Source organism: Oncorhynchus mykiss, chromosome 25 (assembly GCF_013265735.2).
Source record: "Oncorhynchus mykiss isolate Arlee chromosome 25, USDA_OmykA_1.1, whole genome shotgun sequence".
Lineage (NCBI taxonomy): Eukaryota > Metazoa > Chordata > Actinopteri > Salmoniformes > Salmonidae > Oncorhynchus > Oncorhynchus mykiss.
The window spans coordinates 21837026-22053021 of NC_048589.1; the positions used below are offsets into that span (position 1 = coordinate 21837026).

Genomic DNA, 215996 nt, shown 5'->3' on the forward strand with positions numbered 1-215996 from the left:
AAGCACACCATGCAATAATCTGAGTACAGCGCTCAGAGACAAAAACAAGCCATACAGATATCCGCCATGTTGTGGAGTCAACAGAAGTCAGAAATAGCATTATAAATATTCACTTACCTTTGATGATCTTCATCAGAATGCACTCCCATGAATCCCAGTTCCACAATAAATGTTTGATTTGTTCGATAAAGTCCATAATTTATGTCCAAATACCTCCTTTTTGTTTGCGCGTTTAGTACACACTTTCAAACTCACGAGGCGCGGGAAAGTCCATGTGAAAGTTCAGACGAAAAGTCATATTACAGTTCGTAGAAACATGTCAAACGAAGTATAGAATCAATCTTTAGGATGTTTTTATCATAAATCTTCAATAATGTTTCAACCAGAGAATTCCTTTGTCTGTAGAAATGCAATGGAACGCAGCTAACTCTCACCTGAGCGAGCGTGATCAGCTCATGGCACTCTGCCAGACCCCTGACTCAATCAGCTCTCATTCCCCCCTCCTTCACAGTAGAAGCCTCAAACAAGGTTCTAAAGACTGTTGACATCTAGTGGAAGCCTTAGGAAGTGCAATATGACCCCATTGACACTGTATATTCGATGGGGAATTACTTGAAAAACTACAAACCTCAGATTTCCCACTTCCTGGTTGGATTTTTTTCTCAGGTTTTTGCCTGCCATATGAGTGCTGTTATACTCACATACATCATTCAAACAGTTTTAGAAACTTCGGATTGTTGTCTATCCAAATATACTGATAATATGCATATATCAATCAATCAATCAATCAAATTTATTTTATATAGCCCTTCGTACATCAGCTGATATCTCAAAGTGCTGTACAGAAACCCAGCCTAAAACCCCAAACAGCAAGCAATGCAGGTGAAGAAGCACGGTGGCTAGGAAAAACTCCCTAGAAAGGCCAAAACCTAGGAAGAAACCTAGAGAGGAACCAGGCTATGTGGGGTGGCCAGTCCTCTTCTGGCTGTGCCGGGTGGAGATTATAACAAAACATGGTCAAGATGTTCAAATGTTCATAAATGACCAGCATGGTCGAATAATAATAAGGCAGAATAGTTGAAACTGGAGCCTATATTAGCAACTGGGCCTGAGTAGCAGGTAGTTTACTCTGGGCACCATATTCATCCAAGCTACTCAATACTGCCCCCAGCCATAAGAAGTATAACAGAGACATCTAGTGAAAGTGCATGTGTAGCTGTCATTGCATGTATTTGCTCCATTGTTAACATGTTGGTAACCCACTCTTTGATCGTTTACAATTTTCCAGACTGTGGCTTTTAAATACTCATAAACTACACTTTCAATATTTAATGAGTACAGGAGGCCTATTATATGACCTACCTATATTGCTCGCCCATACAGCTAGACGGCGCTCGCAAGCTGACAATTCCCGACTCATTACAGATTTGAACCAGTCAGCAAACAGCCTCCGGATAGGCCACACCACCCACCCAACCAACCAAGCGCCGTGCAAGGATGTTTTTTTTCAGGAAAACAAATCCAAGCAAAGGGTCACGTCTTGAGTTTATTTTCTTGCTAAAAAAACATGGAATTTGTTGAAAAGTCGAGGCAAAGTGGATCTAAAGGCATTCTCTCGTTGGATATGGCGTCGATCTATGCGTGATGCTCGGTGTTACAAAGGGGATTTGTGCTGTTGACAAAAAAAAATCTAAAAGGAATTATCATAACTTGAGTCGGGAATCAACTTGAAAGGAAGAATAATTTCTGCAAGAAGAGAAGGAAAGGAAGGCTCGAGTATATTGAAGTCGGCTCAAGGTATGACATCTCAAACTATTCAGTCAACGACCTATATTATTAATGAACATTTACAAAACTTGTCAAGTCTCCGCGCACTAGTCAAAGTGGACGTAGCAACCGACATGTAATTACAGGGTTATGAACGTGGCTAACAGGCTACCGAAATGTTTCTTTGCGTTTTTGCACTGGACTTGTTTGCTTTAATGGCCACTTTTACTTTGATTAATTTCCGATTCAGCCGAACCTATTCCACACGAGGAATGGGCATGCTAAGGTTTTAGCAGGATTAATCGAACCGCTGTCTGCAAGGCAACAATAGCTCCGTGGTATGGCTAATGGATTACGATAGTTTACTAACAAAGCCTTTCCACTGCATTCTTCTGGCTTGTTATGTAGCCTTTTTGTAGGCAAAGTTGCAGCGACACAGAACGGTCTGATCCGTATGCTATTCCCCTAACTAGAACACCTCTTGTTAAATTGTACATACAAAAAATAATAATAAAGGCCTCTACTATTATTCAATAAAAAGTGAAACGTTGTTGTTATTTATTGCTAGCCTATACATCGCCTCTTTACTGTTGAAGTGACGGATGCGGCGTTGCAATGAGTGGTGTCCCAATTTTGTCAACGTCAAACATTCCAAAAAAATTTCACGTTGGCAGATCAATGTATTAAACTTACATTTGACTCCAACAGTAACGCCATTTGAATAACCTCTTTCCTTTTATGGCAACTTGAATTTAGTTGTTGGGCTTATCTCAGGTAGCAGAGTGTTTACTTGTCTGCTTTAGGATGTTTAGTGTATAGGAGGACCCTATGGAGTGTGAAATCCACCAGTATGTCATTGAGTTGCGTCAGAATGGCTCACACAGTCATCTGATTAGATTAAAAAAAAATAATTAAAAATATATTACACCTTTATTTTATCAGGTAGGCTAGTTGAGAACAAGTTCTCATTTGCAACTGCAACCTGGCCAAGATTAAGCAAAGCAGTTCGACACATACAACAACACAGAGTTACATATGGAATAAACAAACATACAGTCAATAATACAGTAAAACATTCTATACACAGTATGTGCAAATGTGGTAGGATAAGGGAGATAAGGCAATAAATAGGCCATGGTGGCGAAGTAATTACAATATAGCAATTAAACACTGGAATGGTAGATGTGCAGAATCTATATATATATATATATATATATATATATATATATATATATATATATATATATATACGTATATATATATATATGTGTGTGTGTATGTATGTGTGTGTGTGTGAATGTGCAAGTAGAGATACTGGGGTGCAAAGGAGCAAGATAAATAAATACAGTATGGGGATGAGGTAGTTGGATGGGCTATTTACAGATGGGCTATGTACAGGTGCAGTGATCTGTGAGCTGCTCTGACAGCTGGTGCTTAAAGCTAGTGAGGGAGATATGAGTCTCCAGCTACAGTGATTTTTGCAGTTCATTCCAGTCATTGGCAGCAGAGAACTAGAAGGAAAGGCAACCAAAGGAACAATTGGCTTTGGGGGTGACCAGTGAGATATACCTGCTGGAGCACGTGCTATGGGTGGGTGCTGCTATGGTGACCAGTGAGCTGAGATAAGACGGGGCTTTGCCAAGCAAAGACTTGTAGATGACCTGGAACCAGTGGGTTTGGTGACGAGTATGAAGCGAGGGCCAGTCAACGAGAGTGTACAGGTCGCAGTGGTGGGTAGTATATGGGGCCTTGATGACAAAACGGATGGCACTGTGATAGACTGCATCCAATTTGTTGAGTAGAGTGTTGGAGGCTATTTTGTAAATGACATCGCCGAAGTCCAGGATTGGTAGGATGGTCAGTTTTACGAGGGTATGTTTTGCAGCATGAGTGAAGGATACTTTGTTGCGATATAGGAAGCCAATTCTAGATTTAATTTTGGATTGGAGATGCTTAATGTGATTCTGGAAGGAGAGTTTACAGTCTAACCAGACACCTAGGTATTTGTAGTTGTCCACATATTTTGAGTCAGAACCGTCCAGGGTAGTGATGCTGGACGGGCGGGCAGGTGCGGGCAGCGATCGGTTGAAGAGCATGCATTTAGTTTTACTTGCATTTAAGAGCAGTTGGAGGCCACGGAAGGAGAGTTGTATGGCATTGAAGCTCGTCTGGAGGTTAGTTAACACAGTGTCCAAAGAAGGGCCAGAGGTATACAGAATGGTGTCGTCTGTGTAGAGGTGAATCAGAATCACCAGCAGCAAGACATCATTGATGTATACAGAGAAGAGAGTCGGCCCGAGAATTTAACCCTGTGGCACCCCCATAGAGACTGCCAGACTTCCGGACTAGAGGTCGACCAATTAATCGGAATGGCCGATTAATTAGGGGCGATTTCAAGTTTTCATAACAATCGGAAATCGTTTTTTTTGTGCGCCAATTTTCCCGATAAAAAAAAAAATATATATATATATATATATATATATTTTTTTATACCTTTATTTAACTAGGCAAGTCAGTTAAGTACACATTCTTATTTTCAATGACGGCGTAGGAACGGTGGGTTAACTGTCTTGTTCAGGGGCAGAATGACAGATTTTCATCTTGTTAGCTCGGGGGATCCAATCTTGCAACCTTACAGTTAACTAGTCTAACGTGTTATTATGTTATAATTAAGTCTATGATTAGATAGAGCAGTCTGACTGAGCGATGGTAGGCAACAGCAGGCTCGTAACCATTCATGCAAACAGCACTTTCGTGCGTTTTGCCAGCAGCTCTTCGCAAGCACAGCGCTGTTTATGACTTCAAGCCTATCAGCCTAATGGCTGGTGTAACCGATGTGAAATGGCTAGCTAGTTAGCTGGGTGTGTGCTAATAGCGTTTCAAACGTTGCTCGCTCTGAGACTTGGAGTAGTTATTCCCCTTGCTCTGCAAGGGCCGCGGCTTTTGTGGAGCGATGGGTAACGCTGCTTCGAGTGTGACTGTTGTCGATGTGTTCCTGGTTCGAGCCCAGGTAGGGGCGAGGAGAGGGACGGAAGCTATACTGTTACACTGGCAATACTGTAGTGCCTATAAGAACATCCAATAGTCAAAGGTATATGAAATACAAATGGTATAGAGAGAAATAGTCCTATAAATACAATATTAACTACAACCTAAAACCTCTTACCTTGGAATATTGAAGTCTCATGTTAAAAGGAACCACCAACTTTCATATGTTCTCATGTTCTGAGCAAGGAACTCAAACGTTAACTTTTTTACATGGCACATATTGCACTTTTACTTCTCCAAACACTTTGTTTTTGCATTATTTAAACCAAATTGAACATGTTTCATTATTTATTTGAGGCTAAATAGATTTTTATTGATGTATTATATTAAGTTAAAATAAGTGTTCATTATTGTCATTGTCATTATTACAAACAAAAAATAAAGGTACAAAAATCGGTATCGGCATTTTTTTGGTCCTCCAATAATCGGCATCGGTGTTGAAAAATCATAATCTGTCAACCTCTAGTACGGACAACAGGCCGTCCAATTTGACACACTGAACTCTATCAGAGAAGTAGTTGGTGAACCAGGCGAGGCAATCATTTGAAAAACCAAGCCTGTTGAGTCTGCCGATAAGAATTTGGTGATTGACAGAGTCAAAAGCCTTGGCCAGGTCAATGAATACGGCTGCACAGTAATGTCTCTTATCAATGGCGGTTATGATATCGTTTAGTTCCTTGAGCGTGGCTGAGGTGCACCCATGACCAGCTCTGAAACCAGATTGCAAAGCGTAGAAGGTACGGTGGGATTCAAAATGGTCTGTAATCTGTTTGTTAACTTGGCTTACGAAGACCTTAGAAAGGCAGGGTAGGATAGATACAGTGCCTTGCGAAAGTATTCGGCCCCCTTGAACTTTGTGACCTTTTGCCACATTTCAGGCTTCAAACATAAAGATATAAAACTGTATTTTTTTTGTGAAGAATCAACAACAAGTGGGACACAATCATGAAGTGGAACGACATTTATTGGATATTTCAAACTTTTTTAACAAATCAAAAACTGAAAAATTGGGCGTGCAAAATTATTCAGCCCCTTTACTTTCAGTGCAGCAAACTCTCTCCAGAAGTTCAGTGAGGATCTCTGAATGATCCAATGTTGACCTAAATGACTAATGATGATAAATACAATCCAATACAATTAAGTCTCCGTATAAATGCACCTGCACTGTGATAGTCTCAGAGGTCCGTTAAAAGCGCAGAGAGCATCATGAAGAACAAGGAACACACCAGGCAGGTCCGAGATACTGTTGTGAAGAAGTTTAAAGCCGGATTTGGATACAAAAATATTTCCCAAGCTTTAAACATCCCAAGGAGCACTGTGCAAGCGATAATATTGAAATGGAAGGAGTATCAGACCACTGCAAATCTACCAAGACCTGGCCGTCCCTCTAAACTTTCAGCTCATACAAGGAGAAGACTGATCAGAGATGCAGCCAAGAGGCCCATGATCACTCTGGATGAACTGCAGAGATCTACAGCTGAGGTGGGAGACTCTGTCCATAGGACAACAATCAGTCGTATATTGCACAAATCTGGCCTTTATGGAAGAGTGACAAGAAGAAAGCCATTTCTTAAAGATATCCATAAAAAGTGTTATTTAAAGTTTGCCACAAGCCACCTGGGAGACACACCAAACATGTGGAAGAAGGTGCTCTGGTCAGATGAAACCAAAATTGAACTTTTTGGCAACAATGCAAAACGTTATGTTTGGCGTAAAAGCAACACAGCTGAACACACCATCCCCACTGTCAAACATGGTGGTGGCAGCATCATGGTTTGGGCCTGCTTTTCTTCAGCAGGGACAGGGAAGATGGTTAAAATTGATGGGAAGATGGATGGAGCCAAATACAGGACCATTCTGGAAGAAAACCTGATGGAGTCTGTAAAATACCTGAGACTGGGACAGAGATTTGTCTTCCAACAAGACAATGATCCAAAACATAAAGTAAAATCTACAATGGAATGGTTCAAAAATAAACATATCCAGGTGTTAGAATGGCCAAGTCAAAGTCCAGACCTGAATCCAATCGAGAATCTGTGGAAAGAACTGAAAACTGCTGTTCACAAATGCTCTCCATCCAACCTCACTGAGCTCCAGCTGTTTTGCAAGGAGGAATGGGAAAAAATGTCAGTCTCTCGATGTGCAAAACTGATAGAGACATACCCCAAGCGACTTACAGCTGTAATCGCAGCAAAAGGTGGCGCTACAAAGTATTAACTTAAGGGGGCTGAATAATTTTGCACGCCCAATTTTTCAGTTTTTGATTTGTTAAAAAAGTTTGAAATATCCAATAAATGTCGTTCCGCTTCATGATTGTGTCCCACTTGTTGTTGATTCTTCACAAAAAAATACAGTTTTATATCTTTATGTTTGAAGCCTGAAATGTGGCAAAAGGTCGCAAAGTTCAAGGGGGCCGAATACTTTCGCAAGGCACTGTATAGGTCTGTAGCAGTTTGGGTTTAGAGTGTCTCCCCCTTTGAAGAGGGGAATGACTGCGGCAGCTTTCCAATCTTTGGGAATCTCAGATGATACGAAAGAGAGGTTGAACAGGCTAGTGATAGGGGTTGCAACAATTTCGGCAGATCATTTTAGAAAGAGAGGGTCCAGATTGTCTAGCCCGGCAGATTTATAGGGGTCCAGATTTTGCAGCTCTTTCAGAACATCAACTATCTGAATTTGGGTGAAGGCGGCTTGGGCAAGTTGCTGTGGGGAGTGGCGGGCTGTTGATCGGGATAGGGGTAGCCAGGTGGAAAGCATGGCCAGCCGTAGAAAAATGCTTATTGAAATTGTCAATTATAGTGGATTTATTGGTGGTGACAGTGTTTCTTAGCCTCAGTGCCGTGGGCAGCTGGGAGGAGGTGCTCTTATTCTCCATGGACTTTGCAGTGTCTCAGAACTTTTTTTAGTTCGTGCTACAGGATGCAAACCTTTGCTTGAAAAAGCTTGCCTTAGCTTTTTTAACTGCCTGTGTATATTGGTTCCTAACTTCCCTGAAAAGTTGCATATGACTGGGGCTATTCGATGCTAATGCAGAACGCCACAGGATGTTATTGTGCTGGTCAAGGGCAGTCAGGGCTGGAGAGAACCAAGGGCTATATCTGTTCCTGGTTCTAAATTTTTTGAACGGGGCATGCTTATTTAAGATGGTGAGGAAAGCACTTTTAAAGAATACCCAGGCATCCTCTACTGACGGAATGAGGTCAATATCCTTCCAGGATACCGGGCCAGGTCGATTAGAAAGGCCTGCTTGCTGAAGTGTTTTAGGGAACGTTTGACAGTGATGAGGGGTGGTCGTTTGACCGCAGACCCATTACGGATGCAGGCAATGAGGCAGTGATCGCTGAGATCTTAGTTGAAAACAGCAGAGGTGTATTTGTAGGGCAAGTTGGTTAGGATGATATCTATGAGGGTGCCCGTGTATACGGATATGGGGTTGTACCTGGTGGGTTCGTTGATAATTTGTGTGAGATGGAGGGCATCAAGCTTAGATTGTAGGATGGCCGGCGTGTTAAGCTTGTCCCAGTTTAGGTCACCTAGCAGCACGAGCTCTGAAGATAGATGGGTGGCAATCAATTCACATACTGTGTATAGTGTCCAGGGCACAGCTGGGGCAGAGGGTGGTCTTTAGCAAGCGGCAACAGTGAGAGACTTGTTTCTGGAAAGGTGGATTTTTAAAAGTAGAAGCTAGTAGAATGTCAGGTCTAGGGTTGCAAAGGGTTGGAAACTTTCCAGTAAATTTCCCTAATTTTCCCTGCTATTTTCCATGAGAAGTTAAGTCTGGGAATTTTGCTTAAATTCATCAAAAAAAGTTAGCTTATAACATTGAACCTTTTTTGTGGGAAACACATAAGGCAATTCTAGGTCTTGTGACATGTTTTGGTTAAAGTATCCCCAATTCAATGGAATTGTAACCCTCTGCATGCACAGTGCATTCATCCATCACATGTGCAGTGCACTCTTCCATCACATGTACAGCTGATTCTCCAGATCTTGCACACTAATGAGATGCTATTGAGACTACCCTACTAAACTGTCTGACCCAAGGACTACATGCTTTCTGGTAAGTTTTGATTACAACACTGGGTGGTGAATATATTTTATGACATACATTATTTTTTGTTACCTAGTAAATAGTAGCCATCAGCAAAGTGTGTTTAAATCATTTAAAACAATTTCTGCTAGTTAGTTTTTGCTACCATGTGGGTTTTAGCTTGATTGAGCCTGCTAACTGAGGAGTGTTAATTCACATGTTTCCATACATGTTTCATTATAAAACATTTATCTAACAAAGGAGTTGTTTAACCTAACTGCTAAACTATTTATCTGGACATGGAATTGTATTAGGCTTTTTTTACAGATTTTTTTCTAATCTTTACAGGAAAATGCCACGGGCACAATCTGACGTGTGGAGACAATTCACTGCAGCTAATGTAGAAGGAAAAAGCGGGGTGTATTTGAAAATACTGTGCCAAACCATATGTGAAGAATGCAACAAAGATGCAGAATCATCTTGCCAAGTGCATGAAGTTCCCTCAGCGCTCACAATAAGCAACCTCTGACAAAAGTCCTTCTGCTTCTATTCGAGTTGAAAATGATGAGTCAGACACCTTATCGATAGCAAAAGCTCATGGTCCTCCTGGAATCAGAAGATTTTTTGACTCAATGGAGGAACGTAGTCTGATAAATGCTGATGAATGTCTTGCTCGAGCTGTGTATGCAACTGGTTCACCTCTGATGCTCACAGGCAATGTGTATTGGAAGAGATTTCTGAATGTTCTTCGCCTAGCATGCACCCCTCCAGCCAGACATGCTTTATCTACTCATTTGCTGGATGCAGAGTTCAACAGAGTTCAAATGAAGGTCAAGCAAATCATAGAAAGCAGACCAGATTGCAATCATCTCTGATGGGTGGTCGAATGTCCGTGGGCAAGAAATAATTAACTACATCTCCACCCCTGCACCAGTATTCTACAAGAGCACAGACACAAGGGACAACAGACACACCGGTCTATACATTGCAGATGACAGACTTGCAAACGCGTACGCGAGTGTTGCAAAATAAATGTAGAACTCTATATTATAAAATTATTGTACCCACACTGCTCGCGCGCGCCAACAAGCGTCTGCGATGACAAGGGCTAAAATAGAAGTCAGTTCTATTTCTGACGCAGATCGCGCTGCAAGTCCTGCCTCTCCCATCTCCTCATTGGTTTATAAAAGCAGGTACCCACGTGCTATCTCCTCATTGGTTATACCCACGTGGGTGACTGAAAGACAAACAAGGTCAGTGGCGGTAATGCACCTAATTTATGAAAGTTGCCAAATCGCAATATAAAGTCAAGAGAAGAAAATGCCTAGAAGAAGATGAGATGACGAGAAATTATTCGGTCTTGATAGTTTTATGTGCGGATTAATTGTCGGAGTAGGGGACCTTGTGCATTTCAGGTAAAATAACAACTAAATGTTTATAACTCAGGACAAATTAGCTAGCAACAGCAAACTAGCTAAATATGACAAATTAGCTAGCATTTGCAAGCTAGCTAGCTAAATTGCCATAAATGTTTAATGCTTTTCGACCTGTCCCCAAATTAATGTAATTGGTTCAGAATTTTTTTTGATATTTTAACCTGCGTGTCATGATCGCGTTTGGTGTGGGGTGACAAAATACATTTATGCACTATGGGTTCTGTGTGAGCTGAAGGCAGTAATCAATGACCGTGGACCACAGAAGGCATTTGCACTGGTGACAGACAATGCTGTGAAGGCTGCTTGGTCTAAAGTGGAGGAGCTCTACCTCACATTACACCCATTGGCTGTGCTGCTCCTCAAGGACATCATGGCACTGAAAACAATGGATACATTCTACAAGAGAGCCAAGGAAATGGTTAGGTATGTGAAGGGTCATCAATATTTTACCTTTATTTAACTAGGCAAGTCAGTTAAGAACAAATTCTTATTTTCAATGACAGCCTAGGAACAGTGGGTTAACTGCCTGTTCAGGGGCAGAACAACCTTGTCAGCTCAGGGATTTGAACTTGCAACCTTTCAGTTACTAGTCCAACACTCTAACCACTAGGCTACCCTGCCGCCCCAGAATAATAAGATCACCACATTGAAGCTGCCCAGCAGCACCCTTTGGGGTGGTGGTGTCATCATTTTGGACAGTCTCCTGGAGGGGAAGGAGTCTCCAAGAAATGTCCATATCACAATCTACCGATATGGACAGCCCCATCAGCCTGAAACTCCTGAAACCGATAGCAGTAGCCATTGCACGGATTGAGAGACAATGCCATCCTGTCTGATGTTCAGACTCTGCTTGCAGATGTAAGAGAAGAAATCTGTACCGCCCTGCCCACTTCACTGTTGTTCCAAGCAGAGGAAACTGTAGTTCTGAAATACATAAAAAAGCGTGAAGACTTCTGCCTGAAGCCCATACACGCTGCAGTGTACATGTTGGACCCCAAGTATGCTGACAAGAGCAAGGGACTTTGTGGCTCTGAGACTCTTTCCCCTGTTGCCTCCATCATCCTCCAAATTCCACAAACATCAGCACACAGTTTATACCTATGTTGGCATGTGTAGGTTGTTGAGAGCCTATGAGCACTTGGATGATCAGTTGGACTTTGGCCTTCTATGCTGTTGACTCTGGGACCGGAAAATATAGAGCTCACTAACAATGGACAAGTGAGTGCTCACTAAACAATCTGTGAGGCAAAGAAGCCACTGTTTTCATGCTAATGCTACGGGGAACATCAATTATTGCTTAAGATGCCTCTTTGGAGGCAGACACTTCAGGCCTTTGCTTACATAATCATTAAAAGCATACACTCACTGCTTCTCATTTAAAGTTCCTGTTGAATGCTTGCTGACCCAAATTTTAAAAAAGCAGGTCACTGCCTTTTTTTCCCAAGATGTTGAATGTCACCATGAGACACTGGCTATAGACTCTCAAGCTCAGGCCAGTTTACCACAGACTTCCAGTTCCTTCATTGTTTGTAATGTCAAGGCAGACTGTTGAATGATGCACTCATTCATTTGCCCACACAGCATAACACAGAGGATCACTAGCTTCCATGAGTTGTGTTGACATGCAGACCACCTTTTGTGTCCTCAGTTGTTTTGTTTGGTCAGTGTGCTTTTCTTTTTTCATCTGTTCCAGTTGTTTCTGGTAGCTGTCCGAACGAAGGCTGTAATCAATAGAATGAGTGGATTCACTGCCCAACTGATATGCCTGGTGGACCAGAGCACTGCAGCGCTAAGCCCTTTGTTGCATGCCTCCGTGAGTCTGTCCCTGTGACTCACAGACGACACAACGACACAATGTTTTTTTCTTCTGTCCTTTAGGGTAAAATGTGTAGGGTGGATTCTGACTGAATGGTGATTGATCCATTATGTAATTTGGGCAAAGGTGGCCAGGTCAAATCAAATTGTATTTGTCACATACACATGGTTAGCAGATGTTTACATGAGTGTAGCGATATGCTTGTGCTACAAATTTCTTGTTAACTTCTTCAGGTTAGGGGGCAATATTCAAAAGTTTGGATGAATGAGGTGCCCAGAGCTTGTTACTTAGGCCCAGAAGCTAGGATATGCATATGTTGGTAGTATTGGATAGAAAACACTCTAAAGTTTCCAAAGCTGTTACAATAATGTCTGTGAGTATAACAAAACTGATATGGCAGGTGAAAACCCGAGGATAATCCATCCAGAAAAAAAACACAATCAGCGCACCCTTGATTACTATGGCTGTCAATGGGAATATAAAAGGAAGACCTCCCAGAATGCAGTTCCTAGGGCTTCCACTAGATGTCAACAGTCTTTAGAAAGAGTTTCAGGCTTGTTTTCGGTAAGTGGTTCCCATTTTGGCTGTAGTGTTTGTTGCGCGTTCCGGTGAGGTCGCGTACTTCGTTATTTATCTCCGGTAATGGTCTCCGGTATTCTCCGTCTTAAATTGTATAATTTATTTACATATTAGGGTACCTGAGGATTGATTAGGAACGTTGTTTGATATGTTTGGAAGAAGTTTATTGGTAACTTACGGGATTCATTTGTATGCATTTTGAACGAGGGAAACAGGTGGATTACTGAGTCTAACGCGCCAATGAAACAGACTTTTTGGGGATATAAAGAAGGACTTTATCAATCAAAAGGACCATTTATTATGTATCTGGGACCCCTGTGATTGCAACCAGATGAAGATCTTCAAAGGTAAGTGATTTATTTTATCACTATTTCTGACTTTCGTGACATCTCTGCTTGGTTGGAAAATGTGTGTAATGCTTTTGTGTGTGGGGCGCTGTCCTCAGATAATTGCATGGTTTGCTTTCGCTGTAAAGCCTTTTTGAAATCTGACAACACGGCTCGATTAACAAGAAGTTGAGCTTTTAAATGATTATGACACTTATATTTTTATGAATTTTTATTACGATTTCTGAAATTTGCATTTCGCGCTCTGCAATTTCACCGGATGTTCTCTAGGTGAGATGCTAGCGTCCCACTGATCCGTAAGAAGTTAACAAACTATAGTTTTGGCAAGTCGGTTAGGACATCTACTTTGTGAATGACACAAGTAATTTTTCCAACAATTGTTGACAGACAGTTTATTTCACTTATAATTCACTGTATCACAATTCCAGTGGGTCAGAAGTTTACATACACTAAGTTGAAAATGATGTCATGGCTTTAGAAGCTTCTGATAGGCTAATTGACATAATTTGAGTCAATTGGAGGTGTACCTGTGGATGTATTTCAAGGCCTACCTTCAAACTCAGTGCCTCTTTGCTTGACAGCATGGGGAAATCAAAAGAAATCATCCAAGACCTCAGAAAAAAATTGTAGACCTCCACAAGTCTGGCTCATCCTTACGAGCAATTTCCAAACGACTGAAGGTCCCACGTTCATCTGTACAATCAATAGTACACAGGTATAAACACCATGGGACCACGCAGCCGCCATACCGCTCAGGAAAAAGACGCGTTCGGTCTCCTAGAGCTGAATGTACTTTGGTGCAAAAAGTGCAAATCAATCCCAGAACAACAGCGAAGGTCGTTGTGAAAATGCTGGAGGAAACAGGTACAAAAGTATATATATCCACAGTAAAACGAGTCCTATATTGACGTAACCTGAAAGGCCGCACAGCAAGGAAGAAGCCACTGCTCCAAAACCTCCATAAAAAGCCAGACTAACTGCACATGGGGACAAAGTACCTTTTGGAGAAATGTCCACTGGTCTGATGAAACAAAAATAGAACTGTTTAGCCTTAATGACCATGGTTATGTTTGAAGGAAAAAGGGGGAGGCTTGCAAGCCGAAGAACACCATCCCAACCGTGAAGCACGGGGGTGGCAGCATCATGTTGTTGGGGTGATTTGCTGCAGGAGGGACTGGTGCACTTCACAAAATTGATGGCTTCATGAGGAATGGAAATTATGTGGATATATTGAAGCATCATCTCAAGACATTAAAGCTTGGTAACAAATGGGTCTTCCAAATGGACAATGACCCCAAGCATACTTCCAAAGTTGTGGCAAAATGGCTTAAGGACAACAAAGTCAAGGTATTGGAGTGTCCATCACAAAGCCCTGACCTCAATCCTATAGAAAATTTGTGGGCAGAACTGAAAAGAGTGTGCGAGGCCTACAAGGAGGCCTACAAACCTGACTGAGTTACACCAGCTCTGTCAGGAGGAATGGGCCAAAATTCACCCAACTTATTGTGGGAAGCTTGTGGAAGGCTACGCAAAACATTTGACCAGAGTTAAACAATTTAAAGGCAATGCTTCCAAATACTATTTGACCCACTGGGAATGTGATGAAAGAAATAAAAGCTGAAATAAATCATTCTCTCCACTGACATTTCACATTCTTAATATAAAGGTGTGATCCTAACTGACCTAAGACCATGGACTTTTTACTAAGATTAAATGTCAGGAATTGTTGAAAAACTGTTGAAATGTATTTGGCTAAGGTGTATGTAAACTTCCGACTTCAATTGTAAGTAAATGGATGAGCGATGGCCGAGCGGCATAGGCAAGGTGCAATAGATGGTATAAAATACAGTATACAGTATATGTGATATGAGTAATGCAAGATATGTAAACATTATTAAGTGACATTATTTAGTGTGAATTGTATAAAGTGACTAGTGATCCATTTATTAAAGTGGCCAGTGATTGGGTCCCAATGTAGGCAGCAGCCTCTCTGAGTTTGTGATTGCTGTTTAGCAGTCTGATGGCCTTGAGATAGAAGCTGTTTTTCAGTCTCTCGGTCCCAGCTATGATGCGCCTGTACTGACCTCGCCTTCTGGATGGTAGCAGTGTGAACAGGCAGTGGCTCGGGTGGTTGAAGTCCTTGATGATCTTTTTGACCTTCCTTTGACATCGGGTGCTGTAGGTGTCATGGAGGGCAGGTAGTTTGTCACTGGTGATGCGTTGTGCAGACCGCACCACCCTCTGGAGAGCCTTGCGGTTGAGTGCGGAGCAGTTGCCATACCAGGCTGTGATGCAGCCCAACAGGATGCTCTCTATTGTGCATCTGTAAAAGTTTGTCAGGGTTTGGGTGACAAGCCAAATTTCTTCAGCCTCCTGAGGTTGAAGTGGCGCTGTTACGCCTTCTTCACCACACTGTCTGTGTGAGTGGACCATTTCAGTTTGTCCGTGATGTGTACACCGAGGAACTTAAAACTTTCCACCCTCTCCACTGCTGTCCCTTCGATGTGGATAGAGGGGTGCTCCCTCTGCTGTTTCCTGAAGTCCACGATCATCTTTGTTTTGTTGACGTTGAGTGAGAGGTTGTTTTCCTGACACCACATTCCGAGGGCCCTCACCTCGTCGTTGTTGGTAATCAAGCCCACTACTGTTGTGTTGTCTGCAAACTTGATGATTGAGTTGGAGGCGTGCATGATCACACAGTCGTGGGTGAACAGCAAGTACAGGAGGGGGCTGAGCACGCACCCTTGTGGGGCCCCAGTGTTAAAGGTCAGCGAAGTGGTGATGTTGTTTCCTACCGTCAGAAAGTCCAGGACCCAATTGCACAGGCCGGGGTTGAGATCCAGGGCCTCTAGCTTGATGATGACCTTGGAGGGTACTATGGTGTTGAATGCTGAGCTGTAGTCAATGAACAGCATTCTTACATAGGTATTCCTTTTGTCCAGATGGGATAGTGCAGTGTGATCGCGATTGCGTTGTCTGTGGACCTGTTGGGTCGGTGTGCAAACTGAAGTGAGTCTAGTGTGGCCGGTAAAGTGGAGATGATATGATCCTTGACTATTCTCTCTAAGCACTTCATGATGACAGAAGTGAGTGCTACGGGACAGTAGTCATTTAGTTCAGTTATCTTTGCCTTCTTGGGTACAGGAACAATGGTAGCTGTCTTGAAGCATGTGAGGACAACAGACTGGGATAGGGAGCGATTGAATATGTCCGTAAACACACCACAGGTGTGTGTCAAGTCTGAACTCACAGAAGTGTCAATGGTGAAACCACTTGCTCATTCTCCTGGAACAGACAGCTGATCTACTGATTGTGAACCAGCTGTTTTAGTACATGCTCAGCAATTGGCCTGGGGAATGGGGATTTTGACTGTCTGCCATCCTGCCTGAGATGATGCTGTGAAGTTAGAGTCCGGCTCATTAGTTAGCACAGTAGTAAAGCAAAGCTCTCAACGAGAATGACGCAGAGAGAGCCTACTTGTTATTCCCCCAGCACTCTCCTAGTCAACAATCAGCTGAGATGTGTTGGTAGAAGACCAGTACAGAGTTTCTCTTCTGAGGTTTGGTGTCCCAAACCTCAATTTCCAGCTCAGGGAGCCACACATCCTGACTTTTTTGACGATAACTTGGGACAGCTTTGCTCTAAGACAATGCTAATTGGATGTTCGAGCAATGAACTGTCAGGGCACCTTAAATGATTAGAGAAGACCTTAGAAATCAATAGCCTTCTTCTACATCTTCATTGTAAGTAAATGAAGAGAAAATCCCTGTGGGTTATGGAGCGCTAAAGGCTATATGAATGAGTGAACTGTTATAGTGTACTATCAATTCAAGGCTTTGGTGTTTTTGTAACGAGTGCGCTGAGAGTCGGGAAACAAGTTCAAGGATGTGAGTGTTTTAATAAATAAAATAAACAATAAACAATGAACACGAAACACAAACAACTCACCGACATGATAACAGAGTCAATAACACCTGAGGAAAGAACAAAGGGGAGTGACAGGTATAGGGAAGATGATCAAGGAGGAGATGGAGTCCAGGTGAGTGTTATGAGGCGCAGGTGCGTGAGACGATGGGGACAGGTGTGCGAGACGATGGGGACAGGTGGTGAGACGATGGGGACAGGTGCGTGAGACGATGGGGACAGGTGTGCGAGACGATGGGGACAGGTGCGTGAGACGATGGGGACAGGTGCGTGAGACGATGGGGACAGGTGCGCGAGACGATGGTGAAAGGTGTGCGAGACGATGGTGAAAGGTGTGCGAGACGATGGGGACAGGTGTGCGAGACGATGGGGACAGGTGTGCGAGACGATGGTGAAAGGTGTGCGGGACGATGGGGACAGGTGTGCGGGACGATGGGGACAGGTGCGTGAGACGATGGGGACAGGTGCGTGAGACGATGGGGACAGGTGCGTGAGACGATGGGGACAGGTGCGTGAGACGATGGGGACAGGTGTGCGAGACGATGGGGACAGGTGTGCGAGACGATGGTGAAAGGTGTGCGGGGCGATGGGGACAGGTGCGTGAGACGATGGGGACAGGTGCGTGAGACGATGGGGACAGGTGCGTGAGACGATGGGGACAGGTGTGCGAGACGATGGGGACAGGTGCGTGAGACGATGGGGACAGATGCGTGAGACGATGGTGAAAGGTGTGCGAGACGATGGTGAAAGGTGTGCGAGACGATGGGGACATGTGCGTGAGACGATGGGGACAGGTGCGTGAGACGATGGGGACAGGTGCGTGAGACGATGGGGACAGGTGCGTGAGACGATGGTGAAAGGTGTGCGAGACGATGGTGAAAGGTGTGCGAGACGATGGGGACAGGTGCGCGAGACGATGGGGACAGGTGCGCGAGACGATGGGGACAGGTGCATGAGACGATGGTGAAAGGTGTGCGAGACGATGGTGAAAGGTGTGCGAGACGATGGTGAAAGGTGTGCGGGACGATGGGGACAGGTGCGTGAGACGATGGGGACAGGTGCGTGAGACGATGGGGACAGGTGCGTGAGACGATGGGGACAGGTGCGTGAGACGATGGTGAAAGGTGTGCGAGACGATGGTGAAAGGTGTGCGAGACGATGGGGACAGGTGCGTGAGACGATGGGGACAGGTGCGTGAGACGATGGTGAAAGGTGTGCGAGACGATGGTGAAAGGTGTGCGAGACGATGGTGAAAGGTGTGCGGGATAATCAGCAGCCTGATGACTGGCTTCTAAAATAGTTGTATTAATGACAGGGAAAATAATAAAACCTAGCTTAAATTTGATAAGGTGCTGAAAGAGAACCTTATCTTGGACACTTTTTAATGAGGATCAAATGTGCTACTTGTTACCTTACAATGCAGTGAATGTATGTATTTTTCTACTGCTGGTGTTTGTCATCTGCTTTCTTTCTTTGTGTCAATGACATGTTGATTGGTCCTAAAGAGATTTTGAAGCTCTTTCAAAAGAGGAATATTTGAAGTGATTTAATCCTCAATTTCATTCAGTGCAAATTCGGTATGGGTCAGGTGAGGTCACCAGCACACATATGTCTTTGACACGTCCAAGCGTGTGGAGTGTTTATGCATGTGTGTGTGAAGAACACTGATTCAATGAGAAAATCTCAATGCACAGTGCCTTTTGGAATGTTGAACTAAATGGCACAGTAACCAATTGAAGAACTATACCAATCTGCAACTCTGGACTATCTGGGGCATTGCATAAACAGTAGTCAAATCGGCATTTGGCCTCTGCTTTAACTATAGAACACTTAGTAGATCAAGTTATCCCAATTGTTACTGTCTACCTTATGCAAATTCATGGCTGTGCACACGTGTGAGCTGTACTGTGGCGTGAGATGACAGCCACTGTTAATGATCTGATAAAGGTTGAACAGGAGGGTTTTGGGAGAGCTGAAATTTTAGTAGGATATGAATTGGACCCAGAGATCTCACAGACACAAGACGTATGTGGCAGGGACTACAAAGTGAAAACCAGCCACTTCGGACACCGACATCTTGCTTCCTGACAAGCTAAACACCTTCTTTGCCTGCTTTGAGGATAACACAGTGCCACCGACGCAGCCCGCTACCAAGGACTGTGGGCTCTTCTCCGTGGCTGATGTGAGTAAGACATTAAAGCGTGTTAACCCTCGCAAGGCTGCCGGCCCAGACGGCATCCCTTGCCGCATCCTCAGAGCATGCAAAGACCAGCTGGCTGGAGTGTTTACGGAAATATTAAATCTCTCCCTATCCCAGTCTGCTGTCCCCACTTGCTTCAATATGTCCACCATTGTTCCTGTACCCAAGAAAGCAAAGGTAACTGAACTACCTATCCCATCTGGACAAGAGGAATACCTATGTAAGAATGCTGTTCATTGACTTTAGCTCAGCATTCAACACCATCGTACCCTCCAAGCTCATCATTAAGCTTGAGGCCCTGGGTCTGAACACCGCCCTGTGCAACTGCGTCCTGGACTTCCTGACGGGCCGCCCCCAGGTGGTGAAGGTAGGAAACAAAACCTCCACTTCACTGATTCTCAACATAGTTCCTTAAAGTTCCTCGGTGTACACATCACTGGCGGTCTGAAATGGTCCACCCACACAGACAGTGTGGTGAAGAAGGTGCAATAAGCACCTCTGTGCAATAGCACCTCTTCAACCTCAGGAGGCTGAAGAAATTTGTCTTGGCCCCTAAAACCCTCTCAAACCTTTACAGATGCACAATTGAGAGCATCCTGTCGGGCTGTATCTCCACCTGGTACGGCAACTGCAACTCCCGCAACCGCAGGGCTCTCCAGAGTGTGGTGTGGTCTGCCAAATGCATCACTGGGGGCAAACTACCTGCCCTCCAGGACACCTACAGCACCCAATGCCACAGGAAGGCCATCAACCACCCGAGCCACAGCCTGTTCACCCCGCTATCATCCAGAAGGCTAGGTCAGGTGCATCAACAGGTGCATCAACGATGGGACAAGAGACTGGAACACAGCTTTTATCTCAAGGCCATCAGACTGTTAAATAGCCATCATTAGCCGGCTTCCACCCAGTTACGCAACCCTGCACCTTAGAGGCTGCTGCCCTATGTACAAAGACTTGGAATCACTGGCCACTTTAATAATGGAACACTAGTCACTTTAATCATGTTTAAATAATGTTTACATACTACTTTACTCATCTCAAATGTATATACTGTATTGTATTCTACTGTATTTTAGTCAATGCCTCTCCAACATTGCTCAATCTAATATTTATATATTTCTTAATTCCCTTCTTTTACTTTTAGATTTGTGTGTATTGTTGTGAATTGTTAGATACTACTGCACTGTTGGAGCTAGAAACACAAGCATTTCGCTACACCTGCAATAACATCTGCTAAATATGTGTATGTGACCCCCCAAAAAATATTTGATTTGAGTCTCCTCTTTTGTCTTTCTGCAATTTCGGAGGAAGAAATCCATATAAATGATTGATAAAGTGACTTCACTGTAATTTGAATAATGCATTGATCCTATTTCTGCCTGGCGTTTTGTATGGTAATGTGCTGTGGGAGGCTGAGGTACTCGGTCTGCTCTGTAAATGGCTGATTTAAATACAGAGACCCAACCCACTCTGGTGAGGTGTGTGTGTGGTGTGTGTTTGCGAGCTACAGAATGAAAAATGGGGGATGGGTAGTGGGGTGGCGTGTAGGCTAGCCTTTCCCCTGTCACCTCTCATTAGCGACACATAGCCCAGCTAACCTTGCCACTCCCCTCCCCAAACCCACCACAGGCCCATCCCAGTCCCAGTCCCAACACCCTGCTCCAGCCCAGCTGTCTCCCTCCCCCACACCACCAGACATCCTTCCTCTTCCCGTTCAACATCAGCGAGAAAGAGAGCATGTGGGGTTAGACTCAGGAAGCTGAGGAGACACAGTGTCCAGGTCTCAAGAAAATAGTTGTTTTCCAAACATTAGGATGTGCTTCCAGGATCCTAGTTGAATATGTGGTAATTATGGTTCTTGCAGTTGATTGTTGTTTGGGCTCTAGCTGTGTATGGGGGGGGGGGGGGGGGGGGTGTATTGTTTAGCTGGCGTTAAGGGATGTATTGTTTACTCTACATCTATCCTACCCCTCAGAGGACTCTTGTCTGCAAACAAGACGGCACATCTCAGGGGTTCTCTCTTCATCCTGGATATTCAAATTCTCTACACAAATCCCCTTTAAGCCTGGCACAGTTTTATTAGGTTTTAGTGTATTGCAGTGTGGATATTTGGTTTACCATTGTGTGTATTGATTAAGAGCGTGTGGTTTTCCTGGGAGCCCCTGGGAGGCTGGTTAAAGAGCTGCTCAATGGGAGCAGACACAGTGATTTATTAGTGTGCTGGAGGAAAAACTGCCTTCTGAGATAAAGCAGATCTCCCATCACATTGGAATTCCCCGCCAGCCTCCCAGAGGGTCAGGAGCTGCTAGACTGTGTGTGTGTCTTTGTTGGTTTTGGGGAGATGGGGTTGTTGATGGTTACATAATCTTTAGTTTTGTATCAAAAATTGTTTTGCTATAGGCAATGTAAATTACGTGATGTATTATGGCAATTTCATGGTAACGGAATTACGCTTTGACTCAGTTTATTCACTTTAAAATGTATGCCCCAAAAAATTGATTTCAAAGTTTAACAAACCATACAACTCTATTAACCAATTCCACAGAAACATGTACAAAACTAATTTAGTAGAAGAACTGTGCAGATGCAAACTTTGGTAATGTAATTACAGTAACTTTGGTAACATAATTACAAAAACTGTTAAATATCTGCTCCGAATTAAGATTCAAAGATGTCTGCAGAAATAACTGGGTGTTAGCTTTATTTTTCTTATTATATATATTTTTTTGTGCTTTTTACCCTTTTTTATCCCCAATTTCGTGATATTCAATTGGTAGTTACAGTCTTGTCCCATTGCTGCAACTCCCGTACGGACTCGGTAGAGGCCAAGGTCGAGAGCCTTGTGCCTGCTTAACCCGGAAGCCAGCAGGCACCAATGTGTCGGAGGAAACACCGTGCAACTGCCGACTGTGTCAGCATGCATGGACCCGGCCCGCCACAGGAGTCGCTAGAGCGCGATGGGACAAGGACATTCCGGCCGTCCAAACCCTCCCCTAACCGGACAACGCTGGGCCAATTGTGCGTTGCCTCATGGGTCTCCCATTCGCTGCATAATTATTCCCCTGATGTTTCACAAGTTTGGACATCCCAGTACAGTAGAGTACAGTACAGCATAGATTACTGAACTATACTCTACTTTTCTTCACTGTATTGTATTGGACTGTAGTCTACTGTGCTCTACTCACTGTACAGTACTGTACTGTACTGTGCTATTCAAACTTGTGAATCATACACTACCAGTCAAAAGTTTAAGAACACCGTTCTCATTCAAGGGTTTTTCTTTATTTTGACTATTTTCTACATTGTCGAATAATAGCAGATGGCTACTTTTAATAATTTGTTTAACACGTTTTTGGTTCCTACTGATTCCATATGTGTTATTTCATAGTTTTGATGTATTCACTATTATTCTACATTGTAGAAAATCGTACAAATAAAGAAAAACCCTTGAATGAGTAGGTGTTCTAAAACTTTTGACCGATAATGTACATATATGTTAGGTTCGGATGTGGCCCGGTCCGTTTGTGGACGTTAACATAACGGCCAACAAATTTCAACTACTTTTCAATGTCCATGGACGCCCAGTGTCGGCCGGTACTCAGTGAGTGTAGATGCTGGTTACAGTAAATGGAAAGAAAGGTGGCACCTGGGTAGGTGTCAGTAAGAGCTGGGAGAGGTGACATTAACTTAAGAGTGAGAGCGAGAGGCAGAGAGAGGGAGGGGGGAGGAGAAGGGGAAAAGGAGAGGGAGGGTTTTTCCACCAGACAACAGAAAGACAAATAAAACCGTTATGAGCTGAAAATAACAGTATGCAAGTGGAAGGGAGGACAGTAGCAGGTGACCCAACTGTGGTTTATCACTATTATGATTTCCCATTGTAGCTATTTCAGTTGCAGTAATTCTGTTACAGATTTTTTGGTTCATGAGTTTTAACCACCTAATACTTGATAAACGGATTTCAAATCAGTAAAATCACTATAAATAATTGGTACATTTACCATTACTTAAAAACCTCTTTGGGCTGAGATCCCGCTAACGGGATCGATATGACAACAGCCAGTGAAAGTGCAGGGCGCCAAATTCAAAACAACAGAAATCTCATAATTAAAATTCCTCAAACATAGATCATAGTATTTTACACCATTTAAAAATGGTGTAAAAGCAGGTATAGGATATGGTAAAAAGAGTATGTGGCCTTTTCTGTAGCCTAAAATCTGGAGATAAAATGTTTGACAACGTAGTGAGATGGATGCTTTTTACATCATGCATGTTTCTCCGATCAAATAGCCTAACCTAAATGGTGCTTAATCAAATAAAAAATGTGCTGTCATGTTAACAAACAGTATATCCTAAAAACAGGATAGGTCCAAGTAAAATGGACAATATGGAAGGGACAATCACAACTTTTGTCCAGAAGTTTCACCCCATTGTCATGATCAGCTGTTCATAGCGAAAAAGAAAATACTTCTGCATAGTTAAATAAAGGTTCAATAAAAATATATATTTAAACACATTGTGAATAGGCTCACGGTAACTCCTGATAAAGTTGGATAGCTGATATTCAGAGCTTAAATGGCCAAATTGATTAGTCATGGGAATCAGGGTTGATAAAGCCAATGCAGTGACCTGTTTTACAAACGGTGGGCTTACCACATGGATGGGCATTCATGAAATTCCATTGGGGCCAACATGGTAGGCTATACCCCAGTAAGCACGAGCTGACGTCTTTTTTTTGTTCCTGTCTGGATCTGACATCTTTGTTTGGTGTTTTACAAACAGCAGGCTTTCCACATAGTTGGGCATTTGTTGGGGTTCGTTCCTCCTTGTGCCTTGTCAATCATTGGCTCATTGGTGAAATTAGCATTATGACAATAAGGTCCCATATTATTTTATCATCCCCGAAGTGATGTCACTGCCTACGTCATTATCTTTTATTCATGAGACCAAAACCATGCCTACACAGCTATATAAACAAGGCTTTTAGTGTGTTATCTAAAAGCTTAGCAGTAAATGTCCAAGTTGATTTATAGTGGAATGTCTGACAAGTCTTATCTTCTACACTCCCCTGCAGAGTTCTGTCTCAGTCACACATTTCTCAGAGGGGTCTCTTTTATAAGAGGCAGAGAGAGAGAGAGAAATAGAAAACAACTGTGGAACAATATTAAAACCTCAATATATTGTTAATCTGTAGTCTAGGACCCTATAAATGTAAAGAAGGAGGGGTCTTATAACCCCTCCCCTTCTATTAATACAACATAAGCATAATCAATTATTCTAATGCATCCATCATTTGGTACATCCCCAATCATGACCCCTAGGTGAACTCCTGACACATTCATAAATTACTTTTGAACTTTAATTCAGAAGCAAAAATTTGCTTGATTTCAACATCCAGAAAATACATATTTTCATCGTCTGGAAAATACGTATTCTTCAATGTCCGGAAAAGATGCCTCTTCAACATCCTTGAAAATATGTATTTTAAACATACAGAAAATATATTTTCACCTTTCATTCAGAACCTTAATTTAATTGTAACTCAAAGTCTGGAAAATACATATTTTAGACATCTTTTCAATGTCATTTTGCTTACTGGGGGACTATTGTAGTTTTGTGAGGGGGCTGCATCTTTTGGTCTCACCTAGGGTGGCAGAACGGCAAGGACCGGCCATGCTTCACATATTGGTGCTAATTGGTCCTTTTCGATGGAAATTCCCATTTATCGTTTGAAAACTGACAGCAGCAGACCAGTAGCAGACCACCGTGACTTGTACTTGCCAACAGACATAAAGACTTGCAGATGGTTTACTTCATATTTCAGATCTCAAACTGCTGTCAACCACAGTTCAAAGTAGGGTTAGGTCCAGGTTTGGTCAATGGAGGAGCTACAGTACCTAGTGAAAGTCTACACACCTCTTGCACAGTTGTCATTTTGCTGCCTTAAAATTACATCTAAAAAGGGTTTAAATTAAAAATTTTCCCTCCATATCTACACAACCTGCTCCACATTTTCAAAGTGAAAGAAAAGTATAGAAATGCTTGAAATGAATAGTAATGTCTTCACACCCCAGAGTTAATACTTGGTGGAAGCACCTTTGTCAGCAATTACAGCTGTAAATAATTTTGAATTAGATTCTACCAACTTTGCACAACTCTTAGAGCAACATATACAATGTCGTCAGAAAGTATTCAGACCCCTTAACTTTTTCCATATTTTGTTACGTTACAGCCTTATTCAAAAATTAATTCAATTGTTTTTTCCCTAATCAATCTACACATTATACCCCATAAGGAGAAAGCAAAAACATTTTTTTAGAATTGTGTGATTAGTTTCCGGAAACTAGGCTCACTACTTCACAGGAGAGCCATTTGAACGTAACCTTTCTTTTAAAATCAAAATGCGTTTTTTGGCAGAAATGCCTTCTGGAACATGTGAATTTACTTGCATGTGCCTTAATAACAGACGTGTATGCCATCTGTAAATACGAATCAAATTGTTAAATTACGAGACTGGTTGGTTTAGCCACAGAAAACGACAGCAACCTTCCCGCTAGCCATGATTGGCTGAGATAATGAGTGGGCTGGACATGCCGAGAGATGAGTTCGGATTGGTCTGCCATGAAGCACGCTTCTGTCTATTTGAGCTGGTCAGTATGTGTAGGTAATCCTGTCTAACGCGGCTTTAAAAAAAATGTATTGTGTAGTAGAACTGCATTAGTGTTGCTCTCCACTTTCTGGAGGACCGAGTTTTTAAATCAGTGGAATTAGAGTATGATAGCTAAGGACATGGAGAAAACACCGGTCTCCAAATTACATCTTCAAACTAAGGGCAACCATGGCATTCGTGACAGGAGAGGCGTCCATTCATAATGTATATGGGTAAGATAGTCTAGCTAGCTATATTTTCAGATATTACACATTTCTAATTTTGACAAAGTCATTTAAAGTTAAAGTGTACTGTTAGCTAGCTTGCGAACGTTAGCTAGCTGGCTCACTAGCTAACGTTACGTGTATGGTCTTATTATTCGTATCTCAGAGCCATTTGCTTTGCTAGTTATAGCCTAATGTTAGCAAGCTAACATTGAACCTGGTTGGTTAGCTACCTGTAGATTCATGCAGGGTAGTAACGTCATGAGTTGGGATCATGGTTAATTGTTTACCTAGCTAGCTAGTTACATGTCGGTTCTCTCACATTAGCCAGTTATTTATTTATTTATTAAAATAAATATGAAAGGAGCAAAGCCCAGGTAAAAAGTTGAAAACCTGCCTCAGTCTTCTGAATACCTAACCCTGGATGAGAGTTTTTATTTTTCAGTGGGACAATTACACACATTTTAATGCCAAGAGTTGTTGAGCGTTCCTGAGGGGTCCAGTCTCAGTCCTGACTTACAGCTGCTTGAAAATCAGTGACAAGGTTTAACTATTGCTGTCCTTAAATGATTCCCAACCAAATGTACTGAGCTTCAGCAATATTGAGTTGTGCAGAGTTGTTATTCTCTTATTCAAACTTATTTTCAGCTTTAATTGCTGACAAATGTGCTTCCACAAAGTATTAACTTTGGGGGTGTGAAGCCATGCGCAATCAAGCGATCCTTGTTTTTTATTCATTTTTTTTTTTTACATCTATTTTTTTCTTTCACTTTGAAAATGTGTAGCAGATCATAGCTCTGTAGAGAAAATATCTAATTGAATCCCTTTTTAGATTTTGTTTTAAGGCAGTGAAATGTGACAACTGTGCGAAGGGTCTGTAGGTCTTGCACATATATAGCACATATAGAGAGTGTTATACAAGAAGAAGTTAATGATTTGATTTTCAAAAGGAATCTTCATCCTCTATCTGAAAAATATATATTTGTTATTTTTTAACTTCTTACGGCTGAGATCCCGTTAACGGGATTGATATGACAACAGCCAGTGAAAGTGCAGGGCGCCAAATTCAAACAACAGAAATCTCATAATTAAAATTCCTCAAACATACAAGTATTTTACACCATTTTAAAGATAAACTTGTTGTTAATCCCACCACAGTGTCCGATTTCAAAAAGGCTTTACGACAAAAGAACACCATCTGATTATGTTAGGTCAGTACCTAGTCACAGAAAAACAGCAATTTTTCCAGCCAAAGAGAGGAGTCACAAAAAGCAGAAATATAGATAAAATTAATCACTAACCTTTGATGATCTTCATCAGATGACACTCATAGGACTTCATTTTACACAATACATGTATGTTTTGTTCGATAAAGTTCATATGTATATCCAAAAATCTCAGTTCACATGGGCACGTTACGTTCAGTAATGTTTTGCTTCCAAAAATTGTGCAATTTACAGAAATACTCATCATAAATGTTGATGAAAATACTATTGTTATGCATGGAACTTTAGATATACTTCTCTTTAATGCAAACGCTGTGTCAGATTTCAAAAAAGCTTTACCGAAAAAGCACACCATGCAATAATCTGAGTACGGCACTCAGACACAAAAACAAGCCATACAGATATCTGCCATGTTGTGGAGTCAACAGAAGTCAGAAATAGCATTATAAATATTCACTTACCTTTGATGATCTTCATCAGGAATGCACTCCCAGGAATCCCAGTTCCACAATAAATGTTTGTTTTGTTTGATAAAGTCCATCATTTATGTCCAAAAACCTCCTTTTTGTTCGCACCTGTAGTTCACAAATCCAAATTCACGACGCGCAGGCCAGACGAAAAGTAAAAAAAAATACATTACAGTTCGTAGAAACATGTCAAACGATGTATAGAATCAATCTTTAGGATGTTTTTAACACAAATCTTCAATAATATTTAAACCGGAAAATTCCTTTGTCTTTAGAAATGCAGCTACCTCTCATGGGAGCGCGCCTGAATGAGCTCATGGCCTTCTGGCAGACCTCTTACTCAATCAGCTCTCATTCTCTCCTCCTTCACATTAGAAGCCTCAAACAAGGTTCTAAAGACTGTTGACATCTAGTGGAAGCCTTAGGAAGGTCAATCGGACCAAATTTACACTGTATCTTGGGTAGGCCAAGAGTTGAAAAACTACAAACCTAAGATTTCACACTTCCTGGTTGGATTTTTTTCTCAGGTTTTTGCCTGCCATGTGAGTTATGTTATACTCACAGACATCATTCAAACAGTTTTAGAAACTTCAGAATGTTTTCTATCAAAATCTACTACTAATATGCATATCTTAGCTTCTGGGCCTGAGTAGCAGGCAGTTTACTCTGGGTACCTTATTCATCCAAGCTACTCAATACTGCCCCCAAGCCATAAGACGTTAACAATGGGGGGGTTGAGATCAGTCGAAGTAACAGGATATATGGTTATGTATTGACTAATACAATTCAAACAGACCAATTTCATCAGGCCTTGATCCCCATGGCACGTTACTCAAAACAATACAATGCTCCCTCTCCTTTCCCCCTCTCAGGCATGGCAGGTTGGGCTTGGGTGTCTAAAGAGGCTCAGGACCTGAGAGAGAGAGCCGACGGCTGAGGAACTAAGCACTTCTCCTGGGCAGAATGAAGATGCAGGAGGCGAGATCCCCGAACAACAAGTGAAGAAGAGTGACGATGGGTGCTAATGCATCCAGCTACCCGCACTCATGCTCCCCTCGTACAGGGGGGAACACACAGACACAACAGACCTTCATAGGTAAGTTTCAATGTAATAGTGTATGTATTTACCTAGGCAAGTCAGTTAAGAACAAATTCTTATTTTCAATGATGGCCTAGGAACAGTAGGTTAACTGCCTTGTTCAGGGGCAGAACGACAGATTTGTACCTGGTTAGTTCAAGGATTTGAACTTGCAACCTTTCAGTTACTAGTCCAACGCTTTAACCACTAGGCTGCCCCAACTTTGTTTCTTCAAAGTCCTCAGTGGGACATATCATCAGTGTCCACAACAGACCCTCATGGCAAGGATATGAACATAGATAAATGATATGCTTAAAATATGATGCATGATACAGCGAGGTTGGTGTCACCTTGATTGGGGAGAACGGGCTCGTGGCAATGACTGTATCGGAATCTGTGGAATGGTATCAGATACATCAATCACATGGTTTCCAGGTGTTTGATGCCATTCCATTTGCGCCGTTCCGGCCATTATTATGGGCTGTTCTCCCCTCAGCAGCCTTCACTGCGATACAGGAATGTGCAAGTCATTGTGGAGGGTGGTTGGTTGGAGTTTATCTTTTCAGTTCCAGCAACTGATTTAGGCTCTAGTTTTTACAAACTGAGTTCTGTCAGTCAACTTTTTTTTCTTGACTTATGAAGTTGAAGTCATCTGTGTCTGGTTTGTTGGAAGTGTACAAGCTGCATTCTATCAGTTTTATTTTCTCTTGCGGCTCTCGCAGAGAACTGTTCAGTCATCCACCGCTGCCTCTATGTTCATTTCCATTTCAGACTCCAAGCATCAATCCCTCATTCATTTTCTAGGCCTTATTGATGGCCATTTATGAGTGGCTGCTTATGAATTTACTCAGATTTTATAGGCTTTTTGAGATAGTTTTGGATTCAATCAATGTCTGCGTAAGGAAAACCCCAGGCGTTTATATTCATTTTCCTGTTGCGCCTTTCTTGTCTGTAGTCCTAGATACATACAGTAGGTCCAAGCTCATGGAGATTTGATTGAGTTGAAAGCCCTGTAGATTTCAGAAATAAACTGATGTTGTTTCCAGTTCTAAGGATTGTTGGTTGTAAGCTGAAGTCGCTGCTGTGCAGGCGTAGATGGAGGTTGATTCACAGTATTAGAATGACTACTATGTGGGTCACTGTGATGGATGTTCATGGAAGGGAGGCCATAGAGAGACTTTTCTATTTGGCAGTGTTGCCTCTGACGCAAGGGTCCCCTGTCTCCAGCCAAACATCACTGATATTAGGGGTAGTTCATTTGTGTATGGCTGGACAAGTGTATTGCATAAGACTACATAGGAGGGGGGACTTTCCTACCCCCAGACTGACAATCCAAAACATTGTAGTCCATGTTCTACTTGCTGTTGTCCTCTAATTCCATCCATGCCTTAATCAAAGTCAGCTTTATTGATGCTTGTGATGACATCTGATGTAATTTTGATAATGATGGCCTGTTCCTTGACACAGACAGTTGAATTATCTGTGAAATGAGACTGGGGCACTAGATCAAGGGAGTGCCAAGCACGCTATGGGGGAGTTAGAGGAGAGTGTCTAGACTGCCAGGTCAAATGACCAGCCTAGGAGGAAATACCGCTTGGGTTTCATATGGTCATGATTTCAGAATTGAACAGGCAAACTGGATAATATCAAGCCCGAGGAATTGACTGCATTTATAAAACGGCTGGGGGAAAACAAGATACGTGTATCATATTAATAAAATCCTGACATGACTTCTTTCCCATTTCAAAAAACAACCACAACATTTGAGCCAGCTGACCTCTGTGTTATGTGTTGCAGGGACGTCGTCATACTCCCAGCAGGGCTATGGCTGGGAGTCCAAGCTGTACAGCCTGGAGCAGAGTCACGACAAGCCCCATGACAGGAAGAAGAAGAGCCTGGGCCTGGCCACCCTCAAGAGGAGGTTCATCAAGCGCCGTAAGTCCAGCCGCTCTGCCGACCATGCCCGCTTGATGCGGGAGCTCCTGACGGGGTGGGATGTGCGTGATGCCAACTCCCTGGTGGAGGAGTACGAGGGCACATCCTCCCTCAAGGAGCTGAGCTTCCATGCCAGCCTGGCGCGGGCCGAGGCACCCAGCCTGCAGCGTGACCTGTCTGCCCTCTACCAGCACAAGTACTGCACCGACTTGGACCTCATCTTCCAGGACACCTGTTTCCCCGCCCACCGCGCTGTGCTGGCAGCCCGCTGTCCCTTCTTCAAGACCCTGCTGTCCTCCTCCCCGGGGTACGGTGCCGAGGTCCTCATGGACATAGAGACGGCAGGCATCGACGTGCCCATGTTCTCTGCACTGCTGCACTACCTGTACACGGGGGAGTTTGGGGTGGGCGGGGCGGAGGACACCAGGCTGCAGAACGTGGACGTGCTGGTGCAGCTGAGCGAGGAGTTTGGCACGCCCAACTCCCTGGAGGCAGACATGAGAGGTCTGTTTGACTACATGTGTTACTATGACGCCCTGCTCAGCTTCTCCTCCGACGCGGAGCTGGTGGAGGCTTACAGCAGTGGGGGGGCTGGAGGGAGCGTGGCCACAGGGGGCGGTGGGGGGCTGGGCTCCACAGATGAGAACCTGAGGGCCCACAAGGCCGTGCTCTCGGCCCGCTCGCCCTTTTTCCGGAACCTTCTGCAGCGGCGCATCCGCACGGGGGAGGAGATGACTGAGCGCACACTCCAGACACCCACGCGCATTGTGCTGGATGAGTCCATCATCCCGCGAAAGTACGTGCGGGTAATCCTGCACTGCATGTATACAGACTTGGTGGAGCTAGGGCTGGTGATGAGGGGGAGCCCCTCGGCCGGGAGCCTGGGGGAGGTGCAGGTCCTAGTTGCCGGGGGCAGGGGAGGAGCCAGCACCTGCACTGAGGAGGCCATGGAGCTCTACCACATCGCCCTCTTCCTTGAGTTCAGCATGCTGGCACAAGGTAAGCTACGGTATCAACCATGAATGAATGGTTCTCAGTAGAGTGTGCTGGTGTTTACATTCAACCTGGCGGTACATGTTGAGGTCATCCCAGATCCCCTTATAATCTGTCCAGTATATGATGATGAATGGTAGTCTGGGAGACTGCCTGTAACAGCCAGTGAGAATATACTTTGATGCTTTATATCATTTTAAATCTGGGCTGCGTAATGAATTTGAATGTCAATCTGTCATGCTAGGAGTGTTATTTTAATGGCATGGGTGTCCACGTGATATTGCCCTTGGCTCTGTGACAGTATGGGTCTGACTGGGGATGGATATCCTCATATAACTGCATCTCTGAATGCTGAAATCTATCATAGGTTAGCAGGACAGGAGTGTGAGCCAACTTCAAGGCTTTAATGTAGACTGGGCATTGGCACAACTGAAAAAGCTATCTCAATTGATCCATCCATGCACAGATTGTTTTGGGGGACTGATTTCAAACAATTTGCAGGCCATTGTAATTTCAACGTATTTCTATCTAGTTTAAGATGTTTAAGAGTGGCCTGGAGTGTTTTTTAACCCCAAATAATAATTTACAAAAAGATATACCATAAAACTTAAATCAATAGCCCAGGTGTTTATTTGCTTCAATCACTGAACACAACATTAGAGACAGGCTTCTATTTGAGCCAGGTGCCTATTTCCTTAATGCACACAGCTTTTGCTCATTTGTATAGGTAATTGTTTAATTCCAGCATTTGCTTCCATCCTTTTAATTAATGTGTTGATTTCCTGCACTAATTTATCATTTACACACTGTCCTGTTTATTTTTCTCTCAGTATGCCTCTGTTTCCAGATAATTATTATTCTGTCACAAAAAAATTCAAATGATTATTCTCCTCTTTGACTGTGCATGTTTGGCAGTTCTTATTTTCACCACTAGAGGGTAATCAGACGATTTCTGGGGGTCTGTTAGTGGTGCTTGAGACAGCTGTTTGTTCACCCACACCTGCCCGCAATTGCTAATAACTAATCCGCAACCGCCCCACTATATGTGAAAAAATGAAAATCTGAGGCCTGCAACCGACCCTAACCCGCTAATATAGAAAGTGAAAGATTTTTTGACGGGGGTGCAATTTTTTTATGCCTGATTTTAAGGACCGTCCAAACCAAGGACGATAACTATAACGGTCACTATAACGAATAAGAAAATAAAATGTGTTCAAATTTAAGTGAACAGGAGCGTTCAGACTACAACGACTATAAAATATTGACAACTGATCAAAAACGCGTTCTATTGAAGCGGTCTAGGTGCGTAAGGCTGCTCAGAGAGGAGAGAAGGCAGAGCGCACGCTAAGCTTGCCTGAATAACTGGGCATGTGTGAGCATATTGGTGGGCCACATTAATTATAGTACAACTTGGGTGAAGGATGTGCCTTTCTGTACCTTAGCTGTCGAGAAAATACCCATTACTGATCCAAGTGGTTGCCTAATCAGGCCAGAACTAGATTATTATTATTCAGAATGAAACATGCATTCAAAACTCAGGGATTTTTAGCAGATATTGAAATTGCATATTCACTGTAGTTTACAGCCTAGAATATAATTATTTATAAAAATGCATTATTGCATTGTGTTGTTATAGCCTAGGTGTGATCATTTTCTTGTCCCTAAAAAGTTGAATCAATTGGGGAGACTTCCGAGCTGCGTGCCTGCAGGGACTGGGAGCGCAGTCTAGGGAGCACACTATCCTAGGCTACTTGTCATTTCATAATCTGATGTAAAAATATCTATTTCAATGTGTAAATCCATTGGGTATAGGCTATTCGCTGCATTATTAGGCCTAATATTTAGCTAACGAATGATGGGTTGCATACACTTCTAACTTATGCTGCACATCTCTACCAACGGCAGGGTAGCCTAGTGGTTAGAGCGTTGGACTAGTAACCGGAAGGCCGTCATTGAAAATAAGAATTTGTTCTTAACTGACTTGCCTAGTTAAATAAAGGTAAAATTACAAAAATTAAAAACTGGGCAAAACTGGTTGAATCGATGTTACCAAGTCATTTCAACCAAAACAGTGTGATAACATTGAATCAACGTGGAAAACTGTTTGGATTTGCAAAAAGTTAACAACATAAGGTCATTTTTACACCTAACTTTTAACCTAAATCCAATGACATGGTGACTTTTTATTTCATTTTTTCATTCACATTAGTTGAACTGACGTCTGTGCCTAGTGGGTAGTCTGTCTTCACAGTTCTCTTTGTGCAAATACGCACCTGACCTCTCCACTGCTTCTCAGCTACAGCTATTCCTCCTAACACTTGGAGTCCCAGGAAAAGCTAGACTACAATGGCTTGTTGTACATTTAATTCAAGAAGTTTATTTACTAATAGCCTATCAAGGAGCGATTTCAGCTTGCTGAATGTAAAATAGGAGAGTTTTAAAGGAGAGAGAGCACACCATGGTGTGATCAAAGTACACCACATGAGTGGCCTGCTAATGTACCTTTCTGGAACTTGTAAACTGTCGAGAATAGAACTAAACTGATCCATATGGTTGCATAATCAGGCCTAGGCTGTATGCAGTTTTTTTTGTCAAGAAGCATTCAAAACAGGACGTTTGAGCAGTTATTCAAATTAGCCTAAATCATTGCAGTTTACAGCCCTAGACAATAATTGTGCACTACCTTGATAACAATAATACTTTCCTCATTGCAGTGTGTTGTTGTAGCCTAGGTAGAATAATGTTATTGTCTCAACGTAGGCCTAATCAATAGTGGAGCTTTGCGTGCCCGACTGCTGCCTGGAAGAATGTACACATCTACCATTTCATAACTTAACTTTTTTTCTTGCACTTTGACAGGCAACTATTTATATCTACACTATTTAGCTAATGAGGAGCCTAATAATAGGGGGGCGGCAGGTAGCCTAGTGATTAGAGCGTCGGACTGGTGACCAAAAGGTTGCAAGATCGAATCCCCCAGCTGACAAGGTAAACATCTGTCGTCCTGCCCCTGAACAAGGCAGTTAACCCACTGTTCCTCGAATGTCATTGAACATTTTAATTTGTTCTTAACTGACTTGCCTAGTAAAATAAATAATTACAATTATCTAGCTAACATTTAGCTACACATATCCAGCTGTTCCTGTGCATAATAGGCTACGCAAGCCACTCCGCTATTCCTCATGTGAAATCTCAGGAAAAGGTTTAGGCTGCAAAAGCTATAGGACATTTATTTTGAGCTTTTTTTTTTTATATAGTATGCTTAATAGCCTTTTCATGGAGAGGCTCTTGCCTCTTGCTAATTGCTGAATGTAAAATAGGCCTAGGCCAAAGGAACTGTCAGGGAAAGTTATGGAGAGAGAGTGCATTGGTGTGATCACTTTGGCCAGTGATCATAACATTGTTGCGCTGATGCATTACAAATGGTTCTGGTCCTTGGTGTGGACGGTCCTTCAGATAGGTTTCTGTTCTATCAGTCCTGACATTTTGGTAGGCTATTTGTTAGTCTGTAATTGTCTGTAATTAGATACATGCAGCTTCTCCCCTGTCATTATCTGTTGCCCTAGAAGACTAAATAAACCCGTACTCACCAGAATAATGCCATAAATGATAGAATGAAGGCTTTAATCCAGTTGACATCGGTAAAGTTGTCTCTGTCATCTCTGCTTCTTTCACGGAGCAAAGACGTTTATGGACCGTGGAGAAATGCAATAACAAAAAAAGACTGGAAAGATTTTCTGTGCAAAATGTCCAAATGACATCAGTTTGACCCGTTGTAAGGATATAGAAAGCTGTGAAAACTGATCAGATTTCAGTTTGGCTTGGATGCCTATTTTATGTGGTAGAAATACAATCAGCTTGTATGATTCTGATAAAGATAGCACCCCCACAGATGGTATCTAACTGCACTTTTCACATTCTCTTAAGATGCTGAAAGAAAGAAATCATATTTCTCCACTCCTGCTCCCAAGTCAAAATTGACCTACATCTGGTTTCTAATTTTACTGCAAGAAATGCTTAATTGTGTAGGAGTTAATATTACTGCTATGTGATAGGTTAAAGACCTACAGTCGGTGTCCAGAGTTTCCATTTAACCCATCTGAACAGTAGGCTACAGTTCCCTTGATGTGCCATAGGCTTATTTGAAGTCTCGTCTTGTGACTGTGGAATTTGTATAGTGCCTCATAATCGTCACACATACTGTATATATATATATATATATATATATATAATATATATATATATGTATATATATATATATATATATATATATATATATATATATATATGTGTATATATATATATATATATATATATATATATATATATATATATATATATATATATATATATATATATATATATATGTGTATATATCTATATATATATATACACACACTACATGTGGACACCTGCTCGTCGAACATCTCATTCCAAAACCATGGGCATAAATATGGAGTTGGTTCCCCTTTGCTGCGATAACATCTTCCACTCTTCTGGGAAGGCTTTCCACTAGATGTTGGAACATTTCTGCTTGGACTTGCTTCCGTTCAGCCACATGAGCATTAGTGAGGTTGGGCAATTAGACATGGCTCGCTGTTAGCGTTCCAATTCATACCAAAGGTGTTCAATGGGGTTGTGGTCAGGGCTCTGTGCAGGCCAGTCAAGTTCTTCCACCGATCTCGATAAACTATTTCTATATGGACCTTGCTTTGTACACGGGGGCATTGTTATGCTAAAACAGAAAAGGGCCTTCCCCAAACTGTTGCCACAAAGTTGGAAACACAGAATCATCTAGAATGTCATTGTATGCTGTAGCGTTAAGATTTCCCTTCACTGGAACTGAGGGGCCTAGCCCAAACCATGAAAAACAACCCCAGACCATTATTTCTCCTCCACCAAACTTTACAGTTGCCACTATGGATTTGGGCTGGTAGCGTTCTCCTGGCATCTGCCAAACCCAGATTTTGCCAGATGTTGAAGTGTGATTCATCACTCCAGAGAACGCGTTTCTACTGCTCCAGAGTTCAATGGCAGCGAGCTTTACACCACTCCAGCCGACGCTTGTCATTGCGCATGGTCATCTTAGGCTTGTGTGCAGCTGCTCAGCCATGGAAACCCATTTCATGAAGCTCCTGACAAACAGTTCTTGTGCTGATGCTGCTTCCAGAGGCAGTTTGGAACTCGGTAGTGAGTGTTGCAATCGAGGACAGACAAGTTTTACATGGCAGTCCCGTTCTGTGAGCTTGTGTGGCCTACCACTTTGGCTGAGCCGTTGTTTCTACTTCACAATAGCAGCCCTTACAGTTGACCGGGGCAGCTCTAGCATGTCAGATATTTGACAAACTGACTTGTTGGAAAGTTGGCATCCTATGACAGTGCCACGTTGAAAGTCACTGAGCTCCTCAGTAAGGCCATTCTACTGCCAATGTTTGTCAATGGAGATTGCATGGCTGTGTGCTCAATTTTATACACCTGTCAGGTACAGGTGTGGCTGAAATCCACATACGTTTGTATATATAGTGTTCTTATTTTTTTACTCAAACCTCCCCGGGCCAGATTGAATGGGCTCGTGGCCCAGATCCAGAGCCGTATGTTCCCCACCCCTACTATAATTCCTATGGCTGTATTCTCCATATATCCTCATCTCAAATTCCCTGCTTGTTTTGGTAAAGTTTTTGTCATTTGCAGACATTAGGCCAGTTTAAATGGAAAAAAACAGGTCTGTTTCTCTGCCCTCCCTCCCAGTAACAGATTGCTCCAGGCAGGGGGTTGTAGAGGTCTCCAGTGACAGACAGTCTTATTGATACACAGCTCTGCTGAGCAGAGAGCCAGCCAGCGCTGCTGTCAGGGCTCCATCACTCCTTTATTTATCACAAGACAGCTGCCCTCTCTCCTTTGCTCTCCCTCTCTCTGGCTGCTGTCACTCTCAGCACTCTGAGTTGACCCCCAGAGCTCCCTAGAATGTCAGATGGAGACGAAAGCGGAGCTGTTGTCAGTTTATTACCATCACCTCCCATTGCAATGAGAGATGGTGTTTTAAACCTGAGGGGGGGTTGCTCTCTTCATGACTGTGAGGTTCAGTTGAATATAAATGTACTAAGTCACACATGGGAGGTATGTTGTTTCTCACCTCCGCTAGGCAGCGGTCATGATGATGTGTGGTGTGCTGCTAAGGGAGACCCCTCACACCTTTCTCTGACAGCTGAGTGACAGGTTGAATTATTTGAAAAACCTGCCCCTCCGTCAAAATACACCTTGAAATATCGATATATAGAGAACTGAGGGTGAAAAGATTCCATTTGCCCTTCTGTCTTCAACAGCTACATTCCATCTCTCTTGGAGATCGGTGTGGTTTTGACTGTATTACAGATTCAGTAGTAAAGTCCCTGATTATGGCCATTGCCCACCCACTCCATCACACAGGCACAGGGATTAGTGTATTGTGAAAGTGGCCTCTGTCACACTACAGTCACTAGCAGCATCACAGACAGGAAACGATGTACTACTGGGCCGTAGAGAGGATTAAAACCTCAATCTGTCAGACAACAAACACAAAATGTTAATAACAATAACATTTTTATTTCTAAAACGTTCCATGTAAATCTCAAAGTGTAGGGTTTCCTCACGAAACTAGAAAAAAATACCATGATTTTGGGGATTTTCACAACATTGTATCTTAAAGCATAATTAAGAAATAATGAATTGAAGTTGGAACATTTGTGACATTTTGGCCTTACCCAGATCTCCTTTAAGACTCTATAAGGTTTCATCTATAGGTGCTACAAAGCATAAAATGGTGTCATATGACGCTTTACCGCTCGCTCCGTAATATGAGTTGTTTTTTTATTTCAATAACGATTGTCTTACATTCATTTAGGGATTAGTGTATTGTGGAAATGGTCTCTGTCACGCTACTGTCACCAGCAGCATCACATGCAGGAAACTACTGGGCCATAGAGGCAGAGACAATGGGATGATTAAAACCTCAATCTGTCAGACAACAAACACATTATGTTGATGACAATAACATTTTTATACAGCTTTATGTAAATCCCAAAGTGACTGTTAAAAGAACATAGAGCACAAAGAACACAAATGAAGTCACTGCACATAATACACAACACTAATACGTGGAAAACTTGAGAATAGATAAGGGGTTGGAGGAGTGGAATAGTGCAGTCAGTTTGCCGGTTATGAAGGCACAGTGGAAGAGATGGATCACACACACAGCTGGCCAGATCCTCCTTCCCCCTCCCTGCGTTGTCACTCTCAGGGTCGCCAAAGCAGCTTTAGCACCAGGCAAACTGTCATCCCTTCAAACCTCCCCTCCCCCTACTCCAAGCCCCTACTCTAGGGTATTTATATCGCCTCTCTCTCTCCCACAGAGAAGCAACATCAGTTCCCATGAAACCCCATGTTGTGTGGAATGGCTGTGGTGTATGTTGAGTATCAAGGTCCTCTCATTTTGTCTGTGCTATAGCCCTCTATTTACTTCCCTGCTTTTCATCTCTCCATATTCCTTTTTTTCTTTCTCTTTCCTGTGTTAGTTATCCTCCTCTCAGTGACACACTAACCTTTTAACATGCACACACACACACACACATGATTGCACACACACACACACTCACTCATGTGTCAAATGAGCTGGGAAGGCCCATGATTTCATTTCCATGTGACAACCTTAAGTGACCTCAGCTGCCTGTCAGAGACCTGGGTAGCTGCAAGCTATCTCAGGAGACACTTGGTATGCTGATGTCCAGGGCTGTGGTGGAGCTCTGTCATCTGGCAGTCTCTTCCTTCTCCTCTTCTATGTGACTTCACTGCTTCCTATCCGTCTGTTTGAGGCCAGGGTACACTTTCACTAGAGGTAGGGGTCAATCTGACAGCCTCTTTCTCCATCAGCAATTATCAACCTTATTAGGGAAAAGGGGATACCTAGTTAGTTGTACAACTGAATGCATTGAACTGAAATGTGTCTTCTGCATTTAACCCAACCCCTCTGAATCAGAGAGGTGTGGGGGGCTGCCTTAAACGACATTGTCGGTGCCCGGGGAACAGTGGGTTGGTTAACTGCCTTGCTTAGGGGCAGAACAGCAGATTTTTACCTTGTCAGCTCAGGGATTCGATCCATCAACCTTTCAGTTACTGGCCCAATGCTCTAACCACTAGGCTACCTGCCTCTTAGCCAGAGAAGATCACTCACTCTTTTACTCACTCTCACTTAACTGACATTAAAAGCCTTTCAAGCACAGTGAGAGTGATGATAATGAGTGGCTCAGCACACAATGCAGATTTTCTCTCTACTTCCTCTCTCTCTTTACACACACACACACACACACAGAGAGAGAGCGAGAGAGAGAGAGAGAGAGAGTAATGACTCATCTGTGGAGCCCTACGGCCCATTACAATCATAATTCATGTGCAGTGAGTTTTTTAGTCATTGATTAATACGATTAATGACCACACTGCCGCACACCTTGGGAGGAAATAAATAACGTTAGTCAGTTAGTCTTCAGAGCTGCTTGCCGATGTAAAAGTGTTAAGAGTGGTAGTGAATGGGATATGAATTTAAATCTAAACTTGGCGTTGCATCTACGAGGCTGTTGCTCGGCCCTGTGTGTGACTAACAGCCTTCCATTAGGAGAATCAGTCAGCTGTTGTGTTATGTTTTAAGGATAAGTCTTGGTCTGTGATATTGCAGTCTGATCAAGTCATTTCTCTGGTTAACAGGCAGAGCTTGACCTATGACGTGAGTGAACCCTAATGCAATTGGACCAAGCGAGACTGAATCTCCACAGATATCAGTCCAGTAGTGTTTTTGTTAGCCTTGGGCCTACTTGTGTTCCAAGCAGAGAGGGATTTCCAGTTGCTCCTGGGCAGAACTTCAGCTTATCGGTTAACTTAGAAGTTGGACTTAAACCTCAGGTAGTCAGAGCACAGCCCATCATTCTGTTTAAGTCTCTCCTCCTTCCTTTTTGTTTTGTTTGAGACAGCAAAGAACTAGGTCCTTGAGTAATCAGACATGATTCAAGTCCAGCATGGTGTTTACAGGTCCTGAGTGCAGCTGATGTTTAAGTGGGTCTGGAAATGTTGTGTTCCATAAACACAGAGCTCCAAATAAAAACAGCAAGACAAAATGCCTCATTTATTGCAGTGTCAAAGATGTGGTTGCCATAACACTCATTGTATTGATATTCTTGCCAGTCTACTAGGCTCCAGTGAATGCATAGTGCCACCCGTGGAGGGAGAGAGGAGGGGAAGGAAGAAGGGGGGGAAATGGCTTTAGTATTACATATAATGCTGATTCTAATCTCCGGCTCATAATAACAGTGCAAAGCTTTCTTTATAAGGCTGAATGGTGCTGTGAATTCTAATGGGCTAATAGAGAACAGAGCCGTCTGCTTTTATGTGCTGCTGGTCCCCAATTGGGAATCTTTACCTTTCAAAAGGATCGTGTGTGTCTGTCTATGTGTCTACCCCTGCTCAGAGTGCGAGCAGAAATATGCAGAGATGAGGACAAGATGAGAGGGATACGTCGTTACTAGTTACCACAACCACAAAGTCATAATTATGTCTAAACCCCACCTATTTCTATTCTTAAAATTTGATTTTAAACCTAATTTTGACCTTAACCGCACTGCTAACCTTATGCCTAACTCTAACCTTAAATTAAAACCAAAAGCAAATTCTAGTTATCATACATTTTTACAATATAGACCATTTTTACTTTGTGGCAATGGTAACTAGTGACAACTGAGGGATACAGAGTGGGAGGGAGGGAGAAGTGTGGAATCCATTCCCTCTTCTAGACTGTTTATGGGAGATAAAAAGGCAAAAATGCCCGTGTCCACGTTTCAACCTAATCTGTCCTCTTAACGATTTCCATCCTGCATTTAAAACTCTATGGGGGTCTGCTAGAATCTCTGCCTAGCTAATAAAAGCAAAGGAAGGGACCGAACATGTAGGTTTAAGTGTGTGTGACAGTTGAAGGGAAATAAGCCTTTTAAATGCCGAAGCAAGAGAGCAGGAGTCAATTTCCCAGAGTGCATTTTCAAAGCAGTTTCAAAGGCGAATGGTAGTGCAGCAGATCAAATCAAATTGTATTTGTCACATGCGCCAAATACAACAGGGGTAGTAGACCTTATAGTGAAATGCTTACTTATACAAGCCCTTAACCAACAATGCCGTTTTGAAAAAAAAGTGTTGAAGTATTTACTAAAATAAACTATATTAAAAAAATAACTAAAATAGAAAAATAACAAATAATTAAGGCGCAACAACAAAATAACAGTATGGAGGCTATATACAGGGGGTACCGGTACAGACTCAATGTGTGGGTGCACCGGTTAGTTAAGGTAATATGTACATGTACGTAAAGGTAATGTGATTGCATGGATAATAAACAGAGTAGCAGCAGCGTAAAAATGGGGGTGGGGTGGGGACAATGCAAATAGTCCGGGTAGCCATTTGATTAGCTGTTCAGGAGTCTTATGGCTTAGAGGTAGAAGCTGTTAAGCGGTTGTGCGGTAGTGGAGAGAACAGTCTATGACTAGGGTGGCTGGAGTCTTTGACCATTTTTATGGCCTTCCTCTGACGCCGCCTGGTTTAGAGGTCCTGGATGGCAGGAAGCTTGGCCCCAGTGATTTACTGGGCCGTACGCACTACCCTCTGTAGTGCCTTGCGTTCAGAGGCCGAGCAGTTGCCATACCAGGCAGTGATGCAACCATGCTCTCGATGGTGCAGCTGTAGAACTTTTTGAGGATCTAAGGACCCATGCCAAATCTTTTCAGTCTCCTGAGGGTGAAAAGGCGTCATTGTTCCCTCTTCACAACTGTCTTGGTGTGTTTGGACCATAATAGTTTGTTGGTGATGTGGACACCAAGATCTCACACAGCCCACAGATAAGAGTCCCATAGGAGCGCTGGTACTAGAGCTCATAACCCAGCTATTCCCAGGGCAGGGCAGGCTGCTCGGCTCCACTAGACCCATACAGAGCCAGCAGCAGCAGGGTCAGGGCTGGGCAGTGGCCACATTAAAGCAGACCAGTATCTCTGTTTGTCTGTCTCAGAGGCACACGGTGTGGCTCTATCACTGACATCACACTGCCTGGTATCATTTCCACTGTGTTGACTGTCAAAAAGAAAGCCAAATTATTGATGTGCCCTTGTGGACATGTACTAGTTTCCTATCTACATTAACATAATTTGATTGTTTGATGTTTATTCTGCTTGTATCTCGATTACAATTGCTACTATGACTACCACTATAGCCATTTCTTAAATTCTATTTCACCCCAGATTTGTTCAAATAGCTACAGTATATCAGGTACCTAATTCATAAACCTTCTGCGACTTTTAATTCGTTTTTGATTCATTTGTGTGTGTTTGCATGTGCACGAGAGTGTGTGTGCGTTTGTCCATGTTTTTTGTGTGTGTGCGGATGTGCACACATGCATGTGTGCTTATACGATGTGTGTGTCTGCGCAGCATACTTCCCTCTGGCTGCTGTGTTTACTTAGTGTGGTGAATGGGAGGTAGAGTGACTGAAGCACATGAAGGTATCAAAGGCATTTCTGTGGGGTTGTGTGTAACAGAGTTAAACCACTGCCTGCTGTTCTAGTATGTGCTCTGATTTAGAAAACGCAGGGAGGGGGTTGTGGTGCAGGGGGCTTAGGGGAAGGGGAGTGCTCCCTGTGGTGGTAAATAGGAGGGGAACTACTGCAGCCATCTGAATGGCTCCAGAAGTGACCGCTGTGTGACTGTATTGCGGGATATTTATGGTTCAATTAAATCACCCATTAAAACTCTTACCACCATTCTAACAGTGTATGACTTCCCATACAATAGATTTAAAAAATGTATCCTGGGCCCATATTGTACGTGCTGTAGCCACACAGAGGAGTTGGTTGAAGCACAAACTGACTGGACAACCAGGCTATTAAAGAGGCTGAGGTATCTAACCACTGTGGTGTGTGTTCCTGTCTCCTCTCCCAGGCTGTGAGGACATTGTGGTGGAGAGCCTGTCCCTGGACTCTCTGGTCCCCATCCTGAAGTGGAGCTCTCAGCCTTACGGCTCCAAGTGGGTCTACCGCCAGGCCCTGCACTTCTTGTGTGAGGAGTTCAGCCAGGTTGTGACCTCTGACGTTCTCTACGAGCTTAGCAAGGAGCACCTGCTCACCGCCATCCAGTCAGACTACCTGCAGGTGACTACCGCTGTCTGTGTGATTGGACTGAATGCATTTACCAATTATGTTATCCCGTCTAAATTACCCATTTGTAGTCAGTGCTTTGATTATAATGGCTGACAAAACAAGAACACTTTTTTACGTATTTTCAACCATCCAATTTTCACGTAAATCTGCGAGGCAGCTAGGGTATGATTGGTTTGATATAATTATTTAGTGAAGTGGCAACACGCACGCAGATGCATAAACACAAACCCAAACACGTGTAGTCTGGAGCACAAACTGAGTGAGAACATTCCCTGGAGGCATTGCCTTCAAGGATGGACTCTAAATGAAGCTGAGCTCTGGTCTGCTCTGCTGTGCCAAACTCCCTGGGTATCACACAGGACGGCTGAGGTGAAACGCTGTAATCCAACCAGACAAATATAACACTCAGCCACAACTACACCATCAACCACATATGCAAGCATCCTCACTACAATGTTTAACCTTGTTCTTACTCTTTTCCTTACCTATCACCATCCCCCAATCTTCTTCTCTTGCACCCCTGCCCTCCTCTCTCCCTTTCACAGGCGAGTGAGCAGGACATTCTCAAGTACGTTGTTAAGTGGGGCGAGCAGCAGCTTATTAAGAGGATGGCAGACAGGGGTAAGATAATACACTCCATAATTACCCTCAGAGCAGGCCCCCTAATGGCTCTGGGAAAATACACTCTAAAAGGCTATAAAAGAAGCCAAGTTTTATCCTTAAAATGGGAGACTCTGAAGCACCTCAGTTGTAGATTGCAGTATTTTGTTTTTGTGTAGCTCTGAACCCGACTGAAAATACTGTATCATAAAACAATAATGAGTGTAGTGTGTATGTTGGCCGTCCTAACCATAGAATGAATTACAAACTGTGTGTTTTTTGCATCTGGTTTCTTTTCCCAGAGCCCAACGTGCTGAGTGGGACGGCCCACAGTGTGAACAAGCGGGGGGTGAAGAGGAGGGACCTGGATGTGGAAGAACTGAAGGAGATCCTGTCCCCGCTGCTGCCCTTCATCCGGACCGAGCACATCCTCCCTGCCAACAGTGACATCCTCTCTGACGCGGTCAGTAGTCATGGATGATTCATCATATGTTGGCTTCAATACAGTTTCTGCTGTCAATACATAAAGTGCAATCAATCTATCTATCATGTTGACTGACCTGTCCCTCTAGGTGTGTTCTTTTGTGTTCTCTTTAAATCACCCCCCTCCTCTTCCCGTCCACAGACGAAGAGGGGTCTGATCAGCACCCCTCCCTCGGACATGCTGCCCACGACAGATGGGGGCAAGGCCAATTCTTGGTTGCGACAGAAGAACGCTGGCATCTACGTGCGGCCCCGCCTCTTCTCTCCCTATGTAGAGGAAGCCAAGGTAAGACACTCAGCATCGAGGGGTTAATGACGATTAGCAGTGCAGGTTTTCTCTGTTTGATCTCATCTCTGAGGGTTTGGGTCAGGCCGAGGTCGTACAGACTCCTAACCCGTCTCCTCCTCCCCTCAGTCTGTGCTGGATGAGATGATGGTGGAACAGACAGATCTGGTGCGTCTGCGTTTGGTGCGCATGTCCAACGTGCCTGACACCCTCTACATGGTCAACAACGCCGTGCCACAGTGCTGTCACATGATCAACCATCAGCAGATGGCCAACAACCAGTCCACCGTCCCGTCCGTGGTAGCCAATGAGATCCCAGGTTAAAGGAGAAGACTGGTGCCAAAAAGGAAGCCATTTTGTATAACATATTAGTAACATTGACATGGTCCACTAATCCTCTGTGTGTGTGTCCTGTCAGTACCCAGACTGGCGGTGGTGAAGGAGATGATCCGGAGGCTACAGGAGCTGAGGCACACAGACCAGGTCCAGAGGGCCTACGCCCTCAACTGTGGCGAGGGGGCCACTGTCAGCTATGAGCTGCAGCTGCGTGTGCTGAGGGAGTTTGGCCTGGCGGACGGGGCTACTGAGCTACTGCAGGTGAGGGGAAAGGTACAGGGAGGACCAGGTCTGAGAAAGTAACCAGGCTATAGACTGATAGACTTGGTGTACTATGCTGATGACTTGTATGCATTGTAGTTGTAGACCATTTAGATACCAATGCAAAATCTTTTGTTTATTCTCAGAACCCCTTCAAGTTCTTCCCAGAGGAGCGTTTTGGAGACGAGAGTCCGGTTCTGGCCCTGCGCCAGGCAGGACGTTGTCGAGTCAACAGCAGCCCAGCGATGGACAGCATGTTCTCAGACCTGGAGGGCCTGGCTGGGTTTCACCCCCCGCTGCCTCCCCCTCCACCCCCATACCACCCCCCTGCCACCCCCAGCCATGCCCAGCTGAAGGGGGCATGGAGGCCCCGTGTGCCCATCCCACCCCCCACCCGCTCCTTCTCCTACCCCTGTAACCGCACCCAGCTCCACGCCTCAGCCAAGCATGGTAGCCCTGACTACCCCTCTGCCCCCAGGCCTCCGCCTCCAGACTGCACCAATCCCCAGGCCATGGGTCGAGCCCTGCTCGCAGAACCACAGGTGAAGGTCCACATGTCATGCTGTGTGTGTGGATTGCATTTGGTCAGTGTAGCTGTAGAAGTGTATTGTGCTGTGGTCTTGTATAGCTCTAACTAGCTGTGTTTGTGTGCTTCTTTTTGTTTCTCCAGCTGAGCATGGAGCCTGTGATGAGGGAGTTCATGCCTGACATCGCTCTGGGCGTCTCTGTCATGACCCTGAGGGAGCACCGTATGGGGAACAGGGACGGTCACAACCCTCCCCCTCATGGCCCCACCCCGACCCCACACCTCCCCCCCGGACCCTGTCCCTCAACTCGCCTCAGCCATGGCCACACTCACTCCTGTAAGAGGCACGCTCCAGAGCCAAAGCTGGAGGCCCAGGCAGAGTTCCCTGACCTCTACGACTTCTCCTGCCGACCAGCCACCCCGACCTCCAGCCACCCCCTGGCTCCTCCCTTCGCAGGGCCAGACCTCTACAGCCACAGCCCCTCCAGCAGCCTCCCTCCCTCCTACGTGTCTGACACCCAGGGATGGACAGCTGAGGCACGCTCTGACCCCCTGCGCTTGGACGTGCTGGGCCTGCCCCCTCAACGGCAGAATGGAGCTCTGGCTAATCCCTCTGGTTCCCATGCCAAGGCAGGACATGTCCCCAGAGGACAATCAAACAATGAGACTGACCTCACTCACGGCCTTGGCCACTTGTGGGGCTCCGCTAGTCGAAACCTAGAAGGGTATGAGGAGAGGCCGTCGGCCCACAGTGAACCCCAGGAGGAGATGGGGGTTACTGGCGAGTCCACAGGGTCAGGGGCCCAGCAGCCTCATATAAATAGTGTTAGCGAGGAGGCTAACAGAGACCGCAGGTCGCCTAACAAGCCTGACTACCCTTACAAGAAGTCAGCACTTTAACCCCTGGAGAGGAGTGGGGGTTGAGTTGTCTAAAGGGAAAGGTGGGGAAAATGACCTCCAGTCATGGACATCAGAGCACTAATGAGTGTGTGAAGGGTTGGCTAATGATTTCTATTTATAGATTGCGTGTGTAAATATCCCACCTCCTCCAGCCCTCCCATTATGACATAGTGCTGTCTTCACCTCACGTCTCCTCTGATTGTTACAGACTAGCGGCATCTAGTCTGTAGGTTAGAGAAACAGCAGTGACTGTAGTGTTTCAGTCTGACTGTTGAATTGAAGCTTGCCGAAGCCAACCTCAGTGCTGCAGTTTTACAATATCATTCCAGCAGTACTCTTTAGGAGGGGTTTTGCCTATTTTCCTTGAGCCTTGTTGCACACAGAGGTTTGTTGTAACCTCTTAGATGTGGGAGTCAGGAATAAAGATCATATCATTACGATCATAACAATTGTGTAATATAGCTGAAATATGTGCTGAGGACATGTGATATAAGGACTGTAGTCATCAGCATATACTTTACCTGGGAGATATATACATAGGATCTCAGTATAAACTAGTGAACACCAGCACGTAGCTCCAAACAGAGTTATCTTCATGATAAAGTTATGTAAAAACATGTCTGTATTTTCTTGCTCTTCTCATTTGTATTTCCTCTCTCTTCCTGTAGCATTCCTCCAGTACGTACCTCACCTGATTAGTTACATTTGATTTCCCCTTCCTGGTGATGAGTACTAGGCTCTGGCTGGTTCGGATCAGGCAGGAAGTGGATCAGACGGGGAGTAGGGCTGTGGAGGCTGTCATTGTTCTCTCTGGATACCGCTGTTGTCTTCTGGGTTATTGTTTGTCCAGAACTCACCAGTGCTGCTTCTGCACAGTCTCTGGCTTTTATATTCTCACAAAAGCATGAGCCTAGGGTTTTCAGAATGAGACAGGAGGGTGAGGGCATAGGTTGATGACTGAGGTACACTGGGAAAGATAAGGGTGCCATGGCAACTGTTGTACAGTGGTGTGTGATTGAACGCGCTTGTCAGGAGATGTTTGTATTCAGCAGAACGTGTGTGTGGTTTCGTACTCCCAGGCAACTGTTTAAACAGTATCAGTACTGTAGACTCAGTATCCATCTTTAATCAGGTCTGTATTTACATATCAACATGAGGCTCTGAGATGATTAACCAGTGACCGACCATAGAATGGTATGGCCAATATGCTTGAAACCAGCTTGCTCTTTCAATGGAATTAACAATTAGAAGCCTTAATCCACATTTTGAAGTGACCAAACGGAATTCATCACAAGCCACTACTGGCTCTCCTAGTTGTCAATGTGACTCTTCTGTACAACCTCTACACACACACACACACACTCCATTCCAATGTACTCTGTCTAATGTTCATTTTGGTTGTTCTATGTGACCACCATCACGCCACCTTTTGGCCAATCCTGGACCTGCAAAGACCTGCTCTTTCTCTCTCTCTCTCTCTCTCTGCCATCAGAGATTATGGCATACTGAATGAGAGCTATCGGGCCTGTTGCTACAGAAACCAAAGTGCACACATCAGAGCCTGTAAGATCACCCACACCTGTCTCTCCTATGACAAACTGACAAACCCATGATACATAAAGATACAACATTGCACTATAGGAACAATCCATTTCACATGGGAGCAGGGGGGAATATGAACAAATGAATTTAGAACAAAAGGGATCCAGAACACCTAAATCATTCTTTAGTAAATAAAATTGTATGGCCTCCATCACCTGCATTCTACCATTCAGAAATCCTGAGCATTGCCTGTAAATAATAATTTGATATACTGTACAACAGAAATCCTTGTTATTACATCTTAGTGGATTTATATGAATTCAGCTGTTTTGTAGCTGTGGAGGACTACAGTGTGAAGTTGTTTAGAACCACATTTCACCTAGAAAGAATAATCTTAAATGTTTTGTTTTATGGAAATGGTTTAATATTGTTATTGGTGAGAATACCACGATTGTGTAGATTTTATACATTTTATTTTTAAATCTAGCACAGGATTTTTAAATTAGCGCAGGAACATGTAGATGATCTGTAGATATTCACTCTGCCATGTAGTAATGAAGTTGCAGGGCAGAAACATGTTTTTGTTCCATCCAGTTTGCTTTGGGAAAAAACATTCTAAACTTCAGATTCCTCATGTTCATGTTGGTTAGTTGCTTTATTTTCCAGGACAGTGTTCCCTTTGAATAAAAAGCCTTCTTTTTTGCTGTCAGTGCCTTCCCCTGCCACAAACTGGGCATTTGTTGAAGTGACTGATATCCTATGCAAGGCTTTTCTACAAGCTTACCAACCTGCATCAAATAGTCCTTTGCAAAACTCATATAGCTAATTATTTGTTTACATAGTGTGTTTTTTGGTACCTTTTGAAATTGAACCCTCTGGAACTGTGATTGGTTATTTGTTGAGAATTTTAGAATTGAACGGGTACTTTGTACTCGTTTGATCTATATAAACACTTCTGTAGATTCCTGTACTAAGTTGTATTTAGTTTCACTGGTTCTATTTTTCTACTGTTACCTTAAAAGGTGCATAACAGTGATGAACTTGGGCATCTTTGAAATAAACTGCTTTAATATAATTCTAGACTGTGTTAAGTCATTGAGTTCAACCTAGAATAACAATGAGTCAGGCATCTAAGAAGTACTTTCCGGTTCAAGAAGCTCTGCTACTTTGCGGGGGTCGTGTTTTGGAGGATGCATGGCTCTCGACCTTCGTTTCTCCCGAGTCCGTACAGGAGTTGCAGCGATGGGACAAGACTAACTACCAAGTGGATATCACAAAACTGGGGAGAAAAAGGGCTAAAAAAAAAAATTACATTTTTTTAAGAAGTACCTTCTGGTATTTGGAGGACAAGTAGCCACATAATCACGTCACGGAGTATGCTGGATGAACTATTCAAATGTTTAATTAACAGGAATGCTAGTGACAACATGAAATGGTCACATACTGGATCTGTTTCAAAATGAATGGCAGTGCATCCTCATCAGGTGTCACATTATTATGAAATTCTAATGACAACTAAGACATAATTGACCAAATAATAGTAAGTCCATGACTAAAATGACTAGATTCCATCAGCATCTCTCCAAGCCTGCTAACAACATGCTACTTCAGCTTCTCATGAGACATGGAACGCCATTTGAAATCCATGGAGAGCCATTCGAGAACAACTTTTTGGGCAAAACTTTCAACTTCATAAACCTCAGTAACAGCATATTTTAGAGCAGCACTGTTATTTAAAGCAGAAGGTGTTTGGTGGACAGAACTGTTTTGCTATGAACCCAAAGTAACATTACAAAATTGCACAAGTAAACAACAGGACACCGTGGGGCAGAATGACATCAGCTGTTCATCTGTTGCCTCTTCTTCATCAGCTCCCCAAAGAATTGGTGGATGGCTTCTGCTGTGATGACCTGAGAGGGAGAGGGGAGGAGTGGTTCAATGGGGATGAGGTGAACGACCAAAGTAGTAGATCTGCAGTACTTGTTTTGCTTTTCAGCTACTGTTTGGGCCCAAGCAAATCAAGTATATACATTCAATCATTCAGTGCTGACGTGTCAAGTAACCTGCAGTATGGACTGCTGCTCATAGATTTTGGTTTCTTATGCTGTGTTTATGTGCTCTCAGAATTATTGGAAATATTCTGGAACTATCACCAGACATTTTGTCCTCAGTAAACAATAAACATACAGCACCTCACCTTTCCTTCATCAGCAATCTGCTGTAGGAAAGCCATCAGTTCAGTCTCCTTCTCAATTAACTCAGAGATAGAAGAAACAATATTTTACTTTCATCAAATGGTATAAACCCTGTGTTAGGTTACATCTACAGTTAATAGCTGCCAAACAAATAAATGAAAAAGATGGTCCCCATCCTTAAGTTAAACAATCTCCAGTTGCTGAATGCTGTCCAGAGTACTCAACCGTCTGCTTATGCCAGGCCTGAGACTAGCAGTTCCTTGCTTTATGGTGCCTCAGTTCTCACAGGCCAGGACAGTGTCTGACTCATCCAGTAGGCCCTCCGAGCAGAAATGACAACACATATTCAATGGAAACAGCTCTCCACCTTTATCCAATCCAAAGGGCTGAGACAACAATGAAACGGTTAGCTACAGCAATCTGTTCCACATCAAATAGCTAAAAACAACAGTGGCTGCACTGTGCTTTGAATAAATCATGGCAAAACACAATCTCAAGAGAGAAGCATCTTTACTGGCCCACCTTGCAACTGACGCAGGTGCACAGCCCCTTCCCTCTCCAAGCCGTGGGCCTTCAGCTTCCTCAGCCTGCAGTACACAATATTGACCTGGCTCTTCACAGGAAGACCTGCGTTACCTTTCCCGCTGCGCCTCCAGACCGTAGTCGGGACGGCTCAGGGGAGCCTTTACGGCTCAGGGGAGCCTTTACTTGCTAGCTCCAGGACCAGAGCAATTTACAGATGTTCTGGGGTAATTGCCACACTTGGGGATCTTATTCGCTGCTAATGACGAGTTAGTCTGGAATGCCACTGAAGTAGTTAACTGGAAATCATTGGCGGTAGTAATATAGTAGTGGGCTAACGGAGCAAAAAGATCATTGCTCATAGTTCGGTTACATCCGTCACACACAATTGCATCCAAAACCGAAAGTAAACTTACTACGTTAACCATAATCAGTGTTTTAAAGCTATACCCCTACTTTACCAACACGTCATCTCCTGGTGAGTCCATTTACAGGCAGCCCTCCCATTCATAGCCTGTTTCTAGACAAAAGACGGCAAGGGAGATAACAACAGTGGTGGGAAAAGTACCCATTGTCATACTTGAGTAAAAGTAAAGATACCTTAATAGAAAATGACTCAAAGTGAAAGTTGCCCAGTACGCTCCTACTTGAGTAAAAGTCCCAAAGTATTTGGTTTTAAATCTACTTATCAAAAGTAAAAGTATATATTATTTCAAATTCCTTGTATTAATCAAACCACACGGCACCATTTTCTTGTTTTTTAAATTTACAGAGCCAGGGGCACGCTCCAACACTCATAATTTACAAATGAGGCAAGTGTTTAGTGAGTCCGCCAGATCAGAGGCAGTAGGGATGACCAAGGATGTTCTCTTGATACGTGTGTGAATTAGACAATTTTCTTGTCCTTTCTTGTCCAATTTTCTTGTACTTTACACCACTGGATAACATGCATTACGTCTTAGGCTTTTCAGGATTGTGTTTATTTCGACACTGGTGACACACATAAGCTCTCTAAAAGGAGTTGACACGATGAGAGGGTGGGCTGATGAAATCAGTCCTGTTTACAGTAAGCGGAGCTGTGAAGCCTGGCCAAGCTAGTCCCCAGAGCAGAGGAATCTGTGCACCATGGATAATTTCTCCCCTAACTACCCAGAGTAGAGGGCAGCGAGGCAGGCAGCAAACAGGAATAGGAGTCCACTGTCTGCATCCTCCCAATACATTACTCTCCAGCGCCATCTGCTTGGAGTCATGTGACCTGCACTGCAAATCACGTAGCAAATAGCTGAGTGGATGACTCTTGAATAATGCATGAATTGGTTTAGCAGGCAGTGTTAACCAAATGTCTGCTTATGTATAAATGTGCTTATTTCGGCCTTAAATGGAAGGCAGCAGTACAATACAGAGAATCTCAAAATTCCTCTCCTCACTGCCCCAAAAAATGTATAATATGGTCCCCATCCTTACAATCTCCAGTTGCTGCACGGGGTACACAGTACTCAGGCCTGACATGAGCAGACTGTTGAGACTAGCAGTTCCTTGCTAATTGGGTGGTGCGGATGTCCCAGCGCGTCACTGGGGGTGAGCTCCCAGTCATCCAGGACGTACATGCCAGGCGGTACATGCCAGGCGGTGTCTGAGAAAGGGATGAACATTTTCGAAAAATGTGAGCCACCCGGGACGTGGATTGTTCTCCACGGAGAGAGACACCGGACAAGGCCCAAATCCCTGTCATTCGCATGAAGAAGAGACAGAGATATAGGGGACATAGGTCGGGGTGCCTTGTAAGGATCCGACGGCAAGTGGGTAATCCGCCTCTACCATCCGTCCTATTAGCCAACGTGCAATCATTAGATAATAAACTGGATGAGCTCCGATCAAGACTATCCTACCAATGGGACATTAAAAACTATAATATCTTATGCTTCACCGAGTTGTGGCTGAACGACGACATGGATAACATACAGCTGGCTGGAGTTTCGCTCCACCTGCAAGATAGAACAGCTGCCTCCGGTAAGACAAGAGTTGGCGGTCTGTGTCTATTTGTTAATAACAGCTGGTGCACAAAATCGAATATTAAGGAAGTCTTGAGGTTTTGCTCGCCTGAGGTGGAGTATCTCATGATTAGCTGTAGACCACACTATTTACCAAGAAAGTTGTCATCTATATTTTTCGTAGCTGTCTATTTACCACCACAAACCAATGCTGGTACTAAGACCGCACTCGAGCTGTACATGGCCATAAGCAAACAAGAAAATGCTCATCCAGAAGCAGCGCTCCTAATGGCCGGTGACTTTAATACAGGGAAACTTAAATCCATTTTATCAGCATGCTCTGGGATTCTTCAATGGCATTGAGGAGTATACCACATCAGTAACAGGCTTCATCAATAAGTGCATTGATGACATCCTCCCCACAGTAACCGTACGTACATACCCCAATAAGAAGCCACGGATTACAGGCAACATCCGCACTGAGCTAAAGGGTAGAGCTGCCGCGGTCAAGGAGCAGGATTTTAACCCAGACGCTAAGAAATCCTGCTATGCCCTCCGATGAACCATCAAACAGGCAAAGTGTCAATACAGGACTAAGATTGAATCCTAATACACTGGCTTCAAAACTAGTCAGATGTGGCAGGGCTTGCAAACTATTACGGACTACAAAGGGAAGCACAGCCGCAAGCTGCCCAGTGATACGAGTCTACCAGACAAGCTAAATTACTTCTATGCGTGCTTTGAGGCAAGCAGCACAGAATCATGTATGAGAGCACCAGCTGTTCCGGATGACTGTGATCACGCTCTCCGTAGCCGATGTAAGACCTTTAAACAGGTTAACATTCACAAGGTTGCAGGGCCAGACAGATTACCAGGACAGGTACTCCGAGCATGCGTTGACCAACTGGCAAATGTCTTCGCTGACATTTTCAATCTGTTCCTCACAAGAGTCTGGAATACCAACATGTTTCAAGCAGACCATCATAGTCCCTGTGCTCAAGAACACCAAGGTAACCTGCTTAAATGACAACCGACCCGTAGCACTCATGTCTGTAGCTATAAAGTGCTTTGAAAGGCTGGTCATGGCTCACATCAACACCATTATCCCAGAAACCCTAGACCCACTACCATTTGCATACCGCCCAAACAGATCCACAGATGATGCAATCTCTATTGCAGTCCAAACGGCCCTTTCCCACCTGGACAAAAGGAACATCTACGTGAGAACTATTAATTTACTACAGCCCAACGTTCAACCTCATAGTGCCCTCAAAACTCATTACTAAGCTAAGGACCCTGGGACTAAACACCTCCCTCTGCAACTGGATTCTGGACTTCCTAACGGGCGGCGCCCAGGTGGTAAGGGTAGGTAACAACACATCTGCCATGCTGATCCTCAACACAGGGGCCCCTCAGGGGTGCGAGCTCAGTCCCCTCCTGTACTCCCTGTTCACTCATGATTGCATGGCCAAGCACAACACCAACACTAGCCACCCTACACTGGCTTCCTGTTAAGGCAAGGGCAGATTTCAAGGTTTTACTGCTAACCTACAAAGCATTACACGGGCTTGCTCCTACCCATCTTTCCGATTTGGTCCTGCCGTACATACCTACACGTACGCTACAGTCACAAGATGCATGCCTCCTAATTGTCCCTAGAATTTCTGAGCAAACAGCTGGAGGCAGGGCTTTCTCCTATAGAGCTCCATTTTTATGGAATGGTCTGCCTACCCATGTGAGAGACGCAGACTCGGTCTCAACCTTTAAGTCTTTACTGTAGACTCATCTCTTCAGTGGGTCATATGATTTAGTGTAGTCTGGCCCAGGAGTGTGAAGGTGAACGGAAAGGCTTTGGAGCAACGATCCGCCCTTGCTGTCTCTGCCTGGCCGGTTCCCCTCTCTCCACTGGGATTCTCTCCCTCTAACCCTATTATAGGGGCTGAGTCACTGGTTTACTGGTGCTCTTCCATGCCGTCCCTAGGAAGGGTGCGTCACTTGAGTGGGATGAGTCACTGACGTAATCTTCCTGTCTGGGTTGGCGCCCCCCCTTGGGTTGTGCCGTGGCGAAGATCTTTGTGGGCTATACTCGGCCTCGTCTCAGGAAGGTGAGTTGGTGGTTGAAGATATCCCTCTAGTGGTGTGGGGGCTGTGCTTTGGCAAAGTGGGTTGGGTTATATCCTGCCTGTTTGGCCCTGTCCAGGGGTATCATCGGATAGGGCCAGTGTCTCCTGACCCCACCTGTCTCAGCCTCCAGTATTTATGCTGCAGTAGTTTGTGTCGGGGGGGCTAGGGTCAGTCTGTTATATCTGGAGTACTTCTCCTGTCTTATCCGGTGTCCTGTGTGAATTTAATTCTCTCTCTTTCTCTCTCTCTCTCTCTCTCTCTCTCTCTCTCTCTCAGAAGACCTGAGCCCTAGGACCATGCCTCAGGACTACCTGGCATGATGATTCCTTGCTGTCCTCAGTCCACCTGGCTGTGCTGCTGCTCGTTTCAACTGCTCTGCCTGCGGCTATGGAACCCTGACCTGTTCACCGTATGTGCTACCTGTCCCAGACCTGCTGTTTTCAACTCTCTAGAGACAGCAGGAGCGGTAGAGATACTCTTAATGATCGGCTATGAAAAGCCAACTGACATTTACTCCTGAGGTGCTAACTTGTTGCACCCTCGACAACTACTGTGATTATTATTATTTGACCATGCTGGTCATTTATGAACATTTGAACATCTTGGCCATGTTCTGTTATAATCTCCACCCGTCACAGTCAGAAGAGGACTGGCCACCCCTCATAGCCTGGTTCCTCTCTAGGTTTCTTCCTAGGTTTTGGCCTTTCTAGGGAGTTTTTCCTAGCCACCGTGCTTCTACACCTGCATTGCTTGCTGTTTGGGGTTTTAGGCTGGGTTTCTGTACAGCACTTTGAGATACAGTGCCTTGCGAAAGTATTCGGCCCCCTTGAACTTTGAAGCCTGAAATGTGGCAAAAGGTCGCAAAGTTCAAGGGGGCCGAATACTTTTGCAAGGCACTGTATCAGCTGATGTAAGAAGGGCTATATAAATACATTTTATTTGAAAATTTGATTTAATTAAGTTTGCAGATGACATAACAGTGGTAGGCCTGATCACCAACAACGATGAGACAGCCTATAGGGAGGAGGTCAGAAACCTGGCAGTGTGGTGCCAGGATAACAATCTCTCCCTTAACGTGATCACGACAAGGGAGATGATCGTGGTTCATTGGTGTCCACATCACCAACGAACTATCATGGTCCAAACACATCAAGACAGTCATGAAGAGGGCACGACATCTATTCCCCCTCAGGAGACTGAAAAGATTTAGCATGGGTCCTCAGATCCTCAAAATGTTCTACAGCTGCACCAGTGAGAGCATCTTGACTGGTTGCATCACCGCCTGGCATGGAAAATGCTCGGGCTCTGATCGCAAGGCACTACAGAGGGTTGTGCGTTCACTGGGGTCAAGCTTCCTGCTACCCATAACCTCTACACCAGGCGGTGTGAGAGGAAGGCTCTGGTACCATGCTGCCGCACGGTACCGGAGCGCCAAGTCTAGGTCCAAAAGCAGCTTTGCTAGCTTTGCAACCCCAAATTTGGTTGCATTTCCTTTAAATTGTTTAACTTGTCAAATATTTCAGGTAGCCTTCCACAATAAGTTGGGTGAATTTTGGCCCATTCCTCCTGACAGAGCTGGTGTAACTGAGTCAGGTTTGTAGGCCTCCTTGCTCGCACACGCTTTTTCAGTTCTGCCCACACATTTTCTATAGGATTGAGGTCAGTGCTTTGTGATGGCCACTCCAATACATCGACTTTGTTGTCCTTAAGCCATTTTGCCACAACTTTGGAAGTATTCTTGGGTTCATTGTTCATTTGGAAGACCTGTTTGCAACCAAGCTTTAACTTCCTGACTGATGTCTTGAGATGTTGCTTCAATATATCCACATAATTTTCCTTCGTCATTATGCCATCTATTTTGTGAAGTGCACCAGTCTCTCCTGCAGTAGAGCACCCCCACAACAAGATGCTGCCACCCCCGTGTTTCACGGTTGGGATGGTGTTCTTCGGCTTGCAAGCCTCCCCCTTTTTCCTCCAAACATAACGATGGTCATTATGGTCAAACAGTTCTATTTTTGTTTAATCAGACCAGTGGACATTTCTCCAAAAAGTATGATCACTGTCCCCATGTGCAGTTGCAAACCGTAGTCTGGCCTTTGCTGTTGTTCTTGGATTGATTTGCACCTTTCGCACCAAAGTACGTTCATCTCTAGGAGACAGAATGCGTCTCCTTCCTGAGCGCTATGACGGCTGCATGTGGTACCTTCAGGCGTTTGGAAATTGCTCCCAAGGATGAACCAGACTTGTGGAGGTCTACAATTTATTTTGAGGTCTTGGCTGATTTACTCATGATGTCAAGCAAAGAGGCACTGAGTTTGAAGGTAGGCCTTGAAATACATCCACAGGTACACCTCCTATTGACTCAAATGATGTCAATTTTGGTGCCGCGTCTCATACGAAGGCTGTTATTTTATCTAAAACATCAGGTGTACGCCGACCCCAGCTAAGTAACTCATGCAAAGAGTTAAAGCTCAATTATGTGTTTTATCTCCAGTACTTTGCCATGATTGTCAGTTATGTAGCTGCTCTACTGATAATCTCAGTGCGTCCTTGCTGGGATGACACAATCAGTCTACTACCGAGAATATCAACACCAAGCACATTGGTTCACCGTTCCACGGGAGCGGACAGTACACAGCATACCACAATGTTCTGAATAATGGCCAATCCTACCTCGCTCCCTATTCCACTGAACCGTTTAGGCGTAACAAACACAAGTCCAACATTTTATCGGCAACTTTTAAACTACCTGTTCACTATCCTCCCACTCTCCGGGGATGTGCAACTCAATCCTGGACCTAACATCACCGAGCCAGCTATACTCACCCGAGTGGAAAGCAGTGGATGGCCTCTCCACTGATCGTCAGTGAGTGCTATGGTCCCATGTTTTCTCTCGACTCACCCGGCTCCAGGATAGTTTTGACTCTTCAAACATACCCAAGTTGCTATATGCGATCGCTGACTCTGCTTCTGGTACGCAAGCTGTTTTAATTAATTCCCGGCATCCAGTGCAGGCGGGAGGGATTGTTAATTGCGCTACCGAACTGCCCCTAATCAAAACGGCCTAAACCCAGCCGTCAGAATTTTTTTTTTTTCAATGTGTCAATCACTCTCGAATCGTCTGGGACCCACGAGCTAAGCCCAAGGGACTACTAGGGGGCACTTGAACATTCGTAGTGTCATTCCAAAAAGTGATCAAATTCAACATCTACTCACAGACTCCAACCTTGACTTCCTCTGCCTCTCAGAGACACGGCTCCATAAAACCTCTCCATATGCTGCTGTGATTGTGCCTGGCTACAATGTTTTCAGGAGAGACAAGATTGAAGGAAGTGGAGGGGGTGTGATGATTTACATTAAAGAACATATCCAACAACAAATTGAGTGGTCATGTGACAATGAACTAGAATGTATTGGCCTGAATGTTACACTGTCTCCCCAAATGTATTTTACCCTTATTGGAAAGAATAGGCCACCTTCCACCAAAGGTGTGTTTTTTGATCAGTTTAATAACATGCTTGGGGAATCTGATTTTGGGAAAGAGGTCATCTTAATGGGAGATTTTAATATTAATTATGAAGACAAGTCTAGTAGGAAAACCCTCAAACGGATCACAAATACCTTTGACCTTACACAGCTAGTTAAAGGGCCAACCAGGGTGACTTGTTGCTCTAAAACACAGATTGGTGTTCAGTAATAAACCAGAGAGAGTGACTAAATCATTCAATATGGTTACTGGGCTGTCTGATCATAATCTGACACTTATAGCCAGAAAGCTGTCGAAGAGCAGGTTTAACCTCTCTACTGTTAGAAAGCCGGATCAACTAAGAATACCTAAGAGTGAATTAAACGATTTTGAAAACGCAATTAAGGGAATTAACTGGAATGATCTCTTGTCCTATACAGACGTGGAAGCTGATAGTCAGGTTTTTCTATCCACAATCCAGACTACAATAAATGGTTTCCTAAAGAAAATCAAATCCAAACCTGGCCAAAAGAGCACTCTTCCTTGGCTAAATTGAGAAATCTGGAAATTGATGAAAGAACGAGATTATGCTCTAAAAATAGCCCTAAGATCCAAATTAGAGCATGACAAACGTAGGTTTACCATGTTGAGAAATAAGGTGATGAAAGAAATCAGACAGGCCAAGGCAAAAAAAAAAATATTAACATAATTGGTGAAGCAAAGGGAAATTCTAAATTGATCTGGGAGAATCTAAAAAAGTTAACAGGGAAAGACCATAGTAACACTGCAAAAAGACTAGATATCATGGTGAATAACAATCCAACACAGGATGCAGTTGAAATAGCAATAGCCTTCAATTCCTACTTTATTGACTCTGTCAGGGTACTAACATACATCCCCTCCACTGGTTTCTTGGGCTCAGTGCTAGTAAATGACACTCAACCTGTCTTCATCATAAGGGAGGTTTCTGAGTCAAAGGTGAACAAGGTGATTAGCTCACTAAAGAACTCGAAAGCCAAAGATGTGTTTGGGCTGGACTCTACCTTTCTTAAAAACTACAAAGAGTCACTCATTGGCCCCATTACTAAGGTCACCAACACATCTATTGGTCTCGGGGTGTTTCCAAGGGTATGGAAGTCGGCCATAATAAAGGCCATCTTTAAATCGGGTGACCCTGCTGACGTGAGTAACTACAGGCCCATTAGTATACTACTTGTGGTGTCAAAGGTTGTTGAAAAGTGTGTAGCAGAACAACTGATTGCCCACCTCAACAACAGCCCCTTCACATTACATTCCATGCAGTTTGGCTTCAGAGCGAAACACTCCACAGAAACGGCCAACTGCTTTCTTCTGGAAAATGTGAAGTCCAACATGGACAAAGGGGGCGTTATTGGGGCTGTGTTTCTGGACCTAAGGAAGGCTTTTGATACTGTTAACCATGAAATTCTCATCACAAAATTGTCCAAGTTCAACTTTTCCCCCGATGCCTTGAGATGGATGAAATCATACCTTGAAGGCAGAACTCAGTGTGTCAGAGCGAGCAATGAGCTGTCGCCCACTCTTAGTTATGATGTGGGCGTGCCCCAAGGGTCAATACTGGGGGCCCTCCTGTTCAGCCTGTACATTAATGATCTGCCTTCTGTCTGTACTGGATCTGAAGTTCAAATGTATGCAGATGATACAGTGATATATGTGCATGCAAAGAGCAAACAACAAGCTGCACAAGAACTCACTACTGTAATGGTCCAGGTTACAAAGTTGCTCAGTGACTCGTGTTTGCATCTCAATGTGAAAAAAAACTGTTTGCATGTTCTTCACAAAGAGGGCAACAGAAGCTACGGAGCCAGATGGCAATGTGTCAGGGGAGAAGCTCCAGGTGGTATCTGATTTTAAGTACCTTGCCATCATACTTGATTCCAACTTCTCTTTTAAAAAGCATGTGAAAAAGGTAATTCCGATAACCAAATTCAACCTTGCTAATTTCCGATTTATACTAAATTGTTTGACTACAGAGGTAGAAAAACTGTACTTCAAATCTATGATACTCCCCCACTGAACATACTGCTTGACTAGTTGGACCCAAGCTTGCTGTACAACATTAAAACCTATTCAGTCTGTCTACAAACAGGCTCTCAAAGTGCTTGATAGGAAGCACAATAGCCATCATCACTGTTACATCCTCAGAAAGCATGAGCTCCTGAGTTGGGAAGATCTTGTACAATACACCGACGCATGTCTTGTATTCAAGATCCTAAATGGCCTGCCTCCCCTTCCACTCAGTATTTTTGTTAAACAGAAAACCCAAATATATGGCAGCAGATCCACAAGGTCTGCCATGAGAGGTGACTATAGTTCCCTTAAGGAAAAGCACCTTTAGTAAATCCGCTTTCTCTGTGAGAGCTTCCCATGTCTGGAATACACTGCCATCAGACACACATAACTGCACCACCTATCACACTTTCACAAAATGCATGAAGACATGGCTAAAGGTCAATCAGATTTGTGAACATAATCCCTAGCTGTGTATTGCCGCTTTCCATGTTGTCTGTAGCTTGTGAGGTGTGGAAACACTTTGTTGCTTTTATGAAATTTATCTGGCTTCTTTTTGTCCTATGTTGTTCTGTCTGTATGCTATGTCTTGCTTGTCCTATGTTGCTCTATCTGTATGCTATGTCTTGCTTGTCCTATGTTGCTCTGCGTGTGCTCACTGCTCAATTAGTCTATATTGTAATTGTTTTTAATAAATCTGCCCAGGGACTGCGGTTGAAAATTGGCCGGCTGGCTAAAACCGTCACTTTTACTGAAACGTTGATTAATGTGCACTGTCCCTGTAAAAATAAAAAATAAACTCAATTAGCCTATCAGAAGCTTCTAGAGCCATGACATAATTTTCTGGAATTTTCCAAGCTGTTTAAAGGCACAGTCAAATTAGTGTATGTAAACTTCTGACCCACTGGAATTGTGATACAGTGAATTATAAATGAAATAATCTGTCAACAATTGTTGGAAAAATTACTTGTGTCATGCACAAAGTAGATGTCCTAACCGACTTGCCCAAACTATAGTTTGTTTTAGCAAAACATTTGTGGAGTGGTTGAAAAACGAGTTTTAATGACTCCAACCTAAGTGTATGAAAACTTCCGACTTCAACTCTATATATTCAGATTGAATTACTTTGGTGTCTGTTATCACAGTCGTGAAAGAAACCCTTCCACGTATATAGGACAGCAGGCTGAGAGTGCATATGGAATCAAAAGCAAAATCCTTCCTCTCTCACTCTCAGAACTCCAGTCTCATGCTAGCCTTGTGACCCAGTTACATATTCAGTACAGCCCCTGCCCAGGCACTCACACATCATGACAACCTGTTCATTTCATTTCAACCACACAATACGAAATGGATCCTCATAAAAAGCCACAGGCCTTATACTCACATGCAGCCAGAGCAGAGCCTGCTCCTGCACAGAGGCTGGGTATCCTGAGAACCTGCAGCTAATGAACCCAACCATCTCCTCCATGGAGAAGGGCAGAGGGCACAAACTATAGTTTGTTAACAAGACATTTGTGGAGTGGTTCAAAAACAAGTTTTAATGACTCCAACCTAAGTGTATGTAATCTTCCGACTTCAACTGTAGCCTAGTTACTAAGTATTTATATAGTCCTGCTACCAGTCACTTCCCAGTTCTGTTTACATGTATGTATCTCCGCCTACACTGTCACTCTTGCAAACACACTGACCCACTTACATACACACATACTGTATGTACATACAGAGCCTTCGGAAAATATTCAGACCCCTTGACTTTTTCCACATTTTGTTACAGCCTTATTCTAAAATGGATTAAATACTTTTTCCCCCTACGCAATCTACACACAATACCCCATAATGACAAAGCGAAAACAGGTTTTTAGAAATGTTTGCAAATGTATTGAAGATTAAAAACAGAAATCCTTATTTACATAATTATTCAGACCCTTTGCTATGAGACTCGAAATTGAGCTCCATCGATCATCCTTGAGATATTTCTACAACTTGATTGGAGTCCACCTATAGTAAATTCAATTGATTAAACATGATTTGAAAAGGCACACACCTGTCTATATAAGGTCCCACAGTTGACAGTGCATGTCAGAGAAAAAAACAAGCTATGAGGTCGAAGGAATTGTATGTAGAGCGCTGAGACAGGATTGTGTCGAGGCATAGATCTGGGGAAGGGTACCAAAACATTTCTGCAGCATTGAAGGTCCCCAAGAACACAGTGGCCCCATCATTCTTAAATGGAAGATGTTTGGAACCACCAAGACTCTTCCTAGAGCCGGCCGCCCGGCCAAACTGAGCAATCGGGAGAGAATGGCCTTGGTCAGGAAGGTGACCGAGAACCTGATGGTCACTCTGACAAAGCTCTAGAGTTCCTCTGTGGAGATGGTTGTCCTTCTAGAATGCTCTACCATCTTTGCAGCACTCCACCAATCAGGCCTTTGTGGTAAAGCGGCCAGGCAGAAGCCATTCCTCAGTAAAAGGCACATCACAGCCCGCTTGGAGTTTGCCAAAAGGCACCTAAAGACCTTCAGAACATGTGAAACAAGATTCTCTGGTCTGATTAAGCCAAGATTAAACTCTTTGGCCTGAATGCCAAGCATCACATCTGGAGGAAACCTGGCACCATCCCTACAGTGAAGCATGGTGGTATCAGCATCATGCTGTGGGGCGGTTTTTCAGCGGCAGGGACTGGGAGACTAGTCAGGATAGAGGCAAAGATGATTGGAGCAAAGAGATCCTTGATGAAAATCTGCTTGTGAGCGCTCAGGACTGGAGCTTAGGTTCATCTTCCAACAGGACAATGACCCTAAGCACACAGCCAAGACAACACAGCAGTGGCTTCGGTACAAGTCTCTGAATGTCCTTAAGTGACCTAGTCAGAGCCCAGACTTGAACCCGATTGAACATCTCTGGAGAGACCTGAAAATAGCTGTGCAGCAATGCTCCCCATCCAACATGACAGAGCTTGAGAGGATCTGCAGAGAGGAATGGGAGAAACTCCACAAATACAGGCTTGTGCTAAGCTTATTCCATCATACCCGAGAAGTGAACTGAATGAACTCAACTGAATGAATGAATGAACAGTACCGTTATCTCCAATATTTAGTTAGCTAGGGGCAATAGATTTAAAAAGCAGTACTCATTTATGGTTGGTGTTTTTTGTAACCCAAGCCCAGAGCTCTGGATCCCTAGCACTCTCTGTCAGTGGGAGGAATAATAACACACCTGCTAAGTGGGCGAAAGTAGGTCCAAAGGAAGTGGGCTTTGCTAATACAGGTCTCACACTCCATCTCCTCAGTCTTTTCCACCATACAACCCAAGTGCTGTCACAGAGAAGTCCACATGGTCAAGGAGGAGTAATCATTCCTGTCTTTGTACCAAAACCATTATCCCTGCTAACATAGTTTAGAAAGAGAACTGACAATGATGACATGATGTTGGCCCGATACATACCCAGGGATGATACCAGTCCTCAGAGGTGATACACTGAATCATATCCTCATTAACGTTATCGGAAATAGAAAGATCATGACAGTGTTTTGTGATTTAGAATGACATAGCCATCATTCTTTCAACAACAGACTAACTGAATCCTAGAGATCTAGCATATCAACAAAGTGTATGACTCAGACAGAAATTAAACATTCATTCATCAATAGTGATGGAGAAAGTGAATGGTGCATAACGCTGGAATGAAACCCACACATGGTCATCAGTGTCTGGGTAAGGTCTGTCACAGGTACAGTAACAGCCATGGAAGTTGTGATTGTATTGGTTTTTAATGTTTTGTCGGTCTTTGCCCTGCAAAAAAAAAGGACAGAGGAAATCAGTCATCAATGTTCAGCTGTCAGGAAGACATGACTGAGGGGTAGATGGGAAAATAGGAGACTTCAGCTGGCACTTAAACTTGCCAGTCACAGTGGAAATTCCTACATGACAAACAAAAAATGCAAATAAGCAATATGCCCCACACAAAAAAATACCTTGTCCTCCAATGAGTATGGAAATGTAAATAACAGCTAGCTACCAGACCGCTATTATTGTTTGCATAACTGGCATTTGTGAAGTGTCCCTTTGCATCAGGTTCATACCTTTTTGTGTAAAGCTCAAAGACACCCGTCATGGCAATGGTTGGTGCAGGTAAGGCAGTGTGTTGCATGCAAAAATAGCCCGTCTCTTCACAAATCCCTGTAACACAATATGACATATATAAGGACACACAAAAGGCCACACTGTATCTGGAGTTAGTGGCAGGTAGTTATCTGGTTGTGGATTACTCTTTGTAAGAACTATTGGTCCCTAATTGGTCCATAATTACATGTTACAGCCACTGTGCACATCTGAATCATTTCTGTACAAACTGTCAGAAACCATCTCAGGGAAGCTCATCTGCGTGCTCATCATCCTCATCAGGACTTTGACCTGACTGCACTTCAGTGGGCAAATGCTCACCTTCAATGGCACGCTGGAGAAGTGTGCTCTTCACGGATGAATCCCAGTTTCAACTGTACCGGGGAGATGGCAGACAGTGTGTATGCCATCGTGTGGGCGAGGGGTTTGCTGATGTGAACAGTGTCCCATGATCAAATCAAATAACATTTTAGTTGTTGCATGCTCTGAATTCAACAGGTGCCAGTGGGGTTATGGTATTTGCAGGCATAAACTACGGACAACGAACACATTTTTGTTTCATTTTAGCTATGGAAATTTGAATGCACAGAGATGGCAAGTCAAATTCAAGGACTTTCAGGGACTTTCTCAGGCACTTAAATTTACTTTAATTTAAGGACCTCTGTTATACAGTTGTATAAATTACATAATTAAGCAATAAGGCCAGTGGAGGTGCGGTATATGGCCAATATACCACGGCTAAGGGCTGTTCTTAGGCGCAACACGGAGTGCCTGGACACAGCCCTTAGTCATGGTATATTGGCCATATATCACAAACCCCAGAGGAGCCTTATTGCTATTATAAACTGGTTACCAACGTAATTAGAGCAGTAAAACAATGTTTTGTCATCATCAGGACTCAGGATATGACCTAGTTGCAGACACAGGAGGCAGATAGTACAGTTATCAATAACTTGTTATAACACGGGGAAAATGGCAGGTCGAGAACAGGCAAAGGTTTGTAATCAGGTCAGAGTCAGGCAGGTACAGGATGGCAGACAGGCTCGGGGTCAGGGCAGGCAGAATGGTCAGAACCAGGAAAACTAGGAAACAAACACTTGAGAAATGGGAAAGCACACTGGTAAGACAAGACAAACTGGCAACACACAGACAAACAGAGAACACAGGTATAAATGCTCAGGGGATAATTGGGAAGATGGATGACACCTGGAGGGGGGTGGAGACAAGCACAAAGACAGGTAAAACCAATCAGGGTGTGACAGTCATACAGTGGTGTACGGTCTGATATACCACGGCTGTCATCCAATCAGCATTCAGGGCTCGAACCACCCAGTTTCTAATTGTACATATAGGGCCTAATGTAGAACTCCACCTTCCCTCCCAAAAGTAGGCCATTACCATTAAGAATGATGCATTTTTTTTAGGCCTTGCCAATGCATTGATATTCAAACTATTATATTCTGAAATATGTGAGAATAATGTGGACATTGCCTGACTAAATAGATTGGATGCATGCATAGTGATTTTTCTGTAGCCTAAGTGGCCAACACAGGCATACGTACTGTAATAAAGTCATGAATAGCGGTAATAGCATTAATCTCACCATCGCTGTTTTTATAATGAGAAAGTGACCAAAAACCAGGTTCATTTTTTGATGGAAGGATTTATGTGGAAAGCCAAACTGAATCCAACATTAGATGTTGTCCTCATAATAACCGCACAATTGAAGGGACATAAAACAAATGACGGATAAAAAAATGTCATCACGGATATAAGGGAGCATGATAACTTCTAAATTGGCAACAATAATTATAAGGACTTTTCAAACACCAAATTGAGGAAATGTCTTATTTTCAAAGTAGGCCTATACCAATACTTTAATTTCTGAGCTCCAAATAGGCTGCTTCAAGCCCCCTGTATTATTTAAATGGCAGGTGTAACATGGAAAATAAAATGTATTTGTCATGTTATTTCATGACCAGATCATATTGTGAATAAGCCAAATAGGCTATAGAATGTGTCATTATATACAGAATAATTAATAGGAATAGAGTTGGGTGTTGAACAATAGTCTATCCCAGTCGAGTTACACACTTGAGCACAGTAGACTCCGTGTCCAATCCGAACACATTACCTCAATGCTTTCTTTGTTAAATCTAAGTACTGTAAATCAAATAGACAACAAATAATCAACCTCAAATCGCTAGGGATATGGTTATAAGTATCAAGGTAAGGTGACTCTTGGTTAGAGGCATTTGATTTTGCAATCGCATATATTATTTTGGATTTGTGTCCATGAAAACTCACCCAGCATAACATAAAACACGAAATGTCCAACAGCTCAATCCAGGATTCTTATATGGTCCAATGTCAAGTTTAACTGATTAATGCTTAATATATGATTATGACAATGTACACTGCCATAAATGCAAGAACAGAAAAGTAATGTTTTATGTCACATGATTTTGGACAAACTCGTGAATTTTATTGAATATATAGTAGCTATGCCTCCTTAATGCAATGACGTGGAAATATGCAGATTATTGTCAATGATTTAACAGCTGTAACAAATTGTCCAGTGTAGGAAATCCTCACTGGTTGGCCTACCCTAGTTTATAGAAAGACCTAATTGCACCCCTCGATTTGCTAGCTAGCCATCTCACCTTGAGTGATTGAAACAAACAGTCAACTATGCTGGGATTATTCAAAACATTCCATCTAGTCAACTAGCGATCATTCAAGGTTTAGCCTGGAAGCAAGCTTCGCTGTAATATTTATAGTAGTATTTGGATGTAACTAGCTATTTGAAAACGACATCTACTTACTTGCTAGTAGTAGTAGCTACTTACCTGGCGAGAGAAATGGTTTGCAAGACATTGCGAGTCTGCAACAGCCGATAGAACAAAGATTTTGCAGACTATTTGCACTGCAGCCAACTTGTGACTGCAACGTTGGACACGTTAAAATTGTATGACTTCACATCTAACTTAATTCCTCTGTACTGCACTTAATTGCAATGATACCCCCCTGTGTTTGTCTCATGATTATATACAAGCGGCTTCATTATTATTTTAAGCAGGACAGTACCTAACCCAGATTCTTGTTGCATGTCTGGTTGACTTCATAGAAGTGGTCATCATGTAATAACAAAAACTGCTGGCCAGCAAGTACAGTAGGCCTACCTATGATGCGAATCCATCCATGACAGTGGGAGATTCTCAATTGGAAAATGTCTGTCCTCTCCTCGACTCTTTTGTCCTCCTCTACTCTGTCCGTGACCCGGAAACCGATAAGTGTTCTTCATACAGTATGTAGGGGTGCAAATTCGTTAAAAGGAGAACTTTCTGCTCTCCTCAATTGCCTTCTTCAGCCGAGGATACACGGGTGCTCTGTGTTTTAAAATCTAGCACACTCCCTTTGAATCAGATGTTGTTTTGTCAACAACAACAAAAACATGCACACATTTAAGATTATTGTATCTAGAAAATATCTTGCACAACTAGCTAAATAAATGTTTAGCACTTTACACATGTGTTTTGGGATTCCTCTGTAAACGTAATTTGTCTGATGATGTGCTAGTGGATAAGGAGAATCATCTAATTTACCTTTGACCTTTTTCAAAGGAGAGTACGAAGGAGAGTCCAGCAAAACCAACTGAGAATCTTCCAGTGTCAAGTCAGGAGGTAGATCTGCCTAATAAATCAGACTCCTAGAGGTAGGGGTGGATACAGGAGCATGGATTTTGTGGGGACGGTCGAGTGGAAAAAGGCTACAGAGACATGTGGGAACCACAGGAACTTCTGTTATGAGTGTGGGGACTTACTGCCTCTACCTAAGCTGCAGGAGATTCAGCTGTGAGGAAGAAGGCTTCAAAGAGAATGAGGAAAACAGAGGTTGAATTTGATGAAGATGGCGATAGAAAGGGAGAAGACGACTGTGAAGAAGACTGGTGGCAAGTACAAACAGAGTGAGCAGTATGCCAGGTTGAGTCCTGGAGGTGAAATGGAAAGTGAGAGTGAGAGTTATTTGAAGTGGAAGGTGTGCCATCGACCTAGGGTAGGGACCAATAGGGTTAAATGATGGAATAGGGTGGTGGGTTTTAATGAGTGCATATTTTTTAATTTTGTTGTTTACAGTATAATGGATTTATAGCCCAGTATAGTTGATGGCGGTAATGCAACATAAATTGGATGAGTATAGCCGTTACCCACCTCTAGACTTCTTATTCAGCGAGGGTTAAGGTAATTAATGTCCACATGCTCACCTGAGATGTCTGTTGACAAAAGGAGGGCTCTGAAAAAGCATGAACCATGTTATGAGTGGTCATACTTAGAAATTCTTGAATCACAGGTTTAATATGCATATTCCTCATATACAGACTTTGCAACACAGTCTGAATCTCTTGAATGTTGTGAATTAAATTAATTCTTACATTTGTAAACACTCAAACCTATTGCTGACAACTTTGACTATACTTCATGCACCCACCGATCACAAATGAACTTGGGCCAACAATTGATAATGGCAAAGTCTGTGATCGTGATTTATTTATTTGCATACAATGTACACTTTCTTGAGTTGTAAACCATATCCAGGAACATTTTAAATCCTTTCGACAAAGGAAATTGTATCTAACCTGACCTGTAGATGCACTGCCCTCTAGTGCTTGACAGACAATCAGCTTCACCTTTGAAAAATGTTTTGCCAGCAGATGGCGCAATGGTAGTGCCAGAATCCTAGGCTACTGTTCAAACTCACAAAAGACACACCCTCGTCAACTTACCCTCGCCTTATATCATTGGGGAATCCCTGTCGCCATCTTGGAGGGCGGTCCAAATAATTAGCCAAGCAAGGGAAGTTAGCAACGTAAGGCCCTCAGCCCTCGTTTTTAGTCGAGTTTGCGAGTGTACTCCATGTTTGCGACCCAAACACTTAAAAGACACACCATATCTCCACCGCCCTCAAATTAAGTGGACACTTCTGGTGACGTTTCATGACGTCTGTGACGAGTATACACTTGCAAGGCGCGGGAGGAAGAAATTATTTTTAAATGGGCCACCCTTGGCCGGAAATTCGTCACTCGTTCATCCCGCAATGATAGTGTTTTCAGCCACCGATAATTTATGGGTGCTTTGCTACTGTCAATTATGAGTGCATGTCTACTTATATTAAATATATAATTATTAATATACGCCTACTGTATGAGAGCTAGCTAACTAACGTTAGCCTGCCTAGCTGGAACTTCTGAAGAAGGAAAATGTTTTATTTCTAGAATTTCCAAAAAAGGACAACCAATAGCTACTTTCCTTAACTGAGGAATTGGCAACACTGCCCGGAGTGACCATAATTTTATACTCGCAAAGCCGACTAAAAATGAGGGCTGAGGATGCAAACTTCCCTTGCTTGGCTAATAATTTGGACCACCCACACAGGGTAAGTGGACGAGGGTGTGTCTTTTAAGTGTTTGACCGCACACTGGAAAATATTAGCGTCATTGCAGGAACATTGACACTTCTGGTCTTCCAATTTTGCCTTGGAAAAAAATGGTATGATACGAAATCATTTTTTTTGCATAGTGCATCATCTTCAAATAATGTTACAAAAAATGTAAACTAAAGAGAAGTACAACTTTATATAAGATGCATAATATAAGGTGGCACACATTGATAAATGTTTGGAGCTTAAGTAAATTAATGTAAATTAATTATACAGAACCTATTGATGTAGCGTAAGAGTCTATATGCAGTTATTTATTGGATGACTGTGGTGTAAATGACTGTTGTGTAAATACCCATCAGCCCTATAAATTACATATTGGCTTATAGAGAAAAAACTATTCCATGTGCCGAAACCCACTCCAATTTGCATAGATGATCAATCTCTATTGCAATCCACACTGCCCTTTCCCACCTGGAAAAAAGGAACACCTACATGAGAATTGACTACAGCTCAGCACTATAGTGCCCTCAAAGCTCATCAATTTTATTTTACTTTACCTAGGCAAGTCAGTTAAGAACAAATTCTTATTTTCAATGACGGCCTAGGAACAGTGGGTTAACTGCCTGTTTAGAACGACAGCTCGGGGGTTTGAACTTGCAACCTTCTGGTTACTAGTCCAACGCTCTAACCACTAGGCTACTCTGCCACCCCAATAAGCTAAGGACCCTGGGATTAAACACCTCCCTCTGCAACTGGATCCTGGACAGGCTGACCCCAGGTGGTAAGGGTGGGTAACAACACATCTGCCATGCTGATCCACAACACAGGGGCCCCTCAGGGGTGCATGCTCAGTCCCCTCCTGTACTCGCTGTTCACTCTTGACTGTACGGCCAAGCTCAACACCATCATTAAGTTTGCCGATGACACAACAGTGATGAGACAGTCTATAGGGAGGAGGTCAGAGACCTGGCAGTGTGGTGCCAGGACAACAACCTCTCCCTCAAAGTGATCAAGACAAAGGAGATTATTGTGGACTACTGGAAAAAGAAGACTGAGCACGCCCACATTCTCATCTACTGAGCTGCAGTGGAGCAGGTTGAGAGCTTCAAGTTCCTTGGTGTCCACATCACCAACAAACTAACATGGTCCAAGCTCACCAAGATAGTCATGAAGAGGGCACGACAACACCTATTCTCCCTCAGGATACTGAAAAGATTTGGCATGGGTCCTCAGATCCTCGAAAGGTTCTACAGCTGCACCATTGAGAGCATCCTGCCTGACTGGTTGCATCACTGCCTGGTATGGCAACTTCTCGGTCTCTGAAAGCAAGGCACTACAGAGGGTAGTACAAACGGCCCAGTACATCACTGGGGCCAAGCTTCCTGCCATCCAGGGCCTCTATACCAGGCGGTGTCAGAGGAAGGGCCTAAAAGAAGGACCTATTGTCAAAGACTCCAGCCAACCTAGTCATAGACTGTTCTCTCTGCTACCGCACTGCAAGCGGTACCGGAGCGCCAAGTCTAGGTCCAAGAGGCTTCTAAACATCTTCTACCCCCAAGCCATAAGACTCCTGAACATCTAATCAAATGGCTACCCAGACTATTTGCCACAATGCGAATCACTGTATTTGGAATACATATTGGCTTATAGAACAAAAACAGTTCTGGGTGCCGCAGTAAAAGTATTACAGGGAATACTCACTATGGTCTGTAGCATGTATATATGGTGTCATTTCATGGGTCTCTCAATAATACCGATTGTTGCTGGCCTTTTACTCCTCCCATTCCGTGGTGGCCCATTCTATCTGGACGGCATGTCTCAACTTCCCCCAACACCTGCCTTTAAAGCTAGAATCCTTAGTTGTTACGTCTGTTTTTTAAAACTTGTATTTTAGTTTTTGTATATTAATGATATACAGGTATCTGCCTAAATAAAAGAAACATCAACCTAAAGTGTTTTAGGGCGTTGGGCCACCACGAGCCAGAACAGCTTCAATGCACCTTAGCATAGATTATACACGTGTCTTGAACTCTATTGGAGAGATGAAACGCCATTCTTCCACTAGAAATTCCATCATCATAGTGTTGTGGAAAACGCTGTCCCAGGCGCCGCTCCAGAATGTCCCATACGTGTTGAAATGGGTCTGGTGACTGAGACGGCCATGACATATGGTTTACATCGTTTTCATGCTCATCAAGGCTATAAGGACACGATTGACAACCGATATATTATTTCAGAATTCATTAAAATTAGGGTAAGGTTTGGCTGTCGGTTTAAGCGTCAACTGTGTCCTTATAATCTCCCCAGCAAGCTAGTTAACGGTATGCATAGTTGTTTAGGGCTACATAAAGGAGCTCTATTCGAGAGCGTGAGTACGCAGTCAGGTAAAATCGGAGAAGAGATCTCCGTGCAGTGCTTGGTCACCACTTCAGCTTGAACAACCAGCCGAACGGAGAATGGACAGCTATCAGGCTAGCTAGCTAGGTGGAATTCAAAGAGGACATGTGCTAGCTGGTAGCTATACATTTTATTTAACTTTTTATGGATTCATTCCGAAAATCAGCTGTGTATTTGCTTCTCCTCGAGCTTTGTCATCATCCCAGTGAATGTATTTAGAAACCACAGGCTAAGTAATGCCTTGCTTTATGTGGCGCATCTCTAGAAATTAACGTTAGGCTAGCTGCATTTCCGAAGAGACTATGAGGGGGGCTTTTGGTAAATGTTCGTTTAGGTAGCTAACAGTCATTTACAATTCAGTTAAGTTTAGCTAGGTAGACATTATTGTTATGGCTATAACTAATAGTTTGCTACTGCTAGCTAGAGACGTTGCAGCTTTGCGAGTCAACTTATTGGTTAGGGCTAACTAGCTAAGTTAGTACGTCCTGTTTCCTCACATGGCCAGGCTAATACGAAATACAAAGTCATTTCTCCCTCCCCTCTAGGTTCGTGTGGGACGACAGTTTCCTGTTTTCGCCAGTGTCCAGGTTGATTCGACCATAACTTCTGGATTGTGAACACGCGAGGTGGAGATGCAGACTTTTTTGAAAGGCAGAAGAGTGGGTTACTGGCTCAGCGAGAAGAAGATGAAGAAGCTGAATTTTCAGGCCTTTGCTGATTTGTGCAGGTAGGCTACTGTATGTGCTGACAACAATGTAGCTACTGGTGGTTACATTTCAGTCTACTGTACAGTAGTTACAGTCCTGGAGGGATACAGCCAGCTATCTGGTGCGAGATACATTGTAGTAGCTTGTACTAGTAGTGGTGTAGCTATTTGTTACAAATATCCAGTCTTAAAAACATAGGTAATCACTTCTTTAAATGTGCCCAAATGGCGCTACTATTTTATTATGACCTCAAGAACCAAGTGTTGCATCCATCTTTTCTTGTTTTAACTGATTATATTTTGGAGGAGTACACATTTTGAACATTAATTGAAGAGGATATTACAAATTCAGTGTGAGCTCAATTTGCATATATCATGCAACAGTGTCTGCTGACCGTTTTGGAGCACTGTTAGGCCAAGTGCATTTCTCAGTGTACTGCCTTTTTTTGTAGGAAACAATCACAGGGATTATAGTGACCTGAGCAGTCTCACAATTTGAGCAACTTGAGCCTGCTGTGAGGTTGCCCGTTGGGCAGGTTATAAACAATAAATAAAAACATTTGAAAATAATTTCATTAGTCAGTTTTTTTCTGGTTATGTGTAAATAGCTACTTAGAATGTCCGGCTAAGTGATCATAATCTTCGGGCAATGAAAATCAATCAGATTTAGATTTTACTCTCCTGTGTTTAGTGTCGCATGCTATACTGATTTTTTAATATTTTTTTACACAAGCAAATTAAAAATGTTTCGGTACTATAATTTGTTACTTTCGGTAGTTCTGTCAAATGTGTCTCAAGGATCAAGTCAGTCTATCAGCGCAGCCGACTTATTATAGTGCACACCGTTTCTTCTCCATTTACTCATTGCTAGCCTGCACTGTGAGTATGGGCTGCACCATGTTAACTTCTGTGCAGCATGAGTTGGGAGCTAACACACTTGAATAATGTGACATGGCATACAAAAGGTTCAAACTGTTCATTACTGTTCGCAAAACAATGTCTATACAAGCTAAAACCTTTACAATGGAAGAAGATACCTTTTAGTTTCCAGCTTTGTAGGCTAACTTTATTTTCTAGCTGACAGCTAACGCTAACATCAATTCACTACCCTAGTACTTTGTGATAACTCCATAACTCAAAATAAGCTGATTTCAAAGCTGATTGCCAACAACTTTATTCATTCACTTATTCAGTCTCTCTCACCCAAAGTTATTTATTGCCTCAGCCTGCATTGTGAATGATGTGATTACTGGTTAGAGACAAGGCGGCAGGTAGCCTAGTGGTTAGAGCGTTGGGCCAGTAACTGAAAAGTTGCTCGATCGAATCCCCGAGCTGACAAGGTAAAAATCTGTCGTTCTGCCCCTGAACAAGGCAGTTAACCCACTGTTCCTCGGCCGTCATTGTAAATAAGAATTTGTTCTTAACTGACTTGCCTAGTTAAATAAAATACTCTTGGCTGATTAGAAGGATAAAGTTAGAAGCTAATGTTGAACGGAGCCTGACCTCGGCAGGAGCATTTAACTGAAATTTAAGCTAGCTATAATCAAATGATAAGTTCTCATAATACAAATACCTTTTTTTTTTTATAGAGAGTAGTAAGACAGACAGTGGTGAGTCAGGCTGCAGATACACAGAGAGAGGAAGTGTTGAAGCAAACAGGGAGAGGTTAGTAGTACAGTGGTTCCCAAAGTTGAGGTAAATAAGTAGGGAAACAACATGTATTATTGAGTAGAACATGCAAGGTAGTGATGAAGAGTGTTTATTTTATTTTTTATGCGGTTGTGGTGATATAGTGCCATCTGTTGGGAACTAGAAACAATTGCATAATAGGAACTATTACAAATGGATGATCCTTGAAAATAAATATTAATGCTTGAAAAAGTCATTAAAGTACTTGAATTTGACTTGACAGTGTACGAACCCTGAATGGTTTTCACCTCATAAGGCTGATAAGCAACCCGATTGAGCCAGCACAGATTATGACAATGTAATCCACCAAACATTTTTAATCTCTTCATAACACTCCAACCAAAATATTTCCTCTGGAGGATGGCTCAGGTGTACTACGTAGGCTATAGGGAGGTGCTGTTATGGCTGGTGTGTGTAGGCCAGGGATGGGTTTGGATTAGTTGTAGGAACAATCAAATGTTCTGAGTCTTGCCTACTCTCTTGGAAAATATAGTTCAGGAAAGTGACAGGAACAACTTGTTTCATGTAGTAGTAGGTGGCGGGTTACCTCCTTGCTCTACTGTCTACTCCACAAATTGTTGGTTTGGAATGTGCATGGTGGCGGTGGCCTAACATACTCACCCTTCACTGTTGCTGCTAGCTGTAGTTCATGTTGCGGGCAATGGCCTGGAGTATAATTTCAGTTTGACAAAGTGAAAATGTGTCTAGGAATTCCTGTCTGGTTTCATTTTCCTGTCACACAATCACTTTTACCTCATATCTGATGACAGGTGAGCTATTCTGCTCAGTCTCTCCTAGTTCTTCTATTGTAGTGGGTTTTCCCTGCAGTGTACTTCTTGGGAAAATATTAAAGGTCTTATTTGAAGAGGAAGAAGAAAGATGAAACATCCTTGTTATCTACTTCTGCTCCTGTATTGTAAAAAACAATGTGTTGTCATTTGCACGCACACGGTGCAGGACACTGCAACTGTACTGCAACATTTCTGTGACATTGGAATTATAAAGTTAGCTCTCCAGTGTTGACGTTACCATTGGGTGTGTTACACATTAGGTGTAAGCTCCATGCTCACCCTCATGAGGGGAAATCAAATTGTGGTAGTTTTAGACATTAACAAGATTGGCTCAGTCTCCTAGTCACTAATTGCTATGTTTAATTGAAGTTATATACTAACCACGTTTATTTTCATATGCACCTAAAAGGTTTATGACACACAGTAATTAGTGTTAGATCAATGTCTGTTTTAGCCAGTAGAGTATGTCTGTCCCCAACATCTGCCTAGACTCTATTCAGCCCTCCTCACAAGAGTGCATCTGGGACACTGAGTGTTCCAAAATGGAGATGGTCGTGGAGAGTTGTCTGGGCCAGCTGGTTGTGGGGGAGATCCCCGCTGGTCAGAGATGAGGTGTGGTGACGCTGTTGGCGTAAAGGACTCCTGCTTTAATAATGCCCATAAGCTGGCAGAACTGTTTACCTTTTATTAAGGAAATGAAATTACTGTCTGGACCCCCTGCCTCTGGACACAAGGGAAGCTCTGTCACTTCCTCCTGTCAGGACAGGATTAGGGGGATCTCTCACTCTGGATGCACACACAGGTGAACTGAATAAAGATATGTTCTTCTTGGATTAGTGTTCCCCTGACCTCTCACCTTCCTGCCATCCTATTGGCTTGATGGAGAATTTGTTGTGAACATGAACTTGTGTGTGTGTGCACGTGAGCTTTTGTTTGACTTTGTTTAAATGTGTGATTTGTAGGGGAGAGAGTTAAAAGCCGACATCACCCTGCACTATCAACTACTTCCTCGTGTGTCAAGCCCAAACAAAAAGCTTGGTCTTGGCAACTCTGCTTGCCTTATTAATCTTCCCTCCTTTCCTTTCGACGCATGGACCAGGCAACAATATGAGAGCTAGAATGAAACCAATGACCCCATTCACACACCATGAAACGGGCCAGCTGCAGTATTAAATATCCACATTGTTGTAAATCAGTGAATGGCTGCTCTACTGTTACCATGGGGCTGTGACCTGGGTGCAACTGTGTTCTTGTAAGGATTTGGCAAGTCATTGGTGTAGTAGGGTTTGTTGTTTTACCCCTGGGCTATTGGCCTATGTTTTGGAATTATTATTTTAGGTTTTTTTATAAGGTTATTTCAGTTGGCCATTTTTTTTGGGGCTTCTCATTCCTTTTTCATAAACCATTATGTAATTTTTTTCCTGTTTTCTCCCCAATTTCGTGGTATCCAATCGCTGCAGCTTCCGTACTGACTCGGGAGAGGCAAAGGTCGAGAGCCGCGCTTCTTCCAAAACACAACCCAACCAAGCCGCATTGCTTCTTGACACAATGCCGACGTAACCCGGAAGCCAGCCGCACCAATGTGTCAGAGGAAACACCGTAAACCTGGCGACCCCATGTCAGCTTGCACTGCGCACGGCCCACCACAGGAGTTGCTAGTGCGCAATGGGACAAGGACATCCCTGCCGGCCAAACTCTCCCCTAACCCGGACGATGCTGGGCCAATTTGTGCGCCTCCCGGTCGCGGCTGGCTGCGACAGAGCCTGGACTCGAACCCAGAATCTCTAGTGGCACAGCTAGCACTGCGATGCAGTGCCTTAGACCATTGTGCCACTCGGGAGGCTACATAAAAATTATGCGGGGGGCACCACGGACACCCAAAACACTTAAAAATATTTATATGTATAGGAAACACTGCGCATAGCCTAGTGTTCATGCTCTCACCCATGTTTGTATGTTCAGATTAGTTGGACTTGCATGTTCTCACTACTTGATGACCCCTAAGATCTTTGCATCACTCGTTTTTGATAAGTAAGGAAAACATCCGCTACTACTTCTGCTTGTTTGGGCAGACTGAGGTGGATTTGAAAGACTGTCAAGTCTTTTAGAGGAACATTGTGGTTTATTATGTTAGAACCGCTGGAAGTCTCTTGCACAAACGCCACTGAGTATTTCTCTCTTGTAGACTGTCTGCACGTTGCCTAGCAACCCACTTTTTTTTCTTTTTTTTATATTTTTTTATAAATGTCCTTCAAAAGTTAAGACTGTCCCTGGACTCCCAGACTAAAGCAGATGGAGCTTATTTGACCTTAACAGCGATATATTTATGAATTCCTATAACATATTCTATTCTTGAATGTTATGCCACTGTGGTTTACATTCCCAGAATTAAGTTTTACCGTGTGTGTGCTAAATTGAAACAATAATGCCAAAATCAGTTAGATTTAGTATTATCCACTACATGCATAAATGGAACAGTTGAGTAGCCCTATGCCATTTTCAGTATGTTTTGTGAGACAAACTCAGGACTCTTAAAGCCTTAAAGTGGTGGGGGGTGCATGCACTTTCTATCTTGGTTTCCTTGCTGACCATCTCTGCCCTTGATGTCCATAATCTTTTGATGGTGTGAGATTCCCCATACGATTGGGAGCCACTACAGAATGCTAGAACATAAATTGGTGTGTGGTGACACAATAGTGTATTTTTATTCTGTTGTAATATGTAACACTGCAGGAGAAAGTGCATTTGTTTTAATGTCTGCAGAGTTGTCCAGTTAATCTGTTGGCGTTTCGGCAGTGCTCGCTCTTTCCCACCTCCACGTTTTGATGTTTAAATAATGAGTGAATGTATTTTGATTTATTTTTTCTTATGTCTTTCAGGAAAAGAGGAATAGAAGTAGTCCAGGTAAGTTCAATAAGACTTATTAACCCAATTATTGGGTACACTTTTTTTCACACATTTGTGCCTTTTTTTTAAATGGAGATTAAAAGCTTCTTGAACACGTGGTTTCAACACACTTGGAAAGTTTAGGGTTTATCCATAGTATAATGCTGATGGAATAGCCTATCCCTAGATCTTTTTTTATTGTTTATCATATTTTTTTTACACACCATACAAGTTGTTCCTGTTGCCTGACGAAGATCTGGTGTTTGTGCCCAGAGAATTTTGTGTTATGCTGTGTACTGTATGAGGCAGAGAGGGCATGGTTCATATCGCAGGGGTGGGAGGGGACATTAATGCAGAATTCTACGTTTTTCACACAGGATAAAATATGCGTAAACATTTAGCTGCATTTTTGTTTTCTGCTCTGCATCAGACTCATATTGTGCTTCAGTTACATCTCCACTTGAGTGAGAATTTAGACAACGCTCTACTTTTTTCTCCTGTACTTTTCTCAGTGTAACCTACTTTTTCTCTGGTAAAATCTACTATTAACTTAAAGCAAAATATTTTGGAAATGTAGCTGGCTACGTTCTTTCTATGATAAACATTAGAAATATAATTGAGGTGCTGAGTTTTTGCAAAGAAATGACTGGCTTTACTTGTGGCATCTAGCCAAATGGCGTTGTACTTCTCATGAGTCCCTACAGCTAATGAAAATGAAGCTGTTTTCTGCCGAATTTGTCGCAGTCATGTATTTTCTGTCAACAAAAAATGTAGTTGCAGGAGCCTGATCACTCCATTGAATAAAAAAATACTTTGAATATAATACAATTTAAATGGTTTAAAACACCATTTTTTTTTATTTTTATGGTTTGCGCTCAAAATGCAGATTTCTGAACTCTAACGTGACCCTTGGCGAGAAAGGAAGCACTGGGGGAAGAACAAGACTGATGAGCACAGTAAGCCACCCTCATCCACTTAGGCCAGGCTCTTGAATGGATATCAGACAGTGCAAGTATACAGTGCGTTCGGAAAGTGTTCTGACCCCTTGACTTTTTCCACATTTTACGTTACAGCCTTATTCTAAGATTTATTAAATCGTTTTTTTTCTCAATCGACAATGTAATGACAAAGCAAAAACAGGTTTTTAGACATTTGTGTTAATTTATAAAAAACGTAAATATCACATATACAGTCGTGGCCAAAAGTTTTGAGAATGACACAAATATTAATTTCCACAAAGTTTGCTGCTTCAGTGTCTTTAGATATTTTTATCACATGTTACTATGGAATACTGAAGTATAATTACAAGCATTTCATAAGTGTCAAAAGCTTATATTGACAATTACATGAAGTTGATGCAAAGAGTCAATATTTGCAGTGTTGACCCTTCTTTTTCAAGACCTCATAACTTCTGGGCCACATCCTGACTGATGGCAGCCCATTCTTGCATAATCAATGCTTGGAGTTTGTCAGAATTTGTGGTGTTTTGTTTGTCCACCCACCTCTTGAGGATTGACCACGTTCTCAATGGGATTAAGGTCTGGGGAGTTTCCTGACCATGGACCCAAAATATCGATGTTTTGTTCCCCGAGCCACTTAGTTATCACTTTTGCTTTATGGTAAAGTGCTCCATCATGCTGGAAAATACATTGTTCGTCACCAAACTGTTCCTGGATGGTTGGGAGAAGTTGCTCTCGGAGGATGTGTTGGTACCATTCTTTATTCATGGCTGTGTTCTTAGGCAAAATTGTGAGTGAGCCCACTCCCTCGGCTGAGAAGCAACCCCACACATGAATGGTCTCTGGATGCTTTACTGTTGGCATGACACAGGACTGATGGTAGCGCTCACCTTGTCTTCTCTGGACAAGCTTTTTTCCGGATGCCCCAAACAATCGGAAAGGGGATTCATCAGAGAAAATGACTACACCCCAGTTCCTCAGCAGTCCAATCCCTGTACCCTTTGCAGAATATCAGTCTGTCCCTGACATTTTTCCTGGAGAAAAGTGGCTTATTTGCTGCCCTTCTTGACACCAGGCAATCCTCCAAAAGTCTTCACCTCACTGTGCGTGCAGATGCACTCACACCTGCCTGCTGCCATTCCTGAGCAAGCTCTGTACTGGTGGTGCCCCGATCCCACAGCTGAATCAACGTTAGGAGATGGTCCTGGCACTTGCTGGACTTTCTTGGGCGCCCTGAAGCTTTCTTCCCAACAATTGAACTGCTCTCCTTGAAGTTGATGATTCTATAAATGGTTGATTTAGGTGCAATCTTACTGGCAGCAATATCCTTGCCTGTGAAGCCATTTTTGTGACTTTGCAATTAATTGCAATTCATCTGATCACTCTTCCTTAACATTCTGGAGTATATGCAAATTGCCATCATACAAACTGAGGCAGCAGACTTGGTGACACAAATATTAAATTTTCATTCTCAAAACCTTTGGCCACGACTGTACATAAGTATTCAGACCCTTTACTCAATAATTTGAAGCACCTTTGGCAGTTATTACAGCCTCGTGTCTTGGGTATGACGCTACAAGCTTGGCACACCTGTATTTGGGGAGTTTCTCACATTCCTCTGCAGATCCTCTCAAACTCTGTCAGGTTGGATGGGGAGCGTTGTTGCAAAGCTATTTTCAGGTCTCTCCAGAGATGTTCGATCAGGTTCAAGTCCGGGCTCTGGCTGGGCCACTCAAGGACACTTAGAGACTTGTCCTGAAGCCCCTCCTGCATTATCTTGGCTGTGTGCTTAGGGCCGTTGTCATGTTGAAAGGTGAACCTTCGCCCCAGTCTGAGGTCCTGAGCAGGTTTGCATCAAGGATCTCTCTGTACTTTGCTCTGTTCGTCATTCCCTCGATCCACATCCAGAGTCTTGTCCTGAAGCCACTCCTGCTTTGTCTTGGCTGTGTGCTTAGGGTTGTTGTCCTGTTGGAAGGTGAACCTTCGCCCCAGTCTATGGTCCTGAGCACTCTGTTCATCTTTGCCTCGATTCTGACTAGTCTCCCAGTCCCTGCCACTGAAAATAAGTCCTTCTATAAGCTTCTCCCATCTCCACAGAGGCACTCTGGAGCTCTGTCAGAGGGACCATCGGGTTCTTGGCCACCTCCCGTACCAAGGCCCTTCTCCCCCGATTGCTCAGTTTGGCTGGGCGGCCAGCTCTAGGAAGAGTCTTGCTGGTTCTCAACATCTTCAATTTGAGAATGATGGAGGCCACTGTGTTCTTGGGGGCCTTAATTGCTGCACTATTTTTTTTTTTGTACCCTTCCTCAGATCTGTGCCTCGACACAATCCTGTCTTGGAGCTCTACGAACAATTCCTTCGATCTCATGGCTTGGTTTTGCTCTCACATTCACTGTCAACTGTGGGACCTTATGTAGAATGGTGTGTGTGCCTTTCCAAATCAAGTCCAATCAATTGAATTTACCACAGGTGGACTCCCAAGTTGTAGAAACATCTCAAGGATGATCATTGGAAACAGCATCCACTGGAGCTCAATTTTAAAGTCTCAAAAAATTGTCTGAATAATTATGTAAATAAGGTATTTCAGTTTTTTTTATTTTTTTAATACATTTCTAAACCTGTTTGCGGTTTGTCATTATGGGGTATTGTGTGTAGATTAAAACACTTTAGAATAAAGCTGTAACATAACAATGAGGAAAAGTCAAGCGGTCTGAATACTTTCTGTAGACATTCTAGGTAGCTGCAGCCCAATATGGCAAGTGGGTGTATGAAAATGAGTCAGCTAATTGGGCAGATGTATTGCCTCTCAAAGCTGTTTTGCGTGGCTGATTGGGCTGCACAACGTGTCGCTAAGCCAGCGACCAGTGCACTGGTGTTGTATTGACGTGCCTGCCAATTTGAAGTGTTTCTTACTGGGTATCACGGTTGTGACCCTGGCGGGAGCTAACGTGGCGGAGCAAAAAGGATCACATTTTTATTTCAGTTAGGATAGCAGCGTACACAAATAACTAATATTGATAAACATCTAGCTGTCACCTTGATACATACAGTTGAAGTCGGAAGTTTACATACACTTAGGTTGGAATCATTAACTTGCTTTTCAACCACTCCACAAATTTCTTGTTAACAAACTAGTTTTGGCAAGTCGGTTAGGACATCTACTTTGTGCATGACACAAGTAATTTTTCCAACAATTGTTGACAGATGATTTCACTTATAGTTCACTGTATCACAATTCCAGTGGGTCAGAAGTTTACATACACTAAATTGACTGTGCCTTTTAAACAGGTCGGAAAATTCCAGACAATGATGTCATGGCTTTAGAAGCTTCTGATAGGCTAATTGACACAATTTGAATCAATTGGAGGTGTACCTGTGGATGTACAGTGGGGCAGAAAGTATTCAGCCACCAATTGTGCTAGTTCTCCCACTTAAAAAAGATGAGAGAGTCCTGTAATTTTCATCATAGGTACACTTCAACTATGACAGACAAAATGAGGAAGAAATATCCAGAAAATCACATTGTAGGATTTTTAATGAATTTATTTGCAAATTATGGTGGAAAATAAGTATTTGGTCACCTACAAACAAGCAAGATTTCTGGCTCTCACAGACCTGCAACTTCATCTTTTAAGAGGCTCCTCTGTCCTCCACTCGTTATCAGTATAAAAGACACCTGTCCACAACCTCAGTCACACTTCAAACTCCACTATGGCCAAGACCAAAGAGCTGTCAAAGGACACCAGCAACAAAATTGTAGACCTGCACCAGGCTGGGAAGACTGAATCTGCAATAGGTAAACAGCTTGGTTTGAAGAAATCAACTGTGGGAGCAATTATTAGGAAATGGAAGACATACAAGACCACTGATAATCTCCCTCGATCTAGGGCTCCACGCAAGATCTCACCCCGTGGGGTCAAAATGATCACAAGAACGGTGAGCAAAAATCGCAGAACCACACGGAGAGCTAGTGAGTGACCTGCAGAGAGCTGGGACCAAAGTAACAAAGCCTACCATCAGTAACACACTACGCCGCCAGGGACTCAAATACTGCAGTGCCAGACGTGTCCCCCTGCTTAAGCCAGGACATGTCCAGGCCCGTCTGAAGTTTGCTAGAGAGCATTTGGATGATCCAGAAGAAGATTGGGAGAATGTCATATGGTCAGATGAAACCAAAATATAACTTTTTGGTAAAAACTAAACTCGTCGTGTTTGGAGGACAAAGAATGCTGAGTTGCATCCAAAGAACACCATACCTACTGTGAAGCATGGGGGTGGAAACATCATGCTTTGGGGCTGTTTTTCTGCAAAGGGACCAGGACGACTGATCCATGTAAAGGAAAGAATGAATGGGGCCATGTATCATGAGATTTTGAGTGAAAACCTCCTTCCATCAGCAAGGGCATTGAAGATGAAACGTGTCTGGGTCTTTCAGCATGACAATGATCCCAAACACACCGCCCGGGCAAAGAAGGAGTGGCTTCGTAAGAAGCATTTCAAGGTCCTGGAGTGGCCTAGCCAGTCTCCAGATCTCAACCCCATAGAAAATCTTTGGAGGGAGTTGAAAGTCCGTGTTGCCCAGCAACAGCCCCAAAACATCACTGCTCTAGAGGAGATCTGCATGGAGGAATGGGCCAAAATACTAGCAACAGTGTGTGAAAACCTTGTGAAGACTTACAGAAAACATTTGACCTCTGTCATTGCCAACAAAGGGTATATAACAAAGTATTGAGAAACTTTTGTTATTAACCAAATACTTATTTTCCACCATAATTTGCGAATAAATTCATAAAAATTTGATATTCTGGAATTTTTTTTCTCATTTTGTCTGTCATAGTTGAAGTGTACCTATGATGAAAATTACAGGCCTCTCATCTTTTTAAGTGGGAGAACTTGCACAATTGGTGGCTGACTAAATCATTTTTTGCCCCACTGTATTTCAAGGCATACCTTCATCAGCCAAGACCTCAGAAGAAAAATTGTAGTCCTCCATAAATCTGGTTCATCCTTGGGAGCAATTTCCAAACGACTGAATGTACCACGTTCATCTGTACAAACAATAGTACAAAAGTATAAACACCATGGGACCACGCAGCCGTCATACCGCTCAGGAAGGAGATGCGTTCTGTCTCCTAGAGATGAACGTACTTTGGTGCGAAAATTGCAAATCAATCCCAGAACAACAGTAAAGGACCTTGTGAAGATGCTGGAGGAAACATTTACAAAAGTATCTATATCCACAGTTAAACGAGTCCTATATCGACATAACCTGAAAGGCCGCTCAGCAAGGAAGAAAGCCACTGCTCCAAAACCGCCAGTTAGCCAGACTAACTGCACATGGGGACAAAGATCTTACTTTTTTGGAAAATGTCCTCTGGTCTGATGAAACAAAAATAGAACTGTTTAGCCTTAATGACCATTGTTATGTTTGGAGGGAAAAGGGGGAGGCTTGCGAGCCAAAGAACATCATTCCAACCGTGAAGCACGAGGGTGGCAGCATCATGTTGTGGGGGTGCTTTGCTGCAGGAGGGACTGGTCCACTTCACAAAATAGATGGCATCATGAGGAAGGAAAATTATGGGAATTTATTGAAGCAACATCAGTCAGGAAGTTAAAGCTTGGTTGCAAATGGGTCTTCCAAATGGACAATGACCCCAAGCATACTTCCAAAGTTGTGGGAAAATGGCTTAAGGACAACAAAGTCAAGGTATTGGAGTGGCCATAGAAAGCCCTGACCTCAATCCTATATGAAATTTATGGGCAGAACTGAAGAAGCGTGTGCGAGCAAGGAGCCCTACAAACCTGACTGTTACACCAGCTCTGTCAGGAGGAAGTGGCCAAAATTCACCCAATTTATTGTGGGAGGCTTGTGAAAGGCTACCCAAAACGCTTGACCCAAGTTAAACAGTTTAAAGGCAATGCTACCACATACTAATTGAGTGTATGTAAACTTCTGACCTACTGGGAATGTGATGAAAGAAATAAAAGCTGACAAATCCTTCTCTTTTACTATTATTCTGACATTTCACATTCTCAAAATAAAGTGGTGATCCTAACTGATCTAAGACAGGGAATGTTTACTAGGATTAAATGTCAGTAATTCTGAAACTGAGTTTTTTGTGTTTGGCTAAGGTGTATGTAAACTTCTGACTTCAACTGCACATGCAGTCTACTACTCTATGGGGAGGGTATGAATGGCAACAACACTGGGACACCGTGCCTTTCGCTCCCCCTTGACAAGCACTCCTGTCTGTCAAAGGCGTGGGGAGTAACTACCTAGTAGCCAATATCAGGGTGACGGTCACAGTAAGCACTTACTTACAACACATGAAGCAACAGTACAGCCATAATCCAATACTTTGAATAAAAATAAACAATTGTCAGTTTTATAACAAAAAATATACTATTTGTGTTAAACTAATAGGGAAATACGACTCAGATTCATCCTCTGGCTTAACAGAAGTCCAAACTCTTATGATTGGTAGCCCAATGTACGGTAGTTGCATGGTAAGAAACAGAAGGATAAAAAGAACAGCTCAATTAAAACAGTCTAACCTACCGAGGAGTGCTTTCGACACCAACTAATTTCCTTTCGACACACCCACTCGCCCATACTCCAGTTGCCATATTGGGATGCAGCTAGCTCCTTCTCAGACGGCGTGGACGTTTCCACTTCTTTATGATATGACACAACCGTTGATGTCCAACCTTCCCAATTCTCCCTCAATCAATTCTATTCAGCACCAGGAGAGGACCTATCTAGAGAGGGGGTTCAGGGGGGTAGTTTACACACCATACTCCCAGATATTCTACTGTAAACGTCCGGTGGTGGAAACTGTACATATTTCCTCCGTCCCCTCATGGATGCCTCTTCTCTAAGCTCCCCAGGCCCATTTTCTGTATGCCTAAGAGGATGCAGGAGCAACATGCGCACCACCAATCATGGGCTTCCTGCCTGGGGACTCGGTGTTCAGTGTATTGGTGGTGCGACTCGTCACATCTCAGGACATTTTCAACAACCAAACTTCTGTATTCACATTAGAGGTTGACCGATTAATCGGAATGGCCGATTTTAATTAGGGCCGATTTCAAGTTTTCATAACAATTGGAAATCTGTGTTTTTGGGCGCCGATTTCCGATTATTTAAAGTAAACACAATTTTTTGATACCTTTTTTATTTGACTAGGCAAGTCCGTTAAGAACACATTCTTATTTTCCATGACTGCCTAGGAACTGTGGGTTAACTGCCTTGTTCAGGGGCAGAACGACAGATTTTCACCTTGTCAGCTCAGGGGTTCCAATCTTGCAACCGCACAGTTAACTAGTCCAACGCTCTAACCATTGCACTCCACGAGTAGCCTGCCTGTTTCACGAATGCAGTAGAAGTCAAGGTAAATTGCTTGCTAGCATTAAACTTATCTTAACTAGTGATTAGGATTGATTTGTTTTTTATAACTACTAATCCAGTTTAGCAGGCAATATTAACCAGGTGAAATTGTGTCATTTCTCTTGCGTTCATTGCACGCAGAGTCAGAGTATATTCAACAGTTTGGGCTGCCTGGCTCATTGCGAACTAATTTGCCAGAATTTTATGTAATTATGACATACATTGAAGGTTGTGCAATGTAACAAGAATATTTAGACTTAGGGATGCCACCCGTTAGATAAAATACCGAACGGTTCCGTATTTCACTCAAATAATAAACGTTTTGTTTTCGAAATGATAGTTTCCGGAATCTATCATATTAATGACCAAAGGCTCGTATTTCTGTGTGTTATTATGTTATAATTAAGTCTGATTTGATAGAGCAGTCTGACTGAGCAGCAGTAGGCCCGTAATCATTCATTCAAACAGCACTTTTGTGCGTTTTGCCAGCAGCTCTTCGCAAGCACAGCTCTGTTTATGACTTCAAGCCTATCAGCCTAATGGCTGGTGTAACCAATGTGAAATGGCTAGCCAGTTAGCTGGGTGTGTGCTAATACTGTTTCAAACGTCACTCGCTTTTAGATTTGGAGTAGTTATTCCCCTTGCGCTGCAAGGGCCGCGGCTTTTGTGGAGCGATGGGTAATGATGCTTCGAGTGTGGCTGTTCTCGATGTGTTCCTGGTTCGAGCCTAGGTAGGGGCGAGGAGGGGGATGGAAGCTATACTGTTACACTGGCAATACTATAGTGCCTATAAGAACATCCAATAGTCAAAGGTATATGAAATACAAATGGCATAGAGAGAAATAGTCCTATAAATACTATATTAACTACAACCTAAAACCTCTTACCTTGGAATATTGAAGTCTCATGTTAAAAGGAACCACCAACTTTCATATGTTCTCCTGTTCTGAGCAAGGAACTTAAACGTTAGCTTTTTTACATGGCATACATTTTTACATGGCAACACTGTTTTTGCATTATTTAAACCAAATTGAACATGTTTCATTATTTATTTGAGGCTAAATTGATTTTATTGACGTTTTATCTTTAGTTAAAATAAGTGTTAATTCAGTATTGTTGTAATTGTCATTATTACAAATTTAAAAAATCCCGAATTTTTAAAAACATTTTTTTACATTTTTATTTTTTTAATCGGTATCGGCTTTTTTGGTCCACCATAAATCGGTATTGGCGTTGAAAAATCATAATAGGTTGACCTCTAATTCACATTCGGGAGGACATTACCTTTGTCTTTCATTGAGGGAAACACTAGTGACCAACCTTTTTGTAATGTGCACGCACATGTTTATTTTATTTAACTAGGCAAGTCAGTTAAGAACAAATTCTTAGTGTGCACTTTGGGAACCTTTTTAACAGAATGTGACTAGCAGAAAGGGTGTTGTATGTGGAGGATGAGGGCTGCAGTAGATATCTCAGATAGGGGGGACGGAGGCCTAAGAAGGTTTTATAAATAAGCATCAACCAGTGGGTCTTGCGACAGGTATACAGAGATGACCAGTTTACAGAAGAGTGCTGAGAGAAGGACAGTGTACTGTCTACCATACTCCCAAGTACTTGTATGAGGTGACTACCTCCAAGCTCTAAACCTTCAAAGGTAGTAATCACACCTGTGGGGAGAGGGGCATTCTTCTTACCAAATCACATTACCTTTTGCTTTGGAAGTGTTCAGACTAATGTTAAGGGCATAGAAAGCTTGTTGGACCTTTGAAGAAAGCTTTGTTGTAGAGCATTTAACACAAAATCCTGGGAGGGGCCAGTTAAGTATAATACTATCATCTGCTTATAAATGGATGAGAGAGAGCTTCCTACTGCCTGAGCTGTTTTGTTGATGTAAATTGAGAAGAGCGTGGGGCCTAGGATCGAGCCTCGGGGTACACCCTTTGTGACAGGCAGTGGCTGAGACAGCAGATGTTCTGACTTTATACACTGCACTCTTTGAGAGAGTACTCCTTAGCCGGCCCACAAGAATGGAATGGTCTACCGTATCAAAAGCGTTTGGCCAAGTCCATTAAAAAAATAGCAGCACAACATTGTTCAGAATCAAGGGCAATAGTGACATCATTGAGGAACTTAAGGTTGCAGTGACACATCCATATCCTGAGCGGAAACCAGATCGCATACCAGAGCGAATACTATGGACATCAAGAAAGCCAGTCAGTTGATTATTGACAAGTTTTTTTACAACACTTGATTAACTGGGCAAAATAGAAATAGGCCTATAACCGTTAGGATCAGCTTAAGCTCCCCCTTTAAATAAATGAGTAACCGTGGCTGCCTTCCAAGCAATGGGAACCTGCCCAGAGAGGTGCAGTGAGGAACGAAGTTTGTGTAGTGTGTGTCTGTCCCAGGGCTCATAATAGCTCTCTGCAATCTGTTCGTCAACCCAAAATGCTTGGTCTTCCAGGCTTCCGTTTCAAGGCAAAAAAAAACTAGCGTAGACTCTTGGAATTATCTTGTTTGAACAACTTAGTATCTTGTCAAAAGAAATAATAAATTGTTAGTATCTGGTTCAACGTCGTTCAAACGAGAATTGTTCTTTTGTCTAATTATGCCTAATTTGATATGTAGCTTTTCAAAACATTGATTGTTTTTTTCTGTCTTTATTATTAACTTGCAGAGCACATTTTCCATGCACAATGCACGTGAAGCTTGTTGGGGTTTACTTCTGTGTGCAAATACTTTCACAGCTGCAGTTTGAGCTTATTTATTCCCTTTTATTCATGAAAAGAAGGTGATACTGGCCTTTTTATTTATGATATTTTAGCTTAATTATATTGATTTATATTATGGTGTATCTATTCCAAGAAAATCAGTCATGGGCAGCAGTGAACTGGAAGGAAAGGCGGCCAAAGGAAGTGTTGGCTTTGGGGATGACCATTGCAATATACCTGCTGGAGCGTGCGCTACGGGTGGGTGCTGCTATGGTGACCAGTGAGCTGAGATAAGGTGGGGCTTTGCCTAGCAAAGACCTGGAGCCAGTGGGTCTGGCGACGGATATGTAGTGGGGGCCAGCCACCGAGAGCATACAGGTTGCAGTGGTGGGTAGTATATGGGGCTTTGGTGATAAAACGGAGGGCACTGTGATGGACTTAGTTTTACTAGCATTTAAAAAGCAATTGGAGGCCAAGGAAGGAGTGTTGTATGGCATTGAAGCTCTTTTGAAGGTTTGTTAGCACAGTGTCCAAAGAAGGGCCAGATGTATACAGAAAGGTGTCGTCTGCGTAGAGGTGGATCAGATAATCACGAGCAGCAAGAGCGACATCATTGATATATACAGAGAAAAGATTCGGCCCGAGAATTGAAACCTGTGGCACCCCCATAGACTGCCAGAGGTCCGGACAACAGGCCGTCCGATTTTGACACACTGAACTCTCTAAGAAGTAGTTGGTGAACCAGGTGAGGCAGTCATTTGAGAAGCCAAGACTATTGAGTCTGCCGATAAGAATGTGGTGATTGACTGATTCGAAGGCCTTCGCCAGGTCAAGACGGCTGCACAGTACTGTCTTTTATCGATAGCGGTTATGATATTGTTTAGGACCTTGAGCGTGGCTGAGGTGCACCAATGACCAGCTCGGAAACCAGATTGCATAGTGGAGAAGGTACGGTGGGATTCGAAATGGTCAGTGATCTGTTTGTTAACTTGGCTTTCGAAGACTTTAGAAAGGCGGGGAAAGATGGATATAGGTCTATAACAGTTTGGGTCTAGGGGGTGGCACCTTCGAAGAGGGGGATGACCGCGGCAGCTTTCCAATCTTTGGGGATCTCAGACGATATGAAAGAGGTTGAATAGGCTAGTAATTAGGGTTGCAACAATTGCGGTAGATCATTTTAGAAAGAGGGTCCCGATTGTCTAGCCCAGCTGATGTGTATCGATCCAGATTTTACAGTTCTTTCAGAACAACAGCTGTCTGGATTTTATCCTAATGTTAGAATGTAGAATATAAACTAGATATAGATTATTGTGGGTTGGGTAGGCTAAATAATTACAACCATATAGCCCTAATTAAACAAATAATGATAATGGAAACAAAATATTCTGTGAAGAGCATGCCCAACACTTGTGGCTAAGCAGTATCAGAGTGAAATTGTAGCCGGAGTGAGGGCATTTTTTTTTATCTGCTAAATTATTCCCTGCACCTCTCTCCACACTCTCACACACTTACATGCTCTGGTATTCAAAAGCAGCCCTGCTTTAGGCTATCAAAGAAGTGTCAATCATATCAATGGATGGAATCAGTGAATGAATGGTTGCAGCAACCATTACATTGTCTGACAAACTACATAACAAATTAGGCTTAATTAGACAAAATAACAATTATATCGTGTGAATGACTAAGTGTCTTTGAACGATTTTAGTAAAAATAAACAATTGTTATATTTCCTAAGCCTTTCAAACGGGATACTAAGTCGTTCAAACAAATTCCAAGATTTTTGAATTTATTGGGCTTCTGTAGCTTGATGAGGAAATGGAGAGCTATTTATCTCTCTGCCTCTCCTTTTGTGCTGTTTTTCTATGCCGTCTTTTGTGTTCTTTCTTATGTTTTTTTTCCTGAAGATATCTTCAGCACGCCCAGACGGAAAGATGTCCTGGGAATGGTCCCAAAGTAAGCAGCGCTTTGTTTCTGAACGCTCTCAACCCTCATGGGAGGCCAGCAGATCGTTACAGCCCAGAGCCTGTGGCGCCCACACCCCTCGCCTCTTAATACACTGACCACACACACACACACTTGTCTCTACAACCACCAGGGCTATCTCTGTCCTCTCCCATGCTCAGACTCAGCTGTTTCTCATAATTTTAGCTGTGCTGTCACTAGAGCTGGGACAATAAACTGAAAAATGATTGACACCGACCATAGCGATCACGTGGCACAGGCATTTTGCTAATATAATTCGTTATGATAAGTAACCTATACTCGAGCAATGTGAAGTTAGAAATGGAATATGTTTGATAATATGGTTGACTGTTAATGGGACAATTGATGACCACAACCATCAAACTAGTAGTAGTAGTTTAACCCCCTAAGGTCGATGTCTGTGCCCACATGAACATCTAATTAGCATAATCCCCATAAAAATCTGTCAGTTTTAAGCTAGAGATCTGTCTTTTCGCATTGGATGCTTCTCAGTCCACTGCATCCGCCTATGTTGTGCTTCTGCGATAAAAGGTGACAGAGCTAGAGCGGTATTTGTCTTCTCACAAAACTGTCTGTAGCATCCGAATGGTTTGGCCTACAAACTATTATGAACTCTATGGAAAGATGAGACCAACACGATCGTGTTCTCCATTTTGCTTTATGACCCCCACAAGTGTCTTGGGACTCGTCTGAAGTCGGTTCAGCCAATCTACCAACTTCTGTCTGTAACTTCCAAACAGTTTGGGCTGCACACTAATATGACCCCTCTGGGAAGGTGAGACTCTCTCACGAACATGTACATGTCAGTTCTGTTTTGCTCTAGAACACCCCATATGCCTCACGACTCATCTTAAAGTCCCTCGGTACCAATTGAAAAAACAAATGGAAGTATATTCAGTGGGGCAAAAAAGTATTTAGTCAGCCACCAATTGTGCAAGTTCTCCCACTTAAAAAGATGAGAGGCCTGTAATTTTCATCATAGGTACACTTCAACTATGACAGACAAAATGAGAAAGAAAAATCCAGAAAATCACATTGTAGGATTTATAATGAATGTATTAGCAAATTATGGTGGAAAATAAGTATTTGGTCAATAACAAAAGTTTATCTCAATACTTTGTCATTGCCAACAAAAGGTATATAACAGAGGTCAAACGTTTTCTGTAAGTCTTCACAAGGTTTTCACACACTGTTGCTGGTATTTTGGCCCATTCCTCCATGCAGATCTCCTCTAGAGCAGTGATGTTTTGGGGCTGTTGCTGGGCAACACTGACTTTCAACTCCCTCCAAAGATTTTCTATGGGGTTGAGATCTGGAGACTGGCTAGGCCACTCCAGGACCTTGAAATGCTTCTTACGAAGCCACTCCTTCGTTGCCCGGGCGGTGTGTTTGGGATCATTGTCATGCTGAAAGACCCAGCCACGTTTCATCTTCAATGCCCTTGCTGATGGAAGGAGTTTCCCACTCAAAATCTCATGATACATGGCCCCATTCATTCTTTCCTTTACATGGATCAGTCGTCCTGGTCCCTTTGCAGAAAAACAGCCCCAAAGCATGATGTTTCCACCCCCATGCTTCACAGTAGGTATGGTGTTCTTTGGATGCAACTCAGCATTCTTTGTCCTCCAAACACGATGAGTTTAGTTTTTACCAAAAACTTATATTTTGGTTTCATCTGACCATATGACATTCTCCCAATCTTCTTCTGGATCATCCAAATGCTCTCTAGCAAACTTCAGACGGGCCTGGACATGTACTGGCTTAAGCAGGGGGACACGTCTGGAACTGCAGGATTTGAGTCCCTGGCGGCGTAGTGTGTTACTGATGGTAGGCTTTGCTACTTTGGTCCCAGCTCTCTGCAGGTCATTCACTAGGTCCCCCCGTGTGGTTCTGGGATTTTTGCTCACCGTTCTTGTGATCATTTTGACCCCACGGGGTGAGATCTTGCGTGGAGCCCTAGATCGAGGGAGATTATCAGTGGTCTTGCATGTCTTCCATTTCCTAATAATTGCTCCCACAGTTGATTTCTTCAAACCAAGCTGCTTACCTATTGCAGATTCAGTCTTCCCAGCCTGGTGCAGGTCTACAATTTTGTTTCTGGTGTCCTTTGACAGCTCTTTGGTCTTGGCCATAGTGGAGTTTGGAGTGTGACTGTTTGAGGTTGTGGACAGGTGTCTTTTATACTGATAACAAGTTCAAACCGGTGCCATTAATACAGGTAACAAGTGGAGGACAAAGGAGCCTCTTAAAGAAGAAGTTACAGGTCTGTGAGAGCCAGAAATCTTGCTTGTTTGTATGTGACCAAATACTTATTTTCCACCATAATTTGCAAATAAATTCATGAAAAATTCTACAATGTGATTTTTCTGGAAAAAAAATTATCATTTTGTCTGTCATAGTTGAAGTGTACCTATGATGAAAATTACAGGCCTCTCATCTTAAGTGGGAGAACTTGCACAATTGGTGGCTGACTAAATACTTTTTTGCCCCACTGTATGGACACTTTTTTTAGTGCCAAAAATTTGAGGTTAAATACATGCATACAAATACCAGTCAAAAGTTTGGACACCTAGTCATTCCATCGTTTTTCTTTATTTTTACTATTTTCTCCATTGTAGAATAATAGTGAAGACATCAAAACTATGAAATAACACATGTGAAATGATGTATTAACTGAAAAAATTGTTAAACAAATCTAAATATATTTTAGAGATTCTTCAAAGTAGCCACCCTTTGCCTTGACAGCTTTGCAGATTCTTGGCATTCTCTCAACAAGCTTCACCTGGAATTATTTTCCAACAGTGCACAGTCATCCCAAACCATCTCAATTGGGTTGAGGTGGGGTGATTGGAGGCCAGGTAGGTGAGTAGGTGTGTCCAAACCTTTGACTGGTACTGTATATCTCTCAGATATAGGACAGACACTTCAGAACAAACTTCCTTTTAGATTTTTTTTTTTTTTGGGGGGGGGGGTGAAACTGTTGTTCAGTGTAGTGAATCTGTTATTCAATGTGTTTGTATGGGATGATGGCAGTAAAGGCCCAAAAATAATTTTTCATACAGAAAATGTGTATGTATATTTTTTAATACTTCAAGGGGTCTAACATGCTGGCCACACCGCTCGCGTTACAAAATACATTTACACAAACATGTAATTCAATAATTTCATCCAAACTGCTCGTCTGTATCTGCAGCGTCTGCATAGCCAGGCCTTAAAATAGGACTTGGTTCTATTTTTGTCGCTTGATGCGCTGTAAGTTCCGCCTCTCCCATCTCTTCATTGGCTTTTAGGAGCATATACCCACTTGGGTGATTCTGAAAACTGAGCTGAAGTCCACACGCCAGTTCAGGTGGTGGTTAATGCACCTTGGTTAGTTGCCAACTGCCATATAATGTCCACAGAAGACTGAAGGAGAGATTACTAGAAATGTTCTAAATTTCCCCCCTTTTATCTGTGGATTAATTGTCAAAGTAGAGAACACACGATTTTGTGTTACCCAAAATGGGTAAAAATTCTACAAAGATCCCTGAAAAAAAGAACCTTGTGCGTTGTAAGGTAAAATAACAACCCAATGTTTATATCCCATGACAAATTAGCTAGCTAGCTAGCTGAATGTCCATGAATGTTTCATGCGTTTCGACCTGACCCCAAATTTAATATAGTTGGTTCAGAGTTTGTTTTGATATTTCCACTTGCTTGTCCTGATCCCGGGCCCTGTGTAGTCAGCATGTTAGAATTCAAAATCGAATAGCAAAATAATCATTGGAATTACCTTCTTAAAACAGCTCCCAATAGCTTAGTTAGAATCCCCCTCCCCGTCTTAGACAGGGCTTAGACTCTTATGAGTTAAAGGATAATGTATATATATTTTTAAACATGGTTAACATTGTTTATAAAGTTATTGTTCTATTTATCGATATTGCATCAGTGCTGTTTTTAATACCGACTTCTGATCCTGATATTTGCAAACATCTTGGGGCAGTTGGATGAGCTGACAACCATTTCAAATTAAATGTTACACAGCTAGAGAAACATGACAATGTCATCTTACAGGTCTGTGTGCTTTCCGGAGAAGTCTGTAAAATCCCTAGATGATAATGGGTGGAATCAGTCACAATATAGTGAGCCAGTCTGGTCCCGATAGGCCTGTTTGTTTTGAATTGTGATGTTGCCTTCAAGACTCCTTTTTGTACAGTAACTGTACAAGGACAGCTCTTATCTGTGTTGTTGCTCCTGTCTGGCTGTGGTGAATCTGAGGAAGAGGTGGTCTGATCAAGGTTAAACCCACTCCACTACACACACACCATCAAGCTGACCCTATTGCTGACCCTGTTTATAACAGCCAAGTCTTTTCTAGTAGACTGGTGGTTAACAACATCAATAATGGCAACCAAAATAATCATATGCTATACTCCATTTTGCCTTGCATAAACATCTGCACAGTTCATTTTCCTGTGAACAGGGCTTTATCGTTCCCTTTTGATGCAGTGTTTGGGTAACTTTTACATTTTCAGTTTTTCTGGGAATAATACCTCATTCATGGGACTCACTGATTTAAAGGCTGACAAAAAATGACTAGAGAATGTTGTTCTATTTTAAGCAAAGGAGTTTGAACCTTTCCTGCTGAGAGCCTTCCTGGGGCCATGATAGCCAGTTTCCTCCATAGGCCCACTAATTGTAATATCACTCGTTTATTGGAGCAGAGCTTGCAATAAAGCAACATCTATGTCCCTGTTTTGAAAGTCAGTCAGTAATGTCAATGGCAGAGATTTAGGACATCTGGAGGGCATGGCAGCGATTGTGACGACATACTCTGTGAACAGACCTAAATCGGTCGGCCCTTAGGGAGCTTATTTCATATTTCCATTTCTAGTGTGGGAAAAACTTCAGGATTTCTCTGAGGGGGAAAAAGTCTGAGGAGGAAGAGTAAGGTTCCTCTATCTTCATCCTTTTCATTCATATATCCACAATCTGTCCTTTCTTACTCTCTCCCTCTTGTCCTCCTCTGCCCTCCATTCATGCTAATCATTTCCACAACCTCATTAATATTGACCCGTTTGCCCTGAGCTCATGAGAAAGCAGCCTTCTCCCAAGGCAGCCTTCTCCCTATGTTTCGGAGCTGATCATATTAACCCACCAGACTTAGGGGAGGCCAATGTTCTCTGCTAGCAAGTGGAACCGGGCAAGGAAATGGACAACGTTGCTTCCCAGGAAAACATTTTGTAAAATGTTTATCATGCGCTGAGTGCTAGGGAATTTCAAGTTAATTTCCTGGTTGTTACTGTATCTCTCCCACTGATCAAAAATAGTAATTGTATATCATTTTAATTGTAGCCCACTGAGATTGATAAGACTCACTCCGTAAAGCATTATGTAGCTGATATTCCTCTAGTCTATTCGGAGTAGCTACTAGTCAGAGGAATCCAACATTTAATGAGAGAGCTCTTTTGGATTTCATTTTACAGCTTAGTTCAGGGACTCAAGTTTAATCGACTGCACACTTGAGGTAACCAGTTGGATGCCTATTGCAGTGATTAAACAATACCTGTGTGTATGGGGAATACTGACTGACTGGGGGATTTTAGTGTCTTCAACCCACCCATTGGGTGTGGTTTGAATGTATAATTAGTAAGGATGCAGCTCTTGTCTATTTTATGAGCACAAAACATTAACAGGATTCCATCCCTTTAGGGAAGAAATGTTACTGTTCCTCCTCCCTCCAGTTCCATCGCTCTGTAGCATGATCTTAGGAGGCCTATGTTTTTTCACTCATGGTGAGGGGGAACAAATGCTCTTTATCTAGATCTCTGCCAGAGATGCTCATCTCTGACCTGTTTTGACCTCTAGCACTGTATCACCCCAGCCATCTGCCCTCTCCTGTGGACCTGGGTGAGGGTGAGACTCGTTGGCATGAGAGGGGGCTGGGAGCAGCAGGCCTTCAGTAATGAACCCTCAGATGAGAGAGCAGCTCAGCAGTAGCGTCCTTCCTCCGTCTCTCTCAGGCTTTAGGAGAGTCACTGGAGCACAGGCTCAGCAGCTGTCGTCTTCTCTCCGCCCTGGAGTTCAGCTCAGCTTCTCAGTGATCTCAAACCTACAGTGAGAAATGAGTACTGGACCCCAGTCATTTGGACAGTCAAAAAGAAGTGGCGACCAAAACTTGGTCCTTCATTAAGATGGCTTGGTTGAGTGCCTCCACACTGTGAGGTAGGAGAGAGCGAGGGAGACACTGCTGAGACATGAGTCCAATTACGCTATGGCTCCAGGGAGGTGCAAGAACCTGGCACTATACTGAACAAAAATATCAACGCAACATGTAAAATGTTGGTCCCATGTTTCATAAGCTGAAATAAAAGATCCCAGAATTTTTCCATTATGCACAAAAAGTATATATCTCTCCTTTGGTGAAAATGTCTCCTTTGCCAAGATAAATCATCCACCTGACAGGTGTGGCATATCATCAAGCTGATTAAACAGCATGATCATAACGATCTGATGGACATCCGGCAACAGCTCTGGTGGACGCTCCTGCAGTCAGCATGCCAATTGCACGCTCCCGCAACTTGAGACATTTGTGGTGTTGTGTGTGTGACAACTGCACATTTTAAAGTGGCCTTTTATTGTCCACAGCACAAGTTGCACCTGTGTAATGATCATGCTTCTTGATATACCACACCTGTCACGTGTGGATTATCTTGGCATGGGGGGAATGCTCACTAACAAGGATGTAAACAAATTTGTGCCCCAATTTTAAAGCTTTTTAGGCTTATGGAACATTTTCATGAGATTTTTTTTTATTTCAGCTCATGAAATATGGGACGAACACTTTACCATTTTTGTTCAGTGTATATGGTTGGAAGAGAGACGGCTGCTGTAGATCCTCACTATTCTGTAGATCAGAAAACATTTCTCTGGGGAATGTGACAACACAAAGCCCCTCGGTAGAACGAGCATAAAAGCTGGAAACATTCTGCCCTTGACCTGTTCTCCCTGCAGGACTGTGGGTATTTTCTGTGATGTCTGTCACAGGCATGGCCTAGCACCAGTTCTGCATGTCCCAGGGGGGCTTCAAAAGACGTCAATTGCCATTTTCTGTTTTTAGTGTTTAGCATAACATCAGCGGCTTCGCAAAGACTTCTGTGGGAGTGCTAGAGCAAGGTTGTGCTCCATCCATGACGTTGTTAGTGGGATGGGACCGACTTCCATGTCACTGCTGGTGTGTGTGAGGGGCCACGCTGTAGACAGGACCTCTTTTTTTGTGGAAGTAGGAGATTAGGAGCTGTGGCGCACAGCCAAATTCTCTCTGACTGCTCTCAACAACCGTACGTGCGCTGGAGGGCAAGCCCTGAGACCAGTGTGTCCTCTTCACCTCTGCTGACTACTATGCCTTTAGTATTGTGTGCCCTGTCTCTGTGATGTTTGTTGTCTTCACAGCACAGTATATACAGTGCCTGTATCCCCCTATGTCCTTGTGTGTTTTGAGTCTTTCAGCCCCAGACTGCCGTGTAAACTAGGTAGGACAGATAAAAAAAAATATATATATATATTTTTTTTTTTTTTTACCAAAGCAGGACAAAGGCTAATAAGTAATGTATCCATCACCTCTCCTAGAATGATTAACCAGCCTGGCCTACACTGCCAGACCATGTTCCGTAGCTTTTCATCTCTCTGGGCTGAACGTTTAGTTTTTGACCCACTGTGTGCTGTTAAGGTGTGTCTATTTGGCTCCCATACTGAATACCAAGGACTCCGGTGAACTAATGGGGCCTCTCGAAGCTGCTTAGACTAGCGCTGCAAGCTAAACTTATTTTATTGATTCTGATCTCCAGTTACTGAAGAAGGTCAGAGTCAATAACAGAAATGGCAATTGATGTCTTTTGAAGCCCCTCCGGGACATGGATCACTGGTGCTAGCAATGGCTAACGGCCTAACGCTCATAACAATGTCAAGCCACACAATGCTTTCCAAGTGCTCTTATATTTAACATAAGACAGACAATGTTTTTGTCTAGTACAGAATTGCGCTAGAGGCTACCTGCTCGACCAGTTCGGTACCTGGGAAAATATCCTCTGGGTGTACATATCCTCTGGCTAAAGCACACATTTTACTGTACCAATAGGTTTTATAACGTGTAACAGAAAAGGTCATTCCATACCATGTAAGCCTATTTATTTGCACATTTTGCAGTTAGCAAGTACTGATGTTGGAGTCTGCGAAATGCCTATCGTTAATGATAGGAAAGAAAGCATGCTCAGCCTCGCTGTATCCTTCCTTGCTATTAGACAGCATTGGGCCCGGTTTCCCAAAAGCACCGTAAGGCTAAGTTCATCATTATAACCTTTTTATTGGAGCGTCATTAAATCGCTGAGCTGTTTCCAAAAACCATCGTTACTAAAGTTGTACTTAAAATGTGTTAACTACGAACTGCCTCAGACCACATAAACTCAGCAAAAAAAAGAAACGTCCTCTCACTGTCAACTGCGTTTATTCTCAGCAAACTGAACAAGTTCAGCAGACATGTGACTAACAGAAATGGAATAATGTGTCCCTGAACGAAGGGGGGGGGGGGTCAAAATCAAAAGTAACTGTCAGTATCTGGTGTGGCCACCACACTGCAGTACTTAATGCAGCTATCTCCTTGTGGACTGCACCAGATTTGCCAGTACTTGCTGTGAAATGTTACACCACTCTTCCACCAAGGCACCTGCAAGTTCCCGGACATATCTGGGAAGAATGGCCTTAGCCCTCACCCTCCGATCCAACAGGTCCCAGATGTGCTCAATGCGATTGAGATCCGGGCTCTTCGCTGGCCATGGCAGAACACTGACATTCCTGTCTTGCAGGAAATCACTCACAGAACGAGCAGTATGGCTGGTGGCATTGTCACACTGGAGGGTCATGTCAGGATGAGCCTGCAGGAAGGGTACCACATGAGGGAGGAGGATGTCTTCCCTGCAACGCACAGTGTTGAGATTGCCTGCAATGACAACAAGCTCAGTCCAATGACACTGTGACACACCGCCCAGACCATGACGGACCCTCCACCTCCAAATCGATCCCACTCCAGAGTACAGGCCTTGGTGTAACACTCATTTCTTCGATGATAAATGCATATCCGACCATCACCCTCGGTGAGACAAAACTGTGACTTGTCAGTGAAGACCACTTTTTGCCAGTCCTGTCTTGTCCAGCGATGGTGGGTTTGTGCCCATAGGCAACGTTATTGCCAGTGATGTCTGGTGAGGACCTGCCTTACAATAAGCCTACAAGCCCTCAGGCCAGCGCCTTTCAGCCTAGTGCGGACAGTCTGAGCACTGATGGAGGGATTGTGCGTTTTTGGTGTAACTCGGGCAGTTGCTGTTGCCATCCTGTACCTGTCCCGCAGGTGTGATGTTCAGATGTACCGATCCTGTGCAGGTGTTGTTACACCTGGTCTGCCACTGCGAGGACCATCAGCTGTCCGTCCTGTCTCCCTGTAGCGCTGTCTTAGGCATCTCACAGTACGGACGTTGCAATTTATTGCCCTGGCCACATACTACAGTCCTCATGCCTCCTTGCAGAATGCCTAAGGCACGTTCATGCAGATGAGCAGGGACCCTGGGCATCTTCTTGGTGTTTTTTCAGAGTAAGGACACTAAAGAGGCCTTTCTACTAAGTTTTCATAACTGTGATCTTAATTGCCTACCGTCTGTAAGCTGTTAGTGTCTTAACAACCGTTCCACTGGTGCATGTTCATTAATTGTTTATGGTTCATTGAACAGGCATGGGAAACAGTGTTTAAACCCTTTACAATGAAGATCTATGAAGTTATTTTTACGAATTATCTTTGAAAGACAGGGTCCTGAAAAAGGGACAATAGGGTACATAGACCTCAATCCATTGAGTTCTAATTTGCTAATTATCGGCTACTGTCTAATTATTGTCCCGATATATTTAATGTTTAACGTGCGCAATGATGTGCCAAATATGATTTAGTGCATTATTATTAGGTAGGCATTAGAATAAGCCTTCCTCAATATTTGCAGGTGTAGGTGATATCTGTAGGAGCTGATCTGTCATCTGTATTGTGGAATAATTATAATGTTAAAGTAAGATTTGAATGGAGCAGGGCTGCCTTTCTTTTGTACCTATCAGTATTGGCACATGCTCCCATGATGCACTTGCAAACGTTGTCACTGTGGTGTTTTGGGAAATGCATTGGGCCGTTTGTAGGAACGATCCATTGTTAAAACACTCATAAGCCTAAGTTCCATTGCTATCGGGAAACCGGGCCTTAGACTCAGTCTGAGTTTTTTTTGTTCTGCTGATTGTGTGTGTCTCCAAAATAGGTCTATTATTGGCCCTTTTTCTTCAGGCATAGCCTCTCTGCTGACGATGACCCAGCTGAAGGCCACACACACGCGCGTCCAGTTGCATACAGACATGATGCGGACTCAGACATGCTGATAAAGGGACTTAGAAATGGGTACGGTCTAAAGCACACAAACCCAGAGATGGAGAGAATCAGAATACGCTCTCATGCACACACACTGGAACCCTCCCTCACACTACAGTGGATCCATTCAGCTTAGATCACAATAGAGGCTCCTTGTGATTTGGGCACAGCATGTACCCTAGTAGAAGTGAGGCTTTGGGGCACAATTCAGTCTCCTCTTCTAGTTACAGGGGGTGTGTGTCCGTCCTCTGGGTATGTGTGTTGACCCACATCCCCCAGTGGCTCCACAACACCAGTATCGACCTACTGTACTCTACTGCCCACAGGAGCCAGACCTATCATATAACTGTTCAGTCTGAGGCCAAGCTAGTCCTGTATCTCTACTGCATCATCCTACATAGGTTACCAAGAGTGTTACCAAAAATATATGTCAGGCATACAAAATAAAGACTGGTTATGTCTACAGTGGTGGTACAGTAGCTTTCCTTGTTTGTTTCCTTGCTGACCTCTAACCCCTGACGTCTCCCTTGTGTCTGTCCTCAGCTGGACCTGAGCCAGCCCCTGGAGGAGCAGGGTCCCCTGGACGTCATCATCCACAAACTGACTGACCTGATCCTGGAGGCCGACCAGAACGACACACAGTCAGTCCTGCTGGTGCAGAGAGTACAGGTGCGCCTCGGGGAGAGGGGGGTGGAAATAGAGAGGGGGTAAAAAGGAAGGGAGAACTGTATTCCACAACACCACAGATCGATTTCACCACTACAGCGTGTCTGGCCATTAAAGTGGTTTTGCTCATTAGAAGGGGAAGTGGTAATGTATTTCCGTATATCACCGGAACAGCCAGTGCTGTGAATGTTGCACACTCATTTTGTGTGTCTCACGTAGCTGCGGGAACAGTTTGAAATGAATGGGTGTTTTGAAAGGTGAGGGTCATGCAGGTGTGTGTGGTGATGGTTGTCTTTGTTCTTGTGTGAATTGATCTGGCATTGCTTGAAAAAGTGTTGGATGCAGTATCCAACCATCCCCCTCCTCTCTCTCACCTCTTGAAATAATACTACTAGGTCGTTGCCGCAGGTGACTGTGGGATATTCCCATCCTGCCATGTGAAGGGCTAGTATTGCTATCAGAAACGCCACTCTCAGGGAGATTAGAGTTGAGCTTTGACCCTGCCACTGAACGTCACATATAACACAACATAGCATTCAGTTGCATGGAAACAAACCACATTAATGATCAGAACTGTCACTTTATCCTGTAGTTTGGGGAATGAGGACTTACTTCATTGTGCAAACATTGCCCGATAGTTTGCACACTTTCTTTAGACCATAACTTCTAGGTCTTCTAGCTGTATAAGGCTTTGTTTTTACATTGTAAACAGCACCCAACATTTTCCTGTGGATTAAGGATGAAATTAGTCTTCTTTTCCTTAGAGGACTTGTAGGGGAAAATACCATAACAGCCTTCTATTGCACAACATACAACCACTGCTAGTGCTTGTGTATTGTGAATACCACCACGAAACACTTGGACTTGAGTGGCCTTCTCTAAAGCAAGTGTAGGCCAATGAATTAGGTTATTCGTAATAAATATGTTTGCCATTTCTCTTTGTGTATATAGGTAGACATGACTAGTACACACTGCCGAAACTCAAGTTCCCATCAAGGAATCAACTCTGTCCCGCCCTCTTTTCTCTCACACATTTGTAGGAGATAGAAAGCAGCAAATTGATGGCCGAGTACACAGGAGTTGTCAGTTCTTCTAAACCACTAGAAGATTAGTTTGGCTTTAGCTTTTGACCGCAACACGTTTGTCTTATGTAACCGCACGGATGTTTTGATCAGCGTTGGCAGGAGTCATAGTCTCTCTGCAGATGGATGTTCAGTTCCAAGGAAAAATGTCTGTTTGACTAAATGTGTGTACGTAGGCGGGCATTTTTGTGCCTGTGTGTGGATGTATTTTTATGTTAGGAAATGTAGCCCTAATGTATGAGAAATGTAGATTTCACTGTGGGGTGGGGGAGTGTTGAGTTTGCATAATGTGTGGGCCAAAGCATCTGTTAGAGAATAACTAAAAGACTGAGATGAGAGGCTGGCAGAAGGAAAGGACTGGGCAGAGATGAAAATGGAGAGTGTAGAGACTGGGAGCGACTGGGAGCGGAGGGGAGCGACTGGGAGCGGAGGGGAGCGGAGGGGGGAGGCTGGGAGCGGAGGGGGGAGGCTGGGAGCGGAGGGGGGAGGCTGGGAGCGGAGGGGGGAGGCGGAGGGGGGAGGCTGGGAGCGGAGAGGCTGGGAGCGGAGGCTGGGAGCGTAGAGCGGAGGCTGGGAGCGTGGAGACGGGGAGACAGAGGGTGGAGACGGAAGTGGGGGGGGAGACGGAAGTGGAGACTGGGTGGGGAGACTGGGAGAGGAGGGTGGAGGACATGCAGACCCTGGCGTGTAGCTATATAAATCAGTAAACCTCACGCTGACCTGACAGTAATGTAACCCACTGGCCTGCGAGCATGATGACACACACACACAACACAGTGAGCATGATGGAAATACACATCCATGGCCTACTGTGAAGTGTCCGTATTACGCTGTGTCCAGACTACCTACATTAGCTGTGGTATGTGCTCCCTCATCTCCCCGCTGTGTGTTTCAGGACTACATTGATGCCCACCCTGAAACCATCGTGCTGGACCCCCTCCCAGCAATCAGAACCCTGCTGGACCGCTGCAAGTCCTACCAGCTCATCCATCGGATAGAGGACTGTATGCAAGGTAGCATCACTCACTCACTCTCTCACACACACACACTGCAACACTGACAGTGTATCACAAATGGGCTGAGTATATGATTTAACTCCCAAAATCATCCCCACTGCCAGTCCTAGACTACAGAAAATCCCAGAGAGGTGTGAATCAGTAATCTGTTGTCAAGGATTGGTTGTGATGACAGACCTTTTTGGTTTAGTTTGTGAGAATGTGTCTAGGAGGTGGTGGTGTTGGATCGTGCGTCAACCCGTAGTTCAATAATTTTATTTTCTGCATCCTACCAGTTGTGTTATGCAGGCAGTGGAAGAGCGTAACACAATTGTATTCCTCCTACCATGACAGCATCATCCCTCCTCCTCTCTCCCCTCTGTGAACCTGGCTCCTGCCTCTGCCAGAGTGTATATTGTATCCAGTGATGGACTAAAGCTCCATTAGTTAGAGAAGGCAGGCCAGTGGCACCTAGATTTCCTGTCACATGAGCCATATGCACCCCAGTGTAGCCTTTCTGGTCAGGGTCCAGAGACTGGAGCAGAGCAGTGGACTGACAGCACATTATCAGCAGGAGACCTTTCTCATCCGCTGTTCATTAACTGAGAACATGGCATGGGACATAAACCTGGAGCCGTTACAACATGCAGACCCTGCCGTACTGCATGCACCACACACAGGTGGAGAGACCGAGCGTGCGTGCGTGCGTGTGTGTGTGTGTGTGTGTGTGTGTGTGTGTGTCGACACCTGTGCCCATTTGAGGACACATTTTGGTGTGTGGTTGTGCAGTGCTCGTGGCGTCAGCGCCACAAAATAAATGTTGAAAATTGCATTTTTTTCTACAAACAGACATGTTTATGTAACAGTGTTTGTAAGCTGACTGAATTGAGAGCCTCTGTCTGTCCCACTGGCTCACTTGTGAGGGGGTCTTACACATTAGACATTGTAAGATAATTAGCTTGCATCTGTTTGCAGGCTGTTGTTATTGAGTGACTAGATCTATTTGAGCTGTACCTTTTTGAATACTCCTGATGCTGTTTATACTCTTAGAAAAAGGTTCAACTCAGATGTTGGAATGGAAACTGTCAGTCCTACATCATGACAAGAAAGACATGGCTAGTTTCAGTAGTCATCAACAGTTGCTGGTGGGAAGCGAAGTGGGAACATGGAGGGAAGGGGTGTCGTAGAGAGGGGAAAGTCCAAAGCGTACAGTCTGCCACGACCACTTCCTCCTTATCAGAGACCATGGAGCCCCAGTGCAGTGCTGGCTGCCAAGGCAACCAGTCCCCAGTACCAGAGGCTGTGGCGAGCCTGCCATGGTCAGAGGGCTGGCTGAGAGTATTGCTCAATAGGAGGAAGCAGTAGAGGTGTGTGTGTTTTGCTTTTAAGCTTCTACATTATAAAGGTCCAATGCAGCTGGTAACAATGTAAGTTTGTTTTAATTAAAATGGTCAAAAAGAGGGCCTCCCGAGTGGCGCAGCGGTCTAAGGCTCTGCATCGGCGTCACTACAGACTGTCATTATCGGCCGTGACCGGGAGTCCCATAGGGCGGAGCACAATTGGCCCAGCCTCGTCCGGGTTAGGGGAGGGGGCAGGCCGGGCGCCTACAGGCTGAGTTTGGTCGCCAGTTGAACAGTGTTTCCTCCCGACACATTGGTGCAGCTGGCTTACGGGTTAAGCGAGCGGATCTTAAGAAGCACGGCTTGGTGGGTCTTGTTTCAGAGGACGCATGATTCGACCTTCACCTCTCCCGATAATTGGTCAAAAATAAACAAAAATGGCTTCTTAGCAAAGAGCAATTTCTCAGTGGAGAGGGGGAAACTAAAAACTAGCTGTTATTGGCATAGAGGTTTTGAACTCTTTTTGTTTGGTCTATTAACTAATTTACCACCTGATGTCACCAGGCAGGCCAAAACTCCATCCCACCAAAACAAGCTGAAATTCCAGGTGATCTTTTCAATCAGCTCTTGCACTTAAAGGGCATTATAATTTTCACAATTTCACAGTATTATGCCAACCTCATAGTGTGGAAATATATATAAAACGGAGGAAAATCACATTTTGGACTGCACTGGGCCTGGAAACTTCCCTAACTGTACTTTGAGAATGTGGGGATCAGTAGGCAGCTCTGTAAAGTGTCTGTGCAGGCAGGGGTTTGTCTAACTAACTAGACGGGTTAGTTCTCCTGGTCCCACTGGTTTCCTCCACCACATGACTCGTGGTTCAGCTCATCATCTTTCCAGAGTATCGTCTACGTCTGTTTTGTTTCTCTTGTGAAGTTTACTTTAGGTGGTGGAATCCACTCTTTTCCGTTTAGAAGTCAGCTTTGCTGCCTTGATATTTCACTTGGTGTTTGTAAAGATGGCAACAGTTGTCAGGCTGTACAACGTGAAGGATCTCATTCTTGGGGCTCTTCATCTTGGTATTTCTTTTCTACTTCAAAAGAAAGGAACTGGGACACCCTTAAATTAAGATTGTTTTTGTGGAATCAAACTGAACTAGGCTCGAGGTATTTAACTGGATTATGGTAGAGTGCTTTGTTATGTGGGGAGTATTTAATGTTCACATAAATCCTCGACTTAGTTACCGTGGTTCAAATGCGACCAACAATAACAAGTGTCCTGCTGATGCGAGTAATCCATATTTAAACAAAGGCGCAGCATATTAAAGAAAAACAGCCAGGAGTGACTGCTGAGGACCGCACACATCCAGGCCCCAAACCCAGCGCAGAACAGTCAGCATGGGCTGAATAAAAAGGACTATGATTGATTGCCTTGTTTACACAACGACTGCCTTCAAAGCAGTTCACTGTTCCGTTATGGATCTGGTCTGTCTGATTTGATGAAGGTAATCAAACGTTTGCGGAGATGCTCTACGACGTCGAGTCAGAGGTTGTTCTCTCACAAAGATGAATGTATTGTCTGTGATTAGAGATGAATAATGAGTCCCTATAATTGGGAGTGGAAGCTCCTCACAGCAGGATATGGAACATTCTAGATTCCTGGTTCTGAACATGGGGTACGTTCCAGAATGCTGTGTTACTAGAATGTAGCCCTGAATAGCAACATTAGATTTCAATCTATTGTCAATACTGGAATTGTATCAGTATAGGCCTACTTCATAATCCTCTGGTAATGCTGATAATAACTTTTTGCAAAGAAAATGTGAGGCTCAGTTTCACTGGTGGCTGCTTGCCTGTATGGAAAGACTTCACCAGTGCCTGGTATGAACAGTCCACTCAGCCAGGCCACCTTAAGTCTGTCCTGCTCTGTCCCTTATGGATCAAACCCTAGTGATGACGTCCTTTAAAATGAGAACTTCTCCATTTTAAGTGGGTGAGGTTTTTTCATGGTAGGATTGGGTCTGGTACGGTCCTAGTCTGGATACCCACCTCCTGAATGGTTCAAGGCCAGCCGGTGCTGTATGCCGTGCTACTCCGAGTCAGACTGACGTCCTGTAAACGTCCTCTGTGGCTCCAGCGGGTCTGCTGAGAGCAGACAGTGTTTAGACAGAGGAAGAGATTGCTCCCCTGCACTCCGAGCCAAACGGCCAGGCCCAAGCATGACACCAAAACATAAGACTCACCATCACAACCATCGTCATATCCCCTCCTCTCTCTAGGCCCAAAGCTTCCAACCGTGCCTTTTAGTCTTTTTGTTTGCTCAAGTCAGGACAGGAGATATCCAAAGGTATGGGAAGACTTTTTGGATTTACAATGTATTTTAGTTTATTCTCACAATTCAAATACGTGTTGTTGGGTCTTTGGGTTGTTTTTGAATGACGTTAGTCTGACATTCTTACCCCCTCCCATAACAACAGCGGTGTGACAGTCGGTGAGTGTGAATTTGGGGAGCTCTGCTCAGTGGGGTGATGTGATGGGTAAACCCTTCACGGCTCTTCATCACACCACTCCTAGGCTGCTGCTACGTCTCCACTGACAGAACAGGAGCACCACAGACCTACAAGTTAAGGAGCACAGAGCAGAATCAATTGTCTTGTATTAACAATTGTGTTTGTTTGTGACTGGGTCCTTTTTTCTTGTTCTATGTTTAGCAACCATAAAATCAGTCTGAAATCGTATGTGTTTATTTTAACTTGTATTTGTTGGGTTCATAATTCTATAATGTTTTGTTGATTCTTTTAAATTAAGACAGGTTGTGAATGTTTTTGGTTTGGAAAGAACCTCCCCTATGAGTATCAGTGGATTGTGATTGGCACCGCATGTAATGTAGCCTATTAAATGCTGAACAATGGAGCAGGCAAAACGGGAAGCAGAACCGTTGCTTGACTCTCTGCCACTCAAAAGACGTTGCCCTGGTGACCCCCTCCCTATTTCCTCCAGTCACTCCTCCCCTCCTGAGTCAGCTGCTCATGGCCTGGACTTTCACTCTATGACTTGTCAAATGCACAAGTCTCTGTGTGTAGTGTACACACCACACTTCCACGATGGGATCATTGAGCTGTGTCTGTGAAGTCTCTCTGTGACCACAGCTCAGCAGCATGCAGGGTACTGTAGCCAGTGTATTACAGGCCTGTGGGATTTTCCTGACCCCAGCACAACTCACCGGAAGCACTGATATCACATTGCCCACGCAACACAAACACTAGTGTTTTTGTCATCTGCACCAATATGCCAGTGTTTGGTTTGGCCTGGACACAGATTTCTTGTGGCAATATCTCAAACCTTATCTCCAATAGCTAGAAAATGGGCCGCAGAGCGCCAGAACTTAAATATAGGCTTAAAATTGGGGGAGGTTTGCCGTGCTGTAGTTGCAGGATGTTTGTCTGTTGTTTCCTGGGGTGTCAGAACGTCTTACATCAAGTCTTATCACAGGAGATGGTGAGACAGCCATTGCGTCAGGGCATGATGTAAACATGATGAGAATTACGCTCTTATTTGATTCCCCGAAGTGCTAGCGTCTGTGTTTGACAAACACAACCATCCTGTGCACTGCATGTACACCGGTCTGCTTTTGTAAGAACTGTGGGCTTGTCTCGTGTATAATGTTGTCTGTCTAGTAGTCTTTGTTGTTTGTCTGTCTGGTGCAGTGGTGTCTGTGTTGTATGTTCTCCGGGTGTAGCAGGCCAGACCAAGCAGGGTTGGCAGCTTCCTGGTTTATTTATTTGAACGAGTTGCTCCTCTCTTTCTCTCCTCTGCTCCTCCCTCAGGTGGCAACTGTGTTTGGTGTTTGTTCTCTAATCCAGCTGTAGGGATGAAAGGAAAGGAGTGATGTTGGTGTACTGACATGCACACAGATGGTGTGTGTTAGATCTACTCAGGGTTTTCTAAAGCTTCAGTTAGCGTCACATTCCAGCTCACCCTTCATCCGTACTATGACGGTGGATATTGCTCGTCTGCCTGCCACTAACTCTCTCACTCCAAGATCGCATAGCAGTTCAGACGTCTTTTGTCCTCGTCTTGTCCTGTGTATGTATGTATATATATATATATATATATATATATATATATATATATATATATATATATATATATATATATATATATATATATATATATATATATATATATATATATATATTTACAACTTTTTTCACAAACATTTTATTTTTATTTTCCATCAACTCATCTTCTAAACACTCTCCTTCCTGCAACCAGCCTCACCAATTTATATTTATAAAAAAGTATTATTTACCTCAGATCTGTAATCCTCCAAGAAGCTAGCCAGAAACTCCAAGAAGCTAGCCAGAAGCTAGCCAGAAACTAGCCAGAAGCTAGCCCAGAAGCTAATCCAGAAGCTAATCAGAAGCTAGTTAGCTTCTTTACTGGCAAATCGTTAGTATTCAGCTAACCACGGTTTGTGGTCATCAGCTATCCTTTAGCTCGAAAATCTATCGCCAGTTTTGTACGGCGCAGCGCGGCTCGGAACGGAACATACCGGACCAATTTTTCTCTCCATGTCCCTGGATTTCAACTGCTCTCTGGACATTCATACCCGGATCTCACAGCTAGCTAGCTGCTATCCGTGTGACAGTCGGCTTTCGTCGATTCCGGAGCAAACATCGATTGTTCCGGTGCTAGCCAGCTCCGTCAATCACTCCTGAGTTCCATCATTCACTCCTGGGCTGCAGTCACCTATCCGGACCCGTTTTACTGCCTATGCGGAGCCCCACCGGGCCTTCACAACTGGACTGCCGACGTTATCTACCTGAAGGAGATCCGGCTGGCTCCTCCGTCGCGACGTTACCTGAACGCCCATCTGCGGCCCGCTAACCGTTAGCTGTCTTACCGGCTGCTATCTGAATAGACAATCGGACAATTTATTTATTTTTATTATTATTATGTTTTCTTCTCGGGCCTCTATAACTATATCTATTGTTCTTATTTTTGTTGTTGTTGTGTGATTTGGATTAATCCCCTCTACCACACGGAACCCCACTAATCTACTGACCGAACGCAAGAGGTGGCTAACAACAGACCTCCATCCTATGCTAGCTTGCTACCGATGGCCTGGCTAGCTGTCTAAATCGCCGTGACCCTCAACCAACCTCTCCACTCACTGGACCCTTTTGATCACTCGACTAAGCATGCCTCTCCTTAATGTCAATATGCCTTGTCCATTGCTGTTCTGGTTAGTGTTTATTGGCTTATTTCACTGTAGAGCCTCTAGTCCTGCTCACTATACCTTATCCAACCTATTAGTTCCACCACCCACACATGCAATGACATCTCCTGGTTTCAATGATGTTTCTAGAGACAATATCTCTCCAGCACTCAATACCTAGGTTTACCTCCACTGTATTCACATCCTACCTTACCTTTGTCTGTACATTATACCTTGATGCTATTTTATCGCCCCCAGAAACCTCCTTTTACTCTGTTCCAGACGTTCTAGACGACCAATTCTTATTGCTTTTAGCCGCACCCTTATTCTACTCCTCCTATGTTCCTCTGGCGATGTAGAGGTGAATCCAGGCCCTGCAGTGCCTAGCTCCACTCCTATTCCCCAGGTGCTCTCTTTTGACGACTTCTGTAACCGTAATAGCCTTGGTTTCATGCATGTTAACATTAGAAGCCTCCTCCCTAAGTTTGTTCTATTCACTGCTTTAGCACACTCTGTCAACCCGGATGTTCTAACTGTGTCTGAATCCTGGCTTAGGAAGACCACCAAAAATTCAGACATTTTAATTCCAAACTACAACATTTTCAGACGAGATAGAACTGCCAAAGGGGGCGGTGTTGTAATCTACTGCAAAGATAGCCTGCAGAGTTCTGTCCTACTATCCAGGTCTGTACCCAAACAATTTGAACTTCTACTTTTAAAAATCCACCTCTCTAAAAACAAGTCTCTCACCGTTGCCGCCTGCTATAGACCACCCTCTGCCCCCAGCTGTGCTCTGGACACCATATGTGAACTTATTGCCCCCCATCTATCTTCAGAGCTCGTGCTGCTAGGCGACCTAAACTGGAACATGCTTAACACCCCAGCCATCCTACAATCTAAACTTGATGCCCTCCATCTCACACAAATTATCAATGAACCTACCAGGTACCTCCCCAAAGCCTTAAACACGGGCACCCTCATAGATATCATCCTAACCAACTTCCCCTCTAAATACACCTCTGCTGTCTTCAACCAAGATCTCAGCGATCACTGCCTCATTGCCTGCATCCGTAATGGGTCAGCGGTCAAACGACCTCCTCTCATCACTGTAAAACGCTCCCTGAAACACTTCAGCGAGCAGGCCTTTCTAATCGACCTGGCCGGGGTATCCTGGAAGGATATTGACCTCATCCCGTCAGTAGAGGATGCCTGGATATTTTTTTTAAATGCCTTCCTAACCATCTTAAATAAACATGCCCCATTCAAGAAATTTAGAACCAGGAACAGATATAGCCCTTGGTTCTCCCCAGACCTGACTGCCCTTAACCAACACAAAAACATCCTATGGCGTTCTGCATTAGCATCGAACAGCCCCCGTGATATGCAGCTGTTCAGGGAAGCTAGAAACCATTATACACAGGCAGTTAGAAAAGCCAAGGCTAGCTTTTTCAAGCAGAAATTTGCTTCTTGCAACACTAACTCAAAAAAGTTCTGGGACACTGTAAAGTCCATGGAGAATAAGAACACCTCCTCCCAGCTGCCCACTGCACTGAAGATAGGAAACACTGTCACCACTGATAAATCCACCATAATTGAAAATTTCGATAAGCATTTTTCTACTGCTGGCCATGCTTTCCACCTGGCTACTCCTACCCCTGTCAACAGCACTGCACCCCCAACAGCAACTCGCCCAAGCCTTCCCCATTTCTCCTTCTCCCAAATCCATTCAGCTGATGTTCTGAAAGAGCTGCAAAATCTGGACCCCTACAAATCAGCCGGGCTAGACAATCTGGACCCTTTCTTTCTAAAATTATCTGCCGAAATTGTTGCCACCCCTATTACTAGCCTGTTCAACCTCTCTTTCGTGTCGTCTGAGATTCCCAAAGATTGGAAAGCAGCTGCGGTCATCCCCCTCTTCAAAGGGGGGGACACTCTTGACCCAAACTGCTACAGGCCTATATCTATCCTACCATGCCTTTCTAAGGTCTTCGAAAGCCAAGTCAACAAACAGATTACCGACCATTTCGAATCTCACCATACCTTCTCTGCTATGCAATCTGGTTTCAGAGCTGGTCATGGGTGCACCTCAGCCACGCTCAAGGTCCTAAACGATATCTTAACCGCCATCGATAAGAAACATTACTGTGCAGCCGTATTCATTGATCTGGCCAAGGCTTTCGACTCTGTCAATCACCACATCCTCATCGGCAGACTCGACAGCCTTGGTTTCTCAAATGATTGCCTCGCCTGGTTCACCAACTACTTCTCTGATAGAGTTCAGTGTGTCAAATCGGAGGGTCTGTTGTCCGGACCTCTGGCAGTCTCTATGGGGGTGCCACAGGGTTCAATTCTTGGACCGACTCTCTTCTCTGTATACATCAATGAGGTCGCTCTTGCTGCTGGTGAGTCTCTGATCCACCTCTACGCAGACGACACCATTCTGTATACTTCCGGCCCTTCTTTGGACACTGTGTTAACAACCCTCCAGGCAAGCTTCAATGCCATACAACTCTCCTTCCGTGGCCTCCAATTGCTCTTAAATACAAGTAAAACTAAATGCATGCTCTTCAACGGATCGCTACCTGCACCTACCCGCCTGTCCAACATCACTACTCTGGACGGCTCTGACTTAGAATACGTGGACAACTACAAATACTTAGGTGTCTGGTTAGACTGTAAACTCTCCTTCCAGACCCATATCAAACATCTCCAATCCAAAGTTAAATCTAGAATTGGCTTCCTATTTCGCAACAAAGCATCCTTCACTCATGCTGCCAAACATACCCTTGTAAAACTGACCATCCTACCAATCCTCAACTTTGGCGATGTCATTTACAAAATAGCCTCCAATACCCTACTCAACAAATTGGATGCAGTCTATCACAGTGCAATCCGTTTTGTCACCAAAGCCCCATATACTACCCACCATTGCGACCTGTACGCTCTCGTTGGCTGGCCCTCGCTTCATACTCGTCGCCAAACCCACTGGCTCCATGTCATCTACAAGACCCTGCTAGGTAAAGTCCCCCCTTATCTCAGCTCGCTGGTCACCATAGCATCTCCCACCTGTAGCACACGCTCCAGCAGGTATATCTCTCTAGTCACCCCCAAAACCAATTCTTTCTTTGGCCGCCTCTCTTTCCAGTTCTCTGCTGCCAATGACTGGAACAAACTACAAAAATCTCTGAAACTGGAAACACTTATCTCCCTCACTAGCTTTAAGCACCAACTGTCAGAGCAGCTCACAGATTACAGCACCTGTACATAGCCCACCTATAATTTAGCCCAAACAACTACCTCTTTCCCAACTGTATTTCATTTATTTATTTTGCTCCTTTGCACCCCATTATTTTTATTTCTACTTTGCACATTCTTCCATTGCAAAACTACCATTCCAGTGTTTTACTTGCTATATTGTATTTACCTTGCCACCATGGCCTTTTTTGCCTTTACCTCCCTTCTCACCTCATTTGCTCACATTGTATATAGACTTGTTTATACTGTATTATTGACTGTATCTTTGTTTTACTCCATGTGTAACTCTGTGTCGTTGTATCTGTCGAACTGCTTTGCTTTATCTTGGCCAGGTCGCAATTGTAAATGAGAACTTGTTCTCAACTTGCCTACCTGGTTAAATAAAGGTAAAATAAAATAAAAAATAAAATAAACTCTAGCAGGCTTGTAACTGCACATGCATGCCGCAGGTGGCTTGTCGAACTCCGAACTCTTCATTGAGACATTACTGAAGCATCAATCTATGGGCGAGTCGGTTCCACAATTTAATTTGTGCCAAAATTAAAGAACGGTTATCTTGCAAATTCAACAAGCTATAGTGTGAATTGGGCTTAGATGGAGCACCTTCCTGTAAGTCGCTCTGGATAAGACAGTCTGCTAAATTACCATAGAAATGTGCCTGGCAAATGGTGAGCTGTTTTCGTGGTACTGGCTTTTCCGAGTTGAACTCAGTTGACCAAATTGACCCTGCTAACTTCTCAAACCACGTACAGTTGAAGTCAGCAGTTTACATACACTTAGGTTGGAGTCATTAACTCATTTTCAACCACCCCCCAATTTTTTTTGTAAAAAAACAAACTATAGTTTTGGCAAGTCGGTTAGGACATCTACTTTGTGCATGACAAGTCATTTTTCCAACAGTTGTTGACTGACAGATTATTTCACTTATAATTCACTGTATCACAATTCCAGTGGGTCAAAAGTTTACATACACTAAGTTGACTGTGCCTGTAAACAGCTTGGAAAATTCCAGAAAATTATGTCATGGCTTTAGAAGCTTCTGATAGGCAAATTTACATAATTTGAGTCAATTGAAGGTGTACTTGTGGATGTATTTCAAGGCTTACCTTCAAACTCAGTGCCTCTTTGCTTGACATCATGGGAAAATCAAAATTAATCAGCCAAGACCTCAGGAAAATAAATTGTAGACTTCCACAAGTCTGGTTCATCCTTGGGAGCAAACGCCTGAAGGTACCACATTCATCTGTACAAACAATAGTACTCGAGTATAAACACCATAGGACCACGCAGCTGTCATACCGCTCAGGAAGGAGACACGTTCTGTCTCCTAGAGATGAACATACTTTGGCGCGAAAAACACGACTCAATCCTAGAACAACAGCAAAGGACCTTGTGAAGATGCTGGAGGAAACATTTACAAAAGTATCTATATCCACAGTAAAACGAGTCCTATATCGACATAACCTGAAAGGCCGCTCAGCAAGGAAGAAGCCACTGCTCCAAAACCACCATAAAAAAAAGCCAGACTACGGTTTGCACCTGCACATGGGGACAAAGATCGTCCTTTTTGGAGAAATGTCCTCTAGTCTGATTAAACAAAAATAGAACTGTTTGGCCATAATGACCATCATTATGATTGGAGACAAAGGGGAGGCTTGCGAGCCGAAGAACACCATCCCAACCGTGAAGCATGGGGGTGGGAGCATCATGTTGTGGGTGTAGGAGGGACTGGTGCACTTCACAAAATAGATGGCATCATGAGGCAGGAAAAGTATGTGGATATATTGAAGCAACATCTCAAGACATCAGTCAGGAAGTTAAAGTTTGCTCGCAAATGGGTCTTCCAAATGGACAATGACCCCAAGCACACTTCCAAAGTTGTGGCAAAATGGCTTAAGGACAAAGTCAAGGTATTGGAATGGCCATCACAAAGCCCTGACATCAATCCTATAGAAAATGTGTGGGCAGAACTGAAAAGGTGTGTGAGCAAGGAGGCCTACAAAACTGACTCAGTTACACCAGCTCTGTAAGGAGGAATGGGCCAAAATTCACCCAACTTATTGTGGGAAGCTTGTGGAAGGCTACCCAAAACGTTTGACCCAAGTTAAACAGTTTAAAGGCAATGCTAATAGAGTGTATGTAAAGTTTTGACCCACTGGGAATGTGATGAAAGAAATAAAAGCTGAAAAAAATAATTCTATGCTATTATTCTGCCATTTCACATTCTTAAAGTAAAGTGGTGATCCTAACTGACCGAAGACAGGGAATTTTTACTCGGATTCAATGTCAGGAATTGTGAAAAACTTGAGTTTAAATGTATTTGGCTTTGGTGTGTGTTCCAACATAAACTGTATGTAATGTATGGCTCCAATGACAAGTCACTCTCTTGTTATTGATTTGGCTGTCTGAGTAGGGTCACAGGTAAAAACCAAGCTATCTCTGAGAGAATACATCAGTCAATGTGCTTCAAGTTTCTGTGTGTGTGTCTTCTTGGTTAGTCATGCTGTAACAAAGAAAGTCTATAGTCGACTTCTGAATGAAATGCCTAAGGATTTTCTTCATTCAACAGATTCACTGATATTGAGATGGTGTTTTCCATCCGGCTCTCTTACTCATCTCCTTTCCTTCCCTCCCTCCCTCCCTCTCGATCCTTCTCTCACCAGATAAGAGGATCTGCTCTCCCCCATTCATGGTTCTGAACACTGAGTGTGGTCCAGACACGCTGGAGCAGATTGAGAAGCATGGACTCACATTCCCCTTTAGTAAGTCCCTCCCTTTTGTATTTGATAGAAGAATTGTCACTCGACCAGAGCGTTAGAGGCGACGCGAGATGCATAATTGGGACAAAAGTCTGTCTTCTCCAGCAGGTGACATTGTTTTCCGTTTATTTCACTCCCCAAGCGAGGATTTTTTTGTATGGAGGTCAATGAGTGTCGAATTTGGTCAGCAAAAAATGTAGAGATTTATTTGCCTCAAATATAAGTTTTGTAATGCTTTGGTTGTTACGAGTGGTCTGATATAAGTAGGACGTGACATCACGGCAACTGAGAAAAAAACACTTTATATCGGAGTAGTCTCTGACTATGTGTATTCATGACATGAGGCTAGTAGCATAGCATCTCTCTCCATTTTAATATAGGCAGTTGACGTCAACACCCCTCATCGAATATTCAAAGAAGTATTAAAATAATTAGATGTATCCACCAATCCAAAGAGAGGAATAGGCGGAAACTGGACAGCCCTCCGTTCCAATCTGGGGACAACGAATCCCATTGTTAGGGTGGAGACATGGGTATCTCGTCATTATATCCAAATCTCTGACTCAACCCATATTATACATGGTCCTTCCTCCTAGCTTTGTTTAAAAAATATATGTAAAAAAATGTGAAATAAAATCCCTATAAACAAACCTGGTTTTAGTATCCACACTTATAAGCTGCACAGCAATTAGTTTATTATTTATAATCATGATTACTCTTCAGTGTTGAACTATAACTATCTAAGTTTATTTTTAGACTTGTTTTTTTTTTCAAACCCTCAGTTACTTTTAAGCCACCTTGTATGGCCAATTTACACACAATTCATGTTTGCAGATATCTATTTATGGAGGTGGTTTTGAAAGTTGTGGTCAGTGTGGAAATAACCTGTTATCTTGTGACGGTCATGTTTTTTCTCAACACTCATTGGATCATTGGGGAACCACTCATTGGGTCATTGGGGAAGTGTGGTTTCTTCACTAACATTCTCAACCTGTTCTTTCTCTTCCTCCGTCTATCAGTTTGCAAAACACGAGTAGCCCATGGAACCAACTCCCACGAGGTAAGAGCTACCAGGTTCATGAAGCGCTTGGGGTCACAGATTAGTCACACCCTCGATCGTTAGCTAAATCCCGGTAATCCATTAGTGTCTCTAACTAGATAATCATTTAACACTGCACCAAACTACATCATCAAACACACTAGAGTTCTCTGACTGTGGCAGCCCTGCCAAAATCAGTAGCTGCTTGTTTGTCAGTCAACATTCATATATCACATTTTATTGGTCACATACACATGGTTAGCAGATGTTATTGTGGCTATAGTGAAATGCTTGTGTTTCTAGCTCCAACAGTGCCATAATATCTAACAAGTAATATCTAACAATTTCACAACAATCTAAAGTAGAAGAATGTAAATTAAGAATATCTAAAAAATTGGATGAGCAATATCTGAGCGCCATAGACTAAAATACAGTATAATAGAATACAGTATACTCATATATGATGAGTAATGCAAAATATGTTAACATTATTAAATTGACTAGTGTTCCATTTATTTTATTTTATTGAATTTTACCCCTTTTTCTCCCCAATTTTGTGGTATCCAATTGTTAGTAGCTACTATCTTGTCTCATCACTACAACTCCCGTACGGGCTCGGGAGAGACGAAGGTTGAAAGTCATGCGTCCTCCGATACACAACCTAACCAAGCCGCACTGCTTCTAAACACAGCGCGCATCTAACCCGGAAGCCAGCCGCACCAATGTGTCGGTGGAAACACCGTGCACCTGGCTTACTTGGTTAGCGTGCACTGCGCCCGGCCCGCCACAGGAGTCGCTGGTGTGCGATGAGACAAGGATATCCCTACCGGCCAAGCCCTCCCTAACGACAGAGCCTGGGCGCAAACCCAGAGTCTCCGGTTGGCACAGCTGGCGCTGCAGTACAGCGCCCTTAACCACTGCGCCACCCGGGAGGCCTAGTGTTCCATTTATTAAAGTGACCAATGATTTCAAGTCTATGTATATAGGGCAGAAGCCTCTGAGGTGCTAGTGAATGCTATTTAACAGTCTGATGGCCTTGAGATAGAAGCTGTTTTTCATTCTCAGTCCCAGCTTTGATGCACCTTCTGGATGATAGCGGGGTGAACAGGCAGTGACTCGAGTGGTTCTTGTCCTTGATGATTTTTTTTGGCCTTCCTGTACATCGGGTGCTGTAGTTGTCCTGGGGGGCAGGTAGTTTGCCTCAGGTGATGCCTTGGCCAGACCGCACCACCCTCTGAGGAGCCCTGTGGTTGCGGCCGGTGCAGTTGCTCTACCGGGCGGTGATACAGCCCGACGGGATGCTCTCAATTGTGCATCTGTAAAAGTTTGAGGGTTTTAGGTGCCAAGCCAAATTTCCTCAGCCTCCTGAGGTTGACGAGGTTGTGCCTGCTGTTGTGCCTTCACCACACTGTCTGTGTGGGTGGACCATTTCAGTTTGTCAGTGATGTGTATGCAGAGGAACTTGAAGCTTTCCATATTCTCCACTGCAGTCCTGTCGATGTGGATAGTGGGGGGGGCTCCCTCTGCTGTTTCCTGAAGTCCACGATCAGCTCCTTTTGTTTTGTTGACGTAGAGTGAGAGATTATTTTCCTGTGAGTGAGAGGTTATTTGCTTAGGAGCTAGAAGCACGGCTTCCCTATCTGTCGGCCCCATCTTTCTCTCATTGAACAAGTCAAGGCCGTAAACTGGTTGGATGGATTGCATGGTATGCGAGCAGGTTATTGGTTGAAATAAAATTCTAAATGTATTGATGACCTCTTCTCCCTCCACAGATGGCCATCATTTTCAGTGAGGAGGACCTGAAGGGCGTGAAGCCTCCATGTGTGATCCAGAGCTTCATCAACCACAACGCGGTGCTCTACAAGGTGTTTGTTGTGGGGGAGTCCTACACGCTGGTGGAGAGACCCTCCCTGAAGAACTTCCCCGCTGGACCAGCAGGTGAGGAGGAGACCCTGCAGGGCTCGACTTTAAAGCTTGTCAGCTTGCCCTTGGCAGTAATTTTTTTTGTTGTATAAGCAGATTGTAGATATAAATTGTCCAAATGGACAAGTAAAAAATTTCACAAAAAAGTCACACTATCAAATTAGCTTACTCGTTCTGAATTGGATCAATGTCCTCTGGATGCAATGTTTTGGTCACTTGTTCTCCTAATCGCTGCAGATTGCACCAGAGTCTAATTATTGTAGGCCTGCATTGACAGGCACAAACGGTCTTTCAATCATGCAGTTGCGAAATGCGTTTTTGAGATCAATGCGAGCCGCGTTTGCATATTTGTTGATATTCATTGCTAGTGAGTTATTTGCTCCGTTATAGCTCATTTTAGCAATGGAAGTCCTGGAAAAGTCATGGTGTGTGCATCACCTGCGTGTGTGTGCCAGTGGGCCATTGCCAGATGGGGGGGGGAGCGATTTGCGCAGATAACAGCCAAACTACACAATGTTTTGAATTGACTATCTCGCTAGTTAACTTAAGTTATTAGCTTGCATTAATGTCATTGTCATGTTTGATGTCCTAAAATACACTGTGTGTGTGCGCGCCACCTTTCCAACAAGTCAGTTCGTCAAATTTCTGCCCTGCTAGAGCTGCCCCAGTCAACTGGAAGTGCTGTTATTGTGAAGTGGAAACATCTAGAAGCGACAAAGGCTCAGCCGCGAAGTGGCAGGCCACACAAACGCACAGAATGGGATTGCCAAGTGCTGAAGCACGTAGTACGTAAAAATCGTATCCTATGTTGACCAGCACTCACTACTGCATTCCAATCTGCCTCTGGAAACAACATCAGCACAATAACTGTTTGTCGAGAGCTTCATGAAATAGATTTCCATGGTTGAGCAGCCACACACAAGCATAAGATCACCATGCGCAATGCCTAGCGTCGCCTGGAGTGGTATAAAGCTCGCCACCATTGGACTCTGGTACAGTGGAAACACATTCTCTAAAGTAATGAATCACGCTTCACCATCTGGCATTCCGGTGGACAAATCCGGTTTTGGCGGATGCCAGGAGAATGCTACCTGCCCTAAGACTATTTCTGGGAGAGGGACAAGTGTCTTGAGCTTTCGGACAAGTAAAAATATCAGTCCACCTTGTCTGAAAGACAAATGGCTAAAGAAGTTAATGTCATGCCCTGCCCTGTCTGTTTATGGGCGCGCAGTGTGCCATGCTGAGGGAGGCCCACAGCACTCCTGTCTTCCTGACAGACCCAGTAAAATGCTTTTTAACATCTTTGAGACTAGGCTCCCTTCTTTTAAAGAGAGAGGGAGTCCAGAGTGCAGTGGATTTGGTTTATACGTATTGGTCAACAATTTTTTTTTGACAAAGCAAGGTGAACAGTCCGATTGAGAATTAAAATACACAGTCATTTTGGATAGGAAACATAATTTGGCAATAAGCACATTGGTTAGGCTCAGGTAATCTGAACTTTGCCCTGACAGAAGAAGCGGCTCCATTTGCATGCACTACAGTAAAAGCCCTCATGCAAACCAGTCTGGGCTTCAGTGGAATCGTCTGCTTTGCCTTATGCAAAGAGTCCAGGGTCATTCCTGTGTCATCCAGCACAATGAAACTACTATACTGTAAAGTGCCCCAACCTGCCACACACACACACACCACAGCAACACACCTCTACTACTGTATACACAGGTAGTGAGTACTGTCCAGCCTTGTCCATGGTATTGTGGAGTTTAATAAACATAAATCAGCACTCCGTATAGAGCAGACAAAATCGATTATAGACAGACAAACGGAGGTAGGGAAGGGAGGAATGGGAGAGGGAGAAAGGGGTTGGTTGAATGTTTAAAGCAGCAAGTGTCCTCCCCCCACTGTTTCATTAAAAAGCTGAGGGATAAGTCTGGAAAAATGTAACCACTCTCAAATTCATAGACCGAGCTATAAACATGATATCAAAATGAAAGTTTTAACCATGTTTTGAGGCTATACAGTGTTTGTTTACATTTACTTTATTTACAAACATTGGCGTTAAACAATCTTATTTTGAGTTCTAATGGGGTACGAAAGTTGAACTAAGTTCATGAGGCATTTTATAAGTTATATTCTTTTAAGAATCAATGGGTACATTCATTTATTAGTCCAACGCTGGATGTAGCTACTGCAGATTGCCCCTTTAAGCACCTCAGTGTTGTGAAAGAGGGCCTGGTGCCAAGAGAAGATAATGTCCCATCCCACCGCCCACGCCCACAGCAGAGGTGATATGTGCTTAGTAGTGTTCCCTTCAGCGTTCCTGGGAATGTTGTGTGTAGCTAGCACTTCCAGTATTAGTACACCCTAGTAGTACAATGCCCTGGGCTCGTTTTGGACAACGGCTGAATTCACCAATACAAAGTCATCCTATTCCCTCTTTATTTCAATCCTTCCTCATCTCTCATTCTTTTAATGCCCTCTCTTAGTGTTAATGATTACAAATGGGTGACTGGTAGCGAAGTTGTAAAAGTAGAACAATCGATTACTCCCTTTACATTGGGTAGGGCTGGAAATCAATCTCTCGTTTTGCTTGAAGGACATCCCTGTGCTGAGTCAGACAAAAGATTAGATAATGTGAATCGGTTTGTCCCTCAGCCACATGACTAGTAATGGCTGTATATGAAGGCCATTGATATGGTGTGATGTATGGTCATGTGGTACAAGTGGAAGTTTGTTGCCTATGTAAGATTATTGAACTTAAACTGGGGTTAGATTTTTGTCAGACATTGAGTTTATTTTCATACAGTATAGCTTAAGTTTGTGTTCGGTTATGCTGTGGCTTCATTGTTTTTGTTTTTCTAATAATTAGAGATGGTTAAGATAATTGAGTCGCACGTAGATACATATGCCCTCGTCTATCAACCAACATGAAAGAAGTTGGCAGGTTAGAGGTTTTCATCGTGAATCTTGTTCTGGAGGCAGCTCTGCGAAGTGGTCACTAGCTGGCACAGCCACAGTCATAAATCTGATTTTATACCTAACCTTAATACCACACTGCTAACCCTAACCTGAAATTAAGACCAAAAATATCATTTTTGTTTTCATGAATTTTGACAATATAGCCAATTAGACTTTGCAGCTGGCCTAAGAAAATAATCGCTCAGTTCTGCCAAACGTCAACCGGCAAGAAGTTGAGGAAAGCATGGTTCTTGCATGTTTGTTGGAGAGAATAAAGATGGCTACTTTAACACTCATAAAAATGTAATTGCTTGGGATTCTAAGGACGTGTACGCAAGGCCAACGGCAGCAAATATACTCAAGCCTAGAATTTAACTTATGCTTACATCCCTGCCAATGTTTTATTGAACAGTGTCTTTCCATTAATGCACTTGAATTTGAATGTAATAGTGTGTGTTGACCAGCTGGTGGGCGTCTTCTGACATCTTCAACCTGTCCCAGGCTGTAGTCCCCACTTGCTTTAAGGAGACCACCATCGTCCCGGTGCCCCAGAAGAACAAGGTGACAAGTCCATATAACTACTGCCCCGTCACGCTCACCTCGGTGATCATGAAGTGAGGCGAGAGGCTGGTCATGGCCCACATCAAGGCCAGCATGCCAAGCACACTGGACCCACTCCAATTTACCTAGCGCTCCAACAGATCCACGGAAGATGCCATTTCCATCGCTATTCACACCGCCGTAACATCTGGACAACAGGAACACCTATGTGAGAATACTGTTCATTGACTACAGTAGAGCATTCAACACTATTGTTCCCTCCAAGCTCAACACCAAGCTCTGGGACTGGACACCACCCTCTGCAACTGGACCCTGGACTTCCTGATGAGCAGAGCACAAGCTGTGAGGATTGGCAACACCACCTCCACACTGACTCTTAACACAAGGGCCCCCTGGGGTGTGTCCTCAGTCCTCTGCTGTATTCCCTGTTCACTCACGACTGCATGGCTTTGCCTGACACCAACTCCATCAAGTTTGCTAACGACACCACAGTTGTAGGCCTAATACCCAACAACAACGAGTCAGCCTATAGTGAGGAGGTAAGTGGACTGGCATTGTGGCGTCATGACAACAACTTCAGCAAATCAAAGGAGTTGATTGTTGACTTCAGAATGTAACGGAGGGAACACGCCCTGATTCACATCAACGGGACTGCAGTAGCGCGAGTCACGAGTTTTAAGTTCCTCGGCGTCCACATCACTGAGGACATGACATTGACCAACAACACCATCACTCTTGTCAAGAGGTTGCAACAGCGTCTCTACTTCCTAAAGCGACTGAAGAAATTTAGCATGCCGCCCGTGTCCTCTCCAAATACTATCGCTGCATCATCACCACCCGCTCCAGCAGGTGGTGAAGACGGCCCAGTACATCACTGGGACCGTGCTCCCACCCATCCAGGACTTGAAACGGTGCCTGAGGAAGGCCAGGAGAACAGGACCCCAGACACCCCAGTCACGAGCTGTTCTGTCCGTTACCGTCGGGCAGACGGTCTGATACCAACAGGCTCAGGGACAGTTTCTATCTGCAAGCAATCAATCTGCTGAACACTTGAACTGGACCTGCTCTGATTCTTTGTACCTTAGCACTCACACACACACACATTCCTGCTGTACACATCACAACTGCTGCTAAAAAACGTATTATGTTGCTCAATTTATACACTTGCACCTCATTTCCCCCCTTCCCCAATACGTGTAAATATTGGACTATAAATTGTGCCTTCCTGTATTATACTGATGCTAAAATGTATTATTCTATTCCACTGCCATTTATGTCATACTTGTACACCTCATTATTCCATGTTTATGGCTGCTCTTGTGCCTCCTGGTGCCAGAGATGAGAACTGCACATCCATAACAAATAGTTGAGTTGAGGGTGAAGATGAGAAATGTAATGTCAACTGAATGCATTCAACTGAAATGTGTCTTCCGCATTTAACCCAACCCCTCTGAATCAGAGAGGTGCGGGGGGCTGCCATAATCGACATCTTTGGCGCCTGGGGAACAGTGGGTTAACTGCCTTGTTCAGGGGCAGAACGACAGATTTTTACCTTGTCAACTCTGTGATTCGATCCAGCAACCTTTCGGTTACTGGCCCAACGCTCTAACCACTAGGCTACCTCCCACCCATGAAACTGACTAAAGTGTGTTTTCTCCATTACAGACAGAAAAGCAATTTTCTTCAACAGCCACAATGTATCAAAGCCAGAGTCCTCTTCAGACCTGACATCTGTAAGTTCAATACACTAACATGTATTTATCATATCACCTACAAGGCATTCGGAACGTACTCAGACCCCTTGACTTTTTCCACATATTGTTACTTTACAGCCTTAATCTAAAATGGGTTAAATTGTGTTTTTTACAATCTACACACACTACCCCATAATGACAAACAAAAACAGGTTTTTAGACATTTTTGCAAATGTATATAAAAAAAAGTATTCAGACCCTTTACTCAGTACTTTGTTGAAGCACCTTTGGCAGCGATTACAGCCTAGAGTCTTCTTGAGTATGACGCTACAAGCTTGGTACAAGCCTGTATTTGGGGAGTTTCTCCCATTTCTTCTTTGCAGATCCGCTCAAGCTCTGTCAGGTTGGATGGGGACCGTCGCTGTACAGCTATTTTCAGGTCTCCAGGTTAAAGTCCGGGCTCTGGCTGGACGACTCAAGGATATTCTGAGACTTGTCCTGTTGGAATGTGAACCTCCACCTCAGTCTGAGGTCCTGAGCGCTCTAGAGCAGGTTTTCATCAAGGATCTCTTTGTACTTTGCTCCGTTCGTCTTTCCCTCGATCCTGACTAGTTTCCCTGTCCCTGCCACTGAAAAACATCCCCAAAGCATGATGCCGCACCACAATGCTTAACCATATTGATGGTGCCAGGTTTCCTCTAGGCTTGGCATTCAGGCCAAAGAGTTCGATCTTGGTTTCATCAGACATGAGAATCTTGTTTCTCATGGTCAGAGAGTCCTTTAGGTGCCTTTTGGCAAACCCCAAGCGGGCTGTCATTTTTATTGAACCTTTATTTAACTAGGCAAGTCAGTTAATAACACATTCTTATTTACAATGGCGGCCTAGGAACAGTGGGTTTACTGCCTTGTTCAGTGGTAGAACGACATTTTTACCTTGTCAGCTCGGGGATTCGATCATAGCAACCTTTCGGTTGCTAGATCATGTGCCTTTTTAGGAGTGGATTCCATCTGGCCACTGTACCATAAAGGCCTGATTGGTGTAGTGCTGCAGAGATGGGAGAACCTTCCAGAAGGACAACCATCTCCACAGAGGAACTCTGGAGCACTGTCAGTGACCATTGGGTTCTTGGCTACCTCCCTACCCAAAGCCCTTCTCCCCCGATTGCTCACGGCGGCCAGCTCTAGGAAGAGTCTTGGTGGTTCCAAACTTCTATTTTAGAATGGAGGCCACTGTGTTCTTGGGGACCTTCAATGCTGCAGATATTTTTTTTAGTACCCTTCCCAAAATCTGTGCCTCGACACAATCCTGTCTGAAAGCTCTTCATTCAACCTCATGGCTTGGTTTTTGCTCTGACATGCACTGTCAACTGTGGGACCTTATATAGACAGGTGTGCGCCTTTCCAAATCATGTCCAATCCATTGAATTTACTACAGGTGGACTTTAAGTTGTAGAAACATCTCAAGGATGATCAATGGAAACGGGATGCACCTGAGCTCAGTTTCGAGTCTCGTAGTTAAGGATCTGAATACATATGTAAATGTGATCCATTTTGGAATAAGACTAATGTAACAATGTGAAAAAAGTGCAGGTGTCTGAATACTTTCCGAATGCAATGTATTTTTATGTGTTAAGCCAAACCTCAGTGTGTTATTGAATGCCCTTAGTACAGTATACTCAGACTTAGTTTTCTTCCTACCACAGAGGGACAACGTGGAGGGGGTCTCCCAGCCACCCAGTGATGATGTCATCAGAGAGTTGTCCAGGTCCTTGCGACAGGAGTTGGGCGTGTCCTTGTTTGGCATTGACGTCATCATCAACAACCTTACGGGCCAACACGCCGTCATCGACATCAATTCATTCCCTGGTGAGTGGTTTGTTCCTCTGTCGTAGGGTTTGTGTGTTTATCTTTAGTCTAAGATGGATGGCCATTTATACTACCCGTCCACCTGTGTAGGTATACGACAGTTTTACAATCTCTACCAGTTAGTAATTTCAAATCTTTGAGAGATTGCTTTTAGGGATCAATATAATCTAATGGTCTGATTGACATGATCTTGCTTGGAGACGGAGCCGAGGTATCAGCAGTGTAAAATGAGAATTGAGCACGTTCTGAGGCGAGTCTAGCATGCCTTTCTCTTGACTAGGGCTGTTGTCACTATGGTAACACTGTTCTTGGGTTGCACGCTGTTGCCACCTCTGACGGTTGGAGTGTGAGGAGAATGGTAGTGAGCTAATCCCTCACAAACATTCACCCTCAGTGCCTCAACGACAAGCTAGGCACTCAAAATAAAATAAATAAATATTTTCACTCATTTACTTGGACTGTTACCATCAGTTTCCCACTGTATTGAAGATGGGATATAAGCAGCAGTCAGCCAAGTCTCATGGCTCGTCCTCGTCTGTCTCCAGGTTACGAGGGTGTCCCAGAGTTCTTCAACGATCTCCTGACCCACATCACCAGTGTGCTCCAAGCTAACTCCGCTGACAGCCCCCCAGCCAGCGGGCAGCCCAAAGGCCTGGTATCCACAGCCCCCAGCCTAACCCCAACCCCTGGCTCCCCAGGCTGCTGCAGCATGCTGGGGAAGGAGGCCAGCAGCAGCCCCTGGATCGTGGAGGCGGATGGGAACCTGAAGGGCCCCCGCCAGAGACTGGGCTGTAACTCAGCCATGTCCCCCAACTTCCAGCAACACTGTGTTTCCACGATAGCCACCAAGGCTTCCTCCCAATGACTGCCCTCCTCTTCCACCTTAGCCCCCACCCTGTTTTAACCTCGAACAAAAACAGATGAGGATTATAATGGTGACAATAATTAATAATGGTCATAATTATGACATTAATTTGAATATATCTGTAATCAAAAACCAACTTTTTCTATGTAGATATTGATGATGGTGATTGGTTGTAGATGTTTTTCTCTGCCTTTTAGATGTTTTGTTTAATAGGACTTACGTACTGTAATGTGAACTTTTGGGATCTCTGCTTAATTGCTGATTTTAGTTTCTCTCTGTGAAGTCTCTTTAATCAAGTGGTCCACATGAGATGGTTAGGGGAAATATCTTGTCTGAACTTTTGTCTACAGCAGTGAAGGAAAAAGGCAACTTAACATCCTGTGCTCCATACGCACTCACGTTTCCAGCATTGACATTCACCAGTGATGTCTTTATTTTGATGTTTACCACTCTGTCATATAGTGGAGAAGGGATATAAAGTTGTTTTATTGTCACATACACTGGATAGGTGCGGTGAAATGTGTTGTCTGGGTACTATAACACTCATCCACAGGTTTGGAGCAGCTGCCAGTGCTAATGGCACGCAGATCAACTGACTTAAAGAACCCACTCGATCATTTCCAAAATCACAAGCAAGTCATTGGGGTCTTGATTGACATTAGATATGATGAAATTGAACGCTGGTTGCTTTGTGTACCATTTAATTAACAATGTGCTTTCTTTCATGTGCAAGGCTCTTGTCATGTGAATTTCATAGTCTTCACAACAGCAGAAACAAAATAGATATTAATCAAGATCAAGATGCAGTACATGCAGCACGAAAGGCTGAAAATACCTGCATAAACCTTTGATCACACCTCATATAAATGTTTGTCATCAGAAAAATAAATCTTTGATCATGTGACCAAGTTTAATGGAGGATAATGTTTATAAAAGCCTTTGAGTGTTTGTCAGATGTGGTTGAGGTTTATACAGGTGTTTTATGTGACTGTAAACCAGTCCATTTCCTTGCCTCATAACTTGAGTTGTGTTGCTCCAGCACTGCTTAAAGATGAGGATCACATTCCTTTTTGTATGTGGGTGTTTTCAAAAAGTATTCCAGCATTCCAATGCTTTAGTGAAAAATGACTTTTATGGAATTGAAATGAATCGGCATGCTGAACTCTCATTCTCTCTCCCTCCATTACTACTCATTCAAAGCTCAATTCAACCTCTGGGCCTCTAATACAGTTTTCAATTGGTATTGTGTTCAGAAAACTAACTCTTACTCCACAAATGTCTAATTGAATGATATATATATTTAGCCAACTAAATCAACACATTATTTTTGACCATGAAATGAATGTCTTGATTACAATGCTAACGTCAGTCTCCATCAGCTGCTGTTATTTTGAGGTGTCACAATATGTAAAGAAAAAAGAAATCTGATTTTTCCCCAATGTTCATGGTGAGATCCTTTTTTAAAAAACGTATATTTTGTTCATGGGGGGGGGGGGGGGTGTATTTTTATATAGTGGAGAAGAGCGAGTGAACAACAGGGATTTTTTTTTTTTTTGTCATGAGTAGTGAGATGGTGGTTTGGCAAATTAAATGATCTTCAAGACCAAGCTTACAGTTGTCACTGTCTTCACCCTTAGCATCCAGTTGAAGTGTGTGGAAAAGAGTGCAGGGCTGCCAACTCTGTAAAAAGAATAGGGTGTTTTAAGCACTGCTTCATCACAGGCTGACACAGTGAATTGACAAGCTTATCAGAGGTTACTTAGCCCCAATGACCAGGTGACTGACCATTGAGTGTAGCCATTCAACCCGCTGCCCTCCAGAACAAGAGTTGGGTAGCAGTGGTCCTAAAGCCTTCCTTATTGAAGGACACATCCTCAACCCTGTGTGGGTGAAGTGATCAAGGAGAGAATGTCTTAACCAAGCCATGCCTAGTATGTTGTGGAAACACTGCAATCTCTATACTGTGTGTTCTGCATCTAAATGGGAAATATTTCCCCTACTTACTACCTTGTTCATTTCTCCAACCCTGACCGTCATTGTGCTCTCCACTTCCACCTCAATGTTTACTTGGAAATGTTACTATATATGTATAGTTGTGTGTGTGTATACATATGCATAAATTTTTGTAAAAGTTCTCTAAATAATAATTAATACAATGACTTTTTTTATTAAATGGCTAAAACAGGGTGAAAAATAACTTAAGTGATTTCTAAAAAAACCTTGCGAGATAAATTGCTATTACTGTTCTAGTGCTTTAGTCCAGAATAACAGATCATGTATATTCTTGGTAAAAGTAATTAAATTAATTCCCCCAAAGTTGTATTGTGTTTCTCATGATAAGCCTCATGCATCTGTCCTGTATCTTGATACCATACTTAAGGTATGCAAACAACCACTCATCCTTTAAATGGTAGTTTTTGCTGATATGAAGAACAAAAGAACCCTGAACTCTACCCAGCCTGCAGATGTTTATTGCTTCAGCTTTTAAGCATCTGACATTTCAGAAAATACAAGTTTACACGCACATACAAACTACTTCAAGATGCTGTACAACATGGGTACTTCAAAATATATATCTTCATAATTTGACATCTGTACATAGAAAATAAACATATTTACAAGCCCATTTGAAAAGAGGTATGTATATCACAGTATAAAGGCTGTGAAAGTTTCTCCTCCCTGCAACATCATTGCTGCACAGGGACGTGTCAATATAACAGCATGGGGGCAATGCTGAGGTTTGATTCAGCGGCGTGCTGCTGGACTGGCCAACAGACCCAGGATGGTGGAGAGACAGTGCAGCTTCTCCTTCACAAGCTCTGGCAACTTCTCATTCTCCTTGTACCTGGAGCAACAAAAGAAGGAACATGTCAGCTACCATTCCTCAAATACAGAAAACCATCTTTTACATCTAAAACATTATCAAAATGACATATCAAACAGTGGTAAAGCCATGTCAGTTATTGTATTTGTTATAGGTGCTGTGTAAGTGTTCAGTACTTGGTGGTCCGTCCCTCTGGGGACGTGTAGATAATACAGGAAACCCCTGCCTGCACCACCAGCTGGGAGCCATCTTTGAACTGCACCCACACCTCTCCACTGGTCAGCTGTGAGGCCCAACCAATATTTGGCACAAAGACAGACTTGAGGACTTTCCCTGCGTTGGCCGTGTGGTCTTGTTTGACCGACAGCGGAGAGCAGTTTTTGTTCACACTGGCTGAGGTGATGTCAGACTCTTCATAGGATATCCTCTGAAGATTGGACAAGATAAATAAAATAAAGTTCAAAAACAATAACACCAGAAATATCTTACAATTCCTCCATAGAAATGGATGGAATAAATAGCTTAGATCAAACAATGTGACATGTTGCGTGGGAGAAACTCACAGAGGGAGTGAAACATGGGGGCTGGGGCAGTGATGCCACATCAGCAGTGGCAGGCTGGGACGAGGGGCAGGAGGAGTCTGGGTTGGCAGGTCTCCTGGGAGGGACAGAGTAGCAAGATTAGTGACACAAGGACTGGCTGACAAACACTACTGTTCAAAAGTTTGGGGTCACTTAGAAATGTCCTTGTTTTTGAAAGATAAGCACATTTTTGTCTATTAAAATAACATCAAATTGACCAGAAATACAGTGTAGACATTGTTAATGTTGTAAATTACTATTGTAGCTGGAAACGGCAGATTTTTTATGGAATGTCTACATAGCAACCATCACTCCTGTGTTCCAATGGCACATTGTGTTAGCTAATCCAACTTTAACATTTTAAAAGGCTAATTGATCATTAGAAAACCCTTTAGCAATTATGTTAGCACAGCTGAAAACTGTTGTCCTGAATGAAGAAGCAATAAAACTGGTCTTTAGTCTAGTTGAGTATCTGGAGCATCAGCATTTGTGGGTTCGATTACAGGCTCAAAATGTCCAGAAACAAAGACCTTTCTTCTGCAACTCATCAGTATTCCTGTTCTGAGAAATAAAGGCTATTTGTGCTGTTCTTACCATAATATGGACTTGGGTCTTTTACAAAATAGGGCTATCTTATGTATACCACCCATGCCTTGTCACAACAAAACTGATTGGCTCAAACGCATTAAAGAAATTCTACAAATGAACTTTTAACAAGGTATACCCTGTTAATTGAAATACATTCCAGGAGACCTCATGAAGCTGGTTGAGAGAATGCAGAGTGTGCAAAGCTGTCATCAAGGCAAAGGGTGGCTACTTTGAAGAATCTCAAATATATTTTGATTTGTTTATCACTTTTTTGGTTACTATATGATTCCATGTGTTACTTCATAGTTTTGTGTCGTTTATTATTCTACAATGTAGAAAATAGTAAAAAATAAAGAAAAACCTTTGAAGAATGAGTATGTGTGTCCAAATGTTTAACTGGTACTGTATGCATGCATACATACGACAAATACAAGTGTACAAAATAGCCTCTATTAGTCGAGGCATGGACTCTACAAGGTGTCGAAAGCGTTCCACTGTGATGCTGGCCCATGTTGACTATAATGTTCCCCACAGTTGTGTCAAGTTGGCTGGATGTCTTTTGGGTGGTGGACCATTCTTGATACACCCAGGAATCTGTTGACTGAAAAACCCAACAGCGTTGCAGTTCTTGACACACTCAAACCAGTGTCCCTGGCACCCGCTATCACACCATGTTCAAAGGCACTTTAATCTTTTGTCTTGCCCATTCACCCTCAATGGCACACATACACAATCCATGTCTCAAGGATTAAACATCCTTATTTAACCTGTCTCCTCCCCTTCATCTACACTGATTGAAGTGGATTTAACAGGTGACATCAAATAAGGGATCATAGCCTTCACCTGTCAGTCTGTCATGGAAAGAGCAGGTGTTCCGAATGTTTTGTACACTCAGTGTAAATAACTGAAATAGTCACTTTCAGCATTCTGCAAGGTTGTACTTTATTTAAGACAGTGGAGGCTTCTCAGGGGAGGAAGGGGAGGACCATCCTCAGTGAATTTCATAAAAATGTAAATTGTAAAACTTTTTTAAATTATATTTTTTAAATAAAAAAACTATACTAAACATAATCATGTCACCAAATATCAAATACATTTGTATTTGTCACATGCGCCGAATAGTAGACCTTACTGTGAAATACTTACTTACAAGCCCTAACCAACAATGCAGTTCAAGAAATAGAGATAAGAAAATATTTACAAAATAAACTAGTTAAAAACTAAAATGTTTTTTAAAAAGTAACAAGAAAATTACAAAACAACGAAGCTATATACAGGGGGTACCGTTTAGCTAGCACTGCAGTGTATAAAATGTGGTGAGTAGTTGACTCAAAGACAATAGTTTAACAATTAATTTCTTCCAAAATGAAGGAGAAGCAAGAGAGAAATAGAGTGAAGGTAAACTTTTGGTTTGACTAATTTATTGCCTCCGGGGCCCGACAGTGTAAATGCTTAATTGACACTAACATTACTACATGATTGTAGCGGGTTTACTAACGCGTTAGTTCTATTAGCTATGCTGACTATGATGTTACTTTAGCTAAAATGGTGACAACGATGTAGGCTGTGTGTATCGGTTTGGAAAGTTTTTTCGCCTGGTCACATACAGATGATGTATTGTGCATTGAAGTCCACAAGCGAAGGAATACAACGTGTATTATGAGAGTGAACTGTTTACACATGATCAGCGACTATTTACATTGACCCCCCCCCCCCCCCCCCCCCCGTTTGTTTTGTACACTGCTGCTACTCGCTGTTTATTATCTATGCATAGTCAATTCACCCCTACCTACATGTACAATTACCTCAACTAACCAGTATCCCCGCACACTAACTGCATACTGGTACCCCCTGTATACAGTCTCGTTATTGTTATTTTGTGTTACTTTTTACTTTAGTTTCTTTGGTAAATATTTTCTTAACTCTTCTTGAACTGCACTGTTGGCAAAGTGCTTGTAAGTAAGAATTTCAGGCTAAGGTCTACACTTGTATTCGGCGCATGTGACAAATAAAGTTCATTTGATTTCATTCCGCGGATTCTGTTAACTTTTCTTAAACGGAAGCAAACATAAAACAGGGATACACATACCTCGTTTGCAACTGTTGGACTAATGACTACACCCTATATCAGTTAGACGGTATTGAATGTCACTGTCTGTCACCTCATTTGTCTCTCGACCTGTGCACCTATGCTGTAAACGTTCAATCATAGGCTAGGTTGTAGCAACCTTATGATGGGTATGGGGAAAATAAGAGTATCAGGTAGTAGCCTAAACCTATCGCTGTTACATTGAACTGGCTGAATGGAATATGAATAACAGTCATCCAATATGCTGTAATAGAAATAAGGCCATGCTCATGAAAGAAAAAACATCCTCCCTCATCTTAAACGGCACTGACCCCCACTGATTTAAGTGCTTCCAAACATGACAATTTACAGCATTAACACTGACAACAGACACAGTCATGGCTCTCTCTCACCTGCCGATGGTGATGGGGAAGAAGGGAGTGCTCTTGGCACTGTGCTGCTCTTCTGCAGTGATTGCCGCCTCTAGAGACAGACACATGCTGTGGCCCTCATCAGACAGCTCCACATACAGCCTGCTCTCTGGGCTGAGGCCACTCAGACCCACCTCCCCTTTCACTGTGTACGACTTCCCACTCTTCACCACCCGGACCAGCTCCGACGTCTTGTGGATCTTTGCTCCTGTCACAGCACAGAGGGGAACTACAGGTCAGGATGATTTAGTTTAACAGTGTGCAACATTTCAATATCAGAGAACGACAATAGATCTTATCCTTCAAGTTCATGATGTTTCATATAACTGATGCGTTGTAAATAGTCCTCACCATCGTAGAAGCACACCTCCAGGTCTGCATTGGGGGAGTTCTCCATCAGCATACACTTAGCAGACTTGGTATAGAGGGTGACCTTTGGAGTCTTGGATTTCACCAGGAGCACAAACTTGGAGGCATACTGGTATTTCCTCCAGTATTTTTCTATTGAAGAGAAGCAGAGGACAAAGGTTAATTGAAATCAGATTTCCAACATATGTATAAAATTAATTTTACTCATGTAACAGAGACTTCACTGTCTGGTATTGAGGTGTACCTGGTAAGTCCTCATAGCTGCAGATCAAGATGTCCTCAGGGGGAGCAGGGGGGCGCTCTAGTACAGGAAAACCTTTCCCCTCATTGGGCTGGTAAATAGTGACCTACAGGTGCATGGTCAAAGGTTGAAATGAGTGTTTTGCCATTATTTTACTGACAGAGATCATGATCTAACCTCTCTGAAGGGTATGAAGTGTTGTTATTCCTGAAACTCACCATCGAACCATCACAGGATATCCTAAGGACCTCTTTGACCCTTTCCTGGGGGCCCTGGCCCTTGAGAAGCTCCATACACACTTCTCCTGTATCAAGAATGCTCACCTGGGGAGAAAGAGACAAACCACAGCTGTAGAGCAGGCAGGCATTGCGCCTTCATTGAAAGCAGATCAGGTGAATAGAGACAGGGGGATAACTAGGGGCTTTGTCTGTCTTACCACAGCGTTTTTAGTCTTCTGTCTGATGGGTTTCAGTCTGGAGGCACACAGGGGAGGGAGCACATTTCTCAGGGACTTCTCCTTTTCTATACTTGGTTTGGGTTTGGACAGACTCTGCAGCTCTCCCCCATGTACTCGTTGCCCATTCTCCCAGTAGGACTCAGTGTTTGAGGGGTGGTGCTGGTTGTGGTTGCGGTGAGAACTGGTCCCTCTGCCTGCTGGTTTGTCACTCCAGTAGTTGTGTACACCTAGAGGCTCCCTGCTGCTATGGAAACTGCCACTGCTGCTGTGAGAGCTGACATCCGTGGGCCTCGGAAACGGGCCTGGGGAGGCAGGGGGAACAAACACTGTCAAGCTCATGCATGAAAACCTTTATTTTAGAACTTGTAAATCTTTACATTGGGATGTAAGATTAAGATACAGCAAATAAAAGAGTAGGTGTAATATACCTTCTTTACTGAACCAATTTTGTACACCTTCTGACTCTTCTAACTGCAGGTTTAGTGGACGTGGTGGTTGTGTGGAATATGAACATCCTGAGCTGAGAACATACATGCATCAGTTAGTCAGACAGACACGGACATTTTAATATAAATCACATTCAATCAATTACAGCACCCTGGTGTCACATCTTACCTGGCTGTCTGTTTGACAGGCGGCAATGGGAGCCTTCCATGTTCTGCGAAGGGTTGTGGAGTGTCCTTGTAGCTGGAGGACATGGGAAAGGCCAGTCTCCCTGACACAGTCAGCATCTCCTCAGAGTGGCACCTTTCCAGCGTTGCCTGCCCCATCCCCTGGGCTGGAGTGACAGAGGAGCTAGACCGGTCTGAGGAGTGAGCCCTTCGTGGGTACCTGGAGTGGGGCCGTCCACTCTCCCCACCCGGAGCAGCTCTGCTCCTGCCTACTCTGTCTGAGTGCTGTTGCTGCCACTGCTCAACCCCCTCAAAGCAGGCGTTGCTGGGCGGCCGGGGCAGTGTAGGGATAGGCATCATGCGATTGGGCAAGGCAGGTCCCATCACACGCCTGGTTCTCCTCTGGAGACGGCTGCTGCTACTGCTGCTGCCGGACGTGGACGAGGTGCAGGCTGTGGAGATGTTGGCGATGCCGCTGTCCATGGAGCCTAGCTCCCCCAGGCTCAGCTCCTTGGTCCTGGCCAGCAGGCTTTGGGTCATGAAGGGGTGCTCCAGCACAGCAGACAGGCTGGGCCGTTGCGCAGGGTCCTTCCTCAGCAGCTGATGGATCAGGTCCTGGGCCTCCTGGGACACATGGCTGGGCATGTCATACTCCCCCAGAACCACCTTGTTGAGGGTGTGCTTGACCGTGTCTGTGTCAAACGGTGGCCGGCCCATCAGGAAGGCGTAGAACATGCAGCCCAGAGACCAGACATCAGACTCCAGGCCGTGGGCACTGTGGGTGGCCACCTCTGGGGAGATGTAGTTGGGTGTGCCACACATGGTGAAGTGCTTCTCGCTGGGGAGCTTCAGCTTGGTGGCCAGGCCAAAGTCAGCTATTTTAAGGTTCATATTGCCCGACAGAAGCAGGTTGGACAAGGTCAGGTCCCGATGCATGATGCCATGTGTATGCAAGTACAGCATACCTTTCACTATTTGATGCATGAAGTGCCTTGCTGTAACGTGAAAAAAAAAAGTTCAACAACTGTTATAAAAGGAAACGAGGCAGTGTCAAAACATGTTAACGTAGCTTTCATACCATGTTAAGAAATGTATCACTGTTTCACTCTCAGGTAAAAACAAATTGACTCACCTTCACCCTCTGAGAAGGGCATCTTCCTATCTTTCAGGTATCGACTCATCTCTCCATTATGGCACATCTCCAACACCAAGTACACATAATTACTGTCTTCAAAGTAGGTGTACAGCTGCAAAAGAGTAAAATGACAGGCCAAAATGTTATCAGGGTTCATGGCACAGCACCACCTTGTGGACTGACTGCGCCACAATGTAAAATGTTTGATAATTTAAGGCCAGGCACCACACCTTATTATTCTAGCCATTTTTGCTCTAGATGGCAGGAAATAGCAGTATTCAAAAAAGCAAAACTGTCTGAGTCTAAAGGGGTCACTACACCACACCTGTACTCTGCAGCACCACATAAAAAAAATAAAAATCATTGGGAGAACCCTGGGGTTAAATGCAGTCATGTAAATGAGTAAATAAGAGCTTATTTAAGAATCACCAATTTCAGCACTACAATGATCACATGCCATAACATGTCCAACATAAAATGTTCAACAATGCTTACCTCTAGTATTGACGGATGCTTCAATCGACACTGAATCTCCACTTCGTTACTCACACGCTGGACCATACCAGATTTGTGCATGGCTTTTTTGTCAATCTGCATTTTTCATTTTCACAAAATTAAATACAGAATTCCAAAGTTAATAACATATTTAAATTACAACAAGTATGACTAGAATATGTCCCGGACGTGCTACCTGTCCCAGACCTGCTGTTTTCAACTCTCTAGAGTTGAGATAATTATACAGTGCATGTGAGCCTTAAAATACACTGCTTTAGTCTTGTGGCTAAGAGCCGATCGAACTTCCACAAAGAAACGATGAGAACTACCCAGAGACAGAACAGACTGTCTAGACTCCCAACAGTCCACATAGGACCCATGGGAGGGGGGCTTAGTGAAAATACAAGGCTCTGCTAAGCACATCACCTGGTAGTGAGAGGATGATGATCAACTGTTCTGCCTGCGGCTATGGAACCCTGACCTGTTCACCGGACGTGCTACCTGTCCCAGACCTGCTGTTTTCAACTCTTTATAGACAGCAGGAGCTGTAGAGATACTCTTAATGATCGGCTATGAAAAGCCAACTGACATTTACTCCTGAGGTGCTGACTTGCTGCACCCTCGACAACTACTGTGATTGTTATTATTTGACCATGCTGGTCATTTATGAACATTTGAACATCTTTGCCATGTTCTGTTATCTCCACCCGGCATAGCCAGAAGAGGACTGGCCACCCCTCATAGCCTGGTTCCTCTCTAGGTTTCTTCCTAGGGAGTTTTTCCTAGCCACCGTGCTTCTACACCTGCATTGCTTGCTGTTTGGGGTTTTAGGCTGGGTTTCTGTACAGCACTTTGAGATATCAGCTGATGTAAGAAGGGCTATATAAATAAATGTGATGATGTTAAGTGGGTGAGTCTTCACTGTGTAGGCTGTCAACATTTCCACACTTGTGATTTGTCTGCTTGCACTTTACAAACACTTTGTAGTGATGAGCTCTTACTTTATGGTATTAATGTTTGTGTTTTGTGGTTCCCTGGGGAGCAATACCATAAAAGTACTGGGATGCAGACTGTATAGCAATTTAGAAATATTGTTCTTACCATTTTGATCGCCACCTCCAAGCCAGTGTTAACTGACTTTGCCCGGTAAACACACGCAAAGGAGCCCTTACCAAGGAGTGTGAGAACTTTGAAGTCCTGATAAAGAGAATTAACAAATGTTTTCACAAAATGAAATACAGAATTCCAAAGTTAATAACATGTTTAAATTACAACAAGTATGACTAGAATATGTCCTATAGCTAGGCCTATGTCCTAAAAATATGTCCTAGATGTGCCTGTCAGCTGTTATATATATATATATATATATGATGACTGACGTGATACCTCAATCTGTAACTCCCCAGCTGTAGATAAGATTCTCTCCTCATCTTCACTGACTTTGCATTTAGTTGTCAGGTTTTGAAAGAAATAACGAATAACTGTGTCGAACATCTTCCCTCTGACATGTATGATGTAGCTGGCTAGACAGCCAGTGAGTAGTACACCACCACAACAACTGTACCAGTCATTTGGTCGTCAGGGAAACTACAGATTGGCTACCCAACATTGCCAACTGTAAAACCATCAGACAAACGTTGCACCCGTCTTTGCCATATGTCCTTGAATTATCCCGGCTCTCTTCCCGCTAATGAAGGCGTTGTGGTCCCAATCACCTGGCAACAATAAACCGGTGCCGTAAATCGCGGGGGAGCACCACGGGTGGAGGCTGCTGAAGGGAGGACGGTTCATATGGCTGGAACAGAGTAAATGGAATGGTATCATTTTGATATACCGTTCCACTCCAGCCATTCCCACGAGCATGTCCTCCCCAATTAAGGTGCCACCAACCTCCTGTGTGGGAGGCATGTCTCAAGAGTCAACAACAACTCGGCTGCAACACCGCTAGTTTTAGCCATCAGCTAACGTCACTCTTCTGCATTGCCGACTACGAACTGTGCAAAGTTGGTAACGTTTGTAGACAACTACAGTAGGCGTAGTTAGTTATTTAGCGAACTAAACAGCCTCGGAGTGGCTAGTTCTTGCAACTTCAGCGAGCTAAAATAATTTGTACTAGACTAGCTAAATTAGCTAGCTACAGTAATAAATTAGTCACGCGTTAGCTAGCTAACGTACACAGTAGTCCAGTAACGTTAGCGGACAACTTACCTCGATTTTATTACCGATTGAAACACTCATCTTGCTTCTCGTGTCTTCCCAATCGATACAAACTTATTATTCAATACATGTTCAACCAGGTTAATTTATCCGCGGCCGTAAACGACCTTTGATTAAAAAAAAAAAATGAATGTTGCTATTTTATTTTACTCCAAAACTTTTGCATTTCTTCCATTTTGAAAATATCCGCCCGTTACACTCGCGGTCACGTGACTATACACGTCATATTGCAAAAATAGCCACGTTCACTTCGAAGTCCCTGAATTAATCCAGTTGACACCAATAGGACACATTTGTTTATCCTTGCTCCCCGAGAACAACAGATCTATACATGCTTTATTTATGTATCCATTTCTTATGTCACAATTTACTGGATGGAATACAGTAAATAATATCTGTTGGAAAAAAGTATGGTTATTATCACACAAATACATGCTTGTTAACAAGGTCAAAGAGGTCTCTTTCAGAATTATCCATAAATATTACCCTGCGAATCATTCATTACCTGAAGACACTCAAAAAATACATTAACGTTAACTGTACTTTTTGTGTTGAGCATCCAGAAACAGTATTGCGTTTATTTTGGCATTGTCTACATGTAAAGAAATTATGGAAAGATATTCATAGTTTTATCATTGTAAATATTCTTGATAACTTTTTTTTTTTATGGGAGAATGTGCTGCTCAGTTTTCTTAACTATAAAAAGGATAAAGAAAAACAATTTTACCTCAACTCTAATTGTGCTAGTGGCAAAATGTCATATTCATACATGTAAATTCACTAATAAAAAAACACTCTTTCGTGTTTTCTATTAGGAATTCGAGCAGTACATTAAGACCATTCTACATTCTTCTAATAAGAAAGCTGTTAAAACAATCAATATGTGTGCATCTTTTAAGGTCTTTGTATAATCTGTAATTTGTTGTACCCCCTAGCATATGTTATCATTGTTTGTATACTTCTTGTATGTATACTGTTTTTTCTCCCCAAAAAATATATATTAAAAAAATAAAACATTCACTTCGAGGACTGCTCGAGCTATCAGGAACAAAAAGCACTAGATGCATTGAATAAAATAACATCCTCTTCATGTAGTAACATCCTCTAGAGACATCCAGCTCTAGTAACATCCTCTAGAGTTTTGTAGCATAATAGTCTTAAATAAGATGAAGATACTGATTACACATCTTTAGCACTTTAGTCAATTACATTTCGATCAATAATGAAATAACACAATGTTTGTCTTAAAGACAAAAATAATGCATTTATTACTTGCCGTCTTAAAATCTCATGATTCAAATATGGAAATGCATGAAAACAAGTAAAAGAATAGGCAGCACCTTGCTCTCTTGTCTTGCTACTTGACAGTTGTGGTGTGTCACCCATTTCAACACTAGGAATGTATCCTATACACAACTATATGCACTGGCCAGTTTAAATTACTAAAATAATATTTACAGAATCTAGACATACAGACATCTTTTCAAATTAATATATTAAATACAAATATATATAATATGTATTATTGCATACATAGTTTACTAATAGTTTAATAAGCCTTAGCGTTTGTTCAGACAGTAATTCTACTTGTGTTTCACTACAAGGTTATGTGCAATAAGAGTCACCTTAGAGATCTGCTTATGGGACTTTTGAAATGCAAACACATATGGTTTAGAAAAACAATTTTTGGGAGAGCCTGCATTGTTTTAATCTATATCTAGTTTTACAGTTAATGACTATATATGGCATTGTCTAACCACTCAAGAAGGAGTGCACCATTGTAACATACAAGGGAAAGTCTAAAAAGGTAAAAATCAAACAGGGGGACTCTAAATACAAATGCACAAAACAGCCTGCTGAGTGGTGGCGGACATGGAAAAATGGTCCCTTGATATACTATGTATGTTTGGGTAGACCTGCTCTGATGGGAGCTAGAGTGATGATAGCAGAGCTTGTTTGGCAGAGAGGGGCTCAGTCAATCTCCATCTCTCCTGAGGGAGGCTTTGTCTGGTTGCTTCCCTTTGCCTCTCCTTTCCCATCAGCTCCTTGCCTTGGGCCGTTATGGGCCCCGTTGCTCTTGTAGTTCTCTTCTGACACATCCTCTGCTTTGGGCTTCGGCCGGTTGACCACTGGGTTGCATACTTCATCCAGTTCCTAAAGTATAGGTATATGTGGGAGATCGGAACATGCAGTATTATTAAAACGATAAGTAACTGGTGACGATGTGCCAATAGCATGTCATATGGTTGAATCATACCCTCTTATCACACACACCTGTATTTTGGAAATTATGTCTGCTACTTTGACTACTGGGTCCTGGGCGATGGTGAGTTGGCTCTGGGCATTCATCTTGCTGTTCATCCAGCCCATACTTTCATTTACACACTTCTCCACGTTGCTCATCTCCTCAGTATTCAGATGCTGGTAACGTTCATCCTGAGTGTAGATAGGAAACAAAACAATTAGAGCTAGACCACCTCTATCTCATTATGTAAATTACCTCATCTATACCCTCACAAAATAATTAATTAATCTAAATTTCACAGATCGTTTATTACATACATCCTGGGTTAAACTCAGAAACATATTAAGTCCTAGAACAGATAGTGTCACAATTGCTCATAAAATGACTATGACATTGACCTAACCAGGTTTGAAAACTCTACAGGCCACAGACGGACTGATGACACTAAACAAGTCAAATGGAGTGTACTGAATATGGAAAAGGTAACACAGGGAAAGTAATTAGCACAATCCCAACAGAGCAGTGGTGTAGTAGTTCACAGAGAAAAGGGAGCATTGTAAATGGTCTCAGCATCATTTCACTGCATCTCACACTGAACTTTAGTGATTGGTGGTTCAATCATAGAACGGCTTCAATGTTTCTAAAGTAGGAGATAACAAGCACGCAATAACATGATAATGCCTTTTCTGACATCAGTGCAATCCAGAAAAACAAAAAGATCACAAAGATGAAAGGATGCTGAAAAGTATTTACATTTTTACCTTCTGTTTGTAAAGCTCCACAGCCTTCATATAGAGTTGGATCTTCTTGCCCATTTCTTCAAATGCCCTCGGCCTGTCCTCCTGCTCCCTGTGTTTGTCCTGAATGGGCTGGCCAAAACTCTGGAAAAGGACATCAGTCAAATCACATCAGTCAAGTCACCAAAAAAAATGCTGAGTCACGAAGCCAAACCTTCAAACGGAGGTTAATGTTTTCAAATGGAGATTACACGGTTCACCTAAATGCCCCCAAAAACATTTGTTTATTATTCACGTATCTTGCTCCTGATTTCAGAACTGCCATAATAGCAGATGGGTGCAGGCAGAGGCTGGATATAAAAATCCTTTATGCTAAATGAACACTAACCTTGAGATCTTCCAGCTTGTCCACATAGACCTGTTTGTCTTGGTCCTCTCCCTCCTCATAAAGCCAGTTCTCCGTGTCTTCGAGCATCATTGTCAGACGATTACTGTCCTTTTTGGAAGGTGAGAAAGGCCAAAACAGGTATCAGTAAACACATGATGTATTGCAAAGCCTTGTTCTTTGTTCAATGTGGCAATATTTATTTATTAGTTGAAAGGAATATGTTAATCTAGGTTCTTACCTCCTCAGTGGTGTACTTCTCATAGATGCCACACAGTTTGTCCCGCAGGTCATACACATATTCCTCCACAGCATTCTTAGCATCATTCCTCTCTTTCTCCAGCTTGTCCTGGACGATCATCTGGCTCTGAAGTACAGAGAGAGAAAAGGAGAGAGCGACAGAGGGAGGCACGTGTGCTGAGAGCCAAAATCAGCCTTCCGCCTCCTCTAATACCCACTCCCAGGCGGCTCAATGGAATCCAGCCACACAAAAAATATAGGACACAGTCAGGTACATCATCTGCCACAGTTTTGTAGAAGTGGACTACATAGGTCAATCATGAATGAGACAACTAATGCAGAACCTGCTGTTACATTTCCAAAGGTGGTTCAGATTGTTAACCTTCATACAGAAACCCTTCCTACTCATGTTTTATGTCTTTGAACTAAACAAGGCAGGTAAGTTTTACTTTACAATAAGCTTTCCTTAGGGTCAAAGTTTTTTCCCCAGTCGACACGACCAGCATTACAATGAGAATATGACTCCGCTGCTGGGAAGGCCTTAAGAGTGACTCACCTCATACTCCACAAAGTCATTGAGGACCCCCCTGTCCAGCTGTCTGATGATGTTGGCCAGGATGGGAAGGTCAGTGCTTTTCACTTTGACTTTGGGCTTGCTTCCCCCTGCTGCTGGGTCCTGCTTCTCACCAGGGACTCTCTCCTTTGTTGGGAGATTAAACAAATAAATCAGTTCCAACTCTTATATTGATTCTCAGTGTTTCACAAGACATAAAAGTTTAAGTGTAATTATAGTTTCTTATGTTGAATGTATTCACCTTACTGCAGGAACTGACATCCTCATTCTGCTGGTCCCCCTGGCCTTGACTCTCCTGGTCCACCTGCATTTTAGTCTGAGACAGTAGAACACTCTCACAGCAACATCACCTGAATATTACAATCAACTCTTGGCTGCTCTACTTCCAGTAGGTTTGACTCATGGACCACCTTAGTAGTGAAATTCATTATGTTACACCTATGTCTATCTAAACCAGCTTACTTCAAGCTGCACACCCCTCCTGTTAAAGTAACTGTGCAGTGTTTCCAGATTTCTATGAAATATGACCTATAATTAATTACAATATGAGTGAAATTGTTTTCCTTCCAAAATATGGTAATTAAGTAAGTTAAAAAGCTGATTTTCTGTGTTGGACTGGTGTGTTTGAGATACAAGTTTTAGGTGGAGTTTAAGTGGAGTTTTCTCTAATTTTTGCTTTGGCCACAAATACGAGTCAACAACGAGTCAATACGAGTCAACAACGGAATAAGATTTTCACTGGACAGTTGCTTTAATCTAATCAAAATCTCTACTGTTCAGAGATTCCAATTAGAATGTTATGATCTGTATGAGTAACACATTCAAATACACTGACATCCTGATCATATCAAAGGAGTGGAGGATGATTGTTTTTTTTATAGCAGACACAGGTACAGCACAGCCTGTGAAGGATAGAGCTATGAAGATGTGGAAAGTATATGAATCTTAATAGCTATTCCACTGGCTTCATGTATCCTCTGGCGTCACACACTGCCAAGCCTGGTTATACAAACACACCCGTTCTCTCAAGCTCAATGTGATGAACCTTAGTGAGACCAGTGCTCCACAGATGAGACCAGCATTGGACTTCACCTCGCAGAGGGTGAAGTGGAGTATGAAAAGGGATTGGAGTGAGGACTAATCACACACAGTGACCACAAACCTCCTCCATATAGTTAAAGGTGTCATCTTCAATGAGAGGAAAGGGGTGCAGCTTCAAGAGCCAGGAATAGAGAGAAAATGGGCTTGAGTGAAAATAACCACATAGAAAAAGACATGAGGTCAAATCAGTGCTTTAAGTCTTAGACCTAAGACATTCAAAGGGAAGATTAAACAACAGCTTCTTTGTCGCTCTGAAATCTTAAAATACTGTGAAGTGGCTGAAAAACGAACTTCACAAATGTGAAATTCAGGTGAATCTTCTCACTCCTCTGATCTCTCTTACCTGGTCCTCTGGCCTTCCTTCATTCTGCACAGTGGGTTCCATGTCCATCTGAACATCCTCTCCTTCACCCTTCTGCTTCTCGATCAGGGAGGCACTGGAAACACTGAAGATGCCATGCACGTTGACGCGCACTTTGACCTTCACTTTGGAGCTCTCTCCATCAGGCTGGGGAACCACATTCTGAACAGAAAAACGCCCTGAGAAAGCAAGAGAGAAAGGGATGGAGGGAGAGAGACGTTCAAATGTCACACCTGATGGAGTCACAAGAAATGACACAAACACACTGGAGAATTGACATGTCCATCAGAGACAAGGGAAAGAGGATGAGGTCTGACTAGCTAGTAATTGCACTTCTTTCAAACTGAAATCCCATCTGCGACACCCCCTTATAATGCACACACTCACACACACAGCTCGGCTCTGTAAATGACTCCTGTGACTCATAGGGACGCAGTGTTCCATGAGAGATTAAGCCTGAGTCCTAATTACCAGCCAGGTGGGAGACCCCCACTATAGGGTTTCAATGTTCGTCATCAGGCTGGCCACCAGGGAACACTTGCAAATAGCCATTACAGACATATTGGAGCTGAATTCCATAGAGCACACTGCTCTGTCTTGTAAGGGGATCTCAAGGCAGAATAGCAAAGTGCCATCCGGGTGTTACAGCTACATATTTTATGTTCAGTGAGACCACCTTCAAATTCCTTGAACAGGTACATTAAAGATGGAAGAACTGCAGAGGCCTGAGTTGAATAAGCAGGTGTACCTATCCTGATGTCCGGGTAAGGCAGCTCCTGTGGGAGGCTGTAGAACGCTTCCAAGTCAAAGGGCTCCTTCTTGTGGAAGGTGATGACTTTGGAGAAGGGTGCTGCATGGTTCTTACTGTACACCTCACATTCTCTGTAGAACAGACAGTGGTGTTGAATGAGGTCAAGACAAACACAGAGGGAAACACTGAGTTGTGATGTCTGCTCATCTTACTATAAACAACACTGTACCTACAGACGCATGTTTCTTTCTATAGAGCCAGCTGAGTAGGTGCCCTTACCCAACTCCATCTTCTGTGGGGGACTTCCAACGCAGGGTGATGGGAAAGGGAACCACATCAGTGATAGAGAATTCACGCACCTTAAACGCTGGGGACATAATTGCACACTACACACACACACATACATAAACAAACACACACCCAAACAAGGACACAAACACACAATCACTTTGTTACACACTGAATATTACAGCAAATCATATACAATTGATGACTGAAGTTTCCATCTCTGTAAGAGGATAGGGGAGTACCTGAAGAGCACAGCCCCGTGCCACAGCCTCATCTGCATTGAGTGTGGTGCTGACATCTTTGCCAAAGAACTTGGAGATCCTCTCTTTAATGGAAGGGATCCTGGTGGCTCCTCCTACCACCTCCACTGCATAGATCTCATCCCGGCTCAGCTCTGACACAAAACACAAACACACAGAGAGGGTAAAATAATACATGTTCTGGTTACTGTTGAAATATAATTTACTGTCACGGATGTTCATCTACTAAATCAAATTCGATTTGATAAAAATGACGTACTTGATTGTTCCATAACTGCTTTCAATGGTGCCTCTACTCTCATCAAAAAGGGTGCACACAGTTCTTCAAACTGGACTCTGAAAATGAAAAGGAAGGGGAAAAGTGGAATTATCATTAATGCATATAAATCTCTAAGACTAAAGACTATAGGAAGCTAAACGAAGGGGTCACAAATCGATATGTGTACCTGTTCATCTTGCCTGTCACATCAATGTCATTCATGAAGCACTCAATGTTAATGGGAAGGTCAGAGCAGTTGGCGCTCATCAACTTCTTCAGTTTCTCACATTCCTGTGACAGCCGCAGAATAGCCCTGGGGTTCTCCCTCACGTTGAGCTTGTACCTTGCCTTGAATTCCTCGCAGAAGTTATCCACAAGTGCCTCATCAAAGTTACGCCCACCCAGGTAGGGGTCAAAGGCTGTTGCCAGGACCTGGTTAATTGACCAGACAGTTAGGGGTTAAATATGGAATAAATCATTTAAAAAGAAGGGTGAAAATAGTGATAGGCTTCAGTACTTTAGGAATAAAAATCCACCTTGAGTTTGCCTTTGTTAAAGGCTGATATGGAGACCTGGAATGATGAATGTCCCAGGTCCACGAACACCACATTGCGTGGCTTCTCTTCTGGGGTGGGCAGGTCCTGTTTGTAGATCCCATAAGCCAGGGCCACTGCCATTTAGAAACAACAATATGAGACACTCTAATGAATAACACTACACCACTGCAGGAATAAGAGCATCTTAGTGGATGGAAATGAATATAAGTAATGTATATGTTATAAAGTCATTCTGGTCCCCTAAACCTAATATCACAAAATATGATTATATGTTTGTCAGCTTAAAGGCCTACACATTGTAGCTTAAAGGCCTACACATTGTAGCTTAAAGGCCTACACATTGTAGCTTAAAGACCTACACATTGTAGCTTAAAGGAATACACATTGTAGCTTAAAGACCTACACATTGTAGCTTAAAGGCCTACACATTGTAGCTTAAAGGAATACACATTGTAGCTTAAAGGCCTACACATTGTAGCTTAAAGGCCTACACATTGTAGCTTAAAGGCCTACACATTGTAGCTTAAAGGAATACACATTGTAGCTTAAAGGCCTACACATTGTAGCTTAAAGGCCTACACATTGTAGCTTAAAGGAATACACATTGTAGCTTAAAGGCCTACACATTGTAGATTAAATGCCTACACATTGTAGCTTAAAGGCCTACACATTGTAACTTAAAGACCTACACATTGTAGCTTAAAGGCCTACACATTGTAGCTTAAAGGAATACACATTGTAGCTTAAAGGCCTACACATTGTAGCTTAAAGGCCTACACATTGTAGCTTAAAGGCAGGCCTACACAGGTCTACAAATCCAACAAGGGGCTTTTCAAATGCCCTCTGTGAATATCAGTGCCTGCTGATTAAGGGGAGAAAACTAAGACTTGCAAAACTGCAGTCTCTAGGGAACCCCAGCCTATTTTGGGATAATGATATTCCCTAATCAAATAAAGTTGTTGCTAGAAATAAAAACATGTGTTGTGAAACAATTAAATACACATTAATGCTTTAGGCAACTAGAATCAATAAATCTAAAGACACTCTGTGGAAACCACTGACCTGCCGTGGTGTCATTGATCAGACGCAGACAGTTCAACCCTGCAATTTGGGTGGCATCCATCACAGACCTCCTCTCTGCATCGGTGAAAAAACTTGGAACCTATGAAACAAAACTCTTGTTAGAAAAGAATAAACTTGAAATAGGATGGAAATATTTGTATGGTTAGTTTCATGGTATATTCACATGTGCAGTAGCTATATTGTTATTATGTTGACTAGTTCCATTTTCAGTGTATTGCAATATATTGTTGTAACTCACAGAGATCACACAGTCCACAACTGGCTTCTTGAGGGCGCTCTCTGAAGTTTCCTTCAGCTTGGTCAGCAGCATTGCTGTTACCTGCTCAATTGTGAATACCTTGTCCTCATCCAGATAACGCACCTATGAATGGGACACAGTTTTAATTTAGGCCATTTAGACCAGTGGTTCCCAAACTGTGGGGTTGGCATGGGGTGTGCGGGGTCCCCCCCCCCCAAAAAAAAATAATAATAAGGAACTCAGTCTGGCTTTCAACTTACTCTTGAAATATGTAATAATAAATTCACACAGTGCAATTTCAAAATGGAGTAGTGCATCATCAGTTTTCCTCTTGTCATGTCAGTCATTGCATACCATACAGTGCTATTTAGAACTTCTCCGAAATGTACAGATCAACTAGCCCATGTCGGCTTATGTTTCTTAGCTAAGTTTTTCAGCCCATAGATTTTATGGTGATGTTTGAGTCACTCAATATCGCATGAATACACATTAGACATGGCAAAATGTATAAAACTACAAGAAAATTAGCTTTAAAACTGCAAAATTATCTTCTTTGTGGGTCAAATACAGTAGAAAATACAAACAATTGAGCAAAATAACAATGGTACTGTACATAGTGACAATGGACCATGGGGTGATGGAGCTAAAGAGAAGAAAATATAAATGGAGTGCAGTGAAAAGGGAACCGAGTGGAAATGTGTACAGTGGTGTTACCTTGATTCCAGTGTTGCCACTGGCCAGCTTGTGCAAGCTGTAAGGCAACTTGGGTTTCTCCCCCTGGACATATGGGTCATCGAACGCTCTGCCATGGAACTTCTTGAAGCCATGGACTGTGTTTTTGAAATTTGTTATAATCTGAAATAAAACATATTTTTTTTACTTACATGTGATTTGATCCTGACCAATTTGATAATTTCCCAAAAAGTATTTATCAGCACAGTACTAGTACTATAAAATCTATTCTCATTTGATTATCTTACTTGACCCTTGGCTGCATTTCCAATGGTGCGGTTTTTGGAGGCCAGAGACACCCAAGCCCTGGGGAACCAAAACAAATAAATACATAAAAAATATGCTATAGGCCTAATGGTTGATGGTAGGCTACAAGATAGATTGACATAGAAAGAAGAATACCAGTTTAGAACGATGGAGGTTGAAAATCTGCAGATAATTAAGGGAATTTCACAAGGGAGTCTGTGAAAGTATTATGAATTAGGGCAGTAAGACAGAACAGTTCACCTTCAAATATTTAAAATAGTAGCCTGTTATCTGGGCAGCCGAACGAGTAGAGCAAAGACCGTGAGTAAAGTAGAGAATACCGCACATGCGCAGAAGCTTCAGACCTTTTCGGGAAGAGGATTCCGAAGAATTCGTGCTCATTAATAATATCCCTTTCTTAACTAATTTAACTGATACACTTCCGGCATCAGCTCATTGTGTTGCTGACAAAGAGTGATCCGGGTTTTTCTATGCATAGAAAAAGATGCCTGCAGTTGCTCTGATGTCATTTTAGTTATTTGGAAATTGTAGTTATTTGCAAGAGCAGGCTGTAATAAAACCCAGGTCATTACATTCCCTCTCACTGAGAGTATTGGTGCACCTTGCACAGTGGCATGTTCGGAGGAGCAGGTGGAATCTTGCAGATTCGAAAGGAATTAGTGTCAACTAAACTTTAGGCCATAAGGCTCCATGTTTTTCACAGTCACCTCTTCCAACGTCATAACGTGTGTATGATAGTCACATTTACATAGGCTTACAAGCAGCCATAGGCTTACAAGCAGCCAATCTAGAGCCTATATTTATCTTTGTTCAAATGATTCTGTCCACATGGGAATTTGTCGTACTCTATGTCTGAGAGCAAAAAAATTATCACAACAGTCAAGTCCCATCAAATGCAATGATGATCGCAAGAAATAAAATGCGATATAGCCTACATTTTGTTGACACTCAACGCATGGGCCTGCTTTGAAAAAAACCCCACAACAGATCTTATTTCAAAAATAGAGTAATGTAAACATATTCATTAAACCAACGATAAGACATGAGATATAGAAAGAAATCAACAAAAACATTCTAATACTGAACAATTTGGTCATATTTGGGCGTAGGCTATCGCCAAGCCTTAAAAATCATGTCTCGGAACAGGATAGGATAGAAAAGTGAAAGATAAGGCCAAAAATTCCATATACGTATACGATTGCAACTATTAAGTCATTTGGTAAAATTAACATGTAACAAAGACTTCTGAGAATGGAGACGACGTTATAACGATGTAATACGCAAAGCTGAAAAATATACCAATCAATAGGTTACGCATGTACATGGAAGAAAAAATACTATCCAATGTAATGTCATCCTCCAATGTAAGATATTCATAATTACACATGAAACATCCATCGTAGAAGCATTTGATCACTACGCCATCAGGTAGGCTATAGCGCGCATCCAGTTGCAAACATTGCGCACAGTCACATTCTATATAGTGTCAATGATATACTTACGGCGTACATCTGTCACTGTATTCATTGGCAATGGTTTCAATGCCGCCGCTTCTGGCAACAGCGATGTAACAATTTTGGAAACCCACATCAATACCTACTACTGACATAATGAACGTAGCTGTTAGCTTGCGCTATTCCACGTTACGACTGACACTTGACACCTTTCCGATTAGAAAAATAAAATACTCCACTATGCGTGACTGTAGGCTATTTTAAATTATGCCTTTCGTTTTCAGCATCTATTTTAGAGTTAGTTTACACAGTGCTGACTGAATTACTAGCTGTTATGTAAAACAAACGGTTTATAGTCAACTCATTCAACCTAATCCCAGTGAGCCTGGATGTCCACAGGATTCTCTCAGCCTCTATATGGCTACAGTACCATCCGGCAATCCAAGCAAACATGCGCAATTGTAAAGATCAGTCTGGAATGCCTTTAAAACCCGCCCCTGCTATCTGTTATTGGTTAAAATTCACCAAAGGTGTATTTGATTGGTGCGACAGACCATATGAGAGAAAAATCTAGAAGTCCTTGAAAGGGAATCTGCCTTTACGTCATGAGTGACAGTGTAGGGCATGGTCTGCTAGTGTAGGGATAAGTGGATTTGCCACGAGAAGCAATCCTGCCAGGCAAAATGATATAAAAACAACAAGTTATATTGACCTCTGTAATACCCTTTTTTTTTGCAGACCACTGGATGGATATACACTAACTGTACAAAACATTATGAACACATTCCTAATATTGAGTTGCACACCCTCCATTGACACTCCACATACAAAGGGATCACAGGCCTAGTGTCATGTCACCATCATACAGATATGTAAGCCTAGGCATACCTCAATGTTGATATATACCAAAGCCAAAAGTATTACTGAGAGGCTGTAATTGAACTGGAATACTGGAATTGAACAGGTGAAGCTCAAATTATGAAGCTGATACCAAAGAGTCAGAGTGCAGTATTTCCAAATATCTTCAATGTATTCCTTTAGTTATAGCCTACAATTCTAGGTTTCAGGGGACCTAACCACAATACAACACAGGTGAGCTGAATCTTCACTCATATGACCTACTCGGATTCAACGCTGTTCAGCGGCCATGGTGCTGAATCTGTGATCAGTCCTTTGTTTTAGTTCACTTTCATCGTGTAGCTAGCTAGCTGTCCATGGTGCTGAACGCTTATGAGCCATGTAGACATTCCCACGGGCTAGTTATTAGGCTATGTGTTCCTGCGGTTTCTACAATTTAAGTGGCCACCAGGTAGCATACCACTCACTGCATTGTGTTGGATCCAAAACACATTACATTTGCTAGGCCTATCTCTGATGTCATGCTTTGGGTCTATTGGTTGAAGTATATTGACGACCTTATCATTTGGAAATATTGAATACGTTTGATAAATGTTAGCATTATTTTGCATTTAGCACTACATAGTTTCAGTCATTTAGATTCAAGGAAAAAATACAGGAAAAGAAGATTGCGTGCACGTATTGGAACGTGGCCTGTGAGGCGAAGTGGCGTAGCTTGGAATCAGGAAGTGGTTGAAGGTGTATGACACTTTTTCTGTGGTTTTCTGTATTATTATCAGTTTAGCTAAGTTAGTTAACGTTTACGTTGTAATCAACATGGGGCTGTTCGGGAAAACACACGATAAACCACCGAAAGACCTGGTAAGTAAAGGATTCTGGTAAGGGGCGACGAGCTTGCGAGCTAGCCAGCTATCAGCGAGCCAAACAATGCATTCGAAGTTAGCCAGCTCTGGTTATTTATGGCATGGCGACGGTGTTGCGTTTATTGAATAACTATTCTCAGTCGTATCTCAACTTCAATGGAATAGCGTTGTGTTTTAAAGTAGCTAATGCAACGTTAGCTAGCTAGATAACGTTGACCAAGGCAGATAACGTAAACGAGCTGGCTCCCTAACGTTAGCCAACTAACGTTAGCTAGGCAACTGTTGCTGAGCTAGCTAACGTTAGCATTTCAGTTTGCTTGTTAGCTAGCAAGCTAAGTGCTTGTCTGTGCTTGCTACTTGTATTGCAAGAATGTGTAGCGTATCTTTACAAACTTTATTCCCGAAAATGCTATGGCTAGCCACACAGATAACGTTATAGTACAAGCAGCAGGTAGCAGTCTTCGGATGTAAACAAACCAACAATCTAAAGCACGTTTTCTTGGTTCTGTCTCAAATATGCTGTGTTTACACTACATTTCCTCGAACCTTTACAGTGAATAGCACAGTTAATGTCATATTTTACTCTTTTTACGCTTAATTCAATTTTTCTATCATTTAAGGTAAATGAATGGTCACTCAAAATCAGGAAGGAGATGAGAGTGATTGACAGACAAATTCGAGGTGAGAAGAAGAGCTTTTATGTGAGGTCCAGTGCAACTTTGCTTTGTTACTCTCTTTGTTACTCTAAGAATGTCAGAGAGCAAATCGTTTTCAATACACTAAAGCAACATAAACACAAAGTAGGGTGTCCAATCAAAATCTCATATTTTCACTAATGGGTAAAAAAAAACTACTGTTAAACCAATGGACCAAACCTCATGTCTATCAAAATCCATTCAAAAGTTATTGGAGTTTTTACCCTTGTAGGATGGCCAAAATTAGGGTGACTAAATCAACGGTTAAATTACACAGCTTCGTGTCAGCTATAGGTTGGATGCTGTGCAAGAATGAAGGCTCACTTTCAGGTTGAACTCGGCATCTTTCTTCTCAAATCCGCAGGGCATAGATATCGATTTTGAGACGTAGTATTATCAGATTTTAGTATACACTTCTCAATGCGATATTTTCCTGTTATTTTTTTAAAAGATTTCTCATCAAAAAAAGCATATCTTTGTGAAATATCAATGGAACACTGAACCTACTGTTTATTTCAAAAAAGTTTAAAAGCCTTTTACATTTAATCCAGCTTTTTCTTTTTCCGACCTGTGGAAATGACTTTGAAGACAACCACCACAACATGTAAAATCCTCAAACATTTCTGCGAGAAAGCTGCACCGCTCTGTCAACAGTTTTTGGGTATACTACTGTTAATGAAATGTGAGACAAAGACCCCACTGAACGATTCAGAACATGAATAATAATATTTGTCTTGGTAATATGTATTTTATAACATAAGGAAGTGAAATTTCATCACCAATGCACATTTGGTAGACAACCTACACAAATGAAAGCTGCTGTCAAACTTATGTATACATTACAGTTTGTTATATTACATTATTTAGCAGTTTCTCATTGTTCCTCTCTTGTATCTCAGACATTCAGAGGGAGGAGGAGAAGGTAAAGAGATCCATTAAAGATGCTGCTAAAAAGGGACACCGGGACGTGTGTGTGGTTCTTGCAAAAGAGATGATCCAGTCGAAGCGTGCAGTCAGCAAACTTTATGCTTCCAAAGCCCAAATGAACTCTGTACTACTCAGCATGAAGAACCAGCTTTGTGAGTGTTAAAGCAACTGATGTAGTGCCACCAGATACTTTTGCATATATAGTGTATATTGTATGTGGACACCCCTTCAAATTAGTGGATTAGGCTATTTCAGCCACACCCATTGCTGACTGGTGTATAAAATTGAGGACACAGACATGCAATCTCCATAGGAAAACATTAATAGTAGAATGGCCCGTACTGAAGAGCTCAGTGACTTTAGATGTGGCACCGTCATAGGATTCTACCTTTCCAACAAGTCAGTTCATTAAATTTCTGCCCTGCTAGAGCTGCCCCGGTCAACTGTAAGAGCTGTTATTGTGAAGTGGAAACATCTAGGAGCAACAAAGGTTCAGCCGCAAAGTGGTAGGCCACACAAGCTCACAGAATGGCACGTCTGAAGCACATAGGGTGTAAAAATGTCTTTGGTTGCAACACTCACTACCGAATTCCAAACTGCCTCTGGAATCAACGTCGGCACAATAACTGTTTGTCGGGAGCTTCATGAAATTGGTTTCAATGGCCAAGCAGCCGCACACTAGCCTAAGATTACCATGTGCAATGCCAAGTGTCGGCTGGAATAGTGTAAAGCTCGCCACCATTGGACTCTGGAGCTCTGGAGTGATAAGTCACACATCACCATCAGGCAGTCCGACGTACGAATCTGTGTTTGGCAGATGCCAGGAGAATGCTACCTGCCCCAGTGCATAGTGCCAACTGTAAGGTTTGGTGAAAGAGGAATAATGATCTGGGGCTGTTTTTCATGGTTTGAGCTAGGTTCCTTAGTTCCAGTGAAGGGAAGTCTTAATGCTATAGCATACAATGATATTCTAGACGATTCTGTGCTTCCAACTTTGTGGCAACAGTTTGCGGAAGGCCCTTTCCTGTTTCCGCATGACAATGCCCCCGTGCACAAAGCGAGGTCCATACAGAAGTGGTTTGTCAAGATCGGAGTGGAAGAACTTGACTGGCCTGCACAGAGTCCTAACCTCAACTCCATCGAACACCATTGGGATGAATTGGAATGCCGACTTCGAGCCAGGCCTAATCACCCAACATCCAGTGTCCGACCTCAATAATGCTGTTGTGGCTGAATGGAAGCAAGTCCCTGTAGCAATGTTCCAACATCTAGTGTAAATCCTTCCCAGAAGAGTGGAGGAGGTTATAGCAGCAAAGGGGGGACCAACTCCATATTAATGCACATGATTTTGTAATGAGATGTTTGCCGAGCTTTTGGCCATGTGTATCTTGAAAATACCCAGGATAAGTTCAGTTGATGATACAGTGCCTTGCGAAAATATTCGGCCCCCTTGAACTTTGCGACCTTTTGCCACATTTCAGGCTTCAAACATAAAGATATAAAACTGTATTTCTTTGTGAAGAATCAACAACAAGTGGGACACAATCATGAAGTGGAACGACATTTATTGGATATTTCAAACTTTTTTAACAAATCAAAAACTGAAAAATTGGGCGTGCAAAATTATTCAGCCCCCTTAAGTTAATACTTTGTAGCGCCACCTTTTGCTGCGATTACAGCTGTAAGTCGCTTGGGGTATGTCTCTATCAGTTTTGCACATCGAGAGACTGAATTTTTTTCCCATTCCTCCTTGCAAAACAGCTCGAGCTCAGTGAGGTTGGATGGAGAGCATTTGTGAACAGCAGTTTTCAGTTCTTTCCACAGATTCTCGATTGGATTCAGGTCTGGACTTTGACTTGGCCATTCTAACACCTGGATATGTTTATTTTTGAACCATTCCATTGTAGATTTTGCTTTATGTTTTGGATCATTGTCTTGTTGGAAGACAAATCTCCGTCCCAGTCTCAGGTCTTTTGCAGACTCCATCAGGTTTTCTTCCAGAATGGTCCTGTATTTGGCTCCATCCATCTTCCCATCAATTTTAACCATCTTCCCTGTCCCTGCTGAAGAAAAGCAGGCCCAAACCATGATGCTGCCACCACCATGTTTGACAGTGGGGATGGTGTGTTCAGCTGTGTTGCTTTTACGCCAAACATAACGTTTTGCATTGTTGCCAAAAAGTTCCATTTTGGTTTCATCTGACCAGAGCACCTTCTTCCACATGTTTGGTGTGTCTCCCAGGTGGCTTGTGGCAAACTTTAAACGACACTTTTTATGGATATCTTTAAGAAATGGCTTTCTTCTTGCCACTCTTCCATAAAGGCCAGATTTGTGCAATATACGACTGATTGTTGTCCTATGGACAGAGTCTCCCACCTCAGCTGTAGATCTCTGCAGTTCATCCAGAGTGATCATGGGCCTCTTCACAAAATAATACAGTTTTATATCTTTATGTTTGAAGCCTGAAATGTGGCAAAAGGTCGCAAAGTTCAAGGGGGCCGAATACTTTCGCAAAGCACTGTAAATTAATAGAAACGCTTTGTAACTGTAAGCTAGTAGGATCCTACGTTTTTCCTGGTCAAGCCAAGTGGTCAGGCCAAGTTATGTCCGTAATATGAATATGTACTTTACATGTCATGCTACAGTACACATCCCAATTGTAAGGGGTTGTGTGTGACTCTGCTGTTTTTTTTTCAGCTGTATTGCGTGTAGCTGGGGCCCTTCAGAAGAGCACAGAGGTCATGAAAGCCATGCAGAGCTTAGTAAAGATCCCAGAGATCCAGGGCACCATGAGGGAGCTGTCTAAGGAGATGATGAAGGTCAGTCGCATATCTGCTGACTCACTGTGGCCACTTTGTGTCTGTTGGGAGCATACATCTATCACTGCTCATGTCCGTTTCTCTATGTGTGTAGCTGTCTCAGGGACTCAGGGATGCCGTCCAGTTTAGGTAACCACTGCCAAATATATATTTTTAAGTATTCTTTTTACCCCCAATGTTGTATCCAATTGGTAGTTAGTCTTGTCCCATCGCTGCAACTTCTGTACAGACTCGGGAGAGGTGAAGATCGAGAGCCATGGGTCCTCCGAAACATGACCCTGCCAAGCCGCACTGCTTCTTGACACACTGCTTGCTTAACCCCGAAGCCAGCCGCACCAATGTGTCGGAGGAAACACCGTACAACTGCCGACTGTGTCGGGGTGCATGGGCCCGGCTTGCCACAGGAGTCGCTAGAGCACGATAGGAAAAGGACATCTCTGCCGGCCTAAACCTCCCGAACCCGGATGGCACGGGGCCAATTGTGCGTCGCCTCATGGGTCTCCCAAACCCGGATCTGTAGCGAAGCCTCAAGCGCTGCAGTGCCTTAGACCGCTGCACCACCCGGGAGGCCCCAAAGCTACAAACATAGTTTATGTTTGAATATATATTGAAGAAAAACCATGTTTAAATGAGTAAATACTGTTTGAGTATTGATTATTTATGTTGTGAGTATCCCACAGGCTGGTATCATCGAGGAGATGTTGGAGGATACCTTTGAAAGCATGGAGGATGACGATGAGATGGAGGAGGCAGCAGAGGCGGAAGTTGATAAGATCCTCTTTGAGATCACAGCAGGTAAAGATAGTCCCTCTGGTAATCAAACTTGTCTCAGTTGTTTGGGGCTGTATATTATCGCCTGTCTGGCGAGGATAAAAAAAATACTATTATACATGCTGACCCCTGGTGGTTTGTTCCATATCAGGTGCCCTTGGCAAAGCGCCCAGCAAAGTCACAGACGCCCTGCCTGAAATGGAGCCTCCTGCCGCAGCTGCAGCCTCAGAGGATGAGTCGGAGGAGGACATTGAGGAGATGCATTCTAGACTGGCAGCCTTAAGGAGCTAAGATTGACCTCTTTCTGTCCCCTTAAAGTCTTTTTGCCTGCCTAAGGATGTACAAGGTACATTTTGGTGTACGGTTTACCTAGTGGTTTCTCAACCACATTTTGTCTCTTTCTTTCACATAGTTATTTTGGATTATCTTTGGGCTGTGAACTTTTCAATGTTTAGGGCTAAATAACACATCAGATCTGTTCTTAATGGAAAGGGGATTTTATGATCTTACATGTTATCTGGGTAAACCCAGAAATCACTCAATGTGTGGTGTGTCTGTACACCCAACATTTAATAAAGATGTATGAATCTCAAGATAGCTAAAAATAAGAATGACCCATCTGTATCTTAAATGCAGAGTGTGGTCTGATTCTTTTGGTCTTGTATTTGGGGAAGTCGAGGCTTCATTCTCCAATTGGGTGGATTAACTAGAGACTTACTCTGAGCCGGTCAGTGACATATCTAATCTGTAATGGAAACGTCTTGCTCTACATTGAGAAATTAAATGAGTGACTCATCACATTCAAGTGTTCATGAAACTTGAATCCATCACTACTCTGATCTAGATCCAAATTGAATACAGTATTTAATACGATATTTCATTAACTTTCAGCATTATAAACACTAGAACTAAAAAGCAAACTTCTGTCAGTAGTTTGTCTCTGTACAGTACATATGTATCTATATTATGTTGTCTTATATAAAGTTGTTTGTAGGGGTAAAGAATGCACGGAAATTGACTAACATATTTTTTACATTGAGATCCTGCTTCCTTAACTGTATATTGTTGGCCTCAAAGTCCTAATAATTTCTTGTGCTTATTCAGTAAAAAATAAAAATGATTGGTTAGTTTTGTTTCAGACCCTGTGTGTTATGGGATGTTTTTTTCTGTGCCTACTTCTGTTTTTTTCTGTGTGCAGGAAATTATGGAAATGAACATAGTCAATTTTACTGTTGTCTGGCCTCTCCATAATTGAATGTGACCTGAAAGATAAGGACAATAGAGGAGTAATGTGTGTCTGTTTTGTAGGTCACTACTTTTATTGCTTATTTTATGGGGAAGAGCAACATCTGTGAAAACATTCAGGTGTGAGATTATTTTCTCTTGGTTTCTAATATGGACAAAGGGATTATTTTTCTACCAACCACAGCCCTCACTCAGCAGCCTTAGTGTAATGTAACCAAACCCTGTCTCTGTCCTCTGACTGTTGATATGTAGGTTACCAGTCAAAAAGGACTGTAGCTGTTATGTTTTAGGGAAAACTCCCAAGATTACAAGCATCAACTAATGGCAGATAATTATAATCCGGGTTACTGAGCAGTTACAGGTGTCTGTCATACTCTTACAACATGTTTAATCCAGACTACCTGGCCTGCTCAACAGTTTGATTTTAGTTCCAGAGTTTCTCTGCAATAGGCTTATTAACCGAGGTGATATTGGTGATTTAATTATTACAACCTAACAATCTTCATACTTAATCACCATTTAAAACATTCATTATACACTGAACAAAAATATAAATGCAACATGTAACTACTTCAAATATTTTACTGAGTTACAGTTCATATAAGAAAATCAGTCAATTGAAAAATTCATTAGGCCCTAATCTATGGATTTAACATGACTAGGAATACAGATCTGTTGGTCACAGATACCTTAAAAAAAAGGTACCACGATTTGCCTCATGCAGCACGACATCTCCTTCGCATAGAGTTGATCAGGCTGTGGAATGTTGTCCCACTCCTCTTCAATGGCTGTGTGAAGTTGCTGTATATTGGCGGGAACACGCTGCCATACACAATGATCCAGAGCATCCAAACATGCTCATTGGGTGGCATGTCTGGTGAGTATGCAGGCCATTGAAGAACTGGGACATTTTCAGCTTCCAGGAATTGTGTACAGATCCTTGCATTATCATGCTGAAACAGGTGATGGCAGCGGATGAATGGCACGACAATGGGCCTCAGGATCTCGTCACGGTATCTCTGTGCACTTAAATTGCCATCGACAGAATTAAATTGTGTTTGTTGTCCGTAGCTTATGCCTGCCAATACCATAACTCCAACACCACCATGGGGCACTCGGTTCACGTTGACATCAGCAAACCGCTCGCCCACACTATGCCATACACGCTGTCTGCCATCTCTCCGGTACAGTTGAAACCGGGATTCACCCATGAAGAGCACACTTCTCCAGCGTGTCAGTGGCCACTGAAGGTGAGTATTTTCCCACTGAAGTCGGTTACGACGCCAAACTGCAGTCAAGTCGAGACCCTGGTGAGGACAATGAGCACACAGGTGAGCTTCCCTGGGTCGGTTTTTGACAGTTTTTCGGTTGTGCAAACCAACAGTTTAAGCAGCTGTCCAGGTGACTGGTCTAAAATGATCCCGCAGGTGAAAAAGACTGATGTGCGTAGTTACACATGGTCTGTGGTTGTGAGGCTGTTTGGACATACTGCCAAATTCTCTGAAATGATGTTGGAGGCGGCTTATGTTCAAGAAATGAACATTAAATTCTCTGGCAAGAGCTCTGGTGGACATTCCTGCAGTGAGCATGCCAATTGCAGGCTCCTTCAACACTTGAGACATCTGTGGCATTGTGTTGTGTGTGCATTTTAGTGGCCTTTTATTTTCCCAGCACAAGGTGCACCTGTGTAATGATCATGCCGTTTAATCAGCTTCTTGATATGTCACACCTGTCAGGTGGATGGATTATCTTGGCAAAGGAGAAATGCTCACTAACAGGGATGTAAAATAATTGGTGGCACAACATTTTAGAGAAATAAGCTTTTTGTGTGCATATGGAACAGTTCTGGGATGTTTTATTTCAGCTCGTGAAACCAACACTTAACATGTTGCGTTGATATTTTTGTTCAGTATACATATAAACAATATTAGGTAGGTAGGCCAATGACATGATCATTTCAGTAGTCACAGCTGTTCACTCTGAATCACGTTCATGTCTGGGTGCGGCACATCGTTTGACGCCTTGGTTGGCGCTCGCTGACGCTGCTGTCAAATGGCAACTGCCAACGCTCAAAAAGGAAACTCCTCCCTGTTGACAGCACGTTCTGTCGCCGCCTCAGCACAATGGTCTCTTGGATAATCTCTAGACTTGTGGTGTAAGTTATTTTTATCACATTCTCTCTAATTTCTAAAATAGCCCACCTCGAGATAATGCCTTATTACGATAAATCTTCTTTTTTTTCAGTGACACAAGGTGCATGTCAGCAGTGGCCGCTTTATAGCCTATTTAGGACACCTCTTATTTCTTAGCAGAGACGGTGTCTCGGGGGTTTGAGACGAGACAGACAGAATATTGTGTTCTGTTTATGACTGAAATGTTATTCCTTACTGAAAGAATGGGTTCATTGTCATATATCACATTCAATGGGTCGATGATATGTGCTCTATTACGTGTTCACATGCGTTTTATTTCCAGTCCAGACAAAGAATGAGGATTGGCCAAATGAAATATGTATATTTTTATTGATATATGTCTGCTCATTCAGAGATATGTAAATAATAAAAAAATATATATTTAGCCATTGTTATGTCATACAGTAGGCTTAAACGCAAAGTTGACTGAATAAAATGCCCAAACCACAGTGCGGTGGGGTGAGCGGAGCTATTTTATGATACTTGATATTCTTTATTTGGAAAACAAAGGGATGGGTCAACCTTTTCAGGTTACAATGCAAGTGTTGCATATAATCATAGACTTTACTGCAACATATTCTGATAATTATAGTCGAATATGCTTAAATATTCGGATGACTATGGAAGCAAAATTCTAGGCTCCACTTTCCATTCCTATTGTTGTAATATGGAGAAATTATTAAACGTGTCCACAACATATGGGCTTGGAGTAGGCCTAAAACAAATATCAAAATAGCACGTAAATTAAATTTAGATTATAATATCATATTACATTGCTGTTTAAAGACGCGAGGAGCCGCACGTTTCTTCTGGCTGTCTTGGCATTCAAAGCTCTATTGCCTATCCAACCACATATTTTATTTGCTGTTCTGAGGTCTTGAGCAGAAACACGGAATACATTTTTGTTTTGATTGACCTTATGTATTTGGAATTGTTTTCTACAGGATAACCCGGTGTATGCATATGTAGGTCACAGGTCGGTAATTTTAGCAGGTCACACCCCCAGCTGTTGCTGAACTGTTGCTTCAAGGGGTCCTGTTTGAGAGTTATACAGTCGCACATGGGTAGGCCAAGAGTCCTCGTGTCTCTGTTTAATCTTTCAGATTTTAGATGAGCTCTGATGTCAGTTTAGTTATTTGATTGTTGTTGAAAATATTAGTATCTCCATATCAGTAACATTCAACAATATGGGTGGAATTGGAATTACTTGAGCCCGGGAAATTCGGAGTTTCGCGGAGGCCTCATTGATGTCAATGGGTCATGGCGCAAAGGAAAAGCGCAAATAGTTACTCCCAGTTGGTTAATTATTGTTTTTTTTATACAAACATGAATTACACTACATACAATCTAAAACAGTTTTAAAGAAAAATTATTAATAAACCCAATACCCAGAACTGGGGTCTCAGTTAAAAAACAGATGTTTGTTTTTTGGTGATGAACAATTCAGTTGTGAACTGCTGTCAGTTGCTGTACTTTGGACTGTTTCCACTTTACTGAGCTTTATTTGCTTTTCTCCCCATAAATGTGTGTGGCTGTGCTGGACAACATTTATTGCAGAGGCTTATGACATGTTTGATGTTTTCCAGGCTTATATTTGGCACATTATATCCTGCATACTACTCATACAAAGCTGTCAAGTCAAAGGATGTGAAGGAATATGTGAGTATGGGCAGCAGTCTGAAAAAAGTGAAAATTAAACAGTAACGTGCCATATTGAGTCAGTCTGTATAGATTACACATTATGGGCCAGTTTCACAGAACCATTCAACTATTGGACTGAATTACTTAAAGATGTACTATGCAGAAATCGCTCCACCATTTCCTGGTTGCTAAAATTCTAATAGTTCGCCTAATTTCAGTTTGTGACAAAACAAGCAAGTATAGTGTAGAGAATCATTGTATTATCTAAATCGCAGTGAAATATATTTTCCATAACAAAAAAAAATGTGTCTTCAGGTGTTTGAAGCAGGTGTGCAAAACCGAAAGTAAAAGATAAAAAAAAAACAAATGTAAAAACGGGATAAAAACTTGCTTTCAATGAGTGACAGATCTACAACTCACATTTCTGTACATTTTTTCGGGGTCCCCCCAAAATGAAATATTGCAGTTTTAAATTAGGATTTATTAGAATTTAGATTAATATTTCTTAACTATTATGTGAGAGACTAACAGAGTTATTCTACTTTTAAAGGTAAAATGGATGATGTACTGGATAATATTTGCCCTATTCACCACCATGGAAACCATCACAGATATATTTATCTGTTGGTAAGTAAATTATGTATTATAACATATGTTTTGTTTATGTATAGTATTATTTCACTTGTTTTAATATATAGTTATGTTATGAAGTCCTAAATATTGTTCTGAAATAGTACACCGTCACATAGCATCGGCCTACAGCAGGATAGTATCATGGCTCAGGCTAAGACCCAGATACAGACACAGGAGGTGGATAGTATGAGTCTCAGAGTCTCTATAGTACAAGGGGCAGGCAAAAGGTAAGTCAAGGCAGGCAAAGAGCCATCATCCAAATCAGAGTCGTGCAGGTACAGGATGGGAGGCAGGATCAGGGCAGGCAGAAGGTAAGTCAAGGCAGGCAAAGAGCCATCATCCAAATCAGAGTCGTACAGGATGGGAGGCAGGATCAGGGCAGGCAGAAAGGTCAGAACTGGGAAGACTAGGAAAAACAAAAACTAGAGCATAGAAAACACGGGAACATGCTGGTGGGACTTGACGAACTGGCAACATACAAACAGAAAACGCAGGTATAAATACACAGGGGATAATGGGGGAAGATGGGAGAACTCTGGTGAGGGGTGGAGACAAGGACAAAGACAGGTGAAACACATCAGGGTGTGACAGATAAGACTGATGATGCTATTGTAATTGAGAGTGTAGATTTTATGAATGCTCTAAATGATCGCTGTATTATTCTTCCCTTTACTGTAGGGTTCCTTTCTATTATGAGCTGAAGATTGCCTTTGTGGTATGGTTACTGTCTCCCTACACAAAGGGGTCCAGCGTTCTATACAGGAAGTTTGTTCACCCAACACTTTCTTCAAAAGAAAAGGTGAGGTCTGTAAATTAGTCCAGTTTTCATTGTCCACTTGAAATGTTCTATAAGCTGCCTTCGATGTTAAAAATGGTTTATATGCTCGGCTAAAACATTTTATTAAAGTACCAGTCAAAAGTTTGGACACACCTACTCATTCCAGGGTTTTTCTTTATTTTCGACATTGTAGTATAAGTGTGAAGACATACAATCTATGAAATAACATATGGAATCATGTAGTAACCAAAAAAGTGTTAAACTCCATCACTCTCCTTCTTGGTCAAATAGCGCTTACACAGCCTGGAGGTGTGTTTGGCCATTGTCCTGTTGAAAAACAAATTATAGTCCCACTAAGCCCAAACCAGATGGGATGGCATATCGCTGCAGAATGCTGTGGTAGCCATGCTGGTTAAGTGTGCCTTGAATTCTAAATAAATCACTGACAGTGTCACCAGCAAAGCACCATCACACCTCCTCCTCCATGCTGCCCGGTGGGAACCACACATGCAGAGATCAACCGTTCACCTACTTTGTGTCTCACAAAGACACGGCGGTTGGAACCAAAAATCTCAAATTTGGACTCATCAGACCAAAGGACAGATTTCCACCGGTCTAACGTCGATTGCTCATGTTTCTTGGCTCAAGAAAGTCTCTTCTTCTTATTGGTGTGCTTTAGTAGTGGTTTCTTTGCAGCTATTCGACCATGAAGGCCTGATTCACGCAGTATCTGAACAGTTGGTGTTGAGATACGTCTGTTACTTGAACTCTGTGAAGCATTTATTTGGGATGCAATCTGAGGTGCAGTTAACTCTAATGAACTTATCCTCTGCAGCAGAGGTAACTCTAGTTTTTCCTTTCCTATGGCGGTCCTCATGAGAGCCAGTTTCATCATAGCGCTTGATGGTTTTTTCAACTGCACTTGAAGAAACGTTCAAAGTTCTTAATTTTCCAGATTGACTGACCTTCATGTCTTAAAGTAATGATGGACTGTCGTTTCTCTTTGTTTATTTGAGGTGTTCTTGCCATAATATGGACTTGGCCTTTTACCAAATAGGGCTATCTTCTGTATTCCACCCCTACCTTGTCACAACACAACTGATTGGCTCAAACGCATTAAGAAGGAAAGAAATTCCACAAATTAACTTTTAACAAGGCACACCTGTTAATTGAAATTAATTCTAGGTGACCTTATGAAGCTGGTTGACAGAATGCCAAGTGTGCATAGCTGTCATGAAGGCAAAGGGTGGCTACTTTGAAGAATCTCAAATATAAAATATATTTAGATTTATTTAACACTTTTGGTTACCACATGTTTCCATATGTGTTATTTCATAGTTTTGATGTCTTCACTATTATTCTACAAATGAGAAAATAGTAAAAAAATAAAGAAAAATCCTTGAATGAGTAGGTGTGTCCAAACTTTGACTGGTACTGTACATGCAGTACATCAAACCTAACGAATGTGTTTTTCACATGACCTACCAAGAAAAAGACAGTTACTGTAATATGTGTGTGTATTTCTGTCTGTCCAGGACATTGATGACTATCTCTGCCAAGCAAAGGACAAAAGCTACGACACTCTGGTGACTTTTGGGAGGAAAGGTTTGAATGTGGCAGCCACAGCTGCAGTACTGGCTGCGACAAAGGTAATGCTGACTCGTTGATCTCTCTTCTGATTTGTTCTTGGTGCGGTGAAGTGATGTTTTTCTCTATTCATATAGATAATTCCTAGTGTTCATGTATTTTGTCTCCCACACCAGAGCCAAGGAGTACTGTCAGATAGACTGCGAAGTTTCAGCATGCAGGACTTGTCTGCCTACCAGTCCGACCCAACTGAGATGGACCCTGGATCTGTCCACACCCAGTCTGCAGCTGGACAACAAAGGGCCAGGACGATGATGCGCAGCAAGTCAGAGATCGGCTACACCAAGGGTGAGATTATACTGCCACATACACTTACATAACTAACCAAGATACAGACAGATCGATTGGCCACAACAAGGGCAGGGAAGGGAGTGTCATAACTTTTTCTATAAGACATTTGTATGACCTCTTAGATAACTACCAAGTAATAGCTAAGTAGCACTATGTTAACACTGAAAACGGCACATTGGATTGGCAATTTTTGTGCACTATAATGGCTAATAGAGCAAATATGGTATATTTGGCAAATAATGGTTGACCACAGCACTGGTGAAAACAGTGAGCACAGTTTAAAGGTGATTTTTGTAGAATTTTTGCATTGTAATTTCAGAAATTGTCCATAATATATCTGCAGTAATAGTGACATGATAGTGTTTCTTAGTATTACTTACTCACCAGGGTTGTGATTGGCCTGTGATATTCACCTATTGATTTCTCCCACCGGAGCGGCATCTGTTGTCAAAATGGGAAAGCTGTTCAGACTTTGTGGCTGTGTTATCAAGTGGAAATCACTGCCATTTCCTGGTTGCAAAAATTCTACACTGTTCGCTTAATTTCAGTTTATGAGAGAGAACAAGCACTGAACATTGTAGGGAATCATTGTACAATCTAAATCGCTGTGGAATATATTTTCAATAACAACAAATATATTTTTTACAGCTGTTTGAAGCTAGTGGACCAAAACCGAAAGTAAAAGGCTCATGTGCGAGTCTCCGTCATGTTACGTGGAAATGGAATGCAGAGGATGGGGAGATATTTTTTAATGACTCGAACTTGAGCCTTTTAATATCAGTTTTGGTCTACCAGCTTCAACCAACCAACTGTAGTCTCGAAACTGCAATATTCTCTGCTTTTCTGAAACATGGATCTCGGACAAGATACCCCCCAAGGCTGTCCAACTCAATTGATTCCCCATTCACGTGCGGACAGGACAGTGGAGTAAGGGAAATTGTGAGAAGGGGAGGGGTTTGCCTCTTCATCAACAACTGGTGTGCTGACTCGAGCGCGGTGGAAGTGTCGACCAATTGTTCACGCGTCTCGGAATACCTGATGGTTAAATTCCAACCCTTTTACCTTCCGAGGGACTTTTCAGCTGTTATCGTGACAGTTATATACTTTCCACCACAAGACAAGACTAATAACAAGCTGCCACTTAATGAACTGTACAAGGCTATAAACAAGCAGGAAAATGTACATCCGGAGGATGCTTTTCCGGTTGCCGGTGATGTTAACTCTGCGTCATGAAGACACAAGATGCCCAACTTCCATCAACATGTCTTCATTGCCACAAGAGCCGATAAAGTCCTAGACCAGTTATTCTACCCACAAGCAAGCATACAAAGCCCTCCCTCGTCCGCTATTTGGCAAATCAGATCATGACTCTGTACTCCTGCTTCCTGTTTACAAGCTGAAACTGGAAGTACCTGTGACTTGCTCCATTGAGAAATGGTCATAAAATCAGAGATTATGCTACAGGACTGCTTTGCTAGCACTGATTGGAATATGTTTTGCGACTCCACCAATAACATTGACAAGCTAACCACCTCCGTCACCGGCTTCATTAGGAATGCATCTGCGATGTCGTCCCTACAGTTAAGGTTCGCTGCTTCCCATATCAAAAGGCCTGGATTAACACTGAAGTTGGTGCTAAACTAAATGACAGGGCTACCACACATAGGGCTATTGCAGACAACCCGGAGATTATGGCCGAGGACCGGAACAAGTACAAGCAGTCCCGCTATGACCTCCGCAGAGTCATCAAATTAGCAAAAGGTCAATATAGGAATAAGGTGGAATCATATTACATAGGCTGCCTGCTGCATGTGGCAGGGGCTGCAGTCCATGATGGCCACCATCATTCCTGTTCCCAAAAACTCTAAGGCTTAATGCAACAATGACTACCACCCTGTAACACTCACATCTGTAATCATGAAGTACTTTGAGAGGCTGGTTAGGGCACATATAAATCCGTCATACCAGACACCCTGCAATTTACATACCGCCCAAACAAATCCATAGATGATGCAAACACAACAGTGATCACTGGCGGCGATGAGACAGCCTACATGGAGTTCAGTGACCTGGCAGTATGGTGCCAGAACAACAATCTCTCCCTCAATATCAGTAAGACCAAGGAACTGATCATGGACTACAGGAAACGGAGGGGTGAGCAGGGTAGCCTAGTGGTTAGAGCGTTGGACTAGTAACCGGAAGGTTGCAAGTTCAAACCCCCGAGCTGACAAGGTACAATCTGTCGTTCTGCCCTTGAACAGGTAGTTAACCCACTGCTCCTAGGCCGTCATTGAAAATAAGAATTTGTTCTTAACTGACTTGCCTAGTTAAATAAAGGTAAACATTGACGGGCTGTAGTGGAGCAGGAGAGCTTCAAATTCCTCTGTGTCCAAATCACTAAGGACTTAGTGCCTAAGGACTTAGTGCCTTCGGAAAGTATTCAGATCCCTTGACTTTTCCTACGTTTTGTTTTTTAATCCTCAGCAATATATACACGAAAAATGTTTTCTGCAAATGTATTAAAAGTAAAAAAACGAAATACCTTATTGAAATACCTATGAGACTTGAAATTGAGCGCCGGTGTATGCTGTTTCCATTGATCATCCTTGATGTTTCTAAAACTTGATTGGAGTCCACCTGTGGAAAATTCAATGGATTGGACATGGTTTGGAAAGGCACACACCTGTCTATATAAGGTCCCACAGTTGACAGTGCATGTCAGAGCAAAAACCAAGCCATGAGGTCAAAGGAATTGTCCGTAGAGCTGCGAGACAGGATTGTGTCGAGGCACAGATCTGAGGAAGGGTACCAAAAATGTCTGCAGCATTGAAGGTCCTCAAGAACACAGTGGCCTCAATCATTCTTAAATGGAAGATGTTTGGAACCACCAAGACTGTTCCTAGAGATGGTCGCCCGGCCAAACTGAGCAATCGGGGGAGAAGGTCCTTGGTCAGGGAGGTGACCAAGAACCTGAGGGTCACTCTGACAGAGCTCTAGAGTTCCTCTGTGGAGATGGGAGAACCTTTCAGAAGGACAACCATCTCTGCAGCACTCCACCAATCAGGCCTTTATGGTACAGTGGCCAGACGGAAGGAAGCCACTCCTCAGTAAAAGGCACATGACAGCCCGCTTGGAGTTTGCCAAAAGGCACCTAAAGACTCTCAGACCTTGAGAAACAAGATTCTCTGGTCTGATGAAATCAAGATTGAACTCTTTGGTCTGAATGCCAAGCGTCACATCTGGAGGAAACCTGGCACCATCCCTACGGTGAGGCATGTTGGTGGAAGCATTGTGCTGTGAGGATGTTTTTCAGTGGGAGGGATTGGGAGACTAGTCAGGATCGAGGGAATGACGAACAGAGCAAAGTACAGAGAGATCCTTGATGCAAACCTGCTCAGGACCTCAGACTGGGGCGAAGGTTCACCTTTCAACAGGACAACGGCCCTAAGCACACAGCCAAGATAATGCAGGAGGGGCTTCAGGACAAGTCTCTAAGTGTCCTTGAGTGGCCCAGCCAGAGCCAGTACTTGAACCTGATTAAACATTTCTGGAGAGACCTGAAAATAGTTGTGCAGCAACACTCCCCATCTAACCTGACAGAGCTTGAGAGGATCTGCAGAGAAGAATGCTTGTAGCGTCATACCCAAGAAGACTTGATCCTGTAATCGCTGCCAATGGTGCTTCAACAAAGTACTGAGTAAAGGGTCTGAATATTTATGTAAATGTGACATCAGTTTTTTTTTTTTAATAAATTAGCAAACATTTCTAAAAACCTATTTTTGCTTTGTCATTATGTGGTATTGTGTGTAGATTTATGAGGGAAAAAAAACAATTTAATCAATTTTAGAATAATGTGGAAAAAGTCAAGGGGTCTGAATACTTTCCGAAGGCACTGTAAAATGGTCCACATATACACAGCACCTCTTCACCCTCAGGAGGTTGAAAAGGTTTGGCATGGGCCCTCTAATCTTAAAAAAGAGAGCATTTTTGAATGGCTGGATCACTGCTTGGTATGGCAATAGCACTGTCCTCGATCGCATGGCTCTACAGAGGCTGGTGTGGACAGCCTAGTATATCACTGGGGCCGAGCTCCCTGCCATCCAGGACCTCTGTATCAGGCTGTGTGAAAGGAAGAACGGGAAATTGTTAGACTCCAACCACCCAAGCCATAGACTGTTCTCTCTGCTTCCACACAGCAAACCGGTACCAGTGCATTAAGTCTGACACCAACAGGCTCCTGAACAGCTTCTATCCCCAAGCTATAAGACTAAATAGCTAACAAATGGCTACACTCACACACTCCACACTGACACTCCAACACACACACATTTCAGAATTTGTTCACACACACATAATATGAACATTTATACTGACTCTATACACACACCCACTCACATACAATTGTCATATACGCTGCTTCTACTCTATTTATCATATATCCTGATGCCTAGTCACCTTAACCCTATACACATCTACGTCTATCACTCCAGTATTCCTGCATATTGTAAATATGGAACTGACTAACCCTGTATATAATATGCTTACTTTCTCATGTTTTTCTTATTTTTATTTGTCTTTTTGTTCTACCTTATGTTATTTTTTAGTATTACATTGTTATTGCTTACTGCATTGTTGGGTTTAGAGCTTGCTAGAAAGGCATTTCACTGTACTTGTGCACGTCACATTAAAACTTAAACTATCATATGGCCTCCTTCCTGTTTAAGCCTGCAGATAATAGTTCTGTAAACTGCCTTTCCTGAGTCTCCCTAACCCCACATCTCCCTTCCTGTTTGTGACGCTCTCTGACTTCAGGTCAGTTTCCACAGGGCTGCCAGGCAGGCTCTTGACCCATCTAGGAATGCTTAACTTTGAGCTTTTATCACTGAATGACCACAGCCTGCTCTCTGGTGGCCAGACTCATTCAGTGTTTCATGTCTCATTATACAGTATGTGTTGTACAGTCCAAAGTTTCTTTGAGATTCACTTTCTTTGGATTAATCAGTCTATTTTCCAAGAGGTTATTGAGTGTCACAAAGGTGAAAAGGAGTGCTTTTGCACCGTGACTCTGTTAACATACATTTATTTGAATCAATAATATTGTGGATAACTGTAAGTGGCTGTACTGTGTGGACGATTAACACATTTTGATTTATTTTGTCAACTTACCACACACTTATTTTACAATAATAACAATGTGATTATTTGATTTCAGAACATGATATTACCTGAGTCCTCAAGCATCCTTTATGCTGAAAGAGCAGGATAATGAAAGGCTATTTTTGCTTTCTGCTTGCATGGCAAATTGAATGATAGGATAGAAATCCAGTGTACTGAACATAATTCTGCAGAGACTAAATTAAGGGCCCTGAAGAGGAGTCCTCATCCTAATGGCGTAGGTATGCTTGTTTGTCCTGTGAGAGGGGGTATCCCCCTGCCTGCACACATGGTCAGATGATGTCTGCTCCCGTGGTCTGTGTAGAGAACAACAACCCTACTCTGCCCCTTAGTAAACTGAACTCATAACAACCCCACTGTAATGAAATGAGTTACATCACTTCAATAATTATAGTACAGTCCACTGCTGCCTTCAGCATACATTCTGATGTGTGTCTGTAATTTGTTTTACCATGGTCCCTTCTCATGGTGCAGGGCAGGACTTTGACATGACTGAATATGAGGTGTTGAGCTTCGATCAGTGTGACACCAAGGAACCACTGTCCCATCCTATTACGCCCCCCGAACCCATGACTGAACCCACACCCCCTCTGACCATCCAGTCCTCTCTACCCTCTCCACCTCCATCCCCTGCTCCCCCAGCAACAGAGCAGACTGAGGACATGAGGATAGGGGGGAAAACATCCACAAGCTCCCCACAGCTCAGGTTGATTAAGAGGAAGGTACCAGAGGTACTCTTTTAAACTGACTGGCCTACTGGTGTGTGGTTCTAACTGCGACTGGTCTGTGGTGACTAACACACTGGGTCACTAATTCTTACTTGGCTACTTCTAACTGGGTCCTTGTTGCGTGGAATGGTATCATTGCAAACATCATTTCTAATGTGTATTTTTAGTTTTAGTGGATTGACAAATGTGTGTAAATTGGTGTTCTTTTTCAGTAATGTTTCACTGCTGATATGACTTTGCTGTGAATTGCAATGGTTATGGAAGTATTGATTTGATTGCATTTATTGATTTCCCAAACTAGAAAACAAGCTGGAAAAGGCATTTGAAAACAACATTGCTTTCTTTTAATGTCAAATCATATTTTCATAATGTAATAAGTGTTTATCTTGTCCCCGAACTGAATGTAGAGATATACTTAGTGTGTTTTTGTGTCCACATTGGACAGGCTAGACAAACATTGTCAGACCACAAACCAGGAATAATGTGGCATTTACTGCTTTCAGAACAGTTATGGTCAGTCAGTGCCCCATTCCTCTTATGTCTCTCTCTCTCTTTCTAGCCTCCTCCTAGAGTCTTAAGGCCTCTCACAAGATTCAGGAGTGCCCAGCTGTCTTCAAACAGAGAGGCCATGTGATGTTCTGTGAATGCTCCCAAGACTGCTTTAGCTGCGAGGGGAAGAGGGTAAATAAGGAAATGTGGCCTAAAGCTAAATGTATAAAGCAGCCTTGTTTTAGAATAAGGAAACCAAAGTGACTTGTGAAAGTCTATACACCCCTTGCACAGTATTCATATTTTGCTGCCTTAACATTTTATCAAAAAATTCTGGGGCTCTACAAAACTTACTAAACATTTTCAAAGTGAAAGAAAGTTATTATTATTGCAAATGTTTTTCAAATGAGAATCTACAGTAACAAAACATAAATACAGCAACAAGTTACATTGGTACTATCCTAGCTGTTGGACAATAAAAAATACTATATAAGTAAGTACATAACATCCCCTACCACGTTTAGCATGGGCCATAACTTCCCCTACCACGTTTAGCATGGGCCATAACTTCCCCTACCCAGTTTAGGATGGGCCATAACATTCCCTACCCAGTTTAGGATGGGCCATAACATCCCCTACCCAGTTTAGGATGGGCCATAACATCCCCTACCCAGTTTAGGATGGGCCATAACATCCCCTACCCAGTGAGCATGCGATGGCGGTGTATCTGACTTCCACTTAAAAATAATAAGCGGGCGGGCCAGAAGGAACGAGAAGGCTATGGCCTCTGCTTGGGTGTTACAGAAAATAAACCCTTCGGGGGCTACCCCGAAAATAGCGACAGAGGGATCTGGGGCAATTTCCTTATTGCATATATATGAGAAAGTCTCAAAGATAGAGGACCAAAATGGAACTAGTGTCGGGCATGACCAGTACATGTGATACAGAGTGGTGGGTGGCTGATGACATCTAGAGCAGGTTGGGTCTATATCTGGATGCAATCTGGTAATCTGCAAAATTGTAGGCGATTAAATACTTGAAACTGTAGTAACCCAGGATTGCAGCATGCAGGTGATATCGGAGATCTCGCTTCCAAACTCTTCCTCCCATGAATGCTTTACATGGTCAAGAGTGGGGCATGCAATATTATGAATAATGTCATACAGCATAGAAATGTGTCCCTTTACTTAGGGATCCAGGTTCAAACGTAATCAAGCCAGCTGGTGGGTGGGAGGGATGGGAGAAGCTTTTTTGTAAAGTTGCGAATCTGCAGGTACCTGAAGAAATGTGTCTGGGGTATACTGTGCTCTCTAACTAGATGGTCAAAGGGGATAAATACACGGTAATGGAAAAGGTCTGTTACACTCTTCAATCCTTTCTGAAACCATAGCTGGAAGGCTGTGTTTATGAAGTAGGTCGTGAAGAGTGGGTTGGAAATAAAAGGCATGGATGAGATAGCTTGTCTATATCCAAAGTGGATCCTAAACTGAGACCATATACTTAGAAAAAAGGGTTAGAAAATGGTTATTCGGCTGTCCCCATAGGATAACCCTTTTTGGTTCCAGGTAGAACCATTTTTTCTAAGAGTGTATCCAGATGTAACTTTTCATAATAGTGTTGTTTGAGTGGTATTATTTGCTCAATGGTAGGGTGGCACAGACTAAGGAGACCGGGGATGATGTTTGACATGAGTGCTTTTCAATAAAGGACCACACCATTCCTTCCCCATCTAAAAATACAGAGACCCAAAAGGTTATCTTGTGACTATCGGCAGGGACTGGAGTTTGTCAGGATCAAAAGAAATATGAAAGGAGCAAAGCCCAGGTAAAAAGTTAGAGGAAAACCTGCCTCAGTCTTCTGAAAACTTAACTCTTGACTAGAGTTGTATTTTTCCATGGGACAATTACACACATTTTAATAACAAAGACACACAAGAATGGCTTTCCAAGAGGTGTTGAGCGTCATGAATAGTCCAATCGCCATCCTGACTTAAATCGGCTTAAATATTCAGAGACAATATTGCTATCCATCAATGATTCCCAAACTAATTTACTGAGCTTGAGCAATTTTTACAAAAACAATGGATATATGTTGCCCTAAGAGTTGTGCATAGTTTGTCAAATCTTGTAAAAAAAATATTTTGAGCTCTAATTGCTGCCAAAGTTGCTTACACAAAGTACATCCTCATTCTGTACTTCTTAGTCATTTAGAAACGTTTCTATAATTGTTCCTTCACTTGGAAAATGTGGAATATGTTGTGTAGATAGGAAAACAATCACATTTAATCCCTTTTAGATTACATTTTAAGGCAGCAAAATGTGATGACTGTGCAAGTGGTGTGTAGACTTTCACTAGCGACTGTAGGACCTCTGGCATATACTGTAGTGTAAAGGAGACAGAGGGTGTGTGCCATCGAGGTAGCACACACACACACGAGTGGATTCCATAGTGTACAGACATTCTGGATTGATTTGTCGGTCATTGAATACTTTTCGTATGTATGTACTGTGTGTGATCGCTTTTTTTATATTATGTTTAGAGACAAATGCATGTATGTGTCTCAGGTCATTTGTCAGGTGATGTGTCATAAAACAGAATGTATAGTCACTGAATCCTTTTGTGGCTACTTGGTCACTGTATGAGATGGAATCAGTCACCAGGAGAGTAGCAGGGTGAAATACTCTGTAATGAAAGATTTTGGTTTGTAGAGGGAGATCTTTTGAGCTGGAAAATACAATCTGTACTGACAATTTAACAGGACACAGAATATTTAAAATAATTGTCCAGTCAGGTTAGTATATCTCCTCAATGTGTGGTATTTATTTATGAGAGAGAATAGCAATTGTAGGATTGCTGATTATTATTATTAATCTACTGGCAATGGAACTACGTGTCAAAGTATGAGTAAATTGCTCTAAGTTTCACTCGTTACGTTAGCTTATAAAGCCTTAAACCATAAAAACAAAACATTAGGTCTGGTACGACAGAAACAGTCATATCGGTACTCTGACAAATCATGAGCAATTCCATGTGGCCATAACACTTACTAATGTCATTGACTATGGGCCCTATGCACTATGTTTAGAGTTAGTGCAACAACTGTTCTAGTACCATGAAACACTGATCACCATGTTATAGATCATTACCAAAATTATTATTACATGGGATCAGTTACTATTCAAATAAATAAATTGCTCTAAGGAGCAGAAATATTGACATTCGACTTTTCAAGCTCGTTATGAATTATCTGGCGTTGAGGTGTCATTCAATTGTTTTGTAAATGTTTGTATTACTCATGTCTTATGGCATCGCCATAAATGTTTGTATTTTCAGGTTTAGCACACAAAACATACTTTGACGTGTATAGCTATTGTATAACAAAAGATAGCCAGTGGCAAGGGCTATATAGGTGGCCCTTCTCGGAGTCTAAAAACACTGTGCAATACTCTGCTTTCACTGAGCAATTGTCAACTCATGGTTCTTACTTAAAACTCTACTTTTCTCAATGTAGCCACAATTGTTGACCTGTCTTTTCCCAGCCAATGTGCCTGTTGCCTATTTCTGTGTGGGCATAGCAATTCCTGGTTCCTAACCTTCTGTAAATTACATGAATATTGGTGAAGTGTTTTTGCCAAAGGTAGTGAGTGACATACCGTCTATGTCTAAAATGAACATTTCTGCACTGTAGGTATGTGAATTTACTTGGCTATTACATAATGCTTCACTAAATATTACGCTTGGTGTTTGGGCAGCATACATTTTTGTTCACTGTTTTCAATACAGTAGCTTAAATTAGAAATGGAAGCTTCTCCTCAGGTACGTGTTCAGTTTACACATCAAATTCAAACACTTTCTGGTAGAAACATTTTGGTATAAACTTGTTTGCACATGGAATATCAGTAAGAGGTTCCTTCTAATTGGGCCATTTTTTTTTTAGGATATAAGTTATTTATGGACAGAGATGTGACCTGTGGTAGAATTTTAAATCCTTTTTGTGACGTTCGTGTAGTTTCAGTTGGAATGTATCTCCTTTTCAAATACTAACATAAAAATATAAAAAGTGAATCATTTTGGCTGGAAAAGGAAAGTCATCATTGCATGATGTTTGTTATTTAGTAAATATGAGAATGATTTACTACTTTGCATTGTTTGGATTAGTGTATAGTTATTTGCTTCATCGAATGCCTTGCTGATAACATTGATTCTGAAGTGTCTGAATGTTCTTTTCCTTATTATTTTGAAACGCTATGTGGCAAGGTCAGGAAAGTTCTTCTTGTGGACAAATACACGTCTCTACAACTTGGAGTCAAATAAATTGTTTGAGGAGCATGTCTTATCTCTATGGATTAAAAAGCCCACATTCCTCTCTTCTCTCTGTTGGCCTTGGCGTAAAAAGTAACTTCTGGCAGGCCATAATCACTCACAATGCTCAAACCTTATTGTGAATATCAGAAAAGAAAGATGTAAAAGTCAGGAATGATGGTCTAAAATGACTGTATATGAAAATTGCTTTCTCTGTGTCACAGTAGGTTGGTGGCACCTTAATTGGGGAAGACAGGCTCGTGGTAATGGCTGGAGCGGAATAGTTGGAATGTGTCAAATACGTCAAACACAAACACCTATTCCATTCGATCTGTTCCAGCCATTATTATGAGCCGGCGTCCCCTCAGCAGCCTCCACTGCTCTGTATCATCAGTATTTCTGTTGGTGAACTGATAACAGCCAATAAATGAGACAATGTGCTGCTGTGGCTTATGTATTTTTTGTATTATATTTTAATAGGTAATACATTTTAAGAAGCATTTTATTTAGACAATTGATTCAACGACAAGACAAGACAATATTTCCAGCTATACCATCACAACCTAAATCCCTCTATGTGGGTGTGGTGGAGGGGAGGCTGTGTGGTGTTATGATTCTGAAGACAGAAGGCCGTGTGGTGTTATGATTCAGGAGACAGAAGGCCGTGTGGTGTTATGATTCTTTAGACAGAAGGCCGTGTGGTGTTATTATTCCGGAGACAGAAGGCCGTGTGGTGTTATGATTCCGGAGACAGAAGGCTGTGTGGTGTTATGATTCCGGAGACAGAAGGCCGTGTGGTGTTATGATTCCGGAGACAGAAGGCCGTGTGGTGTTATGATTCCGGAGACAGAAGGCCGTGGGGTGTTATGATTCCGGAGTTAGAAGGCTGTGGGGTGTTATGATTCCGGAGTTAGAAGGCTGTGGGGTGTTATGATTCTGGAGACAGTCAGAGAACTAGCAACAATGACAAGAAGCTGCCATGTCGTGAATAATAGGTGGCTGGTTTCAGATTGTTGTATCATGTTATTGATAAAGTGTATTTTTTAGGTGTTTTGACTCATGTCACGTCTATGGCTAAAATTTGCTAGCTAACCAACAACTGTACAGTGCCTTGCAAAAATATTCATTGTTGTGAAGGTGGCTTCAGGGCGCCCAAGAAAGTCCAGCAAGCGCCAGGACCGTCTCCTAAAGTTGATTCAGCTGCGGGATCGGGGCACCACCAGTACAGAGCTTGGTCAGGAATGGCAGCAGGCAGGTGTGAGTACATCTGCACGCACAGTGAGGTGAAGACTTTTGGAGGATGGCCTGGTGTCAAGAAAGGCAGCAAAGAAGCCACTTCTCTGCAGGAAAAACATCAGGGACAGACTGATATTCTGCAAAAGGTACAGGGATTGGAAAGCTTGTCCGGAGAAGACAAGGTGAGCGCTACCATCAGTCCTGTGTCATGCCAACAGTAAAGCATCCTGAGACCATTCATGTGCGGGCTTGCTTCTCAGCCAAGGGAGTGGGCTCACTCACAATTTTGCCTAAGAACACAGCCATGAATAAAGAATGGTTCCAACACATCCTCCGAGAGCAACTTCTCCCAACCATCCAGGAACAGTTTGGCGACAAACAATGCCTTTTCCAGCATGATGGAGCACCTTGGCAAAAGTGATAACTAAGTGGCTCGGGGAACAAAACATCGATATTTTGGGTCCATGGCCAGGAAACTTTCCAGACCGTAATCCCATTGAGAATGTGGTCAATCCTCAAGAGGCAGGTGGACAAACAAAAACCCACAAGTTCTGACAAACTCCAAGCATTGATTATGCAAGAATGGGCTGCCATCAGTCAGGATGTGGCCCAGAAGGTAATTGACAGCATGCCAGGGCGGACTGCCGAGTTCTTGAAAAAGAAGGGTCAACACTGCAAATATTGACTCTTTGCATCAACTTCATGTAATTGTCAATTAAAGCCTTTGACACTTATGAAATGCTTGTAATTATACTTCAATATTCCATAGTAACATCTGACAAATATCTAAAGACACTGAGGCAGCAGACTTTGTGAAAATTAATGTGTCATTCTCAAAACTTTTGGCCACGACTGTACATATTACCTCGACACCGGTACCTCCTGTATATAGCTTCGCTATTGTTATTTTACTGCTGCTCTTTAATTATTTAAAATAGTTTTTTAAATGTATTTTCTTAACCGCATTGTTGGTCAAGGGCTGGTAAGTAATCATTTCACTGTAAGGTCTACCTACACCTGTTGTAGTCGGCGCATGTGACATAACATTTGATTTGATTTTGGCAACCATGGCTATGCCCCCATAGGATGATAATGCCCCCAGCTACAGGCCAAGAGTGGTCACTGAATGGTTTGATGAGAATGACAATTATATAAACCATATGCCATGGCTGTCTCAGTTACCAGATCGCAACCCAATTGAACACTTATGTGAGATTCTGGAGTGGCGCCTGAGACGGCGTTTTCCACCACCATCTACAGAGCTCCAATTGATGGAATTTATTTTGGAAGAATGGAGACGCATCCCTTCAGTAGCGTTTCAGACACTTGTAGAATCTATGCCAAGGTACATTGGAGCAGTTCTGGCTCGTGGTGGCCCAATACCCTATTAAGATACTTGGTTGGTGTTTCCTTTAGTTTGGCAGTTAGCTGTATATGCTACTGTTATCAGTTGTGAAAAAGTAGCTAAATGGCTTCCCTAATTTTAGCAATTTCCGTCTCTTGTATTCATTGGCTTGCAGAGGTCATTGACTGTTTGCCAGGGGGCAGAAGATATGTTGTTTCTCCACCATAATCCATCATCAAACTGTGCAGAGTTCTGTGCTTACTACCCCTGCATGGGCTTGTCTGTCTGCTAATGCCACCCAGACACCCCAACAGGTCATCCTGTAACAGTGGGGGCTGCAATCACATAGTACTGTGAAGTTGAAGTTCTTGATGATCTGATAAATGGTTGATTTAGGTGCAATCTTACTGGCAGCAATATCCTTGCCTGTGAAGCCCTTTTTGTGCAAAGCAATGATGACGGCACGTGTTTCCTTGCAGGTAACCTTGGTTGACAGAGGAATAACAATGATTCCAAGCACCACCCTCTTTTTGAAGCTTCCAGTCTGTTATTCGAACTCAATCAGCATGACAGAGTTATCTCCAGCCTTGTCCTCGTCAACACTCACACCTGTGTTAATGAGAGAATCACTGACATGATGTCAGTTGGTCCTTTTGTGGCAGGGCTGAAATGCAGTGGAAATGTTTTTTGGGGATTCAGTTCATTTGCATGGCAAAGAGGGACTTTGCAATTCATCTGATCACTCTTCATAACATTCTGGAGTATATGCAAATTGCCATCATACAACTGAGGCAGCAGACTTTGTGAAAATTAATATTTGTGTCATTCTCAAAACTTTTGGCCACGACTGTACATGTAGAGTTATTAAAGTGACTATGCATAGATAACAGAGAGTAGCAACAGCGTAGAAGGGGGCGGGGGCAATGCAAATAGTTTGGGTAGCCATTTGATTAGATGTTCAGGAGTCTTATGGCTTGGGGGTAGAAGCTGTTTTAGAAGCCTCTTGATCCTAGACTTGGCTCTCCGGTAACGCTTGCTGTGCGGTAACAGAGAGAACAGTCTATGACTAGGGTGGCTGTAGTCTTTGACAATTTTTAGGGCCTTCCTTTGACACCGCCTGGTATAGAGGTCCTGGATGGCAGGCAACTTGGCCCCGGTGATGTACTGGGCCGTACGCACTACCCTCTGTAGTGCCTTGCAGTCGAAGGCCGAGCAGTTGCCATACCAGGCAGGTGCAGCTGTAAAATCTTTTGAGGATCTGAGGACCCATGCCAAATCTTTTCAGTCTTCTGAGGGGGAAAAGGTTTTGTCGTGCCCTCTTCACGACTGTATTGGTGTGCTTGGACCATGTTAGTTTGTTGGTGATGTGGAAGCCAAGGACCTTGAAGTTCTCAACCTGCTCCACTACAGCCCCGTCGTGATGCGATGATAATTGCTTAATAAACTCAGGAAATCACACCTTTGTGAAAGCACCTGCTTTCAATATACTTTGTATTCCTCATTTATTCAAAACGTTCCATTATTTTGGCACTAACTTGTATATTCATTAGCATTACACTACACGTTAGCAACACATTGACCATAGAAATAGCTAGCAAGCTAGCATGAGTATGGGTAGTCTGATTAATCAGGCTGTAATACACAATTCATTGGTATATAGGCCTACACCCTGAAACATCTGTGTGCAAAATCATGTAAATGTTCCTTACAAACCAGAATGTTGAATAAAAATACATTTAAACTTACTCGTACCGGTTGTCAAGGCGGTTTTAGCCCAAAGGCCAGCAGATGGCGAGGCGATATTGAGTTGTTTCATTTTATTATCCAAACGCATTGTATGCAGCTGGCAATACATTCGTATCCTTCATGGACCCATTTGTACCTAAAAAAAAAAAAAAAATCATTTCAGGCCGCATAGGTTTCGATTTCCTCCTTAGCTTTATTTAATGGCTAAAAGGCAACAAAAACATTTGGAAAATATGTGTACTTTGGCAGATTAGGAGAATTATGTTAAGTTTAGGAAAAGGGTTAACTAATGCTAAATTTGTCCCTTGACGCAACTCAAACATATCTAGCTACAACCAGGTCTACCCTAAGAACAGTCTTGGTTTCCCATAATGCACTGTTGTGAAAGAAACATAACCCCTGGTCTGATCGTTTCAACCTGATTGTCTGAACATGATATGCAACACCCAGGATTAGCATATAGCCACTAGCATGGTGGTGGAAAATGGTGCTTCATAAGGAAAGCGTGGATATTTTCCCAGTTTTCTCCCCGCCTTCTCGCCATTTAAAAATGTTAAGTATGATATTGAAGCCTATGCAGCCTGAATGGAGAATGTTTTAGGCACCTACTGGTCCACAAGTGATAAGAATGTATTGCGTTTGGACGGTAAAATGAAACGACTCAATGTCGCCATCAGCCGGGCTAGTGCGGTTTGTACTTCTTGCTGCTCTAAATTTTAGACAAAATATCCACAGAAAAGTATTGTTTAGACTTTTGAAATATGGTATATGTGACTCGTTTCAGGAAACTAGGCATGTCAGGCGTCACTACTTCACAGGAGAGGCATTTGAATGTAAACAATTATTTGAGCAAAATGCATTTGGGGGCAGAAATGCCTTCTCGAAAATGTGAACTTCCATGTGGCTTAATAACAAACTTGTATGCCATCTGTAAATGCATTTATTTTTTACTTTTATTGTGAGCCTGAAATGGTGCCGTCCTGGATGGTTGCCGTTTTGCAAGCTCCGACCCAACTTTGTGATTATTTTGTTGTTTATTTTTACTCTATTTTCATGAAATGTATCCCCTTTTATTTCTTACAACCGACAAGAACTTTTGAACAACAGATCAGCAGTTACTTACCCCAATTCTGCCTTCTACTTCGACTCATCTGCCCTGGACTCTCTAATTCCAACCTAAAATTCAGGCTACCCAAAAGTAAACACCGGCGTTAGAGACAAGAGAGGGGGGATCCTGGTGAGATTAAGTAAACGCCGGTGTTAGAGACAAGAGAGGGGGGGTCCTGGTGAGATTAAGGCAAAAAAACAGTCACTTGATAATAAAATAGATCCCCTCCGATCGCGGATTTGCTACCGACTGGACTCTCGGAACTGCAATATTCTTTGCTTTTCAGAAACATGGCTCTCAGACAAGATAGCTATAGAACTCGATGGATTCTCCATTCACCTGGCAGACAGGAGGGGGGGGTTCATTTATTCCAGCGCGGTAGAAGTGTCGACCCACTGTTCACCAGTCTTGGAATACCTGATGGTCAAATGATGACCCCTTCTACTTCCCGAGGGAGTCCACCTCAGGACAATTAAAATACAAGCTGGCGCTTAACGAACTGTACACAGCTTTAAACAAGCAGAAAACCCCTTTAAGATTGTATTGGCAGACTACATCCAAAAAGGTGTATTGCCGCCATATACTTAGTTGGGTAAAAACAGATACAATCCCAACTTTTTCTTTTGAGGGGGGGTTAAAATCCGAAAATCAAATTTAAAGCTAATTTTTACCTTGGTGCCTAACCGAACCATACCTACCAGCTCTCTAAGTCGGGTAAACAATACTTATCTGAGAATATTTTGTCTCAAATTTCAAGCAGCCGGACAAACCACAGACAACCAGTATAGTACGTTTAAATAAATTTTACTCAACATTCTGTATTGTATACTCAGTGTATAACTACCGATTAATCTGACTAGAGTATGTATGAGCTGGCATTTGATAACCTTAGAATGTGGTAATCATAGCCATGAAAGTTGCCTTGTTAGGCAAGAGATTAGCTATTATGATTGTAAAACAGAGCAATAGGGTTTACAGAAAACATTGAATTGATCACAGGTAGCTATTATCTGAATAATGTGGCAAAGCATTACATACCAGAGACGTTCCTTGCCATGGTGGCCCCCCCCCATCTTTTTTTGTTACGCAATGAACTACTACGGTGTACCACATTAGGACAATCAGTACGCGATCCTGTAAAAAGTTCTTGCTCGCACACCTCATGAAACATCCTTTTGGTGTTTTACAGACATTTTGTTAATAAACTTGCATCATGGAAATAACTTCAGCCTGCATCTTATTTTATAGGCTAGTAATTATACAACAGAATTTCACTTAAGTAGTGCAAAGTTGTGCTTTATTCCAGTATATACCCTGGACTGGAGTCAGTGTTTTTCTTTAAAACATACAAATATACTTTTCTTTTAAAGAACAGTGTTTTTCTTTTTAACAAATGTAATAGGGTCAGCCTTCACTAAAGCACAAAATACAGAAGAAAAACACTTCTGCTTGTCAAGAATGACGGCAGCAGGTAGCCTAGTGGTTAGAGCGTTGGACTAGTAAGATCGAATCCCCGAGCTGACAAGGTAAAAATCTGTCGTTCTGCCCCTGAACAAGGCAGTTAACCTACTGTTCCTAGGCCGTCATTGAAAATAAGAATTTGTTCTTAACTGACTTGCCTAGTTAAATAAATAAAAGAATACATATAAAAGACGTACCGTACCGCATGAAAGAGCTGGTGAGTTATCAAAAGTACTCAAATGGACATAGTAAACCATGGCTAGGATTTGGTGTGAGTTTGCTTTCTCTTATGGTCCATTAGTCCAAAGCTGAGGCACATAGAATTCAGCTGATTCTGCTCTGAAAGCCAGACATTTGACCCCAATAATTGGAGGCATCAGATGGGGCTGGGGACATGCTCACCAACCAGCGTATACTGGCTCGGCATCACATGGGATCCCGTAGTATCGACCTTGCGGCCGCTCTTTGCGTAACAGAGGTTGTCGTACGAGGGAAAGCTCTCCGTCTGTGTCTCGCCTTCGACGCAACACCAGCAGGATGACGAAGAGTAGGGCCACTGGACCAGAGAAAATAAAGAAAACACATCAAAAGACTGTATGCAACAAGACTACAACGTTCACTTACTACTACTACTACTACTACTACTCTATTACTTCAGCATGATTTCTATTTCACTTTGTTTTTGCTACAAGATGTTTCCTCCTGATCAAATGACCTCTAAACAAGATAATTCAATCATATATTTGGATATTTGTACTTAGTAGTGCCCAGAAAATGCATACAATTTGTGCAATTAGAAGAAATAAACAAGGTTCATGTCAGTGAACAACTTTTCTCAAAGGGTCACAAAAAAAAAAGTTAATATGGGAAGCCAAGTATTTTGCTCACCTGACAAGGGTTTTCAACATCTAAGTGGTAGCCTAAAGTTCAAACCACTTTCCTTCCACTACACCAATATTTTAGACATGTTTCTTCAGACATACCTCCTCCTCCTATGACAAGTAGAGCAATGGTGACGGGGGCCAGCTCACACTCCTCCCCTGCCTTGCGAAAGAAGGTCTCCATGCAGTAACCTGGAGCAGTGCTGCCTTCAGGACAGAAGGCATCACCGGGGCACAGGATGGGGTTCACATCTGGACTCTGTGGAACAGATGAAGTGAGCCTTGGTCATTCAAGTTGGTCAGGAAATCCCTTAATGATACTTTCAGTATTGGAGGTGTTTACTGGAAGTAAGGGATGTGGTACTGACTGGGCAGTAGTGGTTTTCAGGGCAGAGGTTACAGGTCTCCTGGCCCCAGCGGATCTGGAAGAAGCCGCTGCTGCAGATTTGACACATACTCTGACGGGGAGCCTTGTGCATACCTGTCCAAAATCAAACATCTCATCGATACATCCTAATCAGATTACTCCACTAAAATGTCATCCATTTAAAACTGACTGAATCTCTGCTATTACAGTATTACTATTAACCATAAATTATACTGAACAAAAATATAACATGTAAAGTGTTGGTCCCATGTTTCATGAGCTGAAATAAAAGATCCCAGAAATGTTCCATACGCACAAGAAGCTTCTCTCAAATTTTGTGCACAAATGTATCCTTTGCCAAGATAAATCCATCCACCGGACAGGTGTGGCATATCAAGAAGCTGATTAAACAGCAACCCACAAAATGCTGATGCTCCAGATACTCAACTAGTCTAAAGGCCAGTTTTATTGCTTCTTTAATCAGAACACCAGTTTTTAGCTGTGCTAACATAATTGCAAAATAGTTTTCTAATGATCAATTAGCCTTTTAAAATGATAAACTTGGATTAGCTAACACAACGTGCCATTGGAACACATGAGTGATGGTTGCTGATAATGGGCCTCTGTACACCTATGTAGATATTCCTTTTTAATTTTTTAAAATGTTTTATCAAAAATCAGCCGTTTTCAGCTACAATAGTCATTCACAACATTAACCATGTCTACACTGTATTTCTGATCAATTTGATGTTATTTTAATGGACAAAAAAGTGTTTTTCTTTCAAAAACAAGGAAATTTCTAAGTGACCATCAACTAACGGTAGTGTAGGTGCACCTTGTGATGGGGACAATAAAAGGCCACTAAAAAAGTGCCACAGATGTCTCAAGTTGAGGGAGTGTGCAATTGACATGCTGACTGCAGGAATGTCCACCAGAGCTGTTGCCAGAGAATTGAATGTTCATTTCTCTACCATAAGCCCCATACAACATTGTTTTAGAGAATTGGCAGTACATCAAAGCGGCTTCACAACCACAGACCACGTGTAACCACGCCAGCCCAGGACCTCCACATCATGCTTATTCGCCTGTGGGATAGTCTGAGACCAGCCACCCGGACAGCTGATGAAACTGTGGGTTTGCACAACCGAAGAATTTCTGCACAAACTGTCAGAAATTGTCTCAGGGAAGCTCATTTACATGCTCGTCGTCTTCACCAGGGTCTTGAACTGACTGCAGTTTGGCCTCGTAACCAACTTCAGTGGGAAAATGCTAACATTCGATGGGAACTGGCGTGCTGGAGAAGTGTGCTCTTCATGGATGAATCCTGGTTTCAACTGTACAGGGCAGATGGCAGACAGTGTGTATGGCGTCATGTGGGCGACAGTTTGCTGATGTCAATGTTGTGTGCTCCATGGTGGCGGTGGGGTTATGGTATGGGCAGGCATAAGCTACGGACAACGAACACAATTGCATTTTATCAATGGCAATTTGAATGACGAGATCCTGAGGCCCATTGTTGTGCCATTAATCTGCCACAGTCACCTCGTGTTTCAGCATGATAATGCACAGCCCCATGTCGGAAGGATCTGTACACAATTCCTGGAAGCTGAAAATGTCCCAGTTCTTCAATGGCCTGCATACTCACCAGACAGGTCACCCATTGAGCATGTTTGGGATGCTCTGGACCGATGTGTACGACAGAGTGTTCCAGTTCCTGCCAATATCCAGCAACTTCGCACAGCCATTGAAGAGGAGTGGGACAACATTCCACAGGCCACAATCAACAGCCTGATCAACTCTATGCGAAGGAGATGTGTTGCGCTGCAGGAGGCAAATGGTGGTCACACCAGATACTGACTGGTTTTCTGGTCCAGGCCTCTACTTTTTAATGTATCTTGTTGCATGTTGCATTTATATGTTTTGTTCAGTGTAGATCATGCCTTCATTTAGTGTTTTGATAGATGTAATCAATGCAGTGCCAGATAACCCTTATGTGAATGGGTTAGGCTACATTGAATGGAACATTCTCACAAAAAACATTTGAAACATTCTCTTTAATATTTTAACACTGCATGCATTATAAATAACACAATTGATATTGTTGGCTGGCACTGGTAGTTACCTGGACGACAAGGTGTGCACTCCTTGGCAGCTGGCTGCAGAGACTCTGTACCAGCAGGACAGATCTGACACAGAGCACAACTGGAGGAGCTATGGGAGGGATGGCCACAAGGGTGCAATGAATGGGGAAGAACTTATTTACAAAATACTGTTTAATACAGCTGGCTATCACCACCCCATGTCTGATGACTGAACTATGAAATAATTTCTTCAATACCTACTACTAACCCAATTGTGTGTGTGTGTGTGTGTGTGTGTGTGTGTGTGTGTGTGTGTGTGTGTGTGTGTGTGTGTGTGTGTGTCCGGTTTTGGGAAGTAATATCAGTTGCATGAGATGAGAGCATGTGATGTTAGATCTGCAGACAAGCAACAGGGCCAGTCCCGCTGCAGTGCAAACCACACTAGTTAAGAAAACACAAATCTAAGGTGACAAAAGGGCCACTAACTTGCAGAACGTTCCCTGTTGACATGGACTGCACGATGTGGCATTTTGTTGTGATGTATAGAAACCTGAAAATAACACATTCCATTTAAAAAACAGATACATCCAATTTAATATTTCTAAAGAGTTAGATTACTTGAATGTGCATGACTGAAGCCCAGCTTTTATACAGTAGAGCTGATTGTTTTCGTCAGTTGTTACAAAATGTTTATTCACTCTTTTTTCTCTGCGTATAGGCATGGATGAACAAACAAACACACTATAATATAATAACAGTAATAGTAACAAGTAAGTCATTATTGCAATGATTATACAACAAGAACAGAAAAATATTGATATAAATACCTGGAGAACAGCTTCGGCAGGAGTCGGAGCCTGTGTTGTTGTTGTAGGAGCCTGGGGAGCAGGACTGACACATAAGGCTGCCGGTAAAACTGCAAGGTGAGATGGAGAACAGGAAGAGGGTCAATGCAACAGTGGTACACAGAATGTTTGTGAATCAACTATACCCTCAGTTGACAGAGACGTACTTGGTGTAAAAACCCTGGCTGCAGGGCTGACATCGTTGTTGTCCAGCAAGAGGCTGAAAGAACCCTCTGGAACATGGGAGGCAAGCCCCAGCGAACAGACACAGCCCTGGCTCATGGCAACAGGAACACAGCAGGGTGTCTGGGGAGACATCAGAAGGCTGTTATTGAACAGGTGGTGGTGTTTACAACACTTACCACCTTCATTTTACATTTGAGCCAAAGAAGCTTTCACTTAGTCTGTGGAGGTCAGACACATTTCAGGGGTCAAATAATACAGCAAAGCTACATACCAACAACACAACTCCTGTGTCCACTGTCCAAATCCACAAAAAATAGGTGTTACATGGGTAAAAACGACATTACAGTGCTGCATCAATTGGCTGTGCTGTGTTTCTACCTAATTTATAGGTTGTGGTGAGAAACAAAACTGAGTAATTATTTGGGTTACTGACAATGCTCTTAACTGCTAGGCTACCTGCTGCCCCGTCACTGAAACTAAGCATATTTCTGTCAGGCCAGTGTAAGTAAGGCTAGCAGGACATCTAGACTCACCATTGTCAGAGTAGGACCCTGGGACACAGGTCTCACAGGTGGAGGTGTTGAGGGCAGAGCAGCCTGGAGATGTGGTGCTGAGGATCATGGGTGTGGTCAAGGTCACATTCTCACTGACTGTGGTGGTCTCACTGACTCTGGTGGTCGCCGTCACATTCTCAATGAATGTGGTGTTCATCACAGCAGGAGCCATCGTGGGAGCCGTTGTCTGGCTCACCACCACACCTGTTATAACCAGACTTTTAGAGCAAATAGTTCTAGAAACGGGAAAACATTTATATTCCCAGCCTCTCTCTAAGTAGCAATGTGGTAGATAGACAAAGGCATACCCTGGAAATAGAGCAGATCATGACATGGGAAGCTGGATTTTCTGGAAACATAATGGGTCAATGACTAATTAGTACGGTTCAGAAGAAAAATGGTCATTGGAGATTGGTATTTGATGGCTTTGAAAGGACCAGAGATGAGAAGAAGGTACAAGCCCTGTTGAACATTTAATGCAGAACAGACAGGAACAGCATCAGCACACGGGTAACAACAACATTCAAACATTAATGCAGCAGTTGGGAAAGAAGCTGGGGAACTGACAATTATAGGGGAGGTAATAAACAGGTGATTGAGTCCAGGTGAGTCCAATAATCGCTGATGCACGTGACGAGGGAAAGGCAGGAGTGAGTAATGCTGGGGAGCATGGCGCCGTTGAGCAACAGGGAGGGGGAGCGGGAGCAGACGTGACAGGCTTAACACATTTCAGGAGGTCGTGTGACACCTACAGTGCCGTGAAAAAGTATTTGTCCGCTTTCTGGTTTCCTCTATGGCATAATGGGACCCATGTTGTCCAAAAGTTGAATCAAGTTCACCAAAAAGCACCTGGAAGATTATCAAGACTCTTGGAAGAATGTTGTATGGACAGAGATATCAAAAGTATAACTTTTTGGGTGACATGGGTCCCATTATGCCTGGCAAAAACCAAACACTGCTTTCCACATTAAGAACCTCATACCAATAGTTAAGCATGGTGGTGGTAGCCTGATGGTTTGGGGATGCTTTGCTGTCTCAGAACCTGGATGACTTGCCTTAATAGAAGGAACCATGAATTCTGCTCTGTATCAGAGAATTCTACAGGAGAATGTCAGGCCATCCGTCTGTGAGCTGAAGCTAAAGCGCAGTTGGGTCATGCAGCAAGACAATGACCCAAAACACACAATCAAGACTACATGAAAATGGCTAAAAAGCAACACATTTGAAGTTTTGGAATGGCTTAGTCAAAATCCAGACCTATTCCCAATTGAGATCTTGTGCCAGGGCTTGAAACAAGCAATTCATGCTTGAAAACCCACAAATGTTGCTGAGTTACAGCAGTTCTGCATGGAAGAGCGGGACAAAATTCCTCCATAGCGACGTGAGAGACTGATCAATAATTACAGGAAGTGTTTGGTTGGAGTCATTACAGCTAAAGGTGGCACAACCAGTTATTGCGTGTAAAGGGGCAATTACTTTTTCACAAATGAGCATTGGGTGTTGCATAACTTTGTTTATGAAATAAGTATGTCATTGTTGTTATTTGTCCACTCAGGTTCCCTTTATCTAATTATTAGGTTTTGGTTGAATATCCCAAAACATTCAGTATTAAAAAAAATATGCAAAAGTAGAGAAAATTAGAAAGGGAGCAAAAATTGTATTATCTTTCATTAGGCATCCACAGATTTCCACCCTTACTGTTTGAGGAAAATCCATCAGTAATAGGCCTTTTTGGCATATTCTCCAAATCCCTTTAGTTGTTTTTGTGGTCTTATAAATTGTAAAGCACGTTCTTTAAGCCTTGTTTCTAGTCAAAGAATGGCACAAAGTTCCAACATGAAAGATTTTACATGTCCACTTCCTCATTCCTTTGATACCTTACAATGATGCTGCCATTCTGAATCACACCCAACTGATTTATTTCACAATGTGGTAGCCAATGCTTCACAATAAGTATTTCAAAGTAAGTCTTCTTTGGGATATGTAGCTATTTGTGGACAGGTCAGACACCATAATATCTTGTCTCATTATCACATGCAGTTAACACAAGATATCATGGTGTCTGACCTGTCAGTGAGTTGGGGAAACAGAAGCGAGAGCAGCAGCAAACAGAGACCTTATTGTCGCAGTAATCACATTAGCCATGAGCTGAGCTGCTTTGCTAAGAGAAAGACACCATCAAGAATTACAATTATTCAAAACCAGGTCATATGATTTCCCCTGGTTTAAACTCCAAAATGCTCCGAGTTGGCCAGGGCCTTCTGTGTGTACTGTACATTATATTCTATTGAGTTTAGATTGCCAGAGCATTGGGAACTGCTTAGGTAATTTACAGTTTTGGTAAATGTGTTAACAGTGCACCTGAATGTACAGGGCTTGATGAATAAGATATAAAAATGTCTTCACATGACAAGTGGAATGTTAAACTTTTATAGCTGCATTTATACAACAATGTTGCAAAGCAGTGTGTAGTTTTGCATTGTCATTTATGAACGTTTTGAATCATATTCAATTAGTTATCACGTTTTGTAAAATATGTCAAATCAGAATTGTGATATCTGGTGTGGCTGTCTTGACAAAGTTTACAAACAAAAAGGTATCTACAGTGCCATTGGCACAAGTGGGTACCTCAAATAATCCCATGTAGAAAAATTGCCTTCAGTCAGATATCTAAAAACAGAGTGCTGCCTGCTAAAGCTAACGTTAATGTTAATTAGCTAAGACAACAACAAACCTTACCTAACAGACAGGCGGCAGCAATCGTAGACAAAACTCCCCAACATTCCATACTCCACATATTATCGGCACAAAAAAGTTAAGAATTTCATCTCTGACAGTTTAGGGTTCTTTCTTTTAGTGAAGTCCACAGTGAGTCGCTGGTTGCTTGTCGCCCTCATCAATGTCATATGACAAGACACAAATCATGTGATTTTACTTACGAGTTTTCGGTAACAACTGAATGCGCAACCGCAGAACACTAACCAGAAAATCAAGCTGGCCTTGATGTCTCCAGGCAAACTGAATTAAATCAATGAACACACACACACACACACACACACAATGCTTTAATTAAATTAGTTTTTTCCTAGGGGCAAACATTAGTGAAACTGTACTTCCTGAATTCGACTTTTCCCCACCCCATTCTCTTCAATGTGTGTTGCAAATCTCATACTATACAGGGGCCCAATTTATTTTATTTAACTAGGCAAAGTCAGTTAAAGAACAAATGTATATTTACAATGACGCCTCCCGGGGAACAGGCTCAACGTGCTAACCACTAGACTACCTGCCAACCCAATATCTGAACGAATAAATATTTATAAAAAAAGTTTTTTTTAACACACAGAAAGGGCTAAAAACAAATACTTTATTTATAAACAATACATATGGACAAACGAAATAGTTGCGTTTCTTTGAGCTCTCAAGAATGCTTTGGGTCACAACAGTGAAATGTAATCTAGATGGTCTAAACACAGGCATAACACACATTTACAACACAACTATTAGATGAAAATGTTGTACACAATACACTTTCATAGTGTACAGTGAGGCAATCGTACAACGGCGTGTATGATTGATTGGTTACATTCTCCTCCCTCAAATGTGTTAAACCCACATGTGGCCAGTAAAAAAAAATCCCATTTGTGCAAATTTAAGATATAAATGACAAGACCATTGAACCATAAATAAACAAAGAACATAGAACCAAACCATCAAGCAATGTGCAAAAAGCCCCAACAATCGGAATATGTTTAAGAGGAACACAGATTAGATGTAAATTTGATGATACTGCTGATGATTCAGTTTCTTCCTGCAGGTTGGACACGTCTGTGATTTGGCAAGTGAGTCACGTATGCATGTGTTGCAGAACAGGTGACCACACTGGGAGGAGACAAGCGTTCTCCCACCATCAATTATCTGAGGGGTGCGGCAGAAGCTTGTTTACAAGGTGCACACAATTAATGCTTCACACAACAGCCAGCCAGTATCCAGAGGCTTAACATCAAGGAAAAAGTGAAAGTCTGACTTACCTCTCCAAACACGTCCATACAGATGGGACAACTGATTGTTGTTGGGGTTGATCTGTGAACAACAGAATCCATGCATTTTAACAACACCTTTAGAGTCGGGATACAGTCACAATTGTCCAGGTTATAGTAAGGTAAGCAGGGTAGTCTGATCGGTCTCACCTGGCTGTGCTGCTGGGCTCAGGGGCAGTGGAGAGGGGGGCTGTCGCTGGACTGTCAGGAACAATAACAGCTGCCTCTTCTTCATCACTGCTCAGCACGTAACTTTCCCAGTCACGTCTTCGCTTTGGACCTTGTTTTGGACCCACAAAAGGCATTCAACACTAGCCTCAACTCAACATATAAATCACATTTCTAAATGATGATGATATTCAGTTAAAAACTCACCTTCATCTACAACCTGCAATGGACGACAAAGGCCAGGGAAATTGAGTCCATATGAAACAGCAAAAGAGAATATTAAAAATCACATACACCATGTGAAGTGACAATTAAATGCGATTGGCTACTTGCAGATTTGCACTCACCACTATTGAGTCATTGTTGTTGGTGAGGTCCACAAAAGATGATGGAAAAACCTGATGGGTCAAATCAACCATTTCCTCTTCCGCAACCAAGGGATCACCTGTCAAAGGGTCAGAGAAACAATCACACCTGCATACACAGACAAAAAAGCCTACTGGTATACGCCACTGTATTTATCTGAACAGTGACGCCTAAACTTAATTTGGCTCTATACGCCAGCATTCTGAATTTGAGATCAAAATGTTTCATATGAGGCGATAAATAAAAGGTGGCATCGTACTGAGGGTATTTTCATACATATCTGTTTACCGTTTAGAAATGAAAGCACTTTGTTGGATGCATTTGCAGTTTATTTTGGGTGTGTTCCGGATTCTGTTGTGCTCAATAGGAATTGAATGGTGAATGTATGTCATTTTGGAGTAAATTGTATTGTAATTAACAATACGATTCTGAACACTCCTACATTAAATGTGGATGCTACCATGATTACGGATAGTCCTGAATAATGAGTAATCACGGTAGCATCTACATTAAAGTATGAGTGTTCAAAAACTTATATTCTTATTTACAATAAGTGACTCCAAAACTATTCCCCATTCAGTTCCAATTGGGCAAAGCATAATCTGAAAGAGAACCAAGACAAACTGCAAATGCATCCAAAGAGTTTGTAGTCACAAGCTTGACAGTCATTGAGTACAAGGAATATGGGTTCAAAATCTTAACTATTGACTACTTCAATACACTATAAGCAAATTTGGCCAAATACATATTACTTCCTCAAATGGAGGGACTAGATATATAGTGCTTTCATTTCTAAAATCGGTAAATCATATGTATGAAAATTGTGCCAACAGAAATTGTATTTGAATTCCATAGTTTAGAATTTGTATTAGGATATTTAATTTATTATGTTTGAATTTGTAGTGCACAAATTGAATAATTGAATTCAGAAATTGAACTTGTATTTCATGATTAGAAACAGAAATGAATTAAATTTAGCATTGAATTGAATATTAAAATTCAATATTTATATATTAAAGTTTCAATATGGTAGATATTGCATTCACTGTCTACCAAGTTTACAAACTATCATTTCAGTTAATCAAAGTTTAATACATTCAACTTCTCATATGCATTCAGATTTTCAAATCCAGTTCTATAAATTCAGATTCAAAACCAGAGACAACATCCTGGTACTATGCCAGCCAGGAAAGGTAGAGGAGAACAGATCAAACTCTCTGTGGTAAACAGAAGCTTCTGGTGGTTTCTGAAGCAAATGTGGCATATTGCATTCATTTTCTTTCTATGAATTTGGCTCTAGTGTTTTTACTGTTTTGGCAATAAGCTATTATGACCACATTCCTCAAAGTGAGGACTCTGGAACATGGACATGCCTTCTGTTTCCACCTCTATGATTATCACAGGCCGTGCAGAACACGTTAGAAGGGAGAATCACCATTTTTTATTCGGTCTCTAAGAATATAGACTGAACAAAAATAGAAACGCAATATGCAACAATTAAGGATTTTACTGAGTTACAGTTAATTTAAGGAAATCAGTCAATTGAAAATAATGAATTAGGCCCAAATCTAAATCGATTTCACATGACTGGGCAGGGGCGCAGCCGTGGGTGGGCCTGGGAGGGCATAGGCCCACCCACTGGGGAGCCAAGCCCAGCCAATCAGAATGAGTTTTCCCCCCCAAAAAAGGGCTTTATTACAGACATAAATACTCCTCGGTTTTATCAGCTGTCCGGGTGGCCCGTCTTAGATGATCCTGCAGGTGAAGAAGCCTGGGTGTGGAGGTCCTAGACTGGCGTGGTTACACGTGGTCTGCGGTTGGACATACTGCCAAATTCTTTAAAACAAAAGCTTACGGTAGAGAAATTAACATTAAATTCTCTGGCGACAGCTCTGGTGGACATTCCTGCAGTCAGCATGCCAGTGTGTACCCTCAAAATAAGAGATCTGTGGCATTGTGTTGTGACAACTGCGCATTTAAGAGTGGCCCTTTATTGTCCTCAGCACAAGGTGTACCTGTGTAATGATCATGCTGTTTAATCACCTTTTTGATTTGCCACACATTTCAGGTGGATGGATTATCTTGGCAAAGGATCAATGCTCACTAACAGGGACTTAAACAAATTTGTTCACAAAATTTGAGCGAACCTTTGTGCGTATGGAACATTTCTGGGATCTTTTATTTCAGCTCATGAAACATGGGACCAACACTTAACATGCTGCGTTTATATTTTTGTTCAGTATAGTTGAAAAGCCCTGTCACAGCCCTTCTTAGGATAACCTTTACACTCCCTATTTAAATATTGTGGCTGACTGGGTTCGAACCAGGTCTCTTGCATGTCACAAGACTGTTAGCCCACTTAGCTAAAGCCTATAGGGATAAGTTCAGGAAGTTTATGTAAAGGACGACAAGCTGTTTGCTTATAGAGTACCGCTTCCCCCTCATTCAGCTGATATCGAGAATTGAATTCAGGATCTCTGCCTTGGAACCACGTGACCGCCCTCCTAAAGATTTCCAACCAGGGCATTTCTCAATAAAAAAGTATGATCACATTTATAGCCGTTGTGTTTCATAGCTGGTAATTGAATTGCAAAGTCAAAGACCTACGCAAACTGCTAGGGAAGAGAAGATAACGCTTCTACAAGTCAAACAATCTCACAGGCACAAACATGACTTGAGTCGCACAACAACGGTAACCTCCTGCCCTTACAAGCAGCAGATGAACATTTGTCTCATCTGTGATATTTTAGTTAAGACTCAGGTCACAAAAAAATGTAATTATTCAATATACCATAGGAATACATTTACTGTTTTAGAAACATTACAAAGAATGCTCAGACTTGAGTTTGTGTAATTTTGAAATATTTTGGCTGGTAAATCTGAGTGGCTGGTGGACCAAAAATGTATTGTATGCCCTGGACTCTAACCCACCGCACTATTGAAAAGGGCCTTATTCAATTGCGCAAGGGAGGACACTTCAGGCTGATGGTTGAGTTTCACAGATCCCCATCTGCGACATTCACCCCCCAACAACTCCAGTGGTTGAGCTGAGCGCAACTGTAGATCCGAGTCCAGTGGCACCACTGTAAAGGAGACTCAAACTCAGGATTTATGCCTCAAATACACGTGACTGCCCTCCTGAAGCATTCCAGCCTATCGCACTACTAAAAGAGTCACAGATCCCTATCTGCTATACTAATACAAATCTTCACGATCCAGCAAGGTTACTCAGCAAAAGAGCGTGGTTTGGTGATCCATGCTTATGTGATGAGCAACCTGAAGGCATAGTTTCAAGTCTTTGGTAAAGTTAGTAATTATAAGGGTAACATGTGACTGACTGGGTTAATATAGAATGCCGTTTGGGTCTTTGGGTCTCGTCAAATAACACTGACGAGTCAAATAAGCTTGTTGACCAATCATGACTTAAATATGACTGCACGTCACAATTTAATTTAACACCTTCATAAAAAAATGTATGTAATTATTACACATTGATAACACCATCACTTGTATTTCATGTCACAACGATTCATCGATAAGTATGCTATGATGCTGGTAAAGTTTTGTCCCGTGCACCTGCCCTTCCCCAAGCTCTGTCTGGACAGTGCTGGTCATATAAAAGCTAGCTAGCTGATGTATGCAAACAATGTTCTTCCCAAAAAACATAGCAAAACGACAATCTGTTTCAGTAGCTATAGTTAGCTAGCTAACATCTAAAATACAGCTAATTTATAAAGAAAGTTATTTGATTAATGGTGGTCGGCCCCATCTGTGTGAAGCTATCAAAAGTAAATGTAATTGCAAAAATATACTAAAGTAAAAATTATTTCATTCATTATATTTAGCAAACCAGACGGCACTATTTTATTTTATTTATTTTTTGGATTTACGAGTAGCCCACTCCAACATAATTTACAAACAAAGCACTTGTGTTTAGTGAGTCTGGGATGGCCAGGGATGTTCTCGTGTGTGAATTGGACCAGTTTCCTACTTTTTGGTGTCAGGGAAAATGTATGGAGTAAAAAGTACATTATTTTCTTTAGGAATGTAGTGAATTAAAAGTTGTCAAAAATATAAATAGTAAAGTACAGACTCCCCAAAAAACTATTTAAGTAGTACTTTAAAGTATTTTTACTTAAATACTTTACACCACTGCTGATAACTGAGGAGGACGTTGGGGAAAAAAGCACTTGGGTACTGAGTAGATTGATACTCCATTTCTTTGATCCCCAATCCTTAGGTTAAATTGTACAGTGCAAAATGAATGTCAATATGCACAATAGGCAGACTGGGGAGGTGATATCACACAGTCACAATCCCACGATAACAGCTACAATGCTAATATTTGCGTTAACTCTTCAGTTGTGTTCTGTGGGTGTCAACGAGTAGACCGATACTGTTATGGGTGTAAGATGGCACAGTGATGCCATCTGTTGGTAAATGTTCATTACTGCAACTCTTGTGTTTTACCGGGGTGCTTGAGATACCCGGAGGTGTTGTCATGTACTGAACAAGACTGGTTACTCGCATCAATGCCTCTGTCTCGTCATTTAACATTCAAACAGATACCCCATTTCATTGCTCCACATTCCAACATTATCTAGTCTAAACATTATCAAGTCTAATGATTCCAATTGTAACCTTCTGCGTCACTTTCAAATAGGTACTTTTATTTTGAAAGCGAACCGCAAATTCAACTATTGTGGCTAGCTTCACAACACATAACCCTGTCCGGTCAAGAATCCAGATGAAGCTAGCTGGCTGCTTATAATGTTAGCTTTGGGCAACAGGGTTAAGTAGCTGGCTAGTTATTTTCATGAACTGAAGTTCAATTTCAATAGGCGAACAAGTGGCTACCTAGCTAATACTTACAAGGATTCCTAACAAGTTGTATTCTGCGCATGTGAGAAATAAAATTTGATTTGAAATCATTGCTAAGAATAGTGAAAATGACTGCAGTTTCTACTGGTCATGGTTTTCAGGCTGGTTGCATTGGTGCTAGCTAGCTACTAAGCCAAAGTTAGCTAGCTACACAGAAGTTTCTAGTAAACATCTGTATCAAAAGATATTTGCATTTTTTTATTATCCTGATCTTATTTCAAATGCTCACACAGACATTTTCCCATTCGGTCGAACAAAATGCCTTATTGCCAACGCGGTATCGTAAACATCGTTCGTGGCCGGTGTATTCTCGTTTGCAGACTTTTTTTTGTACAGCTTTGACAGTGGTATTGATCGTAGTTGTGGCGCTTGGCTTTCATGTGCAAATTCAGCACATACAACATTATATAATATAAGTGTTATTTGATGTGTGATATTAAAAGCGGCAGTGTTATTTGACGTATCTTTTTTGACACGCAAAGACCCAAACGGCGTTACATAGGTTAAGACTGTTAACCTGCCAAGCTAAAGCCTAGGCATGGGTCCTGTGACTTGGATGGGTCTCTTCAATGAGAAGGTCAAAGGGTGGGGGAAATGTGACCGACGTGGCTCTTTTAATGAGTAGCCTTGCTGGAGACATGAAGACTTGTTAGCTTCCTGAGCTCCTCTCGATGGATTTTAGCTAGGTGGGCTAGCAGTCATGACATGCAGGAGACCTGGCTCAAACCCTCGATCCTAACTAGTCTCCCAGTCCCTGGCGCTGAAAAACATCCTCAGTATGTTGCTGCCACCACCATGCTTCACTGTAGGAATGGTGCCAGGTTGCCTCCAGACGTGACACTTGGCATTCAGGCCAAAGAGTTCAATCTTGGTTTCATCAGACCAGAGAATCTTGTTTCTCATGGTCAGAGTCCTTCAGGTGCCTTTAGACAAACTCCAAGCGGGCTGTCATGTGCCTTTTACTGAGGAGTGGCTTCCGTCTGGCCACTCTACCATAAAGGCCTGATTAGTGGAGTGCTGCAGAGATGGTTGTCCTTCTGGAAGGTTCTTTATGTCTACAGAGGAACTCCGGAGCACTGTCAGAGTGATCCTGGGTTCTTGGTAACCTGCCTGACCAAGACCCTTCTCCCAGATTGCTCAGTTTGGCCAGGCGGCCAGCTCTAGGAAGAGTCTTGGTGGTTCCAAACATCTTCCATTTCAGAATGATGGAAGCCACTGGTTTCTTGGGGACCTTCAATGGTGCAGACATTTTTTTGGTACCCTTCCCCAGATCTGTGCCTCAACACAATCCTGTCTCAGCGCTCTACGGACAATTCCTTTGACTTCATGGCTTGGTTTTTGCTCTGACATGCACCGTCAACTGTGGGACCTTTATATAGACAGGTGTTTGCCTTTCCAGGTGGACTCCAATCAAGTTGTAGAAATCTCAAGGATGATCAATTGAAACAAGATGCACCTGAGCTCAATTTCGAGTCTCCCAGCAAAGGGTCTGAAAACGTATGTAAATAAAGGAATTTGTTTTTACATTTTAATAAATGTGCTACATTTTCTAAAAACCTGTTTTCACTTTGTCATTATGGGGTATTGTGTGTAGATTGATGAGAAAATGGTTTTATTTCATCCATTTTAGAATAAGGCTGTAATGTAAGAAAATGTGGAAAAAAGTCAAGGTCTAAATACTTTTGAATGCATCTGAGAAGATGAATACATGAAACTTTGAGTAACTTAAATGACAATTTGTAAACTTGATACATACAATGAATGCAATATCTATCATATTGAAACTGAATATATAAATATTGAATTTGAAAACGGAATTCAATATTCATTCAATTTCAAATAATGAAATAGAAGTTTTATTTATTCAATTATACAATTTGAGCATAAATTCAAAAGTATAGAATTCAAAATTCTATATCTTAACACAAACTCAAAATTATGGAATTCAAATAAAAATCTCTGTTGGCACTAAATTCACCCCATAGAAAATACCCTCAAATATAAAAGGTGACAATGTACTGTCACATATGAAACATTTGATCTCAAAATCCAAAATGCTTGAATATATACAGTACCAGTCAAGTCTGGACACACCTACTCATTCAAGGCTTCTTTGTTTTTTACTATTTTCTACATTGTAGAATAATAGTGAAGACATCAAAACTATGAAATAACACATGGAATAGAATAATGTAGCAGATTCTTCAAAGTACCTTTGCACACTCTTGGCATTCTCTCAATCAGCTTCATGAGGTAGTCACCTGGAATGCATTTCAATTAACAGGTGTGGCTTGTTAAGTTAGAGAGAAATTCCACAAATTATCTTAATGCGTTTGAGCCAATCACTTGTTTTGACAAGGTAGGGGTGGTATACAGAAGATAGCCCTATTTGGTAAAAGACCAAGTCCATATTATGGCAAGAGCAGCTCAAATAGAGAAACGACAGTCCATCATTACTTTAAGACATGAATGTCAGTAAATGCAGAAAATGTCAAAACTTTGAAAGTTTCTTAAAATGCAGTTGCAAAAACCATCAAGCGCTATGATGAAACTGGCTCTCATGAGGACCACCACAGGAAAGGAAGACCCTGAGTTACCTCTGCTGCAGAGGATACGTTCATTAGAGTTACCAGCCTTAGAAATTGGAGCCCAAATAAATGCTTCAGAGTTCAAGTAACAGACATCTCAACATTAACTGTTCAGAGGAGAATGTGTGAAATCAGGCCTTCATGGTCGAATTGCTGAAAAGAAACCACTACTAAAAAGGACACCAATAATAAGAGACATGCTTGGGCCAAGAAACATGAGCAATGGACATTAGACCAGTGGAACACTTCAGATTTTTGGTTCCAACCGCCGAGTAGGTGTAGGTGAACGGATTATCTCTGCATGTGCAGTTCCTACCAGGAAGCATGGAGGTGGTGGTGTGGGGGTGCTTTGCTGGTGACACCATCAGTGATTTACTTAGAATTCAATGCACACTTAACACACATGGCTACCACAGCATTCTGCAACGATACACCATCCCATCTGGTTTGCGTTTAGTGGGACTATCATTTGTTTTTCAACAGAACAATGACCCAAAACACACCTCCGGGCTCTAAGGGCTATTTGACCAATAAAAAGAGCGATGGTGTTGCATCAGATGATCTGGCCTCCACAATCACCTGACCTCAACCCAATTGAGATGGTCTGGGATGAGTTGGACCGCAGAGTGAAGGAAAAGCAGCCAACAAGTACTCAGCATATGTGGGAACTACTTCAAGGTGGTTGCAAAAGCATTCCCCATGAAGCTGGTTGAGAGAATGCCAAGAGTGTGCAACGCTGCCATCAAGGCAAAGGGTGGCTACTTTGAAGAATATAAAATATTTTTGCTTACTACATGATTCCATGTTATTTCATAGTTTACATGTCTTCACTATTATTCTACAATGTAGAAAATAGTAAAAATAAAGAAAAACCCTGGAATGAGTAGTTGTGTCCAAACTTTTAACTGGTACTGTATTTAAAATAAAAAAATAATAGATTCACTGTCCAAATACTTATGGAGAGGAGTATATATGGGCCTTTACTCACTGCTCTCCTGCACCTCTATGGTCTCAAGGTGTGACGTGTTGCTGCTGTCTGCTGTGCCTTCATTTGTATTGTTGGAGCATCTGGTATCAGGGATCTCTATTCTATCTTGCTCAGCCTGGACGCATATGGGTAGGGTACAGTCAAGCAACAGAAGAGTGTAAACACATATCAGTAGATAAAGGGAGAGGAAAGAGGTGTTTGTCTGATTAATAGGGAACGAGTACAGACTTACCTCACTCATGTTGTCACTGCAAAATAAATAAATGGCACACACTGAGGATGTAACAACATTATAGACAGCCTATACTTCCTGCAACAATAATAGCAGATAATGGAACTTGAACTTACAATCGACATAACTAAAGTAGCTAAAACCACAGGTAACTGCCAAAATAAAACAAACACAAACATAACATGCGTTGGGCCACCACAAGCCAGAACAGCTTCAATGCACCTTGGCATATCTACAAGTGTCTGGAACTCTATTGGAGGGATGCGACACTATTCTTCTATGAGAAATTCCATCATTTGGCGTGTTGTTGATGGTGGTGTAAAAAGCTCTCAGGTGCCGCTCCAGAATCTCCCATAGGTGTTCAAATTGGTTGAGATCTGGTGACTGAAATGGCCATGGCATACGGTTTACATCGTTTTCATGCTCATCAAATCATTCAGTGATGGGGGAATTGTCATGCATAGTAGCCAAAAATTGCGAAAATAATGGCTTGCCCAGCATTTTACATCCCATCACACATACTCACATACATATTTATACTCCGCACCGACATTGCTCTGGCAAATATTTCTATATTTCCATTATTTTACTTGTAGATTTGTGTATTGTTAGATATTACTATAAGTGTTTTGCTACAGCCGCAATAACATCTGCTAAATATGTGTAACGTTATGCGACCAATAAAACGTTATTTTTATACATGACCCTAAGCACGGTGGGATGTTAATTGCTTAATTAAATCAGAAATCAATATACTTTGGTATCCCTCATTTACTCGGTTTTTCCATTATTTGGGCAGTTACCTGTATCTTCCATTAACGTAGTTAGTAACAATTGATTAATAAGTTAACTAGCAAGCTCGTTAGTTAACTTACTAATCAATTGTTGTTACGAACTACGTTTGCTAACTAACGTTCGCTAACGGACGTGTTTATATTTTTCCCTCGCTGGCCAAGTTAAAGAAAAACAGGCAAACTGTTAGCTAACGTTAACTAGCTAATTTGTTTAAAAAGCAGCCATGTATGAAATAGTATTTTAACATTCGTACATAAAAAGAAAGATACCAAGCTAATGTATATGTTGGTTGTTACCTTTCTGACAGCTGACAGATACTTTCGGGTTCAAACCTGGATGAACTGCAGTAGTGTCGCTGCTGTGCATATGTGAGTAGCTCACTGTCAGCAGTGACTTTTCATAGCATGTTAGGATAATTAACGTAACGTTAGCAGGTTGAAATAATTAGAGTAAACTAAAATGCAAAAATTCTCCCAAACGCGAGTCGAATGGGTATGTAAATTTTGCATCGAAATTAGACATGACCGCGTTCAAGAGCATCAAAACCGGGAATGATGTATCATGGGTAATTTGTGACTGACTGACTGATCTTCAAATAACATTCAGAGTGATTTGTCGATCAGTCAGTCTCTCTCTACTCGCTGCTATTTCGAATGCGCCCATTTTCACCCATGCATGGGTATTCTTGAACATACAAGTTACATTCCAATGTAACTAAATCAAATCAAACGTAAGGAAATAAAACACACAGTTCAAAGATTTGGGTTCACTTTAAATTGTACAGTGGCATAAGAGCACAACAACATATTTTTTGTTTTTCAACTTTACATGCTGACATCCTCTTGATAAGAGTAGCAATAGTAGCCTTAACAAAAGTAAATACAACATGCATGATGTACTTGTTATATGAAATTAGGGCTTCTCAAAGACTTGGAGCAAACATGCAATATGGTCCTTATGCTAGGAGAATGACATTCAGAGGCTGATGTCTAGACCTTGAGTATTTTTCTTCTAGGAGAGAGTGTTAGGAGCTTCCTGCTGGACCTGACGCTCCAATCTTTGCTCCAAATCTGCCCAGTGTTGTTCCTCCATTTTTTGCTGCTCACACACACACACACACACACACACACGCACACACGCACACACACACACATGATTGGGATGAGAGAGTGATAAGCTGGTTATTGAACATCTTCTAGCAAATCCAAACACAGCTTGGAATATTTATATTTCTGTTTATGCTTACCTTCCTGTGATTCCAGCTCTTGAGGGCATGAGTGCCAGATTGCTCACTAATCTTGGCTTTGGTTTTCTCGCCCTGCTTCAGCCTCTGGCGCTCCTGCTGCCTCGCCTCCAGCCTTCTCTGCAAAGCCACCACCATCTCGTCCTCGGCTACTCCCTGCTGCAGCTCCCGCCTTGCTCTCTTCTCCTCCTGCCTGCCTCACACCATATGCACATTAGGATACTGTACATCTCAGACATGCCTTCTGTGTGCAAGCCAGGCATGCGAGTGTCTTAGTTGCTCTGACCTGCGTGCAGCAGCCTGTCCCAGGGCTGTCCTGTGGAGGGCGATGGTGTCCAGCTGCTCCAGCAAAAGCTGTTCCCTGCTTTTCTTGTCCTCCAGAATGCGCCCCCTCCTGTCCTGATGCTCTCTCTGCTCTGCATCCCTCAGCATGGCCAGACGCTCCCGCAGCTCAGCCAGGGACATCTCCCCAAGCAGGTCATGTCCTGCTGTCTTTGACAGGGAGAGGTCAGAATACAGTATATTGTTCATCATAAAAGTCAACCTTCTTCTGACAGAACCCAGCAAAATGCCTTTATACTCTATTATGTTGGCAAGATCCATTCCCCTGCTCACCTCTGTTTCATCCACAAACTTGTGCCTGATGAGGGGGACAGACTCAATGGCCCGGATCTGACAGATAATCTCAAACTTCCTGCTCAGCTCTGCCTGTGCTTCCTCCAGGGCCTGACGAAGGAGTTCCCCACTCTGCGCCGACACTTCCTTTACTGGAATGCAAACGTACACAAAAGCACACAGAAATGAGACCCCAATTCGCCAAGCACTGTCTGCTGCACCACAACACCAAAGCAGGTGTAATTGAGAAAGGGTACATTTCTCATCCCTAGTTAAATAAAGGTAAAATAAAATAAATACAAATGTGGGAACAGGGGGTGATGTAATGCTATAGTTTAGTCACCTATTCGCTGTTTGAACTCCTGCAACTTCACTTTAGCTGCTTTTGAGTTTTTGTGTCCATCTGCCACCTGTTGTACCAGGTCTCTCATCTCTTTCTCCTCCTGCAACCGCTTGTTTGCGTATCTTTGCATCAGCTTGGCAGTCTGCAAACAATCATAAGCAGGACAGGCTCCATCAAAGAGACTCACAAAGACAGGAACACTTAATATAGCCAATTACCCTTTCTCAACGATTCAATGATTCCAAAACTGAATAACACTATGAACACATTAATACATCATTCTAATAACACACACCTCTTCCTTCTTTAGCAGTGCAGTCTTCTGGTTGCGCTCCATGATGCGGGTGCGGGCGAGAGCAGCCTCCTCGTAGCTGATGCGACCCTCCAGACGGCGACGCTCCACCTGGGCCAGCTCTTCCTGGAGATCACGCTCCCGCATCTCCTTCTGCCACTGCAGGAACGAGGAGGGCTCGCCCGCCCCCTCCACAAGTTGCTCCATCCTGTGTTACCGTAACACACATTATTAAACCTCTCCACTCTAGCTACCGTCATAAGTGTCCCACTAGCGCAGCTAGTTTTTAATGTAAAATATGTCAACTATACAGTCGGCAATAGTGATTAATTCCTGAAGTATAGTGGCACAACTGATATAGGAGGCACAGATGCAGGGATTATATTGTGTCGTACCTGCGTAGTTCCTCCTCCACCTGACGGTTATACAGAGCCCCCTCCCGCAGGATGGCCGTGGTGTTGAGCCTGATGGGCAGGTTGTTAGGCTGGTGGAAATATACAAATACACATGGGTATACACACACGCACATAGACAAGTGTGTCTGTCAGTTACGGTATATGATTTCTGTATCATGTGAGAGCTACCTTATGGGTGGCTGGGGTTCCAGAGGTGTGGAGTGAATCAAACTTGAGCTGGGCATCATGGCTTCGTACAATCTGGGACATGACACTCTGTAAATCAGACAGTACAGTATGATTAAGCTGGATGGAAACAGGATACCCATATAGAAGAAAAAAAACCTTGAAGCAAGAAAATGTATTTTAAAATCTCTTACGTGGAACATTCACCTACCTTGGTGCGCTCAGACTTTTGTGGGTTTGCACACTTGAACTGTTGAGTGTTGGCCTCATACAGAACTTGCTGTGGGTGGAAAAGAAAACCGGGGTTTATTGTATGTATGAGCGCAGGAGAAAACTAGGTGTTAAAATAAGATACCAGACACAACATACCTCTGCCTTCTGACGGTTCCTCTGTTTGACCTCCTCCATGACCTGCTTCTCTTTTGGAACTCTGTAGGTGCTGGTTGGTACCTATGAAACAATAAGCAGCGGTCACTATGAAGGTTATAAAAATAGAATAGCCTATCTACTATGATATTGTGTCAATCAGGTTCTGACTTTGGACCTGTTTCCCAAAAAAAAAAAAAAGCAGAAATACTATAGTATTCACTGTAGTGTTTTGCAGGCTTTACTGTAGTATTCACTATAGTAATTAATGTAGTCTTTTTACAAATTGTAGTATACTGTAGTATTTACTGTAGTGTTTTTGCAGACATTACTGTTGTACTGTAGTATTTTAGGTGTTTTGTTTTATTATCTTTAATATAGAAGTGGGGTCTTTTTCCTTGAGGAAACCTACTGGAAAAACACTAAAAGAGCACATTTTCCAGAATCTGTAGGTAGGACTGGGATCTGAACAGATAGTTCAGCTCTTCTGGGGCGGCAGGTAGCCTAGTGGTTGGGCGTTGGGCCAGTAACTGAAAGGTTGCTATGATCGAATCCCCGAGCTGACATGTTAAAAATCTGTCGTTCTGCCCCTGAACAAGGGAGTAAACCCACTGTTCCTCGGCCGCCATTGTAAATAAGAATTTGTTCTTAACTGACTTGCCTAGTTAAATAAATGTAAAATAAATGATATTTTCTGTATTGAACACAATATATATCACCAGTATCGCTACTTACACACCATCATCTGCTTATCTATCACTCCCGTGTTAATCTGCTAAATTGTAATTATTTTGCTACTATGGCCTATTTATTGCCTTACCGCCTCATGCCATTTACACACACTGTATATTGACTTTTTTTTCCTATTGTGTTATTGACTGTACGCTTGTTTATTCCATGAGTAACTCTGTGTTGTTGTTCCTGTCGCACTGCTTTGCTTTATCTTGGCCAGGTCGCAGTTGTAAATGAGAACTTGTTCTCAACTAGCCTACCTGGTTCAATAATGGTGGGAAAAAGAAAAAAAAAAAAGGTCTATACTTGGCATGTAGGTTTCTCGCTTATGGGTGGCACAAATTGGGATATGGGGGATGGGAATGGGCAGGGTATATGCAACTTAAATACTGTAGTATTTACTACAGCACACCTGTTCTGCCAGTCACATTCTGTTTAAGGTCCCCAAAGCACACACATCCCTGGGTTGCTCGACCTTTCAGTTCGCTGCAGCTAGCGACTGGAACGAGCTGCAGCAAACACTCAAACTGGACAGTTTTATCTCAATCTCTTCATTCAAAGACTCAATCATGGACACTCACTGACAGTTGTGGCAGCTTTGCGTGATGTATTGTTGTCTCTACCTTCTTGCCCTTTGTGCTGTTGACTGTGCCAAAAATAATTTGTACCATCTTTTGTGCTGCTGCCATGTTGTGTTGCTACCATGTTGTTGTCATGTTGTGATGCTACCATGCTGTGTTGTCATGTGTTGCTGCCATGCTATGTTGTTGTCTTAGGTCTCTCTTTATGTAGTGTTGTGTTGTCTCTCTTGTCATGATGTGTGCTTTGTCTTATATTTTATTTGAATTCATTTTTAATCCTAGCCCCCGTCCCCGCAGGAGGTCTTTTGCCTTTTGGTAGGCCGTGATTGTAAATAAGAATTTGTTCTTAACTGAAATGCCTAGTTAAATAAAGGTTAAATAAAAATATAAATAAATAGTTTAATAAAGTTTAGTGCTTTTGCCGATTGCTGTACTGTTTACTGTTGTGTTCTACAATATACTACAGCATTCTATAGTAAGTACTACACATGATCGAGGCATACTAGTGTGTAGTATAGTATTCTACGTTATACATACATTTATAGTAAATACTGTAGTATTCTATAGTAAACTGTAGTATTTTTTCATGTGGGAGCCTCTGGTAAAACTGAAACTTGAAACTGACCAGCTGGTGTTTCTCCTGCAGGGGGATGGGCTCAGGTGCAGGGAGGGGGCGAGCTTTGGGTTTGGTAAGTGAAAATTCGTGGGGCTCAGTGTTCATCTTGGTGGATTTTTTAAACTGACTCCCTCTAGACATTCTGGATGCAAGCTGAGCCATCAGAATATCAATCTCAGGGCGCCACCTAGTGGGTGAAAACTGTAGCTATTAGAAAAAGAGAGAGCAAAGAGCAAGACAGCAACAGCACATAATAAAGACAACAACAAAACAATACAGAATAAGTGGTGATTCAATGTATTTAGGTATAACATAAATGTCTTTACAGTGCTGCACCTTAGCAGCGGGGCAATCCAGTTCCTCTCCACATAGGCAGCATCATAGATCTGACTCCACTCCCCCTGGATCCAGGTACTGAGGTTTGTGATGTTGAAGAAGAAACTCAGGAACTGCCAAACCATAATGTATACTGTCATTCATAGTCCAAGTATGGTTTCATTACATTAAAGGTCCAAATGTAGCCATTTTTACCTCAATATCAAATCATTTCTGGGTAACAATTAAGTAAGTACCTTACTGTATTGTTTTAAATTAAAAATGGTCAAAAATAAACAAAAATAAATAGCTTCTTAGCAATTTCTCAAGCCCAAATTTTGCTAGGCTTGTCGGGGAGTGGTCTGAGTAGGGTTGGGAAAACGGAAAACTAGCTGTTATCGGATAACAGAGAGGTTTGGAACTCTCTTTCTTATTGTTCTATTAGCTCATTTACTGCCTGGTGATGTCACCACGCAGGCCACAACTTTATCCCACCAAAACAGACTGATATTTCTGGCGGTGTTTTCAAACAGCTCTTACACTAAAAGGGTATTATCATCATTTTCACAATATTATTCCAACCTTATAGTGTGGAAATATATATAAAAATCACATTTTTGACTGCACTGGGCCTTTAATAGGCTAACATTTTTGACACTCAAACTTCATGACCCAAAAACTACCACACAGATAACCCCCTCTATATTAGGGCGAGTGACTAGATTGGCAGAGAAAGTTGATTTCTTTCATGAGCCATAACATTAACCCAAACTGTGAAAAAATTGCATTGTTGTTCCATCCTAACTTCCTAAGTGCCATTAGATCACAGAAAATGTACTTTTCTCACTTTGTGCATCTTTCTTATGTCCAAAGAGTTGACAATCTTGCTGAAGCACTCCAGTCCAAGGTCATCAATGAGGAACATGCTGAAGTAACATATTACTGTGGAACACAAATATAGCAAGCATAGAAGAGACAAGTGGCCAGATCATGCTTTTGAAAGCAATACAATTGAATCCCTATTCATTCATAAATTTAAAACAACAAAATCAACATTGTCTGGAATTCTGAAGTTATTCAAAATAATATATGCTTGAAATTATGTGATAAACTTACTGGCTAACTGGTTACGATCAGCCTTCAGTAAGCATTTCCCACTCTGAGCATAAAAGACGTTGATGACAACATCCAATAAGTTTTTTTGCTCAATGCATCCAGAAACGATATCCAGTATAAACTTCTTATCCAAGGCATCCAGGTTCTGGTGGTAAGAAAGACAAACTGTTATCTGAAATGTTTGTAATACCGAAGCTGTAGTATGGTATGGATATACAGTATATGGCTCTGGTCTGACCATTAATTGGATCAATGATCTCCTTTCTTATCTTTAAAATCATGCTTTTGTCACACCCTGATCTGTTTCACCTGTCTTTGTGATTGTCTCTACCCCCCTCCAGGTGTCGCCCATCTTCCCTATTATCCCCTGTGTATTTACACCTGTGTTCTCTGATTGTCTCTTGCCAGTTTGTTTTGTTTTGTCAAGCCAACCAGCAGTTTTCCCTCTGTTCATGTCCTGTAGTTTTCCCGGGTTTTACCTTTTCTACCTGCCCTGAGCCTGCCTGCTGTCCTGTATCTTTGCCCACGTATCTGGATTACTGACCTCTGCCTACCCTGAGCCTGCCTGCCATCCAGTACCTTTGCCCCACCTATCTGGATTATTGACCCCTGCCTTTCCTTGACCTGTCTTTTGCCTGCCCCTGTTGGATTATTAAACTGTTGTTAGTTTGACGTTGTCTGCATCTAGGTCTTACCTTGAAACGTGATAGTACGAACTGGCCATGACTGACCCAGCAGACCCGGGCCAGCTCTGCGACACCATCTCCTCCCAAGGAGCCACCATCGGGAGGCACGAGGAATTACTTCGTGGCCTTATGGAGGGGTCCAAACGTTGGCTGAACGCCATGACTGGGCGTTGGACATTTTTCTGGAGCAATTCCGCGGGTTGTCTGGGAGGCAGCCTATCACGGTGGTAACCACACAGCCCCTAAGGTAAAACAGCTGCTAGCAGCGCCATCAGTCTGCCTGACGGTTTTTGATGCCCTGTTCTTTGAGAGAGAAGCTCGAGGAAGCTCATCCAGCTTCGGCAGAGCTCCCGCAGTGTGGCAGACTATGCAGTGGATTTCCGCACGTTGGCAGCGGAGAGTGCTTGGAACCAGGAAGCGCTCTTCGATATGTTCCTGCACGGCATCTCAGAGGAGATCAAGGACGAGCTTGCTGCTCAGGAGTTACCTACGGATCTTGATTCCCTCATCGCGTTGACCATCCGCATCAATGAACAACGGAGGGAGAGGAAATTCGACTTCGCTCGCACATCCAGGGATTCCACCTGGCCTCCTCGTCATCCCGGAAGTCTCCGACGGTCCCGTCGCCGAGAGATCCCTACGCTTCCTGACCTCCCCCGAGAGATGCCGAAGATGGCCGAGTCAACTAGGCAGGGCTGGGCTGTCGCCAGCGGAATGGTAATACAGGATCAACACAAAGAGTTGTCTGTATTGCGGGACTCTTTTGTGTCCTTTAAAAAGACCAGGCTCACCGATAGGAGCGAGTACTCTGGTGGGCCATATGGAGAACTTTTCCGCTTCCCTTGCTCGCACCCCTTTTTATGCCATTCTGCTGTTGGGAAACCAGTCTAAATCTCTCCAGGTCCTCAGCCCCTCTCAATTCCCATGGATGATAGAGCGCTAGATGGCCACTCTATAGGCCGGGTCACTCATAACACTCCCATCAACCTACGGGTGTCAGGGAATCACAGCGAGACGATTCAATTTCTGCTCATCAAGTCTCCTCAGATTCCCGTGGTTTTGGGATGCTCCAGCCACACAATCCCCTCATCAACTTGTCTACGGGTGCCATCATGGGCTGGAGTCCGTTCTGCTACTTCCATTGCCTGAAGTCAGCGCAACCTGCCCCAGAACGTCTTCCTGGGGGCACGGAAGTTACCCCGGACCTCTCCGCAATCCCTGCGGAGTACCTTGCTGAACAGGGAGGTGTTCAGCAAGGCCCGGGCCACTTCGCTTCCGCCGCACCGACCATATGACTGCGGGATAGACCTTGTCCCAGGGGCGGCGTGGTGCTAGGGATGTCTGTCGGGAGCGGAGACCAAGGCTATGGAGACCTACATTGGGGACTCCCTAGCTGCAGGATTTATCGGTACCCCTCCCGCCAGCGCAGCGTTCTTCTTCGTGGAGAAAAAGAACAAGACCCTGTGCCTTGACTTACCGGGGACTCAATGACATTATTGTTAAGAACCGTTACCCGTTACCACTAATTTCCTTGGCCTTCGAGCCGCTCCAGGGGGGCACTATGTTTCCAAGCTGGATCTATGGAACGCCTACCACCTGGTGCGGATACGAGAGTGAGACGAGTGGAAGACCACCTTCAACATGGCCAGCTGCCACTACGAGTATCTGGTCATGCCTTTTGGCCCCACCAATGCCCCTGCTGTGTTCCAGGCTCTGGTAAATGATGTTCTCCGTGACATGTTGAACCGGTTCGTCTTCGTCTACATACATTCATTACCCTCTCGTCTTCTCCCGCTCCCCCCAAGAACACGTGCTCCATGTCCGGCAGGTTCTTCAACACCTTCTGGAGAATCAACTGTTTGTAAAGGCCAAGAATTGTGAGTTCCATCGCTCCACCATCCCCTTTCTGGGTTACATCATCTCTGCTGGGAGTGTCCAGATGGATCCCAGGAAGGTGACAGCGGTGGTGGATTGGCCTCAGCCTACGTCTAGGGTGCAGCTGTAACGTTTCCTGGGGTTTGTCAACTTTTATCGCCCCTTTAGCCGGAGTTACAGCACCTTGGCTTCCCCCCGTGTCTGCACTCACCTCGACCAAGGTTCCGTTCACGTGGTCCTCTGCTGCTGAACGGGCGTTCCGGGACCTCAAACATCACTTCACCAGTGCTCCTATCTTGGTTCATCCTGACCCTTCCCGACAGTTTGTGGTGGAGGTGAATGCTTCGGATGTTGGAGTGGGGGCTGTCCTGTCCCAACGTTCTGCCCTGGACCTTAAGCTGCATCTCTGCGCCTTCTTCTCCCACTGCCTCAATGGCACGGAGAGGAACTACTATGTGGGGAATCGGGAGCTTCTCGCAGTGGCTGTCTCATCAGCGTCCAACTGGCATACACAGTGAGGCGTCTCCAGTAGGTTTGACCTCAGGGCAGGGATTTTCAGTACCTGGTTGACTGGGAGAGTTATGGCCCGGAGGAGAGGTGCTGGGTCCCCGTCAGGGACATACTGGACCCAGGCCTCATCGCAGATTTCCAACACCGACACCCCGGTCAACCACGTATGCCCCCAGGTAGGAGAGGGGGGTTACTGTCACACCCTGATCTGTTTCACCTGTCTTTGGTATTGTCTCCACCCCCCTCCAGGTGTCGCCCATCTTCCCCATTAACCCCTGTGTATTTATACCTGTGTTCTGTCTGTTGCCAGTTCGTTTTGTTTCGTAAAGCCTACCAGCGGTTTTCCCCCTGTTCCTGTCTCATGATTGTTCCTGTTTAACCTTTTCTGCCTGCAGTCCAGTACCTTTGCCCCAGCTATCTGTCCTTGACCTGTCTTTTGCCTGTCCCTGTTGGCTTATTAAACTGTTAACTTGACGTTGTCTGCATCTGGCTCTTACCTTAACATGATAACTTTATGCCTTATAATAGGGCATGAAATTAATTAATCCATCACATCCATACATACACACTACTCCATTTAGGTACAGTTACCTCGATGGCCTTTGAAGCATCCTCTGTAAATTCCTCCACACACTGTTTGTCTGCATTGAACTTGTCCAGGAGCAGAGTGGCTTCCTTGATAAGTGTTGCATAGCCTTGTGCCATCTTCTGCTACACCTGAGCATAAGCAGAGTAGGGACAGAATGGCATTGGGGAAATTAAAATCGTCTCAATGAATGAATGTGGTGGGTGGCTGGATTGAGGTAGCTACCTGACCACAATGACAGACGACAGACACATAGATGATAATCTACTGGTTATTAATAAACGTATCAGTGATGCTGGAGGCATTTTCTGACACGCAAAATGTGTCCATGCTTGGACCCTTACCATGGATGTCGCAAAGCTATATTGAAAGAACTCAACGCATTCCTTGCAGGACTGAAATGTTGCCGAATAGTTGCTTCATAAATCGAAGGTCTTTAGCAATGTGAAACCCATTTTTTTTTCTCAAGGTGTTTTTGTAGCTTCAAAACAGTTCCGATGTTTGGTCGTTGCCAAGTAACACAAAACAGCGGTCAACAACATTATTATTTACACATTGTGACAAACACCATTATGACATCAATTAAAGGTTCATTTTTGTGATGTGTTCCAACTACTTAATGAAAATAATGTACCAAGATTTTAGAAAAAATATCTATTTTCGCTTGACAGAATCAACAATGATTATGACGTACACCATAGTGACGTAGTGCAAGCCAAAATGCCGCGTTCATGACATCAAGACAACTCGGAAAGTCGTCCCCTCCGAGTAAAAAGTTACTTTGTTTTTTTGTTAGGGATTCCTATTGGTTGATTCTGATAGACGTCCGAGTTACTTGGAAGCTATGTGGTCTTATCAGTGCCCGTTCGAAACTACAATGCTAAAATAGGAATGTGAAAATAATAATGCATTTATATTTTCATATCAGTGCCCATTATTCATGCCACAATAAAATTGCTATGTTAAAATTAATCGATCATAGCTAATTGGAAAGGGAAATTCTAAATGTAAATGGTTAACAGAAAATGGTAATTACAATGTCAAGTCTAAAATCTATGCACAGAGAGCCCGACATGGCTAGGACGTACTACTTACTACATGGGGGTGTGGCGTTACTCTCCTGGTTCAGGCT

General features: G+C 42.8%; 9 protein-coding genes and 1 long non-coding RNA gene across 28 annotated transcripts; 4 read left to right on the top strand and 6 right to left on the bottom strand.

Moving 5' to 3' along the window:
- The first annotated feature begins 1427 nt into the window (after nt 1–1427).
- LOC110505603 (BTB/POZ domain-containing protein 7) lies at nt 1428–49939 on the top strand. 3 transcript variants are annotated; one of them, XM_021584925.2, is made up of 12 exons: nt 1428–1797; nt 11975–12094; nt 28583–28806; nt 30586–31722; nt 43713–43921; nt 44476–44551; nt 44833–44993; nt 45156–45299; nt 45429–45618; nt 45718–45896; nt 46043–46438; nt 46567–49939. In XM_021584925.2, exons 3-12 carry the CDS (start codon nt 28725–28727, stop codon nt 47320–47322), a joined length of 3330 nt encoding a protein of 1109 aa, XP_021440600.2. In that variant the 5' UTR covers nt 1428–1797; nt 11975–12094; nt 28583–28724; the 3' UTR covers nt 47323–49939. The 3 variants fall into 3 exon arrangements, with proteins under 3 accessions (XP_021440600.2, XP_021440599.2, XP_036818390.1); XM_021584924.2 differs by lacking the exon at nt 11975–12094; XM_036962495.1 differs by lacking the exons at nt 1428–1797; nt 11975–12094 and adding an exon at nt 20763–20992.
- A 336-nt stretch (nt 49940–50275) lies between these two features.
- On the bottom strand, nt 50276–70391 carry LOC118944237. Of its 4 annotated transcripts, none has more exons than XR_005039529.1 (4): nt 70117–70391; nt 65655–69626; nt 65294–65390; nt 50276–50774 (listed from the first exon to the last, which is right to left on the bottom strand). It is a non-coding gene; the product is annotated as an uncharacterized LOC118944237 (long non-coding RNA). The 4 variants fall into 4 exon arrangements; XR_005039531.1 differs by lacking the exon at nt 50276–50774 and adding an exon at nt 64151–65003; XR_005039528.1 differs by having other exon boundaries at nt 65294–69626.
- Nucleotides 70392–70410: 19 nt separating this feature from the next.
- itpk1b (inositol-tetrakisphosphate 1-kinase b) lies at nt 70411–130104 on the top strand. 3 transcript variants are annotated; one of them, XM_021584932.2, is made up of 11 exons: nt 70411–70766; nt 73715–73896; nt 79235–79259; nt 103257–103382; nt 105357–105474; nt 117938–118036; nt 119053–119093; nt 120845–121010; nt 126177–126244; nt 127909–128071; nt 128617–130104. In XM_021584932.2, exons 2-11 carry the CDS (start codon nt 73802–73804, stop codon nt 128934–128936), a joined length of 1221 nt encoding a protein of 406 aa, XP_021440607.2. In that variant the 5' UTR covers nt 70411–70766; nt 73715–73801; the 3' UTR covers nt 128937–130104. The 3 variants fall into 3 exon arrangements, with proteins under 3 accessions (XP_021440607.2, XP_021440606.2, XP_036818516.1); XM_021584931.2 differs by lacking the exon at nt 70411–70766 and adding an exon at nt 72901–73286; XM_036962621.1 differs by lacking the exon at nt 70411–70766 and adding an exon at nt 102633–102743 and having other exon boundaries at nt 73798–73896.
- A 320-nt stretch (nt 130105–130424) lies between these two features.
- LOC110505604 (serine/threonine-protein kinase PLK4) lies at nt 130425–141501 on the bottom strand. Of its 5 annotated transcripts, none has more exons than XM_036962620.1 (15): nt 140945–141501; nt 140452–140531; nt 139838–139933; nt 138737–138832; nt 138239–138353; nt 137111–138101; nt 136924–137015; nt 136475–136797; nt 136257–136361; nt 136042–136144; nt 135780–135929; nt 135411–135657; nt 132324–132417; nt 131937–132187; nt 130425–131781 (listed from the first exon to the last, which is right to left on the bottom strand). In XM_036962620.1, the coding sequence occupies exons 3-15, from the start codon at nt 139838–139840 to the stop codon at nt 131682–131684; spliced, it is 2670 nt and encodes an 889-aa protein (XP_036818515.1). In that variant the 5' UTR covers nt 139841–139933; nt 140452–140531; nt 140945–141501; the 3' UTR covers nt 130425–131681. The 5 variants fall into 5 exon arrangements, with proteins under 5 accessions (XP_036818515.1, XP_021440601.2, XP_036818513.1 ...); XM_021584926.2 differs by having other exon boundaries at nt 135411–135636; nt 140123–140531; XM_036962618.1 differs by having other exon boundaries at nt 140123–140531.
- Nucleotides 141502–141620: 119 nt separating this feature from the next.
- Nucleotides 141621–152917, bottom strand: LOC110505605 (heat shock 70 kDa protein 4L). Of its 2 annotated transcripts, XM_021584929.2 has the most exons (20): nt 152534–152917; nt 151013–151070; nt 150747–150887; nt 150033–150155; nt 149774–149873; nt 148691–148824; nt 148342–148586; nt 148155–148231; nt 147878–148029; nt 147627–147733; nt 147345–147478; nt 146579–146775; nt 146297–146347; nt 145376–145450; nt 145117–145260; nt 144562–144687; nt 144324–144431; nt 143960–144079; nt 143228–143389; nt 141621–143107 (listed from the first exon to the last, which is right to left on the bottom strand). In XM_021584929.2, the coding sequence occupies exons 1-20, from the start codon at nt 152638–152640 to the stop codon at nt 142925–142927; spliced, it is 2544 nt and encodes an 847-aa protein (XP_021440604.1). In that variant the 5' UTR covers nt 152641–152917; the 3' UTR covers nt 141621–142924. The 2 variants fall into 2 exon arrangements, with proteins under 2 accessions (XP_021440604.1, XP_021440605.1); XM_021584930.2 differs by lacking the exon at nt 146297–146347 and having other exon boundaries at nt 142605–143107.
- Nucleotides 152918–153785: 868 nt separating this feature from the next.
- chmp3 (charged multivesicular body protein 3) lies at nt 153786–160557 on the top strand. 3 transcript variants are annotated; one of them, NM_001165067.2, is given in 6 exon segments: nt 154080–154204; nt 154827–154887; nt 155801–155980; nt 158526–158647; nt 159328–159442; nt 159570–160557. In NM_001165067.2, coding segments are annotated over 6 exon segments (663 nt in total). In that variant the 5' UTR covers nt 154080–154159; the 3' UTR covers nt 159710–160557.
- Nucleotides 160558–162664: 2107 nt separating this feature from the next.
- LOC110505607 (receptor expression-enhancing protein 1) lies at nt 162665–178985 on the top strand. Of its 4 annotated transcripts, none has more exons than XM_021584933.2 (8): nt 162665–162818; nt 164442–164514; nt 165047–165123; nt 165808–165928; nt 167443–167556; nt 167671–167842; nt 173495–173751; nt 174308–178985. In XM_021584933.2, exons 1-8 carry the CDS (start codon nt 162787–162789, stop codon nt 174380–174382), a joined length of 921 nt encoding a protein of 306 aa, XP_021440608.1. In that variant the 5' UTR covers nt 162665–162786; the 3' UTR covers nt 174383–178985. The 4 variants fall into 4 exon arrangements, with proteins under 4 accessions (XP_021440608.1, XP_021440609.1, XP_036818429.1 ...); XM_021584934.2 differs by having other exon boundaries at nt 173495–173742; XM_036962534.1 differs by lacking the exon at nt 162665–162818 and adding an exon at nt 163897–164154.
- Nucleotides 178986–184762: 5777 nt separating this feature from the next.
- On the bottom strand, nt 184763–193272 carry si:dkey-21a6.5 (sushi, von Willebrand factor type A, EGF and pentraxin domain-containing protein 1). 2 transcript variants are annotated; one of them, XM_021584936.2, is made up of 9 exons: nt 193089–193272; nt 190329–190553; nt 189777–189915; nt 189592–189680; nt 189251–189314; nt 188806–188894; nt 186685–186797; nt 186419–186575; nt 184763–185991 (listed from the first exon to the last, which is right to left on the bottom strand). In XM_021584936.2, exons 1-9 carry the CDS (start codon nt 193144–193146, stop codon nt 185834–185836), a joined length of 1092 nt encoding a protein of 363 aa, XP_021440611.2. In that variant the 5' UTR covers nt 193147–193272; the 3' UTR covers nt 184763–185833. The 2 variants fall into 2 exon arrangements, with proteins under 2 accessions (XP_021440611.2, XP_021440612.2); XM_021584937.2 differs by lacking the exon at nt 193089–193272 and adding an exon at nt 190658–191116.
- Nucleotides 193273–193696: 424 nt separating this feature from the next.
- LOC110505611 (E3 ubiquitin-protein ligase RNF4) lies at nt 193697–204976 on the bottom strand. The gene is made up of 8 exons (XM_021584938.2): nt 204704–204976; nt 203613–203628; nt 203381–203495; nt 194905–195002; nt 194765–194777; nt 194540–194669; nt 194381–194432; nt 193697–194267 (listed from the first exon to the last, which is right to left on the bottom strand). Exons 2-8 carry the CDS (start codon nt 203619–203621, stop codon nt 194118–194120), a joined length of 567 nt encoding a protein of 188 aa, XP_021440613.2. The 5' UTR covers nt 203622–203628; nt 204704–204976; the 3' UTR covers nt 193697–194117.
- A 182-nt stretch (nt 204977–205158) lies between these two features.
- cfap99 (cilia and flagella associated protein 99) lies at nt 205159–215559 on the bottom strand. Its single transcript, XM_021584935.2, has 16 exons — nt 215209–215559; nt 214870–214995; nt 211208–211352; nt 210939–211033; nt 210113–210225; nt 209786–209963; nt 207851–207931; nt 207693–207761; nt 207485–207571; nt 207296–207384; nt 206904–207108; nt 206609–206750; nt 206266–206417; nt 205937–206142; nt 205654–205843; nt 205159–205505 (listed from the first exon to the last, which is right to left on the bottom strand). The coding sequence occupies exons 2-16, from the start codon at nt 214981–214983 to the stop codon at nt 205419–205421; spliced, it is 1953 nt and encodes a 650-aa protein (XP_021440610.2). The 5' UTR covers nt 214984–214995; nt 215209–215559; the 3' UTR covers nt 205159–205418.
- Nucleotides 215560–215996: the final 437 nt, after the last annotated feature.

Coding starts and splice junctions, on each gene's coding strand:
- LOC110505603 (XM_021584925.2), top strand. CDS start 28,725: ATGGGTGCTAATGCATCCAGCTACCCGCACTCATGCTCCCCTCGTACA. Junction 43,922..44,475: donor TCCAGTCAGACTACCTGCAG/GTGACTACCGCT, acceptor TCCCTTTCACAG/GCGAGTGAGCAGGACATTCT. Junction 46,439..46,566: donor CCCTGCTCGCAGAACCACAG/GTGAAGGTCCAC, acceptor TTGTTTCTCCAG/CTGAGCATGGAGCCTGTGAT.
- itpk1b (XM_021584932.2), top strand. CDS start 73,802: ATGCAGACTTTTTTGAAAGGCAGAAGAGTGGGTTACTGGCTCAGCGAG. Junction 73,897..79,234: donor GCCTTTGCTGATTTGTGCAG/GTAGGCTACTGT, acceptor TATGTCTTTCAG/GAAAAGAGGAATAGAAGTAG. Junction 128,072..128,616: donor CGACATCAATTCATTCCCTG/GTGAGTGGTTTG, acceptor GTCTGTCTCCAG/GTTACGAGGGTGTCCCAGAG.
- LOC110505604 (XM_036962618.1), bottom strand. CDS start 140,230: ATGTTCGACACAGTTATTCGTTATTTCTTTCAAAACCTGACAACTAAA. Junction 138,354..138,736: donor AGCATCCGTCAATACTAGAG/GTAAGCATTGTT, acceptor ACTCTTTTGCAG/CTGTACACCTACTTTGAAGA. Junction 132,188..132,323: donor CCCCATGTTTCACTCCCTCT/GTGAGTTTCTCC, acceptor TCCAATCTTCAG/AGGATATCCTATGAAGAGTC.
- LOC110505605 (XM_021584929.2), bottom strand. CDS start 152,640: ATGTCAGTAGTAGGTATTGATGTGGGTTTCCAAAATTGTTACATCGCT. Junction 148,030..148,154: donor AGCAGTTATGGAACAATCAA/GTACGTCATTTT, acceptor GTTTTGTGTCAG/AGCTGAGCCGGGATGAGATC. Junction 146,776..147,344: donor TTACCCGGACATCAGGATAG/GTACACCTGCTT, acceptor TTGCTTTCTCAG/GGCGTTTTTCTGTTCAGAAT.
- chmp3 (XM_036962209.1), top strand. CDS start 154,160: ATGGGGCTGTTCGGGAAAACACACGATAAACCACCGAAAGACCTG. Junction 154,888..158,525: donor GATTGACAGACAAATTCGAG/GTGAGAAGAAGA, acceptor TTTTTTTTTCAG/CTGTATTGCGTGTAGCTGGG. Junction 159,443..159,569: donor CCTCTTTGAGATCACAGCAG/GTAAAGATAGTC, acceptor GTTCCATATCAG/GTGCCCTTGGCAAAGCGCCC.
- LOC110505607 (XM_021584933.2), top strand. CDS start 162,787: ATGGTCTCTTGGATAATCTCTAGACTTGTGGT. Junction 164,515..165,046: donor CAAAGGATGTGAAGGAATAT/GTGAGTATGGGC, acceptor CTACTTTTAAAG/GTAAAATGGATGATGTACTG. Junction 173,752..174,307: donor TTAAGAGGAAGGTACCAGAG/GTACTCTTTTAA, acceptor CTCTCTTTCTAG/CCTCCTCCTAGAGTCTTAAG.
- si:dkey-21a6.5 (XM_021584936.2), bottom strand. CDS start 193,146: ATGTGGAGTATGGAATGTTGGGGAGTTTTGTCTACGATTGCTGCCGCC. Junction 190,554..193,088: donor TGCTGCCGCCTGTCTGTTAG/GTAAGGTTTGTT, acceptor TGGTTATAACAG/GTGTGGTGGTGAGCCAGACA. Junction 186,576..186,684: donor CTGAAAACCACTACTGCCCA/GTCAGTACCACA, acceptor TCTGTTCCACAG/AGTCCAGATGTGAACCCCAT.
- LOC110505611 (XM_021584938.2), bottom strand. Junction 195,003..203,380: donor CATAGAGGTGCAGGAGAGCA/GTGAGTAAAGGC, acceptor ACCCTTTGACAG/GTGATCCCTTGGTTGCGGAA. Junction 194,433..194,539: donor GAGCCCAGCAGCACAGCCAG/GTGAGACCGATC, acceptor TGTTGTTCACAG/ATCAACCCCAACAACAATCA.
- cfap99 (XM_021584935.2), bottom strand. CDS start 214,983: ATGGCACAAGGCTATGCAACACTTATCAAGGAAGCCACTCTGCTCCTG. Junction 209,964..210,112: donor TGGATTGCCCCGCTGCTAAG/GTGCAGCACTGT, acceptor TTCACCCACTAG/GTGGCGCCCTGAGATTGATA. Junction 206,418..206,608: donor GGAGTTCAAACAGCGAATAG/GTGACTAAACTA, acceptor TTTGCATTCCAG/TAAAGGAAGTGTCGGCGCAG.